The sequence below is a fragment of the Gigantopelta aegis genome, chromosome 2, assembly GCF_016097555.1.
Source record: "Gigantopelta aegis isolate Gae_Host chromosome 2, Gae_host_genome, whole genome shotgun sequence".
In the NCBI taxonomy this organism is placed as follows: Eukaryota; Metazoa; Mollusca; class Gastropoda; order Neomphalida; family Peltospiridae; genus Gigantopelta; species Gigantopelta aegis.
In genome coordinates, this window is record NC_054700.1 from 20,719,387 (window position 1) to 20,944,629 (window position 225,243).

Genomic DNA, 225,243 nt, shown 5'->3' on the forward strand with positions numbered 1-225,243 from the left:
ATAAAAGATATCTTGCTAAGTACTAATGGGCAATGTTAAAATTCTCAAAATGGTCGATGGTGATTAATACTGTGCTCTAGTGGTGTCGTTAAACAAAACAAACTTTAACTATCCTCCGAAAACCAAATATGCCAGTGCGGTCTCACGAATTAGACAAACTAAATTATAATAACATGAATTAAATCCCAAGGAAAAAGTATTATCTAGCTAAATTACCTAAATGAAACTTTAATACAGAAAGAAAGAAAACCTGAAAACTTGGCATAAACTGGAATATAAAATGAACATGACATTTTACAGCATATCATTTAACCCACCGAGAGAATTTGACTTGGTTCATCACACAGATTATGGAAATTCATAAATAATAATAACAATTTAAAAAATAATGCAAAATATCCCTTGCTATTATTTGAAAGAACTAGTTTATTGACGTCAGCAGGTTTCTTCTCACACTGACCACGTGTCAAAATAGCTAATAGTCAGTTTATAAAAGTGTCGAGGCGACTTATATAAATATTCATTTTCTTTTCAACATTCTTGTGAAAACTTGAGGTCAACTATATAAGCCTAAGTATCGGCTTCTACTGACGCTCCATATGCAATTTCAATCAGATAAAAGGAAAGTCTTGGGTGTTTGGGATCACAAGAACCACCCATCTATAGTTGAAAACAAACCAGGCAAGGGGGGGGGGGGGGGGGGGGGGGGGGGTCGGGGGGGGGGGGAATTCAACATCCTTTTAAAAATTTATTTTTCGGGGGAGTATGACTGGACTCCACCCCGAAAATGCTCGCCACAGTCTAGACCACCCCCACCCCCCACAACCGCCTTCATACTGCTGAACCGAATGTGTCAATCCTGCCAGAATGCGTGGAAAACTATATTTATAGAACATCATGAATATAAGTATAAGCGCAAACATTGCCCATGTCAGTTCCAACCCACAATCGTTGACATTCATCCACGCAAACAGCGGTCGGTGCGCCAATATCCTGAAAATCATCCTTCTTAAGCAGAAATGCCAGGAAACGCCCCGACTTGCTGACCAAGTGGACCGTGTATCTTTTGCCGTCTGCCACAATCAAGTGACCTTGTTTGTCGTAACAGATGCTTGTGGGGAACATGACTCCATCTGGTCCTTTGTAGACGTATTTGGCTTCAAACGAATCTGAAAGAATCACTAATTTGCCGCTGCTGTTTGAAATGGCGACCTCTCCGGCAGATCCAACCGCCATTCCGGTGATGACGGCGTCACTCTGCGAGAGGTCCTCTGGCAGAGGGACTCTGACCATGTCCTTACCGTGGTTGCATATTATATAAAGATTCTGCGCCGCTGCAGACGCGACGAATACTCGCTGTTTGTCGCTCGTGGTTGATATTGCCATGACCGTCTCGGGGATCGTTGCGTAGGTGGACCAGATATTCATGGCATCGTGGGAGAGGATCTTGATGCCATTTCCCCGGCTGAAAGCCACTAAGAGTTTTCCTTCGTGACCTTTGGTGATGCACGAAACGTCAGACGTCAGATGGATGCTGTTCTGTCGTCTGCCATCGGTGCCCAGTTTCAGCAGCGACTTTGGCGTGGCTACCCACATGATGCCGTTTGAGCCTTCGCAGATGCCCCTCACCGACGGTTTGGTGCATTTCATCTCCCAGATATGGAAAGCTATGTCTCGCTTCAAGCAAACCTCTCTGATATACGCGTGTTTCCCGCCATCCTGAACTGACGCTTCAGTGACGGTAAGTGACACGTGACCGATGATGTTCTCGGCAGTATTTCTGGCGAGGTTTCGATTCCCCGACAACACAAACTCCGCTTTCACGGGTTTGATGCTTCTTACGCTACACAGACCAGGCGCAGTCTGTCGCAGGACGTCCATCTCCAGCACCATTTCCATATCCGTCTCGGAAGACAGCAGTTTCTCCCCTTTGTACAGAACATCCGAGATAGAGACAAGTTTTTGCTTGTAGAACTCTTCACAGTGTTGAATTCGGCTGAGTTCGTCGTTTTTCGTCGACTGGATTGTATCCACAAGGTTCTGATGTGATTCTTCCACGCGGTCGGAGATATCTTTGTACAGCTGTTTCACAATTGCACTGACCTTTTGAATGCTTTCCAGAAATTCACCCTCGTATTCTTTAAGCTTCTCGTGATCTCCTTCTATAGTCCGTTTAGTATTCTCCGCTTTCACCAGCATAATCTGCACTTGTTCCTTCGCGCCTTGGGCTTCGTCCAAAATGTCGCCTGTCACGTGGTCCTTATGTGACGTCAGGATGCAGTCACGGCAGACGGGAACCTTGCAAGACTTACAGAAAAATTTCAGCAACTCGTCTTCGTGTTTCGGACATGTAATGCGCATTTTTTGTCCCACAGAACCATGTTGCACCTTTTCCAAATTTGCAGGAGGATCAATAAATAAAATGTTATGCGTTGATGTTATTTTAAGCTTTTCGTGATACTTGACGCAGACACTGCACAAATCTTCGTCACAGTCTAAACAGCGGCCTTCGGCGAAGTTCTTGTCGCATAATCCACACACGCGAGTCGAGCGCACGTCCTGTAAACCCAAATTCAAGCCTTCTCTGACGTCAGACGTGCACGCGACATATCCATCGTCTGGAAACGCAGGATCGTCTGCTGTCAATGCGTACTGGGGATCATCATCAGACGCGGCCTGGTCCGTGACACTGTTAGAATCTTCTGGAACCGTTACATTAGCAGACGACAAACCTGTTGTGTCCATATTGGATTTGTTCATATTTAGGTGTCAATTCAACGAGGCTTGAAAATGATACTTGTCAGGGAAGGCTTTTACGTCATAGAGAATTAGCTGGTATCTAACACTGCATGTTTTTTTCTTGTTGTTTTTTTTCCCTCTCTCTCTCTCTTTCGTAATTCTGTTATCGCCTTTTTTAATACAATCCTTGAATCTAAGTTGTTAAAATTTATACGTGAATTATACACACTATTTGATGACTCCCCAATGACGTCAAAACACCCTTCTACCGAAACTAAATTATATTCTGAGAATTCAAAACAGTCACAGTCACTGTCAACTAAAGGTTGTCCATAACACAGTGCTATTTGATCACAATGCACTTACAAATATACTGTCCACGTGCCGTGAGTGAGTACTTTATAGCGTACACCTAGAGGCAAACCCAGAATATTTTTAACGAGGGGGGGGGGGGGGGGGGGGGTGCAACCTTCTTTTTTTAAAGCACTTACAATATTCCCGATTACACTAACATAGGCCTATAGTATGTGTAATTCATCATAGAAACACCAGTCGACATAATGATTACATCTTCCTCACTAAAAAGAACAAAATTCAGTGTATTCGTCCGTTAAACACTGGGTTTTCGAGCTCTTCAATGTTTAGAAGTGGTGGGCACCTCCATTACGCCTACCTTGTCCCTGGATCCGCGCCAGACGTGTGCATTTTGGACTTGTGATATCAAGCGGCTACCTATCACGGGTTGTTCAGTTCAGCGATAACACAATACATAAGCATAATAATTGCACTGATTTGAGATAATTATAACTGTTAAATATAGTGGTTGATATACCCGTACTAGTGGAAAGGCCGCTCCCAGAGTGGCGTGAATCGGTACTACAAATTTCATGTCTACTAGTCACAGAAAAGGCGTGTGGGCCACATTCTCTTCAGATTAAAAAAAAAAAGATTTTTTTTTTAAAGTTTAACGACACCAATAGAGCACATCAATTTGTTTATAATTGGCTCTTGGGTATCAATTGAACATTTGTTAATTTTGACACGTAGTTTGGAGTAAACCCACTACATTTTCATCCATTAGCAACATGAAGATAGATAGATAGATAAGTACTTTAACGTGCCCATATACCACTAGGTTTTCGAACACGCCCATCCAGAGTCCGACCTCCGATAACATCGGTGGCCTAACTCGGGATGGGGGAGGGGGGGGGGGGGGGGGGGAGTTATAGAATTGAAAATGGGCAGAATTTTGAAAATAGCAATTAGTAAAAGTTAATAGAATTAAAAAAAAAAATTAAATAAAAAGTTACAAGCCAAAAATAAAAAGAATTGACTGCTCGGCCGAATATTTATACAATTTGGAGCATTTTAGAAGGACAGTCCAAAAATAAATAAAAGTTTAAAGTCCGATCTATATGGGCCGGGCCGGGGGGGGGGGGGGGGGAGAGTTTAAGGTGGGCGGAATTTGGAATACGAATTTAGTAGTTATGTCGAGGGAAGCAAATGGTCCGCTTTAAGAACTAAAACATACAGGTTTATACATATGGAGTTTCTGGTGGTGCAAAAACAAAATAGAAAAGGTCCACTTGGTTCATATTCGACCCCCCCCCCCCCCCCCGGTCCAGCTGACGCTACGCCCCTACTCGCCCAGTGCCTGAGTACTCGAGTACTCGTGGAGACCCCAGGTAGTTGTGAGACATGTATATAGTTTCTAACGGACACGAATGTAGGCTAGCAGTTAACATGCGGCACTGAGCAATCGGTTTCACGTTAGCATACGTCACAAGAGCTATCAATTTTGATAGTGCTTATTTTATTGGATGATGTGGCTGTGGCGACCGGGTCATCACCTACGAGCAACCTATGATATAATCTTTAAATCGATAACACATATACCGTGTGGTAGCATAAATGACGCATGATGTCCATAATTACTGAGGTGTTTGTAAGAATTCGGATCAATAAAAGCAAATTACTGTATATGTGCTTGGACTTGTAATAAAATGTTTATTAGTGAAACCCGTATGGACTCATTATTCAGTCATGGTGTCCATGTCTTAAATGATAACTTATATGTACAAGTATCATGAAGGCATATTAGAAGAGTTTTAAAATGTTAACATTATCACTCATGGTTATTGGTTTGGTGAGAGGAAACATTACGTCACTTAAAATAGTGTATAACGTCACCACCATATATCTGACGTAGGTCGATCCGAAGGAAATCACCACACGAAGGAATAACAAAAACAGCAGCCGCAATCCCTTCGTTGTCCTCATAGTTAGGCTGGGAGTTCATAGATTTAATAATAGATCAAGAACAAAGGTTTCAGAATGGATCATTTTGATGCTAAAGCATGTGAGTAATGTCCAAATATTCATTGTGATGGTTGAGAATGTGTCAGATTGCTATGGAATTCCCCTCTCATTCTCTGCTTTGGTAAGCCCTATGGCTATGAGGAAGGAACTTGGAGTGGGGGTGATGAAAGAGATTTTGCGTCCCAGCATGTCTCAACCATTTAACTAAAAACTTTTTTCGAAAATCAGTATAGCTAAAGTTTAATTTAGGCCCTCTCTCACAGGGGTGTAGCGTGATCTGGACCTGGGTGGGTGGGTGGGGGGTCGAATATGAATAAGTGGATCCCAGAGCACGGGCGTATTATGGGAGGGTGGTTCGAACCCACACTCACACCCCATCCCCGCTGAGGCTAAAACATGTTTACAGTGCAATATTACTATAGTCCTTCCTACAGGGAACGCCTGTTTTCGTACAATGAAATTTGTATAAGTTATTTATTTCTGAGCCGATTGTTTTTTAATATTTTTTTTATTAAAAACACTTTTTTTTTCTTACGTCAAACCAAACTAAAATTATTTACCCCCCCCCCCAAAAAAAAAAAAAAAACCCAAAAAAACCCCCCAACATAACAAAACAAAACAAAAGTTTTAAGAAGAATGGGACGGACTATTCAAAGGCCTATAGGTGTTCATGGAAAAATTTAATGTAGACAAAAGTGACCTCTAAGTTCATATTCGAGCCCCCTCCCCCAACCACTCCCGCCGGTTTAGACAACACTCCTTTGCAGTGTTTAACGGCTCCTAAGCACAGACGGCTCAGATAGCATCTTTTGTTTTGTTAGCAATAGTATGTTGTTGTTGTTGTTGTTTTTGTTTCGTTGCTTTTTACAAGTATTTTCAGTATTTTGTTTTAAAGGGACATTCCTGAGTTTGCTGCAATTTTTTTTTATCGACTAAAAGAGACTTTTTAACGATTGTAATTACATATCAAATATATTTTTCTGCATAATATAAACGTGTTTTTGATCGTTCTAATATTTGTACTAGGTTAAATTTCATTTTATTTTCTAAAATATTTTTTGAAGACAAAATCCAGTTTGGGCTTCTTACAAATGTTAAAACGACCAGAAACACATTCAGTATACAGACACTGATATTCTAATATATAAATATAATCGTAGAAATATTTTATTAGTTGGAAATATCTTACAATGCAGCAAACTCAGGAATGTCCCTTTAATTGTCATGATACGGAGTCTGAACGACAAAACCATCAACATACTATACTAGTATTTAAAATCGCATCTCTGCACATTGACAAGGCCATGATTAACTACTTCATATCCATGAGTCACTGTCAAGATTTAGTTTTTGTCGGTTGGAGGACTGCTACTCCCAAAGATAGCTGTCCTTACTTATGAGGACTGCCACTCAACACTGTTTTGACAAATTCCAATCTGCACAAGACAGAGCCCTTTGGGTATTTAGACTGTTGTGATGGCATGTACTCATGAATCACTGTCAAAACAGTGAAGATATTAGGTGTTTGCAAAAGTTAAACGACACTACTGGAGCACATTCATTAATTAAACAACTCTTGGATATCAAACATTTGGTAATTCTGAAATATAACCTTAGAGGTAACTCGCTACATTTTTCCATTATCAGCAAGGGATCTTTTACATGAATTTTCCCCACAGACAGGACAGCACCAACCACTGCCTTTAATATACTTGTTGTGTGACACTGGTTGTGACGGGGATATCCAATCAGAGATTACGTGCACCGAGGGGATTCAATCATTCGGCCTAGGCACTATGTCCGACTGAGCTAGATCTCGTCCCTCAGTGAATGGTGAGCAAATCAGTCAACGTAACTATATACACTGTGGATACTACGACCACCCCTTAGCCTTAAAGTAAATCAGAAAAAAGAAATGGTCACTCTCATCTAGGCCTTGACGCAAAATCAAACAAATTATATAAATACGACCACTTTTCGAAAGACGATATTTAAATAAACACTCCTAGAAAAAATTAGTTTGTTTTGTTTAACGACAGCACTAGAGCACATTACTTAATCGTCGGCTATTGGATGATTATTGTTATAACAATTGGCAATTCTGACAAGCAGGCCTGTGGTATTTCTGCCAGAGTTTAAGAACGGTAAAATTACGTACCCCAAAATATTGGAAATCAATATGGAAACATTTTAAAACTAGTTTTCAGAAAGATTACATTAAGAGAACAGTTGTTTAACATTTTATGTAAGAACCGGAAATGCAGTCCAATTTCAAAAGATTTCAAACCTATGACCAACTGGTAGGGGGGCTATTATGATCTGTTTTGTTTGTATTAGGCCAAACAAAATAAATTTCTGGTCTCTGGTCAGCGCGCGCGTCAGTTTTGACCCTCGCACGTCTGTAGTGCCCACAAATGTCGCAACGACCACAAATGTCACAACGACCATAAATGTCGCAATGTTACTGCCACAAATGTCCTAATCGACCACAAATGTCACACGATCGACCACAAATGTCACAAAGGTCTCAACCACAAATGTCACAACGCTGAACGCCACAAATGTCACAACGACAAATGACGCAACTCATCAACCCACAAATGTCATAATTTACATTGACGTTTTTAAAACGTTTTCTTGTTTTGTCCTTTTGGGGTTATACCCTTAGCTCAAATATAGTGTCCCTTGCTCGGCAGGATTACAGGATCTATTCCCACTGTAGCATCCCTTAAAATGTTTCATTATTAGCACCAACTTAGTGGTCTGAAAACTCGATATCAAATCAATATTACACTGTGAAAAAGCACTGTTAAATAAAATGACTCTCGTACCATATTCAGCACCATGTAAGTAATGTTAGTGTGAACAAAACTGTCATCATGAACTGTCAAATTCGGGCAAAACAGTGGGGAAAATTCGGGTAGTTTTTATCTGGGTAAAATTTCGGGAAAATCAACCCCTCCAGCCCCCCTAAATCAAAGAGTCCCCATACGCCCATGACTGTCATGTTCAGTCTTAACTGCTATAAAGGCCACCTTTATTTAACAACCACGCATCAATAACGGGCAATAATGGTCGATCGTGTGACATTTGTGGTCGATTAGGACATTTGTGGCAGTAACATTGCGACATTTGTGGTCGTTATGACATTTGTGGTCGTTGCGACATTTGTGGGCACTACACACGTCAACAATTTTTTTTTTTTTAAATTATTATTATAATTTTTTTAATTTCCCGCGGTATGACGTCGATTTTTGTCGGGATTTTCTTATTAGGCCATAAAACCGCATTTGGAGCCAAAGCTGGCTTGGACCATTATCTTTCTTTAATTGCTTTCTAAAACAGGTCCCGTTGTTCTGAATGAGTAACATAGCTTGTTTTAAAAAATATCTACACCCAAAGTCGAAGTAATAAAAAATGCCTTGGTCATATGGAAAATGTAAAAAAAAAATATTTTGGGTACCAAGGCAAGGGAGGGGGGCACCATGGTCATTGAGGATGGACCAAAGCAGATGAGGTGGACGTAAAAAAAAAAAAACACCCATAAATATACCCATCTTTTCCGTGCAATCCATGAATTTTTTTTACAAAAATACAAAAACAAAACAAAAAAAAAAAAAACAAACAAAAAAACACAACCAAAGCCGCAGCGCCGCATTCTGGAACTTTGGTCTTTCCCGAAACCGACTTTGTTTCTCCTTTTTTTTTTGGCCTTACGTACACTCAAGTTATTTTCAAGCAGAACGCCTTAAGTAATCTTCAGAGGATATCTGCTAGATTTGTTTTCCACCAATAGCCAGGGATCTGTACTACTTTCCCCACAGACAGAACAGCACATACCTCGACCTTTGATATATCTGACTCATATGGCACTGGTTTGGATGGGTAAAAACACAAAGTCCGCCGAGCAGGCTCGATCCTGTCGTGAGTACGACCCAAGCACCTCAGGCGAACGCTCTACTAGCTTGACTCAAATCCCGCCTCCTTACTCCTAGAAAAGCTGTGAACAGTAACTTCTAACAGACCCAGGGAACAATAATTTCAAAATGTACGGTTCGTAACTGGAAGTTGGTCCATGTGATTTTTTCCATGGCTGCATGAATCATATTTATGTAATATAATCAATTATCTCAAAATAGACTGAATATTTCTGTCTCTAAGTCCTTAAAAATATTTCATGCTTTATATATATATATATATATATATATATATATATATATATATATATATATTTTTTTTTTTTTTTTTTAATGATTTGTCTATATTATATGTAAAAGCCATTGAACATAAGATATAAATATAAAATAGACAAATCATTAAAACAAAAATATATAAAACATGAAATAAAGCTTTACTTAGTCAGAAATATTCGGTCTAATCTCAAACTTGCATTGCAATTAGTTATCCTTTGAGGTTTGCAACGTCTAATTTTAGAACGTGTACACTGTTCACCGGTACCACATAACCGATTGGCAGTTCGCAAAAAGTAAAGTTGCTTAATTATTGTTAATCAATAAATAAAGATGTTTAGCCTACAGATTGACGGAATAAGCTGTTTCGAATCTTTATTCATCACCGTTGAATGACTGTTTCAATATATAAATTCAGACGCGAATCGTCACATCTTATGTCGAATGTTACGTGCTTGATATAAGCTGAATATTAATTTCATTACTCAGTTTGCGTAATTTCTAAATATCATTTTATACAATCATAAAATAAACAAATTTCCTTACCTTTTGTGGTTAACGTTGATAAACAAAACTGCAAAAGCGCTCTTGTTAGGCGTTGCTATGTTACGTCAATACGTCAAAGCATTGATGACGTAATTTTGATGTTCGTAATAATTGACGGAAATTGTCGAACAACCACAAACTCAACGTAGTTCGTTTTGGGTCATTTCAAATAAATAAATAAATAAATACATACATAAATAAATAAATAAATAAATAAATAAATAAATAAGTAAATGGATGAATGAATGAATGAATGAATGAATGAATGAATGAATGAATAGATAAATAAATAATTCTAAAAACATTTACTCTATAACGTTATAAGTAAGTTTGGTTTATCTTTGGTTAAAAACATTTATTTACTCTTTTTTTTTGTCATTTTCTAGCAGCATGTATTTCCAGTTCTATATAGCATTACTATATAAATAAATAAAAATCCACTGGAGTACTTTAGAAAGGATTGTTTAATATAATTTACTCCAAATCAGTGGCGGATCCAGAAAATCCATTTAGAGAGGCCTCAATGACATGTGACCACAACGTAAAACATGAAAGAATAAAATAAAAATATAACTGTCGCAAATAATAATAATTGTCACGGGGATCCTATAATACCCGTAACTGAATAAAACACGATTATCCTAATATCTCTCCTAACTGTATATCTATTAGATCTCTCTGTATCGGGCAGTCTAATACTCCAGTGGCTCGGCTTTAGGTATATTCAGAGATAAGATCTTATATATATATATATATATATATATATATATATATATATATATATATATATATATATATATATATATATATATAGCACGTTTAGTTCACTAGAAAACACAACAAAACACAATACACTTTGGAATCTGTATTAACACTACGCTGACAAATGTACTTGCCGCAGTAGTTAATTAACAACAACAATATAATAACAACCCAGAGATAATCACTTAATTAGTTAATCACTAGGTGTCTAGTTTACACAATATTCTAATCACTTCACGGTAATACAACACACACACGTGTGATAATTGAGAAACGCTTCCAGGGGAACTTAATTAATAAAGGAATTACAACTCTATTCCTAACTGGTTAATTTTTAATTAACCCTTAAATACTCAGTCAGTAACCTTGTAATACAGAATTAATACTGGTACATATCACAATAAAGACAATAACCTACAGTTTACCTAGGTCCTCTAGGATGACCGGCTAAGCTTTATCTTACCAAATACTCGTATAATACAGTATTAAAATATTTAAAGTCACATCAATCACGTCAAGGTTATACAACAGAGCAGAAAAATATATTTACCACGTCCGGACTCAACTTATATAGATCGTTCATTGGACGACGTCCGTTCCCCTGGATACTTCCAATGTTTCTCCCCGATATATCTAAAATCCTATCTATAATTTCAAAAATCTCAGAGACAGCGAATATCGCCTGGGGGCACAACGCGGTACCTCACCTATTATGTGATATTGCCACAACTCCCAGAGACGGTATATTTTTTTAGAAGCCTAGACTGTTCGTCTCCTAGTTCGCTAGAGATACCCCGGCCATAAACCGCACTACCGGAGTTATTACGTAACTACTGGCCACATGGCCTCCACATCTGGTCTGGGTGTGTATTATGGGGTACGGTCGCGCGGGGGTATTACGTAACCAAGCTGCACACAACCCTCTAAAACAATTAGCATCGCCACAGGCGAAAAGATAAGAGCATGTTCCGTCACAATAATAATAAGGGGGGGGGGGGGGGGGCTTAGATTCGCTACTGCAAATGGCAATTGCTGCTTTTGTCTTGATGTTTAAAATAATAATGACATTTTCTCGTGTTCGATATTTTTTGAAAGTGAAAAATGTAACTCGTTTATCGTATTAATGTTATTATTATGATACAAAACGTATAATGAATAGTTAAGTATTTTATGCCGTAGTCCACGGTCCACCTAATAAAGCACTGATTAGATATAATCTCTCTGAACTACTAATTAGGGTCTCAAATGATATATGCAGGGAGCATAATCTCTAGTGGAGGGGGTGGGGCACATTCCAGATTTGTATCTTTATATCACAAACAAACAAATAAAAATATATTAAAAGGAGAAGTAAATTTTCGTCCGCAGAGGCTCCACCGCCGCCTCCGCCGCCCTCGCCGCCTCCGAGGAGCTTATATACGAAAGTATCTGTAAAATATGACGTCGCGGTGTGACGTGTTTGTGTAGAACTGTCACGTTTTTATTTATGTTGATGAAGTAATCAAGCAGTCGTTTGATTCAAAGTATTTTAGGCATCCGGCCTATATTACAATCAATGTATTACATTTCAGTGTATAGTGTACATGTATAAAATATAAAAAATATAGAACTGAAACATATAAATATTCCCATACAAAACTGAATCTAATTTTTGTGTCCAGTTTAGAAAATAATCAACTCCGAAATAAATTAATTTGTAGTTAATTCCATATTATTGAGAAAAAAACACATTCCCTGTGGGAAGGTCTATAGACTTTAGACTTCCATGTCACAGTATAAGGTCAATTTATGGTTTCTTTGAAGGTATAACCAAAATATTGCAAATGTTTAGAGAGAACACTTTCACAGCGCTTCCCGAAAACAACGCATGCGCATACAAAATTATTGGGAGTATTTTATGTAAGAGCTATTTAACCATGGCACCTTCCAAAATGGCGTCGGCTGTATCGGAGAACGTTGAGACTTGGAAAGCGAAGTTGGACAAGTTCCTTCACCAGAAGAATGCTGTTAATGATCTCTTCGAGAAATTGGAACAAAAGACTGGTGTCCGAAGATTGTATCTGGCATCAGGTATTGGTGTTTGATTCAAAACGGATGTAACATATTTCCCACGGAAAAAGTATCATCAATGTCCCTAATTCCATTATGCTTAAAATTCCGTGATGTTTAACTTCTCATGCATGGTTCGCGCATTAAACGTCAGATTTCTTGTCGTCTGCTTCTCGTTCATTTGTAAGGCTTTTCTTCTCAATTCAGAAGCATTTTCATCAACAATAAAGTTTAAACAATTATCTTAATGGAAAACTTTACAAACCGTAGTAGTAAAACCCTTCATTTACAGTGTTCTTGCATGGTGAAAATCAAAGGGGTGCTACCCTTCCCCTTAAAAAACCCCCATAAAAACATTTCAAATATTGGTTACCATTGGTGGCACAACAATGTCAATTAATTGACGTTCACAATATTCACAGTTTTAGGTCCACAGGTTTATTTTAAGTATAAATGTCGTATGTGCTCTATTTTAAATGGTACATCAATGGTAAAAAGTGTTTTTGTTTTCCATTCAGTTCATTGTTTTGTTATTTAGTGTTGCTTTTTATAATACATTTATTTTTTGAATTATTTTGCAAACTTTTAAACATAAACTTTGTTGCTTTTAAAATACTTTATTACGGGACATTCCCGAGTTTGCTGCATTGTAAGACTTTTTCGACTAATAAAATATTTCTACCATTAAACTTACATATTAAATATTTTTTTTTTATTTAGAATATCAGTGTCTGTATATTCAGTGTGTTTCTGGTTGTCCTAATATTTGTAAGAAGCCCAATCTTGATTTTATCTTCAAATAATTTTGTACATACCCAAAAAAATATTTTAGAAAATAAAATGAAATTTAACCTAGTACAAATATTAGAACGATCAGAAACACGTTTAATATACAGCCACTAATATTTTATGCAGAAACATATATTTGATATGTAATTACAATCGTTAAACAGTCTCTGTTAGTGGATAACATCTTAAAATTTGCAGCAAACTCAGGAATGTCCCTTTAAATTGCATGTACAATAGCTGGCATACATGTACTTGTGAAAAGTGTTGTGAATAAATCAATCTGTAGACCAAATATTTAAAATCAGATTGAAAATAAAAAAATGAATTGTTGCATCCCATGTTACTGTACATGTATATGTGTATCAGGCCTTTGGATTTCACAGTAACGATCGTTTCTGTAAAATCATGGAACCAAAATTTCATTTTTTTTTCTCATTTTTTTAAAATTATGTTTCTAATATCACACTTGGAGAGTGTGTTTGACACAATCACAAGACCTGATTCGGATTGTTGTGTTAACCGAACTTCTCAGTGTTCCGGTTCAGGTAAACATGAATCAGAGTTCGAACACACGCTCAATCAAACGTGTGACACATTTAATTTAAACCAAAATTACTGGCACTAATTATTTGTAGTGTATGTCTTAAATATAGGGGTCAACAAATAGTATTTAAATTCAAATATAATTTTGTAGAAAATATTTAACCTTCTGACTACTATCACTGAAGTTGAAAAAAGTCAACTTCACACATGTGCTTGAGTGCTGAAGATGGCAGTCGAATAGGCCCCACTATTTCCTGTAGTTTCATTATGGAAGGAAATGACGTAGGCCTAATTAATTATTTTGATTTAGCTGTCAAAATCAAAACAGCATGTGTATATAATGAGAGGGCGTGTTGAAAATCAACTTTATATCGAGTTTGAAAACATATCTTTGCACCAAATTTTGTGATAATAATTTAAATCAATGGTATTAAATGAGTTCCTATGACTTGTTTTCACGGAACCTGAAAACAGTTTCTGATGTGTTCCCGTGATCACAAGGCCCGCAACCGAAAAAGTGTTTCCCATGAAATTTGTAATCCTAAGGCCTGGTGCATCACTGTTTACATATTAATAGCCAACTCTGTGGATACATGTAGGCTAACCCTTTATTTTGCCCCTCAATGTCTGGTACAAAAAAGGATGGTAAAATGTATAAGCCGACTTAACTTTTATATACTTGAACTGGACGAATGTACATGTAGACATCAAGATAATGCCAGTTCATTCATTTGAGTGAATTGCAGGAATTTGTTTTGGTGAACTGATCAAAGTACATATATTATTTTAATGAAGATTTCAATATTGCTGAAAAAGAATAAAGATTTTAAATTGAATGTGATTCCATAATGTTAGATAACATTAACAATTCTTTTCATTTATTTCTAAACGTTTGTTTTGCTCCTTACATATTTTTTTCATTCCTTCAAAATACATCCCTTTGAGCTTTATACGTATTAAAATGCATCTCTGTTTGTTTGATGGTCTACTGATGGATGTGTGGTCAGAGTGCTTGTCTATCAACCCAAATGTTTGGAGTTCGAATCCAGACCTTAGAACTACACTACTGTATATTATTCCCAAGGCTCACACTGGAACAACGTTTGGTTTAGCCCATTTTGAGATATATGTAGACTATTTCCTTGAAATTTTAAAAATATATGCTTAATTTAAGGATTTTGTTTTTTTTCCAGCCAAAAACTAAATGTTGTAGCCACTTTGTACATGTATATAAAAATTAGCAATTGACCAATTTTGCAATATATACAGGGTGAGCCTTGCATTTGTAGTGCTTAATGCACTAATTCAATACCTCAGTATCTCAAAGGGTAGGATTTTTCCCCCAGTACATACAGAAACATATATATATATATATATATATATATTTTTGTGTAGTGATCATACAGGCTGAAAATGTTGAAATGCACAGAAATAGACATTTTTGCGATGCATGCACTGTAACATAATTTTAAACATGACATTTTCCTGTTTATTCATTGGGGTTACACTTTTGAAAAGTTTTCTTTACTATTTAGAATGGATTAGGTTTATGTCAGGTTGTTCACTTTCCAGTTGTTCTTGACTGTAAAATATGAAATATTATTTCTGTACGTATATACATGTACCATATTAACTTTTTTGTTAATAATTATTCTAACAGAATTATTAAGGGCAATTCTGTGGTAAGACTACTAAGAGTGGTAACAGATCATTAAACATGTTAAAGTAGCAGCAGCACAGTTGTTGTGAAGAAAAGACCTCAAGTCTCTCCAGCTCATTTAACATTGTCAAAATGTCTGCATAAAGATCTATACAGACCACACCACAATGCAACTGTATAACTTCACCAGGGCCCATATTTTCAAAGCTGTCGTAGCACTACCATATTGTAAAATTGTTGTAGGCTATGTCGAGTGACATAGCCTACAGTGGTTTTATGATATCGTAGTGCTAAGATAGCTTTGAAAATCTGTAGCCGGTACGTATCTTGATCAACAATTGTAGCACTGCAATATTGTAAAATTGTTGTAGTCCGTGGCAAGTGACGTCATAGCCTATGATGGTTTTATGATATCAGAGTGCTAATATAGCTTCGAAAATCTGTACCCAGTATCTTGGTCAGTATTAAAATTTAATGTAAAAATCTGCTCAATTTATAAAATATTTACTATAACCTGCAAATTGAGTTGTTTCCTATGCAGGGTGAGGATTTACTGTAGTGGTTTTAAACCCTCCCTAGCAAATTTTTGTTTTCCCAATTTATTTTTTGGGGGAGTGTGAATCAACCACCACTATAAATTTGGTTGCCACAGTCTAGACCCCTCCCCCTTGCTAACTATCCTCGGACCTTTGTGTAATTTATTAAAAGTGTTCAATATATATATATATATATATATACATGTATGCATATTATGATCTTTTTTTTTCACGCAGATCAAAAGTCCAAAATCCATTTTGCAGCTGTCAGGTTGTTGGTGCAGATCAAATAACTGTGTATTTAGTTTATTATTAATTTCATCTAGCTGACAAAGCACTGTAAAGCAATTTATGGTTGCATTTAACATGTTATAAATTCATTTGTTCTTCAATATTAATACACAAACTGATATTATCACTGCTTTTATGGAGTATTTGTACATTGTGTTTGTATACAGATGTTAATGTAATGGGGTTTCTGGCGGCACTGAAAATAGACAATCAACAATCAACATTCAACATCTATTGTGACGTTTGAGCAGTTGGTACACGGACCACGTACAGAATACATGCATAAATTTGTAAAACTTGCATATTTGACTATACCTAAATGTACATGTGTAGTTGTGTGTTATACATCTTTATGTAGTTACATCTTCGTACTTGTATAATCAGCTAAAGCTTTCCGTGTTTTCATGTACTCACAGCTTCTTACAAGCACCATTATTTATATTCAAGTCTTTATTGTGTCCTGAGAAGACTTTGTTGAGATTTTGAAGGAATTTTAAAGCTCAAGTCATTTGTTTGTGTTCTGCATAATATCACACAAAGTGTGTTATTTTGTCTGGTGGGATTATAACATTCAAAATGTCTGGATTGATCATTTATGGAGCTACGGTTGGGTCTTTTATTGAACACATGGAGAAAATGTTAGTGGCAGATAAGTCAACATTTCAAATTATTGAAGTCATTCATGCAAAGACTGGCCTAAGACGATCCACAGTTGGTTTTGGTGAGATTTATAATAGAAATAATTTGCAATTTATATTTATTTAATATAAATATTTGCAAATTAGATTATTGTATGTACCCTGTGCAAAATTAACGTTAGTAAGGCTGGTTTAAACAACTGAAGAGTTTCATCGCAAAACGCGATAAATGCCACTATACACACCCAATCCTAAAACCTTTTTTTCCAAACCACCATACACACTACGCCAGTTTCTCTGCAATCTGCGATATATCCTGAGACAGTCGTATCGCGTTTTGTTGAAAACTGAATTTGAACTTGTGTTTGTCTACGTGTGAACAGTTTCGGAGTGGTGTTCGCACAATGGTTTTTAATACATATGGTGTTTATCGCATTTTGCGATGAAACTCTTCAACTGTATATATATAGACAGGTTTATTGGCCAGTGATAGCAAAGTACTGTGTGCGGCAGCCATATTTAGAATCATGTGATTAAGGGAGTGAAACTCGCACAGTAATAACATGTGAAGGCATTGCATCTGGTTGCATTTTCAGTATTTATTACTGTTTTAGTACATTTTGTGAAAGCAAAACCAGTATGTCGGATAATACAACCTCATATCAAAGTTGGTGGAAGTGATTTAATCATTAAAAATGTAAATAATAAAGCATGTATATATATATTAATATATATACATGTGAATACAAAAGCATAACTAATAATTTAAACTTATGCAAGCAAATAAAATATCCCTGGACACCTGTATAGCCTAATATATTGAACTTTAAAACAATATTTTAGCCTCAGCAGAAGGGGATATCGGATGATACCCCACCCTCCCTCCCTCCCTCCAGCCTATGCTCCTGTTTTGTTTGTACTTGTCTTGGATATCACCTGTAAGTGTCATAGGGGATCGTTTTGTAATTAACATTTTATGACTAATAGAGTCAGACGCATGTTTTCTGGGTAATTTAGTGTTGTATATTGTGGATGATTAATTTAATTTAATTTTTTTCCAAGAAATATATATATTTTTAAATATATATAATAATAATAATAATAAAATAATTAATTTATTAATAATAAAAAAAAATCTAAAAATAATTAAATTAAAAAATAAAATTGATGAAATGGGTGAAGGTGCGATTTTCTGTGTGGCCTACATGCATGTATCAGTAAATTATTTATTTATCATTTTATTCGCACACATTTAGCACCATAATAACTCGTATATATATATATAACAAAAATCAATAAAGAGCAATATTTGGCATTGTTAACTGCATCCCACTTCAACCCCATGTGATTACATCTGGAATAGCCCAGAGCTAATAATAGTAATGGCTAAACGTTAACATCTAGATCTACGGTCAGTCTTTCTTTTTTAAAATGATACACCACATGTTTTCTACAAATGTACATAACTGAAATATTTTTCTATATTTTAGGATGCATTCAGTAAAGTTCACATAATAACCATCAAAATTATTTGCACTTGTGTGTGTTTAATTTAATAGCAATATTTTTGTATTGGCATGCATACATGTAGGTACTTTATTATTTATGTTTTTAATCATTCACAGATTTCCACCGACATTGGTATGACTGTACAATCTTTAAATGAGGTTAAATTATCTGAGAGATTGGTTTTGCTTTTACAAAATGTTCCAAAAAAGTCATAAAGACTGAAAATGCACCCAGATGCAATGCCGTCACATGTTATTGTTGCGTGAATTTCACTCACTCAATGGTGACTGTTCGGGTTAATCGGAAAACCCCACCTATATGTATGCACTGTCTGGTATAAGCTTACAAGTCAAGCTTTGATGATCACAAACGTGGCAAGGTAATTTTAGTGTTTAATAATACTAAATAAATGTTTTTTCCCTTTCTAAAAATGCAAATATTTTAAAATAAATGTAATTAGTTTTTAAACCATCAGATATACAGATATACCTGTACAAGCCCTTGAAGTTGTGAGAATTCTATTTTCATTTGCATTAAAATTAGGACAGTTAGGTCAGTGTTTCTGCCAGCAGGGTAAAAGGGTAAAATTACGTACCCAAAAATAATTCTAGGATAAAATTACCTACCCAAAATAAATCTTCTTTTTTTTAATGGCTAAAAATAATAAAATGGAAACAAGTTTGTTCTTTTTATGTCTTCCCCCACCCCCCAATAAATAAATAAATAAATTTAAAAAATGTTTATAATTATGATTTTGTCTTCCTGGAGTGCTTAATACATTATCGGTAGTAATTTCATTACATGAATCCATATTAATTACGAGTAGCACTTGCTGTAGGTTACGTAAGATCAACTTTGTATATTTGTGAAAAATATTGTATTAATATATTTAATTTATTCTTTCATGTGTTTACAAATTTTCTATCATTTGTTTATATGTGAAATATATTTCATCTTGATGGGCGAGGTTTTTTTTTAAGCACAAAAAGAACAAATAAAATAAAAATTAATGACACAAATACAACATATTTACCCTGTAAACCTTTTTGTTGTTACTTTTATGATGTTATTAGGTTATCAGACATAACATCTAAATAAAATATGTACGCGCCATGAATGGGAGGGGTTGAATATCACATGCAAAGAGCATATGGGAGGGAGGGGGTTCATGACATACTCTATCAAAATGTACCAGCGTAACCGGTCCGGGTTAGGGTAAAATAAAAAATAATAAATGAACTTTGTTTAAAAAGTTAAATGAGCTGGCCCAGATTTCAGACTCCAAATGCCGGGAAATCGCTTCTCCGGATATCTGCCCCTCCCAATAAGGCGCTCAGCGCAGCTCCGCGATCACAAACTCATAAATACGTACCCAATTTTTTTTCTTCTGGCGGAAACCCTCGGTACATGTACTCTGTGGTTTTAACGGGTTACACAAAATGCCAGTGGATACCATCAATATTATTGGAACAACCCCAGGGCTTCTAGAAATTTTTTAAAATCCACTAGCCATGGGATCAGTGATTTTTTAAAAGGTATTATCCACGATTGAAAAGGAACTACATGTCGTTAGCCCTACTTTAAGTAAATACAATTTTACTAATAGTAATAATGGGATACGTTACCTAAAGAGGGAGATAGAGCTGAAAATAAGTAGACTGGGGGGTGGCAGTGGACAGAATATTCATATTTACAAAATACTTATGCAGCATTTGACAACTTTTTTTCACTAGCCGTCGGGCATGGTGATAGTAGTTATTTACTAGCCCAACATTGAATATCACTAGCCATGGGAGTGAGGCTACCATAATCTAGAAGCCCTGAACCCATAAACTCTTTGAGGTTGAACTAAACTTCACTTTTACAAAAACATGTATTATATAGCTGGTAGTTGAATCTGTTCTACATTTACATGTGAACAGTACCATTTATTCTCGAAGCTACAAGTATGTCAGAATTAAGTTGCTAATTTCATGGTAAAATGATCTGATTTTGAATTAATTGTTTTTAAAGATGTTTAAACTGAACTAGTACAGTACATGTAGCTGTGTATATAGTGCTATGGAGAAATAACAGGTATGCAATCTCCTGTATTAAATTAGTGCATTTATAATGAACACTTGGAACACAAACTTGATAAACTTGTCGTGGTTAAGCCATAGGACATACGGCTGGTAGGTACTAAGTTCGCAGCCTGGTACCGGCTCCACCCAGAGCAAGTTTTAATGACTACCTGGGTAGGTGTAAGGCTACTACATCTTCTCCTCACTCATTAACCACTAACAACTAACCCACTGTCCTGGACAGACAGCCCAGATAGCTGAGGTATGTGCCAAGGACAGCGTACTTCAATCTTACTTGGATATAAGTATGGAAATTAATTGAAATGAAATGATAACAACAAGGTACTCATTTATTTATTCTCTACATTTTTGTATCTACTTCAGTACTTGGCTAAAAAAAAGAGTTTATGTGAGTAAAAATGCCCCACCTATGAATTGTTAGTTTTGGGAGGAGTTTAAAGTGAGTAGTACGGGAACTGGCTGCACTTGGAAACATGCAGTGTCCTACAGTACTTTGACCCAGCTAATTGATTACTGGGGTCAGCTGTGCATGAAGTGTAAGAATCTATAACTGCAACATCTGTAATCTGTTACACACCCTGCAGCTTGAGTTGACTGGGCTGATCTTAATCTACGGAACATCATTACCACAGCTTATCGCTCACAGTACATCCTGGTCTCCTACGTTCAAACGTTTTTTAATTACCTTCCTGTTTTAATTTGTATGTGAACTGGTTTATTCTGCATGAACTTGCATGTCATAACTGTCTTAGTTGCCGATGCAACGACAACATAGCTATGGTAACAGCGTGTTGTTGATTGATTGTGGCTTATGTGTGTAATATAGTTAGTAATATTTATAAATATACATATTGTCATAAGTGTCATTGTGTACAGTTTAAACTTGTATCAATGTGATCAACTTTTGGCATTTTTTGTGTGTAATGTTGGCTAATTTTCAAATGAATATAATTATGTAACCAGTAATTCATTGTTTTGGGGTTGATTTTATAATATTGTCATTTTTTTTTTTGGGGGGGGGGGGTGATCTTTTAAAAAAAATTGTTTTATAATTTTATGTACATACATACATACATACATACAATGTATGTATGTTACACTAGTTTACAGTGCAAACTGTGAACTGCTTATTTACTACATTTAATTGACATAACTGCATACATAATGAGACATACCTGTACACACCTAATATGTGATTCATAGTGATTGTGTGTGAAGGTTCTCTTATTACAAGTGATCACATGAGATGGTTGGGTTGTATCCTGTATTGTTTTCATGGTTGGGTTGTATCCTGTATTGTTTTCATGGTTGGGTTGTATCCTGTATTGTTCTCATGGTTGGGTTGTATCCTGTATTGTTTTCATGGTTGGGTTGTATCCTGTATTGTTTTCAACCTTCGATAACAAAATATATTGACCTCCTGAGAATACACATGTAGATAATTTCAATATTTACATAAATGAATATTCATTATCACTAATCAAAGACAAAAAGATGAAAGCGGTATTTTATTTAACAGCACACTCAACACATTGTAATTACGGTTATATGATGTTGGACAAATGGGTAATCTACAATCACTACACTGGCTACTCAATTAATTAGCAGCAAGGGGTCTTTTATATGCACCATCCCACAGACAGGATAGTACATATATGTACCATCTGTAGTCTTTGGTATACCAGTCATGGAGCATTGGCTGGAACGAGAAATAGCCCAGTGGGCTCACCAACAGGGATTGATCCCACAGCGACTGCACACTTTACCACTGAGCTACGTTCCACCCCTAGATTTAGAATAAAACATGGTTATGTTATATATATATAGCAAAATAAAGAAAGAAAGAAATGTTTTATTTAACGACACACTCCACATTTTATTTACGGTTATATGGCGTCAAACATATGATTACGGACCACACAGATTTTGAGAGGAAACCCGCTGTCGCCACTACATGGGCTACTCTTTCCAATTAGCAACAAGGGATCTTTTATTTGCACTTCCCACAGGCAGGATAGCACAAACCATGGCCTTTGTTGAACCAGTTATGGATCACTGGTCGGTGCAATGGTTTACACCTACCCGTTGAGCCTTGCGGAGCACTCACTCAGGGTTTGGAGTCTGTATCTGGATTAAAAATCCCATGCCTCGACTGGGATCCGAACCCAGTACCTACCAGCCTGTAGACCGATGGCCTAACCACGATGCCACCGAGGCCAGTGTTATATATAGCATGCACTGGGCGTGACATATTTGCAGACAGACTCATTATAACTTAAGTATGACAGTGTAGACCTACAGATAAATGGAGGGGTTGTCCAAGATTGTATTCTCAGGGAAGATGTTTCAGGCCATTAAAGGCACATTTCCTCAGACCATTGACCTATTTAATGGACCAACAAAGTATTACCTCAAAATATATACATTTCATTTGTCTCTAAAAGTACTTTATTCAACCATATATCACGTATTAATGATATTTTCTAAAATTAATTGAATTATGGCGATGGTTCACAATTTAAAATCTATAGAACTTTGCTGATAGGGTTGACACAAATTTCTCTCCATTGTGGCAAAGTTTGGGTGATACAATAGCGAAGTTTGCTATCCCAAAATGAATGTAATTTTGAATTTATTATCAATGTTAAGACAAATAAGGTCCTTACATCCATGGCGATATGCCTTTAAAATGATTTAAAATATGTTATTATTATTAATTTTTTTAGCATGGCGTTTGTCCCAGATTTATCTGTAGCAGTGTGAAAATAATATTGTTTATTATCCATCTCCTGTGATATTCTCCTAGGAGATGTCGCTTCATATAATCTTGTGCATGTTTTAGCGCTAAACCTATCATTAGTGACGTTACACCATTGTCGTTTTGCTAGTTAAGGAGTCTACCACTGCCAAATACAGTGACATTCAACCCACATTACTGACATTGTTTACAATTGTCGCAAATGAAAAGAATGATAATGGATGATAAACAGAATGACCCTCTCGTGTCTTGTAATATCATAATTTATCAGCACTCATTGATAAAAGTATAAAAATCCTCGGTAAGCTTTGGATTTCATACTTTTATCAATTTGTGCTGATAAAATATGATATCACAAGAAACTTGGGGAGTATCCTCTGTATATGTATATATATACTCACGGAAAAAAGTTCCTGTGCACCAAATGATTGCAAATAGAATATAATTTACTTGAAATCTGATTATAAAAATTTCAGTTGCATTACTAGCATTCTTGGTCACGTGCTCCTGTTTGATGTAATTTTTCTTATCGTTGGACTTTAAAACTATTGTGTGGATTCTCATCACTCAGAAAAATATTTTTGTTGGTATCTGATCATCGTCAATGTGATGCCACACCTCCCAGAAAATGGACTCCTTCGAACGATGGGTATGATTGAGGTTAGAATGGCACAAACGCTGTTGCTAATAATTTTGGTATTCATTGGTGTTCATCACAACACTATGCAATATCTGCGGAGATGTTCTCGACAGTTTAGGGGTACTAGGGATCTTCCATGTTTAGGGAGTCGACACGTGACGTCACGTCAGTATTAAGCGGGTGCACATATGGAATCATTTGGAAATGATATGTTTAACATCCTAATCCATCTCTAAGTTATGGCCAATCAGTGGAAGAACTGAATGCAACCGATTAGGTGATAACAAAGTACGACCATGACCGTACATCAGTATGTTGTTCTGTTACATCATCACCGACGGCGCACTAAGCGTTTTGTAGACAGTACTTCAGGTTCAGAAGGCAGGAGTGGATCACCATACTTTTAACAGATAAATAGTACATCTATGTAAATCACATCTATGTAAATCACAAGTCCTACTGAAATTTTAATGATGCACAGAATTTTTTTTCCGTGAGTATATATATAAAAGTGAATTCTGTTGTAAGCTACATAAATATACATGTATGTACAATGTATATCCTGAGTTTGTTGCCATGGTTGAGATGTTACTGACTACTAGAGATGTTTTAATGACTGCAGTTGCATAGATTTAATACATTTTGTCAGTATATCAGTGGCTGTATATTAAATGTGTTTCTGGTCATCCTGGTGTTTGTATATGTATGTACTAGGATTAAACTTCACTTCATTTGCTAACAACAGTGAAACCTGTCTAAATGAGATCACCCCGGAGACCTAATATTTATCCCATTTAGTCAGGATCCGGTTTTTAGAGGATCACAGTATATTAGAATTTAGAAAATTTGGGACCAAGAAACCTGGCTGATTTCAAAGTCTGATTTAGACATAATTTTTTCATATGTGTATACATACATTAAAATGTACACACATTTTCAGACCAAATCCAGTTTGCATGGGCTGCTTACGAACATTAGGATGAAAAGAAACACATTGAATATACAAATACTGATACTCTAAACAAGAAACTATATTTAACATGTAAGTTTAATTGTTTAAAGAGATTTTTATTAGTTGAAAACATCTTACAAACTCAGGACAGTCTGTTTAGATAACAGTGTGTGTGTGTGTGTGTGTGTGTGTGTGTGTGTGTGTGTGTGTGTGTGTGTTTGTATCTATCTATATATCAAACTATATGTCACAGGAGTTTTGGATTTAGTGCCAGACAACATACATACACGTACATATGTCCACATGTAGCTATTTATGCATCCTGCATGGAACAGGTGTTGTAATAATTAACCTGGAACGCCTGACTATTGCGAAGATCTAAAATGATTTATCTTATTGAATGAAATTTAGCTGTTGCTTCGTAAATCCTGTTTGAACCTGCTGTGAACCATGATCATCATAGGTATGATTATCTGAAACAATCTATTGTTCCTTTGCTTGTGTGTACAGTTATACCGTCATTAATCAGACACACACAGAAAGCACTGATAAACACATGTAAGCAGACACACAGTGAAACCTGTTTCAGACCTCGGTTGCCAGAGCGGTGATGTTAATTGTCGTAGGTTTTACCAATGGCAGTCTGTTACTACTGGATGAAAATTATTGTCATGGATTATTTTTGAATTTTAACTTTGTTGCAAAATGTCACTGGTTTAAAATTGTTGTAGGCAACTCAAAATTGCTGTATGTCAGCATTTTGCTTCCGATAAAAACTTGTCAAAATTGTTGTAGATTTACGACAAATTCTTAAAGTAACAGAGCCTAGTTTTTAAACACTTCGTAATATTTTTCACTAGTAAAACCGTTTTTGATCATTTAAATTAGAAACGTGTACTTACATTTTATTATTTAGAATATTCATTTTGATACACCTGAAGTAGTTCTGGTCATCCAGGTTTTTGTAATACACTAAAATGCATTTTTCTTAATTTTTAAAAATGCATGTTCTTTTGAGAAGTAATGGTTATGGAATTTTTAAATTTTTTTTAATTTTTTTATTATTTAACAACATTCAACACAGTTTATTTACGGTTATATGGCGTCGGACATGGTTATGGACCACACAGATATTGAAAGAGGAAACCCACTGTTGCCACTTCATGGGCTACTCTTTTCGATTAGCAGCAAGGGTTCTTTTATATGCACCATCCCACAGACAGGATAGTACATACCACAACCTTTGTTACACCAGTTGTGGAGAACTAGCTGGAACGAGAAATAGCCCAATGGGTCCACCGATGGCAATTGATCCTAGATAGACCGCGCATCAAGCGAGCACTTTACCACTGGGCTAATGGTTATGGAGACGATAGTGTTTGACTTTCAACCAGAAAGACTTTATTGGGTATGGCGCTATGGAATTGAATGCAACCACAGTCAATAGGGGGTATGGGGGGGGGGGGAGGGGGCTCCCCCCAAAAAGAAAACGGGTTACATTTAGGTTTAGCCACTGCCTAGGGTTAAAAAAAATCATACAGTAATGATGAGTAATTGATTTTGTCAAAAAGTTACGTGAGAAAATAAAATCTTCAAAAATACCCGTTTTACCCTCTGACAGAAAGCCTGGGTGACGAGCTCTAGTAGATGGTATTTCTCCATTTAAACACCACTGATTTTAGCTTCTCTGTTTTTTTATAACGTTATCCAATGTGTTGCAGGTTTGTACATTAACTAAACTTAGTGTTTATTTCCTAGGGCTGAAACTACATGTAGGGTCTGTGCTTTTAAGTTCAAGCTCTTCTGTTTTAAGCAGACAAAAGAGCTTTTAAACTTGTGTGTTAAACCATCCACTCATTCACATAACTGCATGATGGGACTGCTTAACACATATAGATCTGTTTTATATTGCATGCAGATATAGTGTTATTGGGGAGAATTAGCATGGCCTAGTGTACAGTGTATTCTTTTTAAAATGCTTACATCCATTCAGGTGTCAGCTGATGTATTTTTCATGGTGTGGCCTCGTTAATCATTTATTCGTTTATTCCACATCTGTTCTGGTTTTGTCAGTAGCCAGAATCCATGACCAGGTAATGGACCTCAGAATTAGTGTTGGGGATGTGTCATAATTACACAATCGATTAGAATTACATGAACATAAAAATTATTGGGATTATAATGACGAAACACCTATATTGCTAAATTTGTAATTTTAACTTTAATAACTGTTTCACATCTTTTTTTCTTTATGTACACATGAAAACAAATACCAGATCCAACAATATTTACAACAATTCCACCCTCTAAACTGGAGGAACAGTTTCCCACACAATCGATTACAGATGTTATAATCGATCATCACACTGCAGGCCTGGCTCTGCATGGTACTCTCCAAATTCGCCAGTTGCGAATTTTTAAAACAGCTGGCAGATTTTATTTCAATTTGGTGAAATGTTTTCATGTATTATAATTGTACATGTATAATTGATATTTTGCTAAAACAAATAACTGGATTTCTGGATTTTTTAAGTTTAAGAGATAATATTGGTAAATTTTCTTCACGCTCAAAACTCACCCTGCATTGTAAGAACCAATTTATTTCAATTATAATCGATCATTGGAACATCGACTACTCTCAAGACAGGTGGCTGTTTGTACAGGTTTAATGTGTCATAGGATTGGACAAGTGCAAGGAACATTTTATTGAGTACCGCATCACGATTCGCTATACAACTTTCAGAGATCGCTACACAATTTTAAAACATTAAACAGTAGTTGCTGATCAATTTTCAACTGATTAAAAATATCGCTAATCAAGATTTTGAAAACAAAATGTTCTCTAAAAGTGACTACATGGGGCTTCATTATTTGTAGACCAAAATACAAGTGACATACGTATGTACATGTAAACCGTAGATCATAAAATTAATGCATCTCTAAATTAATGCGAGTGACAGTGGTCAGACTAAAATTTGAATGTAATTACTACGATTACGAGTTATCTCTCTTGAAATATTACTTTGTAATAACACATATTTGTGCAGCTTTTAGAAATTTTTTAGGTACATGTACATGGTACAACAAATGTACAAATGTGTTGAATAAACTGAAATCACTAATGACAACACAACATATTTGTGTACCAAGCAATAGTGGTTTCAAATTGTGTTAATGCAAGAACAAACAACACATTTATATGCCGGCAACATAGCTGCTAATTAAAACAGTGAGACAAAGCAATGGTCAACCTCGGATTAATATACTGAAAACCATTCACACATGCATGGTGGGTTGTGGCAGCTGGTGACGAGTGATGACAGACGGCAACCGCCACATGTGGCCGGCAACTTACTGGTCTATTCATTCAATACTATATTTATTATTGTGTATATACTCAGAATTGTCTTTTATAAAATATATTAGTATTTGAATAATGTGATAAAGTGGAAAATTAGAAAGAAATGTATGCATCTATTTATTAATGTGAATAAAAATGGCTTGCATTTTTTTTCATTAATTTTGGGATCTACAGTATATTGATTTAAATGTTTATTGCTATTCAAAAACAGTTATTGTAGTGGTCTGGGGATTGGCCAACAGGCATTAGCCTGTAGTAAGGCCTCTCCAAATATTTTACAAGAAGACTAATAATAATTACATATGTTTTATTTTATTGCTTGTAAATTATTTACAAGCAATAAAATAAAACATAATGATTATAACTGGTTCCAAATTTACTAACAAAGAAGGGAAATACACATGTAGAAGGAAGAAAAGATAAAGAGGATTTATATACACAGGTTATTGTTTTGACCATTATACATTATTTATTTATCATGAGAATGAAGTTAAATATAAGGCTACTCAGAAGTTTATTATTGAAAGTAAACGGTTTGATGTATAATGTAAAAATCTTTTCTCTCTCTCTCTCTCTCTCTCTCTCTCTCTCTCTCTCTCTCTCTCTCTCTCTCTCTCTCTCTCTCTCTCTCTCATTTTTTTTGACTTATTAAATAATAAGGTGTTTTAATTTTATCATATCATTTAATTGTTGCATCTGTATACATGTATTCCTTATGATGTAATGGAGAGGTCTTAATATAGGCATGACCTGTTGACTAATCCATGACCATTATAATTTGGTAATAAATGTTTTAAAAATATATATATTTATAATTAGATGTCAGAAAGAGAAAGAAGGTGAATTGGTGAATTAATCTCAAAACGTTTGCTATTTATAATAAATTGGCTATTTTCTTGGAGACTAAGGTATCTACGGTATATTAATTTGTGTGTTTGTGTGTGTATATTTGTAAACACATAAGACACACACATTTATGCATGCACATATCCATGTAGGTGTATATATACATTGTATGTCATTCATTACTGGCCAGATGTTGAAAAGTCTGTAACTTGATAACATGATATTGTATATATTACTGGTTGTGCTTCATTAAAGTAACATATTACATACTAATATTACATTGCACATAAAAACAAGTTGGACTACAGATAGCGCTGGGCCAGAGATGGATATTTAATGGTAAATGACATTGTAATTTGTATTGTTATATAATCTGCTATAATATAGAATACCTGTCTTACATCTTATCACCTACCTACATGTATGCATCAGTTCATCTATTCATTCTATACCATCCATCCATCTTTCCACCCATCCAGATCGTGGTTTATCGTTTTATCTACTAATGAGTGACTATGAGTTCATACATCGGACCGTCCATTGATCATTTGATAATTTATTTTATCCACTACATGCATGTAGTATATCTGTCCATCCATCCATCCATTCATACATACATACATGAATATATGCATACATCTGATGCTTTGTTTTATCTACTAACAACTTACATACATGTATGTCCATCTTTCAATTCCACAGACCTGGACTTGAAAACAATAGTTAAAGCTTGGGAAGCAATTTAAGATACATACATGTACATTTGTATCACCGTATTGATACCATATAAATCACATGTTAAGGGGAGCTACAAAGTATTCTCCTGTTTGACAGTATCCTATATAAAATTCCTATATTTACAGTCTACGCCAGGACAGCCGAGTGATCATTCCCGCTCCCCTCCGCACTCGCCTGGAAAGTTTGAGGAGAGCTGCAAATTGATTGCCTGGCAATAACAAATTTAATACATTTTATTTGAAACTTCATGTGATTGCTCATCTATTTGCAGCACAATTTCAGGAGAGTTATCTGCAGCTTGCCTAGATTTTGCTCTTGGTGAAGACTATTTTAATGGCATGTATTAATTTTAAAATTTATTTTCAGGTGTGTTCGTGTTCATCGCTCTGTATTTAGTGGTTGGGTATGGAGCCCAGTTTGTCTGCAACTTCATTGGATTTCTCTATCCTGCTTACGCATCGTAAGTGTTTTTAAAAAATACCTTTTGTGGGTTTTTTTATTTACATGATAGTGTGATAGTCATTGCATTCAAGTGTATACATAGTATTAAGGGTACTAAATTATTTTTCTTTAAAAAAAAAAAAAGAATTTGCACAATTTTATTTTTATTGTTACAGTATTGCTTGGTCCACTTTTTCCAATTTGAAAAATTTGTGCTGTTTGTACATGTATAGTTGTATAGTTATTTTTAAAAATAATTAAAAAAATTAAGCTAAATGTTATTTAATTTTTGACTACAGAATTTCGGATTAAATTTGACAAATTGTTATTAATTTTTGGTGTTTAGCTTAAACACTATGAATATAGTAATGTGGAAATTATTTTTGAGTATATATTCTCCTGCGTATTTATCCAGTATGTGTACATCACATCCCAAAATTTCATATTTTACCCACTGACAAGTAAATAGTGAGCACCAATGTCAGGACAAGCAGCAACACAACTCATTAGATAAGGAGATTGGTTCAAATCATCTAAGTCGTAAGCCACACAAAAACAAATAATAAAGTTAAGCAATGAAAGGTGAGTAGAAATGCTCACCACTTTCCATATTTAGGCAAGTGTCGGGTGAGCAGTAGCAGGTGCTCTTCTATCATGGAGAGGTCTATAAGAAACTATAAGGGCTATTTTCACAAAAAGGGGCAAATAATGGTAAAGATATTGCAGCTCCAATAGTTTCCACAAAACAGTATATAATGTACATAAACAGGGTAGCGCATAAAAAGCATGTTCACTTGACGCACTAGATATGATATTTGGGCATGTCGATGCATTAGAAAAGCTTGTGATTAAACCATTGATACAGTACAACATGTTTACAGGCATGTGTACCTTTAGGGTTAATCCACTGAGAGATTTGTGTTTTGTCTTCAGCATCAAGGCAATAGAGAGCCGAGAGAAGGATGACGACACGAAGTGGCTCACCTACTGGGTCGTGTACAGCGTCTTCAGTCTCGTCGAGTTCTTCGCAGACATCTTGCTCTTCTGGATCCCGTTCTATTGGCTCTTGAAGGTACTCCAGAATATGCTGTAGACCACAGCCCATCGAGATACAAATTCAGTTTTTTATTTCTAGTTCCAGCCAGTACTCCACAACTGGTGTAACAAAGGCCGTGGTATGTCCTATTCTGTCTGGGATGGTGCATATAAAAGATCCTTGCTGCTAATCGAAAAGAGTAGCCCATGAGGTGGCGACAGCGGGTTTCCTCTCAATATATGTGTGGTCCTTAACCATACATGTATGTCAGATGCCATATAACCATAAATAAAATGTGTGGAGTACGTCGTTAAATAAAACATTTCCTTCCATCCTTGCAAATTCATTTTTTTGTGACTTCATATGGGGTGTATCATTTATGTTGCTTGACTTATATTTGGCACCATTCCCTAAAGGCTACGTTGTATGTTGTTTCTTATTCTCAGTTTCGATGACTTAAAACCTTTTTTTTGAGGATATATAAGAAATAGAATAATACATTCGTGTCCGTTAGATACCATTAATCTGACAACTCATTTTAAAACGTATCAAGCTCGCTTTTGCTCGTTAGATACATATTAAAACAACTCATTTTGAGATAAATGGTATCTAACGGCCACTCATGTATTATTCTCTATATATGCGTGTGTATATTAAGTATTAAAAAAAGTTATTATAATGCTATCTAATATATCTGTTAAATGGATTCAAATACAAACTGTATTAATATTCTTTTGTCAATATACATTTACATGTACCTTATTTTTATGTTTGTGAAGTTGAACTTGAATTGAAAATTCCAAATTGTATTAAGGATTTTCTGCTTCTTTTTTTTTTTTTGGGGGGGGGGGGGGGGGGGTCACGATTGGCATGTTTAATTCTAGGGCCTACTTGTAATAGCTGTGCATTAGAAAAAACTAGAGTGTCCTTTCAATCAGATTTAATCTTTCAGCAGCTCTACGGACATTACAATCCGTGCACCTATATTTACTTGTTATCATTTCAGTGTCTGTTCCTCGTGTGGTGTATGGCTCCCATTACAAACAATGGAGCCACGCTGATGTACTACCGCTTCATTCGCCCGTTCATCCTTCGCTATGAGACGAAGATCGACAAGGCTATCGATGAGGCAAAGAATACCATTTCTGAGGGTAAGCTGACACGCTGTGCTGTCCTTTATGTAATGTCTTGTAAAAACAGATAAATGTACAATTTATTTTTAATGTTAAGTATAGTTGTGCATGAGAGTTAATTTTGTGTTCAGATTCTGCCAGAAACATGATTTAATATAGATATTTTGAGATTCTGTGTCATAATCTTACACTTCCAATCCAAACTCTGGGATTCGCAGAAGCACAGAATCGTGCTAAATGTGCAGTTTGGTGTTGCACCTGTAGGTAATGTAATACAGGGCCTAATCTGTCTTATTTGTGATGTCACCAAATTGAAGTCTAATTTGACAACTAAACTTTCCAGTAACCATCTGTTTTAAATTGGAGGTGGGCAATATGCAGGTTGTTTGGCTATGTCAGTGAACTCATTGGGTTTTCCCCACATATCTTAACCGCTATCCCATGCTGTCCATATTAAAGATCTCTTGCTGATAATTTGCGCAAGTAGTCAATGTGGTAACAAAAAAGTTTCTCTATATCTAGATTAAATGATAATAAGATTAATGATATAAACTGACGATCAAAAGAAAGTATACCAATTATTTTTATTCTAAATAAACACAATACATGTTCATGGAAGGGTAGATAGGTTCCAGTATTGTTCGTTATAATGCAATCAATGACGAATAGTCGCACATTGCTGCATTTGTGCGATGCCGCACGTGCAAAATGAGTTTATTCATCAAATGTATACTGCACGAGAAACATGATACTTGTGCACATAAGGGTGTAAAAAAGGGTGCCATTGCTTAGAACATGCCTCAGTCAACAGTAGAACACCAGAGAACATGGCATGGCTAACTGCTGAAGAAAGAGAGAGAGCTATTGGTATGGTGCAGGTGGGTGCGAGTTATACCCATGTGGCAAGAATCTTGAATTGCACAAAACTGACGATCACCAGGTTGATACAGCGTTACAGGGTGACTGGCAGGACTGCAGACAGACCATGAAATGGAAGACCCCGCATCATAACAGCCAACGAGGACCGCCATCTCCGCATCTTACACTTACGTGACAGATTCCTCACTATGACGTCATCTGCAGCGACTGGCCTTGGACATGTCATCAGTCGTCACATTGTACGTCGTCGACTATGACAGCATGGTATCAGGGCCTATCGACCATTCAGAGGGATGACATTAACGAGGCAACATCAACTTCGATGTTTACCTTGGGCACGTCAGTTTCAGCGTTGGCAACATCGGAACTGGCAACGTGTACTCTTTTCTGATGAGAGCAGGTTCCAGTTATTCAGAGCTGATGGCAGGACTTGGATATACCGACGTGCAGGAGAGAGAACAGCTCCGTGCTGTGTTCAGGAGACTGAACCGTTTGGTGGTGGATCTGTCATGGTTTGGGGTGGTATCTGTGGCCAACAGCGGACAGACCTTATTGTCATTGACGGAAATCTGTCCGACGTTGGGTCCATGCTTGCATACTTGCACATGGTGGACATACACGCTATTAAAACATGTTCTTTGTGGTCAAATTTATTCACCTACGTTATAAGTGGTCCTTTATGAAATCGCACATTTCACCCCTAGTGCTGTTGTTAACTGTGATATTATCATTTTGTGGGTTTTGTTGAGTATACTCGTGTTTGTTTATCAACAAATTATTAGACTTTAAAAATATAACATTTGCATTAACTTGTGTTTTGTGCTGTTTTAAATACTTTGAAAAAATAATTGGTATACTTTATTTTGATCGTCAATTTATAAGACAATATATACCATATCACTAATTGGAAAGGTTTTGCTGAGGTGACGTTAAACCAATATTCTTGTCCAATGAACCACCCAGTTCACAGCTTCTATTCTAGTAAACGTGCTTTAGTATTAGTCCCCAACCAGTCCCAACTCTGTCTTTCCGTTCATCTGTCCCACATATAGTTTTTCGATTTTTTTTTTAACAATGACTCAAGATATAGAGCTGAAATTTTGTATGTAGCTTCATCATGTACTGTTACGGATCACCGTTGACTGTCATGGCATTTTACTCATTTTTGACAGAGTAATGGCCCTTGATTTTAGGAGATATGAAAACTTGTTGGACCGGGTAGTGGACATGTATTGATTTAGTAGTTCTCTCAGAGGGATTGATTAATTATGATGAATTGTGGCCATACTAAATGTTTAGTGTCTAACTTGTCATGTTCCTGTGTGTGCACATACCCTGTATGTACATATATTAACAAGGATTAAATGTCATTTGTTGGTTTCATTGGTTTTGCTTTCTATGTGGATTGTTGGGTGTTTTAAAATCCTGCTTTTAAATTCACTAACGTTTAATGTCTGGATTGACAAACATTACCTATCTAGCTATGGCATCGGTTGGAATTGTTTTGGCCTGATTAACAAATTACAAATAATCCTGCTTTTTCATTCACTAAATAGTGTTTGCACTAGCCAAGAGAACGGGTACTGAAGGTAAGTCACTAACATCCCAGGTGAAAAGTTTTAATCATGTTTTAAAACCTTATTTTATGTTGCAAGTCAGTGGTGTAGTGAAGGGATCCTGGTGCATGGGTGACAAGACAGCAGACATTACCATGACAGGCAATTGGGTGCTTGCACTGGTAAAGCACTCGCTTGATGCTCGGACGATCTGGGATCGATCCCCATTGAGATATTTCTCATTCCAGGCAGTGCAGCACGACTGGTATATCAAAGGCTGTGGTATGTGCTATCCTGTCTGTGGGATGGTGCATATAAAAGATCCCTTGCTATTAATGGAAAAAATTTGCAGGTTTCCTCTCTAAGACTATATATCAGAACTACCAAATGTTTGACATCCAATAGCTGACGATTAATATATCAATGCGCATTTGAAAAAGGAAAGTTACTAATGTTTTTCATGCCCACTTTCATTACTTTGCTTTAAAGGACTGCAACAATTAACCCCCCCCCCCCCCCCCCCCCCCCCCAGTTCCCTACTTCATTGCTCTTCGCATTCATGCTTTTGGCTGCTAAGCTTACATAGTATGTAGCATGTGAAGCAACAGCTGGTTTCTTAGCAGTAGAGCATGGGTAGTATGCGGACGTGACACGGAGCTTAACAGCTGGTGGCCGCTTACCCCCCCCCCCCCCCCCCCCCCCCCCCCCCCCCCCCCACCTCTCCCAAATGTCAAAATATTATTCTACACACAAAATAGCCATAGTTTAAAATGTGCTAAGGTGTCATCTGAGACTTATTCCTTCCTTTCTTCCTTCCTTTCTTCCTTCCTTTCTTCGTCAGAATTGAGTGAAATAGACAGGTTTAAATGTTAACCATAATGATAAACATGTACATTGTGTATTTTGTGAAATGAAGCAAGTAAAGGGAGGACCAAAGTGTCCCATACTGTACTCCCATCACTACACCACTACTGCAGGCTACCAGGGTTTCAGGTGTTTTGCAGTATTTACTGACTGGTTGTTTTTTTATAACATTATTGGCAGGCTGGGCAGTTTGTTCAATTTAACCTGTTTGTTAATTATTAGTTACATGTACATGTACATGTACACATGCATTTTACCTGTTAGCCAATCCCCAACCAGCATTATGACACTTTTTAACTGTACAAACCATTGTGAAATACAGGTTCTGTCTTGTCCTTTCTAGTAATCAAACTTGTAGCAGAAGTCACCAGTGTTCCCAGCAAGAACAGTTACAAAATTGATTTGCGATTTCCCCATCATTGGGTTTTTACAATCAATGTTAATATTACTAATATTACTAAATTAGAGATGTTCCAGTGATCGATTATAATTGAAAATTGATCGTTTTGGCTGAACCAATCTGATGATCGATTACATAAATCCATAATCGATTGTGTGGGAAAATGTTAACTGTAGCTGTTCCTCCTGTTTAGGTGATGGAACTGATGTAAATATGTTGGGGTTGTGCTTTGTTTTCATACACATGTACATAAAGAAAAAAAAGAAATAGGAAATGTTTTATTTAATGACGCATTCAACACATTTTATTTATGGTTATGTGGCGTCAGACATATTGTTAAGGACCACACAGATATTGAGAGAGGAAACCTGCCGTCGCCATTTCATGGGCTACTCTTTTTGATTAGCAGCAAGGACTCTTTTATATGCACTATCCCACAGACAGGGTAGCACATACCACAGTCTTTGATATACCAGTCGTGGTGTACTGGCTAAACGAGATATAGCCCAATGGGCCCACTGCTGGGGATCGATCCCAGACCGACCACACATCAAGCAAACTCCCAGACAAGGGGCCAGTTTTGTTGGGGAAAAAAAGAAGATAATAATTAAAATAAATAATAATAATTAAATGTACTAGGAAGAAAAAAAACGTTCAGTAGCATATCTATTAATTAATGTTCCATTTGTTATTAATAAATAATAATTGTTTATTAATTAAATTGTGGGTTTTTTTTACTAGTATTTAATTATCAGAAACACACCTTCTATGTTACAATTACTTACCAGTGCTGTTTATTTACATCCAAAATTTAATGCTGAGAAGACTTAAAACAACAGCAATTAACAATAAACTCAATAGCGTATACACGTTTCTGACACAGTCAGCCAGCTTACACTACAAAAAATAGTCAATCTAAGGTCATTGTTCTTAGCCAATCAGAATATGGTATTTGCTTAATTAGCATTAACTGCGGACCCAGTGTGGTGGTAAAAATAGACATTGGTTTTTAGTTCATACTTGGGCTTGGATACTTCAAAGAAATACTGCAGGCATGAAATTGAAAACAATGTTACACACTGTTATTGTTAGACTGCTAAATCTCACTGGTGGTAAAATATTGTGTTACATTTGTGTTTAATTATCTGCAGGAGGTATGACCTTTTAAATGAACTTTGAGCAAACTTGCAATTTCGTGTTATTTATAAGGTGATGAAGTTGGGGGTGGGCTTATTTACGAATGAGGGCCTAATTTCTTAAATGCTATCAAAACGGAGGGGGGCTTATTCAAAGACATGGGCTTATTTCCGGTCAAATACGGTATATACATCCCGCCCCAAATTAAATAGATACATATATATGTATTAAAGGTAAAATTAGCCATCTGTGTGGTCTAGATTCTGATCACAGTATGGCAGTAGGTGCAGTGTCTTTATAATTCAAACCGGCCTCGGTGGCGTCATGGCAGGCCATCGGTCTACAGGCTGGTAGGTACTGGGTTTGGATCCCAGTCGAGGCATGGGATTTTTAATCCAGATACCGACTCCAAACCCTGAGTGAGTGCTTCGCAAGGCTCAATGGGTAGGTGTAAACCACTTGCACCGACCAGTGATCCATAACTGGTTCAGCAAAGGCCATGGTTTGTGCTATCCTGCCTATGGGAAGCGCAAATAAAAGATACCTTGCTGCTAATCGGAAGAGTAGCCCATGTAGTGGCGACAGCGGGTTTCCTCATAGAATCTGTGTGGTCCTTAACCATATGTCTGACGCCATATAACCGTAAATAAAATGTGTTGAGTGCGTCGTTAAATAAAACATTTCTTTCTTTCTTTTTATAATTCAACGTCTGCTTACATGTAGGTTTATATAATTCTAACCGATTGTCTAATTGAAAGGTTGGAACCAGCCGATTATAAATGATGATTGATGATGAAATTCCAGATTCAAAACACTAGTTAATATTATAATTTTATCTGTGCTAAATTGCTATCACAAAATGATCGGGATTTCAAGAGCTGGAATCTAGTCAACTCCAGAACTACTGTAGTAGAAACTAAAACAGAATTTTTGCAAAAATCCTAATTTCATAGCTCAAATTTCTTTAAAATATTCATGTAGAATTACATGTTGTCTATTTAATGAGCATTTATTTCGATGCACAATATTTGGCTACTACATAGAACAAAATGAATTGTTACACATTTTTAAACTGGGGTGTGTTTTGCTTCATATATTTTTATAGAAAACATAGCAAGTTGCATGCTCAGATTTCAGGGTTTTGTTGTTATTTTAAGTCCTGTATACTGACTGAGAATAAAAGCAACTGTTCCATTAAGAAAGGTTCTAAATCAGCTTAATTTATGACTGTCACTCATATTATAATTTAATAAATAATTAAAAAAATTAAAACCCTACTGTGATATGTCCATGCTTTGTATGGATATCTCTTTACAATGTCGCCAGCCCTTTAGTAAATGTTGGGATATTTGAATTCATCCATCAGCATAGGACTGATAAGTAGTTTTTGTGTGTGATTTATTTGCAGGGTATTACAAATCTAGTCGCAAGCCCACTTCCTGAGGTCAGAGAGTACATGTATTTAATTTGTGTGTGGAAGAATGATTCACCTACCAAACCTTTCAGCTTGCATACCACTGCCAATAGACCATTATTTACATACCTACATGTGTTTATACCCACACAGATATCACTACCAGTCCTTGTTTTAATATACACCTTTCTTGCCCACGGGACTGAATTAGCCAGCTTTTGCAGGGACTAAATAAATCTGTCTAAAAATTGTCTAGCCCTCAGGCTTAGTATGCCAATTACATGTATGCGAAGCTGATAAATGTGTTGAGTGTGTTGTTAAATAAAACAGTTCCTTCCTTCCATGCATATTTTACAACTGGCTTACATGTTTTGTGTGTTTTTTACAAAGTAATATTTCAAATTTATATTTATAGTGAACTTGTTAACATGTCTGTTGCAGAATGGGGTCTATATTTTTGCACAAATGATTGTGTTATTTTATAGGTCAAGTGTTTATGAATCGTTCTAGAATAAACAAACCTTACTTTACAGGATTAATGTTTTGTTCCCTGACATTACCAATTTGTTCTCTGATGCTTCTAATTTTAATTTTTAATGTTCTGTTACTGTAATTAAATGGCCAGACAAAGAATCAGTCACCGTTGTGAGGTGTAAATAACACAATTCCAACCTGCGGGACAAAACATTTTTTAAAAGGACCTTGGTAAACTTTGGCTGTCACAAAAAACATTTTGTCTTTTGGGTTGGAATTGCCTTATCTATTCATGTACGTCACAACTGATAGATTCTATTAATATAAAGGAATGGTCCATAAATATCAATGTTATTCATAATCCAGACAATATTGTTAAAGGGTAGTGGGCAAGTGGTACAGTTAAAACACATGCACACGTAACTGTAAGATTGCTTTTCAGGGGAAAACATACATGTACTCTAGATCTGTATGTGCAAGGGCCTGTATAACAGTGATAGATAATTTTATTTATTTATTTTATTTATTTTATTTTATTTATTTTTGTTCTTTTGTCATACCCTGTAAATTATTCCATCACACCAATTACATGTAGTCAAATTTAAAATAAAATGTCTTCATAACTTATCACGATGATCTGTTCTTTCTCAAAAATTGTTGGATGAGTAGTTTGGCCAACTGGCAACTTGTTTTGTAGTGCACAATGTATCAGAATTACATGTTAGACTTGTGGTGGTGCGGGTCAGACTCATCCCAAACATTGGTGGATTGTGAAAAACATGATATTTGTGGATCATCCCTCATATTCTCCTACACTGACACAGTTTCTGCATCAATTATTTTTGTATTATATTCCTTGCACAATTTGTTTTGCTAGCTTTGTGTTTATTTTGAGCACGCTTTAGTGATATTTTTTTATTATTCAGCTTACAACAGCTTTTATTTCAAGGTTTGCTTTATCACATTATGTTATTTTTTATATTTTGCACCTTTTGTTTTAAAAATCCAGTTACAGGTGTGTGTGCAAGGGCTGGGATTGGGGGTCTAACTCCTACCCTTGCTTAAATGAATTTAATTTCTTTCTTTTTTTCAATACATTTTCTGGCTGACCATGTCCTGACACCCCCCCCCCCCCCCCCCCCCCCCCCCGCCCTATAAACTTTGCTCAGCAGTCTTAGACTCCCCTGCTGTATTTCCTGCACACGCACCTGCTATCAGCAATGTGTTTTACATTTGGTTTCAAAATCCATGTTAGATTTTGTTTATTTTATATCACATGAAGTAAGACTAGTCTATAAAAGTTAAATATGAATGTGTAGGATGGAGTTACTCGGGTGGTTTAGTGGGTGATTGGGTGGGAGCGACTAGTACTTTTAAAGTTATTTAAAGTTATGGCTCGCCACTCTAGAAACATACACATGTACACAAAAGACCCCTTGTTAATATTATGTATGAATAACCTACATGTATCATTGTATGTGGCCTAACATCTCAGTGGTTTGTTGCTTTGTGGTAGTAATGTATCATAAACTGATAAAGCACCTCAACAGAACCTAGAAGGGTTGGGGGGGGGGGGGGGGCTCTTAGTATTTTTTTTTATGCTATCGTTTCGTTTTAGATTATATATTATACATGTACATGTATATATAAACTGTAAATCAGGAAAGGAAAGCATAAAATTATAGTGAATTTAGTATTTAGTAAACACATACAAGACGCTAAAATTTCAGGACACTAGATTTAAAGAGACATTATTGTATACAACAGACAGTTCTGAAAAACACTTGTGGGTTTGTTTTGTCACTGATTAACTGAACACACAACAAAGGGTACATGCTACTGATTAAACCAAAAGTATGGCAATTAACAGATTAGTTAACATGAACAGTTGTCTGTAAGCTGCCTAATGTAAAAGGTATTATTTCACCCGATTCTACAACTTACAAGATTGTATGTTAATTTTTTTTTTTTTAGTGTTTCAGTCACTCAGATCATAAGATGACCTCACTAAAATGTTATGTCGCTAATATGTCACTTATTTGAATTTTGCTAAAGTTTAAGATTGCTAATATTTTATGATTTACAGTATACATAATCGATGTTATTACATTTGCATATCCTCAATTTAATGTTTTGAAAATGCCAGCATGTCTTGATCACAGATTAGATCACAAGATATTTTTGTTATAAAGTTCTGTAATTTAACACATTTAGTTGGCTTGTTATAAATTTATTGTTTTCTTATGTGCATGATTCATAAATTGTGTGTGTGTGTGCATGTGAGTTTGAGTGTGTGTACAAATCTATTTTAAACAATGGGAGGGGGGACAGTTTTTTTTATTGGAAGTCTTTTTGGTCATGTTTTCATCAGTCCTTCAAGACTTTATTGAAGATGTCAATAAAACAGGCCTCTGAAAATAATGAGAATGATCGTTTCGTTTGTGCGTCGTTCATGCAAATCTAATTTAGCGTAACCTATTTTCCTTTCAGTTTCACACATTAAATTTAGGACATTATTTACATGATCATAACAGGTTACGGAAAAAGAAAAATGGGTTACCTGAATTTAATTTTGCGTAACCAATAAATGGTTTATATATGCAAATATTCAAATTGACAGCGACCTGTAACACAGCTACATGTAGTTACAATGTATTGTTGTTGTGTTTTTCAGTGCAAAATGCCGCAGAAGGTATGGCGCAGGATGAGGCCTACAGACGAGTAATCGATTCAGCCAAGCTCGAATAGCCTGCATGTGTTAAGTGTTCTCTGTTTAGCAGTTTTTAAACTCCATTCTGTAACATGTTCTGGGATTGTTGGAGTACGCTTTATAAACTCTCCACTGTCGTAATACGTGATGGACAGGATGTGGTTGGCTGGGGGGGGGGGGGGGGGGGGGGGGTTGGGTTGTTTAGTCTTCACACTGGCAGTTTTATATGAATTCGGGTGGGTGGTTGTATGACTTGTTCTGTTATGATAAAAAGAGAATTTTAAGTGTTTCGATCATATATTTCTGGAAACAAGTGTGGTAATGTTAATATTTCGGTTATAAGGAGTAAGAGGAGTTTAAAAATTAGACACAGGTGTGGTTAAAACAATGTGAATGGAATGTAGCTTTGGGATTCTGGATATCGGAAATCATTGTATAAAAACAACAGGAGTTTGGTGATTGTCAGCACAATTTACAGAGATAATCTCAAGCGAACTTCAGAGGAAAATAATTGCTAAAGTAACACATAATAGCAAGGGCATTATTTATGTTTGATGTACATATTAAGTAATAAACACTGCAGTAGTTTGATGTTAAAAGTTATGGTTTATAGCCTCTAGTCTGATTGCTAGATACAGTGTGGTGCGAAACAGATTTGTCATGCTATTGAGCTTTCAGAATGCCCCTATGAGAAGATTTCATTGCCTTTTTAACTAAAATTTCTTCATTATTTCTGTAACTTATTTAGATATATTTGTTATGTAACAAACATTTTCTGTGTGTTGAACAAAATAATACTTAAATGCATTAAAGCTGTCCTGTATGTTATCATCTAGGGATTATGGTGTAAAGAATATTTTCAAAGAATTTTATGAACATGGTATGTACATCATTCCTTGTTTAAACATTTGTTGAGCTATTTTGTTCAGAGATAGCATATTGATTATGCAGGGGTTTTGGGGTGTTTTTTGGTGGGGATGGGTCTGTTTGGTTTTTCTAAATAGCTCTGAATATGTGACAAACCTTTTTTAGAACCAGACATTTTTCTATATAGTGAAAACAGAATGAAAGAGAAGTTCTTTTTTAGTTAGACCGAAGTAACCTAATCACTGCCAGAAATCTAGTTATGCAAACAATAAAACGATACGTTTCTAGTTAGTATCAGTTACTTGTTTCGAGTGAAATATTTTTTGAAGATTTTCTCAGGAGATTTGATAACAGCTGGTAATACGTTTATTTGATTGATTAAGCACCACATCACAGCCCGATTTTATAATGCTAGTTCCAAAAATGTGTTTTTGTGAATTATATAAATGTGTGAGCTCAGTTAAATACATGTGTAATATTTCTTTGCAATTTTTGTTGCATCTTATGGTTAATCTGTCTACTTATTTTCTTTTCAACCTGTTTTATTAACTGGTCCGATCGTCCCAGCAGTCAGTCAAATGGCATTAATCTTCCATTGTACCATGGGTATTCACTCACCAGTCAACATTTTCCTCAGTTGTAGACTTGCCAGTTTTGTATTGTTTTTAAGTGAGAAAGGAAAAAAACCCACCCATTATTTGGGTAATAAATGGATTCATCCCAACGTACCTTTGAATTTTTAAAATTTATCATTTCCTGTACACCCTTTTTCACAAATGAGACTTGTTAGTTGTATTTGGAGGACACTTTGGTTAAGATGACTGACGGGATACAGTCGGTGAATACTTTTGTAAATATACATTACTTATTTTGTAAACAAATAAATTAGTGTTAGGCATTAGATATTGTTGATGGTAGATGGTCATAAATGTAGTTATGAAGTGGTATTAATTAGTAGTATTGATTTGTGGTTTAGGGTAATTTATTTTTGATCCACAATACTCAGTTATCGATTGGCTGAACTATTTTTAGTGGAATTAAAAACTCATTTAGAATAGCTTTTGTGGAATGTTAATAAAAGTAATTGTTGTTTTGTATGTATATGGCCTTTTTTTAAGCTACATAATACTGTACTAATTTGATTAATACTGACTTTAAATAATCTGCTTTAAGTAACCGCTAATGTTCTTTCCCATCATAGTACATTATCCATTTTTCAGAGTTTTTCATTTTGTTTACAAGTACCTTGTGTTGTGTCAAATGGTTGCTATTTTATAACAATATATGTGGCTGGAAAAGAAATACTAAATTTCGAACCCTGCCAGGAAATGAACACATTGAATAAAATAACTGCAGTTTCAAATGAGAATCATACTGTGGTAATTGCTGTGGTGTTTATTGTTTACATGGTCATTTAAAAAACTAATATTAAAACCTTTAAAATATTAATTATTGCTCAAAGATGTTTCCACAGGTTTTTTGGTTTTTTTAGTCTTTTGATGTATAAAATAGGGACCATTTGTATGACAGTCAAGTATTATTTTATAATGTGTATTTACCTACACTTTGCTCAAACTAATAGGCCTTCAGTTCCATCTTGGAACATATCTTGCACTTTTTTTGTTCGTTTGAATTTTATCAAGAACTGTTAATATTTGTCTTATTGAGATAGACTGTCCTCCAGGCATTTATAACTTTGAAAATCTAGCCACACCGGATAATTAAATAAATTGGTTATTAGTAGTCAGATCTCTTTACAATGACCATCATTACACAGTCATCTTGCTCAAGTTTTAGAGAAACTGGTCCCATATTTTTCAAACTATCTTAGCACTATGAAATCGTAAAACCATTGTAAGCTATGATGTCACTATGGCATGTGCTGTAGTGACGTCATGAAGTACAGTGGTTTTACGATTTCAACAATCCCTAGCCAGATATACTGTGTTAATCACATGCATTGTAACAGAATTTGCCTTCTGATACCAACTGTAGATTTAGAACTAATATACAGTTGCTGCTAAAGTACATAGTTCTTTTTAATGACAAAACAAAATTTAAGAATAATCAACATACATACACAGGGGTTCTAGATTATGGTAGCCCCACTCCCATGGCTAGTGATATTCAGTGTTGGGCTAGTAAATAACCGCTATCACCATGCCTCACAGCTAGTGAAAAAAAAAGTTGTCAAATGCTGGATTAAAGTCTTATTTTGCAAATATGAATATTGCGTTGACACCCCCCCCCCCCCCCACCTCACCCCACCCCCCACCCCCCCAATCTAAGGGTTTTAAGCTCTATCTCCCCCTTTAGGTAACATTACTATTAGTAAAATTGTGTTTACTTAAAGTAGGGCTAGTACATTTTTTAAATCACTGATCCCATGGCTTGTGGATTTTATAAACATTTCTAGAAGCTCTGCATGATACATGTAGGTGGTTATTAGATTCCATGGATCTCACACACAGCCAAAAGTGTTGCATGTCTTTCGAGTTGTCCGTCTACAACTGGGTATTGTTTTAGGAACCAATGACTAGGGTTTTGGAGGACAAAGCTGATGGTTAGTGACAAGTTTTTAAATAAAGTGAATGGCAGTATACATTTTTTGTTAGTTAATATTAGTGTTCCGTGTGGCATTATTGTGCATAATGATATTGTAACTGTATTTTTAATCATGATCCACTGCAAACATTGTTTATTACAGTGTTGTAATTACCCTCATGTTATACAAAATTAAAAACAACAAAAGAGAAAAAATTACTTTTTGAATTAAATTATTGTTTGATGTTCTGTTATTTGTTTTAGATATGTTATTGTAATATAGGCAGTTCGTTGCCAAGTTTAACACAGGGGCTCATGACAAAATCGTTACAAAGGCAAACACTATAAAACAAGATCATTATAACAAGATCCGATTGTATGTATTTTTCATGTAAATGGCTTAAGCAGAGCTTGCTCTTATTTCGTTTTTTTGTTCCGTTACCAAAATTGTTACCAAAATATACATAAAAATTGCTGATTATGCATTCAGCTAGATGAATGTTAATTAAGACAAATATTATATTGTCAGATCTGCATTTGAATTAGAAGTAGGCTTTTTCATGCATAGTTGCATGTATGTTAAAATGAGAGCATACTATATATGTATTTTTTTTTTAATGGATGTTAAAGGGAAACCACTCTAATATTAGAACATTTTGAAGGGGGGATAACCAGGACTATGTTAGAAGTTGTTATATAGCTTTAAATTGTAACTTTTTTCTTCTGTAAGACTGTTCTTTTTGTAAACACATTAATTATTTTGGCGAATGTTGGTTAGAAAACACTTAATTGTTTTTCCTACATGTACATAATGCAATTAGTTGCCTTCCTTCCTACCACTGATTACTGGTAGTTTAACTTTCTGGGTTTTTTTTGGAATGCTGCATGTTGACTTCCTGAGAATTACATATACGTTTATTTCACATCAGTTGTTGTCTACAGCCATACCACATTGAAAGCACCGGGTTCTCGTCTGATCACTGAATGTTTTTTTTTTTTTTTTTTTTAGATTTATTGCCCCTATAACATAGGCAGTGAACAGGCTGGTAGTTTAACTTGATTATAAAACAAAAAGAAGATGGCTATTCATTACTGACACTAGTTTTAATTTGTTCATAAGATATGAATTTAAATTCACAAGTTATTAATTTATTGAATATATACTCAAAAGAAGAAAAAATTTAGCTAATGAAAATTTTTACAATTTAGATTTCAGAATCTGCTATGAGGAATGGTTATGGTTCACTCATAACCACTGATATTCATATTTGTAAAAACAAATTGGTGTTTCAAATTTATTTGCTCCAAAAGAATGTAAATCTGTGTTTTTATCTGAATGCTAGTGTTGCAATTGTTCTACTATTTGCTAACCATTGTTGATTGATTATATTGCATAATGAAGTCAAAACATTGGCTCAGACCATAGCCAGTTCAAATCATTTTGCAATTTTTCACATTTATGTGACAATCTGACCTGTACTTTGAATTTTGTAAATTTTTATGAAATATTATTCTGTATGTCTTTACAGTTTTAATTTTAATTATTTATGTATGTACGTAATTTATTATAACATTAAAGCAGTGTTTTTGGGGTGGTTTTTTATTTTATTTATTTATTTTGGGGGGGGGGGGGGGGGGGGCAATTTAAAATAAGTAGTATGTCTGGCCTGCATCATCAAGGTGTATGGAAATAATAAAAAGTTAATGGTGTGGATGGTTATAGTAGCCATTTGAAGCTATTGTCAATTTATATTATGTATTGCTTTTGGTTAGCGTAACTCGTCAAATTCAGGGAGTGATCGGGGAAATTCAAGTCTACCTTTTGTGGTTACTGTGGTGAAATACTATTGGTAAATGTACTCACTCTGCCCTCAAATTACTACTCGGGGGCCTAATTCACTAAAGTCCTGCAGTCTCGAAGTGTCATGCAAAAAGATTTGCAAAGATGATGCAATTTTGCTTTGTGAATTGGGTCCAGTATTTAGGCCCGCAAGTGAAAACACTAATGGCAAATGCGAGCACGCCAGTAATTTTTCTTCATTTCTTGGTAAATATGTGACAACTGTTTGTATGCGTTGGCACTTGCCATATGCTTGTTGCATTTTGTTCAGTACTGTGTAATTTTATTAGTACTAGTCAGTGTGGTTCTTTTTTGTTGCTCTACATATTTTGTCTTAATTTATTAATGTTAGAATACATGCAATGCGTATGCTTGTAAAAGTACGTTACTGTGCAATAAATTCACAGGATGCAATACGATGGTGCAATAATATATCTGTTTCACTATTGCTCTTCTCATGTCTATGTACATGCATGTGTATTCACATGCTATGTACATGCATGTGTATTCACATGCTCTAAGCTAAAACCATTTTCAGAGAACTTGCTTGGAAACGGTAGTAAAGATTTATTACACAAAAACCCTACCAGCAATCATTTTGAACTGGTGATTGGTTAACAGTATTAATGTATAAAATAAACGGGTAAAGATGACTGCTTATTATGTTTCATGGTAATTTAAATTGTTAAGTAGGAACTTAAGTTTAGCTGGCATTGTGTCTCGTAAGTGTTTCATTGCTGTTTAATAAGCACAGTTCCCCACGGCGAAGTCTAGTGAAAACTCTGTACCACAGTTCAAATTTGTGAGCATAGTGCCCGGCAGAGAAAGTAAATGTGCACAGGGCTTCACAGTCGCAAAAATAAGTCAGAAAAGATTGTTTTGAAATGTTTCCAGCACAGATTGAAATTTGTTATGTTGTTCAGTGTGTAAATGAATTTTTTTTTTTTTTTTTTTTTTACTTGTCAGATTTTGGTTTTTTATTTGTATGTAGTTCTTAAAACTGTCTTACAAAACCCATTAAATCAAGTGTCTTACCCCCCGATATATATTATTTTTATATAGGAAATTAATTGTAAATATTGTGTTATAACATTTAAAAAGAAAAAAAGAAAGAAAACCTGTAGTAACATATTAGGTAAAACCAGTGTGCTGCATCACAAATGTTTATTTGATTTTTCAAGTCTGCCAAAAGTAACTGTAGTTTAATTCTGTTTATAAAATAATTTTCAAAGGGTCATTAATTGATGTTTAACAAAAAAAATTGTTTTAATTTTGCTCACAATTTGCATGACACTTATGTATAGTATGGATTGTTCAAAGTTGTGTTAATAAATAAACTGAAGAGCTGGCCTCAAATTATTGTTTTCTTTCATTTTGTGAATTTCCAAACAACCATTAATAGTGTACAAGAATATATGCATACAGCATTATTATTTTAAAATAAGAATGAACTAATTTAAGTTTGTTTAATGCACAATTATTATCCATATACATGTGTAGTTCAAGATACACCGAGAAATAACAAGTACGATAAACGTGTGACATGACGATTTCACATGACCAACAAAGGATGTGATTTTATGAAGTGCCGTTGTGCTATAATTTTGCTTCCCCAGTCTTCTGAAAATGATGTCATTTCATCATCTCCTTCTGGTTCAGTTTGAAAATGATGTCATTTCATCATCTCCTTCTGGTTCAGTTTGAAAATGATGTCATTTCATCATCTCCTTCTGGTTAAGTTTGAAAATGATGTCATTTCATCATCTCCTTCTGGTTAAGTTTGAAACGTTTTGACACAAACCTTGTTATTCATAAAAAAATAATATGTATAATAAAGAAATTATTACATGTGAATTGTACTGATTTTACAAAACTCATGTCAGGATTCATGTATTACCCATCGGGTAACAAAAGAATCCTAACACTTGTTTCGTAAAATCTGTATGATCCACAAGCTTGTATAATACATGTAATATAATTTTATGTGGCTGGTTATTTCACTGTAGACAAACCTTTTGAAAGCATTGTAGCTTAAAGATAATTATTTTTATTTTTTAATGTATTGACATTACATGTACAGAATAATCTTGTTAATATTTTCTTGTCAAAAGTAAAGTTATGTAAATCTTAATACATTGTGACAGACATGATACAATAGGTCAAACATTTTATTTATCCATCGATTCAATTTGGAAACTTTATTAATGTTTTTGCATATATTTAGCAAAGTTTTAGGATTAATTTTTATTTTGTATTGCAAAGTAATATTTTTAATTAATAAACTTTTCCTTATAGCTTAATGTCATATTTCCCAATACATTTGTTAAATACTCAACAAAATTAACTGAAGGCCAGTAGGTATTTTGGTTGGGTTTATTTTCTTAAATATAGGAAATACATCTTCTATTGTAAGATGAAAAAACATGGCAACAATTTAGAGCAAACAAAATTGCAAGAATCATTAGAAACCAGCATGTAACAAATCTTGGCCAAATACTAATTTCGTCAGTTTTCCTAGATGATGGGGGAAAAAAAAACCCCACTGTATGTATGCAAGATTTTTGCAGGTAATTTTACTAAAACAATGTTTATAAGTCATCTGGGATCAAAACTTATTAAAATTTGTCACTCGCAAAGCATTACCAAAAAGTCTACTGTGTACTGTGCCGTCATTTTGTTGAGTTCATGTTTATCAGCTGCTTTGAATATTATTGTAATTATTATACTAGCCTCATTTCTGTCTGTCCTAGTTTTGATTGTGCTTCGACTCTGCCACAGTTCTATTTCTTCTGGCTAGATCATCACTTCTGAAATGATGTTTAAACATTAAGTTTATCTTGTTTATTGTTGTATGTTAATATATTGGAAAGTCCCACTGGTGACATTTGAACCACTACATGTGTTCATATTTTTCTTGGTATTTCCTCATTGGTCAGTTGTAAAATTGATGTGTTGCCCCCTTTAGACATTTAATATTATCTGTAATAAAATTATAATATTTCCACTATTTGAAAATAAAAGTAATCTTTGAAATATGGCTTTTGAATGTTATTCATGCATCAAGTAGAAACGTTGTTTAACTGCAGAGCTCAATTGTTCCAAACCTGGGTTATTATTGCCAACAGTTAAAATTTAACTACAGTACTAATTAAAAATTGCATTGTCGAACATTTCCCATGTGCTTACAAAACCATTCTAAGTCACAATTATCTTCTCTCTAGCTATGATTTCAAATCACTTTGTGTACATGGTAATGGTTGTGGAGCACTAGTTTGTCCTTGTGGCTTGGACCTATATCCACAAAGCCTTGTAATACATGTACATGTACTCTGGCAAAAGTTCAACCTATTTCTCACACACCCATATATTATATACCGGTACACACCATTCCTTCATTATATTATGGGGAGGGTGGGGGTGGATAGGTGGAAATCTTTCCTAGATTTATAAACAACCAGAAGAACATGAAAACTGAATGTAAAACCTAAGCAGCAGGTGCCATTTATTGCATATTTATGAACAAATGGTAAAATTATTGATGATGAAGGTTCTAAGACTGATTATGTTGTTTTACACAGTACATGTAGTAGTTCACATTTTTTTGTGTACAAAATGCAACACGATCAATTATAGATTTCTGTAATTTTATCTCAAGGGATCAAATTGCTACTGCAGCCTTTCAGCAAATACAATTCTATTGTGGGGGGGGGGGGGGGGAAAAGTGCTCTTTTTTCCTTATATTATTTTGATTAGACTGTTAGGTTATATAATGTTGAAAGAGGCCCCAAATGCTATAATTATGGTGTAAAAACAGGATCAATTCCTGCATATAAAATTAATAATCATATAATATAAGTTGCATGTCTATTGAGGTTTAATGAGAGTTGCTTCCCTTTTTAGACTCTTTAAGGGGCATTCTCATTATGCGATTGGTCGTATGCAAATCAAATTATACTGTGAGAACACCTAAATTGGAACGACATTATTTGTATACACATACAATTAGACACATATGATTAGAAGTCTGTGCAACTAATCACATAATGAGAACACCCCTTTATAGTAGAAAAAAAAAAAAAAAAGTCAAAATCCAGGTGGTAAACTTGTTCTCCTTTTTTAGTGTAATGACGTCACATGGCTATAATGTTTGTATGCTCAGGTATGTAAAATCAATTGTGGTGAGATACCTGAAAGTGCTTAGGATGTTCCATCATTAATTTTATTATTATATTCTTTAATGTAGTTTTCCATATTTTCTGTGTACAAACTACAAAATTATCACAGTTTCAAACAATTAAATATCAGATTTGTGTAATGTTATCTGAAAGTCCTAAGAGCAATTATAGCATCATTTATTAGATTCTTTATGTAGTTTTCCATATTCTGTGTACAAATTTAAAATGAGTTTCAAACAGTAAAAGTAACAGATTTCTGTTAAAGTAATTTTATCTCAAGATCGTAATAGCAATTATACCATCATTTATTAGTCTTTATGTAGTTTTCCACATTTTTGTGTATAAACTTACAAATGATCACAGTTTCAAACGGTAAAAGTAACAGATTTCTGTAATGTTGCCTTATAGTGGAAAGATGATGATGAAGTCATTTATTACATCTCATATACACATAGTTTCCACACTGCCACATGATTAGTGACTGAGGTACATGTAGTCCACAAACTGGTTTCTGAAATGTTAATGTATGCAATCCTAATGATGATATGCTGCCATTTAGAACATCGAAGTTAGTCTTTCCTTATTATTGCGTACTACAAGATCACCGATTCACAGTTTTATGAAGTTTTTCACACAGTGTACAACCTAAAACAAGATCTCTAACAAGTGTACAAGAATAATATTCTACAGTATCTACACAACACTTCTCTGATGATTGCTACTGATGATTGAGATTAATTCCAGAAACGTGCACAATGAGATATTAAGCTTTCTTTTTATTTGTTGCACTTTTGTGGTTTTTGAATATACTGTAACTTTGGTTACAACTTGTTTCCACTTTGAAGATTCGAACCAGCGATCCTCTTGTACCAGAGTCCAGTAATCTTCCAATAAGTGAAACACAAATTCATTAGTCTTGTTTAGCAGGAGCATTTTGCATCAACCCACTGTATTATATCGTAAAACTGGTTTATGTCCACACTGGTCAATGCAGGCCGGATCAGACCGACACTCAATATTTCTGTCCAGTACTGTGCTCCTGATCATACTGCCAATTGCTAATTATAATACTACAGTAAACAGTGTGTTATTTCCACCTCTGAAGAATGTCTACTAGGAGGCAGAATCCTGAACACTGTATTATACCCTGTTGTTTGACAAGCCTTGAGGCACCAACGAAGAAATGATCCAGACAGTTTTACCAACACAACTGGACTCCAAATATTGAGTATGTTCAACATTAGCTTGAACAAGATATCCTGTCTTGAAAGCTGTGAACCATATGCTGTTGAGCCCCTATGATATAACTGCATTATAATGTACCCTTTTGGTGTTCAATCAACAATGATGCAATCATTTTGGTACACAAAAACCCAGCATGATTCAACATGGCATTGGATTACTATAACATTCATTCAAAAGCAAAATGTGATTCTGATGAGATCTAGTCTGGACTCGAGACTTCAATAAAATCTCCATACTTCTAACTATATATATTTCTTGTATTACCAAGCCTTTAATGAGGCCTTTGGTCTAGACTTTAAACAGTTTTATAAGAACAGGACAAGATACTCTCAAACTGATGCTGCTACGTCCGTTCTAAATCCTCCATGCACCGTTTCTTATAGGCGTTCATATCGGACATGTCCATAATGGCCGACTGAACCATTTCGAAAAACAACTGTGGCCAAATTTTTTGTAGTTCTGCACGTTTGCGATCAGAAAACACAGCCTCCCTGGTCAATTCATTGACATAGCTGCGAGGAAATTCTCTCTTTGCATCATGATCCTGTGAAATTAAAATAAAACTGCTTTACAGTTGCAAAGAAAACACTTAATTCATATTGGTGAGATGGTGCTGAATTTAAAAAAAAAACTAAATTTAAAAACCCCCAATAAAATTCAAATATTTTGTATGTAAAGTATTTTATAAAACAAATAAAATTATATTTTCCTGGGAATATTTTGTTGAGTCATTTAGTAGGACATCCTGTGTGACTCTGCCTTCAAGATCTGATTACAATCAACCTGATTTTACTGTAAGGAAATACCGAATTCTAATATCCAACCTTGACTGCACGGGGCATTTTTCATCTCTATACATAAACAGAAATTAATATGATTTAGTTTTGAGCTACCACACTGAAATGATTAACAAAATAAAAATCTGAAATCTGATGACTTGATTAATTTGTTCGAACCTGAGGTTTCACAGCCTGGTCTCCAGTTACCGGCTGATATGTCAGACGAGCTCTTCCCTCCAGTTCTAGCTGAATTCTCTCCCCTTGTTTTGTTTCCAAAGCTTTGCGTGGCTTTTCCTCATTTGAGCACGATGAAGTTTTCTTTCTGCAAAAGTTGTAAATGTTTTCAAATTATTTCTCCATACTAAATATGGAATAAAATACAGTTGATAATATCTAAAAGTAATGGTGAGACAATTCACTTGAAATGTATTTAATGGCTAGATGTTTTTAATAATTGGGTTATCCTCTTCCAGATGGGAGCCTAGATATCATTTTAGTAGTTGGTCAGCAGGGTGGTTGTTTTGGGGTTTTTTAAATTATAATATTTATCTTTTTATTAAAAGTTATGAAAAAAGAAGAAGAAAGTATAGTTGTATCTAATAAAAAAAATATTACAACCTACATGTAACTCGTCATTAATTAAGAAATTATGGCTGTGAGAAAAAAAAAGACAAGAAAAGAAAAAAGTAAGTTGAGGTTACAAAACAAAAACAACAAATGAGTAAAAGCATCCACACTGAAAGTATATATTGTGAAAACTGGGATGGATTCACAATGTTTCATTATGTCTTGTGAATAGCAGCTGGATTCACAATGTGTGAGTATGTCTTGTGAATAGCAGCTGGATTTACAATGTTTGATTATGTCTTGTGAATAGCAGCTGGATTTACAATGTTTGATTATGTCTTGTGAATAGCAGTTGAATTTCACAATGTGCGAGTATGTCTTGTGAATAGGAGCTGGATTTCACAAAGTGTGAGTACGTCTTGTGAATACCAGCTGAATTTCACAAAGTGTGAGTATGTCTTGTGAATACCAGCTGGATTCACAATGTGTGAGTATGTCTTGTGAATAGCAGCTGGAATCACAATGTGTGAGTATGTCTTGTGAATAGCAGCTGGAATCACAATGTGTGAGTATGTCTTGTGAATACTACTTGGATACATCAATGTATGAGTATCTCTTACAAGTACTGGATGCATGTACATGACGGAGGAGCCAGCTGAGGCCGATATCTGTGCCCACGACAGGCATGCGCTACAACAGCTTGCTCTGAATGTGCACGTTAAACACTTTGGTCTTGGTCATGACATTGCACATGTTTCAGAATATACATGTATGTTTATAGTCCTATGTTTTGTACTGGGTTCACAAACAACACAGCACTGAATGTTCTCCAAGTACTGACTCTGACCTGACGTCCAGGATGGGTTTCACATGTGACTGCGGCAACTTGAAGCCGACGATGAAAGACAGCGGTCCAAACAGTTTCTCTGCATTCACAATATCGGTGGGAGACACCTTAAACATGGAAATAAAATATCTCTCTATAATATACTGTATATGATGAGATTCATTAAACACTGGGGTCTGAATTTACAAGATATATTTTATACAGGCATATGGATGTTGCTTATGGTTTAAACAATATTTGTTTCACAAAAGAAATGGATTGGCAAACAGGCCATTGACCTATATTAATGCTTCTCCACACATACTTTGTTACATACAATTTATAATATACACATATATCAGTTGACATGTTCTTCAGAGAATTAAAAACAATTACATAATTTGCACTCAAACATAAAAACAAGTTTATAAGACCATGGAATTAATATACTTGTCCATGTGTACAAATACCCACGTACATAAATATACCCAATTTCCTAAGCTTAACTTACATCAGTGATTCTCGCCCACCGCCCATAGTACAGCAGCCAAACTTGCAAGTGACAATGTGATGTAGGATAAATGGCTTTAAGAAATTAAAACGTGAAGCGTTTTGACAATTCAAAAAAGTTATGAATAGATTCTGCTATACATAAATTAAGGTCCAGAGGGTAATCATTATTACCATATAGCACTGTATGGAGATCAAAACCACCATTATAAAAATACATTGTTGTATTGTTATCATAGAGAGGACAGACAAATAGGAAATGTAACATATCTTCATATGGATGTCCACAACTACATATGGAATTATCATAAATATGTCTTGTATATCTATGAGCAGTGAGGTCACTGCATTCTAAACAAAGTCTACAATGAATTATTTGATTTAAGCATGATCCGGTGGATGTTGCTTATGTACATCTACCTTAATATTTTTTTAGGGCATAGCCAAGGCGAGTACTCCTCCAACAAGATGCCCATTATCTAACAGAAACAGTGATGTTGCAGGGGTCGAATCTTAACTTTTGGTGGGCAAAGAAAGTATTGCCTTTAGTTTAATAACACAAATTAGGGCACCAATGCTAGTGGGAGGGGCATGAAGTCAAATATTTCCTTCCAAAGAGGGGCATGAAGGCAACTTACATTCTATCATGTTTTCTCTGACAAAAATGAACTCATCCTATGGCACCTTATGGGCACATTGCCATCAGTGCCGTGATAAAATTTAAATCCTCTTCTGTTTACCTTAGTACTGTTGGTCTTACTGAAAGGAAAGCTGACATAAGCACTCTAAATCCAGGTATCTACCCTCCTACCTGACAGAAACACTGAAGTTGCTTACCTCAATGCCGTTGATCTTCTTAAGGGCAAAGTGTGCCAGACGGAATATCGTGTACATGCGCCACAGTGTGAACTTGGTGACTGGATTCCCATCCAGGTCGATGGTCAGATTGTCCAGACGTCGGATGCTGGCCAGAGCGTTGATCTGCTGCAGACTCCAGATGTTTGTCGAGCTGAAGATCAGTGTCTGAAACAAGAGAAGAGTATACAATATACATGACATGTAGGTACTGAATCATTCTGTTTTCTGTGATAAACAATCTCCACATTTCCTTTTTTTTTTGGGGGGGGGGGGGGGGGGAATTAGTTTTGATTAGCAAGGCATGGATTCTAATTTGCTGCCAAATGATTAGGGTCACGTTCATGGTGACTTTTATGTTTAAAATATCTATTTTTGTAACCAATTTTAAGAGCTGTTTTGCACTAAATCTATTGCCAAATAATTGTGGAATGGTTAATGGCCAATAACTAAGAACTAGTTATAGACTAAAAGTGAGGGACCAGTTCATGACCAAATGACAGGAATAGCTCATAACCAAATGGCTGATGACTGGTTTTTGACCAAATGAATTACTTGGGACTGGTCCTCTAGAAAGTGGCTGGGGACAAGTTCATAACCAAATGAATGAGGATCGGTTCATGACCATCAACTGCATAATGGTTCATGACCAAATGACTGGGCACTGGTTCAGGAACAAACAATGGGACTAGAAGACACTATAAACCGGTCAGCTCTAAACGTCACCTGCACACTTGGATATCTTGTGCGTAGTTTGGGGAGCTGCTTGACGATGTTGTCGAAGTCAATAAACTTGAAGTTGATCACCGTGATGGCCCCGGCCGCCTGGATCCCCCAGTTTTTGTCGAGGGCACTCAGAGACGGTGGACCGTACAGACTGAGTGTATCGCCATCCAGGTGAGCCACATCGCTCAGTTCACCTCCACCTTGGTTGTCCGACTGACTGTATAATACAGAAAGAAAAAAAAAAATAACTGTAAAAATAATATTATTAACCATACTTAATGACTTTTATTACATACCCATTTAATCTTACTATACAGTAATAAAGGCAATTCTGACCGTGCAATAAAAAAATATTTTATTGAACACATGTGTGATACAAAATGTTTGCATGCGTAGTACGTGTTCACTCGGATGACATCATGTCCCTAGTCAGGAATGATGTTATGTTACTAACCAGGATGCTCAGTGTTCTGTCAATTCCATAAAATGCTACCAAGTTTCCAGACGAAGTAAGATGTGTTATTTAATTAAAGTTTTGTTGATCATAATACAGAAGGGTGGTATGTAATGAATACAGAACCACATACCAGATGTTTTGCCATGTTATTTATTGCACTTGTTTATAGTGTATGGATTTTATATTCTTGCACACTATAAACCCGTGCAATAAATATACAGAACTTCACATACATTGTTTTTGCTTCGTATTTATTGCACAAGTTTATTTTGTGGAAGAATATATACCACGAGACTGCGTAGCGGTCGAGTGGTATGTCCTTTTGCAAAATAAACGAGTGCAATAAATAGGAATTGAAAACAATGTATGTAAAGTTCTGTATTTATTACATACCTTCTTTCATGTTTTACAAAAACGGTTTTTAATTTAACGTCATAACAACACTTTGTTAAATCTATGATCAAAGCTCCTTTCATGGATTCATTTAACGTTAAGAATCATACTCTGCAGCAGCTTTGTGTAATGTTTCAAATACGATATGACGTCATTTGTAAATCATATATAACGTAAGTAAATAAAAGACACTAACTGCAGTAAAAAGAAAAAGGGGATTACCCATTTAAAAGTTCCGGTCCAGATTGCACATATGTGCGATACAGAATAAATTTATTGCACGGTTTCAAAAGGCCTTTATCACTATAGTAAGACTAAATAGGTATGTAATAAATAACATGACAAAACAACTGGTAGGTGGTTCTGTCAATGTATCAAACTGATTATGTCACACTGGCATTAATACCTTCATTTAAGGAAAGAAAAGGAATGTCAACCACAACACTTGAGTACAGTTTAAACTACAACTACAGTAAAATACTCTTATAATCAACCGGAAGGGACTGCGATAGTCGTAGGTGTACAGACTCGGAGTTTTGTAGGGGGCAGGCTGGCATTTGCCCTGAATTAAACGAAAATACCTGAATCTGGATAACAACAGTTATTCATATTAGCTTTGCTACCAAACAGCTATATAGAAGTTGCAAACGAATCACTACGCATTTTCCATGGATTACGACTAATTTTAATGATGAATGATGAAAATACATGGTAAAATGGTCTCAGGTTTGCACATTTTGAACAAATATCTGTATCATTTTTGCCCAAATTTGAGGTTTTATTTCAGCACTGTTCCGTACACTTATGATGATAGTTTGTTATAGCAGTAATTCGTTGTACACATTAGCATAAGTTGGTTATTAGTGTATAGGAAAATAAAATGGGACTTTACGATCAGTTTCGTACTGTGCAGTAGTTTGTTCTAAGTATGTTCATTATTACTGTACTTTACTGTATTTGGGATCTAATGAATTTCCATTAAGAAGTGAAAAATGTATTATTTAACAACAACAGTCAGTATATTTTTATTATGGCTATATGGCATCAGACATATGGTTAAGGACAACAAATAATATAATAAGAGAGGAAACCCGATGCTGCCACACCATGGGTTACTGTTTTCAATTAGCAGTAATTCGCTACTGAGCAACATTATTATAATTATTATGTCACTGAATATGAATTTGCAACAGTACAACCAGAATCAATATCCACAAAGGGTCAAATGCAAAATCCATTCAATCACCAACGCATTCTATGTTCAGATCTCCAATTACCTGCTGGCAGATGTACATGTATGTCTTAACAAATTCATCCACGTATCCATTTTGTCATCTGTCCATCTACATGCATTAGCAGAATATCTATTTACCCACCAACCGATCCACCCTGTCACCCAAATTGAGGACTTTCACAGCTATACAGATATAAGCTCTATACCAACCCAAACAGTAAGATTTCCTTGTGCTGGTTCGTGTTGCGCGTGGTGTCTACACGGCGATTGCTGGAGCGCGATCGTTCCCGCTGACTGTCGATAGATAACTCCGTCGTGGAGCTACTCTTGGCACTACACGGTCGACTTCCACCTCGTTTTTCACTGCAGACAGACGGCATGGTATTAGTTTCATTTCATTCATTTCAAATAATTTTTGTGCTTAAATCCAATTAAGGTTCAAGCACGCTGTCCTGGGCACACACCTCAGTTATCCGAGCTGTCTGTCCAGGACAGTCGGTTAGTTGTTAGTGGTTAGTGAGAGAGAAGAGGGTGTAGTGGTCTTTAAGTAGTTAAAACTCTCTCCGAGTGGGAGTTGGTACCAGGCTGCGAACCCAGCACCTACCAGGTTGTATTAAAACAAATAACGTCTGGCTGGGTCAAAGTTAAGGTGCACCGAACTTTTGATAGAGAAGTGAATACCACAAGTCCTGTGATTGGTGATAAATGTGAATGTGTTGGTTTAAAAAAATAATAGTTTCATCGGGGCAAAACATGTATGCAATTTTATTTCATCTGATACCACTGTATCAAGTAGCTTGTGCTTGAAACATGTATGGGGTACCTGTAAAAAAAAGTACTCAAATTTTGTGCTACTAGGGTAGTCATAGACTCTACTCAGTATCTCAAAAATGAGCTGCTTGACTCCCAATTATTTCTGATTAACTTTAAGGGTTAGGGGTGGTAGTATTTATATCTGTGGTGTTTATGTCGATTGATACGCTGCAGGTAGGAGCTTTAGCCACATATATTACTATTGTCGTCTATGGGATTTGATTTGGTAGTATACACCTTGTAGTGAGACCCATGCACCAGGTACTCTAATAACCGACATAATGTCCATGTGTTTGATATATAACAGTGTTACCTGGCCTGTGAGTCTGTGTCATCTCCATCACAGTCTCTGTAGTGAGAGCCGGGCACCAGGTACTCTTAGACTTATCGACAGACATAGTGTCCATGTGTTTGATATATAACAGTGTTATTACCTGGCCTGTGAGTCTGTGTCATCTCCGTCAGTCTCTGTAGTGAGAGCCGGGCACCAGGTACTCTATTAACAGACATAGAGTCCATGTGTTTGATGTATAACAGTGTTATTACCTGGCCTGTCAGTCTGTGTCATCTCCGTCACAGTCTGTGTAGTGAGACCTGAGCACCAGGTACTCTATTAACAGACATAATGTCCATGTGTTTGATGTATAACAGTGTTATTAACTGGCCTGTGAGTCTGTGTCATCTCCGTCAGTCTATATTTACTCTGTTAACAGACAGTGTCAATGTGTTTGATATATAACAGTCACTGTGTTATTACCTGGCCTGTGAGTCAGTGTCTTCTCCGTCACAGTCTCTGTAGTGAGAGCTGGGCACCAGGTACTCTGTGGTGTTGGACACAGTGCCTAGGTGCCTGGCATACAGGTCTCCGTGAACACTCGACATGGGCACCAGCTTGCTCGTCTTCTGTAGCAGAGGTCCCTGCATCGTCTCCCACTGACGTTTAGCATTGTTGATGGCAATTCTCCTCTTCTCCTGACAAAATCAATACAACCAGTACTTTATTTATTTATTTTTATTTTGTTTGTTTAACAACACCACTAGAGCACACTGATATATTAATCATTGGCTATTGGATGTCAAATATTTGGTAATTTTGACATATACATGTAGTCTTAGAGAGGAAACCCATTACATTTTTCCATGAATAGCAAAAGATTTTTATATACACCATCCAACAGACAGGATAGCACATACCATATCCTTTGATATACCAGTCATGGTGCATTGACTGGAACAAGAAATAGCCTAATGGGTCCACCGACAAAGGTTAAGTACATGTATATGAATATGGTTAAATTAGAAAGAAAAAAATTATACAATTGTTATAAACTGAATGAAAGTCATTTTTGTATGACAGTGTGGAGCAGAGGCAGAAATTAAGAAATATTTTCTCTTGTCTGGGGGATTAGTAGGCTAGAAAAGTTACTAGTGCTCAGAAAAATCACTAGTTCTTCTACTATTGGGACATTCTGAGGAGATGAAACCTCTGTGGGTTGTAGAAAGCTGTTGAGGAACGCACATTAGGATACCTATGCAGTGTATCATGATATCATGGCTACATGTATACAGCCTGAAAGTAAGCTGGTTAAATTTGGGTAACATACAGACCTGTCAACCTTTAGTGAAGAGAAAGCAGGATGCTAGAACAAGAAATAGCAGAATGGGCCCATCAGTGGTCATCCATCACTGCTTAATCATACATGTACATGTATCTGGTGAGTGCTTTATCACTGGGGTATGTCTCACCATGTTAAACATAGTTTGTTATATTCTGGGAATGCAGTACTTCAGTAAATCAAAGTTAAATTAAACTTTGCTTTGATTAATGATACCACTACAACACAATAATCGACTAACATCGGCTATTGTGTGCCAAACATATGATAATTCTGACAGACAGTCATCTTCATATGGCAGCAAGGGATGTCCTTTCTCACAGACAGGACAGCCACTGAAACACCAGTTGTGAGGATCTGCATGAATGTGACAGGGAAAACCCCAATGATTTAACTATGGTATTTTTCATTCTCTGACCCAAGCACATCAGAGGACTGCACTAAATTCGATCTCCCTTATATTCTAAGTTATAAAGACAATGCCAGTAATCTGTAACGACATTTCACTTTTCATTGTAAAAATATTTTATTTTGCGAGGTCTGCTTTATGTTTGCTCAGTGCAACTTACTTTCATGATGGCCTGCTTGTTGAGTTCTCTCTTCCTCTCCTCACTCTTTCGTCCCATCACAAGGGCAACTCGTCTTTCTTCTTCCTGTGACAACACGACAAACAATTTATTAAGAGTCTGTTACTAGTGGCATACATGGTCCAGATAGGGACACAGTAAACCTGCTACCATCTCATATATGTAGATTAATCATACCAAATGCCAGCAAGGGATCTTTTGTATAATTTTGTACTTACAACCCAATGAAAGTAAAAAGTAAAGTTTGTTTTATTTAACGACTCCATTAGAGCACATTGATTTTTTATCTTATCATCGGCTATTGGACGTCAAACATATGGTCATTCTGACACTGTTTTTTAGAGGAAACCCGCTGTTGCCACATAGGCTACTCTTTTATGACAGGCAGCAAGGGATATTTTATTTGCGCTTCCCACAGGCAGGATAGCACAGACCATGGCCTTTGTTGAACCAGTTATGGATCACTGGTCGGTGCAAGTGGTTTACACCTACCCATTACCCCTGCGCGTGCTGTAACCTCACCGTGGTGCAGGGGTGTAACATTCTCTTTGAGAATGGCCAATACAGCACAAATTGAAGTTTAGAGTAAAATTCGGTGTCCGTAAAATTCTGTGATATTTGTATTTGTATTTTTGGCACAGTTCTTTACACTGTTTTTGTTTAAACCTTGAATTTTTATATTGATGTTGATCATCACTTTATTTATTTGCATTACCATAGTTTGACACCCAATAGCCAATGTATTTTTTGTGCTGGGGTGTCGTTAAACATTCATTCATTCATTCATTCCTACCCATTAAGCCTTGCAGAGCACTCACTCAGGGTTTGGAGTGGGTATCTGGATTAAAAATCCCATGCCTCGACTGGGATCTGAACCCAGTACCTACCAGCCTGTAGACCAATGGCCTAACCACGACGCCACCGAGGCCGGTACAACCCAATGAATGCTGTGGTCTTCACATATTAGATGTATGGAACTAGTTCGGACAGTAAAGAAAAAGGAAAGGATCAGTGATCTAATTACCACCCACTGTACATCAGTTACTGCTTTATTCTTTAACAACATTACCCATGTATATTTTATGTAATGATAAAGAAGACAAACTGATACTGACTCTTCATATGAGCTTTGTATCTTATTGTAAGAAGAAAGTTAAATTTGTTCTGTTTAACGACACCACTAGAGCACACTGATTAATTAATCATTGGCTGTGTCACACATTTGGTAATTCTGACATGTAGTCATCAGAGGAAACCCGCTACATTTTTCTAATGCAGCAAGGAATATTTTATATGCACTTTCCCACATACAACAGGACTTGACCAGTTGTGATGCACTGGTTGGAACGAGAAAAAACCCCAATCAGTTGAATGGCTCCACTAAGGTGGTTTGATTCTGCAATGCCAGCACCTCAAGTGAGCACTCAACCAACTGAGCTAAATCCTGCCCCCTTTGTGAAGAAGATGTCAATTTAGTCTTAGCCATGAGGAAAATCAAGGTGAGCTAACATGTAACATTACTCCTCTGAAATGGTGCTAGGCAATCAATCACATGAAGTTTCAAATAAAATGTATTGAAAACTTTACTGAAAGGCAGTCAGTTTCCTGCTATGATCCTAAAGCATTCGATGCGCGTGTGGAGGGGAGTGGGAGTGATCGCTCACCTTTGCTGGTAAAGACAGACTTACAGTGACTCTCTTCATGTCGAGCTGTTTGAGCTGCTGCATGTGGCGGAGGATGACCTGTTTGTAGTACTGGTCCTGACTGATGGGGTTCCCATCCAGCGAGATCTCAGACAGGCTGTGGGTCTCACCCAGACACGAGATGTCCTCGTAACTGGAAACACACAAAACAAAACAAACATATTATATACAATATAGTAACAAAGCAAACATATTATATAGTAACAAAACAAACATATTCTTATCAGTGTGACATGCTACATGTATATCCTTTTAACTATAACACAAAAATAAACAGTTTATTGTCACAAAACAAACATATTCTTGTCAATGTGACACGAAATGTCCTCATAAAGTTCTGTATATATAACAACCTAAAAATAAACATTATTGTCAGTGCGACATGATATGTCCTCGTAACTGTAACAACCAAAAAATAAATATATTATTGTAACAAAATAAACATATTATTGTCAGTGCGACATGATACGTTCTCGTTACTGTAACAACCTAAAAATAAATATAATATTGTAACAAAATAAATATATTATTGTCAATGCGACATGATACGTTCTCGTAACTGTAACAACCTAAAAATAAATATAATATTGTAACAAAATAAACAGATTATTGTCAATGCGACATGATACGTCCCTGTAACTGTAACAACCTAAAAATAAATATATTATTGTAACAAAATAAACATATTATTGTTAGAAAATAACAATATATTCTTGTCAGTGCAACATGATACATGTATATCCTCACAACTGAAATAACACAAAAACAAACATATTCTTGTTAGTGTGACATGATATGTCCTCGTAAATGTGACAACACAGCAATAAACATTATAGTAACAAAACAAACACATTTTTGTAGCTGTATCTAAACAAAAATAACTATGTAAGACAGAGACAATTTTATTTTCAAAATTTTGATTAATTAACAACATTTGTTTTAATCAATGGAAAATTTATCATCAACTATTTAATGTTTTAAAATTGTGTAGCAACCTCTAAAAGTTTCATAGTGAATTGTGAAAGCGATACTGAACAAAATGTTTCCTGTAATACATGTACCTGCAGGCCCGTACGCAGGATTTTTAATGGGTGGGTGCGAATTGCTCGTGATGGGACCAATCAACATAAAAATAACCCCTCAAAACAACAACGATTACATAACGTTATTTAAATTTAATAGAGAAAAGTGGACCTTTAGTAATTTGGGGGGGGGGGGGGGGGGTGCGTACACACCCATCGCAACTTTTGATTACACAATTGGTTAGAATTATATGAACACAAGAAGGATTTGAATTATATAAGGACCACATAAGTACACATGTACCTATTATCACAGTCACTGGGATCTATAAACCCTACAAAAACGGATATTTTTTAAATTTACTAATATTGAATTTCTTTTTCTTTCTTTATGTACACGTGAAAGCAAATGCCAATTTTTTTCAACATCAATTCTATGATCTAAACTGAAGGATCAGTTGCAGTTCAAATTTCCCCACACAACTGATTACAGGCCCTCAGATTCCACAGAAACAATCGGTTCCAGTACCGTGTCAGTACCATGTCGGTACAATCACAGAACAGAAATTTAATTTCCATTAATTATTATATTGAGTATGACTATGAAACGAAAATAATACATGTACAGTCAAACCTGGTCTAACGGTCACCTGTCCATAATGGTCGTCTGCCTATAACGGCCACTATAAATCCCCCCCAATGCATTTCCTTCCTTATTTGACCTGTACATAACGGTCACCTGTCCATAACGGCCAGCGGTCACTATTTTTCACCCAAAATCACAGGTTGAACATGCTATAACGGACACAAGATGATCGTCGTAAAGACGTTTTTTGGTTGATTTTTTTACCCTGGTTATGTCTTTACTTTTTCAATCATGTTAAAAATTATAAATTAAATGTCTTTATATGGCCATGTCTGTAGCTTTGAGTTTATTTTCTGTCAAAGTAAAGTTCCATTGTAATTCTCTGATCATAATTGAAAAACAAACAGACACTCAGTAACTTCTGTGACATGCAGTTACTGGTGGTGTAATTCGATTGGTTCTCAGTATCCTTGCTTAACAGTAGACGACTTCCCATTGGCTGTACATAATGTAATCTGCATGTATGGTCACTCTATTGAGTCTGGAGAAACCAAACAAATGAGGTATTATGTTAGGTGTTTCCTTGCTTCTAGCCAGACATGATTGGTAAATAAACATGAATAGCTGTAGGCGCCGATCATTGCAGATGTCCCGTGTTCGGATTTTTAAAGGGACTCCTGATCTTATTCAGCTGTAATCAACGGTCATACTCCACTGAAGGATTAGCGGTGGCATGAAACAAACAAATGAGTCAAACATGCCACATGGGTAATAACCTTCAGTTACACAAAATATCTTCTGCAAGTCAATGTTAGCATTTGCGAAATATATTAACAAATACATTTGTGTGCAAAATGCCACCGAAACATAGTACTGCTTTAACGTTAGAACAGAGAATCGACGTTATTAACAAATCTGAGAAAGGCAATTTAAGTGCGCGAAAGATTGCCGATCATTTTGGTGTATGACGTTTTCAGATTAATTCTATTTTAAAAAGGAAAGCCAATGTTCTGGCCGATTTTGACAATGTTTAAACCAAAAGAAAAAAGGCAGAAGAAAGCAACAGGCAATGATGACATAAACAAGCTAGTGTGGGAATGGTTTTAAAATGCGACTTTTTTTTTTTATGACAGTTGTGATATTCTTTAATATATGGGTTCTAATTTTGAACTTGTATATAAGGGTCACCTCTCTATAACGGCCACTTTTGTCAGGTCCCTTGGGTGGCCATTATATACAGCTTTGACTGTATATCTATAATTACTAAAAAATAAAACAGTATCCAATGGGTTCCCATGATCACAGCGAGTACTTTACCACTGGGCTACATGTACATGTACATCCCACCCACCACAATTACAAAAGACAAAAACAAAACTAATCCACAATGGTCAAAACAAATTTCACACTTACACAACAGACGAACAGACGTTGGTATGTGCCTGTGGACGTCTGGGCTGGTTCTTCACATCAACCCTCTTCCACACTTTACTTTGTCTGTAGTTTGACATGTTCAACCAACAGCTGTTTCCATGTCTTTTAAACGTCATCAATCATCTTTTGAGTTCAGTAAGTACCCATTATGTCAGCGACAGATATATATATATATACATGTATATATATATATATTATATATTTCCACATTGTTTGGCTTGGTAGGGTGTACATCCGTATTGACTCTTAGTGTGTTAAAACTATATGATAAGCTTACAATTCTTTAACAGACAATGTATATTCAATGGCACAGATATCAAGTTTCCAAATCTGGATAAAATATTTATCTGTATAAAAGGAATATATAAAATATGCATGTATTCCATTAAGCCAAAATGTCACAGGAAGATTAAAAGACACTGCTGGTATAGATATTGAACATTGTGAAATGAATACACCTTAAAGTTTGTGGAGGTTTTTAAGAACATGATATTTGAACCAACTAAACTGTATTAATATTTCATCAAAGTTTTATTGACACCACTAGAGCACACTGATTAATTAATCATCAGCTATTGGATGTCAAACATTTGGTAAGGTTGATTCGTAGTCATCAGAGGAAACCATACCAACCTCAAGACTGAAACCTTTGTAAGTATATATTATAAGGAGCAATCATGTATAGTTTTTTAACTTCAGTTTATCCACAAACTTGCATGTACATGTATGTGCATTTTAAATGAAGGCCTATATTATTGTGCACTTGAAATAATTGCTGTTCCAAACATCTTAGTTTCCTTTAATTTCACCAAAGCTATACGCTTCCATATTCATCAGATTCTCTGTTACTTGCAATGAATGTTTAACCCTTTTACTCCGGAGATTTCTTCGATGTACTATTCAGTATATATTGTAGCATAGAGTTTTGCCTGTTGGCCAATCTGAGTGTTACTCATCTAAAATAAGCAATATTCACTCTGATGTTCAATTCATTTTGCTGATATTGCTTGAAGAACAGTGGTTCACAAAGTTCAGAGGTTTAACACCACCCCAGCTTGGATGTATCATTGGCTATTATAAGCCAATGGCATTATTCGGAAATGAAAAGTACACCGATGTAATATTCCAAGCTGTCTGCATTTTCCTGTTACTTAGAAATCGCGTAAATCACCAAACAGTGGCCATCTGTCACAGATTTCACAATATTACAACACAAACAGAGAACATTATTTCTGGATCTGTTACACAGGAATCATGCAATTTGGTAATACTCCAATAAGTCTTCCATGAAATATATTGACAGAATTCATCCACTGTAGAAAGGGTCTGAGTGTGTTCCATGTTCTCTGCCTAGTGGCACTGCTAAGTGTTAAACATAATAAGGGAGATCAATGAAAAGCAAAGGTATATTATTATTATTAAAACTTAATAAATTATTACTGTTGGTAAACAACTGTCACATATGAAATAAAACTGAAGATACCAGAAGATAAATCTCATATCCTCAAGTTAAACATAAAGTCGTTCCGCAAATCAAACACAATGTTACAAAACTTAAGAGTATTGTTCACCAATACAGGTACAATGTAACTCAATTATACTGTCACATCAGAAAGAACATACCAAAGAAACCATAAGATAAATGTCATATATTATTCCAAAGCTTAATGTATAGCTGGTCAACCACAAATCAAGCACAATATTATTCCACTGCAAAACTTAAAATTATTATTGTTCACAATATAACTGCCACATCAAAAACAAACATCACAGAAATCACAATTCAAATCTCCTACACATATCCTCAAAGCTGTGCGTACAATCAATCAACAAAATCAAACACAATGACATCAGGTCCGATAGAAAACAACAATCCACACTTGTAACTCTTTCTGCTAGTACAGCACTTGCAAGTTAGCTGATAAAGCCACAATTACGGCAATTTCGCCCAAGTCAGATCTGAATGACTTATGCATGTTTTCCCAGTCAGGAAGATTAGTCCACTTGTCTGTGTAACAGGCTTAAACCTCTTTCAGTGTTTACTAAAGATTAGCTCACAACAGGAATACCGTTAGTGTAAACATTATCTTTGTAGTATGTGCAGCCCGGCAGAAAAATACGGCTGGTATAACATGGGTGCTTTACGAGCCACACCTGAAGGTATATAATAAGGTGATAGGATCTTAATTGCATAGCCGGGCAATTCAACTGAGAACTCAAATGAAACAGAACACCTCCAGAATTTGTTATAGTCTAGGTATATATGTTTAATGCCAAGAAAAGGAACAATCATACATATTGTTAACCAGTGTCATATGTTATATACATGTATGTATAGACATGCAAGTTTAAAAAAGTCACAACACTGTGGAACCAACTGAGAACTGGAAAGAAAGGAATATTTGTTAAAACCATAACTATTGATTTGGTGTCTAAAATGGATGTTCTGATACATGGATGAGATAGAGAGGAAACCAAATGCCATCTCACAGGTTATTCCTACCAAATAAAGCAGCAAGGGATCTTTTACGTGCAATTTCTTTAAAGATAGGAAAGTACATACAAATATTTATTATCCACATGGTTCAACATAACCAAGTTAATACAAATCATATGAAGCACATGTATAATAACAAGTGTACATGACTTCGCTTCCCCCATCCTATATATCCCGGCCTGTGCATCTGAATCCATTGAGGGCAATTAATCTCTTTACTGACTGCACCTCCAATGAGCACTGTACCACTGAGCTAAAGAATGCTGCATGGTTTGGTTTCGTTGGGGGATTTTCTCTTTTGGGGGGTGGGGGTGTGGGGGGGGGGGGGGGTGGGCATGTTTTTTTTGGTGGTGGTGTATGATGGTGTTTATAGTAAACAGTCGTAATTACACAAGTAAGCATAATTATATAAACCCATCTATATGTATCTAAATATTGTGTACCGTAGCTAACTGGGCTGTCTATCAATGAAAGTCAGTGACCTTGCACTTCCTAAAGTCTGAACCACATTGTTAACAACTACGATAAATTACTCTACTGAACAGTAACCTTTAATTATCCTTAGATAATCACCACATTGTGTACAGGCAGAAATCTTGAAAAAATCATTACAATGACACAGATTCCACATACCAGATGATAACCATGTCACCTATATCGACTTCGCTGAGATCGCCTAGGGCAAAAAGCATGTAATTTTGTACCGGCTGCCATTTTGCCTTTTTATGGAATATTCTCCAAGAGGGGTGAACGGGTGTGATGTAATCTAATGTCATATGTGTTGTGATATAAAACACTTGAGATGACATCACATTAATTACATCACGTACTTCGGAGGCTGCTACCCTTCTTGAAAAGTAAAATGGCAGACAGCAAAAAACTGCGTGCTTTTTGTCCTAGGAGATCTTAGCAAAGTCAAGATAGGTGACATGTTTATCATCTAGTATGTGGAATTTGTGTCACTGTAATGGGTTTTTTCACGATTTCTGTCCAGACAAAATGTGAATAAAATGTATCGGTAATTAAAGGTAGGAAAATAATTTATCGTAATTGGTTTGGACTTCAGGTTAATTTTACAATGACTCCAGCCCAGGGAATATTTTGTTTTCAAAATCTTGATTAGCAATATTTCTAGTCAACTGAAAATTGATTAGTAACTACTGTTTACTGTCTTAAAATTGTGTAACAATCTCTGAAACTTGAATAGTGAATCGCGACGAGATGCTGAACAAAATGCATGTTCTCTGCAGCCTAGAGCTGCATGTTTCTGACAGTACATTACCAGGTTTAAGGCCAATTACCAAGGGTTTTTATATCTCTAAACTTTTAGCAGTGTAACATTTTTTTTATTATAGGTAGAGGAAAAGCAACTACATGTGCATGCATATCCCCAACCACTAACTAATTAAGGATATTCTTTCCAATGTTTTTGAGGAGAATTATTGTTTTAGTCATTGACAAGTAGAATTTCATCTAAATTAATTTGGTGCATTTATTTTTTTACATACTGCTTAATTTGTGCACAATATTTATCATCATAACAAACAAAAAATGGTGCAACATAAAGCATTGATAGCCCGTAACCACTAAATCCTCCTACAACTCAGTGATGAACAAAAAATGGTGCAACATAAAGCATTGATAGCCCGTAACCACTAAATCCTCCTACAACTCAGTGATGAACAAAAAATGGTGCAACATAAAGCATTGATAGCCCGTAACCACTAAATCCTCCTACAACTCAGTGATGAACAAAAAATGGTACAACATAAAGCATTGATAGCCCGTAACCACTAAATCCTCCTACAACTCAGTGATGAACAAAAAATGGTGCAACATAAAGCATTGATAGCCCGTAACCACTAAATCCTCCTACAAATCAGTGATGAACAAAAAATGGTGCAACATAAAGCATTGATAGCCCGTAACCACTAAATCCTCCTACAACTCAGTGATGAACAAAAAATGGTGCAACATAAAGCATTGATAGCCCGTAACCACTAAATCCTCCTACAACTCAGTGATGAACAAAAAATGGTGCAAAATAAAGCATTGATAGCCCGTAACCACTAAATCCTCCTACAACTCAGTAATAAAAAAACCCAAAAAAACAGAAAAGCAAAACTAATTATTACAGGTCAATCTCAGCTTACTAAAATGACAGGCTGTCAGAGAAACAAACAGCCAAAACTCCACTCACAAACGATTTTGTCTCACAAATAACGGAAATACCACTAAGAAGATTGGTAAAGAATGGAATGTGTTTCTGTGTCAGTATTTTTTTTTATCTCTTTGCTGTTGATATCTTTATTTGTTTGATCCCTGTACAGAACCAGCACATTGTTAGATGGTGGATGGTTGTCTTTAACATTGTGAATTCAGGTAGTGTTTTATGCGAGATCACCAGCCTCGGTGGCGTAGTGATTAAGCCATTGGAAAACAGGCTGGTAGGTACACGGTACTGGCTCCAACCCAGAGCAAGTTCTTAAGGGCTCAATAGGTAGGGGTAAGGCCACTATACACCCTCTTCTTTCTCACTAACCACTAACCAACTAACGACTAACCCACTGTCTGGAGAGACAGCCCAGATAGCTGAGGTATGTGCCCAGGACAGCATGCTTGAACCTTAATTGGATATAAGCATGAAAATAAGTTGAAATAAATAAATAAATAAATAAATAAATAAACATGCGAGATCAATCCAGTTTGTTTGGTAGTATTTAATCACTGTTTAGATAATCATTTCAGAGCTTAACAACAGTGTTGAGTGATGTCCAGTGATCCTGTTTGTATGACCTTAAAGGTCTGGCACTGTATGGTGGTGTTGTGATTAAGCCTTAAGGCCGATGGGTACTGACCCTGTACTTCTAAAACGTTTTAGTCTAGACTATAGATTCTAATAGAGCCATGCTAGAGATGTGGCCCAGGACAGAGGTGCCTGAACCTTCAATGGATATACATGCAGACATGGTAAATAGAGTTCCCCTCCATAACAGAGACTGAGACTTCAACATTATGACAACACCATAAAACATTATACTGACTATACTGAAACATACAAGGGTATGATAAACTGTATATGCAACTTTAATTCCAGTCAGCCATTACCCAATATTCAAATGATGTAAGAATATGCGACGCAGTGTCCTTTTGAATGGAAATGACGTCAAACTCAAATAAACTATAGTGTGTAACGTCTTTTTTGTTTTCTGAACGCTGGACAGCTTTCAGTGTAAAGTTGCTATTGAAATACTTTTGTTTGATGACTATGAATGCATACGTCAGTTATGGAGTGTCACCATAGTACATTTGCTTAAATGTCAATAAACGTAGTGCTGTGATCTCAATTAATTTACATCTAATTTGCAAAGTTATCAAAATTTTAAAGTATGTCATCTGAAAAAACATTTCTTTTGTTGTTATTTATAATATTTTCATATACTTACCATTTGTGACACCCAATAACCCATGTGCTGGGGTGTCATTAAACATAGAGTCATTCATTCGTTCGTTCATTCATTCGTTCGTTCGTTCATTTGTACATTCGTTAATTCATTCATTCATTCTTTTGTTCTTCAATATAATTTAATATTGCTCATCCTAATGTCAATATAGTTGATCTGAACAGTTGTAAAAAATGCTCCAAGAGGAAAGCAAAAGCTGCTTATTAAAATTATTATGAGAAAGCATTTTAGTGCATTTTGAGCAACAATTACAGGGATTCATCCAGGCATTCTGTGGGTCCTAATGTAGGCCCCTTCCCAAACAAAGTGGCACTGAAAATTGCCAATTTTTATGCAAAAAATTTGCAATATATATAGTTAATTATGTCTATTCCAATATATTAATTCAACAATGGTGTACTGCATCCTTCAGTGGCCTAACAACTATTCCATAACCTAAACTGATCATTGCCACCCCTCCCCCATTAACTGGTGAGATCTGGTGTGTTTAAGGCCATCTAAACAAAAACATTCTTAGATTATATTACTAAGCAAAACACAATCCTTAAAGTACTTTTTAAACTGCTGTTTAAAATGGCTGATTTTGCAGTTCAGATGGCAAGAAAAGGTGTTTAAAGTCATTCAACTGTAACATTTTCACGGGGGAGCCCCCAAAACTTCGGGCAATGCACTTCGCGCCTTGCTTAATAATAACCTAGATCACCCCCCACCCCCCACCCAACTTAACAAAATACTTCAATGGGCCTGCAGTGTGTCTGAACCTTAATTCTTAAAGTTCCAATTACAATGAATATACCAGTACAAACAAATATACCATACAAAGGTGGTGATCAAAACTCTTTGTGGGACAAACAAGGAACACTTTGTATGGACACATAACACTATATAGTGAATATACCAGTACAAACAAATATACCATTCACAGGTGGTGATCAAAACTCTTTGTGGGACAAACAAGGAACACTTTGTATGGACACTATAATTAGAGCCAGCGTGTAATATCGAGTCACAGATCTGTTATCAGTCATACACCGTTAACTATCTTATCGGAACAATGATACGAGTATTGGATATACATCTAGGTACAATACATATCTTGTAGGTATATTTTGTATAGAATTGTGTGTGTGAGCCACATGGCTTAACGCAAATGAATTACTACGGTACCAGTTACTACAGTATAAAAGTATGACTAAATGAATATATCTGAAATGGTACAAACCTGAGACAAATGAAAAAAAGAAGAAGAAGTTTTAATTAATGTCGCACTCAGCATATTTCTATTCATGGTTACATGGCATCAGACATAAGGTTATGGACCATATATACATTGTATAATGACAGAGGAAACCTGCCACAGTGACTCCATGGGTTATTATTATATATATTTATTTTATTAGCAGCACAGGACCTTTTATATGCACCATCATCATCATACCAACATGATTGGACAAACCATGGCCTTTGCTACATCAGTTGTGAAGCACTGGCTAGAATGAGAAATGGTCCGATGGGTCCAAGGATGGGGATTGATCCTAGATTGCTTGTGCATCAGCTAAGTGCTTTACCACAGGGCTATGTCTTGCCCCCACCCCACCACTCCCTGACAAATAGTCATATTTAAAGTTTTAAAACCCCCCAAAAACCTCATGTCATTGCCAAATGGATTTTCTGGATCCACCACTGCTAATTCATGTGTGATTAGAGGTAACACAACTTTTTTTTTTTTTTTTTTTTTTTACTAGAACTTAGTGAGCCTGCTTTTTCTCAAGGGGGTGAGAAGTTGAGGGAGAATTTACCAATTAATTTTATGAGTATTTATATACTAGTGCTTAAAAATTGTGTAGTTATTGCTGAATTATGCATAGCGAATAATATAATGGACAAAATGTTCCCTGCAAACACACTACATGTACCTGTACCTGTAGATATAAAATTATAATTACAGTCTCCCACCTCATGCATAACCATGATACAGGTATTCATCAACAACCATATATGTTTAACATACATGTAACACAAATGTGAGATGATTACCTTTTGTAATTCAACTCTGTAAGACTTGAAGTCATAAAATATATTGTCATTTCAATTTCCTTGTAATGGAAAAGCACTGTGTATACAATACATCAAGGTTTCACTTGTAACAGATACTGTATAGAAGGCGTATCATCACTTCACTTGTAATGGATTATGTAAAACAGCATTCTAGCACCAACAATACATTTCACTGGGATAATTACCATTAACAGGGCTCGAACTAAAGATTTTGTCACCCATAGCAATTTAGTTTGTTTAATTATGCGGGTGAAATGGCCCACTCTTGGCTATTTAGTGCTTGTTAAACATGTATGTTTAACCATGTACGTACATGTAAATATATTTAAAAATAGATCCTGCTCCATTCCAACAAATAATATATTGTACATGTACATGTATACCATATACATGTACTAGTATTTAAAACCCCACCAACATTTTACTCCTCACCCAACAAATCTAGCAACTTACTTTCGCGTTTCTTGTTCTATCTTACAACCAATGTTTTCTGGTGGACTATTGATATGAAACAAGGCTTTTTTGTAATCATTTATTTATTAACTTGATAAATGCAAAGAGAAGGCTTATGGTTGGATTTGTCAGGTAATAACATAGCTTTCATAACGATACATGTAGCTCTTCAGTTTTATTAAACAGACATGGCATTAACATTTTAAAAAGTAGCTATAATCCTACCCATTAAATTAAGAGCTTTGCGTGTCAAAACATTAATTGGCACAAAAACATTTTATTAAACTATAATCAGTTTTTATCATGGGAACCTTTGAGTCTATATATACATTAAAAAAACATTTAAAAACTCCCATTTCATTGACACACAACCTTACTTTTACTGATAAGAGAAGAGTACAAATCTAGAATAAACCAAATGATAACACATTTCATACAGACATAATCTGGTAATTCATTTGATACAAAAACATCTTGGAAGTTTTTCACTTTTTTTTTTAACATGTTAAAATTATTTTCATGATTACCCGATGGTGACCTGAGTGTACATTCCAAAAAGGTTTAAACATGCTGTCCCAGGCACACACACACCTTATTTATTTGGGCCCATGATTATAAGACATAAAAGTCTAAACTCAAATCTTTAGACATCACACACATAGTTTGTATGTGTTGCCATGACGTTAAAGTCACAAGATGTTACAAAAGTCTAGAATCTTGAGGTTTTTTTGTTTAACGACACCACTAGAACACACTGATTGATTAATCATCGACAATTGGATGTCAAACATTTGGTAATTATGACACGTAGTCATCAGAGGAAACCCACTACATTTTTCCATTAGCAGCAAGGGATCATTTAAATGCATATATGCACTTTCCCCACAGACAAGACAGCACATACCACGGCCTTTGACCAGTTGTGGTGCACTGGTTGGAACGACTTGCAAGCCTAGAGTCTTGAGTTTGTAAGAGAAACGTCAGTGTAGTTTCCCCGTTACACTTCCCCACTGAGTTGTTACTGTGGTCGGGAGTCAGTATTGGGATGTGATCTCAGTACCTACCAGCCAGTTTGATTTCATTTTTATTCCACCACCACCACCACCACCACCACCACCACCATCATAAATCATTATTATTATTATTATCTTATTATAGATTTTTTCATTATCATTAAATATTTATTTATTGATTTTGTAAACCATAATAAAGAAGTAATATAGCAGTTTGTACCATTTATCCTGTAACCACCGTTTCTATTGACAGAATATGAATGACAGATAAAGCAGTCATATCATGCTACTAGCAGGATACGTCACACACATAGCCTATATTACAAAATCCCTCATTTGACATCTAGGCCACTGTATACAATGTGGCTGAAATAACAGAAAAAATAGCTTTTCCCCTTAATTTTTATGGTCTGCAGGATAAAGAAAATAACTAGTTAATGACATCCGATATCTGCTTTATCCTGTTCAGGCTGAATGAGAAATTCTACTCAGTAGAGCCTGGCAGAATTTCCCATTCTTACCTTCACTGGATACAGAAGATATCCGATGTCATTAATTAGTTATTTTTCCTATATAAAACATAAGAAACATTTAAAAAAAAACCTTTTATCTGCATGTACCGGCTGCTGAATAAATAGAGGTTATTACCAGAGTGTTTTTCGGTATCGTCAATGTCATATATTAGGAATAAAAAGTGTATTATGCGAGCCTCTGGCAAACATAATACATTATTTTTATTCCTAATATATAATATTGATGCTAATGAAAACACACAAGGGTAATAATCTCTTTATCATATAATCTCAAGCTTTTGTAAACTGTACACAGAACTTTAATTCCAGTCTGCCATTACTAGATATTCAAATGACGTAAGAATATGTGGCGCAGTGTCTTTTTGAATGGAAAGAACGTCAGACTTGAATGATGTCAGTTTGGGTGTCCTTACATCAAAATAAACTAGTGCATAATGTTATTTTGTATTCTGAGCGCTAGACAGATTTCAGTATAAAATTACTATTGAAATGTCTTTATTTAACCCTAGTACGTTTGCTTAAATGTCAATAAACCTAGTGCCGTGACCTTGATTAATTTACATCTAATTTGCAAAGTTATAAAATTCTTAAAGTATGTCATCTGAAAAATATCACATACTTTGGTCGCACTGAAAATGTAAGATATTATATGATAAATAAGTGAACGTGCCTAAACCTCTCATGGACATAAGCACATTTAACTTACCTGTAACCCATAAGTAGGTGGATCAGCGAACAGGTTGTAGCTAAGTGAAGTTTGAGGAGTTGTGCAAAAACAGCTCACTTCATAAATCTGTGTCACACATTTATATTAATCCCCTAGGGTTATTGCACAACTGATAACATACATGTCTATATTCCAGAACTGACAACAAATACATGCAAGGTCTAAGAGGGAGAAAAGGCAGCACAGTTGATATTTTATGTCTGTCAATAATGGCAAATGTCTTTAACTAAGGATTCACTTCGGTTTTTATTTTATTTTCATTAAAACAGTTTGTAGCTACATGCAAATAAAGTTAGGAGAGAAAAACAACTCAATTCAGAGATCAGTGTCACATATACATTGTACATGTGTACATACATGTAGTACACTATTCTCGGAGCGGGACATAGCCCAGTGGTAAAGCATTCGCTTGATGCGCAGTCGGTCTGGGATTGATCCCCGTCGGTGGGCCCATTGAGCCATTTCTCATTCCAGCCAGTGAACCACGACTGGTATATCAAATGCTGTGGTATGTGTTATCCTGTCTGTGGGATGGTGCATATAAAAGATCCCTTGCTGCTAATCGAAAAGAGTAGCCCATGAAGTTGATACAATAGTGAAATATAGGTAGAATATAGATAGTCTGGCAATGTGGGCATTGTAGGTGGGTATACCCTAGAGCAGGGCTACTCCTTATGAAATTTTAAAATGGTATCCAAGTAGAAGTGACAGTCACATCTGGGTGACAATGTAATATATGTAAAAAAATTCCAAACCTGAATGTAAAATTTTAATAATTTCTATTAAACACATACTAGCTTATCCTAGTTGTTTACGGTGAGCTGTCACTCTAGCTTCTGATCACTCCCTTGAGACCAGTTGAAGGAGAGTAATTTTTAGCTCCCCTTAGCATCTGAATTTATATATTATCAATATGACTACCCATAATCTAAGTTAGGGGTCAAATAAGTAACCACTCTCCTAATTTTGTTCATGTCAAGGTCTGTGTAAGATGTTCATCAGTGGGGGTATGTGGCTGGTTTCAAGCAATAAGACAATCTTCCATCTTTGCACTGGACATTGTGGCCTAAAGAAGCACCTAAAAAGGAGGCCAGAGGCTCAATGTGAATGTGGTGCTGAAGAGCAAACACCGGAACACATTCTACAAATCTGCCCGCACCTAGAAGAAATTTGACAGAAAGTATGAACAGGAGACACTTCCTTGAACACCAAACTCTGGGGACCAGTCGACAACCTCTGGAAGATGACAAACTTCATCGCCACATCTGGACTATTCACATGACAGCCGTAAAAAGATTGAAAGCAGAAGACAAAGAAGCAGCAAGACAACATAACCAGATCCAGGGATCGAATTAACAGAAGCCATGCCGCAAATTTCTGCAGTGCCTTACTCATATGCCCCAATGCCCTGAACATTATTTTGCATGTTACTTATTGGCCATTATACTTGAACACAATCATTCTAAGTCAAATGGCTTTGCCCTGTAATTTGCCAAATTTGAGGCCTGCAGATCATATACAGGGGATGGAGGGAAGAGTCATCAAACATTCTGAATTAAACAGAAATTTTTCTTTACTGAAGCTCTATTATAGTATGTAAGGTCTCACTACACAGATGTCATCTGCCATTGAAACCCATGTTAAATTGCCCAACTTCAAACGAAGATTGCCAATAGAACAGGTTTTCGTTGGCACTAACAACATACACCATTACGAACATACATTATATAAGCATTTATTTTTACTCCAAAATTGAGAACATTTCCGTCTCAGTTTTTTTGCTATATGACAGCATCAGGCTGTAGTACCTGTCCGAACAGGTGGTTCATTAACCGATTCATTCCGGATGTCTCCTGCGCTATACACCCATGTCCCAAAAGGTCAATGAATAATATTACAAAATAACATGGGCAAAATACAGCCAGAACGCTTACCATTAAACACACACATTGTTTTAATTCTTCACCATTTCCTGGAAGGGAATAAATGAACCCTAACATGTGTCACAATTAGGAACTATAGTGGACCGCGATGAATGAACTCTCACCCGGAAGTCAACTGTGTAGTGAGACCTAAGAGTTTTCATAATGCTATGTTTGGTTCTGATAATGAAGGATGCTATGCACTCAGATGACACACAGCCTCTACCAAAACATGACCCGACTGTACAGTGTAGTGTCTTTGATCCTACTCAATCACAGTATAGAATAATAATATGAATGATACACGAAGTGATGTTCCTATTAATCGTATTTATCGAACATTGCTCATTCAAACTATTTGACCAACAGGGCCCAAATTCACAAAACATTGTCATCCTAGTTTTGCATGTAAAGGTAAATCTACGACTAAACCACAGTTCTTGTTACTATTAACAATAAACCAAATATAGTTTAAAATACACATATTTCGTTTTCTTTTGCCAATAAAATGCTCCATCTTCCGTAATGATGTCATTTTCTGTGAGAAATAGATTCCAAACACATATAAACATATGACTGGTAAAACTGCTAGGAGAGAAAAACAACTAGTCGCAGACATAAATTTACAATGTTTTCATGATTACGTACAATCAAGGATAAAACAGAGTGACTTTCCTTCTAGTTCTATGGTCTTTGGTGCTCTAATGATTCACGAAGAAATGAAATACTATTGAGAAAACAAAAACATTTTAAATGTTTTGTCCAACAAAAGTTATTTATAGGCTTTAATGACAAAATTTCATTTTCCAACACTAGATGTAGAACAACGGCAAACACAACAACTAAAGAGTTCTACACATTCTTAATTCTCACCTTGAAATTTCATTGAAACTGAGGAACAGCCTCTGAAGATTTGGTAATGAATCAATATCCATCTGAAAAAAACAACAATAAAAAACCCAACAATAAATCAAAATTAATAAAAAAACACCAAAAAAACTACAGTGTTGATAGCACCTTTCAGTAACATATTAAAAATTTAATGAAAATGTCAACAAGCATAACTTTATGCATCATAATCAGGGCTTGAATTTAACAGCGGATTGGCAACAAATTGTAGAAATGCCCTAGTCATATACATGTATGCTCCAATGCTATAATAATTAAAACGTCTTACAACCAAATTGCCTGCGACTCATTCTGCATGTTAGTATAATTAGTCATCATACTCAAACACAACTCCTGTAAGTTGTTTTATTATGAAGATTAAAGTTTGTTTTATTTGACGACACCACTAGAGCACATTGATTTATTAATCATTGGCTATTGGATGTCAAACATTTGGTAATTTTGACATAGTCTTAGAGAGGAAACCCGCTACATTTTTTTCCATTAGTAGCAAGGGATCTTTTATATGCACCATCCCACAGACAAGATAGCACATACCACAGCCTTTGATATATCAGTCGTGATGCACTGGCTGGAATAAGAAATAGCCCAATGGGCCCACCAACTGGGATTGATCCCAAACCGACTGCATATCAAGCGAGTGCTGTACCACTGCACTATGTCCTGCCTATTCTTTTATTATGAGAACATGAAATGGTTCACACTTCTTTATTTTGAATGGATGCTGATGTCTTATATTGAGACATTTGTTGACGTTTGCTTTGTTGCCTGCTTTCTGGCCACAATGTCCAAAAACAAATCTTCATCAGTATAGGCCAAATGGAATGGCCTTGACCTACAATTTGCCAAATTTGAAGCCTGTATCATGGTTTCTAATATTTAAGACCTTATTACATGACTGCTATGGTTGTGTGTTAAATTCTCTTGCACACAATGAAATTGTTCAATACAACTGTTTAGGACAACAGTGTTGCCAACTCAAGTCATTTATTACAATAAGAATCTGTAAAAACATTTCCAAAAAGTGCTTGTGATAGAAGTGGGTGAAGAGACAGGCAAACTGTATTCACTTATCACAATAGGGGGGTGGGACATAGTCCAGTGGTAAATCGTTTGCTCGATGCGTGGTCAGTCCAGGATAGATCCCCGTTGGTGGAACCATTGGGCTACTTCTCATTCCAGCCAGTGCTCCACAACTGGTGTAACAAAGGCTGTGATATGTACTATCCTGTCTGTGGGATGGTGCATATAAAAGATCCTTGCTGCTAATTGAAAAGAGTAGCCCATGAAGTGGCGACAGAGGGTTTCCTCTCTCAATATCTGTGTGGTCCTTAACCGTATGTCTGACGCCATATAACCATAAATAAAATGTGTTGAGCAAGTCGTTAAATAAAACATTTCTTTCTTTCTTTATCACAGTAGCCATTTACAAGAACATATCTCAGGAGTGTTATGGGGATGGTGGCAAGAGGACACTAAAATCATTAACCATAATGGCCATCTGCAAAATCATTTTTAACGAGAGTGCAGTGGAGAAAATAACCTTACTTAAATCACTTGACACAACATACATCTGGAAGAAAAGCTTCTAAGAATAGGATGGGAGGGGGAATAAGAAGATAATTAAGCCACTCAAATCATTTTTAAATTTTTAAAAAGAAGTAAAAAGAAACCTTTAAGAAGAGTGATGGGTGTAGGGAGTGAGAGCAAGATGATACGACAAGATCAAGTGACTTACGACGACTCGTATTCGATTGCGCCGCAGGTTGAGTTCGGCGAGTGCGTCCATGCCGGTGAGGTTGTCGACTTCGCGGATGTTGTTACCAGCCAGATTCAACACACGCAGCTCCATCAGGTGGTTCAGATTCTCTATCACACTGATCTGTCACGACAAATTAAAAATATATAAAAATAAAATAATATAATCAATTTGTTTAATGAGGGTGGGATGTAGCCCAGTGGTAAAGTGTTTGCTTGATGCACAGTCAGTCTAGGATCGATCCCTGTCAGTGGGCCCATTGGGCTATTTCTCGTTCCAGCCAGTGCAACAGTACTGGTATATCAAAGGCTGTGGTTTGTGCTATTCTGCCTGTCGGATGGTGCATAATGAAAACCTGTAATGGGTTTCCTCTCTAAGACTAGACGTCAAAACGACCAAATGTTTGACATCCAATAGCCGATGATTAATAAATCAATGAGCTCTAATGGTGTCGTTAAACAAAACAAATTTTTATTTAATGATGTCAATAGTGGACATTGATCAAATAATCATCAACTATTGGATGTTAAACATTTAATAATTCTGACATGTAGCCTTGTGAGGAAACCTGCTACATTTTTTCAATACCGGGTACATGTATATATGAACTTAACCACAGACGGGTCAGTTTAAGCCATGGCCTTTAATTGAAAGTCATAGGGCACTGGTTAAGAGGGAAACACCCAATGTGTTCACAGCGAGTGCACAATCCTACAATTCACACAACTGAAACCAGAGGACTGCTGACTACTCAAGATACATGTATTTGCACCACCTCATTGTGACTACATATTAGCCAACTTCTTTACCTGTAATCATAACATTAGAATCGTGATACTTTCTTTCCATGGAGGAAAGCATATTCTTTTCTGCTACTACTTATGTTTTGGGTTTTTTTTGTAAATACAAAATAGGACTGCTAAAATGATTATTCTTTTACTTTAATTTGTATTTTCTCTATATGACCATAAAACCAATTTTGATGTAATGGAATTCTAATTGAATGTAATGATTGTTTTCATCTTGGTGGTTTAACCCAAGGTCTTGTCCTCCATTTTGTTCAACTCGCAACTAACTCTGGCCACCCTTTTAGGACTGCACAATATATTTAAAGTAGACCTCTTATAGTTTATAAATGATACAACTGAACGCCTAGAAATAGAAGTAACTCTGCTAGTTGTGGTCAAGATGGTGGAGCTATACCAGGGCTAGCTCTGGCACTCGCCAACATCACCAATTGTCAATTTTAGAAACAATTGGCAAACTTTTTGTTTTAATTTGGCGAATAAGTTTTATGTAATATTTGTTATTTTATTAGAAAATATCTGGGTGTTTGTAATTTTTTAATGTTTAAATAAATGATTTGGTGAAATGTTCTGATCACCCAGAGTTAGCCCTGTATATGTAGGTTACTTTTCAAGTGGACTCATCAAATTTCATACAAAATTTTTCTATCAGACTACTTGTATACGACTGTGTGGGTTTTATGGGTTTTGGAGTTGTTGTTTTTTTCACCATGATGGTCTCCTCAAATTCTGAATATGAACATACAATAAGTGAAAGCAATTACATGATAGAATGCTAATATTTAAGATTATTATAAAGAGATTTAAGTTTTTTATGGGGTCACCTGACATAAACTTAAACCTCATAACTGTCCTGTACCTGGTTTCCATGAAGGTCAAGTACATCCAGTTTACTTAAACTATCCAGATTTTCGATCTTCTTTATTCTGAAAAATATTAACAACATAAAGTCACATTTAAATAACATAAAGACTACAAGTGCATGTAGACCCATTCATTGTATTATACAATGTAGGTTGTACTATACCAAATAAAATCCCATAGGTGACCATGTTAACGTTTGTGTTTAAAAACACTATATGCAATACATGTATATCAACCAAACTATGAACCATAAATATCAGTACTACAATCCCTACCTCAAAGTATTAACTGCAGAAAATGGTACCTTAAGTATTAACTGCAGAAAATGGTACCTTTCATGGCTCATTTTCGGTATAACCAGATGTTTTTACAACACCCCTAGTTTCACACAAAATTTTTGCACTTTTTTTTACAGGTACCCCATATATGTTTCAAGTACAAGGTTACTTAACAGTGGTACTAGATAAAATAAAATTGCATTTTTTTTTTGTGCAGATGAAACTAATTTTTTTAAAAAACCAACACACGTTTATCACCAATTACAGGCTGTGCCAGATTTATAAGGGGGCAAATGCGGCAATTGCCCCTGGTCTCCCTGCTAGAGGGGCCCCCTAGACTAAGGACTTCCTTTACAATTGCCCCTGGTCTCCCTGCTAGAGGGGCCCTCTAGACTAAGGACTTCCTTTACAATTGCGCCTGGTCTCCCTGCTAGAGGGGCCCCCTAGACTAAGGACTTCCTTTACAATTGCCCCTGGTCTCCCTGCTAGAGGGGCCCCCTAGACTAAGGACTTCCTTTACAATTGCCCCTGGTCTCCCTGCTAGAGGGGCCCCCTAGACTAAGGACTTCCTTTACAATTGCCCCTGGTCTCCCTGCTAGAGGGGCCCCCTAGACTAAGGACTTCCTTTACAATTGCCCCTGGTCTCCCTGCTAGAGGGGCCCCCTAGACTAAGGACTTCCTTTACAATTGCCCCTGGTCTCCCTGCTAGAGGGGCCCCCTAGACTAAGGACTTCCTTTACAATTGCCCCTGGTCTCCCTGCTAGAGGGGCCCCCTAGACTAAGGACTTCCTTTACAATTGCCCCTGGTCTCCCTACTAGAGGGGCCCCCTAGACTAAGGACTTTCTTCATAAACAAATTTAATAATTATAAAATTAGTTCATTTTTTTATTTGTCATGTAATTTAATTTGTATGTTGAGGGGCCCCGAACCTAAAGTGCCCTGGGCCTCTGCCCCAGGCCCCCCAAGGTCTAAATCCGGCCCTGATCACAGGACTTGTGGTGTTAACTTCTCTATCAAAACTTTGATAGATCTCGAATTTTGACTCAGCCGGAGGTTATTTGGTTTAGTACTACCATTAGTCATGTCCTTTATATACACATGGTATGTAATTGAAAAACAAATATATATATATTGCACACTTCCGCCACTTAACGAAATTTATTAATAAAACAAAAAATTGCTATAATAATGGCATTTTTACCTCTTAACATGAATACAGTCCAAACCAGAGCCAAAAGACAAAATGATCTGGATAAAAAGGGGAACAGTTAAAATTGTGTCTAAACTATAAAAGCAAATGAGAAAAGAGGAAGAGCATAGCCACATGACCAGAAGTAGATGCCTTCAGATTGCAGCCATCTGATTGTCAGCTGAGATCTTTCGAATAGACTTCTGGTTAGGGGAAAAGGGGAGGTTTAGAATATACATGTATTTGGTGTGAAGTCAAATTAAAAAAAATGTATGGAGAGAAAAATATTTTTAGAAAAATAAATAAATATTCTGCAAAATTTTATGTCTAGCCTACCATAAACGTTTTTAGTGCATTGTGATAGGTGTAGCTATATAATCCAAGTTTCACTAACCTAGCACTTATTGCTAGTAAGAAACTGATTTAAACACTAAACTTCAACATTAAACTTTAACACACAAATTGATGCAGTCACCACTGCCATTCTCGCCACCATTGGAAAATTAACACCTTTTTACTTTCTAAAGACGAGTCCAAAAAAAAAAAAAAAAAAAAAAAAAAAAAAAAAAAACCCACTTTTTAACCGGTTGTTACCTGTTTTTGCCGAGCATGAGGACGCGGAGAGACCGGAGTGCACTCAGTCCATTGATCTCGTCGATGTTGTTGTCGTAGAGGTCGAGGAAGATGAGGCGTTTGAGTGTGCCCAGGTACTGGATGCGTGAGATCTGGTTGTGCTGGTAGTTCAGCAGCCGCAGCTGTTCCTCGCCCTCCAGGATCGGACACACGTGCAGCTTCCGCCTACACACACAAACAGAAAACAGAAGAAGAAATTATAGTCAAAAAGTATAGTTAATTTGCGTATACAAGTAGTTAAAATTGTTTTCTCTGTTTCCACTGAAATTAGAAATGTTGGGTTACAGAATTTCATGCCTTGGCTCCAAAAATCATAAAATAGTTGGGGGTTTTCAACTGCTTACACTAGACTTGGCAAGAAACAAAATGAAAACAGAAAAAGAAATTATAGTCAAATAGTATACCAGTGAGTTCTGGCTCAATGCTTATTGGGGCGGGCTTTAACTCAGTCAGTTGAGTTCTCTCTCAAGGTGCTTGCGTCATAGGATCGATCCACCTAGGTGGATCCGTTCTGCTGATTTTTTTTTTCTCGTTCCAACCAGTGCAGCACAAATGGACAAAAGCCGTGGTATGTGCTTTCCTGTCTGTCGAAAATTGCAAATAAAAGATCCCTTGCTGCATTAAGAAAAATGTAGCGGGTTTCCTCTAATGATTACGAATTATAATTACCAAATGTCCAATAGCCGATGATTAATTAAACAATGTGCTCCAGTTGTGTCGTTAAAAAAACCCCTAAAAATCCAAACTGCTTATAAAACTTTTAGAGTCTATACATTTGTATTTAACGTCATGGCAACGCCATACAATTGTATGTGTGAGACATCATTAGACATTTGAGTATATACACTCTAAATTTTGATAAGCACAGGTCCTGGTCTTAGTTAAATTTGACATATTATGTGAACGTTCAGCCTGTTGGAAGAGAATAAACAAACTACATTGAAACAATATAACAGTATAACAGTAAGTTCTGGTTGAATTTAAATTGCATACATGTGGAGTTCCTTCCTGTTAACAATAATGATTACAAACAATAGCTAAACAATATGCTCAGCGTTCTGGCCTGGTGCTTATAAAACTTTCAGAGTCTAGACTCGAGACTCTAATAGAGTCTGAGACGCTAACGTCATGGCAACACTATACAAATTGTGTGTGTATGACGTCATTTGAAATTGAGTCTGGACTCTAAAAGTTTTATAAGCACGGGCCCTGGTCTCATTCAAATGTTATATAAGTGAAGTTTACGCTTTAAAAAAAACCCATCTCTTGTTACAGAAATGTTCTTTCCCTGGCCTATGACCAGCACTCAGCCTTTATAGTTAATTTCTGTCGATCAAGTCAACATTAGGTATTTTGCTTGCATGACCATATAGCTCCAGTCATAGTTGATGATATGCACTTCAAAGGTCGTGGTATGTGCTATCCTGTCTGTGGGAAAGTGCATACAAAAGATCCCTTGCTGCATTAAAAAAAATGTAGCGGGTTTCCTCTGATGACTATATGTCAAAATTACCAAATGTTTGACACCCAATAGCCGATGATTAATGAATCAATGTGATCTAGTGATGTCATTAAACAAACCAAACTAGTTTCTTTTTTTTCTTTTGTTAAGCTACTGTTTAAAAAAGGAAGTAAATAAAAAAATAAAAATAGGGTGATGATTTATGGGTTGATTTTTAAAAATTCTTAATTTAAAATCATTAATTAAACCAAACCAAAAGACCCCCCCCCCCCCCCCCCACACACACACACACAATATCACTTCAAATGAGAGACTGTAGAGAAATGTGTTGATTATATATATTTTTCAAGTGCAACTAGTAGTTTACCTGTCTAGGTTAAGTCTGTCAGGATTGGCTGCTCGTTCTTCTGGAGTCCGATACACAACAGGAACTCCTGGCGCCGACGGACTCTCAGCAAATATCACCTTGTCTCCTGAGAATGAAAAAGAAAAATCTCTCATCCTCAGGTACATGTCTATTGGACAGAGCTACCCCATGAAAAAAAGCTACATGTAGGTAAGAAATTTCTATCCTACTTCGGAAGGAAGGAAATGGTTTATTTAACGATGCACTCAACCTATTTTATTTACAGTTATATGGCGTCGGACATATAGTTAAGGACCACACAGATATTGAGGGAGGAAACCTGCTGTCGCCACTTCATGGGCTACTCTTTTCGCTTATCAGCAATGGATCTTTTATATGCATCATCCCATAGACAGGATAGCACATACCACGACCTTTGATGTACCAGTCGTGGAGCACTGGCTGGAGCGAGAAATAGCCCAATGGGCCACTGACGGGGATCAATCTCAAACCAAACGTGCATCAAGTGAGCGCTTTACTACTGGGCTATGTCTCGCCCACCCCTACTTTGGATATCAACTGCTTGCATTTAATATGATGTCATTGATGAGAATGCCATGGTGTGTGCTGTCTTGGCTGTGGGAAAGTACATATGAAATGATTCATGGATAGCTGCTAATGGAAAAATGTAGTGGGTTTTCTTACAATTAGCGAATGTTTGAAATCCAATTTAGCTTATGATTTATTAATCAATGTGCACTAATGTCAGATGGTGAAGTGAGGTCATTAGACACAGTTTTACATTGATATTTTGTAATTAAAACCTTCATAATAAAAGCTATCTTGTTAATTTGTAGTGTTAAATTTTATTTAACACATGAAACAAACATGGCAAATACGATAGTGTAGTTTATTCATGATAAAATTATTAAATAAAAAAGTTACTTGTTCAGCCATCTTTGTAAAATAATGGTTTATTTACCAAATAAATAAGAGAAAAAAACGCCATCATATGCGGCCATGTGGGATAGAAAAAGTACATCCTCGGTGGTGAACATTTTGACTATGGGACTCGGCAAGCCTCATCGCAGGTAATTTCCAACACCTCGGGTGTACTTTTTCTATCCCACATGACCACATATGATGGAGTCTTATAATAATCACCAATTTCAACAGACAAATATAATACTGCTTGATTAATTATCTTAAAAATTAAGTCCGCCATATCATAAAACAGAAAAAAAAAGGAAATGTATGTGGTCATTGGCACAATGTTTAGTCAATGGATTTTAAGGGACCACATTTATGAAGCTATTTATTTTTAAGTCACAGGCACATTCTCATAACAAGTTTGTGTATTTAATAATTAATTTTTATAATAAAACGTTTTTCTGTTTAATCACTGAGAAAATTGAATGTGGAATAGTTGGTAATTCTGACATACAGTCTTTAAAGGAAATGCAAGGCAGGACATAGCCCAGTGGTAAAGAGCTCGCCTGATGTGTGGTCAGTGTGAGATTGATCCCTGTCGGTGGGCCCATTGGGCTATTTCTCATTCAGGCCAGTGCACCATCACTGGTATATCAAAGGCTGTGATATGTGTTATCCTGTCTGTGGTATGATGTTTGCTACTAATGGAAAAATTTAGCGGGTTTCCTCTATAAGACTATATGTCAGAATTACCAAATGTAAGACATCCGGTAGCCGATGATTAATAAATCAATGTGCTCTAGTGGTGTTATTAAAAAAAACCTGAAGAAAATGCATTGCATTTTTCTAATAGCAGCAAGAGATATTTTATATGCACTTTCCATAAAATAGCACAGAATATGGCCTTTGATACACCAGTCATGGAACACTGGTTGGAATGGGAGACAACACAATCAGAGGATGGGAATTTGATCCTTAGACCCTCAGGCAAGCACTGTACAATAAATGCGACCGTTAAACCATGCACAGACTTTTATATTTTAGTACATGTTTAAAATTAAATAAATAAATAAATAAACAAATAAATGAGTGATGATCACCTTTCAAATTTTATAAACACTAGCTACAAACAACCAGTCATTCATTGTCCTGAACAGAAATCCCAGATTGCTGAGGTCTATGCCTAGGACAGCATGCTTGAATCTTAATAATGAAATTAATAAAATAGTTTGTAATGGTGTAGAAGCAATGCGTGTTAAAGGGACATACACTAGTTTTTAAACACTAAGTCATATTGTTTACTACTAGAGCAGTTTTTATTAACTGAAATCATACTTTACTTAGATTTTATTGTTTAGATTATCCATTTCCATACATTCGAAATGCATTTCTCATATATTTAAAAATGCATGTGTGTTTGAGAAGTAACAGTTATGGAGTGAAGTTTTAGTCTATTTTTAGAGGGTATTTTACCATTTCAAAGTCACAGACTCATGTTTCACTCAATTGTAACTTCATCCAAATGTGTTACAGGCTTGTTGATTAACTGAACTTAGTGTTAATTTTCACAGGTTGAAATTAGGGTCTGTTCCTTTAACAGTGGTTGTATGCCAACATCTGTCAAACTAACCTGGTAAGAAGGGAGCCGTCTTGAGGGCCTGTTTTGGGGGGTAGTTTGCACTGTGGGGATGTCTTAGCCCTGAAGGATCCTCATCCTCATCTTCAGCTCCATGGTCATGTCCAGTGACGGCCGATGGTGAAATCAACTTCTTGTTGCTACGGTAATGAATGGGAACTTTTTCTGCAACACATAATAACAGTAACAACTAAAAAGCTTGTTGAAATAATAATGGAGAGAGAGAGAGAGAGAGAGAGAGAGAGAGAGAGAGAGAGAGAGAGAGAGAGAGAGAGAGAGAGAGAGAGAGAGGGGGAGGAGGGAGGGAGAGGGAGAGAGGGAGAGAGAGAGAGAGAGAGAGAGAGAGAGAGAGAGAGAGAGAGAGAGAGAGAGGGAGAGGGAGGGAGGGAAGGAGGGAGCCATACACACAGAGAGAGAGAGAGAGAGAGAGAGAGAGAGAGAGAGAGAGAGAGAGAGAGAGAGAGAGAGAGAGAGGAGGAGGGGAGAGGAGGCCAGGAGGGAGCCATACACACAGAGAGAGAGAGAGGAGAGAGAGAGAGAGAGAGAGAGAGAGAGAGAGAGAGAGAGAGAGAGAGAGAGAGAGGGGAGGGAGGGAGGGAGGGAGGGAGAGAGGGGGAGAGAGGGAGGGAGACAGAGAGAGAGGGGAGACAGAAAGAGAGGGAGGAATGAGAAAATGAGTTACACACACACAAGGAGATATCAACAGGTGCTGCATTCCTTTTTCCAAACCTTGCCATGAAAATAAATTGAGGTGATGATTAATTTCTCCCCTAACTTAGTAGTAACTTAAGATTATGGAGAGCCATTTAAGACATTACCATACTGATACCATATAAATTCACATGCCATGGAGCTAAACATTACTCCTTGAACTAGTCTCAAAGGAGTGACAGCCAGGGAGGAGTGTGATAGCTCCACTTAAAGGCATACAGATTTAAGGACCTTATTTCTCTAAAAATGGATAATAAATAAAAATTACATTAATTGTTGAAAACCAAATCTAGCTATCGCATCACCTTAACTGAACCGTGATGGAGTGAAATCCATGTTATCCCTCTCGGCAATTTTAGTTTTTGAATTATGGACCATTGCCATAATTCAATTATTTTTACAAAATGTTATTAATAAATGGAGTATGGTAGTTATGAAGATGGTTGAATAAAGTACATTTAGGGACAAATCAAATTATTGTTGTTCAGGTAATACTTTGTCAGACAATTAAATAGGTCAGTGGTCTGCGACAATATGCCTTTAAATGACAAGGTCTGTTTTCAGTCTTGTTTAAGAAAAGCATCTACTCTAAGGAAGGAAATGTTTTATTTAATGACACACTCAACACATTTTATACATAATCATATGTCATCAGACATATGGTTAAGGACCACACAGATATTGAGAGATGGAAACCCACTGTTGCCAATTCATGGGCTTCTCGTTTCAATTAGCAACAAGGGATCTTTTATATGCACCATCCCAGACAGGATAGTACATACCATGGCCTTTGTTACACCAGTTGTGGAGCACTGGCTGGAATGAAAAATAGCCCAATGGGTCCACCAATGGGGATCGATCATAGACCGAGCGCACATCAAGCGAATGCTTTACCACTGGGCTACGTCCCGCCCCCTACTCTAAGGTGGCTAGGGGGGAAAAGGTGTGATTGGGATGGCCATGACCCCAACGCCCCTATCCCTTACTCTGGTCATGCCAGTAATCACGGCTTACATATAAACAAAATACAAATACATGTGATAGGTATAAGAAACAAAACGCACATCTCTGTTGTTATGTCCTACCTCCTTGCAGTGTTGATGGGCGAGTTCTCTTCAGAAAATAGACGGAAGACGGACTTATCATTGTTCTTTGAAAAGTTTTATCAGTTCTCCAAGACACACATTTTTAACTGACACATACTATATAGTAAAACCTGGCAATGTTTAGATTTAAAAACAGCTTCACACCATAAGGCACTATTATACATCATATAGTGCTGTATGTCAAGAAATCCACATAATCCACATGATTATCCAGTTGAAATCACACACAAATTCTCTGCTGGATTTAGTGATGACACAAGAGGAAAATTAACTGCATTCAGATAACATCTTAGCCATGTGAAAATGTATCAGTTCTGTGTTCAATAAACATGAATGCTCTCTGGAGTTTTGAAACACACACTAGCTTGTTTGTGGTGATTATTATCAATTGACTATGACATGATGAGAATCAGTCAAATTAATAGCTATTGCTTTTGATAGAAAAAAAAAACAATAAAAAAAAACCCCACACTTATATACTGAATCCAGCCTTGTACTCCATTTAAACAAAACACAAATATCTAAAATGTTTTTATCACTAGATCAGTCACAGATTATCTGCTTTGTTTGACAGGTGGATTTCTTCTGTTACAAATAATATGCAAGATATGTGCAAGCACACCCAGTTACAAAGGAAAGGCATACTTTTGAAATGACATCCAATACATTGTTTTACTATCAGCAATGAGGTGAGAGAGGAATGAGCTATATCCTCGCCATCAGCAGAAGACATCTATTACGTGAGAATTCCCCACATATAACTTTGACAAAGCAAATATGGATGTCACTTGGCATGGTCTGATACATGTATGTGATCCAATGCTACTCACTGGTCCTCGCATTTCTGAAGTTAATATGTGTACATACATGTAGTTCAAGTTGTCTTGTGTTGTTTCCATGGAAACTAGAAAGGCTGATTACAGAATTACAGAATTACAGAATTCCATGCACAGTTAGTTTTTCGAACTGCATGTATTAGGCTTGAAACTAACTTACAGATTGTGAGAATTCAATTCCATTAGCATGTATACACTTCTTTCATTGACACTACCATGCATTCAGTTTGGTCCACTGAACTAACTTCAAATTCCAATTCCAAAGAACATCCCAAGAAATCTGGGTTTAAACATTTCTCATTTCCAACTTCTGCTCAACACACATTTGCTTCTAAACATTAAAAATGTGTTTTTGTGTGAAAATTTTATTTTAAGATGTTGCAAAAGTCCAGCTATTGTATAAAACAGCCTTAAACAAGTGAATTTGTAAATCAATCCATGGATGGATATTTTCACCTGGCATACACGCAGCTCTTGTATATAACTACCATTACCTTAGTAATTACATGTATAGCAGAATAATATATTACAAACCACTAATACCTTTTACCTAAGCTGACATGTCAAGACTGAAGACAGTTATGTATATTACTTTAGACAGCTTTATGTTAAATAACAAAATAATCCAGATCAAAAGATTACACACTCCTTAAAACCTTTTTCTTCTTTTTTCCCAAAAGCAATACAGGGATGGTATTTTGTAAAAAAAAAATAATTATATCTATGTTACATGTATCTATACTTATAGTATACATGTACATAATAATCAGTTTTAATTCTTTCACAGCTTATCAGTGATCTGTAAACTAAACCCAAATCTGTCATTCTATAGGAGTTATCTCACACAATTATTATTCGTATGGCTGTGTACTATTATCTAAAGGAAGTATTTTTCAGAGCTATTTTATTATTTGTATTTTCCAAACATTCATGTGTTTTAACAGAGATAATAAAGGACCCAATTTAATTATGGTTTAACTTTTTAAAAATTAATTATTCATCTCCATTGAGCTCCAATGAATTAGTAGAAGTAGATTCATAGACATCTATGTCGAAAATAATATTGTGTAGAAAATAATATGACAATATTAATAAGAAGCTAGGAACTTAAAACTATAACCACTTATAGAGTTATTTCATTCATAACTAATTATGTACATAAAATATTAAAGGAAAAACCAAATAAGAAATATCAAAAACGAAAAGGAAGAAGAAAAAAAATCACTTTCACATCATGAAATATAACCTTTGAATACATTCAAATCTCATCTTATTATACAAAGAAACACTAACAGATTATTTTCCAAATGTTTAAATAAAGAAGAAAAAACCAATCATGTAATGTCAGCAAATGATCTCCAAGTAGTGAGAACTATACAATCTACTTTTACAGACCACAGTACAGCCAGAATAATTTCCCAATGAAACATTTACACTGGAACAGAACAGATGTAAAAAAATAAATGTTCAGATAAAGAAAAACATTTCAATCACTCTCGAAGAATAACAGCTAGAATGTATCCTAACTGTTACAGATCACAGACTAAATCCCAACTTTCAAACACTGAATGTGTGTCACGATTAGCACAAGTGGTTCTTACACACTGCCTACGGTATATATGTATGTTTAACAGGGACAACTCTGGGGTGGGGGACAAGGGGAGGTTGGTGAAGTACCAAACTACAAGTGGTTCTTACACACTGCCTACGGTATGTATGTATGTTTAACAGGGACAACTCTGGGGTGGGGGACAAGGGGAGGTTGGTGAAGTACCAAACTACAAGTGGTTCTTACACACTGCCTACGGTATATATGTATGTTTAACAGGGACAACTCTGGGGTGGGGGACAAGGGGAGGTTGGTGAAGTACCAAACTACAAGTGGTTCTTACACACTGCCTACGGTATATATGTATGTTTAACAGGGACAACTCTGGGGTGGGGGACAAGGGGAGGTTGGTGAAGTACCAAACTACAAGTGGTTCTTACACACTGCCTACGGTATATATGTATGTTTAACAGGGACAACTCTGGGGTGGGGGACAAGGGGAGGTTGGTGAAGTACCAAACTACAAGTGGTTCTTACACACTGCCTACGGTATATATGTATGTTTAACAGGGACAACTCTGGGGTAGGGGACAAGGGGAGGTTGGTGAAGTACCAAACTACAATAGTTCTTACACACTGCCTACAGTACATATGTATGTTGAACAGGGACAACTCTGGGGTGGGGGACAAGGGGAGGTTGGTGAAGTACCAAACTACAAGTAGTTCTTACACACTGCCTACAGTATATATGTATGTTTAACAGGGACAACTCTGGGGTGGGGGACAAGGGGAGGTTGGTGAAGTACCAAACTACAAGTGGTTCTTACACACTGCCTACAGTATATATGTATGTTGAACAGGGACAACTCTGGGGTGGGGGACAAGGGGAGGTTGGTGAAGTACCAAACTACAAGTGGTTCTTACACACTGCCTACGGTATATATGTATGTTTAACAGGGACAACTCTGGGGTGGGGGACAAGGGGAGGTTGGTGAAGTACCAAACTACAAGTGGTTCTTACACACTGCCTACGGTATATATGTATGTTTAACAGGGACAACTCTGGGGTGGGGGACAAGGGGAGGTTGGTGAAGTACCAAACTACAAGTGGTTCTTACACACTGCCTACAGTATATATGTATGTTTAACAGGGACAACTCTGGGGTGGGGGACAAGGGGAGGTTGGTGAAGTACCAAACTACAAGTGGTTCTTACACACTGCCTACAGTATATATGTATGTTTAACAGGGACAACTCTGGGGTGGGGGACAAGGGGAGGTTCGTGAAGTACCAAACTACAAGGAAAGAATTGTTTAATGAGACCCAAGTGAACTATACATTTTAAATTATTTTCATCTTCTATCCACTTAAGTTTTAAGCATACACATGTACACCCCTCAACTATCTGGTCTGTTTAAATAAAAGGTGTTTTGGGGTTTTTTAATTAATGTTTGTTGTTTTTAAAATTAAATTATGAGAAAACCTACTTATAAAGTTTTGTTCTTGTTTTTGTTTAATGACACCACTGGAACACATTGATTAATTAATCAGTGGCTATTGGATGTAAAACATTTGGTGATTCTGACTCGTAGTCATCAGAGGAAACCCGCTACATTTTTCATAATGCAGTAAGGGATATTTTATATGCACCATCCCATGAACAGGATAGCACATACCTTGGCCTTTGATATACTAGTTGTGATGCACTGGCTGGAATGAGAAGTAGCCTAATGGGCCCACCGATGGGGATCGATCCCAAACTGACCACACATCAAGTGAGCACTTTACCATTGGTCTATGTCCCGCCATACTTATAAATATATGATTTTGTTTTCAGCAGTCAATATTTCATTGATTTCCTTTATTATATGCACTTTCCAACAGACAGGACAGCAAATACCATGGTCTTTGATACATCAGTCATGGGGCACTCATTGGGATAGAGAAAAAACAGAGAATGGGTCCACCATGGAGATTCGACCCAAGCTCCTTAAGTGAGCACTCTACCAACTGAGGTAAATCTCAACCAGTTCTGTGGACAAGGTCAAGCCCTAGTTAACCAAGGGGTTCTAACCATTAACCACTAACCATTAACCACTAACCATTAACCACTAACCATTAACCTTTCCTTGATAGTCTGTATAATAGGTGTATACCAGACAGCAACTAAGAACTTTTAATTTAATAAAAGAATGAAAACAAATTAAAATAAAGAGGCAGTAAGCAGTCTGTGAATTTAACAGGATTCCATGTGTCATAAATTCCAAATTTGGTTTAGTTTGTTTTTTGTTTAACGACACCACTAGAACACATTGATTTACTAATCATAAGTTATTGGATGTCAAATATTTGGTAAATTTGATATATAGTCTTAGAGAGGAAACCTGCTACATTTTTCCATTAGAAGCAAGGGATCTTTTATATGCACCATCCCAAAGACAGGATAGCACATACCACAGCCTTTGATATACTAGTTGTGGTGCACTGGCTGTAACAAGAAATTGCCCAAAGGGCCCACCGACGGGGATCGATCCCATCCAAATTTGGCATCAGAAGTGTAAGATTATTAGATGGAATCGCAAAATATCTTTCACCTCCCACGGAACAGCCAATATATTCTTTGTGCTGAGGTGTCATTAAACATTCATTCATTCCCAAAATACTGAAATTAATCCAGTTTTATTTTTAAAAATAATCACAAATTCAATTCTTTTAAGTATATATAAACACCACCCTCTACCTCATGACTAGATTTGGCCCTTGCCAAGAAGGCAACATCACAGACTGTTAAACACCAACCCAGATTACGATCTGTCACTTGTTCCCAGAGGTCCATAGCCCGCGGTACATGACCAAATTATTATCATAATGCCAAGCACTGTTTGTGGAGATTTAATCTGCCAATAACTTGTCATCAAAAACATGTTTCAAGATAATGGGCCATTGAAAGCTCATCAGATACAATTGTCCTCTCTGAATGAAGCCGAGGACTGGCTGATGGTTCCTGTGTATTATGTTATATAATATATGTAGGTGTAACGCTATTTAATATTTAATGGCTGGCTATTTCTCAATGCCAGCACATTTGTGTGAGGCCATAAAGGCAGCTTATGTATTATAAGAGATTAATGTAACAAAAGTGAAACAGAATTTCCTGACAGATAGCAGACGTTAGACTCCAATTTAAAATCCACTTTGGCCAGTGGAATTTAATTCAGTTGTTTAATTATTCGGAAATTTAAACATGTATTATCTTGATTGGAGAATGTATACTGTAACACTATTATCTAGAACTTAATACACATGTGTGTGCATGCATCAACATATACCAATACAAAAATACAGTTTATTTTGAATAGGAAGGAAAAAGAAATGAAATGTTTTATTAACGACGCACTCAACACATTTTATTTACGGTTATATGACATCAGACATACGGTTAAGGACCACACAGATATTGAGAGAGGAAACCCGTTGTCGCCACTTCATGGGCTACTCTTTTTTATTAGCAGCAAGGGATCTTTTATATGCACCATCCCACAGACAAGGTAGTACATACCCTGTCCTTTGATATGTCAGTCGTGGTGCCAAGAAATAGCCCATTGGGCCCACCAACGGGGATCGATCCCAGACCAACTGCACATCGAGCAAATGCTTTACCACTGGGCTATGTCCCGCCCCCATTTTGAATAGGATGTATGACTAAATTGTATTTTTGTGGTATATACATGTACATACTGATACTTTGGTGGCTTAATTTTGTTCTTTTTATATATAATTTACTCTCTCTGGGTAAAACAACATGTATGCAACATCTCCATTTTAAAAAAACCCTATAAATTCAGTTTTCCAATTCAGCTACAAAATTAGTGTTATAAAATTATTTTGTTATTAAATGACTGGAACAAAATGAATGTTACAAAGTCACAATAGTATAAAGTGACTGTGATACTAAAAGACTCCAAATGATATCCTCAAACTGGCACAAAATTAATGTTACAAACTGATCATGCTATAAATGGACTTAAATAGGAACTGAATCATGGAAGGTCAGCACACATAAGATAGACTTTACTTTAGGTGAAAGAAGAGTGAAAAACATAAACAGAAATAAGTGTGAATATGGATGCTTAAAGACAGACAAGGACAAATAAAATACAGACAAATACACAGACACCAGTGAATCAGTAAATGAAACTGTGGTCGAATGATGCTGGCTGGATAGCTGTAAGCTTGGATGGCTCGATAAATGGATGGATGGATGGATGGATGGATGGACGGATGAACAGACGGACAGACGGACGGATGGATGGATAGATGAATGGACTGGAAGGACATATTGACAGCTGTCCAAATAAAATATATAACAATGAGCAAATGGAATGATGAGTGGATGGACAGATGGATGAATTAACTGGTACAAGACAGAATGATGGGTAAACTGATGGAAGAATATATGGATGAATAGGTGGGTGGATGATTGAATGGATATATGGATGGGTGGGATAGGCCGATAGTTGGCTAGCTGGCTGGCTGGCTGGCTGGCTATATGGATGCATAGATAGATGGATGGATAGTTGGATGGATGGATGGATGGATGGATGGATATGGATGGATATGGATGGATATGGATGGATGGATGGATATATATATATGGATGGATGGATGAATTTATGGATGGATGGATGGATGGATATATATATATGGATGGATGCATGGATAAATGGATTGATGGATGGATGGATGGATGGATGGATGGATGGATGGATGGATGGATATGGATATATATATGGATGGATGGATGGATGAATTTATGGATGGATGGATGGATGGATGGATATATGTGGATGGATTAATGAATGGATATATGAATGGATGGATGGATATATAGGTGGATGGACAAATGGACAAGTGGATGGATTGGATGGACGGTTGGATGTATTGATGGATGGATGAATGAATGGATGTATAGGCAGATGGATGAATAGGTGGTTAACCACAATGGCTGGATAGATGGATGAATTGATGGATGGATGGATAGATGGATGGATAGATGGATGAATTGATGGATAGAGGGATGGATAGATGGATGAATGGATGGATATATAGGTAGATGGACAAGTGGATAAATGGATGGATTGGATGGCATGATGGATAGATGGGCGAGTGGTTAACCACAATGGCTGCAAAAATGGATGGTTGGATGGCTGGTGGGCTGGCTGGCTGGATAGATGGATGGATGAATGGATGTATGGACAGATGGATGGGTGGGTGGTTAACCAGAATGGCTGGATAGATGGAGGAATTGATGGATGGATGGATGGATGGATGGATGGATGGATGGATGGATGGATGGATGGATGGATGGATGGATGGATGGATGGATGGATGGATGGATGAACAAGTACAAAAGATGTGTCTCAGTAAATGAATGATTGGGGAGGACAGATGCAAGAATGCTAGTTAATAGAAGAATAAAATATTTATAATAATATACATGGATAATACACAGATATAAAATAATACAAATGTTTAGTCAGTAACAGAAAGCAAGTTATATCTTAAATATATACAGTATTGATTATTTGTGTTTTAATATATGATGTTATACTTTTCATATAAATGGTATGCAAGTGATCCAAGTGATCATTTCAGACACCTGTGATAAGAACATGCATTAAGCTGCATTTTGCAGTTTACTTACGTTTTGATCGCATATCTATGGAGAATTGAAAGAAAATATGACATGGCAATTAAGGAGGAATACATGTATTATGTAAGAAAATTCTCAGAATATTGACATGTGGAATACACACCATCTGAATCTTGTATCTACCGTGCAACTAATATATTGAAATTGAACATAATTATGTCAGTTTTATTTACATATTGTTGTTTGTTTATTTATATGGGTTTTTTTTAATTTAACTTATTTACCTGATATTAATTAAGATCTTAATACAAAGTTGATTTACATTATTGGAATGATTTGAAAATATTATGTATTAAATATTAAACTAATTTATGCCACTCTATCTTAATTTGTTGGTTTGGTGATAAAATATGAAAATACAGAATTGATCATGAAACAAACTAAAAATACTAAATACACAACATCTATAAAAATAATTTTTCTCCAGATCAAAAACAAACTGATGAAAAATTAATGTTTTTTTGAAAATTAAGGTGTTTTTTTAGTAATTTGTTTTTTAAAGTACAGAAAAGCGACAATCAAAGCCAGTATTTATGAAGTAAATATTACATTTTACAGACAATCTTCAAGTTGAAATCTGTTATGTGAAATTTTCACTTCAAACAAGAGTACTGACATATAGCAGCTAAGCCATATTGGAATCATTAAGCACTGTTAGCAACTGAATCATGAACTTCCACAATCAAGAGACAATTATGAGGTCTGTATGGGTTTTTTCCTCTGACTCAATCTTTTGAAGTAATTTGTCTTCACAGAAAAAAAAACTTTTTTTTTTTTTGTCTTCTCTCATATATACATTATTTCCTTACCTCTTTACCATGTGTATTTAGCTTGAGTGTTTTAAGTAATTAATAGGAAACCACAATTAAGAATGGAATGTTTGTTTAATGACATCACATATCACATCCTCAAATGAAATACTGGTTAAGACATTGTGGTTACTACAGTATTGGCACAGGTTGGGTGTATCCTTATAGTTATTATTTTTGAATCATAATATACTGGTATGCTACTAAAGTAGTGTCGGAGATAGAATTTTTTTTTTTTTTGTCGATTATGTTTTTCATATTAAACTGACAAGTAAACATTTTGTAAATATCTATTTTATGATACTCTACCTAATTTAGAATTTACTTGTTTGGGCTCTCATCTATGTACAAGGTGGTGTTTACTAGGGGTGCAACGATATGGTCAAAACTGTATTGCGATATATTGTGATATAAGAAACTGTATTGCAATATGTATTGCAATATAGTTGATATTATTTAAATTTAATATTTATGGGTTGTTGTTTTTTAATGAAAACAGAAGGCATAACTTTTTAATGATCTTTATTAGTTTCAGCAGTCAGGCTAAATGTTTTAGGCCATATTTTAATTTTTTAACACAATATTAGTCTACTAGAACACGGGTGTGACGGTGTCAAACTATTTATAAATTGTCACATTCAGAAATCCTTACTATCGGGCTTTTCCATTGCTGCTCGCTTGACATGGAAATGTATGTATTGAGTCGCAATGTTTCGGCAGATCAACCAAACCAGAGCCGAGGTTATTAGCCGAGGTATTTTGAACGATCGGCCGAAGTATTCCGAGTTCAGTGAAAAACAGCTAAGTGTGAGTTTCATTTGTTGGTTTATTTCTTTGAAGATGATAGCCGTAGCCGTATTCCAACATAAATGAACAATGAATGATAATGTATAAGTAACAAAACATTTATTTGTAATTATCATTAACTGGTTATTTTCATTGGACTTTTAAAAAAAATTGTTTAGAAGTTAGAACCAAGTATAACCGACCTATCACTTCGTATGCCAACAAGTAAGCCGACTACGCTTGACATGATTTCCTGTCATCACCAATTAATAAAATCATGTGGTTTTTGTTTGTTTGTTTGTTTGCCTATTTCAAGTCAAATAAGATGATCAGTTATCGCGGTATACCGGTATACCGGTTTATCGGTGCAGCACTAGTGTTTACTCTTGAAATTAAAAGAAAGATGTCAGTAAACAGGTAATTTGTGCACTTTATTGGAAAAGACTATAACAAATTTTGATGGCTGTGTCAATTTCATTGCTGTTGCAATATGTGAGGGACCTTCTCTGATGACGGTTTATCCTTATTCCTCTCAAAAACAAATTATGTGTAGACATTCTGAGTGTGTGATCTATTATACCGATATTAAAGATGCTATGTATTAAAGGTGCTATCTCCAATTTGCATAATGACAGCTTTTGCAAATATATTTTTAAAAAAATTAATTAAATTTTGCTTTAAAATTTAAGTACTACACCTTCAACTATATGCCCATAAATGATTCTAACAAAATAATTTTATCTACTAGTAGAAAATACATTTTTATTGGAGAATCTTTATCACAAACAGATGCTCACATATAACTATGATATAGCACCTTTAAGTGGTTGCAAGATTGTGTACATTTCTAATGTACTTATATCGAATTTATATTCACTAAATATGATGATCATAATTAATAATTTATGTTGTAATTCAAAATATTCAGTTAACTTGCAGTTTTAAATTAAAAGTTTGTTTAAGGGTAAATGAAACTGACACATGTCAATCAAAATGTGTTATAGTCTGTTTCAGTAAAGTTCACAATTCACCTGTTTACTGACATCTTTCTTTTAATTTCAAGAGTAAACACCACCTTGTATGTACATCAATGAGAGCCCAAACAAGTACATGCTAAATTAGGTAGAGTATCATTAAATAGATATTTACAAAATATTTACTTGTCAGTTTATTATGAAAGAAATAATCGACGAAAATCTGTTTTATTCTATTTCCGACACTACTTTAGTACTGTCCACGGTGGTGTCGTAGTTAAGTCATCGGACATAAGGCTGGTAGGTACAGGGTTTGCAGAACTCAGTGGGTATGTATACGACCACTACACTCTCTTCTCTCTCACTAACCACTAACCCATTGTCCTGGACAGACAGCCCAGATAGCTGAGGTGTGTCCCTAGGACAGCGTGCTTGAACCTTAATTAATATAAGCACGAAAATAATTTGAAATGCCAGGACATCATGCTTCTATGTTAAGTGGTTTATATGCAATACTAGACCAGAATGGATGTTAACGTATTTGACTGGAAATTAGGCCAGGTCTTTGAATAAGCACTGATAAGTAATTGTAACACAGGTGTGTTTCTGATAATTAGATACTAGTAAAAAAACCAATTTAATTAATAAATAATTATTATTTATTAATAACAAATGGAACACTAATTAATAGATGCGTCATGTGGTACTGAACATTTTTTGTTTTCTTCCTGGTTCATTTAATTATTATTATTTATTTTATTTATTATTATTATTATTTATTTATTTTTTAAACAAAACTGGCCCCTTGTTTGGGAATAAGCCCACCCATGCTAAGCTCACAATGAGTTGTCTTGGGCCCCTGGGCTTATTTCCGGTCAAATACGGTAATCTGCTTGGAGTGGATTATGTGGTGGTGGCAGCAGTGGGTTTCTTATCTCATTTTCTAAATCAAGTATGTGTTTATCAAATGTGTCTGTGTAAAAGTGTGCATGTGTGTGTATATGCATCTGTGTGTGTGTGTGTGTGCATGCATGTGTCTGTGTGTGTATGTGTGTGTGTGTGTATGTGTGTGTGTGTGCATGCATGTGTGTGTGTGTGTGTGTGTGTATGTGTGTGTGTGTATGCACATGTGTGTGTATGCATGTGTCTGTGTGTATATGTGTGTACGTGTGTCTGTTTGCATGTGTGTCTGTATATGCATCTGTGTGTGTGTACGTGTGTGTTTGCATGTGTGTTTGCATGTGTGTGTCTGTGTGTGTCTGTGTGTGTGCATGCATGTGTGTGTGTGTGTGTGTGTGTGTGTGTGTGTGTGTGTATGCACATGTGTGTGTATGCATGTGTGTCTGTGTGTGTGTGTGTGTGTATGCATGTGCGTGTGTATGCGTGTGTGTGTGTGTGTGACTGTGTGTGTGCGTGAGTGTGACTGTGTGTGTGCGTGAATGTGACTGTGTGTGTGCATGTGTGTGTACATGTGTGTGTGCATGTGTGTGTGTATGTGTGTTTGTGTGCACACATGTGCATGTGTGGGTGGGTGGTTATTAACAATGTACTTCATTTTTATTAAACATTATTACCTTTTCCTTTCTTGTCTACACAGATGACATCCATTGAAAATAAAAGTATATAAATGATATTTTAACTGATTTTTGTTTTCAATTTTAAAATCATACCCTCTTATTTATTCTCCCAAGCAGATGGTTTGTATGCTCAAGAAAATGTTGATAACTGAACAGTTTCTTAAAGTGGGGAGATGAACAACATCTCAACATGTACATGTATCTTTTGTTTACATGTACCATATCGCGCATCACCCAGCATGGTCATCACAGTATGGACAATTACATTTTCTTGACAATACCTAACAAATAATTCTATATAAAATAGTCTCAAAATGTCAGAAACATACAAACAAATATCATTCAAAAGTGAATTACAGACAATAATTTTTTTTCTCTATAATACGTAACAAATACATCTATGGAAAATGGTCATAAAAAACATGTAAATTTTTTATATTAAAAAGTGAATTAAGTCTAGAACTTAAAAAACAAAAAACCTTACCGGCCATGCGTTTTTCCATGCGAATGGCCATGCTTGTGATCAGAGAGGCACGCTCCAAAGACGCAGCTTTTTGCCAGTTCATTTTGGCAGTCATGCAAACCTACACCCACACTCCAACATGTACGTGTACATACACGACCATTGTCACACTCTCCCGTAATTAATCCCGGTCACTTTATACACATGCAACCTTAAGCTTTTTACAGCATTGTGTTACTTGCCAAATGTTTCCACCACAAATGGTACATTATCCAGACAGCAGCACCATTAAAAGGTCAGAGATTTCTCTTTTCACTTGAATAAACTACCACAGGTTTATATGGCCCTAACACGATAATGGTATACTTGAAATAAACACCATGTAGAATGAACAAGTGTACATAGACTATAAGCATAAATTCATGAAGATATTTTGGCACAAAAAGTTTATATGCATGAAGCATAGTAGCAAATCTGAAAACTATTTATGTAAAACACCCCAGGATAATTTAGCTTATTTTATGCTCAGTATTCAATGTTTATAGGTATTTATCTGGTACGTGGTCTTTAAACCAAATATTTTATCAATTAATTCAAAGAAACAGAATACATTAAACTTATATTTGGCCACTATTGTGGAACCTGTGTTAACGACATTCAAAAGAATTACAAAAAGTGGCCTTTTAAATCAGCTGACTGCTAAAAATAAGGCACTTGGTACAGAGGTATATTAGATGATTTGGGACAATAAGTAGCCGTCTCTATAGACAGGTGGCTGTTTAATACAGGTGGATATTTGGATGGGTTTGACAGTATATACAAGAGGTGTTGACTGTTTACGTAGGCATCATAAATGGTGTATGAATTATCTTTCAGTATGGCACACCCAGGTATAATATACAATGTTTACTCTACCTGTTTACAAATCATTTAACCTGAAGCAAGTCACACGCTTAAAATACATAGAATGTGCTGTGGTACATATTCACACATTCTCACAGCCAGTAATATAGTTATTAATGAGGAAGTTGTACCAAGGACTTACAATCAGAAGTGTTCATTGTTTGTAAAAGTAAGTGGAGTTTTCTCACTATTTTAAAAGGTTGGGGGTTTTGGGTTGGGGTTTTGGGTTTTTTTTAAAATAATAATAAATAATAGTATTAATAATAAATAAATAAATAAATAAATAAATAAATGTTTTAAAACATTTTTTAAATAAATAAAAATAAAAATTATAAATTTGATTTCTTTTCTGAATTTTGTTTAAAACTTTAAAACTAATTTTTTTTTTACTGAAACCATAATTTTGAACATTAACAATTCTGGTTTTTACAAAATAAATATTCTTGTTTTGAAAGGAAAGAACAACGTCTGGATTACATAATTACATCAAAGGGATCAAAATTACATTGGACAAAAAATCTTCAACGTCTGCAAATTAGTCCTTAAAAGGGGCTAGCTCTGGGTGAACAAAAAGGTTTGCCAAACTAACTATTAAAGTGACGGACCCCAGTTTTTAAACACTAATTCACTATTAGAGCCGGTCTTGATAACTGAATCATACAATACGTAGATTTTATTGCTTGATTATCCATTTCCGTACATCCGAAATGTTTATGGTCATCCTGGTGTTTTTAATATCACAAAATGCATTTTTCATGTTTTTAAAAATGCACGCATGTCCGAGATGTAATGGTTATTGAGTCGAGTTCTAATCTATTTTAAGGGTATTTCACTGTGTCACAGACTCTTATTTCACTCTGTTGTAAATTTAAACAAAATATTAATGTGTTAAGGTTTGTAGATTAACTAAACTTTGTCAGGGTCTGCACCTTTAAATTTCAAGAATCTCTGTTTGCAAATTTGCAATTTGTTTTTAAAATGTGCAAGTGGCAGAGCAAGTCCGGGGGTGAGATCTAGCTCAGTGGATAGAGCGTTCATCTGAGGTGTTTGCATCACAGGATCAAACCACCTCAGTGGACCCATTCTCTGAATGGATTTTTTCTCGTCCAAACCAGTGCCCCATGACTTGTATATCAAAGGCTGTGGTATGTGCTGTCCTATCTGGAGGAAAGTGCATATAAAAGATCCCTTGCTGTAACTGAAAAATTGTTGCTATGAGTACAAAAAATTACCAAATGTTTGACATCCAACAGCTGATGATTAACAAATCAATGTGCTCTAGTGGTATCGTTAAACAAAACAAACGTTTAGCTAGCTCTTGTTATTGTGAGTTTGTAATCAAAGAACAAGGATGGGAACAGTTTTCAGGTCACTCCAAAAATCTGGAATTTCTGAGAAAGTTCAGACATTTTTCATCTCTGCTTGAAATATACTCTTTTACTGAGACCTGTTGATAGGTATATTTGACTGTTTATTTAATAATTAACATTTTCAATGTTTCCACTAGGATTTAATTTTACCAGAAGGGCAACAATATATCAGTCACTAAGATCAACCTGGTGGCTATTACATGCATTCACTAAAAATGTGTTGTATGTATGACAGTGATAATACAGATTTATTCTAACACAACTTTCATTGTTAACTGTATGGTAAATTCAGATCTATTCTTACATAACTTTCATGTTAACTGTATGGTAAATTCAGATCTATTCTTACATAACTTTCATGTTAACTGTATGGTAAATTCAGATTTATTCTAACATAACTTTCATGTTAACTGTATGGTAAATTCAGATTTATTCTTACATAACTTTCATTGTTAACTGTATGGTAAATTCAGATTTATTCTTACATAACTTTCATGTTAACTGTATGGTAAATTCAGATTTATTCTTACATAACTTTCATGTTAACTGTACAGTAATTCAGTTTTTTCATTAGTCTATACAGTAAAAAAATTACCATTTTCCATTGATCAAGTATAATGTAGATGGCACAGTTTAACAGTAATATGTTAAACAGTAAGGTCACAGTGACCTGCCACTGACTGTCATGTAAAATTATTGGAAATACAAGTCAAACTTCGATAACTCGATCTTGAAGGGGACGAGGAAATAGTTTGAGTTTCAGAGAGTTTGAGTTTTCGAAATTAATATATAAGAGTTCAAATTTGAAACTGCATTGCAGCTGGTTGATTTCGCTTAATATTGTAAGAAGTGTGCATTTTGCTGCCTACCTCTGAACTCTAAAAACTATGCATCCCCAGTTGAAAGGCGAATTAATATATCAGTCACTTCACCCCACGCCACCCGTTCTCATCCCATCCCACCCCACCCCAGCTGTTGGCATCTTCGACACCTGTGGTACATTCATTTTGTGTATATTGTAAAAGTAAGTAAATAAAACAAAAAAGATAATCCAGATGAATTTGAAATATATGCTTGGGCATATAGGCTATATGTATTTATTGACAGAAAAAAAAGAAGAAAAAAGAAGGCATTTACATATATATATAAATAACAGAAAGTAATGACGTATTTTACAGATGTCAATTAAAACCAAACAAAACACTGCATGCTGATTAACACTATAAGTACATTTGTTTTACACAAAATTATTTATGCTTCGCACCTCTACTTTCTTTCTCCAATCTGGCCACTCACACCCATTTCTGGGCCCTACGCAAGATTGGTTGGATGACAAGAAAGCAGAACTTTTTAAAAGAGATCTGGCAAACCCCATGTTACCGGGTTCTTCCCCAGATTGCTCGGTCTGAGATGTAACAATTTTTAACATAACTAAATGACTGGTAATTAATAACATTAACTGATACATAAATAGAAAACCTAAAGTTTGAAACTATTCACGCCTTTGAGAGCTAAAACAAACAGCGCTAACAATTATTACAAATGCTCTTTGAAGTTAACTAGACTGTCTGTAATTAAGTATTACGTAGCAAGGCTCTCCACCACAGACGAACACTGACTACCAAATGCAGGATAATTTTGTTCCACTTTGTCGGCGATCTATTATTTGGTAATTAGCACCTTAATCATCGACAGCCAAGACCACCCGAGATAAGTGCGCTTCGCTTGATTGACATGATTGACAATACATTCATCTTTAAAATACTATCGGCAACAACAGTTTGATCAATCCACACGCGTCGAGTTTTAGAGGTGCATACTCTATTAAATCTTTTTGGCAGGACCAAAGAATTAGGTCGAGAGATCGAGTTTATCGAGTTTTCAAAGTTTGAGTTTTCGAAGGTCGTTATTACTAGTTTGGACAGCAACTCGGCCAGGATCGTCGCTTCAGATCAAGAGATGGTAGTTTTCGAGAGATTGAAGGAAGAGTGATCGAAGTTTGACTGTATATAATTCACCTTGTCAGTGTGTGATTTAAAGTCTTCTAAAGTTTGTTTTGTTTAACGACACCACTAGAGCAGATTGATTAATTAATCATTCATTGGCTACTGGATGTCAAACCTAGTACATTTTTTTCATAAGCAACATGGGTTGTTTTACCATGGGCACTGGTTGGGACAGGAAACAAAACAATCAGAGAATGGGTCCACCGAGGAGGTTCGATCCTGCGACCAAAGCACCTCTGGCAAGTGCTCTACCGACTGAGCTAAACCCTATATTAAAGTCTTCTATAATCTTCATAAAACCGCCTAATGACTGACAAAATTACTTTATAAAAAATAAAGACAATTCCCATCATTACCGGTATTACATGTTCAAGATTCCAGTCGTCACATATTAATACTGGTATCATAGAGCTGGAGTATATGAACATCATACTCTTATGACCACTGGCTATCAAAAATGGGGAGACAATTTGTTTTGTCATCTGTACTGATTTTATGAAACAAGTGTCAGGATTATTGTATTATCCAAGTGAGAGCAAGGGTAATACATGAATAATGACACAAGTTTCATAAAATTAGTATAATTTCACACACAAGTGTAATAATTTCTTTATTATCCAGATTATCCAAAATATTATTTTCACAAATAACAAGCTAGGACCATGTCAAAATGTTTCAAATGTAACTAAAAAGAGATGAGGAAACAACGTCATTTCTGTAAATGACATCATTATGATAAGCGTTTACACTGGAGGAGCCACATTAAGTTATGACATCGTTTCATAAAATTATGTCATTCATTGTGCACATGAAATCATTATGACACATGTAGATCATACTGGTTATATTTCTCTGAATATCTCAATCTATGTGGATAATAAGGAAGGAAGGAAATGGTTTATTTAACAACGCACTCAACACATTTTATTTATGGTTATATGGCGTCAGACATATGGTTAAGGACCACACAGATATTGCGGGAGAAAACCCGCTGTCGCCACTTCATGGGCTCTTTTCTATTAGCAGCAAGGGATTGTTTATATGCACGATCCCATAGACAGGATAGCACATACCACAGTCTTTGATGTACCAGTCGTGGTGCACTGGCTGGAGCAAGAAATAGCCCAATGGGCCCACTGACTGGGATCGATCTCACACCGACAGCGCATCAAGCGAGCGCTTTACCACTTGGCATGTGGATAATAAATTCACTTACCTACTACTATTGATAAGATATGCCAAACATGTATACATTTGTATACGTACCACCAAAACCAGAGTCAGATATAAATGTGTACTGTATGTTATAAATTAACTAAAGCTATGTTTCCATATGCATATTTTCCATGTACATATTACATGAAGCCATGAACCAAGTCTGTGAAGACAGAATGACAGAAATTAATTTATAAAGAACACGACAAGAACATTGGTCAGTTTAAACTTCTTGCCCATGTCCATGATGAAGCTTTCTTCGGTATGACATCATTTATTGTGGGATTCTGCACTTCCGTGATCCATGTATCCACCAGAAAAGTGATTCTAAATTCACATACAGGGATCATGCACTGTTTGCAAATAGCATGGAAACATAGACATGGCAGAAACATTATTTAGATACTTCACGGAAAATGGACAGGAAAAACATGTATATGTATATATTGAAATATTACTTTATAAACCTGTGAATAAATACACCTATATATTAATTAAAGTTAGTTTCATTTTTCTTTATGTATTTTATGTTGTATGTTCATGACATGACATTACTGATACTACTTTAGTGGGTCCTAGATATGTCCATGGATGAGATCTCAATACAAATTGTTTTTTTTTTAATCAGGGGTTCAAACATTTTCAAAAAAATTACTTGCCACAGGGCAGGTGCCAATCAGATATTCTTTCCACTTGCCCATACTGCTTAAGGTAACCAACTGAGTTAATCCTATTTAATTTAATACAGTGCTTAATAGTGTAATAATCTTGAAAGTAATTGGTTTAATTGCACAAATAAAGAATTTTGCCAACAGGTTACAACACTTACTCAGGAAGTACTAAATGTATATGTCTGTCCAGTAGTATCCACTGTCTTCTCTATTTGTTGATTTAAACTTTATGTTTTTAAATAGTGTCCATTTGTTGATTTAAACTTTGCTATTTGTTTGGTAGTGTCCACTTGTTCATCTAAATATAATTATTGTGTCGATGTATGCCTTAGTGACCACTTGTATGGCCGTGGATGTTGTGACTGTGAGATACCTTTCCACTCGTGAGCCATTCTTTTATGGCTGGCATTGGTTAAAAAAAACGGCCTCAGTGGCGTGGTGGCAGGCCATCGGTCTATAGGCTGGTATGTACTGGGTTCGGATCCCAGTCGAGGCATGGGATTTTTAATCCAGATACCGACTCCAAACCCTGAGTGAGTGCCCCGCAAGGCTCAATGGGTAGGTGTAAACCACTTGCACCAACCAGTGATCCATAACTGGTTCAACAAAGGCCATGGTTTGTGCTATCCTGCCTGTAGAAAGTGCAAATAAAAAATCCCTTGCTGCTAATCGGAAGAGTAGCCCATGTAGTGGCGACAGCGGGTTTCCTCTCAAAATCTGTGTGGTCCTTAACCATATGTCTGACGCCAAATAACCATAAATAAAATGTGTTGTGTGCGTCGATAAACTAAAACATTTCTTTCTTTCTTTGGTTCAATTTTTTTTAGGGATTTTGGCCCATGTGTAATTATTGTGTGTATATTATTTAACATTTTGTGCCCCAAAACACTTCTCTGGGGTGTTTTAATCCTGTTAATAGCTGAGAAAAGTCTCTTGCAAACAGTCGTGGCTGGGCTCAAAGTAAACATGAACTCTGTTACTTTGCAAATGTGCAGGCTTGGTAAACAACAGCCGGGGATGGGGTGTACATCGATTACAGTTCATAATGCTCTGTTCAAGTGAACTCAGAAATTATAAACTTGCTTTACGTCCCCATTCATTTGCAAAGAGCAGATTCCGGAACCACGTTAACATCTAATTTAATTTGAATATGACAATTTTAAACTGTATCCCACCTCATTTACCATGTTTGCAAGGATTAAACATTATGATTGCACACACAAGGCATTTATACTTTATTTTTATATAAGCTGTAAAGCGTATTAGATGTTATTTCTAAGTTTGAAGACCATCGAACCGATTACTTGTATGAATTCAGTCGAATGTTCAGTGGCAGAAATTACCGATCTTAGTTGATAGTAAAAGGGGAATAACTCTAAAGTTGTTATCGAACTTTTCAACACATTGTTTTCCGTTTTGGTGTGTCAACACATTGGCAAGAGAGAGTTCCGATCATTCCAGCATTTAGGGTTAGAGTTAGTTCTCCTTAGAGCTATGCAAATGCTCGCACGATCGGAACTCTTTCCAAAGATTTTACCGAGATTTGTAACAAAATTTTAGAAAGGTTTTAGGTGTTACATTAGTCACTTGTCATCGGGCATATGCAGTTAACATAATTACTTGCCCGGTATGAAAATTCCACTTGGCACGGGCGTCGGGCGATGGGATATTTGAACCCCTGAAAATGTTTAATGACACTACTTGAGCACATTGATTTATTCATAATTGGCTACTGGATGTCATACATTTGGTCATTTTGACTTGTAGACTTCAGTGGAAACCCGCTACATTTTTCCATTAGCAGCAAGGGGTCTTTTATATGCACTTTCGCACAGACAGGACAGCACAGACTTTGATATATTATTTGTGGGGCATTGGTTGGGAAGGGAAAATAATGGGTCCATGAGGAGATTCGATCCAGCGACCTAAACATGTCAGGTAAGCATCCTACTGACTGAGCTAGATCTCACCCCAATCTCAATACCAGGTCATGGTCAGAAGGACCTTGGTTGAGGTGTGCAAAATATTTCTCACCTTAATTAGAACTTGTGAAATCATGAGGCTGTCTCCTGATATTTTACACCTATGACTATCCATGCAGTGTTGAAAGTGAAACAAACCCACATAAAATGATATCTGTACACAAACCTGCAAGGTTGCTGATATTGAAGTCATGGGCTTGTCTCTCCCTAATATCTTATTCAGTGACTGTATCTGTACATGCAGTGTTGAAAGTGAAATAAACTCCTATAACACCATAACTGTACACACACCTGCAAGGTTTTTCACGAGGTTGTCTCCCCCTGATACCTTACTCCAGTGACCGTATCCATGCAACATTGAAATTGAAAGTGAAACAAACCCAGATAAAACCTATACACAAATTACCTGCAAGGATGTTGATGAGGTTGTCTCCCACTTATACCTTACTCCATGAAACAGCCTCGGTGGTGTCAGACATAAGGCTGGTAGGTACAGGGTTCGCAGCCCAGTACCGACTCTCACCAAGAATGAGTTTTAACAACTCCATGGGTAGGTGTAAGACCACTACATCCTCTACTCTCTCACTAATCACTAACAACTAACCCTCTGTCCTGGACCTTTATTGGATAAAAGCACGAAAATAAGTTGAAATGAAATAAAAATAAAACAAAGCCACATAAAATGAGATCTGTCCACAAATTACCTGCCAGGTTATTCATGTTGAAGCCATGGGGTTGTCTCCCCTTGATACCTTACTCCAGTGATTATCAATCTAATTAAAATTAGCTCCACTGGTTAATTACCTGTGGATCTAACAGCGACCCTTGGAGCTCATGTCCAGTTGACCTTTCATTCGACCAATCAAAACCTCACTTGCAAAATCATGCCAGTGATTTGAAAAGAATTTGAAAACATTCGTGATTATGCCGAGGGTATACGAAATGATTTGGGTGAATTACAAAGTATGCCGGAAACTAATTTCAATATAAAATTTTATATAAAATTTGTTTCAAGACGAACAAAAAATCTGTGATGGTGTAGCCATAAAATCTGTTTATACTAGTATACAATCCAGACTTTATTACTGCACTTTCCCCCCCCCCCGTTTTTTTAATGTTGAAATAGACCAACAAGTTCGCCTATTGCATAAATAGCATTGCCCAATATTTTAAGAATTTGTATGCTCCCGAATAATGCTATACAAGGCGAAGTGTAATTGGTTGATATTTAAATTGTTATTTATAGATGAAATGTCACCTGGACATTGGAGTCCACGCAATGCTGTTAGATCTACTGGTAGACCAGTAGAGCTAATTTTAATCAGATTGAGTGATTATATACATGCAGAATTGAAAGTGAAACCATCGCACATAAAGTAAAATCTGTCGACAAATTACCTGCCAGGTTGTTGATGTTGAAGTCATGGGGTTGGTTGAAGCGCCTCATGCTGTCCGTGGAATGAGTCTGACGGAACACTACAGTGTTGTTGTCACTCACCGCTGCAGTCAGCTGCTGAAATGTGAAAAACACACTAGTCTAGCAACAGATATATGTACACTGGACATCAACTCTCAAATGGAAGCTTTATGAAATCCCACTGCAGAAATTAGTCATGACATGAAATTTTAGATCAAGAAAAATATAAAATCTCAGCTTGACCTGAGAATTCACATGAAGGAAGGAAATTTTATTTATGGTTATATGACCTCGGACATATATTTAAGGATCACACATATACTGAGAGAGCAAACCCACTGTCGCCACTTCATGGGCTACTCTTTTTGATTAGCAGCAAAGGATCTTTTATATGCGTCATCCCACAAACAGGATAACACATACCACAGCCTTTTATATACCAGTTGTAGTGCACTGGCTGGAGCGAGAAATAGCCCAAATGGGCATACTGACAGGGATTGATCCCAGACTGACCGCGCATCAAGTGAATGCTTTACCACTGGGCCACATCCCGCCCCCAGAGAATTCACATGAAGACAATATTTTATTTTATTTGCTAGGAACTGCTTGTCGAGAAAGTACATAATGCTATTAATGGACATTATTTAAAACATGAGGTATATGTTACCTACTGATATCTAGTTTGTTTTAGAAAAGCTTGGCATGGCCCAAAATAGGAAGTAAAATATAGCTTATTGTTTTTTGTGAGTTTTTTAAAACAGCAGGACAAAGGAAAGATGTCCTGCTAAGAAAGGTTAAAGGAACATACCCTAGTTTTTAAACACAACAGCATATTTTTCACTATTAAGAGCCGTGCATGATCACTGAAATCGAACATTACTTATATTTTATTGTTTAGATTATCTATATCCGTAGAACCGAAGTGATTCTGGTCATCCTGGTGTTTGTAGTACCAAAAATAGCATTTTTCACATTTTAAAAACGCACGTGCGTCTGGGAAGTAGTGGTTTATTGATTCGAGTTCTAGTCTATTTTTAAGGATATTTCCTGTTTTAACGTCACAGACTCTTCTTTCACTCTGTTCTAACTTTATCCAAAGGTGTTACAGGTTTGTAGATTAACTAAACTTAGGTGTCCATTTTTACGGGCTGAAACTAGAGTCTGTCCCTTTAAGGACTGCTGACCAGCCTCGATGGCGTCGTGGTTGGCCATCGGTCTACAGGCTGGTAGGTACTGGGTTCAGATCCCAGTCGAGGCATGGGATTTTTAATCCAGATACCGACTCCAAACCCTGAGTGAGTGCTCCGCAAGGCTCAATGGGTAGGTGTAAACCACTTGCACCGACCAGTGATCCATAACTGGTTCAACAAAGGCCATGGTTTGTGCTATCCTGCCTGTGGGAAGCGCAAATAAAAGATCCCTTGCTGCTAATCGGAAGAGTAGCCCATGTAGTGGCAACAGCGGGTTTCCTCTCAAAATCTGTGTGGTCCTTAACCATATGTCTGACGCCATATAACCATAAATAAAATGTGTTGAGTGTGTTGTTAAATAAAACATTTCTTTCTTTAATGACTGCTGTGAATAAGATGAACCTAAAAATGACGTCATTTGGAACATCATATAAGATGACATCACTTAATGAATTTGATTCAGTCTATGCAGGGTATAAGGGTTTTGTCTCAGTGTAAGTAACCAATGGGATTAAATTATTTTACATAAAGGCAAGATTAAAAAATATTTAGATTGATTCAACATGACAGATTTCTAGATTAATACTCTTGGAGATGATGCTGCTTTAAATACACAGAATTAATGATGCATTTTGAGTTGTCTGTATCTACTTGTACTTACAAAAGGTTTCTCCTTTGTGTTAGTGGAAGCAGAGTTAGGAGGAGCTAGTTGTAATGAAAGAGTTGATGGTGCAATGAGACACACAGCAGCTGTCTGCAAACACAATCACTTTAATAAAGCATCATGAGATAGAAACCATTGTCATCATCACTGTAACAAAATTAGTATGATAGACTTGTCTATATCCATTCATACATCCATCCATTCAGACATACACACAAAAACACCAATTTGTCTAGACTCACACACACACTCAAACATTCAGAGAGAGAAATGGGGTGAGAGAGAGAGAGAGAGAGAGAGAGAGAGAGAGAGAGAGAGAGAGAGAGAGAGAGACAGACAAGAGCCAGAGAGAGAGAGAGAGAGAGAGAGAGAGAGAGAGAGAGAGACAAAGAGAGAGACAGGATAAATGCTGCCCTAATCTAATAATTTAAATAACTGATTTATTTACGGTTATATGGTGTCAGACACATGGTTAAGGACCACTTCATGGGCTACTCTTTTCAATTAGCAGCAAGGGATCTTTTATATGCACCATCCCACAGACAGGATAGTACATACCACAGCCTTTGTTACACCAGTTGTGGAGCACTGGCTGGAACGAGAAATAGCCCAATGGGGCCACCAACGGGGATCAATCCAAAACCAACTGAGAGTGCTTTACCACTGGGCTACATCCCACCCGATATTAAAAAAATGTTTACATATTAGTTATTTTCTTGTTTATATGTCGGAACATGATGAATAATCATCAGGTTACACCTGTTTGAGAATAAAAGATGTTCAATTTTGCAGCTATAATGTATATACACTTTCTTTTGAGAGGCCAGGGCACCAGCAATGAAATACTAAACAGCATTCTGAGTATACTTAAAAAGCAATACATTTCCCCTATTGGGCCCCACAAATATTCATATCTCATCAGTTCATGGGCCATAACTGTCAAACATGGATAAATTCCTATTTTAACAGAGTTATCACCCTTGACTAAGTTCCTATAAAAGTCAAACTTGATCTGTAACTGTACAAGATAAAGTTTTATACAAAATTTCAGCTCAATATCTTGAGGTATTCAGGAAATTATATGTGGGACATACAGACACACAGACAGACAGACAGACAGACAGACACACTAACATAAGGATTAAGATATATTCCCCTCTGGCTGGACCAGCAAGGGACTAATGAAATGTTAATGGTAGCCAATACAGCATCTACTGTGAAACCTCTCAAAACCGGACCCTTTGTAAACCGGAATTCCCTCAAAACCAGACATTTTTTTGCAGCCCCTTTTTAAATATCTGTACAGAAGAGAACCTCTCTAAAATGTATACCTCTTAAAACCAGACTTTTTACTTGGTCCTGAGGGTGCCCGGTTTAAAGGAGTTTTACTGTATACGTATACAGGTAATATAAATACAAATCTAAAAAATAATGATGATGATGAATAAATAGTCTAGTTTATCTTGTTTTTTATATTCATGAATTGTACAGTGAAAATATTTAATTTTACTAGTTAAATGCAAATATCATTTTAGAGTTCCTGCCAGAAAATAATTTGTGGGTACATAATAAAAACAATCACTCTCTTATAAAATGTACTTTGAACAATTTTAAACAGTAGTTCTCTTACTATAATATTTCTAAAAAATATATATACAAAAATCAATTCATTAATTTCCACAATTTTAGAGAACGTAATTTTACCCTTTGTACATGTACCCTCTGGCAGAAACCCTGCATTTAAAAAAAAAATTAACACCATGATTATATTTTTCATACACGTATAGTGAAAACATGACATTTCCCAATGAATGTTGCCTTTATTATAATGGTTTCTGTAGATCTACATATTTCTTATTGATATATACATATGTACATGTAATGAATAAGTGCTCTTAAAGGGACATTCCTGAGTTTGCTGTAATTTTTAGGATGTTATCGACTAACAGAGACTTTTTAACAATTTTATTACATATCGAATATATTTTTCTGCATAAAATATTAGCGGCTGTATATTAAACATGTTTCTGATCATTCTAATATTTGTACTAGGTTAAATTTCATCTTATTTCCTAAAATAATGTTTTTCGTACGTACAAAATTATTTGAAGACAAAATCCAGTTTGGGCTTCTTACTAATATTAAGACGACCAGAAACACATTGAATATGCAGACACTGATATTCTAAACAAGAAAATATATTTATTATGTAAGTTTAATCGTAGAAATATTTTATTAGTCGAAAACATCTTACAATGCAGCAAACTCAGGAATGTCTCTTTAACTATAGAATAATCTGCATATACATGTGAATAGGAATTAATGTTTGTAAACATTTGTAACAAGGATGAATTAGAATAATTATACATACATGTATTATGCATACAAACATGCAGCAAGCAAAATATTTATTAAATGATAGTAAAGTAAGCCAAAAGGTGTATATCGTAAATATAAGAGAGCTCAATATATTGTTCAAGGCATGTGGTGTTGTGGTTAAGCCATCAGACATAAGGCTGATCGAAAGGTACTGGGTTCATAGCCCGGTACCGGCTCCCCCCCCGAGCGACTTTAATGACTCAATGGGTAGGTGTAAGACCACTACACCCTCTTTTCTCTCACTAACCACTAACAACAAAGCACTAACCCACTGCCCCGGACAGACAGCCCAGATAGCTGAAGTATGTGCCCAGGACAGCATGTTTGAACCTCATTTCGATAAAGGCATGAAAAATAAGTTGAAATGATTTAATGTTCAAATTCAAGTAAAAAAAACCCAATAATAATAATATATCATCACAAACATGTACACAAGATGTACAAGTCATGTATTTAATTACATGTATTCATCAATAATGTACATATATGTAAAGAAAAATTGAATTAAAGTTAAAAGCTACATGTGAATGAGACACCCAAATATTATTACACGGAAGGAAGGAAATGGTTTTTTAATGACACACTCAACACATTTTATTTACGGTTATATGTCGTTGGATATCTAGTTAAGGACCACACAGATATTGAGGGAGGGAACCTGCTGTCACCACTTCATGGGCTACTCTTTTCGATTAGCAGCAAGGGATCTTTTATATATGCATCATCCCATACACAGGATAGCACATACCACAGCCTTTGACGTGCCAGTTGTGGTGTACTGGCTGGAGCAAGAAATATTATTATAATTACATAGTGTGTTAACTGTGCATGCATATTTGTGTAAAAGGGGAACAACAAAAAAGCATTATTTTATTTATTTTAATACCACTGTGTGCTAAACATGCCAGCATGCTGAAATGACAATATGAAAAGAAGGGTGACTGGTAAAAGTAATTAATCCAATTAATAATAGGCTTTTCTTTATATAGCACTGATGCTTCATAGAAGGTAGAATTTATCAGATTTTGAAATGTCCATGATATAAAACATGCAAAGACAAAAAGAATAATAATAACAATAAATATACGATACATACAAGAAGTAATCTACATACCACAGTATGACAAGATCAGCCCTAAAGAAAAATTAAAATAATTTAAAAGGCAGACACACACTGAAAGCCAATATGCTACTATTGGTATCTAAAGCAACGCAACGGCTGTTTCTAAAAACCATATAAAACGATAAACTTAAATAAGGCAGAATATACATGTGTATTTGGGGGAGGGATGAGTTACTATTGGTCCAGTTTAACATTAGTTTTTAAAAAACATTTATCATCCATTAAAGGCTTTTGTAGGATATATCACTGGCACTATAATTTATGATATCTCCTGTGATATTCTCCTAGGAGATATCGCTTCTTTTGTTATGTCACTGTGTATGTTTCAGCGCTATTAACCTATCATTAGTGACATCATGTCAATGTCATTCTGCTAGTTAACGAGTGTACCGCTGCCAAATATAGTGACATTCAACCCACATCACTGACATTGTTTACAACTGTTCACAAAAGAATGATAATGGATGATAAAAAAAATACTCCCCTCATGTTTTGTAATATAATATATCAGCACTCATTGATAAAAGTATAAAAATCCTCAGCAAGTCTTAGATTTCATACTTTTATTAACTCGTGCTGATAAATTATGATATCACAAGACACTCGGGGAGTATCCTCTATTTATGCACAATACTAGTTAAGCAAATATTAAGCATATAGATGAGTTCACATGCTTGAAAATAAATAAACAGTGATGTAATACTGGTTAGCATAAACACTGTTACATGTGCTTGTATTTATATATAAGTATTAATACACCTCAGCCCAGTTCAATGGAGTAGTTATTTCCTGTTTATTCCCAACATTTTGGGTCAGATGGTGTAAATGACAGTCGTTCTAACATGATCTCGCTGTATATAAATAGTAGATGCATAACATATCGGGGTGAATGTATTAAAATATTAACAACAATTCAGCAGTAGCATAACCAAAAATTATTGGGTTACGACTCAACATTATCAGTTTCAACAAAAACAAATATATATATATTTTACATAAACATGGTCAGTTATTTCTTTCTTTTTATTTGTATAATTCCATACATGTCTAGTTGGGGTATTTTCAGTTGTCGGCTACATGGCCAGAACACATCTTCAGTAGCCTAGATGACCAACAGGTATTTCCCCATTGACATATTTCTCCCAGTGGTACGATATAACTTTCAGCTATGGTATGAAATGACCAAGGTACGAAATGACTAGGGTACGAAATGGACTTTTTGCAATAGTATGAAATGACCAAATTAGGTACGAAATGACCAAATTAGGTATGAAATGACTATGGTACAAAATTATCATGGTATGAAATGACCATGGTAAGAAGTGAATGCCTGACATATCACCCCCAAGCATGTTCGCCCCAGTCAGTTTGCCCCCAGTCAGTTCTCCCCCAAATCATATGTCAGTTTGCCCCCAACACATTACCAGTTAGCCCCCAATGAATTACCAGTTTGCCCCCGCAAAAAAAAAAGCAATGTAGGGTTTGGCGTGTTTTCGGCTATGACACGAGAGGTGCTGTGAGTCAAAATCCCTTTGATTTAGGCTGATCAAAATGTTGTGTATTTCATCATAAAAGTATATTTACACGAGGTAGGGACAGTGAATACCACTTACACAAACAAGAGGCCACTATCAAAGAAAGCAGTGCTTCTAGATTATGGTAGCCCCACTCCCATGGCTAGTGATCTTCAATGTTGGGCTAGTAAATAACTACTATTGCCATGCCCAACGGCTAGTGAAAAAAAAAAGTCAAATGTTGCAGTTGTCTATTTTGTAAATATGAATATCCTGTGGATTTTATAAAAATTTAGAAGCCCTGAAGAAAGGAAAGTGTTTTATAACATGTATTAATATGTTAACTGTAATCACTATGTGCATTATAGTCTTGATGCTTAATTACTAATTGTCCATCTGCTCATTCATTAATCCCTTATCATACAAAGGACAATGAATACCACTTAGGCTACACATACACATGGAAAAAAAAAGAGGAAACATTGTCTGTGATTCAAAGCATTCTTCAGCAGGGAACATTTTGTTCAATATCTACACACTAATTTAAAAAACATTAAACAGTAGTCGCTAATTAATTTTTAATCGACTAGAAATATCGCTAATCAAGATTTTGAAAACAGAATGCTCCCTGTTTGGTGTTAGCTGACACCATAATAGTACAGTATTACCATCGATCCTCAATTTATTATGGGAACAACCCCTGATTTTCTGATTTTAATCAAAGGCTGTGCCCCCAGTTAGCGTGCTTGAACACTTGAAATATAAGCACATTAATACCTACCAAACAATCACTACCAAACAAACAAAATCCTCAATCCTGAGTTTAATCAGAGGCTGGGCTCACAAACTGTTTATGCCTGCCTATCTACCAACAATACCATTTGTGACACCCAATAGCCGATATGTATTTTTGTGCTGGGGTGTCGTTAAACAAACATTCATTCATTCATCTACCAACAAACAAACACAAACCTATGTTTCCCCTTCCCCTCTCCCCATCAATACCTTTCAAACAAATGCGCGCACATAGCACGAACAAAAAGAAAACTAAACAACCTATGCTAAAATCCTCTTTATTGGGGGGAGGGCACTGAGAAATAGTTGGCGGTGAACAGACAAACCGTTGGGTGCAAACTGATAGGTGGCAAACTGACACTGGGGGAGAACCAGTCTTACTGGGGACGAACTGACTGGAGGCTAATGGTTTTGGGGCCAAACATCTGGTACCCATAAGAAGTGACTAGCAACCATGTTAACAATGTGGTTCAGACTTTAAATTTTAATTAATGCAAAATCCAAAACATAAAAATAAGTACATGCAACATATAACATTCATCTATTTGGCTTGTACCTCTCTGACAAATTGTTGGCGATTTCTTGGCTTATTGTAGGTGTACATAACTAGCACCCACAAACAGACACTCAGAGTGAAATAATAGTATAATAGTGACAGTCTGAAGTCTGCTCATAAAATATCTCTTCAAGTTCAAAATTAAAATTTATCTTTCACTTGTCTGTCATTTGACACATAATTTATGGCGTGTCATTTATTTATAACAGTATAAGTAGACTGAATCTATCTGAGATGCTGCATGTTATGGCTGTGAATCAGGCTACATTTGTGTTTTGTAAAACCAAACATTCCAACCAAAAATGTTTTGTCCACCATGTTGAAACTTAGGAAGCTTTTCAACTACGCATGTGCCACAGGAAATGGATGTATAAAGTCTCGGTCTGTCTCAGACTATTTTTTGGACAAGTGAACGTGTTGCGCTTCTGAACGAAATGCGTGGCAGTGGAACAGTCTATATTGAAGTGAAGCGGAAAAAGTGTTGTACATTTATTATTTAAGTTTATTATTTTAATTTATTGTTATTTTGAATCCAATTTCTTTATATTGCTAAAGGATGTTTCTTAACAAGTCTACATGTGTGTTTGATGCAAATGGTAAGAATAAAATCAGTCAACAGGGCCATACTTTGTCCAAAACACCGGGTTTAGGGTTTGGAACTTTGAGAAAAGAAAACAACTTCAGAACCAAAAGTTTGTTTTGATTAATTAATCATCAGTTATTGGATGTCATACATTTGGAAATTCTGACTTAAGTCTTCAGAGAAAACCTGTTCCATTAGGAGAAAAGGTCCTCATATATGTAATATGATTAAAAACACATTTTAAAAATATAATATAAATATTCATATTTTCTGATCAATGTCTGCCAAAAACAGGCCGCTTTTATATGGATTAGGCTTAGCCAAAAGGATTATAAACTGACATTGGCAACCGACAGCAGGTTGACATAATCCCAATGATTGGGTCGATGATAAGACGACATCTATTTAATGCAGTTGGCCAATAATGGTCCACTTTTGTATGGATGATCAGGGCTTCTAGAATTTTATAAAATCCACTAGCCATGGGATCAGTGAATTTAAAAATATACTAGCCACAATTAAAAATTCACCAGCCCTACTTCACTTTAAGTGAATATAATTTTACTAAATAATAGTAATAATCAGATATGTCACCTAAAAAGGGAGATGGAGCTTAAAAACACAAAGATTGGGGGGGTTGGATCAGGGGCAGGCTATTTATATTTATAAAATAAGACTTAAATGCAACAAAATAGTTATTTACTAGTCCAACATTGAATATCACTAGCCATGGGAGTGGGGCTACCATAATCTAGAAGCCCTGATGATCGAAAAGAACTATGGGCTGATGATGGGCCAACATTGGTTGAATGCTGTTAACTGACATTGGACCTTTTCTGTATGGATGACCAATACGGGCTACTGGCCTACATTGACAACCGACGGTGGGCTGATGATTCAGTCAATGATGGGCCATCGATGGCCCAATGTAAAAGGCTCGCTGGGTACTGCCTGTCAACCCTTTGACTGACTGACCTACATGCAGATCCTACCCCAAGAACCAGGAGTTAGGTTTAGGGTTTGTTTTGGGGTTGGAGTGAGGTTCCCTCTTTATGCATATATACATGGGGTTAACCAGCCCTTGGTTTTTTGAAAAATACACGCGAGTGGAAAATCGCACACCTCAATATGCTAAGGCGAGTGAAAACATTGCACTCTCCAAAATAAATCAAATAGTGTAGCTCAGATTGGATTTTGACTGGCACATCTACAAAATTGTCTGTTAAATTAAACCAGTATTTCCCGATTTGTTCAACAAAGAGAAATACCAGTTTAATGACTGCATGGATGCCTCTCCCATGTTTTTAATGTTTAATGTTTTAATAAAGGACCTTCCTATTAGCTAAATGAGCTGTGAAGTGTTGGTTTTTGTAAATAGTGGAAATAAATATAAACATTTATTTTACGTGCACCGTTTGTCAAGTGTAAGGTTTACTGTTTTTCACACTCGTCAGATTGAAATTACGTGCGCTGTACGAGCGTGATCTCACCCGCGCACCTTAAAAACCATGGTCTGGTTAACAGGTGGAAATATTTCCATATTTTACAGGGGAGCATCTGTCATTACTCCCACCATGCTACATGTAGTTACAGCCCTGATAGGGGCAGGACATAGTCCAGTGGTAAAGTGCTCGCTTGATGCGTGGTCGGTCTGGGATCGATCCCGACTGGTGTGCCCATTGCAGAATTTCTGCTAGAGGGTAAAATGAGTATGGTGCCATACACAAATTTGTTTGCATATTTTATTTTTTTAAGTAAACTTTTTGATAAAATTAATTACTCTTAATTATCAATACTGTATGATTTTGTTAAATCTAACCCTAAACGTAACCCATTTTCTTTCTGGTGGAGGCCCCCCATACCCCCTGTTGACTGTGGTTGCATTCAATTCCATAGGGCCATACCCAAACATTTCTTTCTGGCAGAAACACTGCATTGGGCTATTCCTTGTTCCAGCCAGTGCACCATGACTGGTATATCAAAGGCTGTGGTATGTGCTATTCTGTCTGTAGTATGATGCGTATAAAAGATCAATTTCTACTGATGGAAAAATGTAGCAGGTTTCTCTCTAAGACTATATGTCAAAATTACCATATGTGTGACATCCAATATTGCCGGTAATTAATAAATCAATGTTCTAGTGGTGTCTTTAAACAAGACAATCTTTTTACAAAAAACCATTATCATTGAAACATACCAAATCTGATCAAACATTTCATTTGCATAGTAAATTAGTATTGTGTAGTTGTTTGGGTTGGTGGGTTGTTGGTTTCTTTTTTTGAATGGGGGTAGTACACATGTTTACATTGTATACATAATTATGTTCAAAATTATTTGGAAGTAAAATCCATTTTGTGCTACTATAAACATTAGAACGACCAGAAACACATTGAATATACAGACACAGATATTCTGAATCTAGGCAAAAATATGTGTGTGCAATTTTAGCGGTTAAATTTTTTAAAAGATTCTATTGGTCGGATACATGTTACAATGGCAGTATTAGATAACATGTAATCTACATTTGAACTGTTATCACTTATGGTTGGAGTCCTTGTCAAGCAACCCCATGCCGTTGAAAAAAAAATCTTGAATATAGTTTAAGGGAAAAAAGGTGCAGTGGAGAACTAAAGATTCCACAGCAATTTCCACAATATTGCCGGTTGCCATGGGTAATTGCAAGGGTTTTAAAGTGAGCTTTGATATATATGTTTAAAAAGGTCAGTGAAGTTATTGATTTAACATGTAGGAGCCCTGATTCTTGAAGATTTTTGTGGGAAATAGGTGGTCATACTAGTTAAAAATGAGAATGAAGTGAAAATTAATTGATGAATATTTGTTCTTTTTTGCCATCATGTTAGCTTTTCCTTTTTTGTCAACAACCGTGTAACATGGTTGCCATAGAAAGAAAAAATTGCAGCTGAAAAATACAAATATTTAACAGCAAAGCACACCAAATAATTGTTTTACATTTATAAAAAATGTCTTATCTAAAAATGTTAACCTGTTTTATTCTACTATATTTAGCGCTTGCTTGATGCATGGTCGATCTGGGATCCCCATCGGTGGGCCCATTGGGCTATTTCTCATTCCAGCCAGTGCCTCACAACTGGTATATCAAAGACCGTGGTATGTACTGCCCTGTCTGTGGGATGGTGCATATAAAAGATCCCTTGCTGTTAATCGAAAAGAGTAGCCATGAAGTGGCGACAGCGGGTTTCTTCTCTCAATATCTGTGTGGTCCTTAACCATATGTCTGATGCCATATAACTGTAAATAAAATGTGTTTAGTGCATCATTAAATAAAACATTTCTTTCTTCTTTTTTTTCTACTATATTTAATAGTATGAGTATATGATATTAATATTATTGATAATGATTGAGTTGTCTGATTAATAAGAAATTCAATATTTGACAGAGCATCAGCACATTCGGTTCAACCCTCTGAGAGGTGATTGGGTGCTGGTGTCGCCCCACCGGGCTAACAGGCCTTGGAAAGGTCAAGTTGAGAAAGTTCCAGAGGACAACATTCCAAGATCAGATCCCAAGAATCCACTGTGCCCAGGCTCAGTCAGAAGTAGTGGAAAGGTGTGTTTTTATTTCTTATCTGTACATCGTAGTTGTAATTCACGTGGTAGAAAGAACTGAGAATGAAATATCTAAATACAACAACAACAACTTACATTACAGAATTAGAGTAAATACATTTCAGTGCTGAGCAATTGACAATTTCATATTTGTCTTCCTGAGCCCGAGTTCTTTGCCATTCGAGAGCTAGAAGGATATTTGAATGGTTGTGATCACTCTTTCAGCCAGAGATATCTCTATAGAAAAAAACCACGGAATGGCTGCCTACTACATGGTAGGCAAAGATTCCAGCTCTAATACAATAATAACCCTATGTTTTACGCTAAATACCATTACGTTGATAAATTTTTAGGTCGCCGATAACAAATATTTCACATATTAACCAGTAATACACACACTACAGGAAGAAACCCGTTAGCACCTACATATTTTAAAACCAGAGCATTATTGAAAGGGGGGTGTTATCAGCAAACTCGACAATAATTAATGTAATGGTATTTAATGTCAAACATAGGGTTATTGTTGTATTAGGGCAGGAGCCTTTACTTACCCAGTGGTAGTCAGCAATTCTGTGTTTTCTCTCCAGAAATATCGCTGTCTTGGAGAGCAATCACAACCGCCCCAATGTCAATCTAGCTCTCGAATGGCAGACTACATGGGCTACCCTCATCTATATCCTATTCATTCACACAGTCTCTCTGTCTGTCTGTTTCTCTCTCTCTCTCTCTCTCTCTCTCTCTCTCTCTCTCTCTCTCTCTCTCTCTCTCTCTCTCTCTCTCTCTCTCTCTCTCTCTCTTATGACACAGTCATTGTAATTGTGCTACATTTTACCTTTAGCAGCATGGGATCTTTTATATGCTTTTTTCCAAAGACAGGACAGCACATACCAGTCTTTGATATCCCAGTCTTGGGGCACAGGCTGGGACAAGAAAATACCTTTGACCCAAGTTCCACTGGTGATCACTCTACCTCATCCAATGGTATATTGTATTGTTTGTTTTTACAGGTAACTCCTGAGTATTCTAGCACCTATGTGTTTGACAACGACTTCCCTGCTCTGTTGGAAGAAGGACCAGCTCCAGGTAGGATCCAGGTACACTATCAAATTATTGTACTTTTTATGTTTTTCTTATTTACTTTTTAACTAACATTTCTGATATACTGTCTAAGAGAGAAAATATGTAAAATTTTTCCATTAGTAGCAAGGGATCTTTTATATGCACCATCATATTGATGGGTTAGTACTTACCATGAACTTTGATATACCAGTCATGGTGCATTGCCTGGAAAAATAAATAGCCCAATGGGGCCCAATGATGGGGATCGATCTTAGACCAACTGCACAGAGCCGTTTTAAGCCTGTAGCAAAAATAACAGGGGGGGGGGCTCTCTGTTTGAGAGCAGAGTGTGATGACCCACTGTTCCAATCCACCCCAGCATTACCGTTGAAACTTAATGATGTATTTGTAAACTATTTATAACATTAAAAATTGAAATAATTATATTATTAAATGTTTTTTATTTTCTTTCCCCTTTTCAGAGGAGAATGATATCACCCTGTTCCAGGCCACCTCAATATAATTTTAAAAATTATTAATTGTTTTTCATTTTCTTTCCCCCTTTCAGAGAATAGTTATGATCCCCTGTTCCAGATGGCTCCAGCATTATTACTGAAGGTTAATGATACAGTAATTAATTTTCAAAATTGTTAAAAAAAAAAAAAAATCATTTTCTTTCCTTCTTTTAGAGGAGAGTGATGACCCGCTGTTCCAGGCGGCCCCAGCGTACGGGACGTGTAAAGTGATGTGTTTTCACCCATGGTCAGATCTCACACTCCCCGTGATGACGCACAAGGACATTAGAGCCATTGTTGATGCCTGGGCAGACCTGAACATCGACCTAGGCAAGAAATATCAATGGGTACAGGTGCGTAAGTGTAGTTACAAAACAATTTTTACACTTTTAAATAAATATCTCCAGCACAGTACGAAATGTCAGTGCTTACAAAAATGTTTATGATTAGGTTCTAGCAATTTTATAAAATCAATAGTGTGTTGCCATGGACACTCAACCGATCCCACCAATAAGGTTCAAATTTTTATTTCTTGATTTCAAGATGAAAGTAAATGCTAGAAATTGAGAATCAGTTTTAGAAATTGTAAACAAGATGTTTGGGTGTCATTAAGCAAACTTGCTTTTTTATCCTTTTTTGTAGCTCTCTAGTTTCACAATGGCGATATGTTTGATTTCCACAAACATGTTTACTAAATAATGTGTCAAGATGTTGTTCAACAAACATTTTTCTTCTTCTTCTCTTCTTTCCAAGCTATTTTCAGTCAAACTGTTCATAGTATCGGTCCTATTTGCTTGATGATTAGTCCCCAAGTTGTAAATTTATCTTTCTTAAATGATTCTCTAAACTAGATTTGGAAATTAATTATTATTGACAATTGTGGAAAAGCAACTGTTTGAATTAAATTTTTATTTAAGATAGTCATGATTATCTTTTATTTGATTTATTTTTGTTTGTGACATCGATTTCAGATATTTGAAAACAAGGGTGCCATGATGGGCTGCTCTAATTCACATCCCCACTGCCAGGTAACGTTGAGTAGGTGGATTTGCTTGGGGGTTTTTGGAGGATTTTTTTTTGGGGGGGGGGGGGGGGGTAGTAGGAAAGGGTTGTTTTTGTTTTTAAGAACTCTTTTTTTTTTTTATGTAATTCAAGTGAAATTTTATTCAGAAAAATTCAGTTTCAACACTCATCCTCATAAACTGTTATACCTCCATCCCATCAATTCCCTATTATCCATCAAGCTACATGTATTTTTCCATCCATTCATCCATTCGTTCTTCAATTCATGCTTCCATACATCCATCCCTCTATAATTTCATCCATCCTTCCATCCATCCGCATCCATAAATCCATGTCTGCCCATCCATCTAACCATTCAACAATAATTCACGCACCTTTCCAAAAACAAATCAAAATGGTGAAACATTTAGTTAACTCATTGGTTTGTTATGATTATTCCTCAGTGTTTAGTTTCTGGTATTGTGTTTCAGGTGTGGGCGAGTTCCTTCCTTCCAAACGAAGCTGCAGTGAAGGACAAGGCACAGAAGGAGTTTTACAACAAGTACAAGAAACCCATGTTACTGGATTACGTGCAGAAAGAAATTAGTAAAAAAGTAGATAGCTGGTCATCTTTACTTGAGTTGAATAAATCCTATATTTTAGTTCAGTATGCAGAATGTTTCTCAGGCTGTTTTTATTATGCTAGTTAATTACAACAAAACAATTCTTTAAAAAAGGAGCATATTACACTGTCTTGTTAGAAATGAATTCATTTACTAAAGGTGTTCTAATATTGGCTCATGTTGTTGTGGATATTTCTGTTGAATCAAGACTCAGATACATTTAGTTGTTTTTCACAGATGACAAATGGATTTGGGTGTCTTTAGCATATGATCTCAATTCACTGCAGATTTATTTAACTCAATGCAGGGAACATTTTGTTCAGTATCACGTCACTATTTACTATGCAAGTTTTAGAGGTCGCTACACAATTTTAAAACACTAAACAGTAGTTGCTAATCAACTTTCAATTGACTAGAAATAACACTAATCAAGATTTTGAAAACAAAATGTTCCCTGCAGTGCACTTTGTCCTAGGTGTGATACATGAATCTTTCTCTGAGAACAACAACATTAGGGTTTTCCTGTTCCAACCAGTGTTCCACACAAAGATCCATTAAGAGTTTGTTTCTTCCCTCAATCTCTAGACCAGATGTCATAAATAACTTATGTAAGATAATCCAACCGCCACTGATAAAACTCTGCTAACTCTTATTAAATAAACATTCCTTTCCTTTCTATCATGTTTTTAGGAGCGTGTTGTGTTGGAGAATGATCACTGGGTGTGGTTGGTGCCTTACTGGGCTCTGTGGCCATATGAGACCATGCTGTTGCCACGGCGACATGTCCTCAGGATAGAGGATCTCAGTTCAGAAGAAAGGGATGGTCAGTATATATAGTTAGCAATCCATGTCACCTGATATAGCAAAACAGCATCAGCCTCTCATGGCAGGTGAACAGTGACTATTATTTGCATGTAAAAGTTGTTTTTTCAACATTGGCTGTTGGGATGTTAGGACCAGTCTCCAGGAGAAAAATGTCATTAGTTTGAGGTCAAGTCAAGTATTCATGAAACATTTTCTACAAAGTGTCCAGGTTTGCGTTCAGCCAAACCGAGCAGAAAAATGTCCACTAGACTGCTTTATGTGCTTTATGGTAAACCGAATGACCATATCGGGAACCATCAAGTAGTTTGCGAACGTTAGAAAAATGTCCACTAGACTGCTTTATGTGCTTTATGGTAAACCGAATGACCATATCGGGAACCATCAAGTAGTTTGCGAACGTTAGAAAAATGTCCACTAGACTGCTTTATGGTAAACCGAATGACCATATCGGGAACCATCAAGTAGTTTGCGAACGTTAGGAAAATGTCCACTAGACTGCTTTATGTGCTTTATGGTAAACCGAATGACCATATCGGGAACCATCAAGTAGTTTGCGAACGTTAGGAAAATGTCCACTAGACTGCTTTATGTGCTTTATGGTAAACCGAATGACCATATCGGGAACCATCAAGTAGTTTGCGAACGTTAGGAAAATGCTCACTTGCTGAACTTGGGGCAGTGTTTTCATGCTCACTTTTTATATGAAAAGAAATTCACATATACAGTGAAACTGCTATTGCGACCATGGGGTGGTCCTAAGATGGAATTACTAACATTCAAAATGATGATTGTTTGGTAAATATTGATTGAAAATTTTACGTCCCACCCTCCTTTCCATTTGTTGTCAGCCATGTCTATACTGATAAAATTAATAGGCAATAACAGTGTATTGACATTTACACTGAATTGCAAGAATAATCATTGTCAAACCTGCTTCAGTTATTTGTAAGCTTGGACCCGTTTGTTTTCTTACTTGTTACACAATAGAGATTAACACCTGTCTGGACAAATGACACCTTCCCGACATAATACAAACACATGAAATCTGTCTCACTTGACTGATTGCAGCTATTTGTTGTATTTGTTGTCAGTTTGTATGAAAAATAAAATTCCAGGATGGTATAGCATTTGCTTTCAGAAACATGTTACTGTGTGTAACTGTTACTTTTCAGTTTTATTTTGCGCAAGTTATATGCCTGCAATAGAATGAATGTATGCCATACCTTCCAGAAATTAATTATGACCTCCTAGTTCGAAAGTAATACCTTGTTTTTCAAAGTAAATAAATATAAGACTATTTAATTACTAGTTTGAGCAAAACATAAACCTGTAATTACTTTTAACACCATAGCGTGGACAACTAGGCAAGATTTTACCACATTATTTATTGTTTGTCGCTTATGTCACATACCCAGTAAGTAAATGCTGTGGTCACATTTCTGGGGTCCAAATGCACTGAAAACTATCATTAGGTCTGACTTTACTAGTCGTGATCCATAATATCAGGATGATCTTAATAACTGAGTAGTTTTACTATAAAATAATAAACAAATATTCCGGTCTTTAAAATATTGGTCTTTATTGGGGTGGTCTTATAATCAGGGTGGTCATTAGGTGGGGTTTTACTGTATTTTGTTAATTTGAGGAACCGCCTTCCTTTTCAAAAATTTCTTAAATGGAATTGGTATTAGGAGAGCAGTTTATGTTTGTAACTAGTAGTTACATGTATACTTGTAGTACATTTACATGTGTTTGACATATTCAACCAGAATATTACATCATTACAGAAGATGGAGGTTTCTAAGGATGAAAGAAAATGAAATGCTATTATGTATTCTTCAAACTAATAGATGTACTGTTAGTACTAATATGAATTGGATGTAAAATTATGAACAATAGTCCATAATGAATGGTCCATCATGTATCTCTATTATATTCTCTCTCTTGTTTTCAGCTCTGGCAGATATAATGAAGAAACTGTTATCCAAGTACGACAACATGTTTGAAATCTCATTCCCATACTCGATGGGATGGCATGGTGAGTGCTGGCAATACAGTATCTTCGGACTTTTGTTTTCAGAAATATTAAACCCACCTCATTTTGCAGATACATTTTTTATACGCCTGTCTATGATGGTCATATTGTGGTGTGGCATTGTCCGTCCATCCGTACGTCTGTCTGTTAACTTTTTCTTGTCCGGACCATATCTTGCATACAGATGCATACATGACCATCAAACCTCACATGTAGGAACAACTTGAGATGGTGGTGTGTCGCATTCTATTACTAGATCACTGTGACCTACTTTTCACGGTCTACTGCACATAACAGCAAATCCTTGTCCAGACCATATCTTAAATACAGGACCATCGAACTTCACATGTAAGAACAACGTGGGGTGGTGGTATGTCGCATTCTATTACTAGATCACTGTGACCTACTTTTCATGGTCTACTTCACATCACAGTAAATCCTTGTCCGGACCGTATCTAGCATACAGGACCATCAAACCTTACATTTAGAAATAATGTGGGATGGCGGTGTGTCGCGTTTTTTCAGTCTACTGCACATAACAGAAATTCCTTGTCCAGATCTTGCATACAGATGAATACAGGACCATCAAACCTCATGTACATGTAGGAACAATGTGGGATGGTGGTTGGTCCAAAACAAACTGTTCATCCATCCCATTGCAAAAAGTGCACATAATTAGACTTGAATCATACCTGTAACATATTTATTAATATAGATATGGTTTTCCATCAAACTCCTGATGGGTGTATCATGTACCTCACCGGTACTCTTGTTTCTTCCTTCTTTTTCCCCCATTCAAACCACACTTCATGACTGCTATATCAAGTGTGATACCTATGGGGAAAGTACATTGTTTACACACCCATGTAAGAGATGACCCATTGTAGATATATTAACTCCAACATATGTTGAGATGACCCATTGTAGATATATTAATTCCAACATATGTTGGAGATACATTTTGAGGGGTTGGGTGTAGCCCAGTGGTAAAGCCCTTGTTTGATGCATGGTCAGTTTAGGAATGATTCCTGTCAGTGGACCCATGGGGGGGTGGGGTGGTTAACAGGAACAGGCCACATTGACCAACTCGTCAAAAGGGCATCCCAAAAATTAAAAGAGAACAAAAAGTGTGGCACTTTGATATTTTGGGCGAGAACGGGTCCCCTAGTCCCCACTTGGATCCGCCTCAATTATTTCGAGGGGCGGGACGTAGACCAGTGGTAAAACGTCAGCCTGATGAGGCGGGCAGTCTAGGATCGACTCCTGTCAGTGGACCCATTGGGCTACTTCTCGTTCCTCCCAGTGCACCACGACTGGTATATCAAAGGATGTGGTATGTGATATCCTGCCTGTTGTATGGTGCATATAAAAGATCCTTTTCTACTAATGGAAAAATTTAGCTGGTTTCCACTCAAAAAAAAAAAAAATTGGTCTCTTGTCACACCAAAGTTCCAGAATTGATGCAGCGATACAGCTTTTTTTTCTGTGTGTTTTTTTAAAGCATGGATTGCACAGAAAAGGTGGATGGGTATATTTGATACCGAAAAAAGGGGCATATTTAAATTGAAATCAGAATGCATGTCCTAGTTCATGCGCGATGGTTTTTTGACTCCAAATGCAGTTTTATGTCATAGTAAGAAAAGCCTGAAAAAATTGATGTCATACCTCGGGAATTAAAACAAAATATATATGTTGATGCGCGAGGGTCAAAATCGACACACACGCTGACCAGAGACCAGAAATTCATTTTGTTTGGCCTAACCAATGATCAATAAATCAATGTGCTCTAGTGGTGTTGTTTTGTTTCTTTTGTTGCTCAGTATTACTCGCCCCTTTTCGAAATAGTTGCATCGTTTTGAAACTGTATTTTGTCTCCATGCAGGTGCCCCGACAGGAGAACGACTGACCACGGATAACACACACTGGCAGCTACATGCCCTCTACTACCCACCGTTACTGCGGTCAGCCACGGTTAAGAAGTTCATGGTCGGATACGAGATGCTGGCACAGGCGCAGCGAGACCTCACAGCAGAACAGGTAATTCAAGATGGCTGCACACAGCAGTTTATATTTCCTCTAAAAATATATCACAGATGGGGAATTATGTATGTCTAAAGGAAGATGGAGAGAGACAGAGACAGAAGAGAGAAAGAATGCATGTACATGTATGTGTAGACATCTCCATCAGTTTCTTGCTCTTTGTATCTCTGTTTATGTCTGTCTCTGTTCTACTCTGTCTCTGTCTCTCTCTCTGTTTGAGATGTGCAGAAGACATATCTTTTGATTTTATGTTCATTCATATTTAGGTGGGGGAAAAAAGAGGATAATACAACAAGGGAGGCAACCATCCATTATCAACATTAGATAATACCTCTACCTTGAATAAACCGTTTTCCGTTACTTTGTAGATGAAAGTTACAAGAAAGACCAAGGGCCTAATTCACTAAACTCTCGCAACTTTGCGATCTCGCATTGCAATGCTAAAAGACTTGCAAAGAGGATGCTTTGTTGTCTAGCAGAGCCTAAGAGACCTTTGTGAATTAGGCCGCAAGTTTGTAAATATTTCACTGTCCAAAAATTCATATGCTAGGTACCAAATGTCCATAATTAGCAACTGGCTTTTTGTGCACCTGTTGGTTACACAACATTACAATTTAGGTGAACCACCTATTGGTTACATGGTGAACTGTGGCTCATTCTGAAAGTGACTTTATCATGCGTCAAATGACGTGTCATGTGTTCACGATTTGCAATAAAATATTTTTATTTTATATTTATTTTGCTTGGACATACATGTAGAGTATCAGCAAGAAATACTGTAATAATAAGTTTGTTTTGTTTAACGACACCACTAGAGTACATTGATTTATTAATCATCAGTTATTGGATGTCAAACATTTGGTAATTCTGACATATAGTCTTAGAGAGGTAACCCGTAACATTTTTCCATTAGCAGCAAGGGATCTCTTATATGCACCATCCCACAGACAGGATAGCACATAACACAGTCTTTGTTATACCAGTCGTGGTGCACTGGCTGGAACAAGACATAGCTTATTGGGCCCACCGATGGGGATCGATCCCACTCCGACCGTGCATCAAGCGAGCATACTGTTATAATAATGTACGTTCAGGAGAATTTTAATGATCGAGTTGATTGCAAACACACATCCACAGACAAACATACAAATGCATCGTTACAAAGTTTGACCTAAACCAATCTGTTATTCCATAATTTACTACTACAGTGAAACCTCTCAAAACCAGACCGTCTGTAAACTGGAATTCCCTCAAAACCAGACCCTCTGTAAACTGGAATTCCCTCAAAACCAGACCCTCTATAAACTGGAATTCCCTAAAAACCAGACATTTTTGCTGGCCCCCTTTTAAATATCTGTACAGAATAGAACCTTTCTAAACCAGATACCTCTTAAAACCAGACATTTTACTTGGTCCTGAGGGCATCCGGTTTAGAGGAGTTTCACTGTAGTTTTGTCCCACGGTCTCAGTACTTCGTTCTAGCCTCACAGGCACACCAATCTCTTTACCTACTTATTTTTGCTTATTTACCTGCAGGCTGCCGAGAAGTTACGAGCACTTCCAGACGTCCATTTCAAAGAAAGAAACAAAACCGAAAATTCATGACATGATCCAACTATACATAGGGATCTCTATTTCAGAGGTGGGAATTCTCATCGGATCAGCTGTCTTGCATTTTAATCGTCCTTTCCTCCAAAATGTGTCAGATGGCACAGATTTTAACCTAAGATTTCAAGAATTTTCAGGACCCCTCTATATTTCCTCTTTTTTACAGTTCACCAATTCCCACCCCTGCTGTTTTCGTTCTTACAGAAACAGTCTTTTATATAATTTTATATATTATAAGTTGGTTTTGTTTAATGACACCACTAGAGCATATTGACTTATAAATCATCAGCTGTTGGATGTGAAATGTTTGGTAATTCTGATTTGTAGTCATCAGAGGAAACCCGCTACATTTTTCCTAATGCAGCAAGGGATCTTTTATATGCACTTTCCCACAGATAGGAAAGCACTGATTGTATACAACAAAAATTTTAAAACCCATTTCAGGTCTCACAACACATTTCACTTAGGGTGAGAAGGGTCCATTGGGCTATTTCTGGTTCCAACCAGTGCACCATGACTGGTATATCAAAGGCCATGATATGTGCTATCCTGTCTGTGAGATGTGCATAAAAAAGATCCCTTGCTACTAATGGAAAAATGTAGCAGGTTTCGTTGTGTTTTAAGACTATATGGCAAAATTACCAAATGTTTGACATCTAATAGCCACTGATAAATAAATCAATGTGCTCTAGTGGTGTTGTTAAACAAAACAAACTTTAACTTTAGGGGTGAAAGTTCATTAATCATGGCCCACAATAATTCCTAGTTGTGACACATGTTATGGTTGATATATTTACTTACAGTAATTGAAGAATTAAAATGATTTTGAATTGTATGTCTCCTGGCTGGGTTTAGTGTGCCTGTTGTTTTGTAATACTGTTTATTGACTTTTTGAGACACGGATGTACAGTGGAGCAGGTAGCCAGTTTGGATCCGTTCCTTCCTACAGATAGGGTCATGTAGCAAAAAAACGAGGCATTATAAATGTTGTCAATTTTGGAGTGAACTTAAATGAAGATATATTTAAGATATCTTTTAAATGGTATATGTTGTTAGATCTAACAAGAATCCGTTTTGTTAGTAATTTTCATTTGTAATTTGGTGGTGGAACATATTTTTGATGGGTAGATGACACCTGTGTAGTGAGACATTATACTGGAAAGTTCAGGGTTTCATTAACTAGTACAAGGAAATGCAACAAAATGTCAAAATATTATCGTTAGAAATCAAATAGCCATAGTTTAAAAAAATGTTCTAAGTTGTTAAATATTCCTTTCTTTTTCTTTCTCTTGGGAGGGGCAGGACGTAGCCCAGTGTTAAAGTGCATGCTTGGTGCACAGTCAGTCTGGGGTCGATTCCCACTGGTGGGCCCATTGGGCTATTTCTCGTTCCAGCCAGTGTACCATGGCCATGGTATGTGTTATCATGTCTGTGGGATATAAAAGATCCTGTGCTACTAATGGGAAAATATAGTAGGTTTTCTCTCTAAAACTATGTCAAAAGCATCCAATATTTGACATCCAATAGATGATGATTATTGATAAATCAATGTGCTCTAATGGTGTCGTTAAACAAAACAAACTTTAACTTTCTTTCTCCTGGGCACCTTTTCCCTGATAATTACACCACCAAAACACCTATTCCTTTCCGTCATATAAAGAAAGGAGTCGTATTGTTTATCAGTGCCACCAAACTACATTACATTAATGTTACCCTTATCCATAAGGAATCTTTGAATCTGTGGCATAGTGTAAAATTAATGTTCTATACAGTAAGCTGTGAGTAACCCTATATTCTGCTCAGGTTTACTTGACAGGCCCATAGGAAATATGGGGGTACGGAGAGACTGCCTCTCCCCCCCCCCCCCACACACACACACACACACTTGGGGATGAAAATATATGGGTAAAAATAAAAATCTGGCTTGTGCCTTCCCAACTACAGGTTGTGCCCCCCCCCCCCCCCCCCGACTAGGGTTTGCACACACACACACACACACACCCCACACACACACACACTCTAGATGTTCCTACAGGTCTGCTTGATCATAAAACTTGTAGTTGATAATAAAATTTACAAGTATGTGATTAATTAGTAACTGGTCAGGTGGTTCAAGCAAGCAGTGTTCTAATCTGATATTTGTTTTTGATGAACCTGATTGTGGTTGTGCCTGTTCACCCCAGTCAGTTTAATCTCAGCACTGGCATAACCAAGATTTTATATTGGAGGGTTTTGAGGGCAATAACATTGTCAATGAGTCATGTTATGTGGTGACAGCAATGTATATTTATGTGTAAAGCGATACAGCTTTACTGTTTGGTCGAGGTAAACGTTTTAAAAATATTTTTTTCAAAATGGTGCAATAAAACGGTTGAAATCAAGAATTGTGTTTGAGTTTCTCTCTATGTCTCTCTATGTCTCTGTCTGTCTGTCTCTCTCTCTGTCTCTCTCTGTCTGTCTGTCTCTGTCTCTCTGTCTCTCTCTCTGTTTGTCTCCGTGTCTGTCCTTACTGGGGGCTGGACGTAGCCCAATAGTAAAGCGCTCGCTTGGTGTACGGTCGGTGTGGGATCAATCCCCATCGGTGAGCCCACAGGGCTATTTCTCATTTCCAGCCAGTGCACCTGACTGGTGTATCAAAGGCCGTGGTATGTGCTATTCTATCTGTGAGATGGTCCGTATAAAATATCTCTTGCTTCTAATGGAAAGAGGTAGCAGGTTTCCTCTCTAAGACTATGTTTGACATCCAATAGCTGATGATTAATAAATCAATATGTGCTCTAGTGGTGTTGTTAAACAATTATTATTTTTAACTCACTGATTATGGGTTTTGAGAACTGAAATTAGTTCGAGTATCGTACTGTTTACAATATTTTGATGTTATCCAATGATTTGTCACATTATTCAATGATTGGTCAGTTCTTATAGCCCTAGGGTTAATAATTGACAGTTGTTACATAGGTGCTGATTGGTCAAAATCCGCTGTATCATTGAGGTCGGAAGCACTAATGAAGGTTCATCATGGGTCTGACTACAAAACGTCTTGTTTTAGGGTGGGGGTTTTTTATTAATATAAATCGTCCATAAATAGAACACAAATTAAACATGACTGGTTGCCTTTTGGCGACTAAAATTACTTACTAAATACATTTTTTCTTACTTAGAATACCAGTGTCTGTAGGCTATATCCAGTGTGTTTGCAGTTAGTCTTGTGCTAAATTGTGTAGCAGTTATTGTTCATTTTCTTCCTACGAAATTAAAACACTGGGATGATTACAAACACTGTTTGTACATTTACTGATTCTCTAACAGGAAAATATGTTTAATATGTAATTTTAGTGATCAGAAAGGATCTGTCAGTCAGAAACATGTTGCAGTGGTAACAAACTCGGGATAAACGCCCCCCCCCCCCCCCCCATAACATCTCACATCGTGTTAAGTTTTACATATTAATTGTTCAACGTCACCTATGAACGTACGCTTATGGAACTAAGTTCCTGTTACCAGCAGCTCAGGCATTTTTCGTTCCAGTCAGTGCTCCACAACTGGAGTATCAAAGGCCGTGGTATGTACTACCCTGTCTGGGATGGTGCATATAAAAGAACCCTTGCTGTTAATCGAAAAGAGTAGCCCATGAAGTGGCAACAGCAGGTCTTCTCTCTCAATATCTGTTTGGTTCTTAACCATATGTCTGATGCCATATAACCGTAAATAAAATGTGTTGAGTGCATCGTTAAATAAAACATTTCCTTCTATAAGCGTAAGATAAATCAATGTGCTCTAGTGGTGTCGTTAAACGAAACAAACCATAAGCGTACCAGACGTCGGGGGCAACCCCCCCCCCCCCCATGCTGGAGTAAAATCAGCTGGCCTGATACCTTTTCATCATGTGTTTTCATTATTCTAGGGATGGTGCATATAAAAGATCCCATATTGCTAATCGAATAACAGTAAATAAAATGTGTTGAGTGCGTCGTTAAATAAAACTTGTTTCTTTTTTCTTTCCATTATTCTACACACATTAGTTGTAATTCGTGCTAGGGTGTCGTTAAACATTCATTCATTCATTCATTTCTTCATTCATTCCATGTGGACCGGCCTCGGTGGCGTTGTGGTAGGCCATCGGTCTACAGGCTGGTAGGTACTGGGTTCGGATCCCAGTCGAGGCATGGGATTTTTAATCCAGATACCGACTCCAAACCCTGAGTGAGTGCTCCGCAAGGATCAATGGGTAGGTGTAAACCACTTGCACCGACCAGTGTTCCATAACTGGTTCAACAAAGGCCATGGTTTGTGCTATCCTGCCTGTGGGAAGCGCAAATAAAAGATCCCTTGCTGCTAATCGGAAGAGTAGCCTCATGTAGTGGCGACATCGGGTTTCCTCTCAAAATCTGTGTGGTCCTTAACCATATGTCTGACGCCATATAACCGTAAATAAAATGTGATGAGTGCGTCGTTAAATAAAACATTTCTTTCTTTCATTCCATGTGAGAATGCGTACTGGTTCGTTTGTAACGATATAAAAATGGGAGCCCATACGCACATGCAGGCCTCACATAATGTTTACCCCCTCCCTCAAACACATGCAGGGGTGTAGGCTAGGGGGGTTGGATGAACACTGAAGCAAATGGTCCGCTTTCAGAATTAAAACATACAGGTTTATACATATGGTGTTTCTGGTGGTGCAAAAACAAAATAGAAAAAGGTCCACTTGGATCATATTCGAAGCCCCCCATCCCCACCCCCCCCCCCCCCCCCCCCCCCCCCCCCCCCCCCCACCCCGAGGTCCAGATCACGCTGCGCCCATGACATGCAGAAGGCCTACAATCGTATGTCTGACGTGCTTGATGGTTTTAGATTACGATTGTAACTAAAAAATAAATCACATATTTTATTAAATAAAATACATACCGATAAACCCATCTTAACTAGTTAACGAAGACATGCATTTACATTATAAAATTAGATGTTAGAAGATTAGTCTTAAATAATAAACATTTGTTCTTACCTTAATTATGAGACTATTACTACAGAAGCGCCGTTGTCAAGTGCGCTATGACATTAAATAATAATAATAATAATAGACTTTTATTTCAGATCAGTGATCCATAGAACATATTTAAACATCACATAAAAACTGATTGCATAATATACAGTAGCTTGTGCCAGCGATTTACACATAAAGATTTGACATACACATTTGTACACCGCAGGTGTGCAAGTAGGTCGTTTGAAGTTTTTTCGATTCTGCTCTTCAGCGAATATGCTGTTGAGCGAAGTAAAGCGCCAAAGCTTTTTACTCGACTGACAAACATCTTGCTGGCACTGTATGGTCGTCGTTGTCCGATCATCCATCGGTATGCATTATTATAACATATGTTAAGATCATTCATGGTATCCTGTGTAAATTTCACCCATAATGCACCCGCGTACAAATTACTACAATAACAAATAATTGTTTTAACAGATTCTGAACATTTTGCAAATCGGCGCAACAACATGTTTGCACGTACAGAAAGGGCTCTATACTGTCGTTTAATTTTTTTTATCGTCTTTCATGTTTTTGCATATAATATGACCTAGATGTTTATAGTTGTCAACAAATTTCTCGAAAATTTCTTAAGAGTTTTTGGCTCAATACACATACAAACAGTTTTCATTGTATTATATATAATATCATAATCTTCTGCAAATTTCTCGCAAATCGTTAACAATTTTCTTAATGCAGAAATAGATGGGCAAAGAAGTGACATATCATCAGCAAAACTGAAGTTATTTAAAAACACCCCACCAACAATACACCCAACTGCACATTTCGACAACTGTAGGTAAAGGTCATCATTATATATATATTAAATAATAAAGGTGACATTACCCCACCTTGACGGACGCCATTTGTTACAATAAACTTACAGGAAATATATGCACCCCATTTTACACTAAACAATTGGGTTAAATGCCATGCTTTGAGAAAGCGAATTACAAAAATAGTCACGCCTTTTTTCAAAAGTGTCATATATAATGTCCAATGATTTACTCGGTCAAAGGCTTTTTTGCATCCAAAAAGCAAACATACACATGCTTACCTTGTGAAATGTAAAAGTTAATAAGTTCCTTAAAAGCAAATAAACACATATCGGTGGATGTCCCACTTTTAAAACCAAACTGATAGTCCAATGTACTCAGGTCTGTACGTGATAACAGTACATGTTCCATACATTTTGAGATCACAGTTGCTAATGCAATTGGACGGTACTTGCCTTTATCTGTTACGTCTACGGTTTTGTTTTTCACAATAGGAACAAGAATAACATCTGCCATACTACTAGATACATGCCTGTGTACAAGCATGGCACTGAAACAAACTGACAATAGAACTAATAATCTCTTGGACGCATATGGGAGGTGTTCCGCTGAGAGGCCGTCATTCCCTGCTGATTTCCCACTGCTAACTTTAAAAACAAACTCCATTACCTCATTACGTTCATTTCAGCAACATAACTTGAATCATTAGTAATATACTATTCAACATATGTTCGATGATGCTGACCCGTCACAGAATTTAGAAGTTCTTTATAATATTCTTTAAACATACATGCAATATTCTCTTCCCCGTTCACACCATGCACAGTTGTTGCCAAGAGAGTTCGTTTATTATTTTCTGTAGAAATATTTTTCCAAACTTCACGAAAGTTCATGTCGGTCATATTTTGTGCTATAGCATCTACCTTCATTCTATCTTTCTCATTTTGACACATTCTGAGAGCGTATTTAAACTGCCTACGTGTTTTGTTCATATTTTCACATATAAATCCTGTTCTAGGTTTACCATTGTCTCGCCATAACAAGTAGGCCTCTCGAGCAATGAGATGTAGATCTTTTACGTAGTTATTCCACCCAGGCACATTTTTGTGATTGTCACTATTACATTTAATCAAATGTTGAGATACCAATTTTAATCTATCATTATCATGTAGATGACCAGATATACTGCAGTTTGGAGTTTTACAAGAAATTGCTTCATTAGGGATATAGATTTGAGATGAGGAAATATCTGACTCAGCTCTATACATTTTTATATCATCAGCAGTAACTTTTGACCAGTTTACAGACGTTCTTGGCACTAGGTGATTTTTGGCCATATTGCATTTGGTCAAACCGTTCAGACTGATGGTGAATTGTAATGGCAGATGTTCCCATGGCGCAATGTCATGTAGTATATTCATATCAGCTATTGCATTGTGTGCAGCTGTAGTAGCCAAACAGTGGTTTAGCCATGACGTTGTCGCATGCGCCTCACTAATATATGTGTACGTGTCTGTGTCTAGAAGAACAGCATCCGATAATATATATCCATGTTTTACAATTTCGTATCAGCTGTTTTGCATGTGTTACGCTGTCATCTAGTTCACCATCTTCCTTTTCAATTATTACATTTTGGCTTTGTTTCAAGATATTAATGTCGCTAGGTGTGACTGTTTCCGCCTCTAAACCAGTGTCGAGTACACAATCGTTCACGGATGAAGTAGTCACAATATCAGTATCTTCATCATTGTTTTGGCTTATATCGACAGCCAATCCCACTGAACATGCACAATCTTGTTTGTTCTGGAAGTTCTCATCAGTGGCCATCTGGGCTGTTTGCAAAGAGGCAATGCCACCTTTCATTACTTCAAGTTCCTTCAAAATAATGGCCATGTTCATGTGATTGTAAAGAATTGGCGGCAGTTTATTCAGATCTTTCGCAGCGAAGCATGGTACATCATCTGGTTCAGTGTTATGCAGCAAATTCAAAATATCATGAATGTTATTCTTTTTCTTTTCAACACCCTTTCGCTTTATCATACGTCCACAACTTTCCGTATTATAGCAAAGGTCAAATAAGATTGTCAACTTCGTGATCTGTAAAAACATCAGAACACAATTTTAAAATGGTATCATGCGGTAATACACCCATTTTGTTACAAAATAAAGCAGCTCGCTGATAATAACATTCTCTCCAGTAGTACAATGTTTCGGAGATGTTGGCAGTCCACTCCCATGTAACTCAGAACTGACTGGCGTTTTCTGTGGTGTACTTCTGTAAAAACGGCTTGCCGCCATTTGGAACCACATGTATTCTCGTCAACAGTTCTCTTCTTTTTCACCGATGTTTCACTGCAACGGTATTCTAGCATTCTTCACATGTACATATATATATGAATTAATAAAGAAATTTACATATTATAACAGATAAAAATTAAAACAAAAGAAACAGGATAACAGATATTAAGATTGGCGGAGCTCCGACAAACCACGTCCTACAGTCTCGCTAGAATGGCAGACGTCCTCGTTAAAGCATTGTTGACGTCGTCGGTATGTTTCGGCAACTTCCGCAGAATTTACTTTTATATACTCTTCAAAAGAAGAAACGCAAAACCACATTGTCGTAACATTTGGAGAATTGATTTATTTATTGAATGGTGAGTCCGATAATTACCAAATGTTGCAGGATTGTTCACAATTCACTCTAGTCCATTGTGAGTAAGTGATAGGACACACCACCAAGGTCAAGGTCATCTGGAGTCAATACCGGGTGTGGCCTCCGCGTGTGTTGACAACTGCCTGGCACCGCCTGCCCATTGAAGCAACCAGAGTACGGATGACGTCCCGGGGGATGGTGGCCCACTCGGCCTGCAAGGCTGCTGCCAGCTCGGGCAGGGTCTGGGGCTGTGGTTGTCGCTGTCGGAGGCGTCGGTCCAACTCGTCCCATAGATGCTCAATTGGGTTCAAATCCGGTGATATCGATGGCCAAGGAAGGACATTAATGTTGTTGTTCTGTAGGAAAGCCGTTGTGAGACGTGCTGTGTGAGGCCTGGCGTTGTCATGTTGGAACACTGCGTTGGCGTTGGCCATAACTGGAACGATGTGTGGCCGGAGGATCTGGTCAATGTAGCCCTGTGCATTCAGGTTGCCCTGCACGTGGACCAGGTCAGTTCTGCCAGTGTGTGAGATGGCTGCCCACACCATGACACTACCCCCGCCGAATCTGTCCACTTCCTGCACGCAGTTTGCCGCATAACGTTCACCACGACGCCTATACACGCGACATCTTCCATCATGACGTCGGAGCAGAAATCGGGACTCGTCACTGAACCACACCTGTCTCCATCGCAGTTGAGGCCATTGTCGATGAATCTGGCACCACTGCAGTCGGAGTCGACGGTGTTGTGGTGTTAAGATGACACCTTGAACTGGACGTCTGGCACGAATTCCTACCTCACGTAGGCGGTTCCGTACGGTCTGGTCGGATATCCTGCGCAAACCTGGTATTGCTGCGGCTGTGGAGGTGGCAGTAGTCAATCGTTCCCGAAGGTGGCGTACCCGGATGTAGCGGTCCTGCCCGGGGGTAGTGACCCGTGGTCGACCGGATCTAGGGAGGTCACGTGTTGATCCATGTTGGTGGTAACGGTCCCACAGTCTGGAGATGGTGCTTGGGGACACATGGAATGCCCTGGCAACGGCCGTTCTGGATTCGCCTGCGTCTAGTCGGCCGATGGCATTGTTTCTCTGCGGTTCACTGAGACGTGGCATGTCCTGGATTGTCAACTGTCGGCCAGATACAGAGGCCAGGCAAGTGAACACCCTGCACTTTTATACTGTCGGTGTTCATGTTGCACGTGCAGACAACGCACGTGCAGTGGTGACATGGTTTGCACGTGGCTGCGTTTTTGCGAATATTCACATTTTGAAACTTTATTTTACAGTAGCTGCGTTTTATCGAATGTAACCGTGGGAATGTGTTTGGGACATGCAATGACCTTATATTCACAAAGCATGAACCGGTAGGAAACATAAAATCGGAGTTATAACCCATTTGTACCCTTTTGCGTTTCTTTTTTTGAAGAGTATATATTCACAAACATAATAATTATTATTTACACATTCCCACAGGTAAATGTGGGCCAAACGGGACATTTGGACGGTTATGATCGCTGTCTCAGCCAGATCATTCTGTGGCGAAAACTTCAGCACCTACATATTTAACAGTATTGAAGGGAGGGGGGGGGGGGGGGGGGGGGTGCTCTTGGGTTTATAACTGCAGTGTGTGTATTAGTGGTAATATGTGAAATATTTGTTATCAGTGAACTAGAAATTGATCAATGTAATGGTATTTAACGTCAAACATAGGGTTATTGCTGTATTAGAAAGAAAGAAAAAGTGTTTTATTTAACGACGCCACTAGAGCATATTGATTTTTTATCTCATCATCGGCTATTGGACGTCAAACATATCGTCATTCTGACACTGTTTTTAGAGGAAACCCGCTGTCGCCACATAGGCTACTCTTTTTACGACAGGCAGCAAGGGATCTTTTGTTTGCGCTTCCCACAAGCAGGATAGCACAAACCATTGCCTTTGTTGAACCAGTTATGGATCACTGGTCGGTGCAAGTGGTTTACACCTACCCATTGAGCCTTGCGGAGCACTCACTCAGTGTTAGGAGTCGGTATCTGGATTAAAAAATCCCATGCCTCGACTGGGATCCGAACCCAGTACCTACCAGCCTGTAGACCGATGGCCTAACCACGACGCCACCGAGGCCGGTGCTGCTGTATTAGAGTGGGAGTATTTGGCTATCTGGTGGTAGGCAGCAATACCGTGTTTTCGCTATTGAGTTATCTCTGGCTGTGATATAGAGATCGGATATTCGGTGTTAAACAAAGGCTGAGAGGGCGATCGTAAGCGTACACATGTCCATCCATCTCTGGAATGTCGGATTACTAGGGCTAGACATATTACTAATCAGAAAAGGGTTTTGAATTACAGGCAAAGTCATTATTAAATTGGCCTGAGCTTTAAATTCGAATCGGGCCTAACACATTTACAGTAGCGAATCCAGTGGGGGGGGGGGGGGCGAACCCCCCCCCCCTTTGTGAATTCGAGCATAATGTGTTCAGCTGTAAGTGGCGCGCAGTGTAAAAGGAGAGATAAGTCATCACATTTGGACACCCCTCCCCCCTCAGAAATCCTGCATTATTAAGACACTTTAATGAAAGGTGGAGGGCGCAGTGGGTACATCTGTGAAATAATTTGTCTTGTTAGTATAGCTATGAACATCAAATACTGGAATTGTCCTACATGTCTCCTATATCTCGTCAGAGTGTGGGTTGTTAATTTTTAACAACACCTGCAAGAGAAAAAAACAAAAAAACCCTTAAAAAAAAACCCAACAACAACACGTGTTTGTAGAAAACCGAAAATGTTATTGTAGAGTGCCTATAAAAATGAGGGCTATGGTGGTTTCTCGCTACTCTCGGCATACTAAGTTCCAAAACATATATAGCTCCCACTTTCCAATTCGGCGGACCGGTCAAAATTTCGTCATTCAAATTGCGCACCCTTTTCCCTTTGGCACTACTCCTACGGGAGGGGGCGAGACGTAGCCCAGTGGTAAAAGTGCTCGCTTGATGCGCGGTCGGTTTGGGATCGATCCCCGTCGGTGGGCCCATTGGGCTATTTCTCGCTCCAGCCAGTGCACCACGACTGGTACATCAAAGACCGTGGTATGTGCTATCCTGTCTATGGGATGGTGCATATAAAAGATCCCTTGCTGCCAATCAAAAAGAGTAGCCCATGAAGTGGCGACAGCGGATTTCCTCCTTCAATATCTGTGTGGTCCTTAACCATATGTCTAATGCCATATAACCGTAAATAAAATGTGTTGAGTGTGTCGTTAAATAAACCATTTCCTTCCTTCTTTCCTTCCTACTCCTACGGGAAATTCCAAATTCCATAACACTAACTTCCCCCCCCCCCCCCCCCCCCCCCCCCCCCCACCGCCTGTTACCGACCCGGTCGGGCTGCTGGTGCTCGTTTGCACCTGCCCGTGCAGGCGGTCCTTCCACCCACCCCAACCCTTTCCTGTCCTGGACGGAGGAGCCCATGACAGGCGTGCGCTATAACAGCTTGCTCTGAATGTGTACGTTAAGCCCCCTGACCTGACCTGACCGGTTTTCCGTATGCGCGGTTATTAATGCTGTTCGAGTGCGGTTACCAAAACACTTGCCGCGCCTATAAAAACACTGCTGGATAATCGTAAAAATATTTTTTTTAATGCTATATTTATCCGCGCCAGCACCGCGCCAAAAACCAGCATAATTATATTGAAAATGGCATTAAAGGCAACTGGTTTATCCACTACACCACCGTGATCGGTTTTATTGTCATAACATTGAATATTAACTTGCTGAATACCTCAAGTACTAAGGTGCGGGGTGTAGCCCAGTGGTAAAGTGTTGCCCAATGCGCGATCAGTCTAGGATCGATCCCCGTCTGTGGGCCCATTGTTCCATCCAGTGCACCATGACTGGTATAGGCCTATCAAAATATGTGGTATGTGTTATCCTGTCTGTGGGGTTGTCCATATAAAATATCTCTTACAACTAATGGAAAAATGTAGCGGGTTTTTTTCTTTTGAGACTCTATGTCAAAATTATCAAATGTTTGCCATCCACTAGCTAATGATTAATACATAAATGTGCTCTAGTGGTGACGTTAAACAAAATAAAGTTTAAACTTTTTCACTAGACCACCGTGATCGGTTTTGTTGTCGTAACATTGCATATTAACTTGGTGCATTCTTCAAGTACCGTTACACAATTTCGAGAGCGTGATAAAAACAGTTTTTGCCAACTAATCTCCCGCGTGCTAGAACTCGAAAAGCTATTTACAATTTCGATAAGCTCCACTTGATGTGCTGAAATAAAGCAATCTGACTCCGTGTTTACAACCAGTCAATAACTGAGCCCAGGAAAGATATTTAATTTTCTCCCATGGTCGTCTGGTTTGACGTGTATAAGCAATATAAATATACCTTTTTTTCCGCGAAACACTGGCTAAAAATTGCGTGTTGAGCCGAACGTAAGGCTTAAAATTATATACATTTCTCTCTGTGAATCAGATGAAATCAGCTGTGAACAAAACGTAACGGGATATTTCGTTGTCTTTGGAAATCAATTTGGTGACAACATGAGGGTCTGGCCGGTTTCAACACCCAGCAAATCCAATCGTCCGTCTAACCTGAAAAAGGAATACTTGACACACTATTTTCCTAAAACATGGAAAGGTGAGAAATATGTTTATTAACCATTGCATGTGTTCGTCGTCGTGTAGCCTGAATTAAAAGTAAAGTTTGTTTTATTTAACGACGCCACTAGAGCACATTGATTTTTTAACTTATCATCGGCTATTGGACGTCAAACATATGGTCATTCTGACACTGGGTTTTTTAGAGGAAATCCGCTGTCGCCACATAGGCTACTCTTTTACGACAGGTAGCAAGGGATCTTTTATTTGCGCTTCCCACAGGCAGGACAGCACAAACCATGGCCTTTGTTGAACCAGTTATGGATCACTGGTCGGTGCAAGTGGTTTTACACCTACCCACTGAGCCTTGCGGAGCACTCACTCAGGGTTTGGAGTCGGTGTGTGGATTAAAAATCCCATGCCGAACCCAGTACCTACCAGCCTGTAGACCGATGGCCTAATCACGACGCCACCGAGTGTAACCTGAATTAAGTAAGACAGTATCGTTTTATCATATCATCTTAAAAGCCGTGTCTTGAAAAAGGATTATTGGTGGTCCTGTAGATGTGGTCAAACGTTTCTAACGTTGATGTCATCGGAAGACCCATTTCTGGGTTTTTTTGTTTTGTTTTTTTGTCTTTTTGTTTGTTTGTTGTTTGGGGGAGGTGTTTTTTTGTGGGGGTGGGGTTTTTTTTTGGGGGGGGGGTGTTGTTGGTTTTTTGGGGGGTATTTGTGTAGGTTTTTTAAAATATTATTTTAAAAAAAAATATGATGGCAAAAATAGTTCTCTCTCTCTCTCTTGAGATCTGACTGGAAAATTAAGATGGTCGGTCTGTGCACACTAAATCTTCAGCAAGCAAATGTAAGGAGGGTGTTGAAAGAACCCAGTACCTACCAGCCTGTAGACCGATGGCCTCACCACGCCACCGAGGCCGGTAAGGAGGGTGTTGAATAAACGCTCAAACGTTGCAGCCATCCCCGCGCACGGGATAAAGCAATTTCAGATTCCATTTGATGTTCAGTTTAGAATAGGTGCAAACTTTGCAAAAAAAACCACCCATGTGCATGCGAATTGTGCTAACTGAAGAACTGGTGCATATACTAGTAATATGAAGCCAAGCATCGACACGACTGGTGCCGGCGTGCGCTACAACAGCTTGCTCTGAATTTGCACGTCAAACCCTATGACCTGCCCGATTGATGCCAGTCCAGCCTTCAACACAGACATTATGCAGAGGCTGACTCCCACTCTGCGTAAGGCCAAAACACACCGGGGCTGGGGCTGGGTCTGGCGAGTCGAAAATGTTTGTTTTTTGTTTTTCGGGTTTTTTTGTGTGTTTTGTTTTTTGTTTAACGACACCACTAGAGCACATTGATTTATTAATCATTGACTATTGAATGTCAAATTTTTTGTAATTTTTACATATAGTCTTAGAGAGGAAACCCGCTACTTGTTTTCCATTGGTAACAAGGGATTCTGTCAAAAATGAAACGCACTGAATCGAATGTGACAATACACACTTCATCTGTGCTGGCGCGAACTGCAGATTTGGCAACAGACGACATGGAACATGCGCTCTATTTTCAGACTGGCAGTTGCAGCCTATAATAGCCATATTTTTATTCTTTGTCTTAATAAACAACAGGAAAGATATATATTATGTTGGTGATGACAGAAAATGATATGATCACAATTAATACCTGTATATTGAAAACTAGAAACAGTTACAGACCCAGATGTCAAAATACACCTGGCATGGTGTTTTGGGCCTAACAGAGCTGTTGGGCGTGTGTGGGTGTGAATAATTTTTGACATGCTTCCATCAGAGAACTGTTCAAGCACGCCTGTCGTGGGCACAACCTCTGACTGTCCGAAGTTTGCCGAAGCTTAGCTGAATGTGAGTGCTGTCGGGTTTCTTTCTGCAGTGTGTGTATTAGTGATTAATATCTGAATTTCTTTTAATCAATCAACTCAAAAATGATCGATGTAAAGGTATTTCACGTCAAACATAGGATTGGTGTGGTATTAGAGCGGAAATCTTTGACAACTTTTTGGTTGTCGGCATTTGCCAAAAAAAGATATAGCTTGGTCTCTGACAGTGACTGTAATGAGAGCGTATTTATGTCCAAATGTCCGTCTAGCTAGGGTTGAAAAAAACGTTCGTTAGGCTGTGTGGGGTTTTTTTTGCGATTCACGTAAAACCAAATGACCACACCGAAGACCAAATAAATAGTTCGCGAACGTTGGCTTCATTCGCTATTGTAGAACGTGGGGTTGGGCATCCTCCAGCCTTGGTGTGGGGGTCTGTGTTCAGTAACAGCGAACATCGCAGACGTCCGCGAACTATTTGATTGGTTTTCGATTTGGGTTCATCCAGTTTAACGTGTATCGCACACATATAAAACTAATTATGCTCACATTCACAGGGGATCGACAGTATTTCAAAGTGTTAAGTAATCAAAACTCAGTTTACATAATTTTCAACCAAGATAAGCAATTGTTTAGCTATACGAATTATATTTGTATAGCAAATAAAGTTTAGATGATACGGAAGTTTATAACTTTCAGTTTTAGAATATAACGGTTCAATGCGTAACCTTGTTCGTCTGAATTTATAGTATTGTAACCGACTCCTGAAAAAAAAAAAAACCGGTTCGCGTGAAATATTGTGTGCTGCTGTTAGGTGTCTAATATTATGGTAAATGCGATACTTGATCTAGATAATGGGGGAAGGCAACCTTGTCTTCGCAAGCAGTGGCGGTTCCAGAACATTGTAGAAGAAATAACATCTATTATTATTGGAATGTTAAATACCCTGAAGACGTGCCCCTTTTAAGAGGGGTGGGAAAGGGATGAGGTATCGGCTTTTGAGACAAGGTCAGTCAACAATTAAGTGGCATAATGTCACTCGTTTTGATACCCCCCCCCCCCCCCCCCCCCCCCCCCCCCCCCCCCCCAAGAAATATTTTTTGAAGAAAGCATTTGTGGGGAAAATGTGATTAGGACGTTCTGCAAACATCTGGATCCTTTCAAGGGTTCTTTTATATGCACTATTCCACAGACAGGATATCACATACCACAACCTTTGATATGCCAGTCGTAGAGCAATAGTCATTGACGAGAAATCGATCCTTCGACTCGTAATACATGAAAGCGAAGTTATAGTTAGTGATGTAAACAGAAAATCAAATACTTTTTATATATATACAGCATACTAAAAGTTTGCCATACCAATTCGCTTCATTCGAGCAGACGAGATCAATAAAATGCCTAACGTTGTGGGTAATCCGTCCATTCAGCCTGTGAGATTTATCTTGATTATGTGCTACTATCAACGACTTAGCGGGCATTGCACGGCCGCGGTCTACTGGTAACCATGCCGAGCATGTTTTGATGACTTTAAGGCGATTGTTACGCCTCCAGTTCGCTGAATAGGGCACAGACGTCGTTCTCGATCCACTCGTCTATGACACGGTTAGGTTTCTCTATAGCTGGAGCATGTAAGTATGAGTATCTGTAGAAATATCTATAATTTCTTTTACAAGTGTTTAGATTTTAACACAGATCTTGTGTTGTGTAGTTAGCGTCTCTTTAACGGGCAGTTAAATAGTTAAACCCTTCAATCGGAGCCTCAAGTTGATAACAAAAAAAACAATCTCGTATTTAAATATTGGTTAATTGTTTTTGCCATTTATGAAATTTAAAAAGGAAAGGGAAATGTTTAATGACACCTAAGTACATTTTAACCCACAGCTATTTGGTGTCTATCATATGCTACAGTTTTTTCATCATTTTAGAGGGAGAGATAAGAAGGAGCAAGCGGAGGGAGGACATATAGACAGGCGTACGGGTTCCCTTCTTTTTTTTTTCGGGGGGGGGGGGGGGGGGGGGGGGGGGGGGGGGGGGGGGGAGAGGATGTTTTTTGCCCGAATTAAACAAAAATGCCCGAATTTGGATAACAACATTTATTCATTTATCATTATTGCCAAACAGCTATATAGGGTTCAACAAATCACTACGCATTTTTACATGGATTACAACTAATTTTGAGGGTAGAATGATGGAAATACATGGTAAAAAGGTCTCAGGTTAGCAGATTTTCCCCGAATACTGTTTTGTCCCCCTGCCCCCCCCCCCCCCCCGTCTCGTACGCTTATGGATATAGAAGGGGGAGGGGAACCCCGCTACCGCCACATGGACTACCACTGAATAGCAACAAGTGATATTTTATAAAGTATTTGCATAAGCATACTAGACAGGGGGAAGCAATTGCCCCTCTCCCCCCAGTGCTGAAGAAAATAATCAAATTCGGGCATAAACGATAGAGACATTCGGGCAAAATAAGCTAACCTAAAACCATGTATTTCCATCATTCTACCCACAATATTAGTTGTAATTCATGTAAAAATGCGTGGTGATTCGTTTAAAACCCCATTTAGTTGTTTGGCAGTACTGATAATACGAATAAATGGTGTTATCCATATTCAGGCCTTTTTGTTGAAGTCGGGCAAAAATCCTAAAAAATGGGAAGCCGTACACCTTTTATTTGTTCATTTCCATAGACAGGACAATGTATAAATGATGGCGTAGATTGGTGTAGATTACAAGTAGCTTGTCTGTATATCCCAAATGGGAATATTTGTAATATCTCCACATGGATTTTACATCCTACAACAATGGGAGGAGAAATTCAGTTTGACCTACTGGATATATGGACATTGATATTCAAAAAAAAGCAAATATAATTAATATGTAATTTTAATCGTTAAAATATCAATGGAAGAGAAGAAGAAGGAAATGTTTTATTTAACGACGCACCGAACACATTTTATTTACAGTTATATGGCGTCAGACATATGGTTGAGGACCTCACAGATATTGAGACAGGAAACCCGCTGTCGCCACTTCATGGGCTACTATTTTCGATTAGCAGCAAGGGATCTTTTATATGCACCATCCCACTAAAATATCAATGGATGCAATGTCTGAAATGTTCCTTAATTTAAAGCCTCTGACTCGCACCATTAAATCTTAATTTAATATCTGCAGCAATACACTAACAAGAACGATTGAATATATGTATGATTTTTTGTAAGTCATTGGAAAAAGTCCGTCTGTCCGTACGTCCGTCCATCCATCCGTCTATCCATCCATACATGCATTTCTATATTGATCGATCCCTGTCGGTGGCCCACTGGGCTATTTCTCGTTCCAGCCAGTGCAGCTATCCTGTCTGTGGGATGGTGTATATTAAAGATCCCTTGCTACTAATGAACAAAAAATGTAGCAGGTTTCCTCTCTAAGACTAATGTATATGTCAGAATTACCAAATGTTTGACATCCATTAGCCGATGATAAATAAATCAAAGTACTCACACACACGCACGCACGCACGCACGCACACCGAACTGGGGGCAAACCCTTAAATTCGGGCAAAATGAGCTAGCGTAATACCTTTTTACCACGTATTCCATCATTCTACCCACGACATTAGTTGTAATCGATATAAAAGTGCGTAGTGATTCTTTTGCCACCCTATATATCCATTTTGAATTTTCGTTTATTTCGGGCAAAAATGGAAGACCGTACGACTATGGTCGTTAAATAAAACAAACTTTAATTATTAAGGCAATGTTACGTAAGGCAATGTTACGTAAAATAGGTAGACCGTACGCTTGTTAACGTTTTCAAGCTCATGTTATCAAAGCCTTCTCATAATCATTGGCAGTAGCATGAAGGTAAAGAGTGTCGTATAATCTATTTTGTAGACTGTTTGCACGTCTGAGACCCACACGAATCGAGTATTCATTTATCATTGATTGGTATTGGCACCCGTTCAAACCAGGTGCACGCCGAGTTCATTAACAATTCATTTAAGACACCGGTTCCCTTATGTTTGTTTAAGGGTTCAGCACAAAGGTTACGCCACCGGTGTGATATTTATGTAACATGTGATAATAATACATGTCGAACAGTTCATTCACTGGTGACATGTCGTAATAAATAGTTATGCCATCTAGCTTATTAATAAGTTCTGTCGTCTAGGTTTCTCCAGTTCTGTATACGTTTGTGTTTATATTTTTATGTTTGATTTCCATCATGAATTTCGTGTTACTATCCCGACTGAGGTTCAAGCATGCTGTTCTGGGTACATAATTCCACTATCTTGGCTGTTTGTTTAGGACAAAGGGTAGGGTTTTAGATGACACTACCTTAGGCATTACGGGGTCTCTTTTGTGTGTCTGTTCTGAGCACACCAAGGTCTTTTTAGTGCGGTAAAGTTAAAGGGACATTCCTGACTTTGCTGCATTGTTAGATGTTTGCGACTAATAAAATATTTCAACGATTAAACTTACATATTGAATATATTTTCTTGTTTAGAATAACAGTGTGTGTATATTTAATGTGTTTCTAGTTGTCTTGATATTTGTAAGAAGCCCAAACTGAATTTTGTCTTCAAATAATATATTTTACGAAATAAACTGAAATTTAACCTAGTACAAATATTAGAACGATCAGAAAGACGTTTAATATACAGCCACTAATATTGTATGCAGAAAATATAGTTGATATGTAATTACAATCGTTAAAAAGTCTCCGTTAGTCCATAACATCTTAAAAATTGCAGCAAACTCAGGAATGTCCCTTTAATAATGGCTTGCAAAGAGTTGTACATATTCAGAAATGCATTTCACGTTATTTTAATCTCATTATAGCTTACAATTCCACCAGTGCACCGCAACTTGTATATCAAAGGTCATGGTATGTGCTATCCTGTCTGTGGGCTGGTGCATATAAAAGATCCTTTGCTACTAATGGAAAATGTAGCGGGTTTCCACTGTAAGACTATGCCAGAGTTACCAAATGTTTGACATCCAATAGCCGAACATTAATAAACCAACGTGCTCTAGTGGTATGGATAAACAAAAGAAACTTTAACTTGAGCTAAACATTTAATTGATTTTGACGTGAGATGTTTTGAGATTAACTTGTCTGTATTTAGCCTAATGTAGGCTTGCTTATTTTGAGAATACTTATTTTGGCCACACCCTTTATCTTCTCAGCTTTGGTGCAATCTAAAGCGCTGGCAAGTTAATTTAAGAATTGACCGTAATTATTTTTTGGTTCATGCAAGTATGAACCGAAAAAACGATGTGCACATTGTATGAGTCCGCGTAGAGGGTCATACAAAAGTGTGCACATCGTTTTTTCGGTTCATACTTGCATGAACCAAAAAATAATTGCGGTCAAATCTTATAATTAAATTTATATGCATACTTTAACAATACATAACTTAATTTATTTTGTTCAGCTTTAAATACGCCTGTAGTATTGTTTGTGTAAACTTCATTGATACTTATGTCGCGTAAGAATGCGAACGTTCATTCACTATCATTTGAATCAGGTGATTTTTTTGTAAATGACGTCATTTCTTCTAGCTGCTGTGCATTTTTACGGATCGTTTAGTTAAATTGGAAGGAATTGTCCTATTCGTGTTAAGTTTATATTTATGAAAGTGAACGAAGAGAACGTGTCTAACATTTATGCTGTTGGTGGAACCGTTTAATTTTCGCCAACAGCTGTAGAACATCGCTTACAAGTAAGTTACAGAAGTGAAGTTTCCTACATGATTTCTTTGGCCACCGACCGAGTCTCATGTCATGAATAGTGAAGAGGTTGGGGTTTTTGGGTGTGGGTTTTAAAAAAAATCAATGCGTATATATCTACATGTCTACTCTGCTATAGCATTTTCCATTAATTTATCGTATACATTTTTTTTAGCTTTCACGTATGTTTTCTTCAAAATATCTAAATATGATTGCCAGAATAAGCCGGCTTGTTGCACAAAAGTAGTGCGAGTCAGTGGGGGACGGGGGGGGGGGGGGGGGGGTAGTAGGCGTGGTTTATTTCTTTTCGGTTCATCGAGATATGAACGAAAAAAAGTAAGCACCTCTGGACCAATCAGATTGCCGTAAAGTGTATAGAGCAAAAAAATCGAATAATATATAATTGTAAGTGTTTGGTGAGAAAGAATTCAAATTGTAGTTAAGTGTAGACGTCGTGCACATCTTTGAGCTGAATTGTGATACATATCTCTGAGTGGGAGCCGGTACTGCGATGCGAAACAAGTACTTACCACTCATAAACAATTTAACGGTTTAACCACTGCACCACCGAAGCCGTTGGTCATCTGTAGGTTGGGGGGAGGGGGAGGGTGGGTAGGACGTAGCCCGGTGGTAAAGCGGTCGCGTGAGGCTATTCCTCGTTCCAGCCAATGCTCCACAACAGGTGTGACATAGGTTGTGGTATGTACTGTTCTCTCTGTGTGATGGTCCGTATAAAAGATCCCTTGCTGCTAAACGAAATTAGTAGCCCATGGCGTGGCGACAGCGGGTTTCCTTACACATTATCTGTCCGACGCCAAATAACCGTAAATCAAAACGTGTTGAATGCGTCGTTAACAATAAAACATTTCTTATCAGGCTTAACAATTTTGGGTAGGTTTAAAAGTTTAACATGGTAATCAGATCAAGCTGATGTGAAGAACCCCCCCCCCCCCCCCACACACACACACACACACACACATTTAATCACTATGACTTCTGACCTTCACCAGCTCGTGTGCCAAAGCCGGAAAAAGACGGGGTAGGGTGGATAGGTGGGGGTGATGGAATAGAGTTGGATTTCTCGCTATATGCTGGGAGTGCACAAGGGAGTTTTAGGTAGCTCTATACTGGAACCATTATGTCGCTAAAACTATGCAGCTATTAGATTTTATATTATTTTCAATTTTCTCTTAAAACCGTCTTCAGGAATGAACAAAATCCAGATTTGGAACTGTTTGTGTCCTTGTACTTTGGTGAAAAGCTCGCAATAAGTCCGAGTCCATACTATTTATGACCCTGAACCCTGACAGACCTAATTTTTAAAACACTATATGTACAGTGTATTTTTCACAATTAGAGCCGTTATTATAATTGAAAACAGACATTACTTTATTTTTACGATTATTTATTTCCATACCTCCAAAGTGTTTCTGGTCATCCTGGTGTTTTAATACCATGAAATGCCTTTTTCATATTTTTAAAAACGCACATACCTCTAAGAAGTAACGGTTATGGAGACGAGCTCTAGTCTAGTTTAAAGGGTATTTCCCCGTGTCAACGCGATGGAATCAACAATAACAAACAAACAAGAAGAAAACTCTCCCCTCCCCCGAATAAAACTACAGAAAAAAGATTCCAGAAAGATTAAAACATCTGATGTTAGACGTTTAGAGACTGATTATGGCCTTCATAAAAAAATATTTTTTTTAAAGATCAAGGAAATCCCGTCAGGGGATTTATTTCCCTAACGCTCTTGCTTATAATAATATATAATTTTATACCTGTATATTTGTGAAGCAAAAGGGATTAGAACAGTCGCTTCAGGAATTACAAGTTTGATATTTGTAGACTAAAAAGCAGTTGGATAATATTTTTAAAACAGAAGGCATGTAGTGTGCAATGTCTGCATTATAGGCACGACGACCAGTTCTCAAGTGATAGAAATTGGACTCAAAATGAAAGCATTTATAACGCATGTTAAAACTTTCCCCTCCCTTATAGCATAATACACATCATAAACGTACCCTGGACCTAAACGTACATGTATCCATGCTTGACGAATATAGTTCAATGCAGTCGAAGGAACCTTTTGAAGTATATAATTGTATTGTATACTATAGAGGGTGTGTACTATAACATATATGTAACGTGTAGCTGGGGAGACGTTATGGAGTATGATTACTTGAGTATCAAAAGGCACCCATTCATGTTCACACGTGGGTTGTTCTCTTTTGGCAACCGAGCTTCGTCTTTAGCACACAATATACTGACTTCAGAATACCACCCACAAAGTCTTATACAATATTTATACATATTTCTTTTGTAGTTTATTAATCTGGTTTTAACAACACGTAACATGCACTTTGCAACAGTTAGGCTCTTGGGTATTATAAAAAATGCTACCAGATAAATAACTCTCTTCAAATCAATGAAAATTATAACGAGGTCTATCAGTACATGGGCTATATTATGCAATGGCTCATGGGCAAGCCAGTTCTAAAGTGCTGCTGTTCTGTTGACATGAATTAAAAGTACAGTGCAGAAGTCAATTTGACAAAACATCGTAAATTTACGACTCCAACTAGAAGTTATATCGGTCATATGTTTACGTGTTTGGCAGAAAATGAAAATGGCATTATCACTGAACATGTCGCATTTTAAGGACCCCCCAAAAAAGAAAAGAAATATGTGTACTTCAAAGTATATTAGTTGTACTGTTTGTAACTTTATGTGCACAATTAAGCTTACGATGTTTTGTGAAATTGAACATAGTTGTTTTTTAAAAGGGCCATGTGTATCGCTTCGACATTTACTTGGATCTACCACTGCCGCAAGCAGAATTTTGTATTGGAGCTGGATATCCATGTTTAATGACTTGAGGCAAAACATCCTTTGCGGAAATGGGGTGGGTTGACCTCCTCCGTTCTTCCCAAGAATGGTGTTTGGTGGTATAGCTTTAATGGCGTGATTAATGGCATTACACCAACACACACACACACACCCTCTCTCGCTCCCTCCCTCCCCCCCCCCCCCCTCTCTCTCTCTCACACACACACACACACACACACACACACACTAACCACTAGCAAGTAACTTTAACCCCCGTGTTGGAAAAACTGAACTTTGTGCTCAGCAAAGGGTACTTGAAGTTGATATAAGCATAAAAATCAAGTTAAAATGAAAGGAAATAAGCATCAATTAACAGAGGCCTGTTCATGAGGGCGATCGTTTGCTAGACTGGTTTTTGTTAAGTGTAACGTTAAATTAAAGTGCTATGATACCAGTCAGACTGTTCGCGAACACCCGTTCCCCTGAACATGCCGCTGCCATATCTGAACCAGTGGGTGTGGGTACGTTTTGGCATGCTTCCATCAGAGAACTGGGGCGAGACTTAGCTTAATGCACGGTCGGTTTGGGATCGATCCCCGCCAGTGGGCCCATTGGGCTATTTTTCGTCCCAGCCAGTGCACCACGATTGGTACATCATAGGCCGTGGTATGTGCTATCCTGTCTATGGGATGGTGCATATAAAATATCCCTTGCTGCTAATCGGAAAGAGTAGCCCATTGCGTGGCGGCAGCGGGTTTCCTCTCTCAATATCTGTGTGGTCCATAACCATGTGTCCGACACCATATAACCGTAAATAAAATGAGTTGAGTGCGTCGTTAAATAAAACATTAAAAAAAAAAAAAAATCAGAGAACTGTTCAAGCACGCCTGTCGTGGGTACAACCTCTGACTTCGCCAGATAGTTTTCTCTAAGACAGGTATCTGAACCAGGGTTTCGTGTAATCTTAAAGAACCTTTGTCTTCAAGAGTCTCCCCGGCGGGCATTACCTAACCACCTGACCCTTCTAACAGAATACGTCAACGGCAAAAGTTCAAACTACGTCAAGAGATTAATTTCGTCGGTGTAGTTTAAACCATGCTTTATGATAAACCAAGCGACCAGAAAGTGTCGGGCGATCATGATATCTTCAGTGATCTGTGATTAAGTAAACTAGGCGAGAAATCGCGCGTTAATCGTTAATCCGGGTAACTAAGTGACGTCGATTCCTTGGCGATATTGGAAGCGTGCTTTAACAGAGGTATGTCTCGATTGTCCTGATTAATACTGTTTGAATATCGATCATTAATATTAATTAATACTTCTAGCACTATATAATAAAGTACTGTAATATTTATTTTATTGACGTTACCAAAAAAAAAAAAAAAATTCTGTATCACAACGTGTACGCAAATTAATCTTTTGATCTTGTATTTAACGAAAATGTTTTAAGATAGATTTGACAAGTGATGATGAAAGAAAATGATTGTGTATTACTGATGATGAAGACGATTGAAGTGGTGGTGGGTGGTGGTGATGGTGATCAATGATGTTTATGATGTTGATGATTTTCCATTAAGGTACAGTTCTTGGCGCGTACAATAGCTGCCTTGACTAACCTTGAAATAAGTTCAATAAGTATTAGAAATGGGGTTTAAGAATCGAAGATGAAAACAATAACACCTATATCATTCCACTGTACACTAACATATGACATGTACGGCAATCTTTTAGACACACACTCAATCTACTCAGATATCCCCACCCCACCCACAACTAAAAAGAAATGCATTCATTATATTCATTCGTAAAGGACTAATTGTGCTTAGTCCTTCGAAACTCTCGATGAGTGTGTATCACTACATACTTTCCTACAGACAGGATAACACATATATCACAGTTCTGTTTATTGGTTAAGGTATATGCATTGCAAATCTTTGAAATCCTCACTCACTGGGTTGGCGTCCATCCTGGGAAAGGAGCTCAGTGCCTCTTAGTTTTAAAACCAGATTACATGAGAGGGGATTGACTTAACTCTGTATTCAATCGCCAATGCATGGCTACTTATAAAAACATCCCACCCACCCATCACTAAGACATGGATTCTAAAGGGCTAGGTTGACGTTTGGGTTCAGGAGTACTAAAGTTACCACTCTAGGACACCCAGAAAATCAGCAGAATACCCGTGACTTCCATGTCCTTGGGGAAACATTAATAGGGCTTAACAATGTTGGGTCTTCTCCGGGTGTGTTAGACATACCTTTCAAGACAAAGAGTGACGCCCTCCTGCTGACGTCGACTGGCTGACTGACTGCTGATTACAGATCTTCGAAGCTGTCTTAGCGATAAGACATCGTAAAACCGTCGTAGGTTATGACGTCACTACGACATTCGCCATAGCCTACGACAATCACAGCGCTAATATAGCTTTGCAAATATGGGCTCTGGCTGGTTGACCACTTGCTATTTGACCGTTGGCTGGTTGACAACTGGCTGGCTGATTCACTGAAAACCTAATAGTTTATTAGTGACAAAAGGATCTTTTCTTGTTTCCAGAAATCGCCAAAGACAAGTGGAACGAATGGCCAGAGTCCCAGCAATCTGAAAGTCGCCATCTGCTCAGCTCTCACTCTTCTAGACTCGGACACGCTGAGAACAAGTTTTACCCCGTCGTAAAGAGCAGCAGACCCCACACAAGTTTAGGCTTTAACAGTTTCAAGGAAAATCCAGCCTCTATTCGGGATTTGGATTGTTTGGCAGAAGAGATTGAGGACAGAACAGGTTCTAGTGAACCCAGCTATGTGTTTGGTTTGAACGAGGTGAGTAGAAGCGCCATATTTGTTTTTAAGATGGTAATATTAATGATTTGCTCTCGTTAATACACTTAAGTTCCATGCATGCTGGCGTGGAGATACAGCTCAGCAACTTGGGATGTCTGCCCATGAGGGAAATTAATGGTTTTGTCCCCGACGAGGTATTTGAGCCTTTTAGAGCCAATCACTGATAATTTGGGCAGATCCTTAGTTTTAATCCCCTCTTGTGTGAGATGCTTTAATCACTTATGTAACTAGTAACTGAATGAGAAAGCCAAAGTTTGAAGTAGGAGAACAATATGGACCACATTTTGTCTTAATTGTTGCTACAAAAATTATAGTGTTTATGCAGAAACATTTAAAAAAAAGACAACAACAACGTTTCCATGCAAATTCCTTCCACCTCTGATATTAGATTTTGCTTGGTTATTTTTACAGGTTACAGATTACGTTCCACCACTGACATATGTTCCTGAGTTAAGTGCTTGGGTGACAAACGCTAACACAGATTACGGTTTGTTATTTTTTTTAATCCTCAAGACAGTTGCTTACGTTTTCATGTACTCATAATAGTAATATTGAACTGTATTTGCGAAGGCTTATAGAATCCATCGGACTCTGTGGACACATCGGGTTATTATCCCTCCACGACTAAAAGACTCCTTGCTGATATTCGGTATGACTAGCCTCTGTTATCTTTCAAATAGTCAGTTTTTAATGTGTTTGGTGTCTTTAAACAAATAAGTTGTCCAGGACGTGTACCTAACCTAAAATAAGACGGGGAGACACAGTACAATTGGAATCAAGGCATAGTAATAACAATAGTGCTTTTATCAGCTAAGCAAAAGTGGGGGTTTGGTGGGGCAACTGCCTCGTATACTCCCGCTAGGTACGACCCTGGTATTCCTTTCTTTTTATAGAAATAAAGACAGCTGCCAAAGTCAGCCAAGTGATGTATCGCGGAAACCAGACGTCCCGCCAGCGCTCCAGGAGCATGTCACCCACCAGGACGAGGCCGTTCCTGGGACGGGCGTACACCATGGACCCGGACTCCATGATAGCCATGCCGGGCACCTACTACAGTCAGTGGAACCCGCTGGTGACCAGTCCGCGCGAGGGCCAGAGCTACTACAACATGTCGCCGCCAGCCGACTAGTGAGTTGTGCTTCAAAATCGAAACTTTAGTTTGTTTTGTTTAACGACACCACTAGAGCTCATTGATTTATTAATCATCAGCTATTGGATGTCAAACATTTAGTAATTTTGACATATAGTCTTACAGAGGAAACCCGCTACATTTTTTCCATATGCACCATCCCACAGACAGGATAACATATATCATGGCCTCTGATATACAAGTCGTGGTGCACTGGCTGGTACGAGAAATAGCCCAATGGGCCACCAACGGGGGTCGATCTCAGACCGACCGCAAATCAAGCGAGCGCTTTAGCACTGGGCTACGGAAATCGAACTAGTTTTTACATGCCCACAATCATTTCACGTTTTGGCATGCCCCACCCATGGCCACCGCCTCTGGTATGCCCAGTGACTTGGTACAGAGCGGAAGAGTTATTGTTCATTCAGTTTGACGTTTTATTTCTGTGCTTATTATTCAAAAGTAACGGCATGCTTGTGTGCTGGCATAGTGTAAAGATAGTTGATTACTGCTTGAACTTTAACACACAGCGTCGACTGTATCACTGTCTACCATTTGTCTCCTGTCACTCAGTCAGTCTCCCTCTCGTTTTCTCTTGCTTAATAACATGTAGCTTCATATGAGAAGCCAGACACCCGAGTGGCGTCAGTCACCACTACTACCACTCATCATCATCATCAGCAGCAGCAGCAGCAGCAGCAACAGCATCTTCATCATTAGTCATCATGTTTAGCTGTTTCTTAATAATGATTCATCACCATCGCCATCACCACATCTACCTCCGCCATCATCAATTAATTACTTTGCTCCTTCTTTGCAGCTATCAGATGCCTATGCCTGAGTTGACGATGCTGCCAGATCCTCGACCAAGACGTCGACACAGACGTCGTGCCTCGTTCAGTCAAGGTTACGTCCACGATGGAAGCTGTTTCTCTGTAAATCTGACTTTTGTTTTCTAGAATGGGCAGGGCTAAAATAGCTAGTTTATCGAAGGGAAGGGACAAAGAATTGGACCCAGTTATTTGGGGACTTTTTCAACTAAACCAAGAGGGTCGGGGAGACTATTCCCATGCTAGTTACGACTCTTAATGGGATGTAGCTTAGTGGTGGCATGGGGTGCGATGGGTCGTAGGATAAATTGCTACCAGTGGACAAACCAGTTATATACATATTTCATCGACTGACGTATGAAAGGTCAGTGTATGGGGACGTGTATGTAACTGATCTCCGATAAACAATAACAATCTTAGCCATGGTACAGAAGTGGGACTCTTGTCGTTTTTTAACTCGAAGGTCGTTGTTGCCTCATGTTAATAACGTTTCAATAAGCAGAATTGTCCAAGAGACGTCCTTCGTTCAGTGTGTGTGTGTGTGTGTGTGTGTGTGTGTGTGTGTGAGAGAGAGAGAGAGAGAAAGAGAGAGAGAGAAAGAGAGAGAGAGAGAGAGAGGGGGGGAGGGAGAGGAGACAGAGACAAATATATAGAGAGATATTCAGACATACAAATGGGGAGGGAGGGAGTACGGAGGGGGAGGGAGTACGGAGGGAGAGCGACAAAAAGAAAGAGAGAGAAAGAAGGTTAGTCATAGATGGGAGGGGAGAGACTATTAACCTTCGCGAAAGATTTAATTGGTTCCCTATGTGGTCATTGAACTACTAAGAGCAGATAAATGTTCGTTATTTTTGTGCTTCACGTTAAATTGAATAACCACATCGGGAACCCATCAAATCGCAGTCATTGTGTTTGGCTAATTCTGCTGTTTGACACACGTATAGCTTACATGTTTTTTTTATATTATTTTGTTTCAGTACACCAAACCTCTGGTTACAGGACACTTTATAATCCATCCCGACTGGGTATCAGAGAGAATGACAAAGAAGGGACCCCCAGCAAGACAATTCCGTCCCATGGGTCTACGATACTGACGACAGTTCACGTTTAGTGGACACGTAACTTTTATGTGATCTCAGCAAAAACACTCGCGCTCACTGCGGATTGTTTTGTCAAGTGTGCATGTAACTGTTTGTCCTATCGCTTATTTATTGAATTCTAGGATAAACAAATTATTCATCTTACGTCTTTGATAAGACTTACAGATAGACCTGGAGCTCAGGGTCATTTATGACTCAAAACAATTTTATTTGACACGTATCCATACTCAAAACATTTCATTATAAATTTCGATTTTTGCACTTCTTTGATGTCAATGTGTGACCCTATCCGCCACCGGCCAATCTCAATGACATACATTTTGGAGAAAAAAAACCCTGGCGATGTCCGTTTTAAAAAGTACCCGTCAAACATCTGGTCACTTCCAATAAATAAATGACCCCCAGCTCTAAAATGTGTACTAAGTAGGAAAACCCCCAAGACGGGTATTTTGTCTTGTAAAACAACATTCCATATATTTAATATGGATGGCTTTACAAGTGCACGTGCAGTATTCCTAACGGCGACGCCATACGACACGTGTATCTCATACAAGAACAGCCGACTGTGGCAAGACAAACATTGCGATTTCATCACTTATTCATCAGGCTATTCTCGTACGAGACACTCGTATCGTGTAGCGTTACCTTAAGTGTACCAACATAATATATGCGTTACACAAGCGGCTACCACCCCCAAAATCCCAGGCAATATTATATCTCCCATTTATTATAATTAAATTCGTTGTATTCATGCGTTTAAAACACTAAGTCCTGCTTTTGGGGGCACCTTCTTTGATCCACACCCAATACCACACGTATTATGTATAGAACAGAACATGGATGTGTTCACGTTTAGTATATTAAAGTACGAATAACAGACTAGTTCTATGAATAGAACTTCGCTTTCAGTTTTGTCTGAAAATTGTCAAAAACCCTCACAAAAAACAACAAAACGATTGACAGAAATTTAAAGCTGAATTTAAGTTTTAATTATGAAAACATAATGTATACGTTTCTGCGTATGTGATAAAATTACGTATTTGCTTTATAATTTTAGTGGTAAGAGGTTGGTGTTTCAACTGTTAACGTATCAAGAACCGTAGTTTGAATGTTTTCATATTTTGCTGTCAAAAGTATTGGGTTGAAAATAAAGATGTCAAAAATTACAATCTTAAGAAATTTCCAGTTAACATTAAGTATATTTTTCCAAGATATTAATTAGATTTGGTTAGTCGGTTGTTTGAAAACACACGTTAATGATGAATAACTGGGATTGTTAGATGTGCTCAAACCTACAAGTATTATGTATTGTTTTTGTAATAATAAACATTGAAAACATCGCATGTCTGTGATTATCATTTGAATACAAACAGGAATCTAGGAAGGGTATTTTGCAAAAACAGCTTGTCAAGAGAAAAAGAACGTTCGACAACTCGGCACATGTTGGAACAATTGGAGAGATTGTGTGTATGCAGTGGCGGATCCAGAAAATCCATTTACGGGGGGGGGGGAGGCAGTGACATGAAGTGGAATGCAAAGGGAACTTTGGGAGAAGTTTGGAGGGGGATCAAAAATTTATAACCAAATAAGTTTCAGAGTGTATTAGATTGATGATCTAAACTACACAATTTTTTTTATTTATCGTTCCATATTTACAAAAAACCACAAATAAACGTCATTGTATACAAGAAAGTCACATGACATGCTGTCAAAGTTGAAGGTTGTCAAACATGGATTTTACACATTAGAACATTCGTTTAATAGTGTGTGAATCCACCCCTGGCGCGAATACACTCGACACATCGTTGCCTCATGCTGTTGATCAGACGTCTGAAGAACTCTTGGGGAATGGCCTGCCACTCTGCCATAAGATTTTGACCCAGATCATGAAGGTTGGCCGGAGGGGCATGGTTATCCCGAACTCTCCTGCCTAATTCGTCCCAGGCGTTCTCTATTGGGGTCAAGTCAGGCGAATATGCTGGCCAATCCATCCTGGCGATACCTCGTTGTCTGAGAAAGTCCGTTACCACCCTGGCGCGGTGGGGTCTGGCATTTTCATCCTGCAGAACTGCCCCGGCGCCAATCTGCTGAAGGCCTGGGAGAACCAACGGCCGGATAATCTCATTCAGATAGCGGATTCCATTCAGATTGCCATCCACCACATAGAGGGGGGTCCTGTGGTGGATAGAGATGCCGCCCCACACCATGACGCTGCCACCACCGAACCGGTGACGTTGTCTAACGTTAACGTCAGCGAAGCGCTCCCCAGGACGTCTGTAGACACGAACCCGACCGTCGTTGAACTGGAGACTAAACCTGGACTCATCAGTGAACATCACTCGACCCACACGTTGCCACCGCAGATGAAGCGTGCACCAGTGACGTCTGGCCGTTCTGTGACGTGGTAGGAGTGGTGGTCGAACAGCCTGGCGACGGCAGCGTAGATTATTGGCTCTCAGACGATTGCGTATGGTTTGATCAGACACTCGAGTTCTAGTCGCAGTCCGCAGATTGTCACGTAATCGTCGTGCAGTGGTTGTGCGTTGACGTAGAGCCATATTGGTGATGTAGCAGTCCTTTCTATTTGTAGTGCTTCGGGGTCTTCCCGAACGTGGACGATTTCTAACAGAATTCGTTGCTTGGTACCGTTGCCACAGTCGGCCAACGACACTGACTGACACCAAGTCTCAGAGCAACATTTCTTTGCGTATTGCCATCCTGAAGCCAAGCAATAGCCCTTCCTCGATCTTCGATAGTCAGTTGACGTCATACCATTGTCGAATTTGGAGTGTGCACCGTACACGAACGCAAGCTCCAATTATACGGAAATTCAGCATTGGGAACATGGAATACACGTGCAAAGCGTGCAAATGAAGCGCTTTGTGAAAAAGCAAGTTATGGTCACTTAGCAGACCTTTCGCTTTGGCCCTAATTTACGTGCAAATGTAAGCATGTTTACGCCATTAGAACTAGTCGACAGTGTCAATGACAGTGGATTTTAATTCATTTATGGGTTGCTTAGACCCACTTTCGTCAACATGGAACAATACCATGCGTGACATTATGGTCTAGCTAATATAATTGACATTCAGAAAATAATGTCGAAAATATCGTCTGACCCTTAAATTCTTTTGAGTAGTATATAATAAAATTATAACTATCGCAAAATTTAGGGGGGGGGGGGGGAGCGGGCCCCGGGCCCCTAGATCCGCCTCTGGTATGTGTGTGTGTGTGTGTGAGAGAGAGAGAGAGAGACAGAGAGAGAGAGAGAGAGTGAAGAGATGGGGGGGGGGGGGGTGGACATATATAATACAAATATCAAGGTGAGTATAATTTGAAATTTGGTATCAAAATGTTCTAAAACTTTAAAATTAATTCTGGATAAAATTTAAAAGATTGCCTTGCATTTCCTAATGAAAGAAGAATGAATGAATGTTTAACGACACCCCAACACGAAACAACATTTATGTTACCAAAATATATCATTCCTCGTAGACGCCACCAAAATGTGGTGCACTGTCAGTGTACACTGGCAGTATTCAAATTGAAGAGGAGGGTCCTTATCAAAATAAATGAACGAGTTAAAGGTGTATCGCCAGCACAACACAAGACTACTTCATCCTTCCTGCGCCGCCTGTAAGAGGACTGCCACCCAGGACTGGCTCAGTGACATGAAGCTGGTTCAAAACTCACCGATGAAAACATTTTGACAAACAAGACCTATTGGTTAAAGGCATACTGCCACAGAGTTAAGGACCTTATTTCTCTAAACAAACAAATTAATAATAAATCGAAATTACATTAATTTTTACAGACCAAATCTAGCTATTGCATCACTTTAACTACACCATGATGGAGTGAAATCCATGTCAACCCTCTCAGCAGTGTTAGTTTTTTAATTATGGACCATTGCCATAATTCAGTTATTTTTACAAAATATCATTAATAAGTGGAGTATGGTGGTTACATAGTTGGTTGAATAAAGTACATTTAGGGACAAATCAAATATATATATTTTTAAGTAATACTTTGTCAGGTCATGTAATAGGTCAGTGGTCTGTGACAATATGCCTTTAATAAGATAATTAAAATCTATGCAGGGGATACTAACTGTCGCATGAGGTAAATTTAAGCACTCTACTTCAAAATCTGCGTACTTCATGTTTGAATTTACCATAGTTTGACACCCAATAGCCGATTATTTTTCGTGCTGGTGTGTTGCTAAACATCAATTCATTCTGAATCTGCGTTTTCATTGCCTTTAATGCCAATGTGGCCGAGTACCCATACTAGCAGTGGATAAAAATTCACATTGATATCACCATTCAAATCAAAGAATATTCCAACTTTATATTTTGTAACGCTTGGAGACACGAAATCGAATCTGTAAAAATAATATATTTGAATAGAATAGAATAGATGTTTAACGACACCACAGCACGGAAAATACACCGGCTATTGGCTGTCAAACTATGGTAAATGCCAATATATACTAAAACGCAAAAGAAACGCAGGTTCTCATTAAATTGGATATAAAATATTAAAAAAACAAAACGAAATGAAGATTTCAACATTTAATTTGGAGCTACACCAATTCGGCACACATTGGTGTTGGAAATTTTTGATTGAATTCCTTTTTGGCTATTGTTTCATGTCATAAAGTAGGGTGGGGGTCCATGTTAAAAATGTGAAAGAGACGACCTGTAGCATTGTCAAAGTCAGTATCGCGTGTGACCACCCTGGGCATTCAAACAGGCAGTGCAACGTCTCCTCATTGAGTTGACAAGCCGTTGAAAGAATGCCTGAGGGAGTGAGTTCCATTCATGGACCAATGCTGCCTCCAGCGCCTGCATATTCTGAGGTTGTCCGCGAGCCTGAAGGCGACGTCCGATTTCATCCCAGACGTGTTCGATAGGCGCCATGTCCGGTGATAAGGCTGGCCACGGCAACGTTGGGATGTTGTGCTGAGCCAGCAACGCCTGTGTTGCCCTGGCAGTGTGCGGCCTGGCATTGTCTTGCTGCAGCAAGCGCACACGTGGGTGAGCGGCAAAGAAGGGAACGACGTGATTGTTGATGACGTCATTTTGGTACACGGCGGCATTAACGCGTTGTCTGAACACATGAAGTTGTGTTCTGTGGTTGAATGAGAACCCACCCCACACCATCACACTACCCCCGCCCCATCGGTCGGCTTGCAGAACGCAGCAGTCGGAGTAACGTTCATGTCGACGTCGCCATACTCGGATTCGGCCATCAGCGTTGGAAACATTGTAACGGCTCTCATCAGTAAACAGAACTTGTTGCCACTGGCCACGTCGCCATCTTTGATGTTGTTGCGCCCACTGTTGACGTTGTTGGCGGTGCCGAGGGGTCAATATTGGTCCCACATAAGGACGGCGGTTACGGAGTCCTGCTGCCCTCAGACGGCGTCGGACGGTATCGGCGGACACTGGACCACGTGGACCACGCACCTGGTGAGCGGTGTTAGCTGCTGGCAGCATCCGATTCCTAAGGTGGGTCACCCGGATGTACCGGTCTAGGGCTGCGGTTGTCACCCTCGGGCGGCCGGTGCGTGGTCGATCGTTCACAGATCCAGTGATTTGGTGACGTTGAGAAAGGCGTGCGATTGTCGAAACATGACATCCCAATTGTCTGGCTACAGCAGTACGGGTCTGTCCGGCTTGCAACATCCCGATGGCCATCCCTCGCTGGAGTTGCGTCAGTCGCGGCATTTTTAAAATGTGATTCTGTTGTCTGTCACTACTCAAATTGAATTTATGCGATTAAATCCAGGTGTGTAGGCTTTATAAGCATTTCAATGAGTGTGTTTGCACTGGATTCATGATACGGATGATCCAGCACGTGCAAACAACGTGTTTTGAGAATTCGTGACGTCACACAGGTAATGAAATTGACACGCAGGTGGGACTGCGGTGTGGGTGTGTGCCATGTCCTTTAACACAGTTGAGGTTCAATTCCACCAAAGATACTGCTTTACAAAGTGCAATTCTTTCGCATTTTCAGGACCTGCGTTTCTTTTGCGTTTTAGTATATTTGAATGCACATAAATCCTTAATCTCATCAAAGGCTTTACTGACTGACCAACTTTCGGTAGTAAAGATGGATGCCGACTCTGGCAATCTTATGGACATTATTTTGTCTCATTGAAAAACATAACTCTCATTCCCTGATACGTGCATATAAACATAATTTAATTACGGTACAGGTCTAAAACAAAATTCGTTTGTTAGTAATTGCATACGTACAAGCTAGCCTTTCTTCAGATACACAAGCCCAAACATAATTTTGGGTGAATATAGTACCTCTGAAGAAAGAAGGCATTATATTCGTTTTTTCATGGGTGCAAAAGGCCGATGTAAAATGCCTCAAAATGCTCCCAGCATTACTTAATGAGTAAAAACAAAACAGAAAAATGTCAAAATATTTATTTCAGACAATAACAATACAATGAAATAATACATACCATGCGATAATAATTTACTAGTAATAAAGATGTAGTTTGTGTCGAAGTAGTACTCAATCCAGCACACACAGACCGTGTACCTTTTCCCCCCTATTCTTTTGATAGTTACACAGTATTTTACAATGTCAGACCGGTATCGCTACTATTGTAGGGACGTTTTGTGCGCGGTTTTGTTTTTTGCTGTTGTTTTTTTTCTGCAATGAGGACGCCACCAAAAATCTATTCTATGGTTATCGATAGGAGTGATGTATGAGACCGTTTTCCGCGCCTGCATCTCGCCAAAAACTGCCCACATAGAACTCGACACTAAGGCAACCATTTCTGAATAAACATTTTGTAGGGTGGTTTAAAAAAAAAAACTCTTTTCATTAAAAGTTCTGGAGAAAAAACTATAAAGTACTGAAAAGCATAATTCTGCACAAAGCGGAGTCTAAAGGACGTAAATGCTCCCATGAATCACTGACATGTGTTTATAGTAAAACTGTGACGGTCATAATAGCCCGTTGACATTGTTGAGATCCCACAGTATTAGTATGCTTCTTTTACCATCAAGTATATATGAAATATGACAGAAAATATATTATGTACTAGATTTAAATATATATAAGTAACATTACTTACACATTAAGACGTGTGGAAGATGGGTGTCCTGTCCATCTCAGATCTTCTGACAATGTTTGTTATCATTAGTTTAAGCCGGACCCTATTTTGACGAATTTGGTCAGAAGACCGTCCCAAATTTAACTTTGAATTGGCCAAACATCTAATTTTTTTAATTCGATTTTTGAAAATAATGAACTAAATTCGTCAAATTCAACTTTAATTAATATTATACGTACAACTTGGAAAATTACAACTTAAACCCTGGTTGGGGCAAGCTGCTACATTTTGTATTGTCTTAGCAGTGAAAGGTGGGAAGTAATAAACGTTGAATTTGTTTTTGTATGCAAATAACTGGAATTTCTCTTTGTAGCTTTTCATTTATGCAATATATTTGGTGCAGCTATAATGATAAATGACTGGTCTTAGACAAATAACACCAATTATCTAATAGACTCATATGCAATTAAGTGGAAATGACTGTAGTCTTGATGAAGAACAATTATTATGCACATATAAGATGAATATTGAAAATGATAACTTCCATCACTCATTCATGTTTAAAAAAATAATAAAATAAAATTATATAAATAAAATCATTCCATTATGTGAAAATAACTAAAATATTTTAAAACTCCTAAAAACAAAAAAATCATTTAAATTAATGCAAGATTTAAAAAATAATTTCATTCAAATATTTAATAAGTATTACTTTTACACCATTCCATTCAGACGATAATAAACACAATAAAACATAGTGTGTATTAGGAAATTTGACTAATGAAGCTGAAATTATGCTCCGAAATTTGTCAATTTGTATTTCCTGTTAGCTTTATTAAATGAAATATCTACTGAAGCAAAAACAGGTGCCTCAGTCTGTGTAACCTTTTGGTACTTTTATTAGCTCTATGCAGAACGAATTAAAGTATGGAGGCAATTAAAAAATAACCAAATTAATATATAGTTCAAAACTTACATGTTCACCATGAGCAGTGAAACTGTTTTGCAATAACATTTCAAAAACTACAAAATGTGTATATATAAATAAATTAATAAACTTGTCAATATGGCTTAGACAGAGTTTGTTAATATAAAAATAAAAAAAAGATAAGAAAAAAAAAAAGACTAGCAGCGTTATCACAATAATAAAGATTATTATTATTTAAGAAATAATCATAGATAATCCCACACCAGGTGAGCACTCCAGCAATTAGACAATTTACTATTGCCTTGATAAATTACCAATAAAAATATAAAATATTTAAAATAACTAATTAAAAACAGTTGGTTTGCTTAACAAAACTCTCAAGGTCGTGTTATCTACCGACTGAATCATATTTTTTGTTTTCTTAAAACAAAACATGTTTTTTTTGTAAAACAACAAATAAAATAGACAATAATTGATGGCTGAAAATAGATAAATCAATTAAAAGCACTACATCGAGTTTGCAGCCATTATAACATGTTTCCTACTAACAGTCTTTCTGGCGACTACGATTACATATTAAATACATTTTCTTGTTTAGAATACCAGTGTCCGTTTAGCCAATGTATTGGCAGTTAGGTGCTAATCACGGCTGCTAGAAATGTTATTAAAATCCACTAGCCATGGGATCAGTGATTTAAAAAACGTTACTAGCCATGATTAAAGTAAAGCCCTACTTTAAGTAAATACAATTTTTCTATTATGAATAATTGGATATGTCATCTAAAGAAGCTTAAAACCCCTGATTTGAGGTGAGGGAAGGGCAGGGTATTCACATTTACAAAATCGACGTACATGTAAATGCAGCATTTTACCCAAAAAAAAGTTTCACTAGCCGTCGGGCATGGCAATAGCAGTTATTTACTAGCCCAACATTGAATATTACTAGCCATGGGAGTGGGGCTAGCATAATCTAGAAGCCCTATTAATGTTTCTAGCAGTCATTCTTCATTTTACTTTATAATATATCTTTTTATACGTACCAAATTATTGGAAGGTAAAATCTGTTTTTGGCTACCGGTGCTACATGTACAAACACCTTTATACAGATACGGATTAATATTCTAAACAGGAAAATAGCTTTAGTATGTAATTTTAATCATCAAAAACTCACCGTTTAGTGGTGAACATGTTACACAGGCAGCACTCAGGCTAATCTCTTTAATTTGTACCGGTTAAATGGGTTACAGAAACAATATTTTCACTTGACTTCAGGGTGCATTTAAAATACATCAGGACCAGCCTCTGCTTCTCGGCACATTTACCAATTACAAATTTTAAAAACAGCTGTCAAATTTGATTTTAAATCTGGTATAATAAATTCACGTAACGATTGATATAGTGTTGGAAATTATTGGTTTCTGCAATTGTTTAAAGTTTAATAGATCATTTGGTAAAAATGTCTGCTAACCCAGAGCTAGCCCTTGATGCCAGAACATTTGTTATTTTGGAATGTTCCACAACAGACAATATTCACTTTCAACCTCAAAGAGTTCATATTATGCAAAACAATGTTAGTCAAATTACTACAATAAAACAACAACAATATAATATTCACATATATTTCACATGCAGTTTAATACTGAAACAATTATGTCACTTTCACCAACATCTACACATACAATAGGAACAGGAATGTAAACTTGAAGAATAGTATTCAACTATTGGGATATAAAAATATCTATTTTCATGAACTCCAGAGGCGTAGTCTGGTGGGGGAGGGGGGTGGTCTGGAGGAATCCCATGACACCCCCAATCACACACACCAAGGCTCAAACTTTTTTTTAAATAGTGTAATATTGGGCTATTCATATAGGCTTTCAGAGAAAATGTAGACAAACGCATCTGTTAAGATTCATATTCGACCCACCCACCCACCCAGTCCAGACCATGCTGCACCCCTGAAATCTAGATAAAATTATGACAAATTTAGACTGTATATGTACAACCAACCATTAATAAAGGCAATCCTACAAGGAGGCATTAACTGTTCCAGATCTAAAGCTAAAGAGAACCTCACTTGCAGATGCTCGTTGGGTTTTTTCAAAGACACTTGTTCACTATTGTGATTTGTACATTAACAATACTTTGTGATTGCACACCAACTAAACCATTTTGTAACTTGTATTACATTTGATATTCTTTTTTATTTAGCTTCTGTTTTCATGTGTCATCATCATTTAAAATATGTATTGCGGCCATTGGGGTTCACACTAGAAGTGATAAAGATCACTTCGAACCTCTAGAATGAGTGTATAACAGTAAATATTTTCATAATCTGAACATTGTTTGGAAGGAAGGAAGGGGGCCAGGGGAGTAAACATCATATTCAAATTGCTTTTCAGTTAAAAAACATAATACATTTTTTCAGATCTAAAGAGTCTGTTTTAATATTAGTAAAATTGTTTTTATGTTAACAGTGACCACCTGAGGCAGAGAGTCTAGAATAGTGTACTTTATTTTTTTAATGTCATAGTTTGGGTCACAGCACTAAAGGAGTACCGATAAGGTGCAATGACGGAAAATACAGGTTGCTCTAAGTTGAATGGTTTATGTTCAGATTTGGGATTGCGGGATGAAGGGGTAAAACCCAACCAGAAAATTGTCCAGAATGTAAAAAAGTTGATAAATATGGATGATCCCTACACCCTATTATATCTTATTAAATAATTTATTACTAAAACAAAGTTAAAATAAATCAACCTCTAAATAAGACAATAATAGGAATTTAATTTTTAACATGTACAGTATTTATAAAGTCACCATTTTACTGAAATAATGGAAACAAAATAAATAGGGAATTAATAAAGAAAGACATTGTTTGAAAGTACATGTTCATACTCTGTTAGAATAGTAGACAGTCTATTTACCATAAACTAATTTTAACATGAGTCTTATGTATATAGTTTATAAATAGTTAACTTTGTTCAATGAAGCAATTTTCAACACTGACAACGCTCCTTTAAATACACAGTTTGAGCGACTACACAAGAGAAGTGGAGGTTGTAATACTAGCTGGCAAATCAGTTTCTGTTCTAAATGGACTGCAGTATCTTGTTCTGTTTAATCTTCTGCTGATGAATTTCAAGCTGTTTTTCTACAGTGTCCGGAAGGCTTGGGTGTGTGAAGAAATCTGAAAAGGAAAATAAGCACAGAAATTAATTACAAAAAGGCCCACTTATTCTTAAACTGTGATTGCTTCTGGATGTGTTGTTAAATACTTAGATAGTATTAAAACCTCAAAGGCAGAGACACACAGCATAACTTGATATATACACTGTGGTACATTCCTTTTCACAGACTTCAGCATTTAACAGGAGTGATCACTCTCGCACCTCATTACAACCACGAGACTAATTGAAGAAGAGTCGTTTTAACTTCCGTGGCATGTGAATTTAAATGGTATCAATATGGTAATAGCTTGTGTACAACAACTGGTAAACAAAAGGCATGTGCTATAGTGTCTGTAGGATGGTGCATGTAAAAGATCCCTTCTAGTAATGGAAAATGTAGTGGGTTTCCTCTCTATGACTATATGTCAGAAATACCAAATATTTGACATCAAATAAGCGATAATTAATATATAAAACCTTAACCTTGCATATAATATGCCAAACAAGAAGGAAATGTTTTATTTAATAACACACTCAAAACATTTTATTTATGGTTAAATGGCGTCAGATATATAGTTAAGGACCACACAGATATTTAGAGAGGAAACCCGCTGTCGCCACTTCATGGGCTACTCTTTTCGATTAGCAGCAAAGGATCTTTTATATGCACCATCTCACAGACAGAATAGTACATACCACAGCCATTGATCACCAGTTGTGGAGCACTGGCTGGAACGAGAAATAGCCCAATGGGCCCACCAATGGGGATCCAGGGTTCATACACTTAAAGGAAATCAAAATTCAAGGGTTTTTCAAGCACTTTCCAGGTCAACTTTACCAAAATTCCAGGACCATACCGAGTTTCCACAGGTCGTTAAACACGCAAGTGCCAACCATCTTTGTGGGTTTACAATAGATTCATTAACTTGACACGCTCCCTGAACTTGCTAAATACCCAGCGGCAAAAAGTGACAAACTTTCTTTTCCAATATCGACGCTGTCGCTTGGATCTCGTGGCCGCGTGATCCTTGCATCGCAAGATAAAAAACAACAACAAACATTCACACGTCAACTGAGCCGGTAAACATCGATTGGCCGGACGATTGGCATTTGATTGTGCGTGGAAATGAAACAAATAATTTAATTACATGTTAAGTAAAGTAAATAAAGCCTCCGTTTTAGGCGTTTATATTTTATTTGACATCAAATTATCATTTTCAAGGGTTTTCCAGACCGCAAGATGATTTTCAAGGGTATTCAAGCACTGGAATACATTAGTTTATTTTTAAGGGTTTTCCAGGTGCGTACGAACCCTGGGGATCGATCCCACACCGGCCGTGCATCAAGCGAGCGCTTTACCACTGGGCTACATCCTGCCCCCAACATGAAGGAAAGAGAAATCCTCATTAGATTGGAAGGTGGACTTCAAGGCAAAGTGTGTAAGAACTAATTAAAGAAACAATACATATTAGAATCAAACAAAATGTCTTAAGTACTTTCTCTAGCATGTATTTCAACATTCTAAATTGGAAAAAAACGTCCAAGTTAGTTAAAGAGGAATTGAACCTTAGGGCTGACACATCAATGATTCATTGAAGCAAATATGGCCCGAACTAAATATGGGTCAATAATACAATAAACAGATTTATAAAACATTAGATATATTATGACTGAAACATAAGTTATTTGATTTTCTAACTTTTATTACACTATAGAACAATATGTAAGAAATCAATTTTTTTTTAATTTCAGGCACATCCATAAAAATATTTAATATTAAAAAATATTTCCTTACATGTACTTACCGGTATTTGAATTAACAACAAAGTGACATTCACATACATGTATATGCACTTTCTCACAGACAGAAAGAAAAAAGGCTTTGATAATCTAGAACATTTTATATTAGTTGAAATGGAAAATAATCCAATGGAGACAAAGGCAAAATAACCTATTGGACCAACTACAAGATTCAAGCAGTGTATAACATGCATACCTGAAGCAAATTCTCTGATGTTTTCTGGTCTTTTTATCAGCACGTCACTGAAAGTAAAACAAGACAAAGACAACCTCTGTTAACTGTATTCCATTCCTATTAACAGGTCATGCATTAATGTAGACCTGTATACAATTTACACACATTGAAATCTGAACGACTGAATGAACAAACGAAAATGAATGTGTCAGTGAACAAACAAACAAATGAATGACTGAATAGCTAACTAATTAATGGTTTCAAACAATACCTGTGTGTCTATTAAAGGGACATTCCTGAGTTTACTGCATTGTAAGATGTTTCCGATATTTAATAAAATATTTCTATGATTAAACTTGCATATTAAATATATTTTTTTGTTTAAAATATTATTGTTTATATATTCAATGTGTTTCTGAATACGCACGAAAAAACTATATTTTAGGAAATAAGATGAAATTTAACCTAGTACAAATATTAGAATGATCAGAAACACGTTTAATATATAGCCACTAATATTTTATGCAGAAAAATATATTTGATATGTAATTACAATCATTAAAAAGTCTCTGTTAATCGATAACATCTTAAAAAGTGCAGCAAACTCAGGAATGTCCCTTTAAAATTTGTATCCACAATAACAGTTTGAACCTTAAATGAGTATTCTAGTTAAGTGAATTTCATAATACATGAACATACATTTACACGATGTTTTTTTGAACTTGAGCGTGCATACCTAAGTAAAGGTAGTCATACAGGATTATAAAAATATTTATCTGTATAATTTATGTGACTGCTACTATTTTATTTTCAGCATTTTAACATCTACATGTACATGCCTGCTGCTCTTTTAGGCTTTCAAAACAAGAACCCATGCACACTGCCCATGTTATAAATGTTGATTAAATTAAACCACAAAGTGAATCAGGAATACCAGGTGTTTAACTGATGACATCTATACTGCATTTGTGCATTCTATTTATTCTTTTAAAAAGCTCCCACCCAGAAAATGTCTGAGTAGAGAAATGACATTTAATACGCAGTTTGAGAATGTTTTTCAGCAAATTCAAAATCAATCTTATTCAAATTTATGGGTGGGCAATATACATGTTGAAAAATTAAAATAATATTTAAAAATTAAAATAAATTATAAATTAATAAATTTAATAAATTACAAAATAAAACAAACAAATAAATAAATAAATTTAAAAAAAAGGACTGAAAATGAGAGAGTTGTGGAGGTAGTTTGGGGTCAGATATGTACTTGCACATGTCTATAAACTAAAATATACCTCAGAAAACTGGCAAGTAAACATTCAACCTCTGGGTGATCCCGTAGATACAATTCATTCTGCATTCTTGTCTGAATCTGAAGTTAAACAAAATACCTGTTACAGTGTAGATATACATAAATATTTAAAACCTCAAGAAGGAAGGAAGGAAATGGTTTATTTAACGCCGCACTCAACACATTTTATTTACAGTTATATGGCATCAGACATATGGTTAAGGACCACAAAGATATTGAGGGAGGAAACCCGCTGTCACCACTTCATGGGCTACTCTTTTCAGTTAGCAGCAAGGGATCTTTTATATGCACCATCCCATAACCAGGATAGCACATACCACGACCCTTGATGTACCAGTCGTGGTGCACTGGCTGGAGTGAGAATAGCCCAATGGGCCCACTGACAGGGATCGATCCCAAGCCGTCCGCGCATCAAGCGAGCGCTTTACCACTGGGCTACGTCTCGCCCTCAACCTCAACAAATACTCATGCTACATGCAGATAACTTTAGCTAGAATAACTGCCTTTTTTGGTAGACTCAGGAAAAAGAAAGAAAGAAAGAAATGCTTTATTTAACAACGCACTCAACACATTTTATTTACGGTTATATGGCGTCAGACATATGGTTAAGGACCACACAGATTTTGAGAGGAAACCCACTGTCGCCACTTCATGGGCTACTCTTTCCGATTAGCAGCAAGGGGTCTTTTATTTGCGCTTCCCACAGACAGGATAGCACAAACCATGGTCTTTGTTGAACCAGTTATGGATCACTGGTCGGTGCAAGTGGTTTACACCTACCCATTGAGCCTTGCAGAGCACTCACTCAGGGTTTGGAGTCGGTGTCTGGATTAAAAATATCATGCCTCGACTGGGATCCGAACCCAGTACCTACCAGCCTGTAGACCGATGGCTAACCACGACGCCAGTCGACTTGGGAAAATGTCCGTCCATGAAGACTGGAACTAAAAGGGTCTGATCCTAAAAAAGATACGACTTAAAATTCCTGCATTTATGGTTCTTTTTAATTACTGAAAATATCAAAGATGTCAAGTGGTTTACTGTCACCGCTTGTCTATACAATATTCTTAGTCCGATGTAACTGCCATCAACTGTACATAGCTGATATCAGTTTGAGAGAAATTTATACTTTATAGACCGTATATTCATGTAGGTCATCAAGACCTAACTTTTCAGCCTGTTATTTGTTCTTTTGACATTTATTGTGACCAGTCCAGTAGTAAATTTATATCAAAATGTTTAAGGTGCCACAATTGAGTTTTCTGTCCTTGCTACACTTCTGATTGTTTCTTTAACTGTTTTTTAAAACACTATCTTACTATAACATGTTTTAAATATAAAGCATAATTATTTGAAATAACCTTTGGCCAAATTATTTTGAAATTCGCTTTGCCATTGGAAGCAATAATAAATATGTATGTACAAAATTATCTTAAACAAAAATCAATATTGAGATGCTAAGAATCATTACAATGTCCAGAAATGCATTGGTTTAATGTATATATTCATATTCTAAGAAAGAAAATGTAAGTAAATTATAATTAATAAATTAAAATATTTAATTTTCCCAAAACCTTTCAAAATGGCTACAAACTCTGGATAATCCCTTTAAGAAAACAACCCCCCCCCACCCCCCCCACCAAAAAACAAAACAAATCCCAGACCATAGATGATTTCCAATCCTCAGTTGCAGTGCCACCCCCTGCAAAAATTCCTGGATCCGAGCCTGAAACCATACATCTGTCATTATGAAATGCAATCCTAATATACATCGGCCTGGTGAGATTTTTTTCATAGCTATCCCAGTTCATCAAGATAAACGTCTCCAGCATGATATTTATTATTGTGATGTTTATTGCTGTGCCGTAACGTTTATCCATTGGATCGAATTTTCCATTTGCAATCACGAATTAATAAAATCAGGCATATGTGTATTATTTAAGAGCCTCAACACATACAACAACATATTTTAATAAATTTTAGCCTAAAATATTAATTACCTTGGTGAACTAAGCTTACCAAGTGTACGAACTTACCCGATATGGTGTACGACAGTACGAAATTACCTGCCTGGTGTACGAAATTACCTGCCTGGTGTAGGACATTACCTGCTTCCGATATCAAATGGTATACCGTTCGTAAACAATTTTGAAACGGAGCATACTCAAAATGTTTAACATATTACACTTCACAAAATGGAGATCACTTATTGTCCGAACCAAATTGTTAACAACTATGAAAAATTACTCTCCTACAAGCCTTGAAAATTAAATAAAACATTTTGGTGTACCTGACACAATGTCCTGCACCAATCAATTTGTGCCTGACATAAAAGAAATTGTACCGGTCACAAAACATTGTAAATAAAAATGAAATAAATTAAGTTTTATGTTGTTTAATAATTATATTTAATTGCTAAATAACCAATGCAGCAATTAAGGCAAAAGTCACCAAATGATGACATTTATTATTGTTACGTACTTACTAGTCTATGATGCATTAATGTATGTCCTCTGGTAAAGCTGTATCCTAACCAGCCGCAAGCTACATGAGTGATTATTTTAGAAATCATGGATTTCAATTGCCATAAATCTGTCGCGTCACGTGGCAATGGAAATCAATGATTTCTAAAATAATCGCTCGCGGCCGGTTAGGATAGGGCTTAAGAAACCCATGAAACTGTCGTCACTATCACTTTGTGTTGAACTTTCAGATTCATGATGATCTGACTCAGACTTATCCATTTTTTTCTTGTTTGTGGTAATATTTTATATTTTTGGTTGCCGAGTGATCTTAGCATTTGACACACGCAGATTTGTGGACCCTTTGATTCACGCATCCAAAAAATCGAGATTATACTGCATTTCTTTTTTAAATGGTTTGCAGAGTGAGCACGTCATAAGTGTAACCTCGCATTTGGTGTTTTCTTCAAACTGTAGCCACAAAGAGGCATTTGTATTAACTAAATCCTCCTTTTGCCATTTTAATTCAGTGCTAGATTTTAAGATACTACTCCGAGGGATATTCGTTTGGGAATTTTTGGGGGACGATTTAATCGGCGGCTGCCCGCCGCGGATACTGGGAACAGGGACAGTTGATTTGTCATTATCGGTACCTGTCTGTTCTTTTACAGCAAAGACTGAAGTTATTTTGTTCAACATCCTTTAATTGTTAACCACGAAGCAATTTGAATTGCAAACTTTAAACGAAAATGCCACAGGAAGTATACGCTAAGTACGAAAGGTCAATTACTAATATGCGTCACATCACTTTTTACAATGTAAGTTCCCACAAAATCGAGACTATGAAAAATCCTACTAAACAGGTAAGCGGACTGTAGATGAACTTCGTGTTGGACTGTCAAGTGCCCCGCGAACTGGTTCGAATCCCACTGGTACACATTTATGTTTTTTTCATTCGTAATAATAAATTTTTGTTTATAATCGGTGCATTAAGTGTATTCGACTCCAAAACAGCCAGCTATTACTACAACGTGAGCTTTGGACATGGTGACCGGCGCAATCGACATTGTTTCTGACAAGTTACAAATTTGTACCAGACAATGACCGTGACCGGCTGCTTATTTCAAGGCTTGCTCCTACCTTTAATTACCGTTAGATTTCCTCCAAAGTTTGTCCAGACACAAATCGCAAAAAAACCCATTACAATGACACAGATTTCACATACCAGATGCTAACCATGTCATCTATATCGACTTCGTTGAGAACGCATAGGGAAAAAAGCATGTAATTTTGTATCAGCTGCCATTTTGACTTTTTATGGAATATTCTTCAACAGGGGTGAAAGAATAGGACTTAATCTAACACGTCATAACATGCTATGATATAAAAGCGAACGTGATGACGTCATATTATTTTATTTTTTTGGTTATTATTATTATTATTTTAATGATACCACTTGAGATCATCGATTTCATATTAATTGTGTCACATACTTTGGCGCATGTATTTTTCCCTATGCAATCTCAGCAAAGACAATATTGGCGACATCGTTGCAGTTTCGTGTGTGGAATCTGTATATTTGTAGTGGTTTTTTTGCGATTTGTGTCTGCACAAACTTTGGAGGCAATCTAACGGCAATTAAAGGTAGGAGAGTAATTTTTTGTATTTGTTAACAATTTGGTTCGGACAATAATATTAATATTGTTCAGGCACATCTGTCGGAAAAATATCCGCCCGGTCCCCCCTTCCCCTAACCCTAACCTTAACTCCAACCCTAGCCCTAACCCCAACCCCAACCCTAACTAAAAATAATAATGGAGGGGACCGGGCGGATATTATACAAAAATTTGCTACAGACGTTTGAAAATGCAATTGTTTGTTTTGTCTTCGGAAAAAAAAAAGAATGCTCTAAATATATGCACCATTTCGTTTCTTATGACATTTCCGAATAAGAACGATCACGAAAATATGACAAACAACAGTAGAATGCAGAATTCGTATTTTCCCCATCTACTTTATGCATGTATATACCTTGAATTTGTTTAGTTCCTCTTGCTGATCGGGACTTAATGCACCTAAATCACAGGGTTTCCCCCCTAAATCATAAGGTTCCATTCCTTCCGGATGCTTGTGCTGTGGTTGTTCGGCCATTTTAAAACTAATTTCTGAATGTTGCTTCGCTTCCAGTTCTATTTATAAATGTTGCCATAACGATTTGGATAATAGCTCTTTGTACTGAACCGTACGTATTATCATTACAAGTCTATTCGCATGGACAGTAGTGACACCATAGCTCGAGTGAACGAACCAATGAACTAATGTAAACCGAATGAAGGAATAAATGGTATTTAATACAGGTCTATTCGAGTTGCTTAGAAAATGCTAGTGTCCTGTTGCATTTTTAAACATACGTACATGTACCATTTTGGAGAACCAAATTGTTAACAACTGCAAAAAATTACTCTCCTACCTTTAATTGCCGTTAGATTTCCTCCAACGTTTGTCCATACACAAATCGCAAAAAAACAACTACAAATATACAGATTCCACACACGAGACTGCAACGATGTTGCCGATATTGTGTTTGCTGAGATTGCATAGGGAAAAATACATGCAGTTTTCTGCCGTCTTCCATGTTGCTTGTTTATGGAATACTCTTCAAGAGGGGTGAAAACCTCCAAAGTATGTGACACAATTACTATGAAATCGATGATCTCTAGTGGTATCATTAAAATAATAATAATAATAATAATAATAATAATAATAATAAAAAATAATAATATGACGTCATCACGTTTGCTTTTATATCATAACATGTTAAGAATAAGAATAAGAATAATTTATTTGCATAACACCCGAATATGGGCAGAGCAAAAATAACAATATAATATACATTTATCTGCAGTAACAGTAACATAAATATACATTAATTACATGAACAAACATCTGAATCAACAAATACATATGTAATTTAAGCCTTATTACTAGTGATATTAATATTTAGGTAAAAGCAAATATTGTCAGAAGTGTAGAGCCACAAAAAACCATCAACTATGGCGTTCGTGAATTATTTTTCACGAATCCACACACCCTCGTACATTCTCCATTAGTTTATACAGACGTGAAATGCAAACAATTTGAAATTACTTCCAACTCATATGCTTTCACGCAACTTAAAGCATCTCTTTACAAAATTGCAAATGATAGGGCATAATTCCGCAATATTGTTGCGTGTAAGAAATAAGAATTTTTCATTATTAGTCAAAAAAGAAAAATGTGATTCTTGTTTTATTGTTTTATGATGTAAATCATTTCTAAAAGCATTATATATAGGGCACGTCATAATGAAATGATATTCGTCTTCAACTTCTAGGGGACAGTAGGGACAATATCTCTCATTCGCAGGGACAGGTGGTTTCTTGTATCTTCCCTTTTCAATCATAAGTGAATGTGAACTTAAACGAAGCCTACTAAAAGCTTTTCTGCTTTCATAGTCTTTGGTATGTAATAAATAGGACTCAACTGAACTCGAAATTTGTTTGAATGACATATATGTGCGCATTTTATTACCATATTTGTTAGAATGTTTGTTTGATGTTAGCTGTCTCGTAATATACTGCAAAAAGAACTGCTCGCATTTAATTGAGATTTCACCTAAAGTGCATGCAGTCGGTAATTCTGGAGTTGAAGATAGATGCGTAGGAATTCCAATTAGGTTTGCAGCATTAATAAGTTTAGTTACCCACGACGTTGTTAGATTAAGTCCTATCCTTTCACCCCTCTTGAAGAATATTCTATAAAAAGTCAAAATGGCAGCTGATACAAAATTACATGCTTTTTCCCCTTTGCGCTCTCAGCGAAGTCCATATATAGGTGACATGGTTATCATCTGGTATGTGGAATCTTTGTCATTGTAATGTTTTTTTTCAAGATTTGTGTCTGGACAAACTTTGGAGGAAATCTAACGGCAATTAAAGGTAGGAGAGTAATTTTTCGTAGTTGTTAACAATTTGTTTCGGACAATAGTTCATCAAGATAAACGTCTCCGGCACGATATTTATTATTGTGATGTTTACTGCTGTGTCGTAACGTTTATCCATTGGATCGAATTTTCCATTTGCAATCACGATTTAATAAAATCAGGCATATGACGATACGTGCTTTATTTAAGAGCCTCAACACATACAACAACATATTTTAATAAATTTTAGACTAAAATATTAATTACAATACCTTTGGTAACCTTTCCTGGATTAGATGTTTGAAGATGACACATTTTCACATTTAAAAGTTATTTTTATTCTGGCACATCAAAAATGCGAATTGAAAATATGGCAGAACGACAATTATGGTTACATGTGTTTAAAAGCTTTTTCTCTGGTTTTTTTTTTTTTTTTCTTAAAAAAAAATCTTCGTTTAATTATTATTGCTGGTCATTAGTTATTTTAAGGGTTTTATTTATTTATTATTAATTTTTACTCTTTTTTGTTTTAATTTTTTTAGTTATAATTACTGGTTATTAGAACTTATTTTAAGGTTTTTATTCAATTAAAAAAAAAAAAAAAAATTATAAATATTTTTCAATTAACCTGCACAACCGCGAACCCCACAACGTAAAAAATCTTTGATTATAATAGTTTCATTAATCTTTCTTAATATTTCTATTAATCTTTTATAGCAAGTTCTGGGAAAAAGTATGGGGAAAAATAAATTACGAATAATGCACATTAATTGAACAAGAAAACAACAAGAAACAAGCAAATGTGTGATCTCTTACCACCCTGTTCCATCCGCTATGTCTGTCTCCCCCAACCCTCCTCTGTGTTGTCTCTCTCTCTCTCTCTCTCTCTCTCTCTCTCTCTCTCTCTCTCTCTCTCTCTCTCTCTCTCTCTCTCTCTCTCTCTCTCTCTCCGTGTGTGTGTGTGTAAAAGAAACATTTATAAATGAAAAAAGCACGTTTTTATTAAGTTAATAATTTAATTAATTAATTATTATTATTATTATTAAATCAATAATTTATTATTATTTATTTATTATAATTACTAATATTATTCAGTAATTTATTATATTATTATTTATCAGTTAAGTATTAATTAATTTTATATTATTTAGTTTTTATTATTAATATTATTAATTAATTTATTATTTATTAATTGATTTTTAAAAAATATTAATTAATTAGTTTATTTATTATTATTTATTTTATATTATTATTATTGTTATTAAACATCGTATATTGTGGAAGAAACTCATGAACCTGAGACGAATAATTATAAAAATAATTCCATTCCGCCAACAGTTTTCAATCACATTTTTAATGTGCTTATAATGGCTGGCGGGAATATTCGATATTTTGTTCGTAACTGAAAATTGGATTAATGCAGGATTACTATTTGGACAAACTGTCTATTTATACGTAAAACGTAACTCGGGAAGTTTTCTTTATACCGTATGTATATATTTATTCGCCACGAAATAATTAATTCCATGATTGTATCGATTCCACCTGAAATCTGGGCGGAAAATGCACGCTTGTTTCGGCCATTGAAGTTGTAAACATCGCAGGTCCAATAAATGTAAAAAAAAAAAAAAAAAAAAACCCGGACCATTGATGTTTACCTTGGTGAACTAAGCTGAATAATCAACGCTGGCTGGAATTCCAACAATACTGTTGTTGTTAAATTGTATCATGTTCCTATACCACTAAGGTTTCGAGCATGTCTATCCCAAAGCCCCGCCTCTGGATGCCAAAGGCCCGACTCGGGACAGAAAATTTAAGGGACAATTTTGAATTTTAATTCTAAATTATAAAATAAAAGGGCCAAATTACTTTATAAAAAATTAAATTTTGAGCGCAGTTCTAAATAATTTACTATAATATATATATGCTCTAGTCTACTATATTTTGGTCGCTATTTGATCGGGCTGCCTAACATTAAATATACTATTACTAGCCCTGGGATAAGGAAAGGTATTGGTGACATTTGGGGGCTCAACCTTGGTCTCAGGAAGGCCCTGCATGATCATTTAATTTATAAGAGGACAATCAATTCTATCGGTAACCTTGGCGTGGGGGGGGGGGGGGGGAGACCCGGCCAAAAAGAGGGGGGCGGGGGCGGGGGGCGGGATCGCCCCGGACAAACCTATCTCTCCCTAGGCCTAATCGCCTACGCCTTAGCGCCAAAACCCTAACTTCCGGTGCCACTCCACCCCCCCCCCCCCACCCAATAGAACCCGACCGACCCCCCCCCCCCCCCCCCCAGCCTCAGTGCCCTCCAGTTTCGATTCTCCTCTTCTTCATGTCATTTATTATTTCAGCTTTTTAATTCGTCTGGCAAGTCGATGAGAGTGAAATGTATCTCCGATCCTGAAGTCCCGAGGCGCCTCCCTGTCAAACTCGAGAACAAAAACGTTACATCATCCAAAAGACACTGTGACCCTTTAATGTATAAAAACAGAACGAGGGGGAAAAGAATAAAGAACATTCAGTTTCCCTCGTCGGCATAGGAGCAGCGTACCGCCCTATTTAATTACAAAATTTCTTTTTATTTCAATAGTTAAAATTATATAAGAAAACAACACATTAAAAAAGAGCATGCTTGTAACCTAAACTAATAATTTAAAACCAAAAAACATCAAATTAAAAATTCTAACATTATATACAATATATGAAGCAGTCACCGAGTGCGGGAAATTTTACTGCCAGGTAACAGATCCCCCAACAGTCAACCAGGAGCTGATACTACTTTCATACTGTATCACCCATCACCATTTATACAATATAAATTCACATGACAAGACATTAAAAATATAATTACAGTAAACATCTAAAAGATAAATATAAACTAGGCCTATTTATTTATTTAAAATACCTTCTTTTCTTTTTTTAAATAAGGAAGGCCACTCCCCCGAAGCGACATGAGGTTATCTATCACCTAATAACATTAAAGAGGGACCGGCCGCCAACAAGAAAAGAAAACAGTCACAACCCGTCAAAGACTAGTTTGGCCTAACGCCCAAGGTGATTATTAAACAGGAAAATATAGTTGTAAACATGAGTACAAGCGCGGTTAATGACATTAATAAACCAAAACCGGAAGTGGCCCAAACTAACTACCACCATTGGTTATTTAAATTAAATTAGTATTTAAGGGACTGTATTATTTAGCTAACACTTTACAGTCCCTTTCATAATTATTTCTATTATATATTATAATCAGACAACAGAAGGTGTCCTATTATCTAACCCACACAACATTTTATCCATTTAATATTAATATCACAGGGCTGCATTATTTTGCTAACCACTTGCAGCCCCCATCATATAACTATATCTATAAATTTAACTTATATATTTAGAGGACTGTATTATTCAGCTAGCTCTTTACAGTCCTCCATCAATAATTATTATTTATCAATTATTTACAGGACTGTATTAATCAGCTAACTCCACATCAGAGCATACAAGATGGCCATTAATTCAGACGTATATACTGAAATGTTATCCGACAGTCTAGCCCTAATAGCTATCGGTTTATCATTTACATTTTTTATTACAAAGGCCATACCTGTTTCCCCAGTGATGGGGTCCTTAGATCCATCCGTGAACACTTGGATCTCTTTTGGATAAAAGTCACCCACCACTGCTTTAAAGATAATATTCTTACAATCTAAATTTTCTACCTTTATAAATTTCATCTATGATGTGGTAACTGACTATTGGTTTGTTGACATACCATATATCTCCAGGGTCAATATTGGCCCTATTGACAGGCAGGCCAACAACTCCAAAGTCATTAGCAAATTTATTTAAATACGAAACAATAGTTATGTCCTTCTCCTCGACAGATTCTATCTGTATAGGTTTTAACTGGTTGACAGGAGAGTCAGGCACAAGGCTACGTATTTTATTAAGATAATTAAGGCCCTGCCTGATTCTTCTAAGAGCAAGAGGAAGCACCCCCAACTCAGCCATTATGCTATCATATGGAGTACAGACAGTGCCCCCAACAATTATCTTGAGAGCCCTGCCATATACTGCATCAAGCTTTCTAAGCTGAGTCTGCGAAGCACAGCTGAACGCCATGGCCCCATACTGAAGTCTGGGTACAATAAAGGCCTCAAAGATCATGAGCATAGTTTTTCTATCTGCGCCCCATGGTGTACCTGACAACACCCTCATTAAATTTATATAGAAAGTACAGTTGCCAGTTACCTCAGCAATGTGGGTCCCATAATTTAGGGCATTGTGGGTGACCTGACACAGCATTGCTGGGCTACCGCACATGCGCTGTGCGTGTCTATCGTTGTTGCCATAAAACGACCTAATTACTAAATAATTACTAAGTAAAAATAACACGAATCGTCGCTGATGGGTGCCGTTTTGACATTTGTTTTCCCACAGTTTATTCATCTTCACCACGGACAGCACGATGTGGAATCCTCAGTTCCTATGCTGACAAACCATTACAAACACGTCTTTTCAGGTAACTGTGTTTCGAATAATAACCGTCACGCGTGACTATCACAACAAAAGTCCAAAGTTATGAAGTTTCCTTTTTTGCCCCATGACGAAATCTCACCGTGTGTAAACTGACCCATAAGTTAACATTTACTAATTGGCAACATACATATGGCTAAATAAACAAATTACGATATTAATCAACTACTCAGTTTTGTAACTGATGTGTATATCATATTAATTAATATATACGAACTATTCTGTAATATTGTTTACTGACATTAATATTTATAATAAAATCATTAAAATGTCGGATCCTTCCAATATTAATATATATATATATATATATATATATATATATATATATATATATATATATATATATATATATATATATATATATATATATGTATATATACCCAGTGAAACCCCTCAAAACCGGACCCTCAGTAAACCGGAATTCTCTCAAAACCGGACGTTTTACACGGTCCCGTGATTTGCGTATCTTTTAACACTAAAATTTACCCCTCTAAACCGCACACATGTGAATACAAAAGCATAACTAATAATTTAAACTTATGCAAGCAAATATAATATCCCTGGACATCTGTATAGCCTAATATATTGAACTTTAAAACAATATTTTAGCCTCAGCAAAAGGGGGTATGAGATGACACCCCACCCACCCAGCCTATGCTCCTGTTTTTTTTTTGTACTTGTCTTGGACATCACCTGTAAGTGTCCGAGGGGTTTGTTTTGTAATTAACTAGTACTAGTACATAAAACATTTTATGACTAATCAGAGGCACGTTTTCTGGGTAATTTAGTGGTGTATATTGTGGATGATTAATTTAATTTAATTTAATTAAAAAAAAATTCCAACAAATATATATATATTTAAATATATATAATAATAATAATAAAATAATTAATTTATTAATGATAAAAAAAAAAATCTAAATAAATAAATGTAAAACAATTTAAAAAACAAAATTCATGGAATAGGTGATGGTGCGATTTTCTGTGTGTCCTAAATGCATGTGTCAGTAAATTATTTATTTATCATTTTACTTGTACACATTTAACACCATAATAGCTCTTATTTATATGTAAAAAAAAAATCAGTAAAGAGCAATATTTGGCATTGTGAACTGCGTCCCACTTCAACCCCATGTGATCACATCTGGAATAGCCCAGAGCTAAATAATAGTAACGGCTAAACGTTGACATCTAGATCTAAGGTCAGTCTTTCTTTTTTAAAATGGTACACCATATGTTTTCTACAAATGTACATAACTGAAATATTTTTCTATATTTTAGGATGCATTCAGTAAAGTTTCACTTAATAACATCAAACTTATTTGCACTATTGTGTGTTTAATTTAATAGCAATAGTTTTGTATTGGCATGCATAGGTGCTTTATTATTTATGTTTTTAATAATTCACAGATTTCCACCGACAATGATATGACTATACAATCTTTAAATGAGGTTGAATTATTCGAGAGACTGGTTTTGCTTTTACAAAATGTTCCAAACAGACTTAAAATGCACCCGGATGCAATGCCGTCACATGTTACTGTTGCGTGAATTTCACTCCCTCAATGGTGACTGTTCAGGTTAATCGGAAAACCCCATCTATATGTATGCACATGTAAGCATTGTCTGGTACAAGCTTACAAGTCAAGCAGGGCTAAAAATTCTGCCTTTTTCATGAGAATCCATGTGGATTCCCATGAAAGCAGTCCACGGGAATCCTCCGATTCTAAAAATTTTCAGAGAACTTTATCAACAGTGTTAGTTAATAGAATTATGTGTCATATGCTATTAACTGTATATGGATTAGTGTATATAAAACAACCCTTACTATTTACTGGAAAGAATAACCAATTTGTCTGTAACAGTGTATCCAAGTTTAAAGAAAAAACCCCACAACAACAACAAACGGTTTTTTTTTAGTTGGTGCCATTCTTCTTTACAGTCTTTTTTTTTTTTTTTTTTTTTTTTAAACTTTTTACGTGTTTTACCAGCCCCAAGTTCAGTCAGCAAACGTTTGGCTAACGTTCGCGAACTAATTGATTGGTTCCCAACGTGGCCATTTGGTTTACTGTGAAGCGCATAAACTATTTATCGGACGTTTTTTCGCTCGGTCTGGCTGAACGCAGCCCAAGTTACTTTTCGAAGATTGATTATTCGTAAACAGCTCATGGGATACTTTTGCCGATGTATTTTGCGCATTGGTTCAATGTTTGTATGGATATTACTGAAATACATTTCCTCTACCGAAAAAAATATTGATTGATTAAAAAGAGCAGGTAATTCAAGGTTAGGAACATAATATCAGCTTACTAAAATAGAAATATTTGATGTAGGGCAAAATGACCATATCTCGACCACATCTTTTTTCAAAGCTGTCTGTGACGTATGCAAACGTTATAAACGTAATGAAGTCTCTACTATTGCTATCCACAATTCTGTGAATTACGAAGTATGCCGGAAACTAATTTCAATATAAAATTTTATATAAAATTCGTTTCAAAACGAAACAAAAACCGTGATTGTATAGCCATAAAATCTGTTTATATTAGTATACAATCCAGAGTTTATCACTGAACTTTTCTCCCAGTTTTTTTAATGTTGAAATAGACCAACAAGTTCGCCTATTGCATAAATAGTATTGCCCGATATTTTTAGAATGTGTGTGCTCCCGAATAACGCTATAAACGGCGAAGTGTAATTGGTCGATATTTGAATTGTTATTTATGGATGAAATGTCACCTAGACATGGGAGCCCACGCAATGCTGTTAGATCTACCAGATATACCCAGTAGAGCTAATTTTAATCAGATTGTAAAAATTCCAACAGTGATTCGTTTGGAACACTATAATTTATACATAAACGTTGTTATTCAGATAAGATCATTTTCGTTCAATTCGGGCTCCCCCCACCACTTTGCTCTCTCTCTCTCTCCCTCCCTCCCTCCCCATATGTGTGTCTGTGTGTATGTTTCTGTGTGTGTGTGTGTGTGTGTGTGTCTGTGTGTCTGTCTGTGTGTGTGTCTGTCTATGTCTGTGCGTGTGTGTGTCTCTCTCTCTCTGTGTGTGTCTCTCTCTCTCTGTCTCTCTCTCTCTCTCTCTCTCTCTCTCTCTCTCTCTCTCTCTCTCTCTCTCTCTCTGTGTGTGTGTGTGTGTGTGTGTGTGTGTGTGTGTGGAGAGAAATGTAGAGAAAGAGTAAACACGTGTATAATGGAAATATATCAAATTTACCAAAATATACAAAATGTACCTATATATACACCAATATGTATACCAATAAGCCAGAACCCATTATATGGTGAATTATACAAAAATGAGTTGTCAGCATCATGGGAAGGTGTACTATCATTTCACAATGTCTCATTCAAACCAATCATTTATTTATGCTTTTATAGAACAGAACCCAAACCAATTATCTTTTATGTCCATTTTCACTAAAGCAAAAACCATGTTTTCAGCACTACCTTATTCTGTCTCTCTAGAATTTTACCGGCATCGGTGGCGTCGTGGTTAGGCCATCGGTCTACAGGCTGGTAGGTACTGGGTTCGGATCCCAGTCGAGGCATGGGGGTTTTAATCCAGATACCGACTCCAAACCCTGAGTGAGTGCTCCACAAGGCTCAGAGTCAATGGGTAGGTGTAACGCCATATAACCTTAAATAAAACATTTCCTTCTTCTTCCTCTAGAAGACCGACCTCGGTGGCGTCGTGGTTAGCCATCGGTCTACAGTCTGGTAGGTACTGGGTTCGGATCCCAGTCGAGGCATGGGATTTTAAATCCAGATACCGACTCCAAACCCTGAGTGAGTGCTCCGCAAGGCTCAATGGGTAGGTGTAAACCACTTGCACCGACCAGTGATCCATAACTGGTTCAACAAAGGCCATGGTTTGTGCTATCCTGCCTGTGGGAAGCACAAATAAAAGATCCCTTGCTGCCTGTCGTAAAAAAGAGTAGCCTATGTGGCGACAGCGGGTTTCCTCTCAAAATCTGTGTGGTCCATGGCCGTATGTCTGACGCCATATAACCGTAAATAAAATGTGTTGAGTGCGTCGTTAAATAAAACATTTCTTTCTTTTTTCTTCCTCTAGAATTTTGTAGTATCACCCATAGCTAACAGACATAATGCGTTAGCTTACAACACTGGATTGTGGTGGGCTGTAAACTGTCTGAGAAGATTGAATCCGCCTGACATGCTAATGACATATGTTAGCTCAAAGTGTTTACATCCAGCGAAGGTGTTTTATGTAAACTATCTCTGGCTGGGTGTTTTGGCTTACAAAGAAATAACAACTCTGGCTGAGGTAGCTAGAATTAACTGTTTACACATCACGATGACCGGTCCGTTTGTGATAATTTGAGATGGACTGCAGACAATGTGGGTGGGGGCTGGAAGTGTTTAGTTCTTAGACATCTGGAATGTGGTAAAATGTGTGTGTTGTTAACTCAAGTGGTGTCGGAAATAGAATAAAAATTAATTTCGTCGATTATTTCTTTCATATTAAACTGACAAGTAAATATGTTGTAAATGTCTATTGAATGGTACTCTACCTAATTTAGCATTTACTTGTTTGGGCTCTCATTGATGTACAAGGTGGTGTTTACTCTTGAAATTCAAAGAAAGATGTCAGTAAACAGGTGATTTGTGTACTTTATTGGAACACACTATAACAAATTTTGATCGACATGTATCAATTTCATTGCTGTTGCAATATGTGAGGGACCCTCTCTGATGTCGTTTTACCGCTATCCCTCTCCAAAACAAAATAGTTTTTGACATGTATAAGTAACATTTGAGCAAAACTGTTAATAACCATTCTGAGTGTGTGATCTATTATACCGGTATTAAAGGTGCTATCCCACTGTTGCTTACTGACAGCTATTGCAAATAATTTTTTAATTACATTTTGCTTTACAATTTAAAGACAACACCTTCAACTATATGACCACAATTGATTATCATGAAATAGTTTATCTACTAGTAGAAAATACATTTTTATTGGAGAATTATTATCATAAACAGATGCTCATATATAACTATGATATAGCACCTTTAAGTGGTTGCAAGATTGTGTAAATTTCTAATGTACTTATATTGAATTTTTATTCACTAAATATGCTGGTCATAATTAATTATTTATGCTGTAATAAAAAATACTCGGTTAAATTACAGTTTTAAATTAAAGGTTTGTGTAAGGGTAAATGAAATTGATACATGTCGATCAAAATTTGTTATAGTGTGTTGCAATAAAGTTCGCAAATCACCTGTTTACTAACGTCTTTCTTTGAATTTCAAGAGTAAACACCACCTTGTACATCAATGAGAGCCCAAAAAAAGTAAATGCTAAATTAGGTAGATTATCATTAAATAGATATTTATAAAATATTTACTTGTCAGTTTAATATGATAGAAATAATCGACAAAAATCTTTTTTATTCTATTTCCGACACTACTTTAGTTGCTGAATAAATGCCGGTTATGTAAATAGTTTAATCAGAAGTGATTGCAGAGTTCATTTAGTTCTACAGAAGAAACACGCAGTTAAGAAAACATTAACTGAACAGAGACAGAGAAACTAGTTAAACAGGAAAGTTGTTTTCCCTTATTTTAGTCTGAATAGTTACTATGTGTATTAGAGAAAAAATAATATAATTAAATTAATTTGCCGGGGGCAGGACGTAACCCAGTAGTAAAGTGCTGGCCTGGTGTACGGTCAGTCTAGGATCGATCCCTGTTAGTGGAATCATTGGTCTATTTCTCGTTCCAGCCAGTGCTTCACAACTGGTGTTACAGACCATGATATGTACTATCCTGTCTGTGGGATGATGCATATATTAAAGATCCCTTGGTGCTAATAAAAAAATAGTTGCCCATAGTTTCCTCTCTAAAATATATTTGTGGTCATTAACCACATGTCTGACACCACATACCTGTAGTTGTGTTGAGTGTGTCATTAAATATAAAATTCCTTTCTTTCCTTCTTTTTTTTAAACATGGCTCCCATATGCAACAACCTTAGTTAAAAATTATGATCTAGCTATGTCTGTATTCTGTAGACAATTTGAATATTATATCAAAAATAAATTTAAGTTGCAATTTAAAATGAAAATGCCTGGGAATTGTTTATTGTAAAAAGGATGCCGGCCCAAAGATGATAAATGTTTTATGACCATACGCAATAAAATATTTTAATTTACTTAGCATAGAGAGAAATTAGTTTATATTATTTCAAAGGTATCATCACAGGATTGTAACATTTCTAGTCATTGTATATTTTATAGACATTATATATTTGACATATAGTTGAACATGAATTAGTAGATAAAGGTCAAGTATTTTTCTTTAAATCCGAGTCCGTTCATGGTAGTTCATATTATAACTAATTGGTTAGAAGAAGCGACCCCTTTATATAAATGGCATAAAATAAATATGCATACTAATAATAAATATTGTTCATTGTAGTAGTTGAAATGTATGCACATTCATGTTTTCTGGGCTAAAATATCTAGATATTACTACATTAACTGGAATAATTGTAACATTTCAGATGTTCCAATGATGAGGGATCTCTGGTCATTATAACAAAGTGGTTACTGCTATAGTGTGTTTAAATAAAATGTGTGTGTGTGTACATGTATATCATTCTACAAACATTATACTTAATCACGCACCAGATCAATACTGATGACGAATGCATTAAACTGTATTTAGATATTTTTACACCTGGTCTTATTGTATTTAATGGCATTCACTGTTATCATTATTATAACATCAATTTTTTAAATATTTTAATCAACAATCTTTATTCAATTAACAAATTAAAATGTTTTCAAAACATTGACAATCAAAACATGAAACTATACCTGAAAATGTCTTATTTTTAATCTTCAGTTACCACAATGTACGTATTTGCAATTTATATATGATACGACTAGTAGAGTAGTTCATTTCTGTACACGCATGTAGTATATCACCCATGTCAGCATAGTTTAGTGATACAGGTAGATGCGATGGGATATATGATTGGTTGCCCTTAGTGGACCCATCGCTTTTTATCTTACTTCAACCAGTGCCCAGGACTGGTACATTAAAGATTGTGATATGTACTTTTCTGTCATTGGGGAAGTACATATAAATGATACCTTGTCGCTGTTTTGTTGGAGCAGCCACTATGCCGGTAACAATTTTCCTTTTGCATTTTACAGACCAAGTATCGAAATACCTCACAGAGAGGACTTATAATAACTATGATTTAAACAACTTCCAAATCAGGTTGCCGGGGTCTGGATTGAAAATTAACGTTGCGGAAAGACACTGGCTTAAAGTGTGATAATAATCCAGCTCAGATTTCAAGACATAACTTGCCGGATTCGTTTCGAGTTGTGCTGTGTCATAGCCAGCTTTGTTTTGTAGATCATCATAGTCACGATCATGGGACACACACACTTTTTGAATAATGATCCCCAATATATTCTCACCATATAATCCCTTCAAATTGTGGCCGTAATTAGGACTTGGTCGAAATATGGTCAGTTTGCCCTATTACTAAATTTGGAACACTACTGTCTATTGTTATTATGTAAGAACTGAACAAACATGTTCCTTTCGGTTCTCTTCGTTGGCAATTTGGTAGATAGATAGATAATTAGTTTAACGTGCTCATATACCACTAGTGTTTCGAACACGCTCATCCAGAGTCCGACCTCAAATAAGATCGGTGGCCTGACTCGGGATGGGTAGGGAGGGGGAGGGTAGAGTTGAAAATGGGCAGAATTTTGAAAATAGCAATTAGTAAAAAAAAAAAAAGTTAATAGAATTTTTTTTAAATAATAATAAAAAGTTACAAGCCAAAAATGAAAAGAATTGACTGCTCGGCCAAATGTTTCTATAATTTGGAGCATTTTAGAAGGACAGTCCAAAAATAAATAAGAGAAAGAAGAGAGGATCGGACTATTTAATAATATTAAAAAAGAAAGTAATTTCGACATAAAAGTTTTAACGCAGGTCTAAAAGTTTAAAGTCCGATCTATATGTCCACGTGAGTGGCCTCGTTAAGGCTGTTCTGGTGCATAGCTTATAGGGACGAAATGGGTTGCATCCCGTCAAGAAAACCCCAGTCATTAGACGTTGAAGGTGTAGTGCTGTGCTGGAATATCTTGAGAAGCCGGATCCGTCTGAACGAGAGAGAGAGTATCAGACTAGGATATAGTCCAGTCGTCATGGGTTGGTATAGTTGTGCGGACGGGTCCGACTCCGGAGAATACGAGACGATATCACTATAAAGCAAAGTAAAGTCTAGAAAAGAGTAGTAGGGGCCGACCCCGCTTCCTATTTCTTCTTAGAGTGGGGAGGTCAATCTTCCAGTGCTGCTAGGACAGGCTCGGACATGTAGAGACTAAACGCGAACAACCGTGGCGTTCTGCAGAATGGCCGTCATACGAATCAAAAAAAAAATACCCCCAAATCGACATAGTCAGCCGGAGAAATGACGTGGAGGCAAGGAATCTCGCTAAAAAAGAATCCAACCTGGTGGTGCAGACTGTCGAAATGAGAAGTGTTCAATCAGTTTCAATGGCCGCATACATCCCAGTAGAAAACTTCATTTCGCTGACAAAAACAACGAAATGAAGGATCCCCAATGTATGCTACGCTTTTGAAGCCACTTTAAACTGAAGCTTGATAACCAGACTATTTTTTTTTAAATTCTGTAACGTTTTACTGACTGATTATTAATTTAATAAATTTGTTAAAATATTTTATACGAATCCAAATACATTCGGATGTTTTATGCTTGCGCGAATCCTGGCGCGAATCGGATTCGGAGATTCGCTCGAATTTTTAGCCCTGTCAAGCTTTGATGGTCACAAACTTGTCAAGTTAATTTTAGTGTTTAATAATACAAAAAAAAAAAAAAAAAAAATTCCTTTCTAATAATGCAAATATTTAAAAATAAATGTAGTTAGTTTTTAAACCAACAGATATACATATATACATGTACAAGCCTTTGAAATTGTGAGAATTCTATTTTCATTTGCATTAAAATTAGGACAATGGACACCGATACATGTACTCTTTGGTTTTAACGGGTTACACAAAATGCCAGTGGATACCGTCAATATTTTTGGAACAACCCCATGGCTTCTAGAAATGTTTTAAAATCCACTAGCCATGGGATCAGTGATTAATTTGTTTTACTAGCCATGATTGAAAAGGAACTTGTTAGCCCTACTTTAAGTAAATACAATTTTACTAATAGTAATAATGGGATACGTTACCTAAAGAGGGAGATAGAGCTGAAAATAAGTAGACTGGGGAGTGGGGGTGGAAAGAATATTCATATTTACAAAATAGGCTTATGCAGCATTTGACAACTTTTTTTCACTAGCAGTCGGGCATGGTGTTAGTAGTTATTTACTAGCCCAACATTGAATATCACTAGCCATGGGAGTGAGGCTACCATAATCTAGAAGCCCTGAACCTATAAACTCTTTGAGGTTGAACTAAACTTCACTACAAAAACATGTATATCTGGTAGTTGAATCTGTTCTACATTTACATGTGAACAGTACCTTTTATTCTCGAAGCTACATGCATGTCAGAATTAAGTGGCTAATATCGTGGTAAAATTATCTGATTTTGAATTAATTGTTTTTAAAGATGTTTAAACTGGACTAGTACAGTACATGTTATGAAGTAGCTGTGTATATAGTGCTATGAAGAAATCACAGGTATGCAATCTCCTGTATTAAACTAATGCATTGATAATGAACACTTATTGGAACATTGCTATGAAGAAATAATGGGTATGCAATCTCCTGTATTAAATTAATGCATTGATAATGAACACTTGGAACACCTTGATAAACTTGTCGTGATTAAGCCATAGGACATAAGGCTGGTAGGTACTGGGTTCGCAGCCTGGTACCGGCTCCCACCCAGAGCAAGTTTTAATGACACAATGGGTAAGTGTAAGGCCACTACATCATCTTCTCTCTAACTAACAACTAACCCACTGTCCTGGACAGACAGCCCAGATAGCTGAAGTGTGTGCCAAGGACAGCGTACTTGAATCTTAATTGGATAAAAGCACAGAAATTAATTGAAATGAAATGATAACAACAAGGTACTCATTTATTTATTCTCTACATTTTTGTATCTACTTCAGTACTTGGCTAATAAAAAGAGTATACAGTAAAAATGCCCTACCTATGAATTGTTAATTTTGGGAGGAGTTTAAAGTGAGTAGTACGGTAACTGGCTGCACTTGGAAACATGCAGTATCCTACAGTACTTTAACAGGGGACAGCTGTGCATAGAAGTGTAAGAATCTATAACTGCAACATCTGTAATCTGTTACACACCCTGCAGCTTGAGTTGACTGGGCTGATCTTAATCTACGGAACATCATTACCACAGCTTATCGCTCACAGTACATCTTGGTCTCCTACGTTCAAAGGATTTTTAACTACTTTCCTGTTTTAATTTGTATGTGAACTGGTTTATTCTGCATGAACTTGCATGTCAGAACCGTCTTAGTTGCAGATGCAACGACAACATAGGTATGGTGACAGCATGTTGTCGATAGATTGTGGCGTATGTGTGTAGTATAGTTAGTAATATTTATAAATATACATATTGTCAAAAGTATCATTGTGTACAGTTTAAACTTTTATCAATGTGATAAACCTTTGGCATTTTTTGTGTGTAATGTTGGCTGATTTTGAAATGAATATAATTATATAACCAGTGATTCATTGTTTGGGGGTTGATTTTATAATATTGTAATTTTTTGGGGGAGGAGGTGATCTTTTTAAAATTTTTGTTTTATAATTTTATGTACATACATGTACATTGTACATGTATATGTATGTATGTTACACTAGTTTACAGTGCAAACTGTGAACTGCTTATTTACTACATTTAATTGACATAACTGCATACATAATGAGATATATCTGTACACACCTAATATGTGATTCATAGTGATTGTGTGTGAAGGTTCTCTTATTACAAGTGATCACATGAGATGGTTGGGTTGTATCCTGTATTGTTTTCACCCTTTGATAACAAAATATATTGACCTGAGAATACACATGTAGATAATTTCAGTATTTACATAAATGAATACTCATTACCACTAATCAAAGAAAAAAGAAGAAAGAAGTATTTTATTTTAACAGTACACTCAACACGTTGTAATTATGGTTATATGATGTTGGACAAAATTTAATGGTTAATCTACAATCACTATACTGGCTACTCAATTAATTAAATGCTAAATACTAAAAGGACTTTACGTGCACATTCAGAGCAGCTGTTGTAGCGCACGCCTATACTGGGCACAGGGACCGGCCTTGGCCGGATCTCTGCCCAGGACAGGAAAAAGGTGGTAGTGGGGGGGGGGGGGGGGGGTAAAGAAAGGACGCCTGCACTGGCAAATGCAAGGGAGCACCAGCAGTCCAAGAATTGGTAGCAGGCGGAGAGAAGTTGGTGCTATGGAATTTTGGATGTCCCGTAGGATTAAGCCAAAGAGAAAGAGGTGCGCGTTTACATGAGGGAAATTTGGCGCAGTTTTGATGGTCGTTCTAATTGGAAGCTCAATGGGTAGGTGTAAACCACTTGCACCGACCAGTTATCTATAACTGGTCCAACAAAGGCCATGGTTTGTGCTATCCTGCCTGTGGGAAGCGCAAATAAAAGATCCCTTGCTGCCAATCGGAAGAGTAGCCCATGTAGTGGCGACAGCGGGTTTCCTCTCAAAATATGTGTGGTCCTTAACCATATGTCTGACGCCATATAACCGTAAATAAAATGTGTTGAGTGCGTCGTTAAATAAAACACTTCTTTCTTTCTTTCTTTCTAATTGGAAAGCGAGGAGAGCTAATAGGTTTCGTTTTTAGTAATCCGAGAGTAGCTCTTTGTTATGACCAGGTTGGTGCTGTAGGGTGTCTCCCTAGGTTGCCCGTAGGGCCCTTAGAAAGGGCCTGATCTCTTCTGATCGTGGCATGACAACCCAGGTTAGACTCGAGCAATTGTGTACGTCGGACGAGGTGGAGGCGGTTTGTAGAGCTTGATGTAGATTGTTGATGCCGTGGTGGTGAGGTGTCCTCTTCCGTTTTTTTTTGTGTTGTTGTTTTGCTCAAGAAGTCCTGACAGCAACAAGGAAGTTTGTTTTGGGGTTGGGTGTTGGGACTGGTATTCTTTTGTCCAGTCCCTTCCGGGTGCAGTGCAATTGTGTACTCGGAGTCGGTATTCTTTTGTCCGACTCATTATTGGAGTACGTGCTGGGCCATTAGTTTCGTTTATATATGGTCGGATGCATTGTTATCATTAGTCAATGCATCCTGTGGTATGTTGAGTGTACGCATGCCGTGTTCGTGTGTACCTAAGTTTTGTGTTAAGGTTGTTCCTACTGTCTTGAGACCCTATTCTATGTATCCAACTGCCGATCAAAGCCACCCCCCCCCTCCTCCTTGAATTGCATTAGTGAATGCAGGGGTGGGGGGGGGGGGGGTATTAGTTACTCTAACTATCTAATTTGAAGGGGGTTTCCGTTATAGTATAAGTGTAGTTTTAAAAAGCCTAGTGCTTAGCATGGTAATTTTTTAGGTAGCAGGTACAATCCATTCATGACAGACACACTAGTATTAGTAGGTGGTAGGTATGCCCTCCCGGTCCCACCTAAGCCCCCCTAGGGAGTTTTTTGAGTCGGGTACGCAGTTTCTTATAGTTATATTCTGGTTAACTAGTCTTACTTGTTATCTTGTTTTCCCTGTATGGCTGGTGGCCTGCTCTGGTGTTGTAACTAAAGACTCACCTTAGTCTGCTGTGTAGTTTCTGGTCGTTGATTGGTTGGGTCGGTCCAATGATGTTTCTGGAAAAGAGATGGTGTAATTAGTGAGCTCTATTCTGGTTGAGTGTTTCAGTGGCCCTGATTCGTCGCCTGTTTGGCCAATTAGTGGAGTGTTATTTTCGATCCTATCTGTTGTAAGAAATAAGCGGTTTAGCCTTTATTGTTCATTACTTGTATTTAGCATGGAAAGAGTAGCCATTTTTGGAAGTAGTTATGTTAAGCGATTAGGTCAGCACTCACGTGGTGACGTGTGTGCCAGCTGAATGCCGATTCTTTGGTCGAGGTGGAATGCGGTCAGACCGCATATCGGAGGAGCTATTTAGAGCTGTGGTGAAGTACCAGTCGTCGTTGGTGATAATACACCTGGGTGGTAACGACATTGCCCCTGAGACTGTCCTGATGTTGTTGACCGCCTTTTTAAGGTTGCGTCAACGTTTTCTGGCTGAAGGGGAGGCTTGAGTATGCATTCTGGAGATCTGCCGTCGTGGAGTGTTTAAGAAGTCTCCTGCGATGACGGTAGCCCGGTTCAATACCCTACGGAATGCTGTGAATCGTGGGCTTAAGAAGCTGATCCGGCGGGACTCGGTGCCGCTGACTACTAATTATCCTGAAGACTTCCTAGCAGATGGGGTTCATTTCAACCCCAGGGAAATGCGAAAGTACTTCTTTCGCATTCGTAATACTATCAGGCCACGATAGTATTATATTATAGGTCCTTTTAAAGTGAAAGTACCAATTGCTATTTTAAAACTTATATACCACATGCACATATAATAAACAAAATTAAATAAACTTAGCAACTTCCTGTCGTTGGCCCTATAGTGCAGAGTACGTTGTCAAAGGTAGAGTGCATAGGGTCGTTACTCTGCATTCTAGGACGTACAGACAGGGCGTTGTCGGGCGATTGGATACATACGTAGGAGCCTTTTACATTATCATATTTTTATTTTACTTTACTTATTTTTTAATATCGGTTTATTGCCCGTCCCCTGGCATACAACATCAGAATTGGAGTGCTTTTTATGATCAAGTGCATAGGGTGGCAGCTCCTCTTCCGAGGATGGGTGGTGGGGTGGCGGTTTGTGTTTATAGTTTTGGTTTGGTAAATTGTATAAAATGGAGAATTCGGTAGCAATTCGTTTTAAATTTGGCGGCCCCCAGTTAACTCTCAGTCGTTGGTCAATTGGTGCAGAGTGCGTGGTCATAGTTCGAGTGCGTAGGTTCGCTATTCTGCACCTAATACGTACAGACCGGGCGTTTCTGGGCGCTTGGCAAACTTATTTATGTATTTATTTATTTTATAAATATATTAACCGGTTTTTGGGTTGTTTTTTAAAATCCGTTGCCTGGCATCCATCCACTGAATTGGAGTGCTTATCGTGGACGAGTGCATATGGTGACAGCTCCGCTTAAGCCGATGGATGATGGGGTGACGGGTAAGTTCATAGTTTTGGTTTAGTAGACTGTACGAATTGAAAGAGCGCGTGAAAAAGTTAGTTTTTAATTTGGACATTTGGCGTGGTTATGGTGGCAGGGTTGCTGATATTAAGGATTTTAAGTAGTTGAATTCTATGATTATTGTGCAGCGTGCAGTCCAGGAGATAGTGTTTCATATCTTCTGGTGCACCGCACTGGCAGTTAGGTGAACTTTTTTTGATGATATACGAACAGTTATTTAGTGCCATTGAATTTCCTATTCGTAGATTAATTATGGTTTTATTAATTTGAGAGTTTTTAGGTTAACAGTGGGTTTAATAGTGGTATGCCAAAAGTTTTTTGTTTGGTCCCAGCTTTCTTGCCATATGTTGGTGTAATGTTTTTTTGCTATTGATATTAGTTCAGTGATACCTAGCGGAATGTTTTTTTTATTAGTTTTAAGTTAGTGATGGCAAGTGCTTTTTTAGCTCCATAATCTGCTATTTCGTTACCCATAATGCCTACATGAGCTGGGACCCATGCTAACGTTACGTCTAAGTTTAGTTGGTTTAATTCATTTAGCTCATTGTAGATTGCTGAGATTATGTCTGGTCTGGTGGTTCGGTTAGTTTGTATGGATTGGATGGAGCTGAGACTGTCGGAAAAGATGACACTTTTTAAGTATTTGTGAGTTTTGATCCATATTAGTGCTTCTAAAATGGCTGTCAGTTCCGCTGTGTATACTGATAAATTGTCTGACAGCCTAGCAAATTTGATTAATTTAGGATGGTAGGTAATTTTTTCTTCCTCTATTGCGTATCCAACCCTGCCATTATCCGGGTTTTTAGAGCCATCTGTGAAGATGTGGGTGTGCTCAGGGTAGTTTTCATTGGCGCATACTTCGAATAATATTTTTTTTGAACGGCGGAAAAGGGTTTTTATCTGTAGCTGTTTTAACTACATAAGGTGTGTGGCAATATACTGGTTGGTTTAGAGTGTGCATTGCCACTGGTATATCATCAATTCCTACTTCGGTTTCTATATTATATGCTGTAGTGGCAAAGGAGTTGCCCAGGTTTATATTAGATTTCCAGGTTAGGCCTGGTTTTTCTGCCACTGGAGTAGTACTGGATGCTCATGGTCAAATGAGTGGATTTTAAGATAGTATTTAAGGTGCTGTAGTTTTCTGCGGTAATCCAGTGGCATGATGTTTAACTCTGATTTTTATTAGTTGAAAACATCATACAAACTCAGGACAGTCTGTTTAGATAACAATACATACACTGTATGTATGTATGTATGTGTGTGTATATATATATATATATATATATATATATATATATATATATGTGTGTGTGTGTGTGTGTGTGTGTGTGTGTGTGTGTGTGTGTGTGTGTTAGTGTTATATATATATATATATATATATATATATATATATATATATATATATATATATATATGTATATATTGTTGTAAGTTTACAACAAATTAGTTACAACTATTATAACTAATGACAAAACAACATATTTGTGTACCAATCAATGGTGGTTTCAAATTGTGTTAATGCAGGAACAAACAACACATTTGTATACAGGCAACATGGCAGCCAATTTAAACATTAAGACAAAGCAATGGTCAACCTCGGATTAATATACTGAAAACCATTCACACATGCATGGTGGGTTGTGGCAGCTGGTGACGAATGAGACCGACACTGCAACCGCCACATGTGGCCGGCAACGTACTGGTCTACTCATTCAATATTACATTTATTAAGGTGTATGTGCAGAATTGTCTTTTATAAACTATATTAGTATTTGAATAACGTGATAGAGAGGGAAATTATAAATAAATATATGCATCTATTTATTAATGCGAATAAAAATGGCTTGCATTTTTTCTACAGTATATTGGTTTAAATGTTTAGTGCTGTTCAAAAACAGTTATTGTAGTGGTCGGGGGATTGGACAACAGGCATTAGCCTGTAGTAAGGCCTCTCCAAATATTTTACAATATGAATCTTTTACAAGCAATAAATTAAAACATGATTATAACTTCTTCCAAATTTACTAACAAAGAGGGAAAATAGAAGGAAGAAACGACAATGAGGATTTATTTAAATAGGTTTTTGTTTTGACCATTATACATTAATTATTTATAATTAGATATCAGAAAGGGAAAGAAGGTGAATTAGTCTCAAAACATTTGCTATTTATAATGAAGTTCTGGACAGATTTTAATAATTGACTATTTTCTTGGACATAAGGTATCTACAGTATATTAGTTTGTGTGTGTATATTTATAAACACACAAGACATACATGTATGCACGCACATATCTATAGGCTCATGTAGGTGTATACATTGTATGTCATTCAATACTGGCCAGATGTTGAAGTCTGTAACTTGATAACATGATATTATATATATTACTGGTTGTGCTTCATTAAAGTAACATTCATGTACATGTACATACTAGTATTACACTGCACATAAAAACAAGTTGATTACAGATAGCACTGGGCCAGAGATGGATATTTAATGATAAACGACATTGTAATTTGTATTGATTGTTTTATAATCTGCTATACTATATGAATACCTGTCGTACATCTGATCACCTGCCTACATGTATGCATCAGTTCATCTATTCATTCTATACCATCCATCCATCTTTCCATCCATCCAGATCGTGGTTTATTGTTTTATCTACTAATGAGTGACTATGAGTTAATACATAAGACCGTCCATTGATCATTTCACCGATTTATTTTATCCACTACATACATGTATGTGTAAATTTGTAATATATCTGTCCACCATCCATCCATCCTTCCATCCATCCATCCATCTGATGCTTTGTTTTATTTACTAATAACTGACTTCCACAGACATCGACTTGAAAAAGATTGAGGGGAGTCATTAATTGATTTCAAGTTAAAGCTTGGGAAGCAATTTAAGACACATGTACATAAATTTGTATCACCATATTCTTATATAAATCACATGTTAAGTGGAGCTACAAAGTATTCTCCTGTTTGACAGTATCCTACATAAACTTCCTATATTTACAGTCTTCGCCAGAAAAGGCCAGTGATCATTCCCACTCCCCTTCACACTCACCTTGAAAGTTTTAGGAGAGCTGCAAATTGATCGCCTTGCAGTATTGTATTAATACATTTTATTTGAGACTGTGTAATTGCTCACCTACATGTAGCACAAGTTCAGAAGAGTTATCTGCAGCTTGCCTAGATTTTGCTCTGGGTGAAGACTGTATTTTTATGACATGTATTAATTTTTAAATTTAATTTCAGGTCTGTTCGTGTTTCTCGCTCTGTATTTAGTGGTTAGGTATGGAGCCCAGTTTGTCTGCAACTTCATTGGATTTATCTATCCTGCTTACGCATCGTAAATGTTTTTTGAAAGTACCTTTTTTCTTTTTTTTATAAACATTACATTCAACTGCTCCTGTCCGCCCCCCCCCCCTTCAATTAATTTTGTTTTTAAAAATAATATTTATTAACAGTCAATTTAATTTTTTTTTTTTAAATATGATAGTGTGATGGTCATTGCATTCAAGTGTGCATAGTATTAGGGTACTAAAGTAGTTTTATTTTTATTGTATTGCTTGGTCCACCTTTTCCAATTTGAAAAAAACCAGTGTTCTTTGTACATGTATGTATGTGTGTAGCTATTTTAAACAAATAATTCATAATTCTTTTTGTAAGCTAAATGTTATTAAATTTGGCTACAGAATTTCGGATTAAATTTGACAAATTGCTATTAATTTTTGGCGTCTACATGTAGCCTAAACACTATGAATATAGTAATGTGGAAATTATTTTTGAGTGTATATTCTCCTGCGTATTTATCCAGTATATGTACATCACATCCCAAAATTTCATATTTTACCCACTGACAAGTAAATACTTAATGAATGATCAACTGAATTATCCAGCATCCCGTTACAATTCAGTAGCATGTACATGTGTTTCTAACAGGTACTCACAGAAAGACAGTATCATCAAACTTGTAGTGAGCACCAATGTCAGGACAAACAGCTCAACACATTGGATATAAAGAAACATTTCCAAAAAGCTGGCAAGCAATTTATTACTCTCTGTTAGTAATTCCATGTGATAAATTTTAAACAAGGAGATTGGTTCAAATCATCTAAGCCATAAGCCACACAAAAAAACAAATACTAAAGTTAATCAATGAAAGGTGAGTAGAAATGCTCACCACTTTCCATATTTAGGCAAGTGTGGGACGAACAGTAGCAGCTGCTCTCATATCACTGAGAGGTCTGTAAGAAACTCTATACCTGTTTAAGGGCTATTTTCACAAACAGGGGCAAATAACGGTAAAGACATTGCAGCTCCAATAGTTTCCACAAAACAGCATATAATGTATATAAACAGGGTAGCACATAAAGAGCATGATCACTTGACGCACTAGATATGATATTTGGGACATGTCGATGCATTAGAAAAGCTTGTGATTAAACCATTGATACAGTACAACATTTTTACAGGCATGTGTACCTTTGGTGTTAATCCACTGAGAGATTTGTGTTTTGTCTTCAGCATCAAGGCAATAGAGAGCCGAGAGAAGGATGACGACACGAAGTGGCTCACCTACTGGGTCGTGTACAGCGTCTTCAGTCTCGTCGAGTTCTTCGCAGACATCTTGCTCTTCTGGATCCCGTTCTACTGGTTCTTGAAGGTACTCCAGAACATGCTGTAGACCACAATCCGTCGAGATACAAATTCAGTTTTTTATTTCTCGTTCCAGCTAGTGCTCCACAATTGGTGTAACAAAGGCCGTGGTATGTGCTATTCTGTCTGTGGGATGGTGCATATAAAAGATCCCTTGTTGCTAATCGAAAAGAGTAGCCCATGAAGTGGCGACAGCGGTTTTCCTCTCTCAATATATATGTGGTCCTTAACCATATGTCTGATGCCATATAACCGTAAACAAAATGTGTTGAGTACGCCGTTAAATAAAACATTTCTTCCATCCTTTCAAATTTTTTTTTTTTTTGTAATTTCATATGGGGTGTATCATTTATGTTGCTTGACTTTTATTTGGCCATTGTATGTTGTTTCTTATTCTCAATTTCGATGACTAAATTCCCGATTTACATGCAAAAGAATTCCAACATTTCATATTTTATTATATGTGTGTATATTTAAGTATTTAAAAATGTTATTTTAATGTCATTTTAAATGTTAAAAAAAAAATCCAACATTTCATATTTTATTATACATGTACGTACATTTCTTACACACATGTTGATGAGAACACTGTGTGTTATTTATGATTGCACATAGTTGTTAACACATGTACGTGTGTTTACAATTTCAAGACATACGACTGGCTGCTCCTAGGTGATGACCAGATCACCAGTGTCATATGTCCAATAAAAAACCAGTGCGATGGAAATCGATTAGACTCTGACGTATAGTTAACCTGACAATCATGTGTCTGTGATGCGTAAGTCAGCTACAAGTGCAATGGCTGTAAATAACTTTTAGTCGAAAAAGATGTTAAAATTTGCTTAAAAGCTGTTTTTTTTAGAATATGTAAAAAATAGAATAATACATTCGTGTCCGTTAGATACCATTTATGTCACAACTCGTTTTAAAACGTATCAAACTCGCTTTTGCTCGTTAGATACATATTAAAACAACTCAATTTGAGATAAATGGTATCTAAAGGTCACTCATATATTATTCTCTATATATACGTGTGTATATTAAGTATTAAAATTATTTATTGTAAATGTTATCTAATATATCTTTTAAATGGATTAAAATACAAACTGTATTAATATTTTTTTGTCAACATACATGTACATGTAGCTTATTTTTATGTTTGTGAAGTTGAATTGAAAATTCCAAATTGTATTAAGAAGTTTCTGCTTCTTTTTTGGTGGTCACGATTGGCATGTTTAATTCTACTTGTAATAGCTGTGCATTAAGAACAACTAGATTGTTCTTTCAATGAGATTTAATCTTCCAGCTACTGACATTACAAACCGTGCACCTACATTTACGTGTTATCATTTTAGTGTCTGTTCCTCGTCTGGTGTATGGCTCCCATTACAAACAATGGAGCCACGCTGATGTACTACCGCTTCATTCGCCCGTTCATCCTTCGCTACGAGACGAAGATCGACAAGACTATCGATGATGCAAAGAATGCCATTTCTGAGGGTAAGCTGACACGCTCTGCTGTCCTTTATGTAATGGATTTTTGTAAAAACAGATAAATGTACAATTTATTTTTAATGTCAAGTATAGTTGTGCATAAGGGTTAATTTTTGTTCGGATTCTGCCAGAACCGTAAACATGATTTAATATAGTTATTTTGAGATTCTGTGTCATAATCTTACGCTTCCAATCCAAACTCTGGGATTCGCAGAAGCACAGAATCGTGCTAAACGTGCAATTTGGTGTTGCACCTGTAGGTAATGTAATACAGGGCCAAATCTGTCTTATTTGTGATGTCACCAAATTTGAATTGAAGTCTAATTTGACAACTAAACTTCCCAGTAACGATCTGTTTGAAACGGAGGTGGGGAATATGCAGGTTGTTTGGCTATGTCAGTGAACTCGGGTTTTTCCACATATCTCAACCGCTATCCCATGCTGTCTGTGGCAAAGTCCATATAAAAGATCTCTTTTTGCTAATTTGTGCGAGTAGTCCATGTGTTAACAGCAAAGTTTCTTTATATCTAGATTAAATGATAATAAGATTAATGATATATAAGACAATATATACCATATCACTGTTATTGGAAAGGTTTTGCTGAGATGACGTTAAACCAATATTCTTGTCCAATGAACCTCCCAGTTCACAGCTGCTATTCTAGTAAACGTGCTTTAGTATTAGTCCCCAACCAGTCCCAACTCTGTCTTTCCGTTCGTCTGTCCCACATATAGTTTTTCGGATTTTTTGAAACAATGACTCAAGATATAGAGCTGAAATTTTGTATGTAGCTTCATCATGTACCGTTTAGGAGATATGAAAACTTTTTGGACCCGGTAGGGGACATGTATTGACTTAGTAGTTCTTTCAGAGGGATTGATTAATTATGATGGATTGTGGCCATACTAAATGTTTAATGTCTAACTTGTCATGTTCCTGTATGTATATATATTAACAAGGATTAAATGTCATTTGTTGGTTTCATTGGTTTTGCTTTCTATGTGGATTGTTGGGTGTTTTAAAATCCTGCTTTCAAATTCACTAACGTTTAATTTCTGGATTAACAAACTTTACCTACCTAGCTATGGCATCGGTTCTAATTGTTTTGGCCTGATTAACAAATTACAAATAATCCTGCTTTTATCATTCAGTAAATAGTGTTTGTACTAGCCAAGAGAACGGGTACTGAAGGTAAGTCACTGACATCCCAGGTGAAAAGTTTTAATCATGTTTTAAAACCTTATTTTATGTTGCACGTCAGTGGTGAAGTGAAGGGATGTGGTGCATGGGTGACAAGACAGCAGACATTACCATGACAGCCAATTGGTTGTTTGCACTGGTAAAGCACTCGCTTGATGCTCGGATGGTCTGGGATCGATCCCCATTGAGATGTTTCTCATTCCAGGCAGTGCAGCACGACTGGTATATCAAAGCCTGTGGTATGTGCTATCCTGTCTGTGGGATGGTGCATATAAAAAATCCCATGCTACTAATGGAAAAATGTTGCAGGTTTCCCCTCCAAGACTATATGTCAGAATTACCAAATGTTTGACATCCAATAGCCGATGATTAATATATCAGTGTGCTCTAGTGGTGTCGTTAAGCAAAGCAATTTTGTTGTTGTCTTATACACATCTGAAAATGGAAAGTTACTAATGTTTTTCATGCCCACTTTCATTACTTTGATTTAAAGGACTGCAAAGATCCCCCCCCCCCCCCCCAGTTCCCTACTTCATTGCTCTTTGCATTCATGCTTTTGGCTGTTAAGCTTCCATAGTACGTAGCATGTGAAGCAACAGCTGGTTTCTCTGCCCCCCCCCCCCCCCCCCCCCCACCTCTCCCAAATGTCAAAATAATATTCTACGCAGTAAATAACCATAGTTAAAAATGTGCTAAGGTGTCATCTGACTAGTATTCCTTCTTTTTTTCGTCAGGATTGAGTAAAATAGCCATAGTTTAAAATGTGCCACGGTGTCATCTGACTAGTATTCCTTCCTTTCTTCGTCAGGATTGAGTGAAATAGCCATAGTTTAAAATGTGCTTTTTAACTGTACAAACCATTGTGAAATACAGGTTCTGTCTTGTCCTTTCTAGTAATCAAATTTGCAGCAGACGTCACCAGTGTTCTCAGCAAGAACAGTTACAAAATTGAAGTGAAGACTCAACAATATTAGTTTCCACAGGTTCATTTATTAATGATCAAAAACCTGCAATAACAATAATACATTTCTTATAATTGTGTTTAAATAAATATAATGATAATAATAATAATACTAGAGATGTTCATTCATTGACTCACTCATTCTTTCATTCATTCACCCATTCATTCATTACAAACACCTGTGCGTGTACATGTCTATATAAAAACATATTTCATACATTTGTCTATATAAACAAAAATATAACACAGTCTGGTATTCAGTACTGAGTTAAAATATTTTATTATAAAACATTCACTTACCAGACATCTCGTTCTGGTTTGCACTAAAACTCATGTCAAAATATAGTAGTTATCTTTGACTTTTCAGTCGTAGATTGAAAGATGTGTTCAGATCAAAGCAGAACAAAGAATGAGATCGGGTGTGGTTAATTTGGCGGGAACAGGTGGAAAAATACCCAGCATGCAGTGCTACTGTCCTAAGCGTCATTGTATCCAGTCAACCGTCACCTGTCACTAATTACATGTGCCACCGAAAACATAACAACCCAATATCCAATCTAAACCAACAAACCGATAACATCACCCTCACTATTAATATATAAACTGTAACAAAATAAGTGACTAACTACAAATAATTAATGCCGTAAATAATATTATCTAATTAATAATATATTAAACAGCAAAAACTACACTTGGTTACATATTCCCCCACTTGTGAGAAATGTCGCCTGACATTTTATCTGTAAACAACTGATATACTCTGCTGAAACAGCATCTACGGAAAAATAAATATTAAAAATAACATGTGAATATTACTACATACATATGTTTGTAACATCCTTGCTAAATTATAACTAGTCATATAGTTATATTATACAGCATTGTACCTGTAATACATATGTAAAAGGAAAATACTTTGTTAATATTTGCACAAGTATAAGAATTACAACAATGCAATATCATAAGTTATATACAAGTACAGACTAGTGCTGAAATCATAACAATCACTTTAGCATGTTTTGCAACATACAATGTGCTATGGCACCATACATTAGAGTTCAAATTTCATCTTCATGTTGTCTGAAATACAAATTTATACATTAATTAAAATTCTAGATACAATATTGCAAATATATATACAACTCATAACACATTCCTCATGGAGCAACTAAAATCAGACAAAAACCTCATCAAAAACCTCATCAAGCACCTGTTGATAACAGACCCAATCTCCATATCTGTCAGGTGGTTTCCGAATCCGCTGTGATCTTCGATTTTGTAATTCCCGACTTTCCAAAGATACGTCTGCACCAACAGGCAAATCGTCCTGGTGAGAAACACTACCACTGGTGTTGTACACAGAATTCAACTCTTGGTTGATAGTATCTTTCCTGTGCAGTGTTGTATCTGGAGTCCTCTCAATAATCTGTGGCTGATATTACCTCTGTCTACATCTATGGGGAATGACATATTTCAGTCCTGTCTGTGAGTCATCACTAGATGAATTAACAGATGAAGAACTAGATAAAGATTCTGTTCTAGGTTGAATGCTAACCAGCTGCTTAGGCTTAACCTTGCGGTTAACTTCCTTAAGTTCCTCAAATGGAATGGCATTGAAGGGTAATAGCATAAAGGTCCTTTCCTGGTTTCCCGTTGTACCCTGTAAACTGGAATGCCACTATTTGGAATGTGAGTTACCAAATAGGGTTCCTGCTCCCATCTATCAGCCAGTTTCTGTTTCCCCTTGAGTCCTGTGTGGTGAGTATCCTGTGGCATCGCTCTTTGTAGAATTGTATGCTTGCACCAATGGAGCAACATACGATTTCCAGTCTACCTTCTTTTCTTCATCCAATGTGGCAAGCATCTTGAGTAATGTCTGATTAAATCTCTCAGCTGAACCGTTTTCCATCGGATGGTAGGGTGTAGTTCTGGTCTTCTGTACATTAGCAAGTTTACAGAGTTCCTTGATGACCTTACTCTCAAAATTTCTACCTTGGTCACTATGAAGCTGTTCTGGAAAACTGTAAAACATGATGAAATGTTCATACAAAGCTTTGGCTGTGGTATGCGCTGTCTGGTTCAGTGATCAGTAATCACTAGAATATTCTCATATCCATCTTTTGATTTTTCCAGACTTAAAAAATCCATACGTACCAACTGCATTGGTCGTGTAGTCTCAATAGTCACCAATTCTGCTATTGGTCGATTGGAGTCTTCCGTCTAATACAGCGACCACAGTGCTGCACCTTTCTGTCTATGTCCTTCTCAAGACCTGGCCAATAGAATCTCTGCTTGTCTAACCAAAGTGTCTTCTCTTTTCCTTGATGTCCAGTATCATCATGAATTCCTTTCATTGCTGACTGTCTATGTAATTCTGATAATACCAACTGCTTCACCTTCTGTCCATCCAAAACAACATTCCTGTATAAGACACCATCCACCAATTCAAGACGTTTCCACTGCCAAAGGTATTTCTTTACTGCTGGCATTTCTCTACATATACCTTCACCCCTGTGCAAGAAACCATGGCGGACCATCTGTATGACTCTGGCAATGGCTCAGCAATCCAGTCCACACAGTTAAATGTATCACCAAGACATACATTCTTACCGGCCGAATGAGAATTAGTCTGGCTTGATACACTGTCAACTAGTATAACTGCTGTCTGACAAACTGCTTTGACTACACCAACAAAAACCTGTCTGCTAAGGCCATCCGCATCTGCAGTCAGTTTTCCTGCTTTGTAGGATATGGTGAAATTGTAATTTGCTAGAGCGGCTACCCACCGATGACTTGTTGCATCCAGCTTGGCTTTGGTCAAGACATATGTTAGTGGGTTGTTGTCCGTTACTACATGGAAAGTACTACCATACAAGTAATCCTGAAACTTGTCCGTTATGGCCCACTTCAAAGATAAAAATTCCAACCTGTGTGCTGGGTAGTTCCGTTCACTCGGTCTAAGTCCACGACTAGCATAGGCAATCACTCTTTCCACACCTTTCTGCTTCTGGTACAAAACAGCACCAAGTCCTGATCCACTGGAATCTGTGTGAAGAATGAACGGTAACGAGTAATCTGCATAAGCTAAAATAGGTGGTTGCGTCAATTTGTCCTTGATTGTATCAAAGGCTACCTGCTGCTCATCTGTCCATGTATACTGTGCCACTGTCTTCCGTTTCTTCTTGGCTCTTTTTGCTATTGAACTTGGTCCATGACCCTGAAGTAAAATATTCAAAGGTTCCATGATTTTTGCATAATCCTTAATAAAGCGCCTGTAATATCCAGCAAATCCTAAGAACTGACGGAGTTCCTTAATATTTCCTGGTACCTTCCAGTTCTTGACAACTGATGTCTTATCAGGATATGTGGAAATTCCTGCTTCGGAAACAGCATGTCCAAGATACGATACTGATGTCTTAAACAGTTCACATTTTGATGGTTTTAACTTCAAGTCGTGTTGATAAAGTCTGGCAAAAACTGCACTTGGTTACATCATCATTGGGGGTTTTACCATCAATGTTAATATTACTAATATTACTAAATTAGAGATGTTCCAGTGATCGATTATAATTGAAAATTGATTGTTTTGGCTGAACCAGTCTGATGATCAATTACATAAATCCATAATCGGCTGTATGGGAAAATGTTAACTGTAGCTGTTCCTCCAGTTTAGATGATGGAATTGATGTAAATATGTTGGGGTTGTGCTTTGTTTTCATACACATGTACATAAAGAAAAAAAGAGATTTAAATAGGAAATGTTTTATTTAATGACGCATTCAACACATTTTATTTATGGTTATGTGGCGTAAAACATATTGTTAAGGACCACACAGATATTGAGAGAGGAAACCCGCTGTGTGGCCACTTCATGTGTTATTTTCGATTAGCAGCAAGGGATCTTTTATATGCACCATCCACAGAAAGGGTAGTACATACCACGGCCTTTGTTATATCAGTCGTGGTTCACTGGCTGGAATGAGATTTAGCCCAATGGGTCCACTGAAGGGGATCAATACCAAACTGATCGTGCATCAAGCGAGCTCTTTACCACTGGGCTATGCCCCGCCCCAAATTAAATAGATACATATATATGTATTAAAGGGAAAATTAGCCACCTGTGTGGTCTAGATTCTGATGAACATGGCAGTAAGTGCATGGTCCTTATAGTTCAACTCCTCCTTACATGTAGGTTCATATGTATAATTCTAACCGATTTGTCTAATTGAAAGGTGATTGGTTGGAACCAGCCGATTATAAATGATGATCGATGACGAAATTCCAGATTCCAAACACTAGTTAATATTATAATTATATCTGTACTAAATTGCCATCACAAAGTGATCTGGATTTCAAGGGCTGGAATCTAGTCAGCTCCATAATTAGTAGAAACTGAAACAGAAGTTTTGCAAATATTCTGATTTCATAGCAAATTTCTTTAAAATATTCAGGAAGAATTACATGTTGCCTATTTAATGAGCATTTATTTCGATGCACACAATATTTGGCTTCTACATAGAACAAAATGAATTGTTACACATTTTCAAATGGGTGTGTTTTGCTTCATACATTTTTATAAAAAACAGCAAATTGCACGCTCAGTTTTTGGGGTTTTGTTGTTATCTTAAGTCCTGTATACTGACTGAATGAAACCAACTGCTCCATTAAGAACGGTTCGAAATCGGCAATAATTAGTTTTTTAACTGACTGCCACTCACATTATCTTTTAATTTAAAATATAAACTAACAGGCAAAAGAAACTTATCACCTTGTTCAGTAGGTCCATAAAGAAAAACCAAGACAGATGTGATCTATATGATGATTATTTTACTGAAAGGAATCATTTTCCAATGTCTTTACAAAAAAGCATTGCCATATCGATAGTGCACTTGCCATAAGGCCGAGCGAAAGAGACACGGGGTCAAAATTAAAAATGACACAATCAGAGTCCCTTCAAAAGGTGCTTCTAAAGTCAAATCATGGGACAAGACATGTCCTCAGTAGCGTGTGTGACCACCCCTTGCATCAATACACGCCAAAACATCGTGGATGTCGTCAGTCGCCGGATGACGTCAGCAGGAATTCTGCGCCAAACATCCAACAAAACCTGTTCAAGCTGCTGTCGATTTGCTGGGGGAGGTACGCGTTGTCTCAGCTGTCTATCAAGATGATCCCAGAGATGCTTTATGGGATTCATGTCTGGAGAACATGATGGCCAAGGCAGTACGTTGACGTTAACGTTGTTGAGATAATCGTGAACAATTCTAGCTGTATGAGGTCGTGCATTGTCCTGCTGCAAAAGGGTACCCCTAGGCTGTTGACGCAAGAATGGCACTACAACAGGTCCAAACACTTTATCCCTGTATTTTTGACCAGTCAGATTTCCATGGATGATGACAAGCCTTGTTGTCCGTTGACCGCAAATACCATGACACCGCATGCAGTTTGGCGCCAGTCGCTCTCCCCTACGTTGATAAACACGAACTCGGCCATCATTTCGGAACATGTTGAAGCGACTTTCATCTGTGAACAGCACCCTTTCCCAATCACGCCGCTGCCACCGACGTACAGTTCGTGCCCATTGTAATCTGCGTTGACGGTGTAGAGGGGTCAAGGCCATTCCACGGAAGAGGCGGAAAGCTCTGATACCAGCCCTGCGAAGTCGTCGTAAGACTGTTTGTCTGCTAATGGGGAGTCCCAGTGACGTCGCCGCCGTTGACATCGCCGTCACGAATCGGTTCCGCAGGTGGATTGTCCGGATGTAGCGGTCTTCAACTGGCGTTGTGACCCTTGGTCTTCCCGATCTTGCACGGTCTTGTGCCTGGCCTGTTTGCTGATAACGGCTCAACAAGTTGCTGATGGCAGCTTGACTGCAGTTGAAGGTTCTTGCAATCTGCCGTTGAGAGGCCCCCATATCGGCCATACCGATAGCTCTGTTGCGTTCTGCTTGGGTAAGTCTCGGCATCTCTCTGATGTTCTTTTTGATACTGCTTCCTTGCTTTGTCCCACACTGGTATTTATGCAACAGTCATGGACGAGCATTTTTAACAAATTCAAATTATGCTGTTTCTCACATTTTTCATGACTGCACGAAATTCACTAAATCCGGAAACAGTGACTTTTCGGAAACACAGGGTGTGTTTTGGCGAATGTTTTCTCACTACCTTCAAACTTATTGCAGTATCTTTAGTTCAGATAAACTTATTTTAAAAGTGATGTTTCTTTTGCCTGTTCATATTTTGTTGGGATATCTCTTTACAATATGTCGCCAGCCAGTTAGTAAATGTTGGGACATTTTTATCCATCCTTCAGCATAAAACTGATAAATATTGCCTCTTGTGATTCATTTGCAGGGTATTACAAATCTAGTCACAAGCCCACTTTTTGAGGTCAAAGAGTACATAATTGTGTTTAATTTGTGTGTGGAAGAATGTATTCACCTACCAAACCTTTTCAGCTTGCATAACCACTGCCAATAGACCATTATTTACATACATGTGTTTATACCCACACAGATATCACTATCAGTGCTTGTTTTAATATACACCTTTCTTGCTCACCGGACTGAATTAGCCAGCTTTTGCAGGGATTAAATAAATCTGTCTAGAAACTGTCTAGCCCTCAGGCTAAGTATGCCAAGTACATGCATGGGCAGCTGATATCATAACCATCTTTCTGAATTCATAAATAAAATGTGTGCTGAGCGTCATTAAATAAAACAGTTCCTTCCATCCATATTTTACAAGTGGCTAACGTGTTTTGTGTGTTTTTTACATTGAAGTAACTTGAATGGGGTCTTTATTTTTGCACAAATGATTGGGTTATTTTATAGGTCAAGTGTTTATGAATCGTTCTAGAAAAAACAAACCTTAGCGTACAGGATTAATGTTTTATTCCCTGACATTACCAATTTGTTCTCTGGGGCTTCTAATGTTTTGTTACTATAATTAAATGACCAGACAAAGAATCAGTCACCGTTGTGAGGTGTAAATAACACAATTCCAACCTGCGGAACAAAACATTTTTTAAAAGGACCTTGGTAAACCTTGGCTGTCACAAAAAACATTTTGTCTTTTGGGTTGGAATTGCCTTATCTATTCATGTACGTCACAACTGATAGATTCTATTAATATAAAGGAATGGTCCATAAATATCAATGTTATTCATAATCCAGACAATATTGTTAAAGGGTAGTGGGCAAGTGGTACAGTTAAAAATCATGCACTTGTAACTGTAAGATTGCTTTTCAGGGGAAAACATACATGTACTCTAGATCTGTATGTGCAAGGGCCTGTATAACAGTGATAGATAATTTTATTTATTTATTTATGTGATTTATGTAATTTTATTTATTTTTGTTCTTTTGTCATACCATGCACTTGTATTAAAAGTTATTCCATCATACCAGTTAGTCGAATTTAAATTCAAATGTCTTCATAACTTACCCTGATGTTCTTTAATTCTTTCTCAAAAATGGTTGGACGAATAGTTGGACCAGTTTGTTTTGTAGTGCACAATGTATCAGTATTATATGTTCGACTTGTGGTGGTGCGGGATTGGATTGTGAAAAACATGATATTTGTGGATCATCCCTAATATTCTCCTACACTGACACAGTTTGTGCATCAATTATTTTTGTATTATATTCCTTGCACAGTTTGTTTTGCTAGCTTTTTGTTTACATGTATTTTGAGCACGCTTTAGTGATATTTTTATTATTATTCGGCTAACAACAGATTTTATTTCAAGGTTTGCTTTATCACATTATATTATTTTTGACATTTTGCATCTTTTATTTTAAAAATCCAGTTGCAGGTGTGTGTGCAGGGGGTGGGATTGGGGGTCTAACCCCTGCCCTTGCTCAAGTGAATTTAATTTCTCTTTTTTTCAATACATTTTCTGGCTGACCATGTCCTGACCCCACCCCACCCCCCCCCCGCCCCTATAAACTTTGCTCAGCAGTCTTAGACTCCCCTGCTGTATTTCCTGCACACGCACCTGCTATCAGCAATGTGTTTTACATTTGGTTTCAAAATTCATGTTATATTTTGTTTATTTTATATCACATGAAGTAAGACTAGTCTATAAAAGTTAAATATGAATGTGTAGGATGGAGTTACTCGGGTGGTTTAGTGGGTGATTGGGTGGGAGCGACTAGTACTTTTAAAGTTATTTAAAGTTATGGCCCTCCTCTCTGGAAACGTACAAATAAGCTCCTTTATTGATATGATGTATGAATAACCTATACGTGTCATTGTATGTGGCCAAATTCTCAGTGGTTTGTTGCTTTGTGGTAGCAAAGTATCATAAACTGATAAAGCAGGAGTTCTCAACAGAACCTAGAATGGATATACTATAAATCAGGAAGGTTAGTGAGCATAAAATTAGAGTGAATTTAGTAAATACATACAAGACGCTGATATCTCAGGGCAATAGATTTAAAGAGACAAACAACAGACAGTTCTGAAAAACACTTGTGGGTTTGTTTTGTCACCGACTAACTGAACACACAACAAAGGGTACATGTTATTGATTAAACCAAAAGTATGGCAATTAACAGATTAGTTAGCATGAACAGTTGTCTGTAAGCTGCCTAATGTAAAAAGTATTATTTCACTCGATTCTACAACTTACATGATTGTATGTTATTATTAATCTTTTCTCTTCTTTTTTTATTTTTTATTTTTTATTTTTTTTATTGTTTCACTGAGATCATAAGATGACCTCGCTAAAATGTTGTGTTGCTAATATGTCACTTATTTGAATTTTGCTAAAGTTTAAGATTGCTAATATCTTATGATTTAAAGTATACATAATCGATGTTATAACATTTGCATATCGTCAATTTAATGTTTTGAAAATGCCAGCATGTCTTGATCACAGATTAGGTCACAAGATATTTTTGTTATAAAGTTCTGTAATTTAACACATTTAGTTGGCTTGTTATAAATTTATTGTTTTCTTTTATGCATGATTTACAGATTGTGTGAGTGTGTGTGTGTGCGTGTGTGCGCGCGCGCGCGCGCGTGTGTGTGTGTGTGTGTGTGCGTGCGTGTGTGAGCGTGTGTGTACAAATCTATTTTAAACAATGGGGGGGGGGGGTGGGGGTCAACGTTTTTTATTGGAAGTCTTTTTGGTCATGTTTTCATCAGTCCTTCAAGACTTTATTGAAGATGTCAATAAAACAGGCCTCTGAAAATAATGAGAATGAACATTTCGTTTGTGCGTCGTGCATGCAAATCTAATTTAGTGTAACCTATTTTCCTTTCAGGTTCACACATTAAATTTAGGATATTATTTACATGAACATAACGGGTTATGCAACAAGAAAAATGGGTTACCTGAATTTAATTTTGCGTAACCGATAAATGGTTCATATGCAAATATTCAAATTGACAGAGGCCTGTAAAACAGCTAATTACAATGTACTGTTGTTGTGTTTTTCAGCGCAAAATGCCGCGGAAGGTATGGTGCAGGCTGAGGCCTACAGACGAGTAATCGATTCAGCCAAGCTCGAATAGCCTGCATGTGTTTAGTGTTCTCTGTTTAGCAGTTTTTAAACTCCATTCTGTAACATGTTCTGGGATTGTTGGAGTACGCTTTATAAACTCTCCACTGCCGTTATACGTGCTTGACAGGATGTTGGGGCGGGGGGGGGGGGGGGGGGGGGGGTAGGGAGGGTTGTTTAGTCTTCACATGGCAGCTTTATATGAATTCGGGTGGTTGGTTGTATGACTTGTTCTGTTATGATGAAAAGTGAATTTTAAGTGTTTCGATCACATATTTATGGTCGTAATGTTAATATTTTGGTCATAAGGAGTAAGAAGAGAAAATTAGGCACAGGTGTGGTTAAAATAATGTGAATGAAATGTGGCTTTGGGATTCTGAATATCGGAAAGTTTGGTGATTGTCAGTACAATTTACAGAGATAATCTCAAGCGAACTTCAGAAGAAAATAATTGTTAAAGTAACACATAATAGCAAGGGAATTATTTATGTTTCCTTCATAAGATATTCATGAGTATGAAGCAGCTAATTTTGAGCTACACATTAAGTGAAAAAAAACACAGCAGTAGTTTGATTTTAAAAGTTATGGTTTATCGCCTGTAGTCTGATTGCTATACACAGTGTGGTGCGAAACAGGTTTGTCATGTATTGAGCTTTCAGAATGCCCCTATGAGAATATTTCATTGCATTTATAACTAAAATTTCTTCAGATTATTTCCGTAACATAATTAGATATATTTGTTATGTAACAAACATTTTCTGTGTGTTGAACAAAATAATACTTCATCTTGAACAAAATAAAACTTCAACTTGAACAAAATAATACTTAAATGCATTAAAGCTGTCCTGTATTTTATCATCTATAGTCCGGGATCCAAGGGCTTTAAATTTTGATAGACCTGACTCCGCACAACATACTTTTGCTTTGCTATTTATTTGTTAGAACAGACCTTCAGGGTAAACAATTGGGTGTCTGCTTTGCTGGAAACATTGCAAACAAAAATTATGACCATATGTTCATGTATACTGCTTTTTGTTGAATCGCGGGCTGCATTTGAGATTTCATCAATTGTTTTAGCAATTAACCACCTATAGTTTTAATTACTTTCTCTGTTGAACAAGCATAAATACAGACAGCAACCAGCCACGAAAATTGAAGTATATCCATATTGTTTTTTAATTTTACTTTTGCAATTAATGTGTTTTATACATGAAACTAAATTGGCCAAAAGCACACTATCCGTATGTACATTAAAACAACTGTAGTTTTAGTATTTTATAACTATCAAACCCTAAACATATAGCACACTGTCAAATGTATATGCCTGTTAATGTTTACATGCTAGTGAGTAATATCAGTGAAACTGTAAAATCACACATCGATCATTTTATGGAAGCAAATAAGAGCTATAAAAATTAAAACCGTAATAGAAGGCAGATCAGTAATGAACTTCACATCAAAACACTGTCTATTAATATAGCATATAATTTCAGTGTTTTATTCAAATAAATATTAGATGGTTATTTAGATTTTAAAATGTGAATAATACTAAAAATCTTAATTTTTTACTTTTCCTCAAGTTCTACCATGCAAATTTCAACCATATGTATTCCTAATGATCCTCTCATGGCCCTGACCAAGTTTGTTATTTTTCGGGCAGATTTAAAATCAAGACAGCTTCCCTGGCCTCTGATTGACAGAGACGTTTTTTTGCTTCTTCTCAAGGTCCACCAGGCAGGTTTCAATCAAACTTTGTCCAAATGATTCTCTCATGACTTACTAAGTGTTGTTATTTTTGTGGCTGATTCAAAATCCAAGATGGCCTCCCAGGC

General features: G+C 36.8%; 7 protein-coding genes across 15 annotated transcripts in view; 4 read left to right on the forward strand and 3 right to left on the reverse strand.

Moving 5' to 3' along the window:
- Window positions 1–752: 752 nt before the first annotated feature.
- Window positions 753–3,128, reverse strand: LOC121377422 (E3 ubiquitin-protein ligase TRIM71-like). The gene has a single exon (XM_041505409.1). It carries the CDS (start codon window positions 2,758–2,760, stop codon window positions 886–888), a length of 1,875 nt encoding a protein of 624 aa, XP_041361343.1. The 5' UTR covers window positions 2,761–3,128; the 3' UTR covers window positions 753–885.
- Window positions 3,129–4,954: 1,826 nt separating this feature from the next.
- LOC121382591 (receptor expression-enhancing protein 5-like) lies at window positions 4,955–50,278 on the forward strand. 3 transcript variants are annotated; one of them, XM_041512122.1, is made up of 6 exons: window positions 4,955–5,098; window positions 30,317–30,410; window positions 31,325–31,463; window positions 32,434–32,578; window positions 34,996–35,028; window positions 41,959–50,278. In XM_041512122.1, exons 1-6 carry the CDS (start codon window positions 5,074–5,076, stop codon window positions 42,030–42,032), a joined length of 510 nt encoding a protein of 169 aa, XP_041368056.1. In that variant the 5' UTR covers window positions 4,955–5,073; the 3' UTR covers window positions 42,033–50,278. The 3 variants fall into 3 exon arrangements, with proteins under 3 accessions (XP_041368056.1, XP_041368039.1, XP_041368048.1); XM_041512105.1 differs by lacking the exon at window positions 4,955–5,098 and adding an exon at window positions 12,466–12,626; XM_041512114.1 differs by lacking the exons at window positions 4,955–5,098; window positions 34,996–35,028 and adding an exon at window positions 12,466–12,626.
- A 1,429-nt stretch (window positions 50,279–51,707) lies between these two features.
- LOC121382572 (leucine-rich repeat-containing protein 49-like) lies at window positions 51,708–122,881 on the reverse strand. Of its 6 annotated transcripts, XM_041512068.1 has the most exons (20): window positions 122,563–122,881; window positions 119,689–119,709; window positions 116,193–116,285; window positions 114,323–114,437; window positions 100,160–100,174; window positions 90,248–90,418; window positions 87,709–87,814; window positions 85,841–86,044; window positions 83,774–83,840; window positions 82,088–82,231; window positions 80,314–80,375; window positions 63,717–63,864; window positions 62,011–62,094; window positions 60,583–60,797; window positions 59,223–59,375; window positions 56,929–57,145; window positions 56,185–56,370; window positions 54,859–54,965; window positions 53,622–53,766; window positions 51,708–53,209 (listed from the first exon to the last, which is right to left on the reverse strand). In XM_041512068.1, the coding sequence occupies exons 4-20, from the start codon at window positions 114,369–114,371 to the stop codon at window positions 53,009–53,011; spliced, it is 2,274 nt and encodes a 757-aa protein (XP_041368002.1). In that variant the 5' UTR covers window positions 114,372–114,437; window positions 116,193–116,285; window positions 119,689–119,709; window positions 122,563–122,881; the 3' UTR covers window positions 51,708–53,008. The 6 variants fall into 6 exon arrangements, with proteins under 6 accessions (XP_041368002.1, XP_041368008.1, XP_041368027.1 ...); XM_041512074.1 differs by lacking the exon at window positions 116,193–116,285; XM_041512093.1 differs by lacking the exon at window positions 100,160–100,174.
- Window positions 122,882–123,020: 139 nt separating this feature from the next.
- LOC121377433 (galactose-1-phosphate uridylyltransferase-like) lies at window positions 123,021–137,040 on the forward strand. Its single transcript, XM_041505419.1, has 10 exons — window positions 123,021–123,158; window positions 126,564–126,733; window positions 127,740–127,815; window positions 128,481–128,659; window positions 129,278–129,334; window positions 129,800–129,922; window positions 130,622–130,754; window positions 132,711–132,794; window positions 134,674–134,828; window positions 136,368–137,040. The coding sequence occupies exons 1-10, from the start codon at window positions 123,119–123,121 to the stop codon at window positions 136,434–136,436; spliced, it is 1,086 nt and encodes a 361-aa protein (XP_041361353.1). The 5' UTR covers window positions 123,021–123,118; the 3' UTR covers window positions 136,437–137,040.
- A 12,226-nt stretch (window positions 137,041–149,266) lies between these two features.
- On the forward strand, window positions 149,267–167,176 carry LOC121377443. The gene is made up of 6 exons (XM_041505431.1): window positions 149,267–149,544; window positions 162,495–162,757; window positions 163,190–163,265; window positions 163,672–163,906; window positions 164,728–164,842; window positions 165,715–167,176. The coding sequence occupies exons 1-6, from the start codon at window positions 149,448–149,450 to the stop codon at window positions 165,829–165,831; spliced, it is 903 nt and encodes a 300-aa protein (XP_041361365.1). The 5' UTR covers window positions 149,267–149,447; the 3' UTR covers window positions 165,832–167,176.
- A 5,092-nt stretch (window positions 167,177–172,268) lies between these two features.
- Window positions 172,269–184,957, reverse strand: LOC121382609 (RIIa domain-containing protein 1-like). Its single transcript, XM_041512132.1, has 4 exons — window positions 184,797–184,957; window positions 180,287–180,363; window positions 179,016–179,062; window positions 172,269–177,039 (listed from the first exon to the last, which is right to left on the reverse strand). The coding sequence occupies exons 1-4, from the start codon at window positions 184,914–184,916 to the stop codon at window positions 176,942–176,944; spliced, it is 342 nt and encodes a 113-aa protein (XP_041368066.1). The 5' UTR covers window positions 184,917–184,957; the 3' UTR covers window positions 172,269–176,941.
- Window positions 184,958–191,056: 6,099 nt separating this feature from the next.
- LOC121382625 (receptor expression-enhancing protein 5-like) overlaps window positions 191,057–225,243 on the forward strand; it is a 38,409-nt gene continuing 4,222 nt past the window's right edge. The window contains exons 1-5 of one of the 2 annotated variants that reach the window (XM_041512157.1): window positions 191,057–191,251; window positions 208,844–208,937; window positions 210,116–210,254; window positions 211,603–211,747; window positions 223,351–225,243. The exon at window positions 223,351–225,243 is cut by the window's right edge and continues 1,130 nt beyond it. In XM_041512157.1, coding sequence (XP_041368091.1) covers window positions 191,137–191,251; window positions 208,844–208,937; window positions 210,116–210,254; window positions 211,603–211,747; window positions 223,351–223,424 — 567 coding nt within the window. In that variant the 5' untranslated portion in view covers window positions 191,057–191,136 and the 3' untranslated portion in view covers window positions 223,425–225,243. Of the gene's footprint in view, window positions 191,252–208,843; window positions 208,938–210,115; window positions 210,255–211,602; window positions 211,748–212,893; window positions 212,947–223,350 lie in introns of those variants that run through there. The other variant, XM_041512165.1, reaches the window with a different exon arrangement.

Excerpts from the sequence above, each read along its gene's own strand:
- LOC121377422 (XM_041505409.1), bottom strand. The coding sequence starts at position 2,760 with ATGAACAAATCCAATATGGACACAACAGGTTTGTCGTCTGCTAATGTA.
- LOC121382591 (XM_041512105.1), top strand. The coding sequence starts at position 12,473 with ATGGCACCTTCCAAAATGGCGTCGGCTGTATCGGAGAACGTTGAGACT. Across the intron at positions 12,627-30,316 it reads AAGATTGTATCTGGCATCAG|GTGTGTTCGTGTTCATCGCT; the intron begins GTATTGGTGTTT and ends ATTTATTTTCAG. Across the intron at positions 35,029-41,958 it reads CAAGAGAACGGGTACTGAAG|TGCAAAATGCCGCAGAAGGT; the intron begins GTAAGTCACTAA and ends TGTGTTTTTCAG.
- LOC121382572 (XM_041512051.1), bottom strand. The coding sequence starts at position 122,610 with ATGTACACCTACAATAAGCCAAGAAATCGCCAACAATTTGTCAGAGAG. Across the intron at positions 56,371-56,928 it reads CAAGATATCCAAGTGTGCAG|ACACTGATCTTCAGCTCGAC; the intron begins GTGACGTTTAGA and ends CTCTTGTTTCAG. Across the intron at positions 53,767-54,858 it reads AAACCCATCCTGGACGTCAG|AAAGAAAACTTCATCGTGCT; the intron begins GTCAGAGTCAGT and ends CAACTTTTGCAG.
- LOC121377433 (XM_041505419.1), top strand. The coding sequence starts at position 123,119 with ATGTTTCTTAACAAGTCTACATGTGTGTTTGATGCAAATG. Across the intron at positions 123,159-126,563 it reads ATGTGTGTTTGATGCAAATG|AGCATCAGCACATTCGGTTC; the intron begins GTAAGAATAAAA and ends AATATTTGACAG. Across the intron at positions 129,335-129,799 it reads ATTCACATCCCCACTGCCAG|GTGTGGGCGAGTTCCTTCCT; the intron begins GTAACGTTGAGT and ends ATTGTGTTTCAG.
- LOC121377443 (XM_041505431.1), top strand. The coding sequence starts at position 149,448 with ATGAGGGTCTGGCCGGTTTCAACACCCAGCAAATCCAATCGTCCGTCT. Across the intron at positions 163,907-164,727 it reads ATGTCGCCGCCAGCCGACTA|CTATCAGATGCCTATGCCTG; the intron begins GTGAGTTGTGCT and ends CCTTCTTTGCAG. Across the intron at positions 164,843-165,714 it reads ACGATGGAAGCTGTTTCTCT|TACACCAAACCTCTGGTTAC; the intron begins GTAAATCTGACT and ends ATTTTGTTTCAG.
- LOC121382609 (XM_041512132.1), bottom strand. The coding sequence starts at position 184,916 with ATGGCCGAACAACCACAGCACAAGCATCCGGAAGGAATGGAACCTTAT. Across the intron at positions 179,063-180,286 it reads TTACTTGCCAGTTTTCTGAG|TGACGTGCTGATAAAAAGAC; the intron begins GTATATTTTAGT and ends TTTTACTTTCAG. Across the intron at positions 177,040-179,015 it reads CATCAGAGAATTTGCTTCAG|ATTTCTTCACACACCCAAGC; the intron begins GTATGCATGTTA and ends TTTCCTTTTCAG.